The sequence below is a fragment of the Polyergus mexicanus genome, unplaced genomic scaffold (assembly GCF_030449975.1).
Source record: "Polyergus mexicanus isolate NDT 795.1 unplaced genomic scaffold, iyPolMexi1.0 SCAF_6, whole genome shotgun sequence".
In the NCBI taxonomy this organism is placed as follows: Eukaryota; Metazoa; Arthropoda; class Insecta; order Hymenoptera; family Formicidae; genus Polyergus; species Polyergus mexicanus.
In genome coordinates this window covers 10,594,502-10,803,578 of record NW_027223326.1, presented here as the reverse complement: position 1 = coordinate 10,803,578, position 209,077 = coordinate 10,594,502, and the positions used below count along the sequence as shown (strand labels likewise).

General features: G+C 37.5%; 22 protein-coding genes across 46 annotated transcripts; 12 read left to right on the top strand and 10 right to left on the bottom strand.

The window, feature by feature from the left end:
- Positions 1–9,846: 9,846 nt before the first annotated feature.
- Delta (neurogenic locus protein delta) lies at positions 9,847–17,860 on the bottom strand. Its single transcript, XM_070297972.1, has 3 exons — positions 16,421–17,860; positions 11,018–11,320; positions 9,847–9,921 (listed from the first exon to the last, which is right to left on the bottom strand). The coding sequence occupies exons 1-3, from the start codon at positions 16,478–16,480 to the stop codon at positions 9,847–9,849; spliced, it is 438 nt and encodes a 145-aa protein (XP_070154073.1). The 5' UTR covers positions 16,481–17,860.
- Positions 17,861–60,358: 42,498 nt separating this feature from the next.
- On the bottom strand, positions 60,359–75,385 carry Ino80 (chromatin-remodeling ATPase INO80). The gene is made up of 27 exons (XM_070297372.1): positions 75,196–75,385; positions 74,368–74,528; positions 74,177–74,256; positions 73,894–74,105; positions 73,656–73,829; positions 73,279–73,575; positions 73,030–73,188; positions 72,776–72,945; positions 72,400–72,616; positions 72,220–72,307; positions 71,814–72,105; positions 71,542–71,744; positions 71,313–71,453; positions 71,120–71,241; positions 70,647–70,939; positions 70,282–70,561; positions 70,040–70,192; positions 69,719–69,962; positions 69,444–69,571; positions 69,269–69,363; positions 68,406–68,478; positions 68,025–68,183; positions 67,837–67,939; positions 67,143–67,258; positions 66,563–66,751; positions 65,969–66,344; positions 60,359–61,785 (listed from the first exon to the last, which is right to left on the bottom strand). The coding sequence occupies exons 2-27, from the start codon at positions 74,499–74,501 to the stop codon at positions 61,340–61,342; spliced, it is 4,944 nt and encodes a 1,647-aa protein (XP_070153473.1). The 5' UTR covers positions 74,502–74,528; positions 75,196–75,385; the 3' UTR covers positions 60,359–61,339.
- A 1,234-nt stretch (positions 75,386–76,619) lies between these two features.
- Positions 76,620–87,699, top strand: B52 (serine and arginine rich splicing factor B52). 9 transcript variants are annotated; one of them, XM_070297485.1, is made up of 12 exons: positions 76,620–76,728; positions 77,941–78,067; positions 78,981–79,051; positions 81,073–81,168; positions 81,769–81,792; positions 81,945–82,001; positions 82,217–82,286; positions 85,838–85,911; positions 86,133–86,321; positions 86,735–86,860; positions 87,241–87,303; positions 87,430–87,699. In XM_070297485.1, the coding sequence occupies exons 2-12, from the start codon at positions 77,942–77,944 to the stop codon at positions 87,563–87,565; spliced, it is 1,032 nt and encodes a 343-aa protein (XP_070153586.1). In that variant the 5' UTR covers positions 76,620–76,728; position 77,941; the 3' UTR covers positions 87,566–87,699. The 9 variants fall into 9 exon arrangements, with proteins under 9 accessions (XP_070153586.1, XP_070153579.1, XP_070153582.1 ...); XM_070297478.1 differs by having other exon boundaries at positions 87,181–87,303; XM_070297481.1 differs by lacking the exon at positions 81,073–81,168 and adding an exon at positions 80,963–81,043 and having other exon boundaries at positions 87,181–87,303.
- An 808-nt stretch (positions 87,700–88,507) lies between these two features.
- Cib (thymosin beta cib) lies at positions 88,508–103,362 on the top strand. Of its 3 annotated transcripts, XM_070297488.1 has the most exons (7): positions 88,508–89,217; positions 89,528–89,827; positions 99,822–99,974; positions 100,551–100,664; positions 101,726–101,839; positions 102,208–102,321; positions 102,408–103,361. In XM_070297488.1, the coding sequence occupies exons 3-7, from the start codon at positions 99,845–99,847 to the stop codon at positions 102,434–102,436; spliced, it is 501 nt and encodes a 166-aa protein (XP_070153589.1). In that variant the 5' UTR covers positions 88,508–89,217; positions 89,528–89,827; positions 99,822–99,844; the 3' UTR covers positions 102,437–103,361. The 3 variants fall into 3 exon arrangements, with proteins under 3 accessions (XP_070153589.1, XP_070153591.1, XP_070153590.1); XM_070297490.1 differs by lacking the exon at positions 100,551–100,664 and having other exon boundaries at positions 88,549–89,217; positions 102,408–103,358; XM_070297489.1 differs by lacking the exons at positions 88,508–89,217; positions 89,528–89,827 and adding an exon at positions 89,846–89,931 and having other exon boundaries at positions 102,408–103,362.
- A 663-nt stretch (positions 103,363–104,025) lies between these two features.
- LOC138934067 (putative uncharacterized protein DDB_G0291608) lies at positions 104,026–112,464 on the top strand. 5 transcript variants are annotated; one of them, XM_070297477.1, is made up of 14 exons: positions 104,026–104,585; positions 105,941–106,201; positions 106,335–106,548; positions 106,678–106,816; positions 106,946–107,115; positions 107,224–107,607; positions 107,688–107,880; positions 108,039–108,102; positions 108,172–108,400; positions 109,227–109,349; positions 109,486–109,535; positions 109,615–109,714; positions 109,799–110,029; positions 110,743–112,464. In XM_070297477.1, exons 2-14 carry the CDS (start codon positions 105,986–105,988, stop codon positions 111,402–111,404), a joined length of 2,775 nt encoding a protein of 924 aa, XP_070153578.1. In that variant the 5' UTR covers positions 104,026–104,585; positions 105,941–105,985; the 3' UTR covers positions 111,405–112,464. The 5 variants fall into 5 exon arrangements, with proteins under 5 accessions (XP_070153578.1, XP_070153577.1, XP_070153575.1 ...); XM_070297476.1 differs by having other exon boundaries at positions 104,027–104,210; positions 105,968–106,201; positions 106,293–106,548; XM_070297474.1 differs by having other exon boundaries at positions 104,027–104,210; positions 106,293–106,548.
- A 2,725-nt stretch (positions 112,465–115,189) lies between these two features.
- Positions 115,190–118,678, bottom strand: LOC138934401 (nucleolar protein 58). 2 transcript variants are annotated; one of them, XM_070298095.1, is made up of 4 exons: positions 118,498–118,678; positions 117,421–117,552; positions 116,236–116,849; positions 115,190–116,041 (listed from the first exon to the last, which is right to left on the bottom strand). In XM_070298095.1, the coding sequence occupies exons 1-3, from the start codon at positions 118,552–118,554 to the stop codon at positions 116,268–116,270; spliced, it is 771 nt and encodes a 256-aa protein (XP_070154196.1). In that variant the 5' UTR covers positions 118,555–118,678; the 3' UTR covers positions 115,190–116,041; positions 116,236–116,267. The 2 variants fall into 2 exon arrangements, with proteins under 2 accessions (XP_070154196.1, XP_070154197.1); XM_070298096.1 differs by having other exon boundaries at positions 117,445–117,552; positions 118,498–118,677.
- A 686-nt stretch (positions 118,679–119,364) lies between these two features.
- Cstf50 (cleavage stimulation factor subunit 1 Cst50) lies at positions 119,365–121,906 on the bottom strand. Of its 2 annotated transcripts, XR_011447124.1 has the most exons (5): positions 121,378–121,906; positions 120,287–121,190; positions 120,067–120,160; positions 119,612–119,941; positions 119,365–119,488 (listed from the first exon to the last, which is right to left on the bottom strand). XR_011447124.1 is itself a non-coding variant. In XM_070298094.1 (4 exons), the coding sequence occupies exons 1-4, from the start codon at positions 121,527–121,529 to the stop codon at positions 119,697–119,699; spliced, it is 1,395 nt and encodes a 464-aa protein (XP_070154195.1). In that variant the 5' UTR covers positions 121,530–121,906; the 3' UTR covers positions 119,495–119,696. The 2 variants fall into 2 exon arrangements, 1 of the variants encoding a protein (XP_070154195.1); XM_070298094.1 differs by lacking the exon at positions 119,365–119,488 and having other exon boundaries at positions 119,495–119,941.
- Positions 121,010–122,602, top strand: Rpp20 (ribonuclease P protein subunit p20). Its single transcript, XM_070298097.1, has 3 exons — positions 121,010–121,913; positions 122,134–122,302; positions 122,381–122,602. The coding sequence occupies exons 1-3, from the start codon at positions 121,740–121,742 to the stop codon at positions 122,500–122,502; spliced, it is 465 nt and encodes a 154-aa protein (XP_070154198.1). The 5' UTR covers positions 121,010–121,739; the 3' UTR covers positions 122,503–122,602.
- On the top strand, positions 122,518–123,397 carry LOC138934404 (transmembrane protein 203). Its single transcript, XM_070298098.1, has one exon. It carries the CDS (start codon positions 122,609–122,611, stop codon positions 123,020–123,022), a length of 414 nt encoding a protein of 137 aa, XP_070154199.1. The 5' UTR covers positions 122,518–122,608; the 3' UTR covers positions 123,023–123,397.
- A 527-nt stretch (positions 123,398–123,924) lies between these two features.
- LOC138934399 (uncharacterized) lies at positions 123,925–129,784 on the top strand. Its single transcript, XM_070298093.1, has 9 exons — positions 123,925–124,333; positions 124,709–124,922; positions 124,993–125,203; positions 125,289–125,553; positions 125,690–125,848; positions 125,916–126,533; positions 126,645–127,057; positions 127,182–127,389; positions 127,534–129,784. The coding sequence occupies exons 1-9, from the start codon at positions 124,306–124,308 to the stop codon at positions 127,761–127,763; spliced, it is 2,346 nt and encodes a 781-aa protein (XP_070154194.1). The 5' UTR covers positions 123,925–124,305; the 3' UTR covers positions 127,764–129,784.
- A 649-nt stretch (positions 129,785–130,433) lies between these two features.
- Positions 130,434–136,067, bottom strand: Stc (nuclear transcription factor, X-box binding stc). The gene is made up of 9 exons (XM_070296882.1): positions 134,362–136,067; positions 134,097–134,270; positions 133,646–134,035; positions 133,228–133,509; positions 132,827–133,117; positions 132,277–132,740; positions 131,625–132,155; positions 131,457–131,563; positions 130,434–131,363 (listed from the first exon to the last, which is right to left on the bottom strand). Exons 1-9 carry the CDS (start codon positions 135,632–135,634, stop codon positions 131,258–131,260), a joined length of 3,618 nt encoding a protein of 1,205 aa, XP_070152983.1. The 5' UTR covers positions 135,635–136,067; the 3' UTR covers positions 130,434–131,257.
- Positions 136,068–136,478: 411 nt separating this feature from the next.
- On the bottom strand, positions 136,479–138,255 carry Trmt6 (tRNA methyltransferase 6 non-catalytic subunit). Of its 2 annotated transcripts, XM_070296884.1 has the most exons (2): positions 138,042–138,255; positions 136,479–137,962 (listed from the first exon to the last, which is right to left on the bottom strand). In XM_070296884.1, exon 2 carries the CDS (start codon positions 137,940–137,942, stop codon positions 136,659–136,661), a length of 1,284 nt encoding a protein of 427 aa, XP_070152985.1. In that variant the 5' UTR covers positions 137,943–137,962; positions 138,042–138,255; the 3' UTR covers positions 136,479–136,658. The 2 variants fall into 2 exon arrangements, with proteins under 2 accessions (XP_070152985.1, XP_070152984.1); XM_070296883.1 differs by having other exon boundaries at positions 136,480–138,255.
- Eif2bgamma (eukaryotic translation initiation factor 2B subunit gamma) lies at positions 137,312–140,296 on the top strand. 2 transcript variants are annotated; one of them, XM_070296887.1, is made up of 5 exons: positions 137,312–138,123; positions 138,474–139,175; positions 139,244–139,550; positions 139,680–139,912; positions 140,013–140,296. In XM_070296887.1, exons 2-5 carry the CDS (start codon positions 138,499–138,501, stop codon positions 140,167–140,169), a joined length of 1,374 nt encoding a protein of 457 aa, XP_070152988.1. In that variant the 5' UTR covers positions 137,312–138,123; positions 138,474–138,498; the 3' UTR covers positions 140,170–140,296. The 2 variants fall into 2 exon arrangements, with proteins under 2 accessions (XP_070152988.1, XP_070152986.1); XM_070296885.1 differs by having other exon boundaries at positions 137,313–138,392.
- A 1,184-nt stretch (positions 140,297–141,480) lies between these two features.
- On the top strand, positions 141,481–142,736 carry LOC138934049 (ribosomal protein L37a). Its single transcript, XM_070297436.1, has 4 exons — positions 141,481–141,567; positions 141,931–142,066; positions 142,187–142,271; positions 142,609–142,736. Exons 1-4 carry the CDS (start codon positions 141,565–141,567, stop codon positions 142,658–142,660), a joined length of 276 nt encoding a protein of 91 aa, XP_070153537.1. The 5' UTR covers positions 141,481–141,564; the 3' UTR covers positions 142,661–142,736.
- Positions 142,737–143,266: 530 nt separating this feature from the next.
- On the top strand, positions 143,267–144,858 carry LOC138934122 (mpv17-like protein 2). Its single transcript, XM_070297560.1, has 4 exons — positions 143,267–143,801; positions 143,891–144,330; positions 144,552–144,677; positions 144,778–144,858. Exons 1-4 carry the CDS (start codon positions 143,774–143,776, stop codon positions 144,793–144,795), a joined length of 612 nt encoding a protein of 203 aa, XP_070153661.1. The 5' UTR covers positions 143,267–143,773; the 3' UTR covers positions 144,796–144,858.
- A 2,732-nt stretch (positions 144,859–147,590) lies between these two features.
- LOC138934033 (protein RCC2 homolog) lies at positions 147,591–151,369 on the top strand. The gene is made up of 4 exons (XM_070297407.1): positions 147,591–147,995; positions 148,461–148,701; positions 148,957–149,804; positions 149,924–151,369. Exons 1-4 carry the CDS (start codon positions 147,786–147,788, stop codon positions 150,092–150,094), a joined length of 1,470 nt encoding a protein of 489 aa, XP_070153508.1. The 5' UTR covers positions 147,591–147,785; the 3' UTR covers positions 150,095–151,369.
- LOC138934034 (uncharacterized) lies at positions 150,953–154,055 on the bottom strand. Its single transcript, XM_070297408.1, has 6 exons — positions 153,968–154,055; positions 152,910–153,088; positions 152,395–152,837; positions 152,051–152,295; positions 151,783–151,969; positions 150,953–151,687 (listed from the first exon to the last, which is right to left on the bottom strand). Exons 3-6 carry the CDS (start codon positions 152,833–152,835, stop codon positions 151,529–151,531), a joined length of 1,032 nt encoding a protein of 343 aa, XP_070153509.1. The 5' UTR covers positions 152,836–152,837; positions 152,910–153,088; positions 153,968–154,055; the 3' UTR covers positions 150,953–151,528.
- LOC138934035 (ras-related protein Rab-18-B) lies at positions 153,996–156,439 on the bottom strand. Of its 2 annotated transcripts, none has more exons than XM_070297409.1 (5): positions 156,305–156,439; positions 155,002–155,118; positions 154,807–154,924; positions 154,387–154,704; positions 153,996–154,259 (listed from the first exon to the last, which is right to left on the bottom strand). In XM_070297409.1, exons 2-5 carry the CDS (start codon positions 155,070–155,072, stop codon positions 154,086–154,088), a joined length of 681 nt encoding a protein of 226 aa, XP_070153510.1. In that variant the 5' UTR covers positions 155,073–155,118; positions 156,305–156,439; the 3' UTR covers positions 153,996–154,085. The 2 variants fall into 2 exon arrangements, with proteins under 2 accessions (XP_070153510.1, XP_070153511.1); XM_070297410.1 differs by lacking the exon at positions 156,305–156,439 and adding an exon at positions 155,197–155,387.
- On the top strand, positions 155,858–163,975 carry Rhogap93b (MyTH4 and RhoGAP_KIAA1688 domain-containing protein RhoGAP93B). 2 transcript variants are annotated; one of them, XM_070297399.1, is made up of 11 exons: positions 155,858–156,267; positions 157,741–157,845; positions 158,293–158,431; positions 159,115–159,279; positions 159,361–159,907; positions 160,025–160,609; positions 160,691–161,107; positions 161,204–161,392; positions 161,474–162,327; positions 162,406–162,849; positions 163,214–163,975. In XM_070297399.1, the coding sequence occupies exons 1-11, from the start codon at positions 156,254–156,256 to the stop codon at positions 163,406–163,408; spliced, it is 3,654 nt and encodes a 1,217-aa protein (XP_070153500.1). In that variant the 5' UTR covers positions 155,858–156,253; the 3' UTR covers positions 163,409–163,975. The 2 variants fall into 2 exon arrangements, with proteins under 2 accessions (XP_070153500.1, XP_070153499.1); XM_070297398.1 differs by lacking the exon at positions 155,858–156,267 and having other exon boundaries at positions 157,709–157,845.
- Positions 163,976–164,091: 116 nt separating this feature from the next.
- On the bottom strand, positions 164,092–184,375 carry LOC138934031 (pancreatic triacylglycerol lipase). 4 transcript variants are annotated; one of them, XM_070297400.1, is made up of 10 exons: positions 184,124–184,375; positions 170,376–170,542; positions 170,013–170,167; positions 168,932–169,051; positions 168,440–168,586; positions 167,928–168,156; positions 167,107–167,538; positions 166,108–166,234; positions 165,694–165,909; positions 164,092–165,438 (listed from the first exon to the last, which is right to left on the bottom strand). In XM_070297400.1, coding segments are annotated over exons 1-10 (1,698 nt in total). In that variant the 5' UTR covers positions 184,126–184,375; the 3' UTR covers positions 164,092–165,335. The 4 variants fall into 4 exon arrangements, with proteins under 4 accessions (XP_070153501.1, XP_070153504.1, XP_070153502.1 ...); XM_070297403.1 differs by having other exon boundaries at positions 167,107–167,529; XM_070297401.1 differs by lacking the exon at positions 184,124–184,375 and adding an exon at positions 170,618–171,253.
- LOC138934032 (pancreatic lipase-related protein 2) lies at positions 184,375–194,658 on the bottom strand. 2 transcript variants are annotated; one of them, XM_070297405.1, is made up of 7 exons: positions 193,845–194,654; positions 192,597–192,868; positions 192,061–192,331; positions 188,187–188,426; positions 187,857–188,090; positions 187,244–187,571; positions 184,375–186,594 (listed from the first exon to the last, which is right to left on the bottom strand). In XM_070297405.1, the coding sequence occupies exons 1-7, from the start codon at positions 194,002–194,004 to the stop codon at positions 186,489–186,491; spliced, it is 1,611 nt and encodes a 536-aa protein (XP_070153506.1). In that variant the 5' UTR covers positions 194,005–194,654; the 3' UTR covers positions 184,375–186,488. The 2 variants fall into 2 exon arrangements, with proteins under 2 accessions (XP_070153506.1, XP_070153507.1); XM_070297406.1 differs by lacking the exon at positions 187,857–188,090 and having other exon boundaries at positions 193,845–194,658.
- A 13,370-nt stretch (positions 194,659–208,028) lies between these two features.
- Positions 208,029–208,859, top strand: LOC138934346 (uncharacterized). The gene has a single exon (XM_070297971.1). The coding sequence runs from the start codon at positions 208,029–208,031 to the stop codon at positions 208,857–208,859; it is 831 nt and encodes a 276-aa protein (XP_070154072.1).
- Positions 208,860–209,077: the final 218 nt, after the last annotated feature.

The window sequence follows — 209,077 nt, the reverse complement described above, 5'->3', positions numbered from 1 at the left end:
AAGCAGTGGTATCAACGCAGAGTACTCCATTACGTACTTAAGTGATTTTCGATATCATCGTATCGTGATTTTAAATCTTCTTTCAATCTCGCACATCGTCCGTTTTTCTAATTGACAAAATAATATCCTCGAGAAAAAAAATCTCCTCCAAAGCTGTCGAGCAGAGAATTCTTAAACGAGAAAGAAAATGCCGGATCCCCGTAGTGTACGCACATGGCTCTTCCGCGAGACCGTAATCTGCAAGCCGAAGGTTTTACCCAGTAAAGACATCCGAAACGATAGCTCGTAAATCCCGTAACGATAAACGATACTCCCGTCGCGCCGACAAACCGCACATCGTGGCTTCGGGCCACGACATGTCCATTGTTGCGGCACAGTTGTGTAATAGTGGTGTCCTACAACCGTGCATCATCAATATATAGTAGTGATAAAATGCGTCGTTTAATTATTAATGTCACAGAACGAACATGCACGGAAAGAGAGCGACTCTGGGGCGGCTCACGGCGTATTATAACGCGACCTCGTTAGAGTCGTCGTTGTCGCGCGGAGAATAATAAATGTTTATATCCGGCGACGGTGGGCGAGAGTCCGCCCGCCATTTCTCTGTGTTATGTGTTTATATGTATTTGTGTTTTACCCGTAAACGAGTCTCCGGTAATCCCGCACGAATGCCATTTCGCGCATGGAAATTTATGCAGACGCCGCATTACGCTCTCTCCCTTGAGCTTTCATTTCGCGTATAATGCACACAATCTCTCTCGAGTACGAAATAAAGGATCGAGGAGGAAAAAAAAAGCACAAATAAACTAATAAAACATAACAGATAAAAAAATTTAATAATATTTTTATAATTATAATTATGCGAGTTTCGAAAAAAATCAATTAAAGTTTGAATATAATATTCGCGTTTGAAACCGAAAAATAACATCCATTAGAATTTCGAGATGTCTCTTTCTTTGTCTTTAAATGTTGTAAAAAAATTTTCTGAAAATTCCCTGTATTTTTATTGAAAATGTTTAGGGATGCAACTTTTTGGAGAATAAGTTTCTTATATATATAATTTGAATCTTCATAAATGTAAATAAATATATTTATTTATTGAATAAAATAAATAGAGTATAAGCCCTTTATGACTTATTGTATCTTGAATTACTGATGATAAAGTCAATTTGAATAATATACGATAAGAGTAGTAATATCGCATTTAAAAGAGAACAAAAGAATATAACAATCACTCGTGAATGTATGTACGTCGCCGTACAAACGTATATACGATAATCGCTATACTGATTATCGCAACTCGGTTAATTACTTATAATATAAATACAAAAAAATTATTAAACAATTTTCAAAAAATCTCTAATAAAACTCTCTGATTTTTCAAAGTAAAAAAGAAATCTCTGATAATTCCAAGTTTTCCAAATTTTTTTCAAGGGGTAAATATCCTGATTGAATTTACTCGGTCGATTAATTTGTGCAAGAATAGGCGTAATGCGTCTACACTATAGAACACCCTGTATAACACGCGTATTTATATCTAAAATTAGCTCAACGGTATATGCGAACGTATAAGTACAGATGAGGCAGATGCCCTTCGCGGCGAAAGGGTTGAAGGACGCGCGAGCAATTTGTCTCTGTTAAAAGAAGCGCGAACGGAGAAAGGAGAGAGGCGCTGGCGCAGGTTGCGATGGACCTTTTGCGACGCGAGATAGCGAATCGTGTGCGAGATGCGCCCGAGACCGTTCCGAGGGGCCTCGTCGTGCAGGGCGAGAAGGGCGAACAAAAGGGGTAGAACGTATCGTAGTAGGCGTAGACGGAAGCGAGACGAGTTATATACCGCCTTTTTCTCTCGCGGCAAGGACGCGTTCTCTCCGGAGGCACGCGAGATGCCTTCCGTACCTTCCGAAAAGGAGAGAAAAAGACGATCTCTTTCTTTTGCGGAGCAACAAATCAGGAATAAAAGGGAGAAAAAGAGGGAGGGAATAAATCGTCGGCAAGACAAATGCCACCGTGATCGTCCGCTAATTTATTATGGGGGATCGGAATGAAATCGGCGAGGAATCGCGGTCGAAAAAAAGGGGCGGTTCTCCGCGGGAACAATGCGCCTTGGCTCGTGTATGCGCGCGTTTGTGTGCTCGTGCACCGGTAGCGGCGATTACCGACGAGCAGCGTACGATGTTGGAAGGAGGGGTAGAAATCCACAGGACGATAAAGACGATCAGGACGAAGGAGATGAAGGAGGGAAACCGCTCTTGTTCTGGCGAGCCTCATCCTCGCGCGGCAGACACGCGGAGGAGAAGAATCGCGGACGAGAGATCCTCGACGACGGCGACGGGAGGAGAAAGAAGTTGCACGGCCGCCGATGCGATAGAACGAGAGGTGGCAGGCGCGGCCGGCGCGATACAACGAGATGATGAGGAGAGGAGAGAGGAGAGAGGAGCGAGACTCGTTCGCGCGGCAGTCGGTTCCCACGGCTGCGCAGCATACCTCCACCTTCTCTCGCCTCTCTTTTCCCTTCTTCTCCTCTGGCTGGCCCGTTCCTCTCTTCTCGGGTCCGCGTGTTCTCCTCTTTCAACTTCTCCTCCTTCTATCTCTTTCTCTCTTACCCGCACATATACGCGCGACGCACACAAATATGTATTTACTATCGTTGTCTCGCTTCTCTTCTCTCTCATTCACTTCCTCTCTCTCTCTCTCTCTCTCTCTCTTTCTCCGTCGACTCGCGTTTCTTCACGTATCAACAGGACGTATAGCTTCAATCTCGGCGCGCGTGTATATACACGCGCGTATTAATCATTATGGAAAACGATCGCGCGGTGGAAGCGGGTAGCAGCATGTAAAGACGTCGCGGGGTCGAGTGTCGTCGCTCGTTATCCGTAGTTTTATCCTTCTCTCTCTTTCTGAAAGGATCGCAAGAATTTGGATATGGTTCGGGATGTTGACACCTTCATGAGAGGACGCGTAAAAATAGATGAGTCACGGGTGAACACGCACCATTGTGATTGCGATAGTCGCAATGCAGCTGATTTGTAAAACGATCCGAAGATCGAATGAGAGGATGAAGAATATATCGGCGGATGGACCCGAAATCCGAGTACACAGAGTATTATCTCGAAGCGAGAGAGAGAGAGAGAGAGAGAGAGAGAGAGAGAGAGCTCTGTTCGAGGTACAATGGTATTATTCACAAGTTGTGTCGAAATTCTCGGAAATGAGGGAAACACGTATGAAAAATAATATTATCACTCGAAAGTGGAACCGAAGCCTTTGTGAATGGCTGCCGCTCCATTCCTTCCTGATTCGTCGTAATGCGAACAAAAGTCACGCTTTCACGGATCATTCTTAATGCGAAACGATGCGGCCTCCTGTTTTATTAATGCGCGCCTCGATCGGGCCGACCAATTATCATTTTCAACTTTCGACTCTCATTGTAATTATGTTATAAATGTAAAAAGAAAATTCTGCTTTTATTAAAGACAAAAACATTACGCAATCTTATTTCGAAAAAAAAAAAAAAAAAAAAAAAAATGCATTTAATTTAAGGAATAATCGGGAAGAAACGAGGCTTGCAATGGGCGATGAAAGAAGTGATGAATAATGGTTACTCTATCGTTCATGTCGAGGGACAGTATATCGCCCAAGGGAGACGAGCAGTCGAGCAGTCAGTCAGTCAGTCAGTCAATAAGGTTCACCCGCGCGCGCGTGCATCAGCTGATGCGTATACCTGCCCGATGACCACGTGATACGGGGACCCGGAGAAAGAGAGAACGAACGAGAGGGGTGGGGCAGATCTCGCATATGTTACAATTTTGCCTGCGTTAGCGGAAAAGGGAAGGGTTGGGGCAACAGCCGGCGCAGTGACGTCCTATAATATAGATCCCCGATGATTAAATTCTAAGGATCTACCCGCGTCAACGAGATGCGAAGATTTCGGCGCCGCGATTTTTATCACGCGTGAAAATTAATTAGTCTGAAATTATCAAATTCCTTAACGATTAACCGTCATTTCTCTTGCGTAAAAATATTGTTTTATATTTCTGCACATCTCTTTACTACGTTTGAACTTTATATTTTCGACACAGAATCGCAGGTTGCCACGAAGATGATGCTGCGTGTCATATTTCACACACGCAGGGCGGCAGACAAGACAAGTAGTCTTGGGATAAAAACCTATTTTCGCCATTATCGCGCGGGACCCCACCCTACTTAAGGCTTCCTTATTTTCTGGTTTTTTTTTCTTTCCTTTCTTTCTTTACAGCCGAGAAGAGGCGCGTGACAAAAAGCGGCAGGAAACAACATCGGCCCGGGCATGGGAGAGGAAATGGGTTGAGAAACGCGCTTCTTCCGCGTTAAACGGCACCCTCGAGCGACGTCGTAATAACGATCTGCGAGAAAGAGAGAGGAAGAAAGAAGGAGAGACCGGAAGCGTATCGGGGAAACGACGCATCGCCGTTACCCGCACTCATCGCTCTCTCTCTCTCTCCTCTCAAGGGAATAAATTCGAGCCTGAACTCGATTGGTCTGTGGCAAAAGGGCACTTGCCGTATTTTACCGTTACGTTTGCGTGTCGAGATCGCAAAGGGACGTGAGGAATTTGTTCTTCTACAGAAAATACGATTCGTAATATCCTCTCATTATTGTACATAATGTCCAATTGCGTAATTAAAATATCTTGGAAATTAAATTCGATTTTTCCTTTCGTGCCATTTAAATCTTGAAAGGATATTGATGAATATGATGTGATGAAAGTAATTCTTGTTTAGATGAAAACATCTAATAGGCGAAGATGATATTAAGAACCTTTTCATTTTTTAAATATTATTATGATTGTTTACCTCACGCAAATCGATACTCTGTCATTCGAAAGTATAAGATCATTAAAAAATCAAATTTGAAATATATCATAATTCAGTTTAACCATGTGAAAAATATGAAATATATATTTATTAATTTCATGAATAATAAATCAGCCTGTCAAAAAGAAGATCAAACTGTTTCGCACGATACTGACAGCGGCTTTAAATCCAAACACAAAAATTTGTTGACAGATCTCAAGTTCGTATTATATTGCGATATACAAAATAGAAAGAAAGAGAGAGAGAGAGAGAGAGAGAGAGAGAGAGAGAGAGAGAGAGAGAGAGAGAGAGAGATAATAAAGAAGGGAAGAAAAGAAAGGAGAGAGGAAGAGATACCGCGTGCGCAAGAATTGGCCGGTAGGGGAAAAGAGGTCGATCGCGTGCGAGATTCTCTTCTCGCAACGCGAGACTAAAAATACACGCCGGTTTAGTTTCGGGAACGTCGCCGTCGCCGTCCGTTTTCCTCTATCGTATGTAATTTATGTTAAACATCGGGAAGCCGCGTCGCGTCGCGTCGCGATGCGCCCAAAGTTCGTTCGTTCGTTCGACCTTTCGAAGGCGCTCGTGCGGGCTTCTCGTCTGGGACGCGAATCACGCAGCCTTTTCGGCCGTGGGACCCACGGCTCGGGGCCCCACCTTTCCTCCCCCTTGCTGCTTCATGATTCTCATTACTTTCGCGGTCCCCTCGTTCCCCTCCCTCCCCCCCTCTCTCTCTCTCTTTCTTCCTCGAGTCCCGACCTCGCAATCGCGTTCCGCGAAAACGCGTTTAAGAATGCTTGCGACGTTGCTTTTATCTCCACAATTCGATAGTATCATATGTTATTTACGAGAGGAGAGGGGGAAGGAAGAGATGCAAAGATGATTCATGTATGTTTATACGACACACGTGCGTTAATCTTTAACGTATTCTCCATAAATACATCACGATGTCCTTCCTAAAAATCGACGCTTGAAATTATTCGATAGTTCGATTATTCGCATTATCTCCATTAATTTGAACGATCACGGTATTCTCCGATTCTCTTCGTTTTCGATTAACGCGATCACCTGGTTCATAGTATCGTTCCGAAGACCGACGTCTCCTGTATATACATAACGCGTGAGATTATCGCGGAAGGAAGTTACGATGATCGACTAAAAATAGAACGGCGAATTCTCCCAGGCAATGTTACAAAAGAGATGAGAAAGAATGGAAATACGCTCGCGCGCGCTCGTGTGCGCGAGTAGCGCGCGGAAAATCGCGCAACTCGGGAGAGGAGAGCGCGCGCCTCGCAACTCGCGAGCACAGTGGCCGGCACTGTCGCGGGTCGCGCCTCGTGCTGTTTTAATAAGGCGGCTCGTGTACACGAACGTAAAGCCAATTAAGGCGCGCGCATAAGAGACTGTTGCCGACCGGCACGCACGCACGCACGCACGCACGCATAAGAAAATGCTGCGTCCGCAGAGATTACGATTACGTATCGACAGATCAGCCGCATGTATATATTTATACAGAGCATATATATCGAATTTCACTTTAGATTTTAGATGTATCAAAGATCTTAAAGATATTACGGTGTAAAAATTTTTTTCAAAAAATATATATTAATTCAGATTTAAAAATCTGATATAATTTATCGTGAAAAGATTCCGGAGAATTTTGTGAGCTTCCAAAAAAAAAAAAAAAAAAAAAAAAACAAAAAAAAACAATCAATCAATTGCATGCAATTTTTCTAAAATCTACATAATGCAATTTTCTAAAATCTACAAGGTGTGTGCGATCGATGGGAAATTTCTAATCTCGCTTCAAGCGTTTTACGCATCGTCAAGATGATGATACAAAATGTCGATTCGATCATACATTATTGGATTTCGTTGAGTCGAGCCGTTAATTAGGTAAAGGCATTTAATGAACCTGTCCGGGGGTATAGCGAACGAAGAAGGCCGTTCATTCGCGCGTCTCGGTCGCGGCAAGGAAGTGATTTACTACTTGTTATTTATATTGTATTTTATCGGTTCTCACTCGTCTAATGTTCACGCGTATACACATGATCCGAGCGAGCGAGTCATTTTACTAATTGCGAACTCGGCTGTGATCAGCCGCGGTAACAACGAGCTAATTCACTTTTTTGCCGTCGCTCGTTAAACATCGCGTCGTATAATCGCGCAGAAACGAGCGTTATATGTAACGAGCCATTTTTGCAACGATATTTATCGCGATATGCTTCGATAAAAAAAATAAAGAAACAGGTTAATTAATAATAAAAAAAAAATATATATATCTATTTGCCTGTATGTGTATGTTAATGTGTTTGCCGTAATTAAATCGTACTCGATAATAGCTATCGGAATGAAATTTTATATCACCCCACGCGCACGCATTCCTCTCGATGCGAAACCGATTGTACGAGACTTAGAACGTAGTCGACGAAGCCGTTCTCGCGCGCTTTTCTCTCAAGCTACGAAAATAAATCTAGTACTCTAAATAGCGATTGCGGGGCTTACGTCGGTTTCCAACTATTTCGCGCCGACGATATCCGAAACGAGCCCGTCCGCCGGCCAGAAATCGGTCAGGAAACGTCCAAAGAGCTCTCCCCGCGAAAACTACGACCGCGTGTCGGATCGTCTTCCGAGAATCCGAGAGGAGCCGCCAGTCGTCGGCTACCGACTTCAGTTTCACGCCGTCACACATCAAAAGCCGCCGGCGCCATCGACAACCGCTCTCGGGGATAATTTCGATATCGGTGCGCGATAATCCTATCAGAGCCGCGGTGCTGCGGGTTTACAAACCACCAGCGGTAAATGTCGAAGAACGCACGTGCCCGTATATCATCCGGGCGTAGGCGAGAAAGAGAGAGAGAGAGAGAGAGAGAGAGCCGACTTATTTTGCCTTCGCACAGGTCGAAAGTCTCGTCTGTTCAATACACTTTGCGATATCAAGTGCACGAAGAAATGTGAACGTAAAAAATGCATCAATATCAAATATATATATATATATATATATATATATATATATAGGGGAAAAAAAGTTGATGCTGAAAAACAAATTTGAATAAAAAACAAGAAAATAAAGCGCGCAGATGCAGAAAAGAATATATATAAAGAATAAATAGAAAGAGAGGGAAAAAGATAGAGAGACGAGCGCTCGTTAGAGGCGCGAGGGGCGCCATATGGGTTAGTAAATTTAACTTTGCAAGCGAGAGAGAGAGAGAGAGAGAGAGAGCCCTCAAGGAGAACGAACGAGAAAGAGAGAGTACAGGGCAGAAGGAGAGTACGTGGGAAGTGTGTAGAGACGCAAAAGAGGCCATCTGCTCCCGGCGGCGGCGGCTCTGCAAGAGCGGCGGTCTCATAGTCAGAAAACGCGCGAGCACCGACACGAGAGGATTGACGTGCGCCCAAGGATGCTGCACGTTGGCGCGTCGCTTGTTAGTTTTAGCACAATGGCCCGATCTCATTGAGTCATTCATAAAAAAAAAAAGGATCTTTTTTCCGTCCGTCTGACCTCACGGTTTTTCCACGTATTATTCGATCTATATACTTTCTTCTCTTTGTGCATGTCTGTTTAATTAATTTCTGAAGAATGTGTATGTATAAATCTCACTGACAAACAATCCGTTCGATTCGATGCGTGTTTCATGAATAGAGTAAAGCGTGTTTTTATCGTAGCCTTGAAAATGTTTATATGTTACGGTCTCAAGTTCCCTATGATTGTCGTGCCTTATCAATGGCTGCATATATAACATCGACTCTCGATCATGGCCAGAAACTTTAATGCATAAAATGGAATAATGAATAATATTGAAAAGATTTTATCTAGAAAAATGTCACATTATTTATGCAGTTTAAATAAATTATAAATATGTATCTGCTATGTATCGAAAAGTGGATAATTTCTTCATCATTCGATCCAGCTTCTATCGATCGTCGCATTTAAGGCGAGTCATGAATTTCGGCGCCTATGCGAGGCAAAGCATCGCCAAGAAACAGCAAGCAGCATCAGCAACAACACGAGGACGAGACAAGTGTTACTCTTTCTTCTAGTTCTTTTTTTTTTCTAGCCCTCTCTTTCATCATTGCACCGACGGCTGCGTGCGCGCGCACGCGCGTGCAAGCTATGCCGAACGCAACCCTTATATATTCTTTCTCTCTCTTTCTCGTTCCTCTAACACAATCAATCTGTCTGTACGTGTTGGCAGCCGGCAGCGCGCCAAAGTAGAAAGGGGAAAAAGCAGATGCGAGAAGAGTGCGTCGATCCTGCGCACGTTGCGCGCACGCGAGAAGAAGAAAAAGAAAAAAAAAGAAGAAGAAAGGAGCACGGGGCAGAGACGATAGAAAGTAACTAACGCCCGCCCTTTTCGTTACTCGCACGCGTCGAGCGAGACGGGAAATCAAAGTCGTGCGAGCGTGCGTTTCGCCATCGCCGACCTGTTGCAAATGCGACCGGCGACGCGTGCAACGTCTTCCTCGGCACGCATCGCAAGTGCATCGAAAACTAGGGTGATGCCAATGTATTTTGAACCCGCCGATATACTTCGTCATTCGCTGTCCGATGGCGATAAAAATTTCTATCGTTTTTTTACGATATCCACCTATACCTACCCATACGGTACGTGCATATATAGGGTGATTAATCGGGCAAACGGCCGGTCATCTCGATCTGCCGCGAAACGCGATCTTCAGGAGCTATACGAAACGAACGGATCCTCTCGCTCGATCTTCTCGCACGCGAGAGACCTGCCAGCCACTTCCGTGCTAATTAGTCGGCTAGTTATGTGCCGCGGAACCGAGAGCGAGACTATTTTTCGCGTGAGATAAGATCGCCATGTATATATATATATATATATATATATATATATATATATATATACACATATTTATTATATACTATATATATTATATATAATTGAAAAAAATAAAAAATCTTATATATATATATATATATATACATATATATATAATATAAAGGATCCGTGCGACTTCGTTCTCGCGCACGTAATTTCTCCGCGCGTGTCCCTTATCTCCGTTCCGGTGTTTGCTGAAACGAGACCGAGTCAGGTAATACGCTCTCCCGATTAGCATCCGTGACCAGCTGCGGTCAAACGAACGGAAAGCATTGTTCTTTTCCGAGTCCGCATCGCTGTCGTTGTTTTTTTCTTCTCTTTTCTTGTAACATCGTCGTCTTATTTTTGCCGTTAATTGTGATCAGAAACGAGCGCGTTTTACATAATGGATCATTACGAAACTTATTTATTTTTAAATGAAAAATCGCTTCATCGGCAAGACTCGGGGAAATCCTCAATCCTTATCGTCCGTTCTTTCATTATATCGCGAATCTTTACGGGGAAAAATATTAAAGATTGAGTTTTCCTTCGCTTCTTGTAATCACGCAAATTTATGTGGAACATGGTGTGTTATCTATTACCACACGGTCGTCGACATTTCATACTTCCCACATTGAAAACGTTTATGCTAATCTGAGGCTCCGGCAAAAAATCTCCAACGCGCGCACGCCTCTCGTAAACATATCGCAAGAGATTGTTCCCGAACGTTTTGTGAAAGTTTATAAATCATCATGTATAATTCGACAATGATATATCCCTTAGGTTGTCTCGGGTCTATCCTACGGTGTACAGGAGAGTTTACAATGTATCATGTTATTATTTCAAGAGATGTCTTGCCAGTATTACAAATCAACTATAGAAAGTTTGATTAACTTTCTCTTGATAAAAAGTTGAGAAATTAAAATAATCTTTCAAAATTTTCATTCTGGAACACTTACTGTGCTTTCGAGAATCATTACACATAGATTAGTTCATCGCTCCATTTTTAAAGAGATATTTTTAAAATATTTATGCACAATTAATTTTTGTTACATCAAGATTGCGAAATACGAAGAATGACGACAGTTTCAAACTGTTTCGAATTTTTTTCTCACCCCCCGTTAGTGTGTTCCAGTATTAAAAATACCTTAAAAAATATTTGATTTTTAAACTTTTATCGATATATATCATTTTATCGAAAATTGTGATATCATCAAATTAATGCCTCGTTCGTAATATTTCAATTAAATCAACGATGATAAATATGTGTCATTCATCTTTCGACGAGATTAATTTCGAAAAGACACCACGATGAAATTCTCGGCTGGATTAAATGATACGTAAAATATCGGAGAGATGACTTACCGGCCACGTGAACTCGAACGGGAACCTGATGGGGTTGGTGAAGCTCGGCAGGGCGGCGTTCGTACTGAGGTTAACCACGTTCTCGCCGAGAACGGGCGTCACGACGTCGCCGTACGTGCACGGTGACGTCGTGTCGATCTTCACCTGGTACTGCTTCAGGCAGACCCGGAACCTCGTCTTGCATACACCCGAGCATTCGCCCGTCCTGGACGTGCTGCCGGAACAGCACTTGCCCAGGCTGTCCTTGCCGTACTCGTTCACAAAGGACTTTAGCCTCAGCTCGAACATCCCCGAGGCGCTCACCTGTGAAACACATACGCATTTTAATTCGAGCGAGCTCACGCATCGTTTTCCGAGAATTGGCACGAATTAAAAAATATTAAGAGATATTAATATTAAAATGCGAAAAATTAAAAACTCAAGGCACTTGAAACTAAAAGAAATCATCAAATTTCGAGCAACGTGCCAATTCATCCGCTTAATAAAAACTGTAATAATTGTGCATTATTAAAACAATAGAAATTTTCTCTCTCTCGTCCTTGGAAAAAAAAAAAAAAAAAAAAACATTAGATATAAAAATGTTAAAAATCGTGCATTACATAGTTTTCATTAGAAACTTGATTAATTTTTAATCATGAACATTGAAAATTGTAAAAAGTCCTTTTCGAGGGGCGTCAAATATTGCAGGGCATCGCGAGAGTATCTTTAATAGCTTCGCGTGGGATCGTAATGCGATCTTAATAATGTCGGTCTGGTCGACAGTTGGCGGCGAATCATCATGAGACACATGAACAAGACTCGCTATCAAACGCCTCTCTCTCTCTTTTTTCTTCGTTCGTGAGACAGGGGGGTCATCGTCGTCTCGTGCCCCACGACGTGAAACGCCGCAGGAGCACGTGTGCGCGCGCGTTTTTGCGGACATGTCACGCACGTCTCCCAGGAGGAGAGAAGCGAGTCGATCCGACAAAAAGCTCACGCGCGTCCCTTCTCTCTTTACGCAAGAACATACAGCATCCCGAGACGTTACCGCTCGCGCTTCGCCATTATAATCGAATTACGAAAATACGTCACGATTTACCGCAGATTCGACGATTTAGCTTTTTGTCCGCGTCGATTGATGTTACGCTCAGTTTAGTTGACCATTTCTCTATCTGTTTAAAAGCGGAAATGGTGGTCAGCGGCTTAGCAAACGTTCAAAATAACAAATTGCAGAATAATTTTTCTTTAATGCCTTTATACAATATATTTAAATATAAAGGAAATTATGTTATAGATTATAGAGTGAATAAACACTGATAGTAAGAAATGTCTCCCAGAAATGGGACTTTTAAATATTTTAAAAGCTTTATGTGTTAATTCAAATAATATCCCTTATATATCTCGGTAAGGGAAGAAACGCGTATTGATACTTTTTTCTTCTAACCACATTTGATCAACTGCCAAAATGCTATTATTAAAAACGACAGGGATATTCCTTTTCGAAATCCATGTAGATGTAAAACGCCTGCAAAAAGAGACCGACCAAGCTCGTAAATGCATCAACGGTCTAGTTGGTTCGCGAAAGCGCTTAACGAAATTACCGAGTAAAGAACCAGCTGGTAAAATGCAAAGTGAAAAAGGGTGTATCAATCGACACATTTTTCGATGGTATAAAGTCGTGGTCGGCAATTAACCAGCGCAATTATCGTGACTTTCTATCGAAAGCTGACTAACAAAATATACTACTCTCCGTTTTTACAACGTCGATATTATTCGATTAAACATATAAGCTTGCTAAACAAAATATAAAATAAAGAGGCGATTTTCTTATCTGGCAAAAGAAGGGGAAAAAGCACACGAGTTAGTCGAGGTTCAACGATTTCTTCGAGCTGTCGATACATTTGCCCCCAGACATCATTTTTATATTGTGTAAACACATAATGCCGACATCCAATGTGTCTCTCCCATTTTCTGTCATCGTCGTCGTCGTCGCGACGCCGAGAGTGCTCGATCACCATGAACATGATCATCCCTATGTGTACGTCAAGGGGACAAGCGCACGAATACGTTTCTAAAACGGAGCTTCCCACGAGATATTGTATAGCCGAGAGCGAACGCGCGAGGTTCTTTAAGCGATATTCCAACGACGAGCTCGGCATTGGTTTTCCTCTTATCGAACTTCTCGTCTCGCGATCATGTATCTCGCGCATCAATTGCCATTGATAAATTCGCATCTGCTATCCAGAATATTTTCGTGTATATGTGGAGCCACATATTTGAATCAGCTGACATTATTATATAGACAGTGCACAAACTTTTTGTGTTATCAAAAGTTTAAAAAAAAAAAAAAAAAAATTCCTTTACGTCGAATTTTATATATACTTGATCGTAGTCATAAAAAATGTGCCGAGTTTTCATGTCGAGAACACGTTGTAAATTTGAAAAATAAAATACTCTACGCGACCTTGCCCGATATAAATACCAACGTTCGTTTACGAATAAAACCTGCATCGCGGAACAATTCGATTCGACTCGCGGCAATCGGCTATTTTTAAAACAAAAGACTGAATAATAATGGGTCATTTATTCTATTTTCATCGAGTAATCGCGCATATTATTTTTCGTTATATTTACGATATATTATATATTTCTATTTAACTCTAATGCAGTTGTCTGGCTTTTATTTATTTAAACGACACGAATATCTGTCGCGATTAAAAAAAAAAAAAAAAAAAAAAAAAAAAAAAAAAAAAAAAAAAACCGGGTCTCTCAATCACTATGTCTAGCGTTACATTGCGGGATTTACAGTCGATGCAGTTGGTATCGCGACGAATTCCCCGTCCCGTTAGTCCGCATCTCGCGAAAGTAAACGATTAAACGAGCGCACGACGGAGAGTTGTTGCGTACGACACACACGCACCGACGCACGCACCTCGTCCGCTGCTGCTCTCTCACGATGAGGAGTCTCATTTTTGGCGCGCTGGAAGGTTATTCTGGGAACCGAGAATGGCCGCCACGCATATTTATGGATACAACACACACCACGCGGCGGCAACACCGAGACGGAACGGTGCGTTTCGTCACACACAAAACGCACTTTCGCCGCCCGGCTCACCCTTCAGACGCCTTTGAAAAAGGCGTCTCGCCTCCGATTTTGACTACAACCGACCTATTGGTACACCTATCGGCGTCACAAAGGATGTTGCCGACTGTTAACCGAGATGCTGCTAAATCCTGCGACGAAGAATCGAGAATAATATCGAGAATAATCGCCAAAGATGGAGAGCCTAATGCGGTTTGAAACCATCGCTATAGAAGCACCATCGGGGGAGAGAGAAAAGACAGAGAGAGAGAGAGAGAGAGAGAGAGAGAGAGAGAGAGAAGAGATAGAAAAGCGGGGTTAGACACTTCTAAAAGAGTGCATCTCCAGATTTAGAGTTGCGTGCGCCACCGAATCTGTCGTTAGGGACGGTCTTACTGCTCTGGACGGATAAGAGAGGAGAGAATTTTATGTGCCTTCGGAGAGGAACACGGATCTTCCGAAGAGACAATAATATCTTGACAGAAAACAACATGAAAGACTAAATAAAATTAATTAAACCGTATGAAAAATGCGGAATAAAATATAATTAAGAAATAATAAATTGTGCCGATATCGTTGATATATTAAAAGGCGTACATATTATTTTAATATTAATTAAATTCGTTAAATTAAATTTAGGGAAAATTCTAGAAACAAAGTGACTTTTACGTGACTTTTGGCGAATAGCGATCTCAGCATCGCTGAGAGATAAGGCAGAATCGTGCACGACGAACACGAGAAGGATCAGCAGACAGAGAGAAAGAGGAGGAACGTGCGAGGGGAGGAGCAAGAGAGGATCCGAGGAGACATCTCTCCCAGGAAGAATTCGGAATCCGTGCGGAGAGGAAACCGAGAGAGAAGAAACGGGCCGTATAATACGCGAAAAATGCACCACCTCCTCTCGTCGCATTCGGTAGCTTTTATAAGAAACGTGGTTTCGAGAAACTTAAATTGCGAGAGAGAGAGAGAGAGGAAAAAAAAAACACACACACAAACTCGATATCAGGACTGTCGGACGCGGATCAAAATTCGAAACGATTTCATTTTTACGAAAATAACAGCCACCAGAGGATGAAAAATAATTCTCGAGATTCTTGAATGACTGATTCATCTGTCGTCGGATTAGTGTTTAGAATCTAGCAGAATACATTCTTCGCATCGCCGTGTAATAACCAGGATAAGCTGTCATTCACCGTTAACAAACGTCATTATCGAAGAAACCGATGGAATAATATATATATATATATCCGCGTCGAAATTTTTCTCCCACACTTTCCATCTGAATTTTCACCATTTCACAACTATTATCATCTTTCACACCTTAAGCGATCAGATCATATTTCTTTGAAATATACTTAATCAATATAGTTTTGTGGAAAAACTCTTCTTTCAAGTTTCTAACATTAATGGAAAATTGTTCGTTTATTGCTGTCTATTTAAGAAAAATTCCTCTCAATTCCTAAATTCCTATCGAAATAATTTATATACGAGAAAATTAAAGTTGAAAATAAAAACAAAATTTCGACTTATACGTACAAGATTAAATATCGAAGAATGAGAAGATTGATCGCAGGATGCGAGAATACTAGTTGTGAGGGCGGTTACTTTATTAATCGCATACTGGCAAACGTAAAACGCGCTTGGCTGCTTTAACGAGAATAGACCCGAGTTTCTCGAATATATTATGGATAATACAGTCATAAAATAGCGAGTCGATTACGTCGATGCTATTCTAATCTTTCGCATCTGCGGCGCCTTCCTTGTCTTTTCTCACGTACAACAATGGTGATCTATATATAAGAGTTAAATACGGCCGATACATATCATAGATATGGACGTTTATTCCGAGTATCCAACATTATCGAGCCAGATTCATTCATCGAATCGCGATGCCCAAGGTCGCGAGCGCCGGCACAAGTTGACAAACCTCTCGCGCTAATAATTACGATGACAACACGCGGCGAGTACTACGCACGATTTACAAGATGTGCTCTTCATTCGTATGTACAATACTATTGTATAATATTTCGACAACACGCGTGTGCTCGTGTCATTTTCGTGAATCAGAAATCATACGGTCGTCTCGTCTTTTTATACTCTCAGCATCTGATCGATATTAAAACTTTCGAGCGTAATCTCCGAGAAAAAATCGGGAAAATATCGCAGCTTCCGGGCTACGATATCGGTTAATGTTTACGGATCAAATTCCTCGTTTCTATTAGAGTTAGAGAGAGAGAGAGAGAGAGAGAGAGAGAGAGAGAGAGAGAGAGAGAGAGACGACGATAAGTATCAGAAAGAAAAGAAAGAGATATACATATACTTTGAGGAGAGCCGTGACTTACCGCTCGGGGCGTCGGCAAGAGAACGACAGCGGCCGTCCACACGAGCATCGTGGTCCACATGTTGACGCGTCGCTTATCCCACGGTGTTTTACGCGGTTCTGAGCGACAGCAGTCGCTCGTCGTCGTCGTCGTCGTCGTCGTCGGCGTTACCTGCTCGCCGCGGCGTCGACGAACCGCTGCTGCATAGCCGGTATCGCGCCCGGTACTCTCGACGATCGCCGCTTCCCTGTACGCGGGAAGCCGTCGTCGCGAACCAAGTTGTGTATATATCTCGCGGCGGAAGCAAACCTCGGTCTCACCACTTTGCACTCGCGCGCGCGTCGCTATTATTTTATTACTATACGCGATATCTCACTTTTTTCTTCTTCTTCTTTTTTTTTTTTTACACACTTTGCCGTTGACACACTTTATTCCAGTATATCCGTGGGACGACGACAGACTCCGCCGTACATAGATGGTATAAAGTATTCGCGAAGGATTTTTTCTTTCTCTCTCCGACTATCTCTCTTTCTTTCTTTCTCTCTCTCTCTCTCTTTTGTTCCACCGATGTGAACGTCGTGAGATTCCTCTTCTCCCTTTTTTTTCCTTACGAGTCACGAACGCGACGAGTACCCGTCACGGTCATACTTCTCAAAATTAAAAAAAAAAAAAAAACAAAAAAAGAGGGTGAAGATGCCAAGCGAACAAAACGGACGCCGGAAACTACGCTACGCTCTCGTCCTTGTCAATCGGCGCAACAACGACGAGTCACACACTGAATCGGCCGTGGTCGCGCCGCGAGGAATACTCCCTCGGCGATCGGAGCGCCGTGTTCGGAGAAGGGCAACGTCGTGGTGGAAGGGAACCGATGGTGAGAAGGAGGGGGGGAGGATGTAGCGGTGGAGGTGGAGCCAAGGATGTCCGCACACGGATCGCGTGACGAAGTCTCGAGGATGAACGAGAGTCAATGCGCCCGTCTCGCGCGATCCCCTCTCCGCCGAGGAAGGGGATGAACGGGCTCGACAGGGGTGGATTGGGACGCGAGGGGAGCGTCCGCGCGGAGGTTACCGCGACCAAAGTCACCGGCTTCGCGACCGAACTAGTACTGATCGTCGCGTCGACGAGGCGCGTCTGTGCTCTTCGATGAATCGGCGACGTAGCGCGAAACTTTAAAAGAGAGCGCGTTACTTGGCCGCAGGAAGCGCAGTGGTATCGTCCTCTCGTTCTCCTATCCTTCGCGCCTCTTTTCACAATTGTTTCTATCTTCTCCGCGTTGACGGGAAATATCGCACGTATCCCTCCTCTTGATTATTATTCTCCTCTCAGGATCACCGGTCTATCCACACGCCACTAAATCGGTCGCACTAGCGCCATACCGCGGCACCCGCCTCAACTACCGATTATCGCCGAGACACTCTCTATCGGCGCGGATACCAACGACAGATGGCGAACCCCGGTCCCCTTCGCTCTCTTGCGGAAATCAACTGTCTATATATATATATATATATGTATATATATATATATGCGAGAGAGAGCTCCGTTCTTCTCTCACATTCGCAAAATTATCTCTCTCGCTGTCAGCGGCGGATACTGCTACTATTCCCTACTCCGCGTCTCTTGTGCGTGTATGCGTGCGGGGTTGAGCGACGAGTGTTCGCGCGCGCGCGTACCCGTCACAAAGTGCAACCCTCGACTGGAGGTAGCGAGGCCGGGAGCACCCCTACTTATAATTGTGGTCCCGCCGGCTCCCCCGTCGCCGGCCCGGAGCTGACGGAAGAGGGGTTGCGCCCGACCGAATCAGAGGGGTGGTGGTGGATGGCGGCTGCGCCGGTTGCGCGACGCGTGGGCCTGAGGGACGCGCGGGGATCGTACGTACTGGCGGGAGGGAGCGCGCGGCAGGAGAGAGGGACGGGGAAGGAAAGGGGGGGGGTTGCCGCCAAGAGGCAGCTGCAGGCCGGCTGCACGCGCCCACCTCCACCACCGCGTGCGTAGTCCCTGCGTACGACACCCTAGCCACTCGTGCGGACTTCTTGCCTGCCTGCTCGCACGCTCGCGGACGACGCGGACACCTCGGGGCGCCTGCCCCCTGCCTGCACCTCCCTTCCCGCGCGAGAGCGTTGTCCACTGTGGCGCACAGCTCGCATGATTCTTCTCCCCCTTTCAACCCCCCTCCCTTCCTTCCTTCTCGGCCCCCCTTCGCCGGGAGCGTCACGATAATTCGTACCCCATCTACGGATCCGACGGCACGCGCCGTGTGCCACCACCTCGCGTGGCGTGTGACGTCATGCCCTTCTTTTTAAGCGTATTACGTTTCTTACGCTCGCGACGAGAGACGTACGTGCGTATTGCGTAGCGGCGTAGCGCATGGCTAACGTACCGATCTGCGGCGGATCGTTTGTTCGCGATACCGAGGGGGCGATCGCGCAAAATTGTTTTGGATATCAAAATAATTCGTTTTGACAGATGAATGGATGTATGAGGAAAAAAAAAAAAAAAAAAAATAGCGGAAAAGGATCTCGCGATTGTCAATCGTAACATTTTTTCGATAGTATTTTAAATAGCTTATGTATACCAAATTATTTAGACATATAAAACGGAAATGATGAATAAAAAATAATCGAATGAATAAGGTATAAGCGATTATTGAGAAATTTCAACGAGATGAGAATAATTTGAGAGAACCGAGAAATCGAGTTACCGATGTAACTAAGCTGCTACTCCGATGCACCTGCAACCAGCCGTAATATGTGTTTCACAGAAATATTTAAACTTAATTTGTCAGCCTGAAATTCCGCGCACATGTAAAGGCATTTTGCCAGCCGCTAGTGGCCGTACGATCGTCGTATTCGATAAATCAGTTAATGAAACGCCGTTCGTGGAGAAGTCACGCGAGGGACTTTCTGTTCGGAGCTAATTAATCTCGTGAGATTGCGATTATTGATCGATATTTACATTCGACGCGAATTTATCGATGACATCTGTCAATAGTACACGAGTATTTGAAAATTCGACACGATATATTGATATTAAATTTCGCTCGAGTTGAAACGATTGTAAAATCGATGCCATCTCGCGATTGGAAATCGGGTACACGCTATATATCTTTTTTTTTTACGGGCAAGTTTTGATAACTCTGTGGTACGTGCCGCACGAAATAACCGAGCTGCGACGGAGATTCGCGTGGAAGCCCCCTAATCTGGATATTTGCCAACTGCCCTAATTCAGGGGTTCACCTTCCTAATACCGTATAATACCGTTCGAGCACACGCCGAGGCAGCGATTGCGCGTCATCTGCGCTTCCCTCCTTTTCATTCTTCGATTCCTTCGTATCCCGACTCGTCAAAGTTCGTCTTAAAAAAAAAAAAAAGAAGATTAAAGCTAGCTTTCCTGTCTAAAGAATCTGACCCGAATTTTTATCAACATTTTTCATCTCGTCAGCTAAGTCTCAACAATTAAAATTTGATAACAGACTCTATTCTGACACAAGATTAAATAAAAAAATGCATTCTCGTTATCGAATTGTATCTTTAAAAATTAATCGATTCGCACGAAAAGTCTATCATTTTAAATAAATATATTTTTAGTCTCTCCTTAAAAATCTGTTCCAAACTCGATTGCATAAAATGCACTCTTACATCAGCAGATCTATTTAAAAGAATATAATTGTAATCCATTACGCCCTTATAATCTTTACGATATTTATCACGTAAGTATATAAATCCGTGTTACATATGACGAGCACCTATAGGCACGTACACACGTACACTTGCCCTGCAATTTTTCTGACACCTTTTGTCAGAGAGCTCGTGCTACGCAAAAGTCTAACGAATAGGGTACGGCCGAACCCCTCATCTCCCCTTTCTCAATCTCTCTTTCTCTCACTCTTTTTGCCTGTCTCTCTCTCTCTCTCTCGGCGCGTATTATGCGGGGCATACACATCGGAGTACTATACGGGGTGACAGATTATTATGGCGCGCATACTGCTCTCCGGTCCAGGGTATTGTGCCGGGGTACACAATGGTCCCCGGACCTGTCTCGGCCACGCATCCATGTCCCTCATTGTTAGTTGGAGCGCGCGGAATCGTCTCTCTTTCTCCGGCTCACCCCTATCTCACCTTCATTCTGGATTTTGCAGGGCTGCCTCGCCAAGTGCCGCAATAAATCTGCTCCGCCATTAAAGCAGACTCATTTCGATTTATTTGCAGCTCCTCCTTAACAGGCGGGCCACATTCTTATTAAAAGATTGATCATTATCTGTTATTAGACCTTCCGATTTTTTATCGAGGGGATAAATTTCATTCCTGAATGTAATAAAACATAACACATATTTATATCTCTTTCTTTTCTTTACATTAAAAATCTACTATTATATGTCTGAAGATAAAAGAAGGGGAACACAGGAAAATGAAGTAGGAACAAAGCCACCGACGGCTGATATAACTGATAAAATCACGGTCGCGTAATCAGGTAAACAGCGTGGTGATAAGGTGCCGCTACGCAGAACAGGAAGCCTTTGTTGTTTTCTTCGCCGTGTCTAAGAGAAAAAACGGGGACGAGGATAAGGAAGAAGAGGGAAGGTAGAGGCATCGTCACGATGCCCGTAGCTGTACAGTGTACTTCCGGTCACGAGGTGGTTCAACAGGTCAGACCAACGGGGGAGTCAGATGAAACCACTTCCGGCCCCGTCGTCCCCTCCGTGCCCTCCGTGCCCTCCGTCTTTCCTTCCCATCTCGCTCCTCCGCGTCTCTCTCTCTCTCTGTCTCTCTCTCTTTATCGCATCCACCTTTTACTTCTCGACACCCACCAGATGCTCAAATCGAGGCTATCGATATCATTTTTCGGAGAAGAAATAAACAAAATAAACGATTTATTTATTATAGAACACAATATGTTAAATATTTTGGAAGAAAAAATTGAGAATTAATTATATAATTTACAATTGGAAGAATATAAAAAACCTTTCTCTCCCGATAATGATATTGATAAAACAGTGTAAAATAGTGTAAAATATCAGTACGAGAAGTAGCTCCCGCAAATTTTTCCAAACTCTATGAGACATTATCTGTATCAATATTTATCTTAATCCATAACGATACGAAAGGAAACGAAAAGGTAAAATAGTCGCAAATATATACAAGATCTACATATGTTACAGTACAATCGCATTCACACATTCGTGTACAGTTATGGATACGTCTTTTCGTAGTACACATAAACACACATATACACGCGACTCCCTTCTCTTCGTATTTCTTCATATCCGTCGCTCTTTCATTCATATATACGCATAAGCACGCGCGCAAAAGCTTACGTGCGACCGAGGCAGCGTTGCGGTCTCGGACAGCTACATGCGCTCGCTGTTTTTCGTTGGTATGCGTGCACTTTCTCGCGCGAGAAACGATACACACGGAAAACGCTTCAATGAATTACCGTCCGGGGGTAGCGGGTTGCATTTCCGCCGATCGTACCTCACGGGGACGAAAAATTTACAGGGATGCATACGAATGACACAGCCGTGAACTGCCATAATTTTGACATTTCGAACGATATGCATCTCGTTCTCTTATTACGGTAGAAGATAGAATACTACATATGCTAAGCCGACTTAATTGTGTATATATATTATTTTATTTCGCATAAGTATAACTCTTTAGAGATTTTTTTTCATTTTTTTTTTTTTTAAATATGTGTCCTGTTACGAAGCTTAGAATGTAAAGGATTCTATATAAATACATATGTGTATTAAAATAAAATTCTTAAAATTCTTAAATATATATATATAAACTCTTAAATAATTCTTCATATATATTATAATTGACATTTATAACTTTCATGCATTACACATCGTGCGATTCGTGTTTTACATCGTACTCTTTTTTAATCGACGAATGTTTCGCGAAATCTCGCTGCGACCGGGACGATTGAATTTTTTTCCCGCTCGGCATCCGTGTATCGCGAGTTCGACGAGGGAGCCGGCGATAATACCGCTTAATTACCGCCATTCGTTACTCAAAAGCAAAGTATGTTAATTTGAAAATATTATCGAGTTTAATCTGGGGCTTACGGCGACGGTTTGCCTCGCTCCACGAAGATATGCCGCAGCTGAGCCGCGGAGAGATCAGGCCGCTTGATCTTAATCGGTATACGAGCTTCGTGAATTTTATGCGACGATTATGCTAATCGGGGATTCGCCATTCTCGAAAGACAGAGAAAGACATAGCCTTTTTTCTTTAATATTGTAATAATATTATTCAGAAAGAGAGATTTTGTGAAAGGACTTCAATCATTGTGCCCCTCTCCCTTTCCCTGCAAGTTTTTCCTTTATCGCGAAAATACTCGCGATTATATTTATTATATCTAAGAATTAATAATTAAAATATTATTTTCAAGTTTATTTCCGTTAATTAATACGCTGCACTTGTTGTAACAATATTTTTGCAATATCATTTCCGTATTTATCGATACGTATTAATAAAGTGAGAAAATACGATTATCCTTTTATTTGATATCCGGATTTATAATTGACAATCCCTTGCGCGCTGTAATTCGCGTTCTGGCGGAGTGCCGAATAATACCCGCGATAAAACACGTTGGGTAAGCGAGGGAAAGCCGAGAGCTGGGAAAGTAAACACGGAAAAGGATTAAGTCGAGTGCTTGCGAATCAAACAAACGGCGCGCCGCGACTGCTTTTTCGGCTGTGAGAATTCTGCCGCTCGTGCAAACGAAACATATATATCCGTCCGACTGAAAACCTTAGAGAGAGATAAAGGGAGGACTCGCGCGTTTCCACTCTCGTTTCTTCCTTCCGGTTTCTATCTGAGCGTCGTGTAAAACAGCCCCGCACCCGCCGCCGCTACACCGTCATGAAATCGCGCGGATCCACCTGTCGTCGTGTAAAGTTTTCTCGGAAGACCGCTTCGAAACGACGAATATTAAGTCTGGTAGTTAGAATATAAAGCTCAAGAACACACATAATTTTCTTAATACCGATCCAACTCTTTCCATTAAAAAAAAAAAAAAAAGTGAAATTGCAATTATAAATTGAGAGAAGAATAAAATTATATTTTTTTGCTTGACTATGTATTTTCATACATGAATGTGGAAAGAATCATGTTTCATTAAATGAGCAAGATTATATATTGGCGAAAAGGCGCGAGCGCGGGCAAGATTATGTTTTATTGAGCCATTTGCTGAATCAGCGAAATAAAATCTCTCTCCGCCCCCTCCGCTTCTCGAATTATCGCCGCGAGGAGATAAGTTCGTGACGAAAAATGCGTCGATGTATTTATAGCGATTTAATGTGGGCGCGTCGGGTCAGCGTGATTCACGTAATGACTCGTAATCCTCTGTCGAATCCACTTAATACTATTGTGCAGTTTCCGAGCGATTGGTAAAGATTGAACGAGGGTGACGGATTGGGGAGAGAAGGCGGTCGAATAAGTCCCTCGGGGCATAAGTGGACGCACATATCCCGGACTCCACCTGGAGAGACCCAAAGACGCCCGGTTGCTCAATCGCGATTTCGGCGCAGCTGTCAATACAGCGTGTTCCAGATTGCCTCGCGACCGAGTATCGCCTCTACTCTCAATCTCGACGAGTCGACTCAGGAACGCAGTTCGCACGAAGGTCATCCCGGGAAACGTTTATAAATCATCCTGTTCCAATCTTGATATATTTTTGATTCGATAAGATAGAAACAAAATTTCCGGATATCTAAGCTTTAAGGGTTGAAATCACACGATCGTAGATAAAAGGAAGTTTTTGTCCCATCAAAGTGGGATTTCCTTGACGCAAGGAAAAAGAAATTTATTTCGAATTAGTTTTTCGAATTCCTGGTCTTCTCGATCAGCCGGCGGCGGAAATTCTCTCGCCGAGAGGATACAAACACGGGGCCTCTTCGTCTGGATACGAAGCATGTGATGGAGGGAGAGACGGCACGCGTGCCACGCGCCCGAACTCATCCGAAGGGCGGCGAATGAGCACGAGGTGCCCGATACGAACGATAATAATCTCTCCCGGAGTGACTCTACCGGACGGCCCCACCACTGGGCCCGACGCGATACGTGATCGGCTGTTGCAGCTGCTGTTTCTCCCGTCGGGCCGGGACGCCCCGGACCCTCTTTCTTTCCCTTTTCCTTCCGTTCTCTCGGTTTTCTTTCTTTCTTCATTTGCGTTCGCTGTCCCTTCCCTGCTCGTGATAAAACTCGATTTCTTTCCTTCTATCCTAGGGCCCGTCCGAGATAGCTTCCCAAACATATAAATCGCGGGCTCTCGACGGAAGTTATCGACTGCTTCCGCGAGCGATAATCCGAGATGCGATAAAATCGCGATAATTATCATAATTATGATATCGGGAAGATACGAGAGAAATATTTTCCAAGAATATCCAGATTATACTACTCGTTGAAAAATAAACGTTTGTCTTCGAGAGAAATAAATAAATAATATTGGATATTATAAAATAATTGGGGGAACTTGCTGGCTCCGAATAATCGATGAAATCGGACCATAAGCGATAAAAGATCGAGCGGCCGTGCTCTCGATTCAACAAAGACCAGGACACCATCATTGTCTATATTGATGCGAGTTCCCTCCGTGATTGTCGCAGGCGAATCCCGCTGAGAGAAGGGATGAGAATGCCCTCGATAGGTACTCGAGCAGAGCGAACCGGGACGGAAAAGCTTGCGATTTGCATCTGACTGCGACCTTCGCGTTTACCTGCCTGCTGTTGCTGCGATTGGAAAAGAAGAGAGAAACGAGAGAAACAAGGACCGCGTTTCGGCGAGAAAGAAGCATCTGTTCTTTGGGTTTTCTTTGACTAAAAGGCTCCGTGGTACAAACGGGAAAAGAAGACAAGGAGGAGCTCCTGCGTTGCAGGAAGCAGGACGATCGAGAAGCCTGCTGCTTCTTCTTAAAACGAGACGGGTCCTCGGGCGAAGAAAAAGAGGGAAATAGCGGGCGGGGGGGAGGAAGATGAAGCATCAATATGAAAAGCTTTTCCTCATACGCAGCTGCCGTTCTCAAAGTTCATTGAAAATTAATTGGTCCCTCGAATAGGAATTATCGAGAGCGAGGTTCCTTTTTCGAGGAGTGAAGAGAAATAAAAAGTCGCACCTTTCGTACTTTTGTTCTCGGCTCGATCGATACGACGACGTGTTCTGTAATTGGCAGAGTACTCGGACAATAGGTGATTTCTCGGCATAAAGTAAATGCTAATGAACGATCTTTTCAGCGATGAGTCACGGCTTGCATTCGAAAAACCAGCAGCATGCGAACACCGACACGGACTGCAGTTACTTTTTTTTTTTTTTAATATCCTTTCGGTCGATTTGGTCGCACGATTTCCATTTATCTGTATATGTGCATTCGCGGGAAAGTACGATGGATGCATACTAAACGAGAAATGAAAATAGAAAAGTAAAGAGATAGATACGTCCTTTCTTAAATTTTGTTCACATCAAACTTTGACGAATGATGACCGAAACTAATATATTATTTTCATATTCTAGCAAAATTTAATTAAATGCCATTCATTACTTTATAATTTTATTTTAAATCCACATTAAACATTTTGCTAAACAAACTTGAAATTAAGATTTATTTAAAATAACACAGCAACTCGACATTATTTTAGAGAAAGATTATCATCTATTTTCGCGTGCCTCACATTTAATCACTAATGGACACGTTTCAAATGCAGGCTATTAAAAAAAAAAAAAAAAAGTAGACAATTAAATATAATTCCATTTAGATAAAATATTATTTAAAATATCTTCATTCATTTAAATAACTTCATCCAAATGAAATATTTTCCATTTCCAATATTATTTTGCCCATCTCGGTATTTGATCCGTCAACGTTCGTTCTTGTTAACAATTCAAAAATTAATAATATCTTTGTTCTCTTATCGAGAAAAAAGATCATTTCTTCTTTTTCTTGTTTATCAGGAAATATCGATGCATTTATTAGAAAACGCTTCGTATAAAAATATGTTCGATCATCATCGTATCGCCGATCTATGAATCGAGATCTCGCCCGATGCCAAAGGTGCCTCTCTTCTATAATATACGTTAAAAATGCGCGCGTCCTATACACGCCCATTAGCGCGATGAAAAATCCGCGTCACGTACGCGCCGCGTGTGGGAACCGTAAGGTACAATGCGTTCGTACGCGCGCTTCATCTACGTTTGTGACGAATCGTCTATTGTTATGGTAAAAACAGCCGATACGTACGCTTTGTCGCCTTAATCACCGCCTTAAACACTCACGCATACGGGGTGTCCGTGTCCGAAAGAGAAAAACCACCGTACCGTCGATATTATTATCGCACTGACCGATGCGAGCAGAATTCAAAAGAGATTTCCCTCTCTTTTAAACTGAATCAATGAAAATCTCAATTAAAGCAATGATTTTAACAAGATTTCACACTAATTCCATTCCTTGTTCAACTAATATTTTATAAAAAAATCATCACACGTCATCTCGCTGTTATATCAAGCAATTATTTGCATAATTAAATTAGCAAATTTTATATACATATAATCTCTCTCAATTTTCAAGAATTAACGTCTCTCCTTCAACGGCATAAAATTCGTGGATCGATATGGGACACGGCGTATGTGGAACGTTTGTGCGAGTAAAAGTACGAGTATAAACTTGGCATTGCGTACAGGCGCCACCGAAGACGCGCGTCGTCGACTTTCCCAAAGTACGGATCTTTCGAGGTAAACGGTCTGTCTTATCCCTTCCCCTCGCGTTCACTTCGGTAGCCGCGTGTATTTTATGCGTACGCCAAAGAATGTCGCGTCGTTTTGGAACAAAAAGAGTTCCTTTAAGTGCAAACGGCAAGGATTTATCCGGATTCTTGTTTTACACGTGCTGTGGATTCATTATCCTATTAACTTTAATAATTTTATCTATTTATTATATTTTTCGTATCTCTGACATCAAATTCATTAAACTCTGTATTTTTTCTCACACAACTCACGATTATTATCTCCATTTGTTTCCGAAGAAATTCTAGACATCAACAGGATGTTTCTGTTGACGCATGGCGTTTCGTTGCTTGATCGAGACAATTGAAAACATTTATATCCGGAAATTAATTATCCCAGATGGCGAAACCGGAGGAACGTCGAAGGGGAAACTGTCGGAGAGGAAACGTCGTCCATCCCCCAAATCTATTATCCCGGACTCGGAGATGCAATGTGGAAAAGAGACGAACGAGGCGTGGAAGTGACCCGGCGTGTTCTTTCATTAGCGAGCATTCGAGTCCGTTTAGTGAAACTGACCATCTGATAGAAACAGTAACGGACCGTAACCTTGTTATGCACGCGCGGGTCTTTTTCCACCCTCGTTTGTCAAGATACATTGATCCTTTAATTAACTTAACCGAATCGACGATTGGACGAACACAACGACGTTTAATTAATTGATGCGCCGTTTATCGAGTCGACGACTCGGAGGCGGGCGGCGATGAATGGACGACGCTGAAGGGACGAGAAGGAAGTAAACAAAAAGTCATCCCCCGACAATTCGCCAACAATTCACGACAAAGCACGGCTTCCGAACAACAGAAAACTTCGGTCCACTTCGGCTCCTCTCTTCGCGGCGGCTTTTTGTTTTCGCGGCGAGAAGTTCCGGTTAATACAGAAGCGCCGATCGACAAAGGGTAGACCGAGAGAATAGAAGAAAAGCGAAGTACGGAAGGAAGCGAAGTCGCCGGCCTTTATTTCGCGCACCGTCCCGACCGCGAAGTATAAACGAGGAACTTCGTCTCGCTCTCGTTGAATGAATGCGCGAAAAATTCCGGAAGTTTCCGATCGCGTCAAAGGAAACCGAGAGAAGTGATAGGAAGTCGAGGGAGTCCGAAATGAAGAGAACGAGGGAAGAAGAGAGGAAGCGAAGACGTCGAGAGGCTCTTTTTCTGAGTCCTCTTCACCTCTCTTTCTCTCCCCTTAGATACGGAGGAAGCGATGAGCCTCTCTTCGTAAAGTGACGGTCGAGAAGGGGACGATGAACAACAACAGCACGTGTGTCACGTGAGAGTGCGAGTGGGACAAGGTGGTTGTGTATATCCTTAGCGCTCAATATAGCGGAAGCCAAGGTGGTTCCAGCCTCCCTGTACGGGCCACTTCCGCCCGCTACTTCTCGACGTCTCTCTCTTTCTTTTTTGCTCACCGTCCCTTCGTACGTATCTCCGTCATCGATATCTTCCCCTTTATCCTCTTATTCTTTCTCTCTCTCTCTCTCTCTCTCTCTCTCTCTCTCTCTCTCTCTCTCACTCTCTCTCTCTCTCCGCTTTTCTATACAAACGATGGCGCATTTTCGAAATTCTTTCATTCTCTCGACCAAATTTTACACGAGTTATCTCGATAAAAAAATTTTATAACACGTTTATCATTAGAATTTAAATCCACGACATCAAATTGCCAGAAATATTTAGGGAATTTTTAAAAATTCGAATGTTTTCTATTTACTTTGTACAATACCGATCGATTATCAATATTAGACTAACGGACAAAGATTTCCTTATAGACAATCGAAAAATTCAATCTAATCTAAACTCAATCAAAACCTTTATCCAAGTTTAATATCGCTCGCAACTTTCATAGATCGCGTAATCGCCATCCGATCGAGATCCATGAATCTGCGCAGGCACGGATATCTGACTAAAGACTCCTTTCCGCAGATTGTATCATAAGGATATTGCCTGACGCGAAAAGAAGTCAAGGAGAATAGCACGCAGAATAATAAAAGAGATTCTTCGACAGCCGGTAGTTATGCGCACCAGAAGGTACGGTTCTGTTTATAAGATAGAGACCGCCAGATATTTGAATTGAGTTTCGAAAAGCGAGAGGATGAGGCAACAAATACGGATTTTCAACGATACGAGACAACGCGATCGAAAATTAGACGGATCAAAGACATTTGTTTACTGTTGAAATAAAATATAATATTCTTTATAAAAATGGAATTTTTCAAAGAAAATAAAAATAAAGTATCGAGATCTTTCGTAGATTGAAACATTCCTAAATTACCTTATGTTACGAATTAATTTACGAGATATTAATTTTATTATTTAGCCGTGTATCAATCAAATATTAATTAATGAATTAAAAGGATCTGAGGATGAAGAGAAGGATTACTTACATCGAAAGCGAGAGAGAGAAAAAGATTGAGAGCAAACTCAAGGCCAGATGCGAGATGCACAGACGGAACGGAAGGAAGCACTTTTTATTATTTTTGTTGCGTCTCTTTTCGGGCCCTCGAGAGCGAGTGAGAGTACAGAAGGGTACAGGAGGAGAAGAGCGGAACGGTTCCCGGTGGATGCCTATGCCGAGGCTTAAGAACAAGGGAGGCAGAGGCTTCCTGTCCCGCATTCGAATGTAAGATCGCGTCGATGTCACGTAAGCATCCGTGTGAGCGGACACGGACACGTGCAAGGTGGAGGGACGGGGCCGCGCACAATGAGAGATTTTTACGTGCCAGATTAATTCCCCCTCCCCCTCCCCCTCCTCTCTCTCTCTCTCTCTCTCTCTCTTTCTCTGGATTTAATCTCTCTGTTTGAACAGGAACTTGAACAATTAATAATGAGACCTTCACCGAGTGCACGGTCTTTCATCCCACGGGACAGGATATCATCATGATTGTCGCCATCGCGATTCGCCGAGATGCCTCCCATCTGCGATCACCAGAAATAGCGAGATTAATCCTTTGTTTCATAACTTAGAATTGAGATTTCTATTATTTCGCTGATCGTAGATTTCCAAAAAAACTAATCCAACTTCCAGTACAATTTTATAGTTTAAAGCTTTAGACTTTTAAATAAATAATAAAAATATTTAATATTAAAATTAAGTAAATAAATGCAGTGTCGAATTAAATTTAATAACGATCCACGTGATTGACCGACCATGAAATCAAACGCCGGGAAATCGGCAAACCGAGGCGTTTGTTTTGACAATCCAGCTTTTGTCTACAATTTCTCTCGCTTCCTTCCCAATCGCCCAAACTGTGCAGAGAGTGGAAATCACCGGGTGTCTAGGGCGCCGAAGGGAATGAGCTCCCACGGATAAGGAAGGACCGACCGACCGACCGACCGACCGGCAGGCAGAAGCCAGCAGGGCAAGAAGAAGAAGAAGAAGCTGCAGCCGCTCGCTTTTTGGGGCCCCTTTAGCTCGCTCAGCTGCCGGACCTTCCCACGCTACGCGTATGCACCTACCTACCTACCTACCACCTACCTACCTACCTACCTACTACCTACCTAACTCCTTTGTGTGTTTGTGTGCGTGTGTGTGTGTGTATGTATCCTCATATTTTGGCCGTTTCTCTTGGTGCGAGTACGACGCTTACTACAAACGAATCGCGAATGAGACGCATATAGTATATATGCGTCTAAATCCGGACACGTTTTTATAATCAGGTCACCGAGCAGCCATCTCTTCCTTCCCCTTCTCCTGCATCGCGCGGGAGGAAACGTTTCTTCCTCAACGAAGAGAAGACGATTCCGAACGGAATTAGATATTTATTCCGGACGAATATCGCGGATTGCTTTACATACGTTATTTCTTCTTATCGTATTTTGCACCAAATTTTTCATTCACAAAAATAATTTAACAAATATTCGATTATAGCGTGTACGAATCGGCTATAATTTTGCGATTATTAAGTATTATCTGTTTTACAATTTTATTTAAATGAATTTATGTGTTTTATCTATCCGTATAATATCTTTCCGTATAATACGCAATGTTTTATCATTAAAGATTAATAATATCCATTTTTTTACGGTATTATCGTGGTAACAGATACAATTTCATCGTATATCTTTACGAGGTAACGAGTATCGCTGGCTCTGTTATTAAACGGTACTTTCCGAGAGTTCGCTCGCTTTATCACTTCAACATTATTACTTCCTTATTCGCGTATGCGCGTGCGATCGCAGACGGAATCGAAGTGAAAAATGTTCATAAGCGCATGTACGGGCATCGTACATGCGAATTCGCGCGCAGGATCGCCATTCGATCGCTCACCTGCTGCATACATACGAGCTACCTGCGAGCGGACCGGCTCATCTGTTCCCTCCGGAGACCGGTGGCGTTCGCGTAAGAGCACAACCTAGCATCGGATATAGATTTGGTGGAGTGTTAAAGATTTTGCTAAAGATACCTCTGATCGTTACAAAGAAAGATCAAATTGAAAAAAAAAAAAAAAAAAAAAAACCAGTTTTTTTGTAAAACATTAAAAATTTACGACAAAATTCAAGATAGAAATCTATTTATCATTTCATATGCAGCATCACTTATATGCGTATTTTATTTTAAATATTTTCTGTGTACTATGCACGATGCATAAAATTAAATTATAAATAAAATTGTATTCTGATTTTTCTCGTAAATTATAGATCATTTATCCGTATAAATTTCAAGCTTTTTAAATATTAGGTACGCTCAACTGAAACAGTTATCTTAATCCACATTTCGGTTGAACGTATATACCATATATCATTTGACATATTTCTACACTAATACACAAGAGATTCGTGATATAATAAATCGCTCACCAATGAAAAAGAGCAAATAAAGAGAGGAGTAAAAAAATTATAGATATTATTTTTAAGTACTTCACGCGGTTTTACGCGCAAATATGTATAAGAGCACGCAAGAAGGCAATCGCGAGTGCAATGGGTATCGGCGGGGGAAGGATCCTTTCGCACAAAGTTTCCTGCTCTCCCACGCCCAAAACGCTTCACGATAATGTAATTCCTTTTAACCTCGATGAACCTCGAAAACCGTGGGACGCTGCTGTTTTGCCGCGGCTGCATGGACCAGCGAGCGAGTTGCGTCTCTTTTTCTTTTGTCCCCCCGTTATCACCGCCAATTTTCTTATCATGCCCTCGAAAGCGAGTGATAAGAAAAATGCATTAACCCTGATACGCATAATCGTCCACGCATACGATATGTACTAGAAAAGAGTACTTTCCAATACCGTTCTCTTGTAAGAACAATCGATTCAGAAAGATAGAATAAGAAATCAAATATATTGTATATAGATTAGCTGCTTTTCTAAAGGATAATAAATAAATTTAATGAGGAGAGAACAAAGAGAAGGATAAAGAAATTTAATTAAGATGCAGATCAATAGCATGAAATAAACGATAGTAATGTGTTGCAAAAATTTGCAAATGTTTCGCCGAAAGTGAGATATCGTCCTGTTGCACTTTCCGATCTCTCACGATACCCGCCGAAAATAAAAATCTTCGTTGCATCCGGTATTTCCTTTCGTGCGGAACGTCGGTCGAGAGAGACGAAAAAAAGAATCGGGACAATGGTATTCTCATCAATTGCGTGTATAACGTTGGAGGCCGCTAATTACTGCCGAGAAACGAAAGTTTCGGCTCGGTCGAAGTATTGCGCGCTCGTTAAAAATCCCGGGTATAATTCCTGTTTACAGAAGAGGAATCGATTTCTCGCGATCTCCCGTTCATTGTTCGTTCATTTTTCATTATTGCAAGTTCTTTTTAATTTTATCAAATATTATTATAATGCGGATTTTGAAAAATTTATGTTATTCGCTCTTCTGTATTTATGAACTTCTTCTTCCTCCCCTTCCAACTCTATTTAAAATACCTATACAGTGGAACACAATATTAATATATATTGTCAATAAAACAGCGTCTCCCTCCTTCTCTTTTCCATCATTCATCATTCCCTCAGCTTAAGAAAATAAGGAGTTGAAAGGCAGTCAAAAAGAAAAAGATAACACTCGGGTGTTATCTTTCGGCGCTTTTTAAAATATATTCACTTTCAAGTTAGAGGATGATAAAAGTGTCACGGTGCAAGATTTTTAAAATTACATCATGTCGCATAATTTACATATTTTTCCCTCTCTCTTTCCATCCGTCTTTCTGCTTTACTCATCATCTCTGTCATATTATGTGTGCGCTACGAAAATATCTGAGAGACGTATAAGCGGTTGCATCATCCGCGCAAACTACTGTAAATACGCTACTGTTACGAAAGTTTGTCATCGAAGTTTTATTGCCGGTCCTGATGTAATATCCTTTCCCCGGGTCTTGCCGCACTTATCCATCACCAGTGATAATAAAGTTCGCGGGGAAGGGATATCTGCGCGAGCGAGAGTATAAACTTTCCAATGATACAAACGGAGCAGCTGTGAAAGTAGAAACTTGCCGGTAAACATAATAAGGGGGAGCGGCGTACACAATATTCGTTCATCATGGGGAAGGGGAGGAAGAAGAAGTTCATAAATACACAAGAGCGAATAACATAAATTTTTCAAAATCCGCGTTATAATAATATTTTTGACAAAATTAGAAAAAAAATTGCAATTATATTGCGAATAAATTTATGAATAAGTTTACATGTATACAAAGAAATACAAAAATTTTTTTAATTAATGTATTAATTAATTAATTAATTATTATATTATATTTGTATATATCATTTTTATAATATGTTTTATATTTAATTAATCGGAGAAAGAGTCCGTAGTTTTAATTTTATCAATTAAATGTTTCTTCGACAAATTAAAATTAATGTAAAAATCATTCTGCCTGATTTTTCATCCGATTTCAATGACGATTTCGCACGATTGGAAATAATTATGAAACATATCCGCTGGTATTTCGCGGGAGGGGGGGAGGGGGGGAGAGGGCATTTCTGCACATTTCATTTTATTTGACTGCAATCACAATGGATCGCATACCTGTTCCCCAGGTATCGAGAAGAATGCGAGCTAGTTTCCCCCCTTCTCTCCCTGTCACCTTTCCTTCGACCGTACAACAGTACGTTCCATTAACGCATTTTGTCCGCATGTTGCGAAAAGCTCCGTCGTTGTCCCGAATAAAAGAATCAACTGGTATATATTTTATGGGCGTTACTTTGGCACATCGAGCTGTTATATATATATATATATATATATATATATATATATATATATATATATATATATATATATCGCCAAATGCCGACATCTTTCCAATATAAACTCTCGAAAAGCATCGTCTAAACGTTTGTGATGTCGACGCCGTATGGCGGAGAAAAATATATAAAGGATGAGAAGTGTGATGATTGAGAGAAAGTAATATAGTTAAAAAAAAAAAAAATAGAATAATATTAACAATAGCCTCTCATATAAATAAGATCAAAAAAGTATAATTTTTTAATTATTTATTCTAATTATTTTAAATTCGAAAAAGTATCAATTTAAATATCTAATTATTTTTCTGAAAGATCAAAATTCTTCTGCTCGTATAATAGCAGGAAAAAAAAAAAAAAAGTGCGGCTGTAAAAACTTCAGATTACTACGTATGCTAAGAGCAATCTGCGGAAGCGCGTGTCGAGCAGAAGGTAGCCACGACGAGGATGACGACGACGACATCGACGACGACGTTGACACCGATGATGATGATGATGACGACGAAAAGGATATTGCTCGAGAGTGGGAAGGAAGGAACACGCCTTCTACATACGTGCGACGGAGAGGAGGAATTGTGCAAGAATTGCCGAAAGGACGAGGAGGAAGCGAGGGATGGCGTGAAGGTGCAGATGGTGTAAATCTCGGGGAATGAAGTTCAAGTAGAAGAGAGAGAGAGAGAGAGAGAGAGAAAGAGAAACTTGGGCCCTTAAAGAAAGAATGAGAAAGAGGAAGGTTTCCTCTCTTCTTTTTCCCTTTTCGAAGGCACCGATGGGGAGAGAGACACGGAAGGTGAGTAGCACCTGGTGGTTGTCAGGGCCGGTGGTAGTGACAGTGCCTTCTGGTGGTGGTGTCAGTGATGATGGTGGTAGTACTTGATGAACGATGCAACAGATGCTCCCAAGTACCTTTTCGCGTGTACTAGGTGATGTTGGAAATTTATGATGCCAGAGCGCGAAAATTTGGAATCAGATCGATCGATTTTCTAATCAATCGGGAATTAATGGGGAATTTTAATCTAACAAACCTATTTAAGATAAATAACGAATTTCAGAGAAACTCAGCACATTGAGAGACTCGTCGTAAAAACATTGTAATGAATAGAGCAAAAAAAAAAAAATTGTAATAAATATCTTTAATATTTTCTCTCAATATGTAGAGAGAGAAAGAGAGAGAGAGAGAGAGCTAAAGATTATTTTGAAATTTTAATTAATAGAGTTCTATACGAGTTGAATTTACACAAATATAAATAAGCACAAATATAATTATTTATCACGATCGATTTAAAAAAATAAAAGATCATTCTTTTTCTCAAGCTTCCACCCTTCTCGAGCAGACAGATATAGATTTAAAAAAAGAACAAGACGAGCGGGAGAAGGTCGTAAAAATATGCGGCGACGGCGTTTCTTCCCGGACGGAAAGGATTGCCAGGATTCTCTGGCACCCTGTTTTGCTGCGCGCCGTCTGGCATCGAGAATAACTCTCTCTCTCTCTCTCTTTCTCTCCCAGGCCTAATGAAAGAAAGGGGTGCGCAAGATCCTCCTGTTCCTGGCATGACGCAAGATTTGTGAAGCTCCTTCTCGCCCTACCCTTTGCCAGCCCTCGCGTTCGTGCTCTTTGCCCGCCTCCGACGAAGGAGGCGAGGCGGATGAAAGTGGAGGAGACCTTCTGTCGGCCCAGAAGGTCCCGCGGGGTGAAATCCTCGGTAGCAGAAGGAGTCAGTCGTGTAGCGGGAACCGATTGAACAGAGGCAACGATTGAACGGGCCCCGGCCGACCAACCGGCTGGCAAACCCTCGTCCTGTTGCGATCGTTGCCGACAATCTATTCTCTTCCTCCTCTTCCTCCTCCTCCTCGCGTTGCTTCGCGCGATTCCCCTTTCGAAATCAGTGTTCTATTCCGGCCGAATCCTTTCTTCCGGTCCCTAGCACCTGTCTGCGTTAATCTCGTGAGTAAAAAATCGCGCGTGGGTGGAGAGAAGTATCCGAAATATCCCGTTGCAAGATTTCAACGTATATCGGAATATTCGATCATTTATTACGTTTTTGTATTAGAGTTAAAGGAATTATTATTGTTAAATATATTATTTTATATTTATTAAATATATTAAAATATAACTTATTTATTATTTGTATAATTTTTTCTGAAATTATTATACACAATAATATATAATTAAAAGCGACAGTTTTTATACTGCAAAATGTAATGATTAATATCGGATATTTTTTACGCAACGTTTTTTAAATCGCGTTTGTTTTATTGATATAAATCTTTATGTGAATCTGTATATTGATCGGATTATCTCATATGTAAATAAGAGACGCTCGACAAGGCAGGGCGGGAAAGCGCAAGAAACGCAGACGCGCATAGAGAGCAAGGAACAGCTGCACGACATCCTAAAAAGCATGGAGAATCTTTTCAATCACGGCCCAGGTTCCTCCCTCTCGTGTCTTTTTCCGATCTTCTTCACTGGTGCAACGATTAACAGACATTTCAACGTTCAAGGAGATACGGTTACATTACGATAAGGAAAATATTTCCTCGAATTGCAACTGAATTAATCGTATAAAATTGCATAAAATAAAATACACAATTCTAATAAAATAGACACAATAATTATGTAAAAAAAAAAGAGTAAGTAAGATGTGATATCAAAACACGCATACTTGGAGAAAAATTCACACAAATTATAATATGTTACTATAAACATAAGGAAATTACTTAAATATAAGAAGCGAAAAAAAAAAAGAAAAATCAAAAATATGATAAAACTTTCGGAAAGCCAGGACGTTAAAGATAATTTTCCTACGAAATACGGTGACACGGATATATCGCTCATCGATATGTGCGCCCGTCCTCGTATTTCTTTTTGTACCTGCGAAGCATCCCCGAGGGAGCATAGTGACCTTTCCGAAGCCGGATCGAACGCATCCCCCCGAATTCGCTCCCCGTATATATTTACTTGCGATATCGCAACGGTCGTTCCGATGAATGAAAGAGACCGGACCGAGCCGGAAAGATGAGATCCGAAAATCGCGTGTCGAGAAGACGCAGTGGAGAATCAATAACGATCGAGGGACCATTTCTCACATCGGGACGTACGGACACGTCGCGTCGCTTATAGACTCGCGTACGATTTGCATGCCACAGCCGTCGTCGCATTTTTACACCTTATCGCGTGCTATACGTATAAAGATAAAGATAAAGACTGTCCGATGCACAGCGCATTTACCGTGGTAATGTGCGAAAGTTAATTGCGTATTATGTGCGTGTATCTTGTGCAGACGCCGTAAGATATATTGTACGTCTTGTTTCTTACGAGGATATTAGGCACATTTTAGTAATCGGACGAAAGGTAATTACGGGTCATTACCGGGTCTCGATACGCCGCGTAATTCCACTTTTATAATTGAGTCGTGATGTCGCAAACTCGTATCCGACAAAACGACACATGCTTATACAAAATGTTCTTTTAATGATAGATCCCTCATCAATTTAAAATTGATTTTTTCTAAACCTAGCATCTTTTTAATATAACTCTATCAATTTTAAATAATTATAAAAAGTTTATAAATAAATAATTATTTAAACAGCTATATTAAAAACGTTTCGTTTCGTTAAAGAAATTAATTATTTTTCTCTATCCAATTTTTTAAATATTTCTCGCGAATAATAAAATAAAAAGGAAAGATATAACCCAGTTCTTTCGAGGATTGATTTTATTCTCTCAGAGTAAATTCAGGTAGCGAGCAGAAATAACGTATTACTTATCAAGACTCTTTTTGTACATTTTCTCAAAGTGTTATAATATTTTTTAATTTCCATATTAACAATATTTTCTCGCAAGAGTCAGATGGCGGAAAAATAACAAGATTATATTCAATAATTAATCTTTCATGTGTTTTAATTTAATTCCAATTATTTCCGAACGATGTTATCGCCAAGGAAAATTCCACCGCGAATTATCCAGGAAGAGTCTGCCATTTTCCGAATTTTGCGCGCTCGATCCTATATACGTATTCGCCTCGACGCCGCGCCTGCAATTATGCGGAAACGATCGGTGCTAGCGTGCATCGAACCGCAGTTATTAACCGATCGTCCAACAGGTGCAACCTGTAGTGCGCACAGGCTGCAACAACATTGTGTTCGACACGGGCTCATTACGCGGGAAAGTTGGCGTATCGGAGAGCCGCGCTTCCCAGAGCACGGCTCCAGAAAGTCAGACGAGAAGGTGGCTCGTGCATCTAATCGCTCGACAATTTAATAATTTACAAGATGAGACACGTGTCGCTCGCGCGAGTGCCACGAGTCGAAACGTCAAGTCAAAAAGTTCCTCCCGCAGGTGGTTCACGCCGGAGAGCCGCTTGGCTCCATTTAGGATCGCCGCTCGACCACTTTACAACGAGATCCCCTCGCGAAACCGCTCGCCGATCTCGATTCGCGACACTGATCGCCTCATTACCTTTTCCATCTACGGTTATCTTTAATAATTATACGCGCCCGGAGTATCCCTCGTTAACTGTGCACTTCGCGGAGATGAAATGATTATATTATGTATAATTAAATATTATGTGAAATTTATATATATGTATTGTATATGTGTGCGATCTGAAAGATAATACAAAAAATATAATACACACACACACACACACACGCGCGCGCGCGCGCGCGCAAAATGCATATTTAAAAACTTTAAAAATTATTTTTTACAATAAGATTTGAAATAAAAATTTTATATATTTCACTCTCTTTTAAATCTGTTATTTTAATTAATTAATCATTTTAATTATCGCACTTCAAATAAATATTTCCTTTATATTTGTATTTCCATTATTTTTATAGGAAATAAATTTTCGAATAATATTTTATTTAAACGAAAATATTTGAATGATCATTTTTAATTGTTTGCACTTAAAATATATCCATCAAGTAATATATATGCCTAATCCTTTAGCTATAAAATGAGCGCATCCTAATACACGATCTTTTATGTTCGCCATCCTTTCTACATTCAGGATATTCAACGATAATCGGATTACGTTCCTCGCAAAGAAGTCAGTATATCCCGCCCTTTTTAAACTTTATTTTTCCGTTCTACGTTTGAAAAATCGACCGAGCTGATTTCAGCTCCTGCAGTTTTCAGATTAATTAATCGCGTGTCGTACCCATAGAAATTTCACGATCCCCCTTTTTTTTATTTCTTTTCTTTCTAACCGTGCTTCCTCGGACAGCAAAATCGATTATATTTTTTATCGTTACTTTGCCAGACGCCCTTTGCCTCCCTTTGGGGAACAGAGACCCGACTATAATCCAACTACCGAGCCAAAAATGATCAGCTGCCCCTGCCTTCAATAAGGATTTTTTAGAGAAAACAAAAAAAGAATTAAGCGTCGCCACGACGGAAACAGATTGCCGAGATTTAAAAAACAACGATAGAGGCGATTTCAAAATTGTAGCTCATACAATTTCGTCAAATTCTCCATTTTCGTTATTACATGTTATTTTATTACGTTTAGTTGTAATTTTAAACGTGTTTCTCCCTTACTACGATCAAAGATAAAATTCAATATTTACGCCAAAATTTATGTCCACTTCAAATTACTACGGTCTCAATTCACGTAATAAATATCGAAATGAGGTGATTGGTAATTAATATATAAAAGACTCGTTCCCGATCTTTCCTTCGACCAGTATATAAATATTCGAACGAACGTGAAAGAAAGACGTTTACGCACACAATCATGAAACACTTAACGAATCTAAGAAAAAACCGTCGTACCGAGGATGAAATTAGGGAGAGATCAGAGAGAATGGATCTCGATCATCCTTCCTTCGTGAATTCGATTACAGATACCAGTGACTCCCCGGTGGTTCGATCGATGATCCGGAGGAATTAATTTCGTCGAAATGTAGCGAGCACAGCGGCGAGAAAGCAAGAATGACGGGTAGCCGCGGTACTTTTGAGCACGTGGCACCTGCCGGCACCGTTATCCACCTCGTTAATTCGAGAGAGGTTCTAACGAATCGAGACCATTTCCCGAAACTGGTAGAACCGCGTCGGGCTTGAAATAATCTCGCGCCGAGCGAACTGACGCGCCGCGTTACGCTCGCGGCAAATTAATTACTTTAATTAGCACTTTAATCATCACGAGGCCGATAAACGACGCGTTTCGTGACTTTGGAAAAAAAAAAACATGAAATACGATCTCAAATATACTGCGAATCGTTCCTTTGAAAATTGACGACGTATTTCGCGTTACACAAAATCGAAATTGATATTCTAAAATTTACCTGCATAAAATTTTCTACATAAGTAGTTCATATAGCTTTTTACAACGAAAATTTAATTCCGAAAATTATTAATAAAATCTTTAAAGATTCTGAATTATATTAATATTATTGCAATTGGGTATGAAAAAAAGTCTGTCTTAAAAAAAAAAAAAAAGGCAAAATTTTATGTAACTTTAAATTGATAAAATAATAATATACGTAACAATATCTATTTTAATGACAAGACGAAAGAGAGAAAAAGAGAATTAGCCCTTAATTAGACAGAGATACGCGCTCGTTCTAAAATTTCCTTAAATTTCATCTCCTCTCCGTCATCCACCTTATGTTTACAGAGCCCTGTACCGGCAAGTGTCCCAGCCGGTATTCACCGGCGGGTATCGCGATACTCTCACGGTGCATAACCTGAATGCACAGAGCGAATATTATACGATGCAGCCGGCTCCGGGCCCGTCGTCGTCGGTGCAGGCAGGCAGGTATGGAGCATTTACTTACGGAAGGATAGGTACTCGTGACAAAAGCATATTTGGACTGCCGCTGTGCCAGATGCCGGGAGAAGGAAAGATGAAGAGAGCGAGTGAGACATGGATAAAGAAAAGAGAGAGAGAGAGAGAGAGAGAGAGAGAGAGAGAGAGAGAGAGAGAGAGAGATGTAAAGACCAAGGGGAGGAAGGAGAAGAGAAATTCGTTGTTGGCTTTATGCAGCTTTCACCGTCTCCAGATTAGTAATACCCTGCCGGACCCGGTAATATTTCGGGGCATAAGTTCGTCGCCCGTCATTGACACCTGCACGCACATTAATGATCCGAGGCGAGTTCGCTAACATCTCTCTCGTATCGAGTTTAAAAAAAAAACCTGGGATTAAAACTGGTTTAATTTCGGTAAGTCCGAAAATTTCAGTAAGTCGTACGGATTACACGAAAAAGAAGCCTCGGTCGATTATGCGTAAACATAAAAGAGTTAAAATAACATACGTCACACGCGATGTCAGAGTTACATACATATACAGGTTGGCTTTTAAAAAAATGAATACTTTTGTTAACGTCTTTATTATATATTCTTGGCTAAAACAAATTTTAATCGATACAATTTGGACACCCTGTATATTAAACGGAGGACATATGACAGACGATATGTTAAATCTACGGAAACTAATCGAGAGAAAGCACGATCGGAAATGAAGGATTTTTTTTTTTTTTTTTTTTTTTTTTTAGGGTTCCGGGATCGGAAATCCGCAGCCCTTTGCACTTTCTCCGTACATCTGGCACGCTCCTTTTCGTGCTTGTGTATTATAGAGACCGGAAGGGAGACCCTCTTCCTCTTCTTCTTCCTCTTCGGTAGCATTTCCCTTTTGTAAGGATTCACGGCTCACGCATAATTCGCGACATTACTTGTGATTCGCGCTCGAGTCCTGATTGCTCGCAAAATGTTTCTGCATAAATCTCATCGATATTTTGCGAGATATACATAATAGAGATATATATTGTATAATAGAGAGAAATTAAATTTTGTAATTTTATCAAAATAATAAAATTATATTCAAACTTTAATATAAAATACATAATTCATATTTATATATAGAAAATATGATTAAAATTAATTTCATTAAATATGAAAACTGTTTCATCATTGATATTGACGAGATTCATTTAGATATTTTTGCTTCTGGTCAAATTATAAATATTTTTATATATTTTATATATAAAAAATAATATATAATATAATAAATATAATGTTTTATATGTAAAACGCTGTCATAAAGTTTTATCGATTTATTTCTCTTCTAGCAAAAAAAAATATTCCGTATTTTATATATATATCTCGAAAATAAACAATTTCCTCGACAAAGAAACTTGACAAAGAAACTCTATAAAGAAGGAGAATAAGAAAACATGTATATGTACGCGTGGCATCTGCAAAAATGAAAAACTAGAATCGTGAACGAAAGACAAGGGAGGAAAACCCATCGTCACATGTTCACGATTAGAAGGAGGGGAATTAAGAACGCGTCGGTGGTTGCAGGGTGGTCTAAGGAAACAGCTGTATACTAAATTTCCTCTCTCTTGCCAACTTAATAGATTCCCATACACTCTTATTATCATACTTACTAAAATAAGATCAGAATTGAAATCTAAATCTAAAATTCTAGACTTTTAATTCTACAATTATATGAGCTTTATAGATTACAAAATTCTGAGAAATATTTTAGATATATACAATACAATATATATAGGATCTTAATTCTGAAAATCCAAAATTTAGAGTTTGATTTTCTAAGAGAAAGAAATAATTCCCGATCTTTCTGTCTCAGATCGATCGTGGAACGTGGCGTTTCTTCCGCGCTTCCAATTTACGATCTTGTCGCGCGCGCGCGAGTTGTTTCATCGGCGAGACTTGACAAAGGAGGAGGAGACGAAGAAGGGAAGGAGAAGATGAGAGATGATCCTTCCGTTCGGCACGTGCCATCTGCCAAAATTGAAAATCTTGAAGCACACCGCGGGGATAAAGGAAACGGATGTTATAGCCATCGGGAGAGGAGAAAGAGAATCGGGGGAGAGGGGGAGGGAGAGGGGGGGGGGGACGCGGCGCGCTTTCGAAAAAGATACGAAATAAGAAACTGGGCCCGCGACACATCGACTGCGCCCTGTTTGTGTCGGTCGGGGAGGATGGGCCTTTTGCATCGCGCGAGAGGAGAGAAGAGAAGTCGGTGGTTCTTCTCTCTTGTACTCTCTTCCTGGGAAGTCGGCGGCAGATGTTCCGGACTCGGTTGGCGCGTGCCCGCTGCCACTTGGCAGCGAGGAAGACGGTGCCATCTGCCCCTTTCCTCGTCCCTCCCCACCGCCCCTCGCCCCCACCTTTCGGCCCCGGGGTCCCCGCTGCCCCTTCCCGCTTTGACGGAGCGCGTGCACGCGGCATGCTGCCACGGGACAGTGATACGAAATTGCTATCAGCTACCTCGGAATGCATACACAGGCTCTCCTTTTATCCGCGAGAGAGTGGCTGTTGTTGATCTACCGGCGGCTGTGGGACTGTGATAAGGTCGGCGATAAGATCGCGAGAACTCTTATGCGCGGAATCGGGATTCGTCGTAGAATTCTCAATATTCAGATTCACGAAATTCGTTATCCAGATTAATATTTCGAATAGAAAGAATAATAGATATCTTTTTATTTATCGTGTTACATGAGATATGATTAAAATTAAATCTTTTAATCTAGTCGAGAGAGAGAGAAAGAGAGAGAGAGAGAGAGAGATTGAACTATCAAAAGAAAACAAATAAAAATTAGTCAACGAAAATCATATGCCGATGACGATATGCGATTAATATCAACGTGGTATCATATAAATATCCAGAGGAAATTTATTTTCTATTCAAATATTTGTGTAATTTAACACACTGTGATCATATACATATAGTGGTATTACATTAATCGGTTACATCATGCGTGATGCTTATTTTAAATTTATTTTACGATGAAGTATATATATATTTTTTATCGTATAATATAGCTTGTATATTGTCATGTCGTACACTTATGTCAAGTTTAAAGCGCCATTCATGATACTATCGCATTAGCCTCGAGAAAAGTTTTCGATGCAACCGCGTAATATCAGGCACGCGACGGACAAGTATAATTATCGAATTAAGGGATTCTCGATCGAGCGTACGCGTGGAAAAAACATCCTATACCACGCACGCGAGTGAATAAACACGCGCGTGCGGACGCATTCTCGACGACGAGACGTGAGTTCAACCTGACGCCGAGAAGAGGTCGATTTCCGCCTGTCGCGGAAATCGGAGACAATTCTCTCTCTCTCTTTCTGTCTCTTGTTCTCTTTTACGCGTGCAGCAGCAACGAATAACGCGACCGATCGCCGAAAATCGAGAAAGCGCCCGCGGCATATGGCATTCGTTACATCTCGGATGCAGCAGCCGCTGCAGGCTGTCGCACAGTTGTTTAGCTTTTTTCACGTTTTTCTCCTTTGAACGTCATTGTGTGGGCGGATAGAAAGAGAGAAAGAGAAAGAAAGAGAGATTCGTTCGCAAATGTCTATTATGAAGAGGAAGAGAAAAATCTGCTATCATCCCCAATGCTCTGCGCGTATTGTGTACCCACATTAATCTAGCATACACTAACCCTAAGAGAGATCCAATTCGAATGTTGGGCATAATTAAGGGCTAATTTATTGGTAATGTGGGTATATCTCGAGAGCAAATAATCCGAAAAACATTTTAATATCAAACTCGAATAAGAGCGATTTTAATATAAAGTTATTAATTTAATATAATCAATAGTTAAATAATAATAAATTAATATTATTAATTTAATATAAATTAAATTAAATAATTATATATCATGCAAAGAATTATATATCTTAAAGAATTTTCTGAAATACTGTATATATCTATATAAAATCATTATATACGAAAGCGCATTTTAAAATAAGATCTAGAATATTTTACATCGTTATTATACTATAGTGTAAAATATGCCACTATCATGAAAATAAACGAAATATGCGATAGTTTTATATCAAATGACAAAGAATAAATTCATAAAATTGCAATTTACTTACCTTGTAGTTGCTTTACTCTAATGTCATCCTGGGCTTCCTCTTTTTTTCTCTCTTGTTGAGCCTTGATTGCTTCATCGTGGCACTCACTCGCAAAAATATAATTAATTACGCGCGCGCCAATTAACGGAATAAGATTATCTCAAAGATAAATGTTCACGAAGTATGATATTTTAAAATATAATTAGATATGCCGATGGAGATTTCGATCAAACTTCTGTCAAAAAATACATGTTTTGATAAATATAATGTAGAGACGTAGATTTTATGTAACACGTCACTGATAAATATTAAAGTATAAGATTAATAATCACTGTATGTATGCGATATATGTCGTTTGGCTCGATCCATTTTATACCCGTGACGTTCTGTTAATTATGGAAAAATGTGAAAATGATTTTGGCTTCATTCTGATATCGTGTGACACTACGCGATTAAAGTTAACGATTAATTAAGACATGATGGCCTTTCAAAAGCTATATAATTGAAATTTAATAGTGAATGAACATAGATTTACCACGAATAAATCTCGCGAAATGCTACTTGTATCATTAATAAACAATCAATCGTGCTTGAATCAAATAAACGTCGTCGTGATATTTTCACATTTATGCCAGAGTTAATCAATTACGCGAGTTAATGATTGCTAATCATAAAGAATAATCGCATTTCGAAAAGTAATACGAGACGATATACGAAGCGACGTACGTCACTACCTGCTTGTTCGAGTCTCACCGCGCGAATGACTCAAGGCCAAGGCCACCCGCTATTGTAAACAACAGCGCGTAGATATGTCATATACGTCATAGGTATGTCGCGCTACAAAATATTTAACAAAAAGAAGCTCGGAATATGGTATGTGTGTTTCAATATTACAGTAATGTGATATGGTTCTTATTTAATCATTCTATTTTACTTCAATCACTCGATTATGTATTACTTACGCGTTCCCTTAATCTCGAAAATAACTAGCAAATTATATCTAAAACGACGAAAAATTTAAAGCGCGAAGGCAGTATACTTCGGAAAATAATTTTAACATTTATACAAATATATATCGCGATGTAACCAATAATTTACAATTCTTGTTTCTATCATATACATACATTTTGTATCAGTTTTTTCTTAATAAAAAAAAAAAAAAAAAAAAAAGAGAGAGAGAGAGAGAAAAAATTCTTAAGAAAATCTAAAGTTTCCTATAAGGCCAAGATTCTTGAATATACGATATCGCGATCTTTATGCAGATGTGCGGAGTTTCTGTTACATCCGGACTGCCGGCAATCGCGGTATCCACCGGTTCGAAAACGAGAAGCAACAGATGGCATCGACCTTGCTAGCCGCGGTACGGCGCGGATGCTGCGGCGACGCGGCTGCATCTGGCTACGGCGCCTTTGTCAACGGCACGTGCCGTACGCCCTATATATCGCGATCTCTACCGAATGTCCCGTCACCGCCAACTATATTGAGCGGCCTGTGCCTCTCCCGGTTAAGCCGGATAGGAGGAGGTATCGGCTTTCCTCTATATATCGGCGCGCGTGAAAAGATTTTTCCTACCGGGAAAGAGGAAGCGGCCATCTGCGTCCCGTCAAAAAATCTCGATTTCAGGTAGCACTACGAAAATCATACCGTATCTCATCTCAATGGTTGGAAAAAGCGATCTTTCGACGTTTCTGTAGCCACCGGTGCCGGCTCTCGAGCGTCTAGTGTGTATCATAATTGATATATGAATGCCATTGTGGTATCGTGGGCACAATTTTATTTGAATAACAGACGCGAAAGGAAGCGTTTATTTTTTTTGATTGGCGGAAATATGTCGATGTCGATTTAAAAAAAAAAAAAAAAATTCAAATCCAAGAATTCTATAGCAAATAATATATCGGCAAATAATTATTTATAATAAATTTTACCAAGGATAAGCATCACATATAATCGCACGTATAAGTAATTGAATAATATTCGAAACACTTATAAAAAAAAAAAAAAAAAAAAAAAAAAAGTGAAATTAAATTATTTTATCGAACAGCAGATTTTTTTATTACGCAGAAGATGAGATTGCCATCGAAGCTTATCAGACGCGATACACGTATATTATTGACATTAAATATGAAGCCTTGTGTCTCGAGTCCGAGGTATTTTGTACCAACGGATGTTTCATATTTAGGTAAGTCCATACGACGTGATTGTAAATCGATATCTCGTCAAGTATAATGCGAAATCGATTTACCAGCCGATTCAATGATCGAGTACCTCTCGCGTTTCAATGATAATGGCACGTGCCTCGTTATCAATCGGCATTAATAACGCAATACAATCGGTTCTTGATGAAATGAAATCGCCAATCATATAAATGCGAGAAATTTTCTTTACAAATATTGAAGGATTACGGTAATTGAAATCGTTAATCGAGTATATATATTTATATATACATCGCAATTAAAACTGGTTTATATTCAGCTAACCCCCCCCCCCCAAAAAAAAAGATAATTATATAATTCGAGAAGAGAACGCCTGCAGTTTCTCGGCATACGCCTGTGTCATACGGCTCTTATCCTCTGCGCGATTCGTTCGACGACAGATGCGAAAAATTCGAGGGGACACTGCGATAATTAACGGGCCGATAATTCTCGGCATGCGACCGCTTTTGCGTCGCGCGAATCACAGTCGAGAAATCTGTGCTCTCTATAATACTTTCGCTCAGATCCGCGAAATCCTGGTCAAGGATCCTTCGGCGCGTATCGCCGCATCTCGTCGCTCGCGCGATCTTAAAAACAGGTGCAGAGGAAACTCTTTGGGAAGGGGAGGGAAAGGATACGTGGGGATGTCGCATGGACAACCGAGAATTTCGGATAAACCGGCGTGATTGGTGCGTCGTATGGGCAGCTGCTCGTAGCCCCCAATTAAAGTAAGTGTTGTGCCGTAACAGGTGTCGCGTGATTATCATGTACGGGAACGAGGGGGGGGGAGGGGGGGGGTGCCGGACCAAGTCAATAAATATTGCCAGCAACATTCTCTCTCTAGCCGATATACATATACACACATATACAAATGCTCAAACAAAAACATGCGAGCGTTGTACATCTTACTATCGATTGCGTCAAGCGCGAATCGTTTCTGATCCACGCCGAGAGATGCACCTGCGTATTTCTGTTAAATTAATAATCCGGCAGAGAATTAGGCGCGGGTAGCGTCTCGATAAAATGCATTATCGAGAATTTGCGATTTGACAGTTCGTTTGACGATTCTGTTGGGAGATATTTAACGTTGAAAGAGTGACTCGCCTCTCGAGAGCATCGAGAGAGCGACTTTAACTTTATCGACGTACGATCCGGACAAGAAAATTCCAAGGGTGCGGGAGCAAATGTTAACGAGTTAATAGCGGCGTAATAATACGAGCGATGAAAAGGGGGATAAGCTGGATAAGTTATCGCGAAAGTTATTCGTTTCTCGAGTAACGAGCGAAGGAGAATCACGGTCTTCCCGCCCTTGCACGCGGGAGAAAACTATAAAATCTTATTGCGACTCGAGTAATACAGGGGTATCGTGTGTACGCGAAGACTGGGGGAGAAAATAGCAGTAAAACAGCAATAGTAGCAGCAACAATAACAATAACTTGCTTGACTCGCGGCAGAAACATGAGGGAGACACGCATGCGTGCGCGAGAGTGGTAACCTCACGTGGTGGACAATATCTCGTCGTGTGTACACGTGCTCGCGTGCATACGATCATTTTTCCCACCTACCAACCTACAAACCTACCCACCGGTGCCCTCTCTATCCGCCCGGGGCCCTCTATCCTAGCGCACGGTGGTAGCACGTGCTCAAATCCTGAGGAGCAGCTGCCCGCTCGCGAGGACACAGACGGGAAAGAGAGATATTCGCCTTCGACCCCTCCTCTTCCCATCCCTCCCCATTTCGCCACACTTCACTTCCTTCCTATCTCATTCTCCTCTAAAAGAAGATCCGGAATACATTTTTTTTTTCCCGCCTTACAGCGCGGTGAAAAGAAGACCGCTGGCACGTGTATTAGATGAAGAGATAAAACATTTTGACGGAATAATTGGAGAAGAAATAATCGTGGATCGGTTCATGAAGATTGTCGGATAATTCGAATAAGAGTAAGAGAAACAGAATTATGAAAAAATAAGAAAATTATAACAATTGTTCTCGTTAAGTCGATTGGAAATCGAGATCTTCAATTTCTCAATATGTTATACTTGCTTTCGTACGTACGCGAAGAAGTGCGTTAAAAAATATTCTCAACGTTGCAAAGTTAATTGAGCACGCCCCATTTGCATTCTATGTATAATTATAAGAGATATTAATTATACGCGAGAGTTTTGTTCAAGACCTTCCCTCCCACCCCCTGCCGCGCTAAATATGCAAATTCGATTACCGTGTTTCGAATAAAATGCAATCAATGCTTCACGGTCGCGGGTTAATTAGGGTATTCCAGAATTCAGTTACTTTCTAGGACCACAGACTCGTCCTGGTGGAACAGAGCTGCATCTCCCTTTCTCGTTCTATCTAAAAATTACGGTGAATTCAAAAGAAAAAACTCGAATTATTTTATAACCTTTTATAACCTTATTTTATATATATATAATAATAATATTATATATATATATATATATATATATATATATATAATTGATTAATATATTTTTTCGTGAAATATATTATAGACAACTATATATATATACACACAGATATACGTATGCATAATTATAAAACGACAATAATGGATGAAGAATTGCCCATTTTTCGTATCTTTTTTTATAAGACTGCGCGATCGCGAATCACAAAGAAAGAGAAGAATTTTCTGATTCTCGCCCTCGGGTCATTCGTAGCGAGAAGACGCTTATTACGGGCCTATAAACGCGGCGCTTACTCGCGAGATGAGAAGAGACCCGGTAGCCAACCCATTACGCCAAAGAGCCCGTCCACTTTCGTGAAACAAATAATACTCTCGTATCATAAAAGAGCCAGGCGCGTAAAACGCTAAAAGCATGTGTCGTAAAATATAGCAATATTAAATCCTCGCTTCAATGCGCGCATATTCACATATCAAATTTATATATTAACTTTGAATTATCGAAGTTTCTCGTATAATTAAATATCTCATAATTATTTTATCTCAATGGCGAGAGAACCTTCGAAAAAATATACTAAGGAAATAAATAATGTGTAAATTAATAAAAATTGTCATAAGTATTATCCATCTTGTCTCTAATATTTTGCCATGATAATATTATATAAAATCTTTTGTGCGCGCGTATGCCCTCCTCCCTCCCTCCCTTCTAAGTATAATAGGTTGTAATTATCATGTCATTATTTCTCCTCAAAGTATCTTAAAAGATTTGACAAAGTTGGTAGCTTCTCGTAAAGAATCGCGGCGACGCTCTCACGCGAAGTACAATTACGTCTACCGTAATTAATTGATGAAACGTAACTCGGCCGCTTCGCGTTACGGTCACGAACCCCTGTTTCTATCCACTCGCTCCGACGGCGCGACGGATTTGTCCCGGACTATAAAGCAATTTAAACTACAAACGGAATAATTTAAGTAAGCTAACGAGCGTAAAAGCGTGACAAGCGCTAAACTTCGAATGTTATTAAAGGCTCCGATTATTAGTGAACATATAAAGCGTTCGACAATTTACTGATAATTCGCGAAACTCACGAGGCGGAAAGAAAGGGGATTTAATCTAAATATAAGGAGCCGTAGTTCTTTTCTGGAAACGTTGGAAAATTTTTCTATACAATTTTTCCGTACGGAGTGTGAATTTCGCGGAGAATTTTAAATACTATGAGTCGAGACAGAAAAAGGCGTTTTTATACCACCAGTGAACAACGACGCGAGCGATTCTATACTCTATATATAGCGTGGCGTGTGTACCTGCTCGGCGTTCTCGAAAAGCTGCGAGGAAAAGCAAAGAGCGGGCAAGGAGCGGAGGTGCGCGGCAGCTGGCCTCACCGCAACATCTGGCGGTATCCGATACGTATATATTCGGCACCGCCACGCGCCACTTCCAATTCTCCGATGTCCTCTCTTGTATTTTCTCGCGACGCCTATCTAGCTCTTCTTCTCTTTCGTCGTTTTCAAATTTCTATCTTTTCATCCCCGAGCATCAACTTTTCCGCCGACTCGATTAAATCTTTCCCTCATATCTCGCGTTTAACGTTAAATGTCACTGAACGCAAAGATATTTTGTCAAAATCATTTGCGCGATCGAATAATGAGACACATGGACAGTTTTTAATTTTCAGACAATTCACATTTCATTTTCAATTTAATTTATATCTCTTTTGAATAGAAAGAGAGAGAGAGAGAATAACAAGAGGTCTATTCAAGCTAATAAAAATGCATTGGCATTTCAAATAGAATATCAAAATCTTACGAAAGCTATTACGACTACTAGATTATAAAAGATTAATATATATGTATATATACGCTCTCTTTGAAAAATCTGTTCCCCTTGAATAAATGCGATGCAATGTATCGTGACGAAATACGCAAATTCACTTCCGGTCCGTGCCGTCGTAACACCTTTATACGACGAGAAATTCACGATACGACTCTCGTGACGTTAATGTTAATATACGTGCCAGTAAAATTTTCCAAAGACCACTAACGAAATAGCCTTTTGGGACCGGAAATGAATCCGCGGAGAACAGGTTGGGAGACGCTACTTCGCTGCACGAATGCGTGCTCGATCGACGAGACGGTATGATCCTCTTTGCTTTTAAAAGAGAACGCAACGCCGTCTCCAAGGCTGACGACAAAAGTGCAACAAAGTCGGGTGACGTATCCAATTTTAGCTTCACGTCCGACGCTCATTCTTCATAAATTATTCATAAAGTTGTGATCGTTGCGATCAGAAAATAGCGTAGAAATTAAATTGTCAGCGATTTAAAAGAAACTATATTACGATGAAGATAAAATAGAATTCAGATTGAGTTTATCTAAGGAAAGCAAAGGAAAAGGAGCTTGTCAAACCGATTCGATATACGCATGCCTATATTTGCGAATTGCGTTCAATGTAGAAATATAAGAGTAACATCGAAATTCTTCGAAGTTCTCTCGATAATTCTATTTTCAAACGAGAAAGTAAAAGATTAAAGTAATCTTGGTATTCTTAAATAAGATCTCCGAATCAATAAGCTTTAGATAAATATTTACAATCTGTGTAAATAAAAAAAAAAAATAAAAAAAAAGATAATAAAATTCTAAAGAAATTTATCTTCAAAAATTTTCACGTCACTTAGTCACTAAAAATAGAAATATTAACGAGATACGTGCACTTTGTTGTACTGAGAGAAATTACGGGTAAATGCTTACGTAAGAGATAGATCTCCGTACAAGCATGAGCATTATTCGACAGGCTGTTTAGGGATATTCGCATACGCTACGTCCTGTCACGTGTACCCTCGTACGTGTCTCATATCTGATGCTGCCAGGAACAGAGAAAGGGGATAGTTTTATCGGACGTATATGAGGATACGTATTCAAGATTATGTCCGTTCGTTAAGATTGCGCTTTTTATACTCACGAGCGTGGCGCAAGGGCGAGACTTTAATTTATAAAGGCGACGCAGGGCGCGTTCGGCGTTGAATCGCTAATTTCCGTAACGAAACGTACTCGCGGAACGATCGAACGATGGGCTCGCACGCTCAGAAAGCAGGAAGGAGAAACGGCGATAAAATCATCCAAGAGAGTCGTTGCCCGAAAACGGACAGTGGGGAAACTTCGTAAGGGACTTTGGCGCATCGCGCGCAGGAAAGGCAGTCATTAAACGAAGGCCATTAACTCGATTGCCTTATGTCGTCGCGTGCGAATTAATTTAATCGCTCGAATTGAAATCTTCGCAGGAAAGCCCCCCGATTCGATCGATACGCTGATATATATTTACAGCGTGGATGGAAGGATTGTCAGCGCGAAGATACTCGATACGATAAGAGACCAGCGATAACGTAATTGATTTATTAACGTATCGACGAACATAGACTTCGATACTACAAAAGGAAATCGATATTTGCTTTTTTCAACGTTCTCAAAGGCTCTATCTATCTCTATATTCTCAAAGGTTAAAATTAATGTCGGGACTTTCGAAACAGTCTGTACATTAGGACACCGTTATTGATTGACGATAAAAATCGATAGATTCGAAAAGCTCCTTGATAACGAGATGGGTTATCGGGCTGGCGTGGCAGAGGAATAAATTTCCACTGTAGAAAAAGAGAAAAGGAGAGAAAGAAAGGGATTGTTACGTATTCTGAAATCGCGGTACGTTTCTAAGATCACAATACGGGGTGTGCATATTCCCATGACAGGAAGGTTGAAATTAGGTTCCCCGTCGAGTGCACGGACCGAAAGATAATTCTCTTCCGAGCCACGAGGAGCTTGACAGCGGAGAAATTATTCTTTCGTACGATTCTCCGCGTACAACGCTTTCGTCCTTCTCCTTCGTGAACGAAATTGAGTAAAAACTAGAGAAAGTTCGTCCCTCTGAAATCCAAACGGACACGTAAATTTTTAATTCTTATCCGACGCGACCACGAAAAGTTTTCGAAGATGAACGATTTATTAGAGCAGCGTACAAGTTCGTGTGATATCCGGGATATTTTAAATTAATTTTCGAATTAAATCTGTCAAATAGAAATTATAATGCAAAATTGTAGCGAAATTATTTTAAATCTTTACTGAAAGATGTCTTGTATATTCCGTTGTATTTTTGTTATAATTTTATTATGCGACATCTAAATATTTAGAGTTTCCAACAATTAGACATTCAAATGCCTATAAGCTTGAAGAAAATTTTAATTGTCAAATAGATTATTCGGAATTAAGTATTAAGATATTGTAGAAAGAATGGTGAACGAATTTTTGTCAAGGCAAAATCAATTTCGCGAATCGATCGAAAAACCTTTCCACTATCGTAGAAATTTCTCTCGGCGCAACATTGAGGAAGTTAAATTTCTCATTTATATCATCCGGATGTACGGTTGAGGCCACCTTCGTGGCATTCCCCTTCGTTCTATATTCATGCGGTAAGGTAACGAGTTAACATTAAGGAGAAATCATTAAGACCGTAGAATAAGCACACGTTGATCGGTCGAAATATCAACGTGAAACGTGTCGGTTTACGATGTGCACGCTTTTTTCCTGCATATGATGTTTTTGTAATGAGTAATGAGTCGTAAACAGTCAATTAAACTGATCGAGGAAACTGAATAACGGATCATATTTTCTAAAATGTATCGTGAAAAGTCGAATTGCTAGCTATTGTTTCGATTGCGACTGTGGGTTTTCTCTCTTATTATTTATAAGGAATAAAACTTATCACATATTACAAGCGAGATTGGCAATGACTAATTTCAAATAAAAAGCGACAGACAATTAATTGCATACTTTTCACGTATACACACATCTTCCATTTATAATAAATCCTTTTAATTCAATTATTCTATTATTTTCATTGCATCTCGTTTGAATTCATCAAAATTAAATTTTTATAAAAAATCTTAATAATTTTATAATTGAATATATTAAAACCTTAAAAACACAAACTTTAATTTAAATAAAAAAGAAATTTATTTAATTAATCTTGATTTTTCATAATCAAAATCGCGCGCACGTATGATTTTGTGTTGGAAATAGAAGATCTTCCTCGAATATATCGATAATCAAAACTCGAATTAAAGTCGAGAAACAAGGTATAATTATACAAAACATTCAATGTTCTAATATATAACCGATTTGTTTTTCATGTAAAATATATTGTGTATCAACACCTGATTCAATACTTTTAATATTTTTGCGCATGTTTATAAAGTATAAAAAAAAAACACGCCGATCTTGATTAATAGAAAAAAGAATTAAAAGAAAACAAGATTCTGTTACTTAATTAATCCCCTTCAAATTTATATGATCATGAATGAAATGCGTTACTATATCCCGACTAATCTAGCGGTGTCCTTGAAACCTTGACGGTCCCTTCAGACGGGCGGTAGCCGGCGAGCTGGCAGCAAAACTGGGAGCGAGACGGTGTAGATACGCGTAAGGAAGCGTAACGCCTACGTAGAGCCGAGCCTCTGACTCGCGACTTCCGGTCAAGCAGCAGGAAGCACGCTCGGTGCCTCGCCGCCACCGACGCTCAACTCGCCTTGCCCGACGACATCCTTAGATCAGGCTATACCCGAGCGAGGAACTACAGAACGCGTTCCAAGTCCGCTCGAGAAATGTTCCTACACCGAACTATGGGCACGTCGAAAATTTAAAAAAAAACTTAACAGTATGAAAAATATAAATTTAAAATTTTCTCAAACTCCATTCTCGATACGACTTTGCTTTAACGTGCGTATTTATTGGTCTAATCCGATGATTTAGTAGCTAGATAATATTTTCACGTGTTAGGTATATACTCGAATATTGCAACATATAATAAATGAAACATAAACACATGAATTTTTATATATAGGGAGAAGAAATTATTTTTAATAATCAACTTTCATATATGTGTGTGTTTCAAAATTCAAAAATTATATAATTTTCCTTTCATTGTTCTCTTTTTCTCTCTCATTACAGTAGAAATATAAATTAAATGCCTCGGTAATTAAAGTTTAAAGAATTAAAATAGCGAAAAATAAAGATCGAGTTTAAAGGAATAAGATTCTGTAAAATTTCCACAAAGGAAAAATTGACTTTAAATTAATCAAAAAAAATTTCTCATTAAAATAAAAATCTTAAAGATACACGCTTACGCGCATATAAAATCTTCTCCTAATTCTCCCAATTATTTATTTTCTCCGAATTTTGTCAAAAAATACATTAGAATAATATTGTTTTAGAGCGGCAAACTCTATAATTTTATCTCTTCCAAAAATAAGTATCAAATGTTGCGACATATGTTTTGAGAAGGGGTGACATTAGCGCGCGCGCATAAATCTATTCGCGCACAACAAAAAAAGAGAGAGGACGAGGGAAAAAGATAAAAACTGTCAGCGAGCAGTTTTTTAATTTTCTTTTCGCGAAATCTCTTTATGTGTGTCTCATAACGATTACGAGCGGAGTCTCGACGTTTTAACGATGCCGTTAATTGACTCGCACGTAGCATCTTTTTACGCACAGAAACCACGCACAAATAGATTTATTCCACAATCGCGAAGAAGTAATTGTCGTTAATTGTCTCGCGGTCTCGAGTAAGCAAACGTTTTTTTTTTTTTTTCGCAAGTTCTCAACCTGTTTCGCGTGTGAGAACGCGTAACTGTCTGAATTCGTAATATCCTCATTTGTCAGAAAAATATGTAACAACCGTTTCGGATTTTTTCCCCTTCACAGTTTTACGAATTCTTCGAACTGACCTAGAACCGATTTTTTAAGTTAAAATTTTTACAACTTAATCTTTGGATTGCGAATATAGATAAAATAGCATTATATTATTATCATTATTATGTACAGATTATATATATTTTTCTCTTCAAATTAAAAGAAAATGAAAACTAAGATCAGAAAATTAAAAAAAAAAACTCTTAATCAGAGATATTTTTAATACGGAACTTGCTTAAAGAGAGCGAAGTAGCTTGTAGTATACCCGGGTGCACATCGTGGGCTATATTCGCGCGGCCAAAAGTGCGAAGAGGAGCATACGTGGGCCTGTGTTTCGCGTTTCGCTTCGCTAATTTCTCTCGTGCGTTCGCACGCCGAAATAAAAGCTTTAATTTCGTAGCAACCATCCGCCGCGCCTAATTGGCATAGACGACGATGTTCGCTCGCTCGCACGAACGACCGTTTGCCGATGCGATCGAAGAAAGAAAGCAGGGATACGCGCACCATATTAATTCCTAATTGTGTAATTATCCCTCTAATTATAGACTGATGCGTATGGCAAATTATCCCACCGTCGAACGTCTCGAGTTCAAAGCGAGACTCAAGGCCGTCCGTAATTTTCGTGAGTCAAATTTACGCGAAACGACGATTGATTGTACAATAGATCCCGTATATTTTTCCCGCGGATGAATTTTCAATGAACGATGAAGTACGAATCAAACAAGCTTCATGATATTGAAAGATTAGGAAAAATAAGAAAAATTTAGTTATATATCAATTATATATATATATATATATATATATATATATATATATATATAAAATAGTTTATATATTAATTATATACATATATAAAAATTGCACAAAGATTGTATTTAAATGTCTCTTCGAAAGGAAAAATACTAACCGGAAGTACAACGTGGTTGACAATGACCTTGAAGAAATTTGTTTCGCGACTCGCACCTGCGATTGCCAAGTTCAAACCACGATTTGTCCACCGATTGCGTATCGATCTCGTTGCTGCTCGAGAATTAATTAAGCACACGAATGTACTGGATAATTTAAAATAACACGAGACGCTGCGATATGATCATCGTTATGGCCATCATATCCGAAATGATTAATATATGTACATGACCAAGTACGCTTGGCAAAAGCGACATTAATAATGTTTCATAAGATAAATTCTGTTAAAATATTTGTGGATTCCCTTATATAAAAAAAAAAAAAATCTTGATCGTAACCGCATGTACGGAATTATAATAAAACGATCAATGTATAATAAACGGATAGAGATGAGCAAAATATAATAGTTTTGAAATAAAAATAAAGATTTTTATGTTAACTAGCTCTTTCTCTCTCTCTCTCTCTCTCTCTCTTTCTTTCTTCTATTAGATTATAAATGATTAATATAAGATAATTTGTATATTTGTACGTTAATTAAAAACATTTGAAATATTTAGTATTTAATTAATTTGACTTATCTAAAATACAGTCAATGTAAATTTAAAACTTAAATATTATTTCGAATAATAAGAATTTTTATCCTTTCAAAATTTCGATTATTTCAATCAACAATTTCAATATTACATTTCAAATAAATATTTTCTATAGACTTGTACCAATCGTTCTCATCAATCCATTTTTGAAAGAAATATCCGCCGCTATAGACGAGTTTATTAGATTGAAATTATCGAGAGCGCGAACGATTAATCGCGGAATTCTAAAGAGAGCAATTTCGCACGAGCCTTCTCATTCGTCCGATTTGACGCACAAAAGAACAAGAGGAACAGAGATGCACTGTGATCGCTCTCGGATAAAAGGCTCGCTCGCGTACACCTGAGAGTAGCAGGTGCAGCGCAAGGTCTCGGTCTTCGGACGAAGTCCTGGCTCTTTTCTCGCGTGACAGCGACACGACCGGTCGATGAACAGCCCCAATATATATGTGATCAAAAAATTAAATAAATGAAAGATCGGACACTCTGAGAGAAATTTTGTTACTCGTAATTATTGAAAATGCTACTCCTTACAAGAAAGGCGAAAAATATTCTATATAATTGTATAAAGGCATTCTATCTTTGAAACGCAAATCATTTCCAGAAAGAAAGACGTACATATTCTTTACCTGCAAAATAACAAGAATTCGCGAACACTGATATCCTAGTTTTGATGATTTTTTTTTTTAGATAAAAGGTACAAAACGTTCTCGCGTATGAGAATAACTAGATTTTATCTATGCTTCTATTTCATATACAATTTATTTGTATATAATATTGAAAATATGTTCTAACATGACGATGTACGATAATTAATATATTTATACCACGGAGAAAAGAAATGTGCTGAAAATAATTTAATCTTGCCCCTATATCCGTCCCCTGATTGCACTCGTCGTGTTCTGTTATCTCTTTTTCTCGCTATATTTTTAGATGTTATTAATCGATGATATTCCATCCTTATCCATAATAGCGACCTTGATGGGAACCTGCGACCTACGATGCGAGGTATGCGGGCACTGCAATTACGTCGAGGCGCGAGTGTCCACCTTTCATTGAGTTTGCATGTTCTCTTTGTTTCCCCTTCTTGTTATTGTTGACGACGGAGGACTGACCACGCGTGCGTAAGTCGAATTACATTCATTCATTTTTATATCGCAGAGCAGTGTCGTTAAAAAATAAAAATTTTTCCTTGTATATCGTAATAATACACAGAATCTATCATATATTCACATTATTAAAATCAAGTCAAATTATCGTGAGATATATAAAGATAGGATCGATCCTAAACATGTGCGATCGCATATGGCTCCGCGCTTTCTATTTTGACAATTAAACGCAATTTGACCGATTAATAAAAAATAATTTACGATTGTCAATATCCCTATAAAAATTGATTGTATTATATTTTTTATTATTTGATCGAGATAATATAACGTAATTAATCGATGTAAATTCTATTATTCCTATTATTTGTTACAATTAATTTTAATAAATTAAATGTACATAAGTGATTATACAATACATATCGCTCGTACTTTTTAACCATAGCTTTCGAAGATTTCTCATAGAAATTGTTAGAAAGCAACGAATCACTAACCGACTTACGAACTAAAAGGGATATTCGTTAATTAATTCGAAAAAGGGATTCTCAGATTCGCGCGATCAGATAGAGAGAGTCACGAGGCACGAAAAATTCCACGTGCTTGATCGGATTGATCCCAATCACGCAGATAATGACGCGGCTCCACCGACAGCTGCATACTCGCGTCATTAGCCAGCACTTTCAGCTTTCGGATCTCGTTACATTGATCAGTCATTATCGTATAGAATCCTCCTACCTTTTCCTACCGCACTCGTTCAATCGGCAACCATTTGCATATTCCTCGATAATAGCAGAAGTACGGGAGTACAGGAATTAAATGATAAATACTCCAGGTTCATTAAAGCGAGTTACGATTATCTTATCTATAGTATTATTAAAGCAGTCTAAAAGATTTTTCGAAAATTTAAATATGTTAAATATTTTCTTTAAAATATAAAAAATATAAATATTAATAGAAAAGAAATTTTTCATATTTAAAAAATGCAAGAATAAAATCAATTTCTAAGTTAAGTGAAAATTGTAAAAACTTTACGAATTCGTTATTTCAATTCAAAGTTCTGTTGTTCAAATATAAAAAAAAAAAAATGTTACAATTATCGCGTTTAAAGAAACAATCGATTGGAAAGAACCAATTGGAGCACTCGTCAATTAAAAAAAAGCTCAGGAAGTAGAAGAGGGTTCTGTGTGAAATTCATAATAAGATTAGCGAGACATTCGTAAAGATTGAATTTTTGTCTGTGTTTATTGCTAATATAAATACTATTCTTTTACAAATTGAATTGGCCTAATGACGTCTCGTAACATACATAAAAAATATCGGCTAGCCGAGTCTAGTGACGGAATAATGCTATCCTTAATGACAATGTACAATGCGATGCCGAAAGAGATTCGGCTTCGCCGAGATCGACTCGGAGAAGAAGAGATAGATTATACTAAACCCTTCCTTCTTTTCGTCGACGAAATCGCCGGAAATCTAATCTGTCGATAATCGTCGTCGAAATTCGGCCTCGCCATGCGCGCGACGACGCGTCGTGTCGATTACCTAATTGTAGTATACTTAAGAGTAAAATCAAAATTTCTACACATGTACCACGCAAGTGGAATCGAATCGATATAATGGAGCTCCGTCCTCTTCACTCTCGCGGCAAATGATTAAGCGTTCGACAAGAATCGAAACCCGAGACAACAAAGCTCGAAAAGGAAATTTCCAAAGAGGCGATTAAGTACCCAGTTATGTCGATATTGTCTTTTCTAACATTCGACGAGATGTACCCGTGAATTCTGCGCCATAAATAAACAAAATAAATATAATTGCAATGCGATAATAATTGTAACAAATCCTAGATATTGTTAAGGCTGCTTCATACTTCGCATTTTCATTACGATTTATAATGAATGGAGCAAGAGAGGGAGAAAGATGAGTGGGAGTCTAACGTTTAACGGTATTGCACGCTTGAGTCACGCATACGGAAACCTTACTGAATTGTCACGATATACAATAAATACGCGATATTTTAATCGATTCTGAAAGTGCTTCAAAAGTGCTGAGACACATCGATATAGCGCGTATAAATTCGAGCGAAACGCGAGAAAGAAACGCGTTGACCTATTAATTCACGTTCGATTAATTCGAAAGGAATAATTAATTCAACGACGCGAAATCGCGAGGGTGTCGCATTCAAGAACAACGTAAAACCGAATCCTTTGCAAAACTACGACGATCCTGCACGCGGTTGCTGCTGCGTGTAGAAACCAAACGGTCGCGATTCCGCTAAGGACGACGACGACGATAGCAGCGACGTCGAATTCGCGGCCGCTACGGCGACCGAGGACGACGACGACGATGACGACGACGGACCGGACGTCGAGACACGAGAACGCTGTTGCGACGAGGACGCTTTCTGTTGCCCGATCGTTTGATGAGATCTGATGGGTACTGGTAGCGGTCGCTGGATCTTCTTACCGTGATGTTGACCGGTAGCGCGGTAGCCCTGATGCCCAGGCCCGGTCGGCCGCAATCGGGGTCTGCCGGGACCCCGACGTATCCCCGCGGCGCCACCGCGTCCGGACAGCGGTATCAGAGTCCCTACCGGACCCAATGGACCCACCGTGCTGGGACCGTCTCCCTCGGCAGGGTCGGAGGTCGCGTGGACAGTCCCTAGGACATAAAAAAATACACCCCTTCGTTCTAAAAGATTCTATTGGAAATTTCGCCGCCGTAGATGCGGTGACGATCGCCTCGTCTTGCGAATCCAAATCCAATCGATGATTAATGTTTAATGTTTCGTAAAGTATAAACACAGACAAGATAAAAAAGTGCAATTCTTCCAGAGGAGATTTTTCAAGAGCAGTCAGAATTCAATTCGTCGATTTACAAATTGTACATCGTATTTATACGCGATTTATCGCGGAGCGACGAGAATAAGTATTATTATCATATTATCATAAATTCTTCGATATACACGAAATAGCGAAAATGCTGTATAATAAACGCCCTAAGGATTCCATTCTTCTTCTTTTCGTAAGACGAATCGATCAAGGATCTCGAAAAGGAGCGTTTCAAGGAGATTTTTCTATGCGAGGATACGTAGATGTGCGTGAAAATCAGTGTTCCTCCTCTCCAAACGTTGATATCTCGTCTTCGCCTTTATCCTGTCGCCTGGTCGGCATTCCGCGGCACGTACCCGATCACTCGAGGAGCGCTCCTCTTCAGATACTACGGTCTAAGTGGACACTTGAGGAAATGGGCGACAGAATAGAAAACGCGAAAACGCACGTCTGTCGTTCACAAAGCCCCGCCGCCGACTCTCGCACTCTTAAATGATAATTCGATTTGGAAATTCCACGCGCGTGAATCGTATCGCGGAGCAGGGATCGAAGTACTCCACACGAATCTGTGATGACAATTTCCGTCGCGTATAAAATATTAAGACGAAATAAATATCTCGATTATTCAATATAAAAATATTTTTAACGAATCGTATTTCATAAAATTATTTAAAAAAAAATAAATTATTGTATTACTTGAAGCAGTAGTCTCTTATAATTATCGAGCTATGAATAAGTCGCCTTTCTTCGGCAGAAATCTGACTAACAAATATCAAAGTTGCGTAAATAAATGCAATAAAGACGAGAATCCAACTGATATTGATGTAGATGAATAAAATTAACTGTTACGATATTTGTTTTTGTATGCGATGAAATCTATTATATACTTAGTTCAATCGTCCAAGTAATTAGATAAAAATTTCCGGGAATTAATTTACGATTCGTATTATGACCAAATCAAAATTCGTAAATTATACGTGTTTTAATGGACAAATAACGACGTGATAAGAGACTCACGAGGAAAAAAATCGAGCCTGTTTGTGAGAGCAAAGATAAAATTTTCGAGATTGTTGGAACGAGGAGGGATCCGCGGAATGTCGACGGTCCAGCTTGCTATATCCTTGCCTCGCCCTATCCTGCCGTATTATCCTACCGTATTTTACCCGTGTGTTGTGAGCCGAACTATCTATGCTGCCATATATATTTTGTCTCCCCTATCCAGTTCTGTTCGGCCTAGTCTGGAACACTTAGATTCTGAGAAAACTTGAGATCTAAAATCAAATCACGTTACCTAACAGGATCACGCAGGATCCTACACGAAACCATTTTCCGCCCATTAAATCTAATTAGATAAACCTATTAATTATGTGACTGTGTATTTCGACTTACAATATCTAGGATCTAATACGCCTCATTGCTTTGCTTTAAAAAACGGAATATCGAAAAATTTGATTTTATAAAAGAACAATATTCAAAATGTAACGATTTTTCAAGTTATACATTCCCATATATCTATATATCAATATAAATAATATCGATTGCAAGTTAATAATTATAAATGCGATAAAGAAAATATGGCATATCTATTACATTATTCGGGAACGATTTCTTTGTGACAAAAATATAAGAATATGATATTCGAGAGGATGCGTAGAGTCGACGGGACGAGATGACACAGTAAGGTACGGTAAGGTACGGCACGAATCGACAACAGCCAACCCCTTATATAGGGTCCGCGTAATTCCCCTCTATCCTCTACAAACCCTATCCTCTTCTTTCTTTTATTAGACCTCGCGAAATGACGAGGGAAATTAGATGTCGGGCTTATGCAACTGAAACATATTACGATCGCGTCTAGGACTCTTAAGTAGATATTACTGAATCAAACGATGAAATTAAAGAAAATGGCAACTATTTTAACAAATATTATTCAACAGTTCGTGCTTCAATGTAAATATGTATTAATACAAATGCAAAAGTTCGATATTAATAGAGAATATTTGGAAGAATATTAAATTATTAGTCCACACAAACTGCGTTTAGTGAAAACGTATGAATTTTAAATAGAACGCGATATTAATAAAGTTTAGAGTCCCTCATATATACGATTTCTCTCAAAGCGAGCGATCAAATCCCAATTTATATTAAATTGGCTGCGTTTTATTCTCCTTGCGATTTGCATTCTTATTAATCCATCATCCATTTATCGGTTAAAATAACCGGGATACAACTAATCAACGAGAATAACGTTGAATATGTACGCCGGTGAGAGTTGGGAACATTGACAGCTGGATGAAACGCGCGTCGCATCCCGATAAAGAGATAACTAATGGAGAAGAGAGACGAAGCCAAAGTGGAGAAGATGTGCAAAAAAGATGGTGACGAAGAAGAGGACAAGGGAAGGAGAGAGAGAAAAAATAAGAAAAAAAGAAGAGAAAAAAGGAGAAAAAAAGAAAGAGAGAAAGAGGTAAACGCGAGTTTCAAAAACTTAAGAAGAGCATCGATCGCAGCTGTCGCCTTCGCTCCGCACCTGCTATTTATTGTCCGCCTCGTCTTCCAGTCGACGACAAGTGAGAGAGCGAGACCGATCCCTTTTTCCTCCACGTGCGTACACGCAGCACGAGGATGGAATGTGTTAAGCGTACTCGCGCGCGCGTTGTCCGCTCCGTGTTCACGGTTCACGTGGCGTTGCGTGAGGTCGCCTTATCGGATACACACCGTACCTCTTTCTTTCTCTCTAATTAATACGACGAACTCATCGACGTTTGCTATATAGAATCAGGAATCTCGGTATTTTTGCAGTCTCGTGATGTTCTCGATGTTATAATTATTTTACTCAACAATTATTTCATCTATTAAAGTTAATTGGAATATTTTTTTATATCGTATGAAAAATACTTTTTTCCCGTTCGGAATCATTCGACTTATCGATGACTCTCTTTGATAGCATACTCCCCCTAGAACACAACACACTTATGTTACAGCGACAAATGTTTCTAGCCTGGCCCTATACCAATCCGTCGTTCGCAAAACGAGTTGTATAGAAATGAGTCACGAGAAATTTCACGGGGGTGGAATGTCTCTAAGGGTACCCCGTAGAGAAGCGCCAACTGTTACCCCCTCGTGGACGCACATGTGCTCGCGAGGGAATTTTCGGCACAAGCCGACGATGGGGTCGCGAATGGACCCACGGGCGTTCTTCTCGCGAACCGCAAAGTCCCCTGAGAACCCGAGCAAGTGCCCGGACGAAAGACGGCACCGAGGGTGCAAGAGGATGCGGGGAGGGACCCCCGAAAGTGTCAGCGGGGATTAACGGTATATCGATTGGCGGGGCCACGACCGCGAAAGAAGTCGTTCTTCTCATGGCAAAAGCTTCGAAAATTCGCGGCAAATTTCGCGACGCCTTTTATTATCTATGCTTTTATTCAATGTCATCAAAAATGGAATTATCGCGAACATTGCGGTAATATTAATTATGAATATTTTCTCTTTTGCGAACTTTTCCGCCTGGCCTGTAAGACCGGCTTTAAGTATAAAGCTAGATTATGAGAGCAAAGTGATAACTACACAAACGTGCACATTATAACAGATTCGAGAGCGAATTGTAGTTGTTAAATATTTATATAAATTATATCATCGTGTATGTAACTAAATGCAAATGCGAAAAGTATTATCAGTGCAATGCAATATTTGCTTGTAGGATATATAAAATAATTTATAAAATTAATATAACATTGAAAATGTGCGCACAGAACATTCCGTAAATCTCTTATCACAATTATTAATTGAATAAAATATGTAAAATTACTCTGTTTGTCTATTAATTATGCAAAGAGTGTCATCTCATCTTCAATTATTTAAGCAATCTGAATCTCGAATGAGATAGTGATAGATCGATCATTCGATTATTAAAAAACAGATATTTACACGTTGAAATTGATCTTTCATGCTATATTTGAAATGCCATTTTTTATTATACAAACAAAACGCGATTACTCAAGATGAGTACTCACCGTGCTGCAACGTCTGCTCGTTTGAAGTTCCATCCCCATCGATCGGCGATATGGTCGACAGCGATTCGCTGGTCGCTGCATTAGAGATCTTCGACGACGGATGCATCAGAAGCATTCCTCTTCCCTTACCGCCGATCGGTCCGCCCCTACGTGAACCTCGTGGTCGGCCGCGTTTGCTCGCGCCGCGTACGGATTGTCGCATACGCGCGCTCGCGCCCATGCCGAAGGCGAAGTGATGTCCAAGTCGAGCAACTTTGGTCGAAGATTCCCCGAACTGGTGAAAACTACCTCGGGAATGTCCATGTGGGTGGTCGCCGCCGGAAACTGCTACCGGACCGTCCACATCGACCACGAGTCCTTCGTTGCTCGTTTCATCCTACAAAAAGAAATTGTATCAAGATATCAGTTATCAAGGATCACATTACTATATCGCTATTATTATTATTATTATTATTAGATAATGACATAAAGCAAAAGAAAACGCTAGCAAAATTTATCTACTCTCAGAATTAATTCTTTTAATAATTTCATTTTCAAAAGAAATTTTCATTTAAACTAATAAAAATAAGGGTAATAATTTTGCATCGATTGTACCTCTGATTTGGCTGGACTTGTCGGCGTGCTATAATTATCTACATTTTCTAACTGCTGTTGATGGTGATTGTTCTGGTGCTGCAACTGAATCGAATTCGCGCCCGGCTTAGGCTCATTAAGATTAACTTGAACGGTATCGTTGTTTTTGTCGCCATTAGCGTCTGTATGACACGGTTTCTTCGCATCGTTCTGAAAAAGAAAGAAGTTGCAGATGTGAAAAATACATTTGTGAAAAATGAAAGAGTTCTGGGTTACTATTTGAATGAAATTAAGTGCGCAGTCTAATTAACAAATCTGATACGCATTGTAAATATTTCCAGACAATTCATCGAACAAGTACGAGCTCGAATTAAATGTTAATATGTGTTAGTCAAAAGTATATCTTCCAAAGACAACTAACCATTTCAGCAATATAAACCGATAGTCTCGAGTATCGAGGAACCGAGAAATAGGAGCGATAAAAATAGGCGGCAGGAAAAAGACGATGCGGTTAGAGAGACAAGAGACGAAAGAAAAAAAGGGGAAAAAAAAGAATCTTTGCGACGCGATTGATAGCGGTGTGTAAGGGCACCGGGCTCACCTTGACCGGAAGCGCGGTTAACTTCCTCTTCCGGTCCCTCTCCTTATGCTGTAAGTTCGACTCGAAGCGAGCCTCCTCTACTCGCTGCTGCTTTCTCTCCTCGCTTCGTTGGCTGTCTGAAATATATACGGACATGTACTATACAAGCCGAGAATGCAGCGGTACAAGTTCGTTACTCCTTTTCTTATTATTATTCCTTATTAAGCCATTAACGTAACCTAATGAGCATAATGTAATCGCGGCCACTTCGGCCACTCCCCCCCCCCCCCCCGGTCACTCCTTCCTCAACTCGTTTTCCACGAGTTTCTGCATACATGCGCGTCCTGCCGTGCGATAGAATGGTCGATAGAAGCAGCGGTTCAAACAAAAACTCGACTATCTAACGATTTATCAACATATTATATCTTTTAATTACGCATCGTGGCAAATTTGAATTTTAATTAGATATTTAATAAGATATTTCTTATTAATTTAGAGAAAAAAACAACGTTCTCCAACATTCAATGCCGATTGTTTATCGACAATTTAATAAAAAATCTAGTCACAGAGTATTTTCGAGAGATAAAAGATTATATATAGCTCATTTTTTGATAAAAATTCTGAAGATAAATAACGACGTGCAATTTTCAATTTCAAATGTAATAATGCATAATTACCAAATAAAAAAGAAAACGAGAATTATTAATATACTTACATCTCGCTTCGATTTCCTCATCATCCAATAGCAGTGACACGACTTCTTTAGGTTTCAGAGTATCAGGTTTGAAATTTCCGCCGCTTATGACCATACGTTGTATCTGTAACACAAATAGACTCTCATTCGCGCGCATTGTTTATTTAATTCCAGCGCTTAGATATAGCGATAACAATATGAAAACGAACCTCACTCTTCTCGCGCGCTCTCTGCAGAATTCGTTCCTCGATAGTTCCTTTACATATTAATCGGTAGACCGTGACTTGCTTGGTTTGCCCCAGTCTATGGGCGCGATCCATAGCCTGTTGGTCTACAGTGGGATTCCAATCACTATCATAAAATATCACCTGCAAATAGATATTATTAATGGATAAATATAATTTACAAGTGTGGTTTGAATAATTTTTTGTTTATAAAAAATTATTTTGTATATATGTGTTCAGATTTATTTCCATACATAACATGTATTCTATATATATTCCACATATATTGTAAATAGAAATCGAAAGTCAGGATGACGTATAAATGAATGCTTATAAGGTATAAAATAAAAATATAAGATTTCTGACCGTATCTGCCGCGGTGAGGTTGATTCCCAGGCCGCCAGCTCTAGTGCTGAGCAGAAAGACGAATATGTCCGCTCTGAAAGACAAAATAGTCCCACGGATTCTTAACTACCGTTTCATAATAAACAATGATATGATCATTTTGTATGTAAATTAATTCAAGGTGTCGGAGCATATTTATGAAAGATTTCCAGAACGAAATCCTCTGCAATAACGATACACTCATCTCATCATATTTGAAATTTCAAATGGTTTAAAAAGGCATTCTTTTTTTTGCCCTTTTAATCTTGTAGAAAACTAAACTACGACGCGTAATTATGGGTAATTATCTGAATATAAATTACACGAAAATAAAGAGATATTCCGCTCGCGATATTCGAATAGCAATATAAGAATATAATTATTTACATTAATGACTACAACTTGAATACAGAAATTCGGTAGATTGTGTAATGGCCTGCCTAGTAATAGCCCACCTTTAGAACTGCAGGTTCGTGACTGTCGTGCATTCAAAAATCAGCAGCTGTCTGCAGGATGGGGACGATTCGGCAATTAATTCGCGTGTTAGTTATGCGCGGCTGAGCCAAGCAGGACATGCGATCTCGGGATCGCGCTTTAAGTATGCAACTGGAGACTGTTCGCGGTTGATAGATATTCTAATCAGCACGGTACAGCCCGGATTAATTATGAATAACGTATTTTCTTATTAATGAGCAACTGACGCCGAGATCTCAAACAATTAAAAATTCTCGCAATCTGCATTTACACAATCGGACTATTCACGATCTTTATCAAATTGTTGAGCAATATTGTAACATTGCTAAGGGAATGCATAAATTGCAACCATATATAAAAAAAAAAATTACCTCTTTTGAAAATCTGCTACCATATCCCGTCGATCCGAGATTTTCGAGGAACCATCTAACCTCATAAACGTATGCTTTCTGTGATACATGTATTCCTACAAGAAATGAATTTGCCAAAATAAATTTTCCAATTTTGTAAAATGATTATTTGAGTGCAGCAAATAGATAGACATACTTCAAGCAAGTCAATCATCTTCGTCATTTGAGAGTATATCAACACTCTATGACCTTGTTCCTTCAAACGTCGTAAAAGACTATCCAACACAGAAAGCTTGCCAGCATCTGTCACTAGTGTTTGCTTATCTAAAATAATTTAATTTATTTATAATTATCCATTTTTATTTCAGTAGAGTCACAATTAATAATTAAAATAGAATATGCTTTTCTGATTAATTTCTATATTTTTTCATATCATGTGTAATTAATTGATATGTATCTTGTTGATCATACCTGGCACAATGATATGTGACCATCCATTAAGAGGAGCGCATGCGGATAATCCACCTTGCGGCTGATAGCAAAACGTTGACATGGTTTGGCCGGCACGAATACATGACTTTTCTTCAAAAAGTGCTCGTTCGCAGCCAAGCCAAAGTAATCTTTGACCAAATGGACCACCGCATTCTTCATGCCTCTTCCAGGCGCATGCTGCAGAACTATTGCTTACATATAATTTTCGTGGACTAGCTTGAACCTGCAATTAAAAGAATTAGAGTACAGTTTCTCGTTTTCCTTTATCTCTTCTATGTGTGTAAGAATAATTGTATTAACCTTGGGATTATTATCGCAAACAAAAGCAGGAATCGTTGTCTGTTGGCAATACCGCATTATAGGCTGCCGTGGGTGATGAGGATGTTCAGGTAACAGAGATAATTTCGAGTCTTCCATTTGTTCCATTTTGCCAGTGGGAAGAATCCTTTGTAACTGAAATATTACAACAGTTGCATCATATATTTTGTAAACTTTTTTGGAGACTACCAACAAATATATTATGTAATGTAAAATATAATTACCTTTGGCAGTTGATTGACTTTCTTACTACTACGTAGTATTCTGTGAGCAACCGTTTCTGGCATTGAATGTATCGTATGGGTGGTATGTGTGTAGAAAGCTTCGCCCTCAATTATCTTTCGTGTAAAAAATATATCTTGCAATGTCACCGATAAGGAGTCAATTTTTCTAGGCAAATAAAACATTTGATTTGTGGCTGTTCTTGATCTATGACTGATGCACCAATCTTCCCAGTATTGTACCATTTTTAATCTTCGCTCCATGAATGTTACAAGACATAATCTGCACGAGAACATTTGTAAAAAAATATTGTAGTTATTCTACAATATAAGAGTTCTTTTTTTCTTAACAATTGTTATTTACATACCTAAATAAAGTACCAGCAATAAACATTTTGTTTATTTCCATTGGAGATAAATTGATAAATCTGCTAAATGAAAATGTATTTTCGTACAAATTTTCATTGCAATGTAGAGCACAGTGAATATATTCTGTGGCAAATATAAACAATTTGTTATACAACAAATGATCTTTGGATGGCAATGCTAGATGCAAAAGTCCTTCGTTATACAGCAAGGCAGGCATATTATAAAATTCTGTGTTCATGAAAAGCGGCGATCTAGCATCTCTACGTTCAAAGAGTTCCGGATGATTACAAACCTATAATTAATATAATTAAATTTACTTTTAAAAACTGTAGATATTTAGACTGTTTTTAAGATGAAAGTTCTCTATTATAATTATAAATTGAGTATTATAAAACAATATATAAATCAGATATAATAGTAGGTAAATTGATAATGACATGTGAGAATACATATTGAGAAAAAAATATAGTACCTTTCGGAACTGCATGACTAGATTCATCAGATTGGAAGTGAAGTTTTTATCATTAGAAGCAGTATCTCCTCCACCTACTGTGTAATGCAGTAAGTCCTCTATCCGAATCTTTTTTTTCAACGCTACATAAACAAGATACAAATGTACCAAATACTCTAAATATATAACATTCGAAAATATGAAATCGAAATACCTGAATAAAGTAATTTTTGACGAGTTGTAAGTGGACAATATACCATTACTTCAATCTTATCTGATAACTCGTTCTCTACATCCTTTTTTATTCTCCGTAACATGAATGGTTTCAAAATCATATGAAGCCTTGATAAGTGTTCTAGCATAAAATTTATAATGTACATATTTTGTAATGAATACATACATAATTTTAAAATTAACATTGTATTTTATGCAAAATTACTTACTTTCATCTATTCCTGTTTTATTTTCTGCATGACTTTCAATATCTTTGGAGAACCACTCGTTAAATTCATCGTGTGAATCAAACAATGTAGGCATGATAAAGTGTAATAATGCCCATAATTCTGCCATGCTATTTTGTATAGGAGTACCACTGAGTAATAATCTATTACGACAACTGAATCCTAACAACAACTTCCACCTCATGCTATTAAAAAAATTATGATTAGTTATTAAATGTGATTAATGTACAATAATGAAAAAACGTAGAATATACCTGCTTGTACTTTTTATAGCTTGTGCTTCATCCAAAATCATGTACTGCCATTTTATTCTATTAAAATATTTATAATCTGTAATCACTAACTGATAACTTGTTATTACTACATGGAAAGAAGCTTCTTTCGTATGCAAATCTTTAGTGTCCCAAAACTGTCTCAATATTTTGCGTTCCTGAGGATTACCCCAATATGGAACTACCTTGAATACTGGTACAAATCTTGCCATTTCCTGCTGCCAGTTATGTAATGTTGATGCTGGTGATATAATTAAAAATGGTCCCCAGACGGCTAAAATTAATCAATTAAATATATATTATTAATTTATTTTTCATAAATATTTTAACAAATGTAATGTATTTGAAATATTAAACTGTAATAGTCAAAATACTTGTAGATACTTACAATATCTTTCAGCAACATGACACAAAAACGCTATGGACTGTACAGTTTTTCCCAAACCCATCTCATCAGCTAATATACCACTGATACCCTAAAAATATTCACAAAACAATTTTAGAACCTCATTCTTATGTAACAAAAATATTATAATTTTAATAACTTTATATATACATAGTTACAAACCTGGTCGTATAAATTTGCCAACCAATTCATTCCTTTTAATTGATAACCCTTGAGATTTCCCTTGAAAATTGAAGGTTGAGGGTGCTCCAGATTCTCAGGTGTATCGCTAAGACGTAATTCTTGAGACGCAGCAGCTGTATCAAACTGTCTCGTCCTTGCTTTTTCGTTATTAAATGCCTCAGTAGCATTTCTCTTGGCCTTTTGTTTCATAATTTCACTGTACATTTAATAAACATATGTTTAATACTTGAATATTTGAAGTATAATAATACAGAAAATATAGAAATAATTAAAATCGATTTCCTTTAATTATACTTACAATAGTCATTAAACTAATAACATTTTCGGATATAAATAAAATTATACATTTAAGTACCTGTCATAATCGTCAATGCCAATAAGTCTGGGATTTCTTTCTTCGTCTAATTGATTCAAGATTCTCAATTGTTCCTCTGCCGATATTTTATTTATTTTTCGCGACATGAAATGAGCATACAGTTCTGTTTGAGTAATAAGAAAATTTAATTTTCTTTGTTGGCGCTTTGCCTGCAATAAAAACGATAATATATAAGAAAAACATACAAATAAAAAAACAGAAAAGGATCTCTATATAATCTAATATCTCCTTACTTCAATAAGTTCTACATCCATTTTACGTTGCTCTTCAGCTTCTTTTTCTAATCTTCTCCTCGTTTCTCGTTCGACTCGATCATAACGTTTCCAATAAGATTGCATTTCTCTCGTCAATCGTTTTGCTCTCCAGATAGTTTCTTTCATATTTTTCTGAGACTGAATCACATAGAAATAAAGATAAGTAATGTTTACAATGCGTAATTCAAATTAAGTGTATGAGAAATCTAGATGTCAACTTATATTTACCTGCATAGCTTTCTGCCTCCAATATTTCATACAATGCTGTGCTACCTTTTTACAACTTATTAGCATTTCCTTATGATTATTAGTTTTGGCCCTTTGTACTTTTCCTAATTCTTTCTTAGACATCATGACCCATATCTTTCTTCTTCTCATTGTCATTACTTCCACACTCTTAGTGTTGTGTTTCTTTCTTCCTCTACCACGAGGTTGATGACGCATTATAGCTTCTAATTCAGATTCATCTAATTCTTCTTCCTTGGGAATTGATTTACCCCATTCTCCCTCTGGAAAATTTCCTTTCTAAAAGCATAGAATTTTTATGAAGAAAGACATTAAGTAAATATAAACAAAAAAATAGCAATATAAAACTGGATACATACATGATATTCTTCAGATGCACAATGACGATTAATCTTTTCTTTCTTAATTCTCATGATTTTTTTGTCCGGCTTTTTCTCTTTCTTCTTTTTATTTCCTACAATCAACTTTTGATGTTCTAAAAATCTATCATAATTGGATAATAAGCCTGCACTGTAGTATTGATATTGTATATTCTGAAAAGACAATATTTCATGACATTCTGAATTACCATAATAATGTCTAATTAATTATTCTTACTTCTGGTTTCTGATAAAAACGGCCTTGATATTTTTTCCGTAATATATGGAATTTTAACATCTCTTGAAAATCATCTTCTGTGATTTGGCTATCTGTGTCAGAGCCTGATGCAGAACTGTCAGAGGAATCACTTAACAAAATATCTTGTAACCAACGCCGTTCTTCTCCCACACTAGACATGTTGTACAATCTCAGTTTATTGATCCTTACTTCTATAAAAAAAATATGACAAATTTGATATTAAGTTAGTTTTGATAGAACTAAAATTAATGATATATATTACCTTCTTTTTGAGTGAGTACATTATCTAGATAAGCATCCGAACCATCAGAAGATTCTGATGAGACAGACTTGTCATCTTCGCTGAAAAAACAAATACACAATATATGTATTATTTCGTATAGCATTAATTTATGATACATTAACTTATTATATAAAAGTTAGAATAACATTAATATTTGTAAGTATTATTACCTAACTTGTTCTTGAAAAAGATCGTTAATTTGTCTTAAGAAGGGCTGCACACTGAGACTGCGTTCTAATCTTTGCAGATGCAAAGGAGCAGCCATTTCAGCTTCCAGCTTCATTGTGTATGCTCTATCAGACATTACACGTCTGTGCAAAACTAATGTTTTCTGTAACAGTTGCATAATGAATAAAATATAAGATTCTTAAATTAAACAAAAAAATCTATTTCATATATTTAATATGCATATTTCATATATTTAAATTTAAAAAAAAAATCTGTTTTATATATTTAATATGCGTGACCATCGATACAAATCGATATATATCTGCAATATACAAAGATAAATTTGTTGGCAATGTTTAATGTAAAATCTAAATAATGATGTATATATGTAAGGTATTAAATATATATGTATGTATATATATATATATATATATATATATATATAAAGTGACAATAAGTTAGCAAAGCTATATCATATAAAGGAAAAATCATTGAACAATTCAATATTATAGGCTATAATGCAAAGAAATTACAAGAATGCATATTACATGAGGAGCATAATCGCGCAATCTGCTAGGAAAAATAAAATGTGCATTTTTTGCCGTTTTTCAATAGCAAACCGCAGAGGAACTCTTTCCACTGGGGGCTGCTATTGTACTTGGAAATTTTTCATATTCTAGGAAACGGCGGATGCACATTACGGGCGTGGAGCTCGTCATGCGAGATCGTGCACGGCTAATTTTATTATATAAGAAGAATGACACGTTGTATCGTGCTTCGGTACGGTTATAATTCAGCTAAATTATTTTCGCTAACAGTATTGCCTTCACCTTGTCTTTTGGTTATATACGCGCGGCCCCACGCTTATTTCGCACGCGAAACAGAGTCTGCTACTGGAAGGCGATTTCCTCTGTTCACAGCGAAATTAGATATATCAGTCGAAGGGGAATACATGGTAGAAGGAAGCCTAGAGAACGCAGACATTTGGCGTGCTTAAAGCAGGGCAGGGATAGGGCATTATGTTCGCTACCATTTTTGTTTTCAGTAGGTGGCGCTGTGAACGCGTCTAAACGCTGAGCAGTTGAGCCTCTGACGAGAGAGAAAAAGAGAGAGAAAGAGAGATATCTCCGTTTCTGGATACTTAAATAAATATTAATAAAATTTCGTATCACATAATTCATACATAAATATATCCCCAAACTTTTCTCCTTTTCTCTCTTACTCTCTCAATCTATTTTTTAGTATATATATGTCTCAGGGAATCAAATTCCTCTCCAATATAATATCTCAAAAGCAAATATAATTTTTAATATTTCCGTGCTTGAAATAATATGTTAGAAATACACAATTATATAAATTCATACTTTAAAATGTGGAAAGAATGTTGAAGGAGGAATTGCGGTATAATATCTGGAGATGATCTTCTCGTAGTATATATTTTACTCGATGTTTATTCGATTGACAACAAAAGACATTTAGCTCACATATTAATATTAATAATAAAGAATATTAAACATATAATGATTTATAACACTCACTCTTGGTGAAGATTCATAATTCTCCCCAGGATACGAAATAATTTAATTAAAATATCAATTTTTACGGAATTGATTTTTTCACTTCGATCAAGTCGCTACGATTCCGGACGAGTCCAAAATTCAAATGGTACTACTACGGGATCACACTTCCGCGCGTGCGCATTGCGCGCGTCTAGCCTGAAATCAGCACCGGAAATATCAGCGTTAACCCACCGACGCAATCTATTTTATTAATAAACTCAATTAAATCGTTCCATTGATATTACGAAAAATATTCTTCAAAACTCGTTAATTTTATTGAACCGAATTATCGCAAAATAATTTAATCACGCGTTACCTACGAGTTCTCTGAGGAGTAGGATAAGGGAGAGAGGCAAGGGGAAAGGATATCGTTCGACGCGCTACTCGATCGAGAGAGGAGGAGTCGCATCGATATTATTTTATATAAGATTTATATATTTTTCTCTTTCTCATTATATATCGCATTTTCTCAATTTCATAAAAAAGTATTTTTCCGTATATCCAAAGTACTTATACGTAAGAGATAAATCTCTTTTTCCTTCCTCCTTCCTCTTCCGCGCTTTCCTCATCGTTCCTCTTGCGCGCCATCTCGTCGAGTGGTAGGGAGAGAAGAGAAGAGATGGGGAGGCGTCTGGCGTCGAGACATTCCTGCGCGCCATCGTGTAGACCCCGTTTTGTTTCGTCATCGCTACGTCGAGCGTCCCTTCCCGCTCAGTACTTCCTCCAATTTCACTGGTTTCGTTTCGTGCGGAGAAGTCGCACGTCAATAAACGCTCTCGAGGTTATTGCAAGCTAAACGTTCAGGTGAGCACGGCTAAAAGCCTCCTTCGTCCTACATTTAATTGTCGTATCGATAATATTGCGAGATTTAATGTGAAAATGGTCGTTACTGATATAACGGGCCGATCGCGTAGTCACGTTCCCTACTAGGTTTCGTTTCCATTTGGCAAGAACACGAGGCGCGGACTCTCATGTTAGTAGCTTGATACAATAGTTTTTTTATTATTATTATTATTATTATTATTAGATTAGAAAAAGAGGAAAGAGGCGATTTCAATGAAATGAGGAACGCGCGCGAACGCGTATTCTACAAGTTTGTTTACGCTTATCGGGCGACGCGTCGAAAACGCAAATCATTCTCCGCGGCCATTATTCGGGATTTGTTCGCGACGCAATTAATCGACGTCCCTCGTATCGATCGCCGATCCGGCGTCCATAGCAGCGTGAAATCGGCTGAAGAATTCTAGAAATTTCGGAGCGATCTCGTCATAGCATATTGCGCGATGAAAAAAATTCTTCCTTTTTTTTTTCTCTCCTTTGTTAAATCGTCGCGCGTCTGGGGAGGAAATTTCGTGCATCTCGTCGATCGTTTCGAGGGCGGCATGGAACGACGAGGAAAGACCACTCGATTTGATATCGCTCGTTTCAAAACAGGTGCGCCACGTGTGCGACGCGTATTTCTCAACGGTGAAACCTCTAAACCCCTTGATTTCGTGAAACTTGTAAGCTCTTAATCGCGAAGTACTCGAAAAAAAATTTAACGATGCTTTCTATATATTTTTTACGCGTGGATAAGAGGATACGATATTTTTATTGAAGTAATGTATTCAGTATACTCAGTTTTTATTTTTTTTTTTATTTTTTATTTTTTTATGTATATTATGTACTCAATAAAAGGTCAAGTATATAAACGCCGTTATATTACGTTACATTGTTGCAAACGATCCAAGTTTATTTTAATTATTTGATTAAAGTTTCAAGACAAAAAGAAAAAAAATAACGATTCTTTTATGTTGATTAAACAGCAGGTTCTCCAAGTAACCTGTTATGTAAGGTGTTTTTATATTTTCCTTTAAGAATGAGCACTCGAGTATTCGTTGGCGGATTAACGTACCGGGTGAGAGAGCGCGACCTTGAGAAGTTCTTCCGGAAATATGGTAGAATCAAGGAGGTCGCTATGAAGAACGGATTTGCCTTTGTGGTAAGTCTAATGTGGTTTAATTGTTTTTTTTACAGTATGGTAGGGACAAGGGTCTATGTCGGTGGGCTTCCATACGGCACCAGGGAAAGAGACCTTGAGAGATTTTTCAGAGGCTACGGTCGATTCCGTGATGTTCTCATCAAGAATGGTTATGGCTTTGTTGTAAGTACTTGTATACAGCTGTAAATACCAAGAATAACACTTTGCATTACTCAATTTGGTCCCATGATAATGTTCATTCAATTTCTCATTTAACACTGTTTGCAACTTCAGATTCCGCAATACATTTTTATGACTGTTGTGTCTCTAGTTCAGCTGAAACAAGTTATAATACTTTTCGTTTTTGTGGTCTTGTGCTCATATATAATTTTAAATGTTATAAATCTTTCGAGAAATATTTCTTTTTTTACATTTACGATGAGAACTATTTACATTTGATATTCCAATCTTTTTTGCATCGAGATGGCTATGCACAATTGTGCAAAGTTAAAAAATATTGTTCTTGAAAGATAGTTTACTCTTTGCTATCATGATTCGGACCAAAATGGGTAAGCTGCAATTTGTTAAATTACAAACATAAACTCGATAACCTGAGTTGACCTGACCTGAGCCCTGAGCACATTGGTGACTGCTTAGAAGAGCTGTGTGCTGCTTATCATCGATTATTCTGCGATATTTTGTAAGTTATATACAATTCGGAAAAGAAAGACGGAACCATTTACAATGGGCAATATGTATTACATAAATAATTATCCACATCAACAATTTAAAATTTTATATCAGCACTTGTATTAAACAATTTTAAAATATAGATATGTTAAAGCTTCTATTATTACCATATTGATATCATGTATATATTTACACTTTGTGAAATAATGCAGTGATATTTTTAATTCGACACTCAAAACTTTTTTAATTAACAAATTTTGTACATTTTTTTTAATATGAAAATGTATCAATTACATATATATTTTGAGAGCAAGATTTTTATGTGCATGTAAAAAAATATAAAAAATTATAGCAAAGTTACATCTTATTTTTCTAGATAATAACAGAAAAAATTCTCTTTTCTCAGGAATTCGATGACTATAGAGATGCCGATGACGCCGTCTACGAACTAAACGGAAAGGAACTTTTAGGAGAAAGGTAATGCAAATCCGTTTTATTCAGTGTATGAAACATATATGTACACTAGGCGATTATATTAGGCGGAATGGTATAGGTAGCATGTTTGCATGATTGACTAGTTTTATTTTTCTATTGCAATCCATTTAATATGTGGATTGTTACTTTGATTACGTTAATGTTTGATATTTTATCATAATCATAATATTATTGGTACTGGGGGCTCTCTGTTTATAATCTATGCAAGTTTTATAGATAGCATTTAATTCATTATGTTAACACTGAGGATGAATTGAGAAATTTGGCGCTCATTTCGAATTGACTAATATCACATGTATAATAATTATAAATACAACTCCTTCCTGTCGATCTTTGTGATATATCATTTAGATACATTAACTGTAACTCTATTAATTATTCCAATCTTATATTTTGCCATTTCTATTTTTAGGGATAAATTAAAAAAAAAATTAATTTAGGTTATATGCACAATCATTTACTATGTATTAATTAATGAAAATTATTGAAGAATAATAATCTTCTTCTAGTATATAATATCTTAATATTTCATTAATTTGTCATAGTTTATTTTCAGTGCGTTTTGATACGATTTGTAAAGTTGAGTTGTGAATAACTAACATTTTTGAACAACAAAAATATTTTTTATAAAATATTCTAAACGACTCATTCCCGTTAACGATTAATTTTTTTAAAATTAGGGATTTGCGTTTTTTAAGAAGTACTTAGTGAAACTGAGTCATTTAAAATATTAAATTAAATAAGTATTCTATATATACATGATGTCTTGTTATCTTAAGTAAAGTTTGCTATCATATACTCTATCATACGTTCTTGCTGGGTTATTGGAGATTAGATTGGTACGTGAGAAGCAATAGCATTCGATTAACAACAAAATTAAATCTTTATATATAAATTTCTAAAACTAATTTTTATTTAGAAAATTATAAAAATTTCCATTTTTTCATGGTGTATGCTTATCTCTTTCTATCTTTTCCTATTGGGAATTTATGTAAGTGTGTCAGTAATGTTAGTGGCTTCTCTATATAAAAATAAATAATAGTAGCTTTTTTTAACATATAATATTGAAAATCTGACAAAGTGCGGGAGTATTCTTAACACTAATCGCATTATGTTTCAACCTGTACCAGTAATATTATTCGCTGTTGCTTTTATTTGATTAAAGACAAATGTACAATGCACAATTATCTGTTCGCATTAAACGGGTATTTCATTAATGCCTTTTGATTTTGCGTCTTTAGTAAAAGCGGCGTCTGTCCTCCAAATTAATGATTGGATCTTTACCGAGATAAAGAAAAAGTGCGTCTTAAAAGACCGTTGTGACTTACCGCCATTTTGAACTACTTCCATCAATTCCCCGAGTAGCAAATGATTATCAAAGTAATTATAATAATGCATCTACGTCTGGAGAAATGTTATATTGCTTCTTTTTTTACGAAAGGGCATTCGGCACATGTGCTTTTTCATAATTTTGTCACGTGATCCTGTATAAAATGCAGTGCTTCGTGCTCTAGCTAGAGAGAAAAAGAAGAAGGAATTCCAAAATTATACGGATCACGGATTTGATTACGAAAAAGCTGATGGATGTGGTGAAAGAGAATTAACTCGGTGATAAGTAGTATTGTTGTAAGGAAAGCAGTTTAGATTAGGGACGAGGACGAGTCGTGAAAGAGAGAGAGAGAGAAAAAGAGAGATAGGGGGAAAAAAGGGAGAGGGATAGCGCTTCAAACGAAACTGGACGATATAGAAATACTGAGAGACGGATGATATTTGAACGGATTTCGGGAGAAAGGAGGCTGAGGAATGGAAGGAAAAGGAAGGAAGGAAGAAAGCAGCTTTAGAGAGTAAGAATTAGTCGTGGACTTAGGCGGGGTTTTGTTGGGTGTGTTTCAGAGTGGCGGTGGAGATAGCACGGGGTGTTTCAGGGAGGCGAGGCGACCGTGGCTACGGACGCTCACGCTCCTGGAGAGACAAGTAAGCATATCCAATGTGTCTTGTTACAGAATTACTGTAGAGAGGGCTCGGGGGACACCTAGGGGTAGTGACCAGTGGCGCTATGGTGACTCCCGTGGTGGTTATGGGGACTCGAGGCGATCTGCGTAAGACACGCTATCCTTTTTTTTATTTTATCAGAGCGATCATTATCCCCTCCCCTGCAGGCAAGTCGGTTCAAGATGTGCGAAATCTAAACGATTGATCGATTTACCGATTCCATTTCAATGATTTTCTTTTATATTGATTTTTTTTCCTTTTTTTTCTTATATATTGCTGTGTCCATCGGTAAGCTTTTTTTTTTCCTGCGTGATTGATTTCGCACATCGTCCGCACAGGGAAGAACATTACCTTGGATATTGATAAGCTCTAGCGTAGAAAGAGCATTGAAACGAGTGATAAATAATCGCGTTTGCAAGCTTCTCTTGCATTTGCGCATTACGGAAAGTATAAAAGTCCGATTAGAAATCGAAATTAGAAATCTTTTCTTCTGAATTGGTTGTCTTGGATTTGACTGCTCTCCCGAGTACGTCGAATTGTCGAAAGTTTCGTCGCGATAAAGATAAAAACGATAGCCAAAAAAAAAAAAAAAAAAAACGCCTAGCGATTAACCCTCCCAGAAACATTATGTTATTGCTGGTAGTTGAACGAGATGGATCGACTGAAAATTGATGACTAATAGATGTGTGGTATTGTGTTTGTTACAGCCGAGACGATATGCGGCACGACAGGTACGATCTATTGCTGCATTTTGAATAGATTTGATTCGATTGGAACAGGTGATTGATTGTGTGCCTGAGCAATGAGTGCAGATCTGTAGTTATTTGCTGAAGGTTTAACCGACGATCCGTTATTTCTGTTCACATGACATCCCTTTTTGCAGAGATAGTGTGAACAGAAACACGAGGACTGCATCTAGCTACAAGCAATCATTGCCCAGGTACATACATCCAATGTTACGCTCTAACGATTACAATTTAACTTATACAAACTTTAACTATTGCAAATGTCTTGTAAAGTATATAATTTCTTTTTTTGCGTTTTATATACCATACTTTCATTCGCTAATGCATTAACGTAAAGTCAGGTCCAAGACAAACCTGCTTGCTCTCGAGATATACATGTAGATAATAACCGATCTTTTTCCTATTGTAGATATGGACCACCCACACGCACCGAGTACCGCCTCACCGTAGAGAATTTATCAAGTCGTGTCAGTTGGCAGGTAAGCGGCATACACGTATCTCGCTTTTTTCTGGTGCATTTTTTTTAACCTCATTTATATGTTCGTTACTTTACTACTCGCGATTCTAATGAAGACGTTGCACCGCTTTATATGCGTTTTTCGTATCTATATATTGCTGAGAATCTCTTAAGTTTTACCGAGTTTTTCTGCCGGTTGTGCCAAATTCTACGCGTATATTTACAGCATTTCTTTATTCAATTCTCTTTCGTCTCATATTTTACGTTCATTTACTCATTTGAAAAAGAGAGCCCTATTTTGGAATCGAAAGATGTAAGATTTTGATCAAGTAAGTCTGGCAAAAGTCGAAATTTCCATGAAATACATGTGCAAAGATCGCGATTTACGAGAGCGAAAAGATAAAAATGAAACATAAGAGAAGAAAAAAAGAGAATAAACATTCGCTATAAAAATAATAAAGATATTCATATGCGTATGAGATGCGAGAAATGCATGGAACATTACCATACCCGATACAAAGGACACAGGCATCCGTGGAGGAACTCGGAGAGTAGCAACAGTCCGTGATGATGAAACCATTGCAACCGGACAGTCTTGGATGTTCAGCGAACGCCATGGATGAAGAGTTGTAAAGCGAAAGAAATAAAAGCGATGAATGTACGGAGCATATAGATGGAGACGCAGGACAAGTAAATGCAAACGATATGTGGGAAATACCAGGACGCAAATAGATGCCTCGAAAAGAGTCATATTGATGAATCGATGATAGACATTACTTTTTATATACACATGGACCCAAGTCTTACTTGATCAATTTACATTGCGTACATTTGTATATACGTATATATATTATAATATACGATCTATAATATATTTATCTCGTTGCACTTTTCTGATGATTGGTTGTTATATTTGATGCAAAGATATTCTCTCACTCAGTCGAGTCTTGATTGTTCGACGTTACTTTTTCAATTTATTATTTCATTTACGTTATGGCCAGCAGTTTTTGAGGAAAAACAAAATAAAATTGATGTTCTTTCCGAAGAGCCATATCCTCTTCGCCGAGGACGGGCGACCGGTAGGGCCAATAGACTGATGATGTACGATGATGATAAAGATGACGATGCACACGATGGGCTCGCCTTAAGGTCAAGTGGCACCTGTGGTTGGTTTCTGAGGTGTCCCGGGTGACAGAGAGAGCCGCGTGGCATGGGGGTGTACACCTATATCTACCACCTATCTACCATCATGCTCTACTACTTGCGCGCCGTGATACGTGGTGAATCCCGGTGAAATCCCAGTGACGATAGGGTTATTGTGCGTACTCCGATCCTCCATCGTGATCACTGGGGGAAAGAAGGGAGAGAGAGACCCAACCGCTGCGATCTACCTTACTCTGTCTGGGAGATACAAACATTTATTTACGTAAAAAAACTCCACCAAATATATACATCACCACTCTTCCTCTTACTAGACCGCGATACACGGTCGTATAATTCAGTACCTTCACCATCGACATCACCATTACATCCACCAACCATCACATCTACCATTCCACCGTGACTGTCACTGCCACTGGTGTACGCCACGCAACCTAGCCGTCTAGTAAGTCAGGCAGCGGCCACAGCCATGAGGGCGAATGCGGGTCGAAACCCGAACCATCCGCGACTGCGCCACACAGATCCGTTCGACCCGACCGAGCGCCGTGTGTCTGGCCATTCTCTCTGTCCGTAAGCAAGGTGGTGCCTGGGCCCAAGGTAAATGCGTCACCTTAACCGAGTGTACTCTCTTAGATATACACATATATATCTATTATATCTTATATACACTTAAACGTGTCTTGTTCCACATATGTATATCATATATTATTATATATAATATCTATACCTATATATATATATATATATATATATCTCATTTGATACTGTGCACCATAGCTCAGACATTGCGTGCATCCAACATTGAGACATTTCATGAAGCTCGGAGCTGTGCACTTAATCCAGTATCGAAGATAGGGAAACTGTAGCAATATATTTCTGTGCTCGAAATTAGGCATCCGCTTGTTATCTGATATAGATTTCGTATTTTCGCGTACTTTTTACATCGGTTTCCTCTCTTTCTTTAATTCTAGCTTTTTATCGTGTTATATATTTTTATCAAAATTTTCCGTTTGAGAGACTTTTCTTTATGCAAGGCAATTGTATCATTACAATGTCTTTTGAATATAGCAAACGAGAAACAATATTTCAGAGGATGTTCGTTCATACGCTCTATTTTCCCCCTTTTCACGGAAAAACTCGCGCTCGGACCTTGAAAGATACCGGCATGAACCTCAGAAAAACCGTAGATGATGGTATTCCATAAATATGGAGATGTCTGCATTTGTACTGTAAAACAACTGGCGCATCACCTACCTATCGCGTACCTTCACAACACTAAAGCCGTACCTGGTTCCCACAGAAAAAGAGAGAGAAAGAAATATTATATAAGCACATCTCCCAACAATGTATGAAGTCAAATGGACCCTAGACAATATCCACTTTTATTCGTTGACTTACAAAGGAATGACTGTAAAGTATTAGATTCTAGCATGCAAAAGAGACAACGATAATGGAATAGAAAGAGAACAGTTAATATGGAAGAAACCATTTTGGAACATGAAGAAAGAAGATTCGTGAGAGAAACGAGACAAGGATTATTGATGGATTCTCTTCAGGATTTAATTTCTAGCAAAATATTTACAGAACTTTCATCTTGTTGCATTAGTTCTATTTTTATGTTTTCGAAAGCTTGGTTTTCCTATTTTATTGCGATATAAAATGTATTCTGATAGCCTTAGGAATTTAGAAAATTCTGTTAAACAATTATAGTATATCTGAATTTTTTGCATCTGCTTGATAATGATTTTTTTGCAATTGTGCATAGAAATCTATTTTCCTAAGAAATCATTCATCAAAATAATATATTGAATATTTGGATATTAATTGCATATATATCACTATTTTTTTTATCAGAGATATACTGAAAAAATATCACATTTATTACTTTTGTAATTATATATTGTGAGCCATTTTGCGGAACGAGAAAGAAATAAGAATATATTAATTTAAAAATATTGATTGATTTTTATATTTTATATATTTTTAATTGATTTCATCAAAAGTATGTCATTCCGCAGAATGGAGCTGTGTATATGAAAATGAAATATTATAATCATATTTATTTCAAGGATTGAATTGCAAAAAGAAAGGTTGCATCGATAGCAGATACTAAATTCGAGCACAATATATAACTTTACTTTCAACATTAAAGACGCGAGCAGATGTAGAACATTATACTATGCTTGTCTCTCTTCTTTAATCGAGCAGATCCAGGTTATCTCTGCCACAGGAAAATTATCAAAATAGAATATAACATATGAGTGCACAGGATATATTTTTACCTGCCTGCGTGATACATCAGACTAGGAACACAGTATAGTAAACTCCATACGCAACTACTAATTTTAAATCTATCCGCATATCTGTAAATTTCCATTCAAATATTAATTCCGGTTCTTGTGTGATGTTCAGGATTTGAAGGATTACATGAGACAAGCTGGAGAAGTGACATATGCTGATGCTCATAAGCAACGTAGAAATGAGGGGTGAGTGAATTATTGATTATAATCGTAATTAATAAAATTAATTTTCTATATAAAACAAAAATGAAATAACAAGAAGAATTGCTAATAAAAGTATTGCAAAATTATTTATAATGCAAGATAGATACATTATAATCATGTATTATAATATATCTGTAAAGTATCTGTCTTGTTCATTTAACAAATGTGTTGATTTAACAAATGAAATTTTTAATGTTTTGCAGAGTTGTAGAATTCGCGACGTATTCCGACTTGAAAAATGCTATCGATAAACTGGATGATACAGAATTAAATGGTCGCAGAATTAGGCTCATCGAAGATAAGAGACGCGGCCGTCGTTCAAGATCATCTAGTTCAAGATCACGCTCGCGATCTCGTTCACGATCCCGTCGTCGATCGCGCTCCCGCTCAAGGTAAAATCGTCGTTCTCGATCCCGATCAAGGTACTGTCGGGGCGACGCTACGTCACCAATTATTTTCTCCTAATATGATTTTTATCTTTTTGTAGATATTTTAATTTTAAGCTTGTAATTTCTTATAATTTATATATAAAACAATTAATGTATTATTTTTTAATTTTTTGTTTCGAATTACGATGATTGTAACCACTTTTAGTTTTCGTGTTAAAAAATAATTAATATTGCACAATTTAACTTTTCTTAAATTATAAATTTATATTTTTAATTGCTTTATTTGATTATACAACAAAATATATTTTGTTTTATGTTATTGTTCTCGCATAATGAGATAATTTTGCGCGCGACAATATCAGAAAATTGTTTAAAACACTTAATATTTCTCATCACTATTTTTTCTACTAACGCAGGAGTCGTCGCAGCTCTCGCAGTCACAGTCGCCGTAGCAGCCGTTCCAAATCTAGAGCACATTCGAAATCCAAATCCAAGTCTAAATCCAAATCCCCCGAGCGCAGTCGCTCACGCTCAAAGTCCAAGTGAGTATTTCGTCTTGGGGAAAAAAAAATCCATTCAGCCGTTTGCTCCTCTGTATACTCAAAACTATTATATTTATTTTACTTGTTTTATTTATTTTCTTGCGCAGTTAATATAATCGATGTACACATTCTCATTCCCATCTCTTATTGGCATTGTTTTTGGGCTGGCTATGTGCCTTGAGCTCTCACGCTTAATCACGCTTTATACGCGTTCACTTACTCACCGTGTACGCTGGGAAACAGCAGAAAGCAACGAGTTTATATTTTGTCACTTTCTGTACTTTTTCGTCCCTCTTTCATTTGGAACTATAATTTTGCAGATCAAGAGACCGCTCAAAGTCGAAATCTAAGTCAAAGTCCAAATCCAGATCTCGTTCTAGGTCCAAGGCTGAGAGGTCAAAGTCCAGGTCGCAGTCCAAATCCAAAGCCAAGTCTCCCTCAAAGTGAGTCCTCTCGCTGACTTTAATCGATGTTTCTTTAATCGATATATTGTACTTGGCGCAAGAAAAGCGAACCTTCCCGAGCGACGGCGCGAATAAATCCCCATGTTTCTCCTTTTGTCATTTTAGGGATAGATCAAGCCGCGAACGTTCCAGAGGCGACAGATCCAGATCTCGATCGGGAAGCAAACACAGTAAGAGCCGTAGCCGCTCTCGCTCGCCCATGAACGGTGACAAATCACCGGAAAGCAAGAAAGCTGATTAAACTATATATTTTTAATTAAACTATTTTTTCTTTTTTTTTGTACATTGAATCACATTTGAAAACCGCCAATATCTTATATCTTACAATTTTCGATTATTAATTGTAACAATAAAGTTTCACGTTATAAACTTGTACACATTGTATCAAGACTCTATCACACTTTGATATTCGGGATATCAAATCAAACACAATCGACTTAACAATTCACATTATTGTTGATTCAAGGTAAATTATTATTTAGGTTTTTTTTAGCTAGCTATGATATATATATATATACTAGCCGTATCTTGTGCTTTTCTTTATTATTATAATTTTTCTTTTATTATTTTTAGTGGTTAATTTAGATTTAGCAAAATACGCATCCAACTTGAACAATTCATGCATTTAGACAGATAAGGATTCTTTATTCATACCTTTGATTCTACATGTTTTTATCATGTTCTACATATATCACCATATATCAGTACGAGTTTTCTTATAATAACTGCTTTTTGTATATATTACCAAAAGTTACATTACAATATAAGAAGGTATGTGATGTGTATTAAATTTAGCGGTAAGAGGCATCTTGATTGTCAATAAAAATTCTTGTCAGTGCAAATTAATTTATGTTCGAACTCTCTCATTCTCTCTCTCTCTCTTTTTTTATTCTATACCCGTTCATTTATTTTGTACATCTTAAAAGATATTTGGAAAATATTTTCAACTTTTGAAATAAGTTATATTTCTAATATTGTGTGTGACTTATATACAAAGAGTAATTTCTTTATATAATTATTAGGAAATTTTTGGTTACTTGTATTAAGCAATTTTGTATATTATATAATTGTATTTCATATATAGAGAAGAAATTAAGATTTTAGTTCCGATTAACGCTATTTGCTGCGAGCGCAATCAATATTTAATTTGTTTCTTTCTGCATCACAGACCGATCTGTGATGCAAATGGAAAGAATAAGAGAAATTAAAGAACATAGTCAACGTTGTGCGAGCGTATATTAAAAAAATTATAATTTCAACAAATTGTAAATTTGCTAATTGTTCTGATTAATTTTTTATAAAATTAATATAAAGATTATCGTATCTAATCTGTATGAAGAATAATATCGAATTTGTGAAGAAAACTGCGAAACTGGTTCTATTATCGGTTAAAATTCGACTTCGTTGAATTTGCGGAACTTAATGCAGCCGGACGAACATATGATGCGCAGCTGGACCCGCATAGGACCCGGATGACTCAACGGCATGCGTCAACCCCTGATATTTTTGTACACCGCTCTTCCCCCTCTCGCCATCGCGTTGGGAATAGATTGCCTCCGCGAGGCGGACTGTCCCCAGCTGGGGAAGGAGAGGGAGAGACGATAGAACGACGCAAAAAGATCGTCGCCGAGAAAAAGTTACGCCGTCATTCAATATCAAATTCGCCGACGCGACGCCGGCTATGCGTGAATTCCCAGTCGTCGCCAAGGGTGAGTCAGACACCCCTCCGAATGACGGTCAGAAAGACGATCGGATGCGAAGAAAGAGGGAATGCGATTAATCGGCGAGATTGAGGAAGTAGAAGCCAGACGTTGATTGGTTCTCATTCGAGAGCGGTGGGGGCTTCCTCCAGGAACATCGCGCGCACTCGCGAGACCCTGCAAGACGTCATATGTACGTGTTTTGCTATGCGTAATTGATATTACGATAAATATTAAATTTGTCAAATATCTAGTTAAATATTCTATTTGCTAGTATGGCACATCGCGCTCTTTCATCGTATATAGTCGATTAAGAGATCAATTTTATTACATTCTTTTTTTAACTCATTTTATTATATTATTTCTTTAACTCATTTAATTTTTATGTTTATAATAAAATTAAAAATATACGAATAAATCCAAAAAGATTTTCTCTTATATAGCATTGCTACATTATTACAATTAATTGCATTATTAAATTACTAATAATCTAATTGTTTCAGCGTATTCCTGGCATGAAAAACGAGACACAAATGCATTCCGAGAAGCCCCTCGTTTCGCCGATCCTGGCGAAGAGGGCCTGTCGTCCTGAGAGGGGATGCGCTGTGGATGGAGAGGGTTGAACGACAGGCAGGCACTGCTCGACGCTGTTACCTGGTGTTACGTGCCACAGAAGCACTAACTGACCAGTCAGTATACCGTCTCGTTCTTGCCCTTGAACAACTTCCTCGCCTGCTACTCGATAGTGTTCCGCGCCTGCCTGCCTGCCTGCGCCCCAGAAACTTGCTCGCCTCAACTGACAGGTCAGTGCACCCCTCTCGGCGGCTATCGCCGCGTTACATCGCCGTTTCCCCACAGCAACAATACGTCCAATGGCGGATTAACGTCGAGCCGGTCAAAGATTCACGTAAATATTTAAACGTAAAACATTTTAAAGAAAAACGTCCTTTAAAGACATCTCCCGGATTCCCTGGTGTTCCTCGGCAAACGTTAGTCACTCAGCTTTCTTAAAAGATACAACGGAGTGTCTCCTTTGCCTTCCATTCTGTCTTTTGCCTTTAATTCGCGAGATTAAGAAAAGAAGTTAAAATCAGCATCGGTTGCCGTTGAGCGTTGATGGGACATGACATGTTGCATATACGGCTCTTTCCTTCGCAAAATTCCTCGGTTGTGAATAGCGAATGACTTCTCCGGGAACCGGTGATGGTTGGAATTTCAAATTTGCGAATCGGAATGAAGCTATCACGAATTCGTCACACTCGCGTGTAATTTACATGTAATGTATATCCATAATGGAAGGTTATCCCGGAGATCGTTGTAATTATCGCCGATTTCGCGTCTCGTCATTATAAACACCGAACCGGAATCGAATCATATGTTTATTCGCGATCTCAAGTTTCATTCTTTGGCGTGTTTGCGGCATGGGAAAATCGTACTCGATCGTTAGACAGATCTTTGTTTTTGAGGTGATAATGGAAAGGCGACAAATGGATTTTAATCGCGCCGATAATTGCGTACTCCATAAAAATTACACGGCCGGGCCGGCGTCCCGAGATATCGATTGGTCTTTCGACGCGATCGAAAATGAATTCAGGGGTGTGGTCGAAAGGCGTCTCTCTCTCTCTCTCTCTCTCTCTCTCTCTCTCTCTCTCTCTCTCTCTCTCTCTCTCTCCGTCTCTCACACAGGACGGAAACGACGTGCACTTGATTTCTCATCTCGATAATCGCGCGATCATGTCACGAGCTAATGATGTTCTACGCGGAATATGACGGAGACTCGGACGAAACGGGAATGAATTATTCAACAGTTTATTGATGCGGTTATCTTATTATCATGTATGATATTTTCGTTACTATGTGCTTCCAAAATTACAGTGAAATGTAGAACAACAGAATTCTTACATACCAGACAAATTGAAATTCTTATCGCATTCACCGATAAGGACTTTAATGTATGCGTTTATTATTGATATTTTGTGTATGTTGTATCGAATCTCATTGTACTTAGGCATATGCATGAGGCTCGAAAAGATTAATAAATGTGAATTGATCCAATTAATGAGCGAATTCTGTTCACGCAAACTTGTAGCATTTTCAATCGGAGCGATTTTGGATCGATCGAGATAAGACACACATTTATTTAAATGTCAAATGTAAAATAAATTTATATTTACTTAATTTAAAAAAAAAAAATATCCATCGACATTGTATAAATTCGCTTAATTAAAACGCATCTCATTATTCTTTTCTTTTTTTATTACTTTTTTTTTTTTTTGCTTCATATTCCTACATTTTGCAAAAGATTCTTTTCAAGATACAATAGCTTTATTTCTAGCACGCTTGATTAGTCATATAAATTGATAATAATAATTAAATCTAATCGATCACTTGATACTCACACGGTTCGATCATGAAAAAGCTATCAGGGAACTCTTCGTCGTTCTTCTTTCGTATGCAGTGCGAGACGACAGGATGATGGGGAGAAGGGCGTGGTTTTGACAGATGTATACAGCGCGCGAGGAACACGCATATACAATATAACATCTTTCCCTTTGTCGTCGTCGATCTAGCGCTCATTTCCCGCATATCGCTCATATATTGCCATATTCGAAAGAATGAAGTAAAAATTAATTATGACAATTTGATTTCGGTCTTGCAATTTTACTGATAATGATGGATGTATTTAATATCGTTGTTTTAATATCGAAGATCACGGTTTTTATATCTTAAGATTATCGATACTCGCTATTAAACGCTCTGACATTTAAAATGCCGATACTAATTGCATGAAAAGGCAAGGATGCCGTCATGATTAAAGAGCAGCCGTCAAAAACAATCGTGGAAGAAATTCTCCTAGCAGTAGAACACTAGTAGAACTTTGCAACCTATACTCAAATTTTGTCTTCAGCAAAGACTTCACATCACTCGATTTTTTTTTTAAATAAATAAATAAAAAAAAAGCAGTCAATATATATTTTTACATGTCACATTTATCTTATTTACTGCTATTGTAACTATGGTTACGTTTAATATCTCATATTCCCTTCAATTCCAAGGGAAAAAAATTACGAGTGGAAATTGCGCGGCTCTCATGTTGGCTTTAATCATAACGTGATTTTCCGCGCGACTTTTCGCGTTTTCCCAAGGGAGAATTGCCGTCTAGCGATTGCATTTGCATTTTATCATGTCCCGAACGTGAGCGTTCGTTTCAAGGCGAACGAGGGGCTTCTGTATAAGCGCAACTCGGTCGTCGCGAATAGCACGCCGCTCTTTCATGCCCGCAAATTATGTTTTACTCGCGTTTTATTCAGCTCGCTCGCTCGCTCACGATTAGCGTCTCCCAGATCTCGAGACCATTGCTGATTCCCGCGACAGTGATGTTAGTTGATGAATGTATACCCTGTTCATTCGCCTCTGAAGGCTCTTATTCTTTTTCCCTGTAATCATATTGAATTATTATAAGAAGCAAGTTATACGCCAAGATAAGCTAATTTGGATCAAGAAATATCTTGATCATTTTTTTATCTATTTTCATGAAAAAAATTGCAAGTATTATAAATGCAAAAAAAAAAAAACAATCTCAAAAACCCATCCAGTGAAGAGGCTCTAGGCAGAGAGAAACGCAAGTAAATTATAATATCGATGTATCACGCAATATGTCATTTTCATCTGATCACGAATCGCACGGACACGGATATTTCGTTGCAGGGAAACCGCCCTCTTACCCATGACCGTGAAAAAGCAGGACGGGTTCGACGCGATGCGCGGCGCATACAGATAGAGAGAACCTTCGCGGAGGTTTCGCACAACCCTCCCCCCTCCCCCCCGTTTTCCTCCGGGCGCGATGCCAGCAATGCCAATCGATGAAACCGTCTGCCGCGGCAGCCGCCGCCTCCACCGAGACCAGCCGTTCGCTCCCTTGGCGTAACCCCGGGATTGCCCGGTATCGATGTATTCTCGTGCGCGTGTATTTGTGCATTTACACGCGCCCTACTCATTCATGCATCGCGAATAAAAGACCGCACGTGTGGGACGGTATTTAGATGGGCGCCGTTATGTTAGCAGAAAGCGGAAGAGAACTCGCCTTCCGGCGAACGAGATCAAATTAATCGACGGTCTCGGAGTCGATTGCATAAACACCGGTGTAGACTAAAACGTGTTCATTGCGATATAATATGATATATATATACACAACTCTTCGTTCCGTGAAATTTAGATCTTTGTGAAAGATAGCTTTTTAAGTATATTAACTAATTATTTTATGTATAGGATTTTAATTGACTTGGAATTTGCGCCGGATGAACGTATTGAGGAAGCTACAGTGCGGATTAAGGAGCTTAACGCAGCATTGCCTCTTGCCGAATCAGTTCTAATACATATGAGATAGACGGAAGATCCGTTGATTTAACCGGAAGCTAGCGCTAAGCAACACACACTTGATATACTCGACGCCAGGAATGTCTTAATATATAAAGTTTTTGAGTATTATGACCGTTAATTAAGATAAGTCCAACAAAAGTAATACTTTTAATTGATTAATTAATTTTTATTTCGTATTTTTATCAATTTATTTTTTATTTATATTAATTTAATTTGTTGATAACTAACATTATATTGAAACTATTATTTATTCTTTAACTTTATGCTTAATATTTCACATATGTCAAATGTTTACGAATAGCTAATAACTGTCGCAGATTTGCAAATAATTCTTCAAATCAGAATTCAAATCTAGATATGATATCTCGAGAACATCTCGATTGCGTACTCTCATTAACATCGATGAAACGTTTAGTTTTAACTTGATCGTTAAAAATCTTAAAACGTCGAATCGGAATTTTCCAGCATCTAAAATAGACTCTATGAAAATTATTCATTGTAACAAGATTGATTTCAACGATTGTTTCAGTTCGATTTTTGAAAATTTTTAATTTTTTTCAACCGTCCGCATAATCCGTTGATCATCGTTCTTGTCACACCGGACACTCGAATATCGAGATTCCAATTCGAACGGTACCTACGTACGTCTCTGACTATACACGCCACCGCTCGATACGATACGTGCGCGTCCAGGGTTCGTTAGCCGTCACGGTCGCACGGAAGAGAGCTAAAGAGAGAGAGGGAGAGAAAGAGACTGACAAAGAAAAGGGGAAAAGAGAGAGAAAGTCGCAGTTGTTCGCGTGCGAATGCGACGGTCACCACAGCGGCACAAAAAGCATTTCTCTAGCTGCAAATACGAATGCAGTCGACGGTTTCACGTGGGCATTGTATACGCGTAGGTGTTCACCGTTGCTGGACCCTACCACCGGTCGATACAGACTATGCACGCTTACGCACGTGTGGACACGTGGCAAGAAAGAGACAGAGAGATGGTAACAGGCCCACCATTAGACGCGATTGCCTAAGTTAATTGGCAGCCGCGCGAACTCGTTAGCCAGTGACCGTAGGATTTTGTTCCGCGGACCAAACTCACGATAACAATGCGCTCTTCGTAGAAGAAATCCTCCTGAAATCAACTCGACGGGGCCTGAATCGCGTAGCGATGAACTTAGCCCTTTTGCTGCAACAGCGTGTCTATCAGCTTAGCTATTTGTTGTCATTTCCCGTACAGTCATCTATCAATGCGGAAATATTACTGACAATGATGCAGCTGATTTCTAAATTCGTATTATACACTAACATAAGTGCAATATAAATCTTCTTTGATGATAATTTGAAAATATTTAAATGCAAAGTATAAATTTTGTAAATGTTTTAAAACGGTGCGATGCAATTTCAACCACATGTATTTAATTTATTTGATCCTAGTTTAAGTCTCTGCTCTAAGAAATTTCTCAATAATTTTAAATAGAATTTTTCCTAACGAAGATCTTGGAGTATCAATAATTCGTTAACAAGATGTATCGATTAAACATCTCGAGATATTCGCGAAATAAGCTAAACAGAGAGATATATCGGATATATATATAATATTATCGGATGCCGCAATTTCTAATACGCAGATAATATTTATGAGCCGAGTGTTAATGATGCTACCGTTTGACCTAGAGCCATACTTGCATAGTTTTCTCGTTTAAATAAAATATTAGAAATTGCACCTTATAGACACGCACACTCGTATGAAATATCAGCCTTAATCCATCCTGGGATCAGCCTTAATCTATCTCGATGACTCGTCTCTGTCAACGCATCTCGGCAACCGAGTTTTTCTATTAACTTCTCGTAGGCCCTGCTTTTCACTTCGAGAGACGCGAATCCACTCGGGAAGATCGCGCAGGATTTATCCGAGTTTCACCCAACGTATGGCTCTCGCGCTTCATTAAGTTCATTTGCAATAAGAGGCTCATCCTTCAATCGGCCACGACTAAGATCCACGGATGTTCAATTAAATGGAACTAATGGTCGTTGTTACGGCGCTTTTTGCTGATTAAAAGCGCTCGTAATTCTCCTTGCTTCATTTCAAAACGCGTCGAACATCCGCAATAATATTCGAATGAATATTATCTTAATTAACGAAAGATGCTGAAAGAGGCAGAGAGATGTTTTGTTAGAAAAGATGTTAATTTATATCGTCGAAAGTCTATAAGTTTTATTAATTGAAAATTACTTATTACAATGTCTTAGCGCATGATAAAAATTTCATCTGAAACTTGGCAGATTGATTGATATGCAAAATGATTGATTACAAAAATATATAATTATACTTATTACACTGAATAAAAGATATAGATCTTTACATCTAAATTGATTTTAAATGAAAATCGTAAGTGCCTCGTCGCATGCCCCTGAAAATTCTCAAAGCGATTTTTTCATCTCAGCTAACGGTGTAAATCATTGTTTTGACGTCTTCTGCCAAGGTTGCTCTCTTATTGTTTTGCGCATCGCTCGACAATAGATTTGCGACACGAGCGTTTTCTATCAGGAACTAGCCGTGAAAGTCGAGAATTATCAAGTTTTTATCCGGGCATGTTTCATCGCGATCGAGAGATCATTCCTTACCGTTATATACAGCCGAGTACGCGAGTCTTACACATACATATATGCTCAATACACCCACACACAGGCGTGTGAAATGAAAAGAAAAAAAAATCAGCAAAGCGGAGATACGTAAAGGACGCGCAACGAACTCTCCCGCTGCTTGCGCCGTATACATTCGGCCTCCTTCGTGCTGCTCTCCCTATATACAGACATATACAACCGGCTACCATATAAGGACCTACACACAGCCTTGTCGATGCTGACCCACCGTTTCAACGTATCTCTCGAAAACCTCTCTCGCGATACCCCAGGATCGTATATCGTGGGCTCGAAGCTCGGAGTCTGTTCAAAATTACGCTTATTCATCTTTTTAATTTTCCTTGTATGTTTTTAATATTCTATTATAATTAAAATTTCGAAAGCGTTAATAAAAATTTCAACTGATGAATTTACTGTTTGCGAAATATCGTTTATTCTTTCGATCTTTGTTTCCCGTTTCTATGGTCATCGTTTTGTAAAAGCAAAAAAAACTACAGCCACGTAAAAACGATGGCCTTGCACCGTGTATCATAATTAATGCTGCGTACTGATAATGCCGGTTAGAAATATCCGAGTGTAGTCCTCCTACGTGACTTCACCCACGTGGAATGCAGACCTTTTCTTACTCCGCATATCTTTTATTCTTACTTGAGAATTTGCTCGCGCATGAGCAAATTTGATGCCATATCGTTATTTGCTTTCTGATTTCTTGTGATCCACGAATAATATATTATATAACATGAAAGAGAGGAACATTTTATACTTTGTATGTGGATTAACATACTTTGTATAACATTGGATAAATAATTTTTTTTTTACGCGTGATTAAATTATATAATTAGTACAATTTATGTAACATAACATCATGAAATAATGTAATTGATGTTGCAATGGATATGAATAATGGAACGTTAATCTGTCTTATTATCGGAAAATGCATTCGCTACGCGTGCAACGCGCACGCATGGAGATCCATTTCATCACAAAACGCAAAACGTCGTTATTAGAAAAAAAAAAAAAAAAAAAACACGTGGGAGTGAAACGTCGATCGATACCGATCGCCCACATACGTGTAATTAGTATTGCGTTCTTTTCTTTTTTTTACATTTTTTCACGTTGAGTCAAATGAAATTTTAAATCTGCCTGAATGCGCGCGATCGCGAACGCTGACGAGGAGCGCGTTAGGAGAAAGGGGGTACTCGACGAGAATGAGTCATTGACAGTTTAATGCATAAACGCGTCGCCAATACTGGGGATTCGATACACAAGACGTGTACATGCGGATGTATAAGTGTACATAATCCACAGACGCGACGACGCGACGTCGATTTCGTGCCGCAACTATCAATTATTTGCATCGGAGCAATGTTTGATCCGATGTTGCCGGGGGATCGAATTCTCTCTTTGCGCGGAAAGAGAAAAACTTGTTATTCGAAATGATATGCGAATCGTATAAAAAATTGTTTTATTTATAACATTTCTGAGAAATCTATCTTTTTTTCATTTGAAAAAAGAATTTTTTTAATTACTAAATTATTGAATGTATTTTTTACGTATTAGACAAAATATATTCTTATCTGTAGGTGTAATTTAATTTTAATATACGATGTAATATTGTGAAATCAATCGTGTTTTACGGCGAAAAGAAGCAAGGATATCGTCGTAGAGCATATTTATCAGAGTCCCTCTCTCGATGCGTCGTAAATAACGAATGATAGGCGGGAACGAAATCAGCTGTAGCGTAATATCTTACGCATGTAACACGAAGTAAAAGATTAGAGATATTCGATTCTCCTACTGACATAAATACGAAAATGTATAAAGATTATTATCGGAGACTTTATTATTCACTGAATTAAACGTTGCACTTTAAACACGCGTTGCCATATAATGATCGCGTTACTGTCTCGATCATAAGTAGACCATAGTTAATTACTTAATTTTCACATTTGAGAAATTATCTGACAGGTATTTCTTTTGTTTTAACGATGACGACTTTAGCAACTTAGAAGTTGCTGTATTTGCGACGGAAATGTGACAAGAAACGAAATGTATTAGAAGGAAACCGGAAGCAATGAACCGCCACTGTTTCCGTTGCGTGACACAAACGTCAGTCGTCGGTCGAATATTACGCTTTTAATTTTAGCAGATGAATCGGACTCTTCACAATTTTCTAAATCATTATCAATGCATTCCTTTCTTGCCTTTTTTCTTTCTGCTCTTCGCACGCATACACAATTTATAATTTAATAATATTTGAGAGAATCCGTTATTAATTTTATTTATATGTATTTTACTTTTAATGTAATTATATAATATTTTTTAAATCTACATAGAATTCAATGTTATCTTTTTTATTTTATTAAAGAGAGAAAAATGTGTGTCTGAGACTTGAGAACGATATTCATTTGATATACTCGGAATAAAATTGAAAAGTTCTCAAGTATGAATTCTAAAAAGTGTACAGATCTTTAAGATAAAAAAATTTGCGTATATTATTTATCTACATATTTTATATTTTTCTTTATTTATCAATTAAAGTCTTGCATCAACAAAATCTCATTGTCAGTCGAGAAAATATTTGCAAATAAAGTTTCACTGCATTTGCGCTATCGCGTTAATGCGATGTGCAATTCCGACGTCGCTGTCGATAGCTTCATTTGTAACACCTTCGTTGGTATTCAATAGCAACCGCTGTTGTCAGCGCAGATTGCTGGGTGGTGCGGTTCAACAAAAGAAACTGCCACATGTTCGCTGACGATTGGAAATGGCGCGTCTCATTCTCTCTTGCCTATATATTCACCTTATGTGGGAATGATTTTCGTATGTTTAATAAGTTGTGCGATATTATGCACGTTCCGTTATTCACTGTTCTCCAGGACGCTAAATTGATACAAGCAGGTGCTCGTGCAGAAGGCGTGCCTTCACTTCCGGGTTCGGCATTTTCGGACATCGTGTCTAGACTGTCGGTTCCGAGACGAATCAAAATTTTTAAAAAGAATAGTTTGACAGCTATTCGAGCTATTAACATGATTTTTAATATAAAATTAGCATAATTTTTTTCATCTCCTATTCGAGAATAACGTTACCAATTCTTTCAGAATCAACAGTCATGATGCCTGAATATCTGGGCATGATATGTCCGACCCGAAAATGAAGGCATTCTTAATGCTTGCTGTCACCGTTCTTTCACATTATTATCGTGTATAGAGACAAGAATGTGAGATAAATCAAACATTAATACTCTAAATTTTTTTTTAAGATTACAAAATTGCATATCAGTGATGATTAAATACTTGCTTTTTTTATTATGATAATTATAATTTATTCGGATTTGAATCATGATAATAGCATAAGAAATTAAAAAAAAATGTGTTACTTTAGAAAGATGATTAAATCTTTATTATTTTTTTTGTCACGCGTTGTAGAAAATATTTTAAGAAGAAAGATGAGAGAGAGAGAGAGAGAGAGAGAGATCGCGCATATCCAGTATTTGCATCGCATACTGATCGATATTAATCGACAACATACTTCGGATTATAACGATTGATTATTTGCGCATTAACATTTTTTAACACAGTTTGAATTTTAAATTTGTCAAGAAATTTGAAGTAATAAAATGATCGTTACATGCTTATAGAACATACAAAATGTGAATTAATAAAATATCTACGTGAATATTAAGTAACTGCCATTGCCTAGATCTACAAGTTCGATTTATTCGAAATGTGTCCGTTCGACGAAGAGGTGGATTGACCTTACAATATTTCTATCTTACAGATCAAGAAGTACAAGGTTGAAAAATGTCGAGTCCATCGTTGAAAGACCTGCCCAAAGTAGCCCTAGACCTGAAAAGCGAGCTGGAAGGTTTCAATCACGGCTGTATGAAAAAAGCCGCTACTGCCGAGAAGAACGTTTTACCTTCCGCTGAAGGTGCGTAAAAACACATTTCGATCAACTCTGCTTGAAATTAATTTCCATTAGTGTCATCTTATTTTTACATTTTGCTCGTATACAAAGTTTGATGATTGTGTTTGACTTTTGCATTTGCACTCTCTATTAATTTCACAATTAATATATTTGATTAATTGATATATAACTTGATGTGTTAATATGTGTTAATTTGTGTTTGGTTTTCATATTTCATCAAATTATTTTTCTATGTATATTGCGTACAAATTCTTTATGTTTTATATTATTTTTATAATAACAAAAATTTTTCATGAGAAATTATGTTCATATTATTATCTTTCAAAATCTATGCACGAGTCTTCATTTAGATCCATATCTGCTCTTAAATACATTTAGCGCTAAATGTGTACGCGCGGCGACTTCTAATTGAAATAGAAACTTTCAATCTTTATCTCTTTATTTAAGTAAAATTCATAATCGGATCAAGACTCGTACGTTTAGCGCTAAATGTAGGGCGCGAGGAAATATCGAAGCGCGAGCGGAGTTTCGATAAAAACGACTGCAGCTGCTATAAAAATGTATGAATTGCTGACGTAGACGTACGACAGGAGCGGCAGCACTCTGAGTTGATACATGGCCTGGAGACATTTAAGGCAGATCAGTTGAAGCATGCCGATACAAAAGAGAAGATGGTATTGCCTAATGCCAAAGGTATTGCTCCTTAATACCGATGGAGCTTCTGGGACTCCGCTTCTCGATTTCCAGTCTTATTCCCTTAGTCATTTCATGATAGCGTTGTGAAAAGGGACAACTATCGCTTTTGATTTTTGGAACATGATTAGTCGCATAAAGCTTTACTTTAAAATAAAACAATGGCAATAAAGGGAACTGTGATGGCTTTGGTGATGGCATTTTACGGGTCATTTTGCTTGTTTCTTTTTTCTTTATCTTAATTAACTTTTTGCTACACAATTTTGTAAGAGAACAGATATCTAAAAAGTAACTTATGTGCAAGAGAGAGTAACTCTATATGTACCATACATCTTTCACAATAGATTCCTTCTTTTATTTTATACGAATTTCACTTGATACGATTTGAAATTAATATTTTCTCAACTAAGATATCGCAAAACTGCAAAATTTCGAATTATAAAGCCACTATAAATTTTCTATGAAAGATTTTCTACGAATTACATATCTCTAATGTAAATTAAAATAAAAATACAAAGAAAAAAATTAAATTCAAATTCAAATTAATCATTAGAATGAAATGAAAATTAAATTCAGGTGTTCTATATTCAGATATTTCATATATCACAATGTAGCAATAAGTTAAACAATATTAAAGAGAATAAATTCAAAAATATAAATTGATAATTTGCTTATTAATTATATATATTTAAAAAATTTACTAAAAAATTTTAATTTCCATGGAGATTTTAATTTGAATTCAAATATAAAACGTAATTTTGTCTCATGTGTGTGCAAGTGCATAGATTTTATCTGCGTGAAACATTAATAGACAAGCGCCTTATAAAGAAAGGACAACGAACGGTACTAGTCATTGATTGATCGCGTTGCGCTCGTCGATTGCGCGGCGTATAAATCGCGACAATAATTTTTTGAATTTATTCCTCGCTAATCCTCGTATTCGAAACTAGGCCACTAACTGGATATAGTAAATCTATATCAAGACAAGGTGACATGCTTCTCGATTCTACTTACGTGTAATTATCCATTACCGTTTCTGAGATCGATCGTCCCACTTCCAGACGTTGCCGCGGAAAAGACCCAGCAAACGCTGATCGCCGGCATCGAGAAGTTCGACACCGCGAGTCTCAAGCATACCGAGACCCAGGAGAAAAATTCGCTACCCGATAAAGATGGTACAGTATAAGTCAGGCTTTTATAAATTAGCTTATATACAGAATAAATGAACTCTGTCAGATGATATTACGAATTTATAGGAGGTAAAATAAATCAAGAAACCCTAATTTTCGATAGAATTTTCTGTTTAATATATTTTTTTAATGTTTATTTTACAATATATGTATTATATATATACACATATATTTTGCTTTATTATTATTTCTTGGTGGAATAACTATGCTGAAGTTTGGCATGTTATTTGTTTAAAAATGTTAACTTGGAATTTATTATATAATAATAAAATAAAAGATGTAGAAATTTTTGTTTAAGATATCCTATAAAAATTATTGTAAACTAATAAGAAATTTTATTTCACTCGTTGCAGCTATCCAGCAAGAAAAGGGGAAACAACAACTGATCTCCGGTATCGAAAACTTCGATCCGGCGAAATTGAAGCACGCGGAAACCCTCGAGAAGAATCCCCTCCCTACCAAAGAAGGTACGTTACTCGTTCTCGATTATCAAGTCCGTCCGTAATTAGACGTACGTTGTTTATCGAGATAATATTATTCGCGATGTTTTCAGCGATCGACGCCGAAAAGATAGCCGCTTAGAGAAGCTGCCGCTTATAAAAAGGAACGAAGGAAAAGAACGGGGACGGCGCTACTCGTCGTTTCTTCCATTTTCTATATCCGTGACATTTTATAACAATTATTCATACATTGCCAAGGAAAAAAAAGCGCGAATGCGAAACACTGTATTAGTATCGTAATGCTATGATTATACTTATCCTAGCGCCGTTATCGGCGTATTTTCCTTCTGGCGAGAGATCAAAAAACTCTCCATCCAAAACGTCCAACGTCGAGTCGGGTAGCCGATAATGATACCGCTTTACTGCCTCTATCCTGTCTCGATACTAAACTGCCCCGAGAGATAATTCGATAACAATCGGACGAGAGAGCGGATCTAAGTAACTGTAAGTCCTTGTCTCGCTCGAAGCTTTTTCTAACTTGCCCCTTTTCTCCCTTATTGCATCTATTCTTCTTGTTGCTAAATATACGGTGAATATTACATCTACAAAGCGTCGTCTAAATCCGGCTGCTCAGCTAGAGAGAAACTCGTAGGAAAAAAAAATTTTAGTAAATATGACGAGTTAGAAATTTTTGCGCGAGACGGGGAGGCCTAATTCAAAAGACCGCATGGAATTGTCGTCTCCTCGCCGAAGGATATGGTTTTTTTATACCGAGAGACAGTTGCACGCGCGGGCATATTCGTTATTTTCGATATAACAGGCAAGATTGGCATCGGTGGTGTTGCATGATGCGTTACAGCAGACATTGCCGAAGCACACACATACGCAATGGTCTTACCGATCTTATATATTTATGTAAAAATCATATTTTATACAAACGGGCTATTGTACTTTTCTAATATTTCTTACACATCGCATTGTCATTCCGATGAAATTATTACGAGAAATAAAAAAAAGTAATTTGTACAAAAAGTCTAACGATATCTATTCTTTTTTCTCGACCCTATATTAAATTTTATTAGTTAATTTTATCTGTTTGTTTAAATATATTTGTTTAAATGTATTTTAACTTTAATCATACATAAACTTTATTTGTCGTGTATAACAATATTTTTGATCACATTAGCGTTAAATGAGATGTGAAGGATATTAGTATTATATATTATTATTATATTAATAATTTTCTATATAAAATTTCTCTTTAGGCAATATAATTTATAATATACAAAATCGAGCTTTTAAAGAAGCACAGGTAAATTAACATAATAGATTTACAAAATAATCAATGTCAATTAAGCGTACATTAATTCTTTATAAGATAAAATATATCGAGGATTGAAAGAAACGAATCCTATCTTTCCATTTTTTCAATATAGCTTTATATTTATATAAAATTTATATATAATGTATATAAAAAATAAGCATTTATAAGATTAATATACATACGAAAAAATATAATACATTAATTAAATAAAGTGCTAATAAAATATTTATAGGATACCTTTTCTCTGAAGAGCTATCTTTTTTTCTTCCAGACGAAATAAAAGATAGAATAGAATTGAAATTTGGCGCCCGTCTACTTGTTTAGCCGGGGCGAGGGAGAGGAAGTCAGATTACTGAAAATGCACGATTGGCTCGCATTGTCGGCCAATCAAGCGCGCCTGTCAGCTTCTTGTATACACGAGGATTTCACTCGTCGCACTTTTTTTTTTGTATCCGCCGATTTGACCTATGTGTTTATTTCGAGGGGCTTCGTTCTCCGCAGGGACACGAGATACGTGACGACATCCGAATCCTATCGATGAATCTTCATTATCGCTGTTCCGTGCTTTGAAAATACGATTATCGCATAAGAAGTAAGACCGTGAATAACTAAACTTGTATTCTATCTATCTTATCGCGCACTCTCTACGAAGATTTTTCTTAATTCGCTTTGAATGCTCGTTGTGTCGGTGTGAACGTAATCAAATATTTAAGTAAGTGGATTTATACAAGGTACAGATGCAAGTCAATATGATCAATGATTATAATTGATACGATCGATATCACGATCGTTCAACAGATGAGAGCGAATAATAGCGAATTAGAGAATTTCGTGTAAAACGACGATGGGAGGGAGAAGGGGAAAGAGGTGAAGGTTCAAGGGTAAAGTGTGGCATGTATTGTGTTTCAAAAGTCAAATGGCCGTTGTTTGACGAGATAATCTGACTATCGTTTGGCCGAGATTGCAGGTGAGGGAGTAACGTGAATTTGTTGCGCGAGATCAATCTTTCTCTCTCGATCTTACATTTCGCGAAGATTGATCTCTCTTGGAAGATCAATTCTTACGATTTTCGCGAGGATCGATGAAACTCGCCGATTTCGAGAGGACGAAACCTCCATCTTTTCTGTTAACAGATTTTTACCGATCTTGGGTATCGAAAGGCGAAAGAATTAGTTGATTCGTCGTTGATTCCCGTTTATTGTGGCCCTTCAAAAAAAGTTTGGATGTATATATATTCGATAATCCATTGATACCCCTCAAAGTACAATCGTACTTTGTCTTTTTTGTCGTAGCGATATAACGTTGCCTCTTGTGCGACGAAATTTTTCCAACAGATTGAAATTAATTTTTATTATCTTGTTTGAAAACTGGACTCTTACGAAAAAATTGTCGGTCTTGTCCTGTTTTTTATAATCATATCCATATATTGTGATTCATTACGCAAAATAATGGTTTGATTATGTAGGAGATCTCTCTTAAGATTTTTTTTCCAATGAAATTTGATCTAGTTTATGTATTTTATATTATATATGTATTTTTTACGCGTGCGAAATAAGATTTATTTTGTTTTGTACAAATTACTTTATATATGTAGTGTTTTCTATTTAACAGAAACATATTTTATTTAAAAGAGGCTATATTTCTAATTTTAACATATCACATAAAGTTCTAGCTGTAGTAAGACAGACTGTTAATGTTAATTTATAGTATTACTACGAAAGTATTAACTTTAAAAATTAATTAAAATTAATAATTCTTGTGCCATAATAAAGCAATAAATCTGTGTGATTCATTAATTACGACACATTAAAATAAGTTATTTATTATTATTTTATTTTTGTGAAGCAGATACATATTTTGCTTGTTTATATTTTCTAATCTTTTATGTCCCAATTTTAATATATGGTAAACACAAAGTGGAAAAAACAATTAGAAAAAATTTTCATGATTAATATCTGCCAATGTTTATTCTCAGATATTGCTAATCTCAATATAATATAATATATAATAATCATTGAAATATCAACTATTATAAATATAAAATCTATCACCAAGAATGTAAATAGAATTTGATTAGAACCATTAAATTTGAGAATTATTGTATTTATTATATGAGTTATCTTTTTAATGATTTATCTCATCTTATTTCTTTTCTAAAAAAAATTTTTTTATAAAAAGAAGTGGTTATTTAAATTGTGCCATTCTGCATAAGTACAATAAAATATAATCAAAAAAAAAGATTGATAATATCTAACATTGTATAAAAATAGAAAATAATAAGATAAAGAGGTGAATCTGAGAAAAATTTAAATGTTTTGTTAGCTGGACACGTCTCAAAATCTTTAGCAGTTTATTGAATTAAGGCACATGGTGGTATCAACTAGAAGAATGTCGAAACGAACGCTGGAGCCAGTAGATCAATGGCTAGCTAAGGAAGGTTATTTCAGAAAGCTTACTCCCAGAGATCCGACCTGCTTATTCAGAGCGATCAGCGAACAGGTGTATCATACTCAACATTATCATTTGCGAGTGAGAAAAGAATGTACAGATTTTATGATGAAAAAAAGGCAATTGTTCATGGATGTAAGTATCTATTTCATATAGTCATATAGCATTGTTCTATTGAGAATATTGGGACATGTCTTCTTCTTTTTTTTTTTCTTTCTTTTTTTAGTCTATGACAACATCATTTGATTATTATGTGAAAGAAATGCAGTGCTTCACAGAGTGGGGAGGCCCAAACGAGATTCGTGCCTTATCTCTGCTTTATAAAAGAGACATAATCATATTTGTTGGAGAGAAGCAGATATGTGAGAATGTTACTAATAATGGTTTCAAAAAAGGCGTTATATTGCTATGTCACACAGAACCGAAGCAATACGAACCTGTTTATCCAATGGCTTTTGTCCAATCGGCTGCTTATTGCCAATGTATGTAGACATTTTCTATTGATATGCATTATTCTGTGCCTATATGGCAAGAGTTTCTTTTTTTTCTTTGAATTGTTTTTTCAAAATGGTAATGATAATCTTTTCTTTTTTTCCTATTTTTCTTGATAGCTATTGTTTATGAAGTTGTATATAGATATTTGTATCAAATGCCTAACATAAAGACTGTTGCGGATAAAATGCTACATAATCGAAATTCTGCATTTAGACATGACAAATTTTTTCAGAAGGGAAATCTTGATATTAGAGAGTAAGTTACTTAATTAAATCTCAATGTATGCCATGATTGCAATTATAACAATTATTGCAATCTACAAATGAATATTAAAAAAAGATTCAAATTATTTTTCTTTTTATAATGAGATATATCTTTATTCAGACAATTGATTGAAGATTTATACAAAAAAGTAAAGAATGAACATAATGACACGGATGAAGTGCAATCCGATTGGAAGGGAGCACCACCTATTCCTTATAAAGTTGCGAAAGCGCTAGCTCCCGATTATTATCGCAACATAGAGTTAGATATATGGCACGAATTGAAACGAGGTATTTTATATATACAACAAATCATAGATAAAAAAATAACAAACTTATATATTTCTTTATATCTTGAACAAAAACGGAATATTTTAAAATGAAATTATTTGTCTGCAGAGGTAAAGTCCGCAGGCTGGAATAGGTACAACAGTAATGAGCTTCAAGTTGGTGGCAAATGTTTGATAGAAATCAGTATAAACGATTTAGAACAATGTGACAGAAATAATAACAAAAGTTTGTGCGCTAATTCGTCAGATCGTAGTGTTAGTGAGAGTAACAGTAAGACTGAACAGCAAAAATTGAAGCAGGGGCCCCTTTGGCTCCATGGTTATATACAAGAAATGCATACAAATAGAGAACCAGTCTTAGTCTTTATTAAAGACCTCGGGGAGAAAAAATTTGTCCCATACGATGCTCTAAAACCATTACCTGTAGTGAGGAAAAATAGGCAGAAAAATTGGGTAGCAGTCAATAGAAATCATTCGGTTAATTCAGATTCAAGTTAGTATATTGAATCATTTATTCTAATATTATCATTTTTCTGTGTACAGCTAATTGATCTTTATTTTGCATCTTGTTAGGTCGACGATGGAATAAATCATATAACTCATTCCCGCGAAAGAAAAAAAGCACCATAAATATGATACATGTAACAAGTAACGCAAATAAAAATACATTAATGAATAATGATGACAATAATAATAATAATGTTGATAGTGACGATATGAACGATATTGATAAAATTAGAACTGATGAGCAAAACTATGAACTTGCGTACGTATTTTGATCGTATAATATGCAAAATTATAACATGTAAAAAATAAAAATGATTATACAATATAATAAATAAAGTATAAAATAAAAAATTGTACGGTTTAACAAACATATTCCAAATTCAATTAAAAATTTTTTTGTTTTACATTCACTTACAGTGCAATAGATCAATGCCAAACAGAGAATCAGTCTGTAGAAGATTGTTGTGATCATATGACACATGTAAGCAAGATTTTAATGTTGTATTCAGAAATATCGAAATGCTTTTCCATGTTTGCTTTTTATTTGTAGGAAGAAGCTAACAGCTTGCCTGTGATGGTCACACTCGACAATTCACAGCCCACAATGTCAAACAGTGTAGCTCAAAAAGTAGGAGAAGAGCATAAAAAAGCAGTATTTAGAAAAGTGGACAATACTGCAAGAAACAAAACTGAAAGATCTAATAATTCTCGTAATAATTTTCAGAATTCATGCGCAAAACTAAAAGTGTTAGATGAGAATTATTGTTCACCTTGCGATGGTAAGTATTCTTAAGGCTCTTGATGTTTTACTAATGTGGTATTGAAATTTGAATAAGTTTTTCTTTTGTGCATTATATCATTGCACTATATCGAACAAAATTAATTTTTTTGCATATCATTGCGCATATTCAACAGTGTAGACTAATAAAATATATCAAAGATTCTTTTTTTAGTTCAAATAGCTACAAATCTTCTGATGTGAAAATCTAATCACTTGTAAGATTCATTTATATTTGGAAATTTTTGCAGAATGAATTATACCTGTATTTACTAATGCAGAATAAAAATAGGAATTATTGATACATTTCATCAATCTACATTATTGAGTGCAAATGATAGAAGGTATAAAAGAAAATGCAAGAAAAAAAATTACATGACTTCTGCTATCATAATTTAATATTATTGCTGTGCAAAGACAAAAGTTTTTAAATAAATAACATTATCTCGCATATATTATAATTTAAAATATTAAAAAATAAATCTCGGAAGCTTTCCAAAACATTTGCATTTAGATTCTTATTCCTTTTTTAAATAAATGAAGAAAAAGTATACTAAAATTTTCGTATTTATAGATATAATAATTTTATATATTTTTTAAAAATCATTTTATAAAACATAACACATTCAATAATTGGCGATCGACGATATATTTACATGTCACATCGATATATTATTTATCTACTATTGACAGCAGATAACGAACAAATTTGTTAAAAATTACATAAATATATCGATAGTTGAATGTAGAGACTTTTAATTAATTTTTCGCAAAATTTATCTCAAAATCGTTCTGCTTGACAATAACTGAAATTACATTAATTGCAGGTAACCAACAAGTCGACATGGGCGACAATCCGAACGTATCTTATGTTGTCGCAGATAATGGCAATACATACTCCGTTTATCCATACATGCCAGGGAATTTTGGAGAGCACAATCAAATGGATCGTATGTATTATAGCATAAACAAAATGTAATTGTGATTACATGTAATATATATTAGTTATATGTTTTCATTACCAACCATGTTTTCTCATGAATAATACTTGTTTTCTTTTGTATTTTTTTTTCTTCTTTTTTTCAGATACATTCGCATCTAATTTCTTTTATAATCTACACCTGCTACATTTGGAGGTATTGTAATAACATACAGTGAAAAAGAGTACTGTAATTTATCATATTAAATATTAAACTAATACAATTTTTTTTACAGGATACTTTTCGTACTTTAAACCCAACTTATTATGGACCTATGATGTATGGGCCGGGTCATCACGGCGTACAACCTCTAGGAGCACCATCGGGAAATGCTCGTACGAATAGTAATTTATATATCGATAAACATCCATATAAAAAATCAATATTGCAATATTATCATTAATAAATTTCTTTGACAGATGTTCCATGTACGCAAGAAGAAATGGAGCATCTTGTTAAAGGGATGCAGAATTGTTCGCTAACGTATAGTGAAGGAGCAAGTGCTAATGATGATATTTCTAACACTTCGTATCAGAGCATGAATAGTGCACAGAATGCAAGGCAGCCGAAGCAAGGACTGAAAAGTTTAAGCGGAAAAGATCCCTCATATCAAGTTGCACAGAAAGGAAAACAGACTGGAACTGCTAAAGGTAGTAGCAAAATTAATTATATATAAATTTAAATTTTAGGTTCTTTCTTTGAGATAATAATTGAGTTCACTTTCCAAAAAAAAGTGCTTTGGATCAAATAAATTTAATCTTTCCTAATGTTTTAAGAAAATATTACAAAATATATACAGTGTCATAAATGATAAAAAATTCTTTTAATTATAAATATGGAATCGCTTTTGTTTTTTAATGGAAGTATTGGTCAAATTCAGAAATTGGCCATTGTGAATCTATCATAAAAAATAGTTTTTAGACTTTTTGTATATCATAAAAATTTAGATAGATAATATGCAATATTTTTGTAATGATTATTAAATCATTATATATATACACTAAATCTGAATCGGTTTTAATCAGTCCTGTTGTAGTTATTTGAAAAATAAACTGCATTACAGTCATTCTTACTCATTCTTGATATAATTTCCATTTTTCACTTTTTTATTCTAAATTTATTTCATGCATGATATCTTCATTCTTCTACACATATGCATTAAACCATTACGAATACGGAATAAAGCAGTTTAAAATCGAGAAGCTTACGAGAACATAAAAGTTTAAAGAGTATAGTATTAATACTTACCTCAATATTATACATATGATTTTTCTTGTAATAATTTATTTGAGATTATTCACCTCAGTTTTTTAGTTGTGCAAAAGTTTGCAATGATTATACGTAGAAATACTTATTTCTTCAGGCACAGGCAATAGGATGCGAAATCGCCAGCAGAATCGCGGATCGATATATTCGATGCAGCAGCATCCGAATCAGCAATACGGCGCGGCATACGACACGTGTAGAAACGATACGCATGTGATACAGCATGGCCGATCTTGGGATCCAATGTTGCATCAAGTAGTGTCTAATGCGCCGAACGCTTATGCTTCACCGCAATACGTGCCGCCACCGCCAGGTGTATTCTCTTCTCCAGTACCATATCAGGAAATGCCATCACATTATACTGCAAATGACGGTATATTGGGGAACCCATCACCGTATTACCCACCGGGAAACGGTAGCTATGTACCAATGCCGTCATATTTACCACCTCAGCACATCGATACGGCCGAGAACGCGACTATGCCGTCGTATCCGCAACATCTTTATTCGCCAACAGAAAGTCCTTACTCACCGAGTCATCCGCCAACAGCGAGCCAGCCGATTCTGTATTCGCATCCTGTGATGTATCCACAGCCAATGCAATATCACGCTATGTTGCCGCCGCACGTGCAAGAACAATGGAATACAGTATTGGGACCACAGCCTTATATGCAATGCGCAGCTTCGGCTCCGCCGCAAGCGCAGATGGTGGAGCCGTCTTCTAATGGGCAATGTACCACTCCGAAAGGTTCGCTTTAAATCATTCGTGATATATTTACCTGAAGACTGAGAATAATTGTAAGATTTACTGCAGTAACAAAAGTAAGAATAACATTTAGCGTGATTAATCAGAGTTTATTCACTGAAAAAGAGATTTTGAAGACCTGAGGTTATAAATATAAAACATAAGATCTACTGCAGTAAAATTAAAAATAGTTGAAATAGATTAAAATTAACTATTGTGTAGTAATAATTTTTTGGAATATTTATAGAGATTCAGGTTAATTATTGAAAAGTAAGAACAAAGTAAAGCAAATTAATTGCTTATGATTCGTCATTCTAATATCATCATTAGAAGCCAAAGAGATCGTTTACTGTGATTTTCTGTAATTACCTGCCTTGTGTACAAAACTCGGTATGATATACAAATCATATGTTTAAGATACGAAGATTGTTTTCTTTATGGATTATGTACATGGGCGGATTTAACACCGCTAATAGATTAACCTGTAAAAAAAGCCAGTTTATGATTATATATAGTAACTTAACGTATTGCTAGAGATTGGTAACTGAGAAATTTAAAAATCATATGAGACACGACATTTAAATTTATAACTTGAGAAAAAAAAACAGAATACTGAAAATTTTATGCAAGCTCAACATATCCTTAACACACATAGATAATATATTTAACGAGAATTTATTCACATAGAAGAAAAAATCCGCAATAATAAAATTCTGTTTTGCTTCCTCCTTTATATAAGCGTTCCATTAATGCTGTTCGTCGAAACTTAGCATCACTTGGGGAAAAGGATATTATTGTGATTATTCTGTATATGATGGATGTTTTTCAAATAGTAAATAAGATGCAACAAATATCGTAAATACCTCCTATTAAGACAAAATAGTTATCTATCCCTATTGGGATTATCAATAGGCTATATTAATTATAATCAAGCCTGTCTTTAATTATTACTCGAAAATTTAATAATTTCAAACAGAATATCCGCAGGCCTAAAATGTTAATCTTTAAAATATTTAAGAATCTATGTAAGTTAAGATCTTGTATAATCCGTTAGTAATATTAAGTTTACTAAAGTTCCTCACAAAATTTATACAATTTTTACTTAAGATTAACCTTTATACAACTTTTGCTAAACCTTTTGCGAATAAATGATGCAAATAAATTAATCATCTCTGGTATGCTTTCGTTACATTCTTCTATTCATTCATAAAAAATGGACGAGTCAAGATGATAATAGATTTCTGTCAAGATATTTTTTACATTTTAATACACAGTTTTAATAATTTTTTATGTCATTTTCCATGTTATCTTACTCTATTATCTCAGCATGAATCACTTTCTCGTTTAACATAAAAAGAAAACATTATCTTTGATTATATGTACCATATCAATAAGATAAAAATTTGTATGAACCTAAAAGAGAAGCTAACATATCGATAGTGATAGCTAAGCGAGAACCATTCAATCCAAACTATCAACGCAATAAAATCTCGTTACGATAAATCGTGATGAGCAAACTATTGAGAGAATATATACCAAAGCTGTATTCCAATATTCACTGCCAGTATTGAAAATCTATAATGTACGTGATGTAAATTATATAGTAACTATATAGATTTTCAATATTGGCAATGAATATCAGAATGCAGTCTATGTTATATTGCGATCGACGAATAAACTGTATGACCTCGTTAACGCACACAACGTCAGCATCGGCAATATTACCTGGAATTTCTGTAAGTATACTCGTATTTCAATGAGATTACGCAACGTATCGAAATAATCGTTCCGCCGCTCAGTTTTACCGGAGAAGGAAATGTAACAATGTACTTTTTCCAGGTTTTATTAATCGAAGCAATTTACTTACAAAAGCCAATATAGGGCAAAGAATTGGAATACGCGGAATGACTGGCGTCATGATGCTTACACATTTATCATATAATAAAAACATATAATATTATATAATATAACAAAGAGATCGATATCATTTATGACACAGATTACGAGAAACGTGAAAAAAAAAAGAATCATCTAATGTTAAAAAGAATCTTATGATATGGTTAAAAAATTACACGAAACAAAAAAGATAAATTATACAAGATTTTACGACGAAATTTTCATTATTTTATCTGTACCACTAATAAGGTGATATTCCAATTCTACAGTATACATTAATTTATCCAAAGACTTGTCTTTATAATATAATATATATTAGATTTGAACTAATCTATTAATTACAATAACAATAAATATAAACAGTCACATATCCTTACTTTTACGTTAAAACTTGAAAGATCATACATATTAAAGTATTTATAGTATAAATTGTATTAAAAAAATTAATTTGTTCATTATTTAATTTCTTTTACAGTATCGTGATTTAGTTTTAGAACAAAAAAGAAATTCGAAGAGTTAAAGAGATATTTAATATTATCGATACAAATTAATATTACACAGTATTCGACAAAAGTATGATATATATTATTAGAAATTTATTGAAGCTTAAATAAAAGAAAGATATTCATATAGATATATATAAGCATTTGAATTTTAGATATATTAAAAGTCTCTGACGAATAAAGCTACGCTATAAGAACGTTAATAAAACAAAAAAATTTTTCAATTAATACAATAAAATTTAACAAGTTCAGTGAATTGTTAATGGAACCGAATATTTTCTTATATATGCATACTTTTAGGAAATTCTAATATCGAACCCTACAATACGCTTCCCCATATATATATATATATATGTGTGTGAAAAAAAAAAAAAAATTACTCCTTAAGATAAACACCTTAAAAGTGATACAGCTACATAAAATCGCCATTACAAAGCTAGAGTTTGATTTTTAAATCGCCGGTATTCTCTACACTCGTATATCCGTACAATGTGCTAAAGCTAGAGGCACCCTAAGAGCTGAGATTTCACAAAAAGTAATCAAGAAAAGGTCTAGTGTGATACACGAAGCTTCATGTTAAACTATTTACACGTATATTACACTTGATCTTCGCTATATACAATCGTAAATCTCGGGAAGATATTATTGATAATGAAGAAAAAAAAACAGAGATGGAATGATAGAATCCTATGTTTCTTCGTAATGTACAATCTCCATAAACATAGGTGCGCGACTTGTAAGGAAATACTTATAGCGATTATACTCTTGTGCACTACTTGGTGTCGACAAATCTATTTGGCATTAGAGAGAGGCCGCGATATCTCTACAGTTTCGTGTATATTTTCACGGTGTACTATTAATTTTCCTTGCAAAATTTCCGCGTTCAAGAGCTAAATGCCCTATGAATTTCCGCGAGAAAAAAATTCTTATTCCTCATTACACACAATTTTACATAATAAAACTTGCTGTATTAGACTCTGGCATAGTTACCGTTGGTGTCTCGTCAAGTGGAGCAAACTCTATAAGACATAATGCATCGATCAATCGTATAATCTATCTGTACATTCGCAACACAGTTCAAATACACAATAATCTTAACATATATTTAATATTGGACTGATAAAAACGAAGGGAAGGTGGAAGGAACAGGAAAAATGGAGCGCGTTGAATGATTAGAAAAATCACAATATCCAGAATGAAAAATAATAACGAAAAATTTCCACTCGATAATAAACAATTGCCTTCGATTGCTTTCGAAGCAATATGGAAAGAGCGTATAATTTATTAATATAGTGTTAGTTTGTGTACTAGTAGACTAACCAACACGCGACGAGAGTTTAATGATCGGTTAAAAAATTATCATTCGTGGACACTTATGCGAAGGAGGAAAACAAAACAGATAACGCTGCGACGCGTTTCTCAGAAATTTTATTTTCGCATAATCCATGAAAAAGAGAAATCATTTCACCATAATTCTCATATATTCCATTTCATTCAGTCACTATTTATATACGATAAAAGTATTACAGTAATTTGCTATGTACGAATTAATCTTTATAGCCACTTTCATATCAGATCTGAATCGTAGGCTCGTTATGCTATAGGACCCCAGGATGTCAGCTCTGATTTGAAAACAACTTTCTCTTCTCTCTATATAAGTCCATATTAAATATATTTTACAATAATATTATCATTGTACATGAGAACAACGTATGCTCTACACCTCGCGTTGCTTATCGCTAATTAACCAGCGCAAAAAAAGAATTTTCACTGTTTGATTAGAATAAAATTGAAAATGTATAGATATAATGCACATACATACACGTATCAAAAACATTTTCATTAATGGGGAAAAAAAAGGCTACATTAGCTTCAGAGCTCAACATAAAAAAAGATGATGATAATAATAATAATAATAATAATAATAATAATAATAATAATAATAATAATAATAACGCGGAAGAAAATAGCAATGACTCAAACAGTAAAAATTATAGATAGAGATAAATTGAATTTGAAGCTCTAATTCATACCAGTACAATAGACTCTATAACTTTTTTTTTAAACGTCTTTTATCATATTTTCCGGAAGTTGTGTTATTTAGAAATAATAGTCTGAAAATAAAATAAAAGCACACAAAACTCTAAATGCGCTGGTTGAAGCAACGATCGACAAGAAGGTGTTAATTAGTTAAAATAGACGAGGGGGACTGGATTTGTGTGACCCCAATATGTGCGCCGCCTTGGTACCTCCTATAGTAAAACAAATTTTGTGTTAATATCTTTTTTACAGATTTTCTGCAAATTATTACACGCTAATTTAAAATGACAAGAATCTACATTTCATTATAGATATTATATGTATCATTATATTATTTCGAAAAGAAGAATTCGCGCGATTAGAATATTGTCGACTGAAATAGTAGTGGGAAACATAAATTACTTACATAAAAGTAGTTGTAAAACAGGCGAAGAGAGGTTATTCCTTATTTTCGTCGGTAGTAACAGCGTTGGAGGGATTTTGGGAATCCGATGAGGATAAAGGTGGCGCTTCCGCTGCTGTGTCCGTTGCATCTTGACTCGAGTCCGAGCTGTCTTTTATCTCCTCTTGCTTCTTTTCTTCGCTAGGAGAGGTGCTTTTAGCTTCGTCTACCACGTTCTCCGACTCTTCCGTTACCTTCTCGTCCTTGGAATTGGCCTCGGACGTTTTCTCAGCGTCTTTACTGTCCGCAGTCTCTGCGTTTTTGTCTTCATTCTGTATCGCCTTGCTGTCTTTCTCCTCTTTCCCTTCCTCCTTTTCCTCGTCTACCTCCATCTTTGTAGACTCCTCTTCCGTGTGTTTTTCGCTTTTGTTATTGGACGTTTCCTCATCGGTGTTGTTTTCATTATTCTTTTCTTGCCTCTTGGGGCGTCCACGTCCACGACCACCGCCGCCCTTTGTCGATGTTTCCCTTTTCTCCTTTTTGGGGGGCGATGGCACTGGCGTTGTCGAAGTTAGGCCTCTGGCTGAACTGCGAGTGCGTCTTCTGCCTTCCACTTCGCCGACGGATTTGTTCATACCCTGTAATAACACGCCGAATTAGTTAAAACGAAGAGAAATACGATTTAAGATGATATGAAATGGTTTTCATTAGAAAGCATAACGATAGAAACCGTGCGCGAATTGCAAAATATATTAATTTAATAATACTCCGTATTTATACATTTAAATTACATTTAATCTTAACTAACATTTCTAGAATCAGCTTTCCACTGTGGTAGATACATGCTCTTTCGAAACTCTTATTAGTATTACAGTATTACAGTATTACAGCATGTGAGAATATACATAACAAATTGTAATTGGCGCCTACGCAACGATTGGTTCCTCGTGCCCCACCGTGCGAGGACGCTTATTTCCCTCCTCGTCGCCCCCTCTCCAGCCGATCAACGTTCCCACTCCGATGCTCTATGCATTCACGTAGGCAGCAGACAGAGTCGACGACGGAGAGGCTAAAACGGAGGGAAATAAACGGGCGAGGGGAAGGAGACGAGGACCTTGACCGCTGGAACCTCGACGGAGATTTTGGATAAATGCGATAAGCCGGTCTCTCTCCGATATGATGCGAAAAGTTTTTCCTGCTTCAGATTACCGCGTGATTCCTCGCGAGACGCACCTTTAGGATTGCCTCACCCTCCTGAGCGGTCCTCTCGAGAGTGGAGAGCCTCTTGGTGCCGCTTCGTTTGTTTTTCGTCGGAGTCGGTTTCTCCTCCGTTGACTGTTCCTGCAAAATCACCGAGTTTCCTATATTCACTCGCTCTCATACGTACGCACGTACTCACGCACGCACATATACATACATACATACATACATATGCATTATTCGTATGTATGTGTACGCATACATCTATACATTGAGAAAATGCCTGTTATGCAGTCGCGCGCCTCTCGAGATTATTCTAGAGTTAAGAGTCACGGTGAAAGAGGAAAGCGGACGACACGGCATGATAATTAGGACGCTTGCGTGATAAGATTATCGGGGACCGTTGAACCGAGACCATAGTCTCGTTCAAGTTTCCCGCCATTTTGCGGTCGGCATCGTCTCCGAAGTTCTACGCCTCGCGCGCGACTCTCGTGCTCGACCGTCGACGACGACGACGTCCCTGCCGGGTATGAACAGCCGTGCCAGCGATCGCCATCGCGCGACCGCGGCCACGTTCCTGGCGCGACGCCGCCGCGATTTCCCGCCTTTTTGCGCGGCGCCGATCATACGGCGTACGGGCCAAAAGCAAAAGAGAGAAAGATAGATGAGAGTAGCAACGAAGCAATCTATTCGCGAGAGCTCGCGCGAGTAAAGAAACATCCACCATCTTTGCCGACGACGACGCGAGACGGGGATATGCATGCGTACGTACGTACGGCGCAGCTACGAGAAATCGCCGGACGGGCGGGCGACCGGTCACAACGCGCGGCGCCGTCGCTCGACGCGCGATACCGCATGGCGCGCGTCGCGACGCCGCGGCGTAGTAGACGTACAACGATGGCGTACGCCGTCGCTGTCGTCGTCGTCGTCGTCGTCGGCGTCGTCCGGAATCAGCGCGAACGTAACGAGCGTCACCGTGGCCGCGGGGAGGGAAGGGGGATGCCTCCGTCGCACACACGCCGCTCACGGCATGAAAACTCGGCTTGACGAAGATGTTCCTGACGTGACTGCCGGCACCTCGCTTACCTTGGACGCATCCTCGATGTTGTTGTCGCTCTTGGTCTCCGTCTTGGCGTCGGACATCTCTTCGCGTGCGAATCACTCAAAAACACTGGGAAATCCACGGTTCCACGGCGAGAATTCGCGCTACGCCCGGTCGCACTGTTTATACGATAAAGAAAGATGGCGGTTAGCGTGGGTCACGTGACACCTCGTCAAACCTCAGAGCGGGAGTTCGACGCGCCGCCCGGCGCCGCCGCGACGAACTATGCGCGTAGCGACGCACATGCGAAAATGAAATTCTTTTATCGTTTTTCGCGCCTCGAGATTTTTATTATTGAAAAAGACGAAACTTTTAATCGGAACGTCATTGATAAGATAATGCGATACTATATGCATGTATCTAGGAAACTCGTGTGACAAGTAAAAACGACACGAGAGTTTTATGCAATTATCTGGCACGCATTTTAAATCGTACGGGATTACATCAACTGTTCTATTGTATAAGAGTGACGTTTCTACAGTAATTAAAAATATAAGTGTAAGTAACCATGTAATATCACCATAGAATAATTAAAATCGGTATAATTTTATAAGTCAAACTTTGATGAAGGTACTGATTAATCGTGCTTTAAAGTTTTTATATCTGTTTTAGATGCAGTAATTTCGAAAATTATTTTCATTTCTGTTCTATATATTAAATCGACTTATAGCCAACATTACGGACCCGCTTACTTACCTGATTTAAAAATTGTTTTTATATATAGTATATTTATGTATTGTCCACGGTGAAACATGTCGATAATTTATAAAATTTTTGTAAAATTATCCTGAAGATTTTTAATTATATACGCTGCTTTGAAACAGAGAAAAGATTCTCTTTTATCTTGATTTTCTCTTGCTTGTTCATATGAAAGTTCATTATGAGAGAAAAGTATTATCAAAAATTGTATATTATTTATATTGTAGCACAAATAAAATAATAAAATGTGCAAAGTATGTTTCTTGTTCTTAGAGTCTAAATAAAACAAAAAATAAAATAAATATATAACATTTTTCTCATAATTATATCTGATGTCATAATGTTCCTAATCTTATAATACATGCATAATATATACCTTTGATTTCAATATAATTTTACCTTTTCATAAAATTGGAAATTATCAGAAAGAATATTCTGTTGTCTCTTAGAGTGTCCTTTAATTGCCGCTTTTAATAGCAAGCCGCTAGTGAGTCGGCATTCTTCGAAACCAGAATCTTGCCCTAAAATCATCACTACATGTCAAGAAAGCGGGAGCAGTTGGTGAGTGCACGATTAGTCTCACAGGACCGTTGTGACCCAAAGACAGTAACTGCTTTCGTGACGCATTACGAGAATTCCAGGCGCACAATGAAGTTGTGGCTTCGTCGGGAAACATTACATAATCTTCGGTATGATTAAAGATAGCTTGTGCCTTGTGTTCCTGTTTACCTGTTGAAAAAATGTCCTACAGTGAGTTACTTGATATTCATTACAGTAATATTGTAATATTAACGCGAGGCATACTGCACCAAATATATTCCACATATATGCCTAAACCCTTCATAGATTTTTACCTGTGGTTCCAGCACCTGTATATGCTATTAAACATCTGCTAGTAGACAATTCCCACAACTTTATCAAGGAATCTTTTCCTGAGGATAGTAAATACTGGAAAATTCAAAATTACACAATTACTCGATACAACTGGAGAATATATAAATGTACAAATGTTTCCTCTGCAATTTACAATGTATCTTAAATCTTGTGCAACATTACTTGCACCAGAATTACTACCTTGCCGTTCCTTGTGAAGGTCACCGAGCATACTTCGTAACCATCGTGTGCTTTCACGAAGGTATTTATACATCGATTCGACACACCATCCCAAAGTTTGATGCTGCCGTCCTTTCCAGCCGATGCGTAAGTCTTTGCGTCAGGTGAATACTTGATACTTGTTATTCCAGCTGTATGTTGGTGACTCGGTATGCTACACACGAAGCACTGTGCAGTATTCACATCATACAATCTAACTACCGGATGGTTAGTCCCGACTATAAGAAAATCTCCAGTAGGATGAAAGGACAAGCACCGGATTTGATCAGCATCCGTGATGGTTCTGAACGCCTTTTTGACACTAGCTTTACTAAAATCGAATAGTTTTACAGAAAAGTCGCGACTACCAGACACAAGTATAGGTTCCCTAGGATGAAACTCTAAACATGTCACTTCTTCCAAGTGATCGTACAATGTTCTTATGACTGGATGGCCACCGGTTTGATCTCCGGGCGCCATCTCGTCCGGTGCGGACTTGGCGAGCATCCTATCCACATCCAAGATCTTGATCGAAGCATCCACAGAGCCTGTAGCTATTAATTGTCCGTCTGCTGAGAAGGCTCCTGCCCTGCAATTTCCTTTATGGGATGTGACATACGCAGTTTCGTACTGCGCTGGTTCCGGGGCCTGAGTCTGAGTCTCCGTCTCAAATTCCAAGTCTAGTCCAGGTCCTAAAGTGTTGTCGAAGCTCGACGCGAATGTGGACAGGTTGTTGCTGTTATCCTTCTTGGAACGATCCGGCTCGTGCGCGGCACCGATTAACATTAAATGAAGCAATCGATCCGAGGGTGGACACGGCGGTTCCGCTTGTATCATGTTGGACAGTTGCACGGCTAACGTTTGATGGCCATCATAGAATAATTGACTGAAATATTCAACGTGACTTACTCAACCCCCATTGCTTCTACACTATTGCCATCATCGTCGAAGTTATAATTGCAAATTAACATTGCGATTCGAGGTAATCGAGTATTTACGTTTGAAAAAGATTGCAAGAACAAAGAAGCTGGAAATTTAACGGGATGCGTGCGAAAGAGACGATTATACACAACCTGATCATCAGCCTGTAGAGCAGTTCTCTGCTCTTTATCATGTTCTTCGGATCCACTTCTGGTTCCTTCATCGCGCCCTGATTCGTCGTGTTTCCCGATGGTGACTGAATATTGCCTGCTTTTATGAAGATCGTCAAAGCAACGCATACCATTCCTCGTCAATCGATGAATCCCGGCCCCTTTACAGGTTATGTCGCGTTGTTGTCAGTGATCCATTTGATCATGTACTCGTCACCTACTTCTACTGCTTCTACATCGCGATTCGATTGGCGCACTTCCGGCAGTTCCGGCGGCTGCGGCCAATCAATGCGCACCGTTAGTAGCGAGAACTCCATGTGATACCGTCTACGAAAAATGTCAGAATGGCCGAGGCGAACGACAATCCGAGGGGGTTGAGCGAAACCACCCCCGAACGAAAAGATACACGCCGTAAAACCAGTTTCTCAAATTCCAAACACGTTCTGCGAAAGAAGCAGCCCTTCGAATTGAAGAAAAACGACAGGGATATCTACGTAAACAATAAAACTCCCTTCAAGGTATCTCACTCTTTACGGAAATTATAACCTTTGAAGTGTTGCAAAACAACTTCTGAAGTCGACAAACATCGAAATATATGCTACGTAATTTTCTCGAATTCAAAGTATTATCTTCAAAAGATGAAAAGCAAAGTCATCTCTTATACCTTTAATTCGAGACAGACATGTGTTTGCTTTGAAACTTTATTTCCTAAAATATCGATATATATTTATTTTGAAGGGACAATTATACAAGTGTGAAAAACTATTTGACAAAGGCGCATCAGAGCTAATTATCCATGGTCTTGGAGCTGCTGTGTTTAAAGCGGTCAACTTAGCCTTGCAATTAAAGGAGATTCATCATGGAACTTTAGACCTTGATATAAAAACTTCTACTGTATCTCTAGTAGGTATGTGTATTTTTTTTATATACAAATTTGTATATATAAATATTTATACAAAGCTTTAATTATGCCTGTTATTTGCAGATGAATTAGAGATATTGAACGACGATGCAGACTATGAAGTAAACAACAGACTGAACTCTGGTATACACATACGTGTCTTTAGAAGAGTACCATTTACTACGCTGAGATCTAAGGCAAACTGATTCTACAAAACAATGCATTTGAGCAATAAGATTATGCTCATATTACTATATCCTAATTCACTATAATATCGCAATATAGCTGGCTCAAAGCTGTATTATTTTTACAATGATCTTTTCTTTGAATGAGCTTGTTCATTGGTTGGGCTTGACAATCTTTGAGATATGGATCAATTTGGTTGCATTAACATTCTTCACTGTGCTGCTAGCTTTAAAATTAGACGATAATTATTTTTTGGGAGCGTCAGGATGGTGGGAAGTATTTTCGCCGCTTTTTATAGCAGATGGTCTAAATACATACTTTTGCGCAATTATATTTATAAGAATGTACATGGAGGGAATGATCAAAGTGGGCATTTTACGAGCATTGTGGAGTCTGATATCGTTACTTCTGGTATTTGTATTTAAATATCTTTTGTGTAAAAAGCTCTCTGGACAAAGCACATTGGAATATTCGGAAGTTTTGAGTCCTGTATTCATTCTCCTACAATTGATTGCAGTCAGAGCTTGTCAATTACATTAAGCGAAGTGAAAAATTTTCTTCGTAATGCATCTGCCATATATGATAACATATATTATCTGTACCATATGATACCTGTATATATATCACATTTCATCACAGATTCATCATCTAGATAAAGTTAAAAAATATTTCATCTGTAAATGTCACTTCATATTTCTATTCTGCCTATTTAATACTATGTAAGATGACTTGCTGTTGATTTGTTGCAAGTATTATGTAGTGTACAAATTTAATAAACATTTTTTTCTCGAATTTTTTTAAAAAGACAATAGGTAAATGGAATGTTAATTAAGATGTAGTAATATGTGTTGGCAAACAATATATTCCATAAATATTTTGAACATATATTATATATTAATGTTTGATTAATGTATTTGTAGCTCTCTCTTTGTTAATTTATAAAAGTTTACATCTATTAATATAAACTTGATTTTTGTAATGTATTATATTCAATCTCATGATGTAGATAAAACAAATACACACATATTTTTTCTAAATAGAAAATAATTTCTCTAATTGTATTATCTTAATTATTCTATATTATTGCTACTCTCTTTTTTATATCACCCAGAGATATCAACTTTGCTCATAATTTTCTAATTAAAAGATTACATGACATTTAGGATATTTAGAAAAAAATAAATATTAATTTTTGTATCGCGTTTCCCCCTTTTCTCTTCTCTCCAAATCGTTTAGACATCGATTTTTTAAAAGCTGATGCCCTGTGGTTACAGGGTAAGATTTACCCCGTATAATAAAAAAGTTCAATATGTAATATATTATCAAACTATTTTTACCCCCTTTGTATGTGTTCCCCAGAGTATTCTTTTATACCGCAATCGTAATTTATAATTCTTAGGAAACATCGATGAAACTAAGACAGAAGTTTCCTTTTACAAAAATAACAAGGCCGGTGTGAATCATAACATAACGTAGACCGATAAATTTAACGCTGCTCCATTTAAACTCTAAAGATAAACACAACTGATCAGCAGGCCAGGTGCTTTATATGGGCATGTGTGTGCCTCCCCTCCAACCCTCTCTTCAACTAAAATCAATAATCCTAACTGAAGGGAGACAGTAGCTGTATTCAGTGAGAAGGGGTGTGTGAATCAAGCCATTCTATAGGTAAAGCCTGTTGCTGCTACCCACATTTCACCAACGTCATCCCACGGAACGTCGTGTGCTACCTTAAAGACGGCAACATATTAAATTGTTTATCGTAAGACAGATTAACTGACACTACAAAATTCAGTGATGTGCTGTGGACATATCAAGAGATTATGGATAGACTGGCTAATTGGACTCGTGGTCAGTTTTTTTATCCCCATTATATCTTAGTTTTTAATACACATAGTTTATTACATATACATGTATAGAACAGTAACAAGTGCCATTTTTGTATTTATGAAACGCGCGATCGGACTTTTGATCCCGAAATCATCGTATAGCGCGCAAAATTTTTCGCGTAGCATGTCATATGTCTCATCTTGAAACTGAAGCTTAGAGAGCTGTATATTGCAATATTTAAACTATCAATTACACATATAGAAAAGTGTCACAACTAACAAGATAAATTGTATTTTGTTACGTTTTATAATATGTAAACATATGAGTATTTTAGTATGATCTATATATATATATATATACACGCGTCGTTTCTCATTCGAGTGTTCTGTCAATTAGATGTAAACGTAACGACCCCAGCGCCTGTCACCGGACAAAACTGTGTGTCAAACTCGTCGAACTCTGCAATCCTAGACAAATCACTGGTCACTGCTCCATCGTGGGGTTCGGTACAACAAGACTTAAGATGGATGTTCCTATTGCATTCGTACGGTTTTGCATGCCTCTTCTTCGTACTTGGGTTTTATACACTCTTCTCTATTCTAAATTTAAGGTACGTCGTGCGTATGGACGACGGTTAACGAAAGATTACAGTTACTTTAAGATCGTCTCTTTTTATATAGATCTCTCATATCAAGCCGCCCGTTTATGTCCACGATTAATATATTCCTATGTTTACTCGGAGCATCGCGAGCCGCTTGCCTGTTCATAGATCCATACAATCTTAAGGAGACGATGCCAAAGGTCATCGGATCGATCATATGGGACATTGGATATCCGTGCATCACGTCTGCCTTCTGCCTGATACAATTGGCATTCCTGCAATTGACGAAGGTGTTTATATTAAAATGTAACAAGTTTAATTGATGTAGAATGCACATTGCTATTACAAGATTCTCACGTGGATAACTTACAACAGCTGAAATTCGGCCCGGAAAAGATACAGAAAGAATCCTGTCTCAGTCTTATTATAACGGCGCACTTCTTCTTCATCATCGCCAGCGATATCACTCTGTCCTCCCATAATTGCTACATGGCGAAATACGTGGTTCAAGCGGCGTTTCTCGTATGGAGCGTCTTCCTATATCTCGCGTTCCTGCACGCAGCTTACAAGGTCGATCATCTGCTTCGTAACATGCCAAGCAGTATGTTGACACGGGACAATTCGAACGCACATCAAAAAGGTTCGAGTTTTTTCATGTGTATATCTCGATTTTAATATATTTTCTTCTTTTAAAATATCTAATGCTTTCTTTGAAAATGTGTATTCGTTTTCATGTCACTTGTTTCCAAGCTGAATCACTCTTATTCGTTATTTAGGTATCATGCAGCTCGCAATATTGGCGCCGTATAGCAATTTGGCGACTTCAGTCGCTGCCGCGCTGGTACCCACCTTACTTGGCCCCAAGATGAAGGGCCCGGAGGAATGTGAATTCGCGAATGCAGGTAAAAGCGCGGAAGAGGCGATCGCGGAAGAAGGTAATATACCTTATCGTGAATTTCTCTTTCCGATATCAATAGATCTGACTGAGGTTTTTGATTTCAGAATCGCGGATCACGGCTAAGGTGTATAAGGTGGAGGAACCGACGCGGAAGGAAACGAATCGTGTTACGATTGTACCCACGTGCACCGTACAATCTCCGTCACAGGAACAGAAATCGGCAGTACCAGAGGTCTACGTGAGACCGCCCACTCCCACCCCGTCGACCGTTAATCTGCCGATTATAACCGTGTCTAGTCCGAGTCGCAGGAGCTCAATGGCCAGTCGGCGAGGCAGCGACACATCCAACAAATCGTCGCGCAGAAATTCGGAGTGTAGCGTCAGATTCGTAAACGAGGACGATACGTCTTCGATCACGGAATGCAGACGCATGACGGAAGGTAGTCCCAGACACTTGCCGAGGATGCGAGGAGACGAGCCGCTCGAGAGAAGCCGCTCGCCCGAAAATGTATCGCGACGATATTCGGAGAATATCACGCCGTCGGGCAGCACCAGGGAACTGAGACGTTGCTCCGATTTCACCCATGAAAAGAACCGCGGCTCGCAGTTCGCGACTAAACTCAGGAGGAACAGCGATTTCGGTAACCGGACACCTAGAAGAATGTTACCGCTCGAAAATGAACATGTTAGATTGCCTAAAGTTCTGGATGTCAGCCCTGTGGGTAAATATCACGTAAAATACAAAATTTATCATCTAATTTCGATATGTTTCAGATTTTAAGCAGTTATATAGATACTTTCTTTTATCTACATATTGTTTGACGATATTTCAGGTTCAAGACGCAGTTCCGATATTGGTAGCTTCGCATCGTCTCGACCTGACTCGCGTAGAAATTCTGAGAGTTGCTATCGACGTAACTCTGAGTTCGTTCATATTAAGCCGTTAATTATAAATCGTCGAAGTAGCGATATTAGCATCAGAACCCTGGACAGGAGTCCCACGCACTTTCAGAGTATAGTACCTGTAAAGATGGAGACGCAGGAGAAGTCCGAATCAGATTCGGATCAACCTGATTGCAGCGAAAAAGCGGCGCTGATGAAGGATATGAATTCGAAGAGTAAGGACGAAGAGACGAAAGCGCGCAAAAAGAATCTGTCATGGAATGACAAAAACATTGAAGATCCGGAGAATATTACGGCGGAGACTAACTTGCTTCCTGAAACGCCTAATGAACCAAGAGTTATGGTACGACTTATTATCGCACTGAATCTATAGAAAGTAAAACATGCGTTCTTTCACATTTTTTTAGATGTTTTTCTAGAGTCGATTGAAACTCCACAACAAAGCAATGTACGCGCATTATTTGCAGGGCACGGATTTTACTCTTCATTCGATACTGAACCATATCGCATATGTGAATCGAGCAAAATCCGACACGCCGTTGCATATACCGGAAGCGGACACCGCCGCTGCTAGAAAGTCTCAGGTGCGAAGAGTATTAAATGTCACGCGTGCCACTGCAATTCTAGGGATTCTTCTGTGTATCATGGACGCCTTTCGTATTTTTGGACCATATGGTATATATTTAATATAGTTAAATATTAAATATAATTAGAATAACACAATAACAAAAGTAAAAACGAAACGTTTTACTGATATCTCTTTTATTTAAAGGTAATATACGAGTAAAATAATTCTAATATAATTAATTTGTTCTTAAGGACTCTTCGCTGAAACTGTACGATATGGTGTAGAACCGGCACTGACACAATTTCCCAAGCCGTGGCCATGGCTGTTGTATCAAACGATATCAAGAGCATTTGAACTTGTGATGGGCTGCGCCATGGCGAGTATAACTAAACAGCCGTCAGTAAGTCCGCGACATCAATATCTGAGTAGTTATCCTAATTATTCTCCACGCGTAAAACGGGGAAATAATCCTTACATATGAAGCAATAGTCCATTTAGTCGTAATTCAAAGAATGAAGATGCCAAACGACAATTCTTTTCATTTATTTTACCAGATTTTAATATCATTCCTTCAAACGAAGATTAATATATTTTGTGATGTGATATTCCTTGATTATTTTAAATAATCAAATTTTACGCTTACGTTTATACATATGTTTTATATGTATATACACATATATACGTATGTTTTATATATATACATATATATGTATATTACATCGCGAGCATGCACATACATCATATACATGTATCATATATCTCGAAATCTTGACTACAGTACATTTACATTTGTTATTCTCTTTAATGCTAATTCTAAGAAATATTTTTAATTGAAAAGAATTGTGTTATATAAAATTTAATAATACTCTTATTTTCACACAAATAGTCATAATCATGAATTGGTAGCAATTTTTATCAAAGATCGTATATAAAGGCATTGATATCGATACATGAAATGAGATACAGTCTCGTAAAATGTACTAAAAACATAGCAATAGATTAATATAATATTTTATAAACACGAGATATGTGTTTAGACAACATCTGATAGCTGGTGCAATAGTAATATTTCTAAAATCCACTTCTCGTGCAAAATGTTCATTTGAGGCATGTATATTGCGAAAGCAGATATCTATTTTTTACATTAGATTAGTTTTCCGATGAATTAATTTAATAACTTTCACTGTATTCTTCAGAAAAATACGCATACATATATATATATATTTTTTTTGTTGTTGTTAAAATATATATATCATTTTTTAAACTCGTATATAATCCATGGGGAATATTTTCGAAGCAAAACAAAAAAAAAGAGAAAAAAAGAAACAGACTGCGTGTATATATATATATATATATATAAACAAAAATGTTAAAAAATAATCGATGACTTTTACTGATAACACATAAAAAAACGCGTTTTTACTATGTGTTTACAACCGCACCAATGCTTAGAGGTAAAAAGTACGAATCCAAATTCTCAAAGTGCCCTATTACTGAATGTTCAACAAAATTACTACATTGACTAAATAACATAGATGACTTATATCTGCAAGTGGAATTTGTAACATTTGTTGTGATCCTACATGTGATACAATATTTATGTGTTTAGAATAGGAGGCCATTTTACGCTTATGTAAGCTTATAAATAACACTGTATTCCGTGAGATAAAAGACTGTAAAAGTGAATTTACGATAAAAACAGAGCTATATCATAGACCTTTATTGTAATTGTGTTCATTTTATTTTGTTTTCCACTAAAATAGACTAGATATTATTTTATTCCCGAAAACCGCGCGCGCGTGCATTCAAGCCATTTATTTATATAATTTATAATTAATTTATAATTTTGAATAATATATATATTTTGTGTAAAAATCTGCGATTAAAATTATTTTCTTTTGCTTACGTGGTATTGTATATACCACTATATTGTACAAATATTTAGACATTTATATATATATATATATATATTAATTTTTTTTCGTTGGAAATATAAATATATATATTTAAAATGTCAATTTTAAATATATATGTTCAATACATCAATTTTCTATTTATACAAGTATATATATATATATATATCATTCCGTTATAATCTTACCGTAAAAAAACCAAATATAAAACAAGTAAGAAATCTAGTAATAATACTTACAGGAGCATAAAAAAGGTCTCTCAGTAACTATCTGTTTGAAATTTATATAATATAATAAAAGTAGAGTAATATATCTAAAATATATCATTGATGTTTCATGTGCCAAATAATCGTGTTAACTATTTTAAATGTTTACAAGAGATACAAAATCTTATTATTCTAACAAGAACTCTTCTACAAAAAAAGCTATAGGCATAGATAAATATTTATATACAATTGGATGTACAGTAACAAACAACAGTTATAGTTTTAATCAAATTGATAAGGACTTTAAAATTATAATATACATATACAATTACTATTTTTACTGATGAAAGATTGTAATGTATATCGCAGCTTTAATATATATATTATTAAATTTTTCACACCTGTTAATTTTTCTAATCAGATGTACACAATAGAGCAATACTCTATTGTGTACATCTGATTAGAAAAATTAACAATTTCTTAACACATGACTATTTGGTATATAATTAAATATAGTTACTTATATATAATAAAGCTGTGAATTACGATAAATATTATATACTACAGTCTCAATCAAGATCAATTTTGCCATAACTATTATCAATGAATTATAAAGAAATGCCTCTTGTGTGAAAAACATTTTCGAAATATCACGCCCAAAAATATAAAAGATATCAATGTATATCATGTAGCACATATAGAGCACTGACTTTATTCTTAGCAATATAACTTTGACCAAATAAAAAGATGTCGGTTGATTTTTAGATACTTTGTACATGTATGTTCTATGCGTAATAGAAGTTTGGCTTGTAGTAACTCAGTAGTCAAACATAGAAAATAAAAATCGCTCATTTATATTGCTTTATTATATTCTAGTCAAGATTATCATATTGTTATATTTAAGAAATATTAATATATAATCAACAACTATGTAAAAGATTTATTGAAAAAAAGAGAATATTATATTGTAGAAATAAAGAGAAGGGAAAACTCTCAAATACTTTGTTTAATGTATAAATGAAAATTTCTCTACATATAACTATACCTAACATATTATATCAATACGCGAAATTGATTTAAGATAACGAGAGCTTTTGATAATACTAAAGATTAAGCTTAAGGAGTATATACGAGGGCTAGTCCAAAAGTAAGTCTTCTGTTATTTTTTTACAAAATCGCCATTTTTTTCTATATTCTTCGTACCGTATGCAAAGTTTTTGCATACTTTGTGTGTACTACGGCATGTCCTTTTTTCGCGAGCCATTTGTTAACTGCCGTCTTGACTTCCTTGTTTTGTGTTTATTGAATCGCTGGCCGCCTAAGTGAGCCTTCAGCTGAGGAAAGAGATGGAAGTCGATTGGAGCAAGGAAACTTACTTTTGGGCTAATCCTCGTATTCTCGGAATAATAAGAAAAAATCAGAGATTATTCTCTTGTTTAGCTAAGATATATATTGCTGATTGTTCTTTTCACATTATTACACTTTTTTCATGCCATTTTCGTATCTATTTTAATAAGGATGTATCGTTCAGATGTTCTGAATTATACAGTAAAATACCTTTCCTGCCAATAATGCATCCATTAAAATCTTTTGTAGACATAAAAAATTATTATTGTTAAATTTTTATAGAATAAACTTAATGAATTTGCTTTAATTAAAACTCACATTCAATATAAAAAAAAAAGAAAAACCGAAAATAATTGATAACAATATAATGTGTCTTATATTTCTACTTACAAAATCATGGTATTCATTGTATTGTATAATTACAATTATATCCATAAGCTTCGTTTATGATACACATTATACAGTTCATTATATAATTGTGTTTTCTACATTAATTATTATTTACCGATTCATCCTTGATAGTCAAAATAATCTATCTCCTTATCAATTGTTTTTGTAGTTGATGACGATGGTAGTGATTTCTGATTATGTTTTATGGGTAACGAAAGAACAGTCCTACAATATATAATCAATTATATAATTGTATTTTAATTGTATTTTTGTTAATTCAATCACCACATATAACTGTTGTAAATGCAAATATCTTACTTTATAGAAGTATTTCCCTTAGAAGCGTTAAGTACCGGTCCTGGAACTTTTCTTTGTCCCTTCTCCCGCTGCACCATTTCTAATAAACTGTAGCTTGGTAGCCAACACTACAACACGATTTATTTGTTACAAAAATGACGCGTAGAGCTTAAATAAACGAGTTCTCACCTTATCTTTTACAGCAGTGGCGACGACATTTCTTTTCGGTTCCTCGTCATATGCTTGACTCTCGCAGCCGAAGTGTTGACACGACTCACGCACGAAATGGCGCTTTTCCCTATTCATAACGTCAAACGAGTAACTTCGAGACTTCTGCTTAGATGTTTTCGCCAGTTGGACCAATTCTGTCAGTTTCTCATGAACCATCTGGCAAAAGTGCGGATCTTTTTTGGCCCATTGTTTCATGTAATCAGTATATCTGGGCATTAACTTGCCGCTCAAGTCGGGATTGACGATCTGCAGTCCCAACGCGAGTCTCCTGTTTCTCTCTATTGTTTTACATTCATCGTTGCACTCCAGGGTTTTTAGCTGATTCTGTTTCTTCGCGCCTTGCCCGAATACTTCTTCTAAATCGACAGAATGACCGAGCTGCATGTCGGCCATCTTACTGGCTAGTATGTTGCTCGCTATCCGTTGATACTCTCGCGCATTATCAGCGCAAACACGACTCATAGTCCTATGTCCGCACTGACATGTAACCTGCAATATAACCAGAGATATAACGGTATGATGCACAAATTATTGAGTGGTTTCGTCGTGCTTGCAATTATCTTCGCATGCTTCTCTAATTACTTCATATATAAGAATGGGTTGCTCTTACCTTAACCATTTCTTTGCAAGGCGTATCCGGACACTTGCCTTCGTGGCACGGAGCGGCACAAATATGTCCGCATAACTCTCTCGTCGTGCTGCAAGGTTGTATGCATTGTTGTCCAGGTCTTTCACATGGCCCGGCGTGACACATCATGATGCATTTATGTCGTCCGCACGTCAGTGGCTTGTTGCACGGTAAACCGCACGAGATCTCTTTCACGTGGCATGGCACGGCTTTTCTGAGCTCGTGTTTACCGTGGCACCATCTCTGGGTCAAAACACTGCAAGGCGGACATGCAGGCTCGCTGTGACAGTTGTGCAGCACCTCGTGATCGCAAGGATGCTCGCGAGAACATGGCCGATTACAAAGGGGTCTTCTCGTACCGCACGGTACCGGTGGATAGATCACTTCAGCACCACACTCGCAATACAGCTCTTCGAAGCTACTCTGCCAACAAGGCGAACATCTCCCTGTTGATGAAAGGAGAAATTCGTTTTCCGCTCTGTGATCTGATATCGTGCATAAATATACGACTGCAAGTAAAACGCGCACTCACCAATGTGACATCTCTCCTGGCACTTGTGCCGACCACAACTCAATGTCTTTGAACACGGCAACGGGCAGATGTGCTCGATGTCGATGCAACACAACTGATTGCAATTATGCTTGCCGCAAGATCGTTTCTTTTTGCAACGCTTCTCGCAGCGCGCGTCGTCGGCTTTACTTTTCAGATCCTTGCAAGCAATCTCGCGGTTCATGTTATCGCATCGACATTTGACATCGGTATTCAAGTCGCAGTCCGGACATTCGTCGGTGTGGCACGGTGCCTTGCAGATGTGTGGATTACCTGCGTAAATGGAAAAAAAAAAAAAAAATACACACACACACACACACACACACCAAGTGCATATATACGTTAATAAGACACAAAGTATGCAATATTATTGAGACGCTTACTAGGCTGACCGCATTTCAGACGCTTAGAACAGATTTTATCACAGATGGGCACAGGATCCAAGCAACTCTCTCTCTTCTCTGTTAATGGCGTTTGACCGCAACAGCACGTCGTGACTCTTTCGGGCGTCAAGGAGCAAGGATCGCATGCCTCTGAATGACAAACTTTTTGACAATAATGTTTCTTGCAGTCCAATGGTTTGTTACAGATGTTATTACAAGAATATGTATCTGTGATATTTGCTCGGCAAGGTACATCTCGAGTTTTTTTACCACAAAAACAGGCTAAATAAAATAAAAAACAAAATCATTACAATTATATATTGATTAATAATGCTATCTATCCATTACAACCCTAATATAACGTTAATAATTATCTTAGCTGAAAAATTAAATATATTCTAGAGCGTGAGAATATTACTTTGTTGCACAGTCTTATTGCAAAGTCCACATTCTCCCTGATGGCATTTTTTCTGACAAGTGTGCTTGCTGCATGATAGATTTTTTTCGCAAATCGAATCGCACTGCAATAGTTCATGAGCACTGCATAGCAGCATCTTCGACATTCTTCCGCAACCACAATACTTGGTAACCATCGCCACGCATTGCGGACAAGAACCGGGATGGCAGAGCAAGGTACATTTGTGCGTGCAATTGTTTTTAGACAGATTTCGACCGCAGATCTCGCCACACGAGTGCGCCACATCTCTGCGATTCCACTCTGGCATTTTTCTTTTCCCACAGAAACAGAAATAATCCTCCGGTACAAGAAAACTAATGTCTCGGCAGGCTGGGCACTTCCATCCATTCTCTGAATGAATAATTATGTTTCATGATTTGTCACAATAACAAGGTATTTATTTTTTACTTACCGCTCTGAGACGATTTTGCCCATTTTTTAATGCATTTTAGATGCAACACATGGTAACAATTAGTGCAAGACCAAACGTATTCGCTTTGCTTGATATGCTCGTAACAAACTAAACATTCTAATATTCCCCTGTTCAATTGTTCCGTCAATCTTTCCCTTTGACTCGCGTCATCATCTGACAAGAATAAAATAAAATAATTATCTCTTTTATTCTATTATATTATTTTATATAATAATTTTTTTTGATAGAAATAATATAACCATACCGATTTTATATCTTTTTTTCATATTTTTTTCCTGTATACGTGCTGCCTCGTTATCTTCCGTCTTATCTCTCCAATTTTCAAAGTTCTTCTCTTTATGATTTGCTGTCATTTCATTGTTTCTTTTATGTATATACTTTGTAGCAACTCCAGTTTTATATCTATCACCAGATTCGGACTGTACATTGTCTAAATTGTATTTATAATAGTGTTTGTATTTATAATTGTATTTATAATAGTTAGACGTGTTAGCATGGTCAGGGAATCGCTTGGATTTATTATTTCGTTGTGTCTCGAGAGCTTTCAAGGAGGCATTTTTCTCCAAAATATTATTCTCGCATGTTTCCTCTCTGCTTCTACCAACATCCGAGGACGAGTCATCCTCTTGAGGTTCTTTAGCAGAAGTTTTATTTTCCTGGCTATCAAACGTGAATGAATCACTGAACTCAATTGTAGGTGTACGAGCTTTTCCAGTACCATATTGTTCTACAAATGATGCATCCGATTGATGACTTCTATTATAATATTTGCAATTCTGAAATTTATTATAGTTTCTCCCACTACTCTGAGTATCCCTATACTTAGATCTCGATGGAACCTGTGTGTCTTGCGAATTTTTTTGCCTATAATTTACATCCTTTCTATTGTTATAGCGTTTCTCACCCTTGTACCTATTATCCGACGAAGATGTAAATTTGTTAATTGATCTCGGCCTAAACTCCTGCGCATCAAAGCTACCTCTCGCCGCGTTATTGTAATCGTCCTTTTTGTTAAATCTGTCCTTCTTATTCAATCTAACACTGTTTGGCACAAATTCGTTGGCTGTAGCTTGTAAATTTGAGTTTTGCACTATGCTGGATTGAACGATATCGCTTTCCGACGAAGTAGGCTTACCGATCGTTCTATTGCCTTTGAATCTTGGCTTGTGATTGTCACGGAAGAAGGGCATGTTACGCGAAGCTGAGACGATACCGTTGACGGAACGTGAATTATTCGACATTTGCGAGCCGCTTGCAACGGACGAGCTTGGCAGTATGTGTTCCTGATAAGTATTTTCTAAAGGCACCATATTCGACGGATGCTGATAGAAAGCGTCGGCGGGTCTATTCTGTTCGTAGGCTGGTTGACCACCGGCTCTCGGATAGTAATTCCTCGCGGGGACGTCTCGCAGATACGCCGAGTTCTCGTCGAAGTATGTCCAATTGTCTTCCGCGTTTCGAGCGGAATACGTGCAATAATTCGGATCCTCCGGGAACGAGCCGTCCCAGGTGGCCATCGCGATATATTGCACAGCTATGCGAAACTTGACGCAATTCTTATCTCTTGGCGGAAAGAAAAAAAAAAGAGAAGAAGATAATGCGGTGTCGGAGATCAGCAAGCGTCCGAATTTAAACTGCAATTCGAGATCGTCGTGCGCGCGATCAGCTGAGGTGTCTCGGAATAATCTTGTTCTAACCTAAGGAAAGGGATTTTGTCCGCGGAATAACTTGCGTACAAGTAACGCGATTACTGTTCGTCGACATTTTCGCAATTTTCCTCGATCGCGACGAGAAGACTGTGGAAGCCTTCGAGGAAAGTATACGACTCAAATTCCGCGTGAGAGAGAACAGATCTAAAAGGAACCCTCCGAATGGAAGCTTTCCGACAATTCACAATTCTAACATTCGCCAAGTTTGCCAAACCGGAGAGAAAGCCAACCGATGAAACGAACAAGTCTGTAAATTGTGGCGCGCGATGGCGCCAAATATGATTCTATTTGTCTAACACGATTCTTTTGAAGTAATGAAAAAATAAAGAAAAGAGAAAGAATGTTTCATTAATTGTTTCATTAGTTGTTTTCATTTATGTTTAACAAGTTCTTTGTTTAAAAACATTGTAGCGAAAAGTAATAGAATTTAATATTAAATATAAATTGTGAAAAAAAAAGAGGATGAAAATTGGAGCAATACAAATATATTGTAGTATTTGCAAAGAGATCAACATAAAAATGTGCGTAACATATATTATAAGCAATATATTATACAATAGTATATAATTTGATAGAAGAATGTAATATTATATAATAGGCAAGCGATAATTTTTTATCTGAATAGGGGATGCAATAATTATAAAATACGTAAGAAGATGCAATAATAAATGCTGTAAATATATATAGCGTAAAATATAATTAGTTACATTTGCATAAAAAATTATAATTTTTTGTCATCGATGTTATAAATTTTATCTCTTGGCATTTACATCGAGTATGTAGCGTGCTGTTCAATTTTTTATATGAAAATTTATTTAAACACATTTATCTATTATTGAACTAAGTATCCTGTTAAGATATAGCCACCGGTATCACTTGTGAGTATATCAGGATGAGTCCTGTCAGGTAATACTTGATAGGAACGTAAGAAATTCGTAAAGAGTTTCACATTTATCACATTGCGTTTCTGTTTAAGTTCCATGTAAGTCTCTTGCAGGGGCTCTCGATACGTGTGGTAGATGACGAATGGTCGTGAAGCCCCTAGAAAAGGTAACAGGGCGTTTACGATATTTAAAGGATGTTCTTTCGCTACGATGGTTAAGCCACGAGCCTTCGAGCTATTCAATAAATTCAAGGCGCGTTGTGTTTCCAAAAACCATTTTGGCTTCTTTACAGGGATTATTTCTTCAGATTCTTCAGGTTCGTGTTTCCGTTTCAAAGTATCAGCATCTTTTCGAGTGTTGCAAAGAAAAAGCGTACCATTCTCTCCTGTATTAGTTTCAATCTCTGTAATTTCAGTGTCTATTTGAGATACTTCATCACTCTTGATTTCTCCATTGAATTTTTCTGCCGGTTCCTCAATATCTTCTGTTCTTTTAATGATATGATCAGTAATCTTCTTGGAAGATGTGGAAATATTGTCTAACACACTCGATTCGCCTTGATAATATAATCTCAGGAAACTATAAATATTCGCTGCAACGTGTCTGTCTTTTAACTCCTGCGGAAAATTCATAGCCTGAACAATCGCAATTTGAGGCATATTGCCGGGATGCAGGTTGATTAAGTAGCCGCTGGTATTCTCTCCTATTCTATTCAACATAGCTGCAGCGGGTAATCCCTGACATCCGCTGTCGTATAGCACGTGTAAACCATCGGCCTGCACATCGCTGTAGGACAATATCTGTGCCAGGGCATCCATTCTCAGGCCGCCGATCTTCTCGTGATTCTGTCTAAAATACACCTCGTGTAGTGACACTATAGTGGGCTTGCATATCCTCAAAAATCTAAAATATTTGCGTTCCTTTTTTTTGATGTACTTCTCCTGCGAGTACTCAGTCTTAGCCGCAAAGGAGACACTGTTCTCGATGAGACTGCTGATTATCTCCTTGCCGCTCTTACCGTCCTCCTGCAACCGCAGGATCTCCTCTTTTGATAGTTTCTGCGACATACCGTCATCCGTAATAAAGCGATTGTCCTGTCCGCTCAGCTCGCCTTTCAGATCATTCCACGATTCCGTTCGTTCCACCAGCTTCAACGAATATGTATTTTTATTGCCAGGCTTCGCCACCATCTCAAATGTGCTCCAGAACGGTTTGCCGACGATCTCGTGCATCTCCACCCTCTGATTTTTCCCTAACATCAGAGTACCATTTTCAGACACCTTGTATACTTTACTGAAGTTCTGTTTCTTGACTATCACGTGGATGCCCACCGTGATCACGCTCTCCATGGATTCCCTATTCATTGTACTAGGAATGCTACTTGTGCAAATGCAAAGACTCGTCAGTTTTTAGGTTAGAAGAATTTTGTTTTTGCTTTTTTTAGGTTAGAACATGGTATGAACACATGGCCGCATAAGATCGATAATAATTTGATTCGCGTCCTTCGTCAGTCCTTTCCTTGGAAGACTTCTCGCATAGGTTTCAGTATTATAATTATTGTTTTTCTATATGAAAACCGACGTGTTCGAACGGCTTGAAATAAATAATTTGACTATAGTATCGCACGTGAGAGAGATGCATTAACGTAAGATAATACGTATTAGTTGCATCTATTGATATAGGTATTATATTTCTTTCCTTATGTCATATTCGCAAATTAAAAGCATTTTGTAATAATATACTTTTTATTTTGATTATTCTAGGCTTCTCTACACGTAGACCAAAATAATGGTTTATTACAATGAATTCCAAGCCATTGTGCTTGCCGGAGGGAAAGGTTCTCGTATGACAGAACTTACGGCAGGTCAACCGAAATGTTTGCTCCCAATCGCGAACGTTCCCATGATCTGGTATCCTCTGCAAATTCTCGAGCGTTCAGGTTTCAAGGAAGCGATCGTAGTGCTTTCCGAATTAACAAAATCCGAAGTATCGACGGCGTTAGATAAATTGGGTTTAAAAATCAAGTTGGAAATTGTAGGGATTCCAGGCGCTGAAGATCTTGGCACAGCCGATTCTATCAGACTTATCCATGAAAAGATATATACAGATTTCTTGGTGATATCTTGCGATTTAATTGCAAATATTGATATATCAAAAATTTTGAATTTATACAGAAAACATAATGCAAGTATAACAGCTCTCATGCTGCCTGTCCCAAAAGTGCCGGATGACTTTGTAACACCAGGCCCAAAGAATAAACAGAAACCAGAAACAGATTTAATTGGTATCGATAATAATACAGGACGAATAGTTCTCTTGGCTTCTGCATCTGATTTCGAAGAAACGTTTAATATTTCGCAGAGGCTTCTCAGGAAGCATATCAGCTTCACTGTTCACTCCAAATTGATGGATGCACATTTATATATCATTAATAAATGGGTATTAGACTTTTTGGTATTTAATAAGTGAGTAAAATCTTACCAATAAGAAATATTTGAAAAAATTTAAATTTTTAATCAAAAACATTTTGCAGAAACTTTACCACGTTGAAGGGTGAACTTTTGCCATACATAGTTAGCAAACAGTTATCTAGGCCCAAGTCTGTAGACGACAGAAATACTTCTATGGTACAAGTAGACTTGAAAGAAGATGTCTTTCGATTTGCGATGGAGAAACCTTTAGACAAACTGATAAGAAAGATGTCAGCGTTCAATGACCATAGTACTGATTTGGAAGAAGCATATTATGGAGACATAATACGATGTTATGGTCACATATCAAATGGAAAGTTTGGTCTTAGAGCAAACACTGTACAGATGTATCATTTTGCAAATGCTAAAGTAAGATACAAATCTGTATAATGAAAAAGACTGTTTAATATATTTCAAATTATTATTATATTTTAATATATTTATTACAAGTACATAAAGAATAAAGAAGTGTTAACTTAAGAAAAATATTCTTTATAGATATTAGAATGGTGGAGCACTGATGGCAATAATATTGGACAGCCGCTGCCAAGTATCTCTAGCACGGCAACTATACGCAGTACACAGATGCAGGAATGTTATGTAGATGATAATTCGACTATTGAAGAGAAAACTTCCCTTAAGCACAGTTATATTGGGCCTAACAGTGTTGTGGAATCTAAGACAAGAGTATCCCAGAGTGTGATAATGGGACATGTAACTATCAAGCAAAGGTGAGTTCGAAACAGTACTGATTGTGAGTGTCCTGATCGAGATTTTTCTCATATTCATCAAATATAAGTACTGGCAATATTTCCATCATCTTTTTTACAGATGTGTTATCCACAATTGTATATTGTGTAATGGTTGCACCATCGAAGAAGGTACCGAATTGAAAGATTGCTTAGTCGGAGCTCAACACATTGTGACATCTGGCAGTCAACATTCTCGCGAAGTGCTCACTGATGCGGACAGGCTTATAGAAATTTAATTATATACTGTTAATAATAAATGTTTACTTAATAAAAAATAAGAAATATTTGTTTTTCCATCCTAATTACTGAAATGATGCAATAATTTTCTATGTATATATATTAATATAATATAAATTAACTTCTTTTCATGCATTTTCAATTAATTGTGTTATACAAATATTATATTGCTTTGTTACTGATTATTATAAATTAAATGGCAATATAACTTGGATGTGACATATTATATAACAAGCGTTATCTATATAAGTATTATTTTAATGTTATGTAATATGTTGTTTGTTTATTTGTAATATGTACTATTTTGAAATTATATTGCATGATTATCTATATTTTATTTTTAAAATATAAATTTTAAAAAAATTAAAATGAGATAAATATATAGATCAGACTCTGCTTCCAAAAAGCCGAACTAGCAATGGCAGAATTTTAATAACAAAAACAATGAAGAAATTATTACACGTAAATATTTTTCTTCTGGACTGATTTCTTGAATCATCCACAGTGCGTAAATAATATAACAGAAAATAAAAAAGAATATTTAGAACTAAAACCCAAATACGAAAACGTAGTATAAAATTTTTTAACTACGAAAGGAAAATGAGAGAAGTTGTTGCAAAAGCATATAGATTAGAAAATAAAAAATTAAAGAAATAGAAAAATTTATAGCTTCTAATTATGAATTCGATGCAGTAGCACTACCAAACAAAATTTTCTCATTCAAAGCCAATAAATTCTCATTCAACTCTGACAAATCTTTATTATTAGAAAAATTACGCAATTGGAAAAAAATTCTCAATCATCTTAATTGTTTCTGTTAAACATGCACGTATTAGAATAGCTGAATAGATTAGCTTATTCATTTGCCCTCCCTGATAAATGGAGTTGTAATCAAAAAATAGACGAGAGCTGGCTTTATCAATTCGAAACGAGATATAAAGAAGAATTTTCTAATATCTCCTGCCAAAAAGTTACATGCAAAAAGCATATCGTATATCGCAACCTTCATCATCATTCGATGAAAATATTTTGAAACTAATAATAAGTCCTTCCGATTCAATCTATTTGGAAACAGAGTTTGATTCTATGCAAATTTTTGACATAAAAGTATAAGTAATTTTATATATGTTAATATTATTTCATATATTGTTATGAGAAGATTGGTAATTTCTTTACGGCTTTTATTGTAAATCAGGCTTTAATCAATCAAAACCAAGAAATTTCTGTTTCTTTTGTCCTGATTGATCAATAGTTACTCTACCTTATGGCTAAAATTTTCGAACATACCCTGGGCTATCGGAACGAAGTGAATTGAAATGGCAGTGAATTTTAGAACATAGCCTGAATGAAGGAATGCTCGGACTCGAACTCTTCTTGTAGATCTTTCGCTCAAAATGGTAAGGATAAATTTATGTTGTTCAAATCGATTTATTTTACAGTCATCTTGATAATCGGTCGATTCATCGGCATGGAAAAGATGTCCTAAATTTTTATAGAATTGATATAACTGTATAGTATTGGACGAGAAAAATCTTGATTTTTCTGACAATACTGATACTAGTGTACAGGTTATGAAAATGTTTATATGCAGACACGTTTAAATCGTTATTGAATGCATTTTTCGTTTGTTTACTATTAAAAAAGTAACTTTCTTTTATTCATCTCGTTTGTTGTCAAATTTTTTTTTGTAATTTAAATTTCAGCATCGTGTCCAATACTGCAGGTTATATTCACCGTGCGTTTCTCTTTAATGTTCACAGACGAAGGGTACATCCAGTTTTGGTAAGCGGCGTAATAAAACGCACACATTGTGCAGAAGATGTGGACGTAGTTCTTACCACATTCAAAAGTCACAGTGTGCTCAATGTGGCTACCCAGCCAAGAAGATGCGTTCATGTATGTTGTATGATAAATATACATAGAGGACTGTCTGTCATATGTCTATTTAAATATCGAACATATTTAATGTTCTTAATTCAGTGATATTAATTGGATTCTTATTAAACGATTGTACAGACAACTGGTCGGTCAAGGCAAAGAGGAGGAAGACCACTGGTACCGGCCGTATGCGTTATCTTAAGATTGTCCGCCGCAAATTCAAGTAAGTTACACTCTTGTTAGATTTTGAAAATCTAAACATTAATTACTGAATATTAGAATGATTAATCAAGAAAATATAATTTTTTGTAGTAATTTTGCTATTTTCTTGTTAATTTCTAGTTTGAATGAGTTAAAAATTACCTAGATTTATGAAACCTAAACAATAATTACTGAATATTAAAATCAATCAAGAAAAGATTTTTTGTAGTAATTGTTTTGCTACTTTTTTGTTAATTTCTAATTGTAGTTGAATGAGAGATATGTTCTATATTATTTAATTTATGTTATTATATTAATTGGTGTATACATATTTGTAATTATTTCGTATATATCTATAGGAATGGATTCAGGGAAGGCTTGCCAAAACCCAAAGCTGTTGCGGCTAAATAATAAAAGAATGTTTTGTCTTATTGTCTAATTAAGTTGTACAATTTCGACTGCAAATAAAAAAAAATTTTAAATACAATCAATTGTTATTAACTTTATGAAAATTCCTTGTATTTATACCAATATAAAGTCAATCATTGTATTAATCAGTGGTAAAAACGTTATTTCTATAAAATATTTATAATTACAATGTCATCGTAAGTCTTGTCTTAGTATTAAATCTCAAGTTTTATGAGTATTTTTATTTGCTTTTATTACGTCGTTTAAATTTTCGAATCTATAGATTTTATAAAAATGGAATTCGAGAAATTTTTATGCTAACAATGTTATGTTTAAATGAGATATAGTTAAAAGGATATATACATATTAAAAGAGAGGCTTTTATTATCATAGTTTCATTTTTCTATTACTATATTAAATAGCATTTATGAACATGTGAGATGAGCTTCTGATAAATCTGTATCTTTGTGTATTATATCATATCTGACAAGAGAGAAAATTTGAAGAAATATGCGATCGGGAAGAGATAAGGCGCATCGTTTGTACTGCGCAACCAACGGATTTTTTAATTGCTGCGGCGTCCCGTGTATTTAACAGACTCGCGACTTCGCTAAACAGTACAGTTGGATGCACAATGATAACTCGGGTGATTGGTGCAGCTCCATCATACATCTAGGGGCGTCCGTCGATACTGTACCTGAAGAAAATTAATCTTCAGTCAGCCAGTTCGAGAGTTATGCCACGCAGTAGTATCCAGCGAACATTCCGTCTTCACAAACATCGAAGAATTAAGAAGAATCGCTTAATTAAATAGCGATAAAAGTTTAAAAAAAAAAAGAGAACAGATTTTAAAGACGAAAGTAACCAAGGCTCGAGCGTTATCCTATCGATGCGTTATTTTTATAACGTGTATAGCGACTCGAAAAAAGTAATTTGTTTCAAAGAGAACAGATGTTTTAATTTCTTTTTATATACATATAATTTCCAAGAAATATTTGCGGTTACAGAAGCTCTCCGTTTTGAATAATCTGTTTTATCTATTATAATAACGAACTTTCAAACAATCCAAGTTTTCAATAAATTACAGAGATTTTTATAACATACAATTCTTTACAAATGGGAATTTTGCGTCAACTATTGTTTGGTAAGTTTACATTTTTTGCTTCTAAACAATATAATGTTCTATTCTTATTAGTATAATAGATTTATAATTTTGTATCTTGCACTATATAGGTAAATATCTGTTAATTACCAATACCGTGAGCTGCGGTTTAATGATGGCAGCAGGAGATGTAATTCAGCAGCGCAGTGAATATTGGAAGAAGTATTCTCACAAATACTTTCCGTCTAGCGTTATGGCAGCATCGCCGGAGGACGAAGAGACGGCGGCAAATTCCAGCACGTCTGCGTACGGACACGATTATGCGAGGACCAGAAACATGACAGTTGTCGGGCTGATTCAAGGTCCGTTTCACCATTGGTTCTACATAATCTTAGACAGAGTTTTGCCGGGCAAAAGCGCAAAGTCGATAGTTAAGAAAACGCTTCTCGACCAATCGATTGCGAGTCCTACATGTCTGGCAATATTTTTCGTCGGCCTCGGAATTCTGGAGCATCGCAAAATTGAGGAAATCTGCAAGGAGCTGAAATTGAAATTTTACGATGTATGGAAAGTATGTACGACACAGAGGAGCGCCTGTGTGTTAATTAATATTTCAATAATCTTATAAAAAAGCAAATATCTATGATTACTAAATATTAATTAGAATGCGGAAATTAGTACTAAAAATTTTCTCTTTTATATATATATATATATATATATATATATATATATATATATATATATAATACATAATAACGTATATAAGTAATTGATTGAAATGTTTTATGTTAGGTTGATTGTTGTTTTTGGCCTCCTACACAATGCATCAACTTTCTCTTTGTGCCTTTACATTATCGAGTACTTTACATAAATGCTATGACTATGGTCTATGATATTTTTTTATCTTATATGAAACATGTAAGTTTTTTTCCTTTGTATATGTTTTCATTTACCGTAATATCAATGTTGAAATTACAAAAAATTACGATAAAATGATATATTCTTATTTTATGTATAGGATGCTCATTTTGAGTGATGAGATGAAATCTCGTGGCTAGTCTGAATAAAGGAAGTAATTGCGCAAATAATAGTTGCGAAGCATGTATTATATATATATATATATATATATATATATATATATATATATATATATATATATATATATATCTATCTATTATGTATGTTTATTATTATTAATTACACATAACAATATATGCAATGAAACGCAATTCCAAGTAAGATTATTCTATCTTCCCATTTCAGTCCCTTATCGCGATCCGCATCTATATTTGTTGTCTGTTGATGCTTACCAAATAATAAATAAATCGTCTATTAGTTCCTGTTTGTGTTTGTTTGATGCGATATGTGCAAGAAACTGTCGATAACAATGAGAGCGCAGATAAAATCATCGAAAGAAAATATCAAGGCAATAATTAATTATAATTGTATTATAACATTACAGCGATATTTTTTTCATGTCGTTTCTGTTCTTAAGAAATAGTAATTAAACTTTCTGTTATCAATCGCAAATTTTATTTTGCTAATTCCGATTTTAACTGTATTAACATTGGAGCCTAAAGATTTGATAAAATTCAAATTAAATATAACATATATATTGAGATGCTCACATGCTTTATGTTCCAGTCGACAAGTCTATTTTGTGAAATTTTTAGTTTACATCACTTGAATGAATCCGAAAGTTTCTTTTTCTTGCCAATCGTGTGTCAGTATAAATCATAAATTATTTATGTGGAAAAATACGATGGAGATTGCGAAATATATAGCGGCAATTAACGAGAACGAATTGGTTCATTGGACACGCAAAGATGTCCATATGTCCTCGTCCACAGGTATCCCAAAACAATCTACGACGATATTGCTACCTTATCGCACGCAATAATCGCTCATTGAGTTTATTTATTTACTCGACAGCTTTTGTTTGGCATTTGGCGACGGCGGGATTACGCAGTCTTCTAACCAGCCAGACGTGAGCACAAATACGATTAATGGACATAAATACAAACACACAAATAAATTCAACATCGCGCAAACAATCTACGGAAATACAGGATTCATCGATAACAAATAGCTCGTGTTGCCATCGTTCATTACGTTTTTTACATTAATGAGAACGCGATAAGAATAATAGCCCGGTGAGCAAAAAAAAATCATTGATACGATTACAAAGCGTTATTCAGTAACATATAATATTTTTAATATAACTCTCAATATTATGTGTGTATTAACATTATTGTAGGCCGACTATAGAATAACATGTAAAAGATATTTCGAATATATATGTAAAAGATTTCTAAAATATTTTTACAATATTTGAAAATATCTTTATGCTCTATTAGATATATGATATTTCAACAATTTTATAAAATGTTACGTTAAACCTTTGGAAAATGTACATAAAATCAGAAGTATCTAAATATTTCTTATTGGAAATAGACTTTTATAATACTTTACTAAATATTAAAAGTATATGTGAAGAAACAAGCAATTGCAAATATATCCTTATACATCTCTTTGATAAATCTGATTACGTCGCACTATTAATATTTTTTTCAAATAGAGAAGATTACCGTAAGATTATGTATGTATAGTTATCCTATATATCTCGTACCTTCGCTTATCTTACTTCATCTTTCACGATTCACATGCAGTTTAATCATAGTTTCTTTTATACTTTGATAAATTATCAATATGATATATGATCAACAATGCAATGGAAATTTTTCAATTTTCATCCTTGAGATAATAATCTGCTTCTTCGTATATCAATGGGGATTAATGAATATAATCTCTTTTCTTTGTATTATGTCAGTAACCTTTGGCCGCGAAATTCGGTTGCAACATAAATGATGAAATGCTAATATCGGAATCTTGATAAGGGATTTTCACCGATCTTATCGATGATTTTGCATGCTACTTATTTTTTTTGTATTTATTAAATTTTTCTTATTAATCGTATATCATGCAAATTTGTCTGATCCAAGTGAATAAACGTTATGTAAATGTTATTATAAATGTATCGAGAATGCATAACGAATCGAGAATTTATAAAACTGCATCTATAACAAATTAATGCAAATTGTCATTTGCATTATTTCATTACGCATTCTCATATGATTTACTATATAATAATAATAATATTATAATTATAATGTAATAATCATAATATAATAATAATAATATCTATCATAATAAAAAAATAATATATTAACAATAATATTCACAAAATATTAATAATAATATATATGTAAAGAAAAAATAAACAAGATTAAATAATATATATTCATTTTCGAATAAAAATACAGCATACGTGTGAAAGCATAATTCTCGCACAACTCGATGCATTTCAAATCTATTATTTTGGTATTCGCAGTCTAACAATAAGCGTGCTGCGCCAAAGTATAGTCATTTAGCGCGTTCGCGCATAATAATGCAGCGTAACCTGTTGCACATGTCAAACCTAAGCGCATCGCACGTGCTCTAGTATCAAGTATCTGTCATCGGGTTCGAGTTTTTTGCTGTTACTCGTTTCTTATCTCGTATCACATGTCTATTGACGACGGCAATTGTGCGTGTACGACGAGGAACTCTTGATTTAAGCTCGGGTATCGCAATCGAGAAAACGGGTCGCGGTTCAAATTTTCCCGCCATTTTCTTAGACGATGCGATTCCGCGATGTTCCGCTCGAACGGGACGCATGGAACGCGAAACGTCGGCCCCCGGCAATTCACAATCATAAACTGTGCGGGTCGCTTTGTGTGTATGTATGTATGTAGTTATTCGCGGAAGCGTGGTTTTATTATGATTTTTGAGCGCCAGGTGGCCGCGTTTTTGTTGTCGATTTGCCGCTGTCGGCGGCGCGGCACGGCTCCCTCAGCCTCAGCGCCATTACATCGATAAATGTCACCGCGGCGGCCGCGAGCGTGAACGCCGTCGAATTTCCCTTCCGTTGACCTTTCCTTTTCACCATCGCTCATCTTCCGCGGAGAATTGAGACTGTCGTTGGCGATGTCGACCAAGCGGAAAAGCACGTCTGGCGGCACGTCGAAGAACCGTCCCAAGTCGCGCAAAGTCGAGTACGATGAGGAGGACATTTCGAGCGAGCATGAATCTGAGGTCGAGGACGCCGAGGCCGGCTCTAACGTAGACGGCGAGGATGCCGTTGTCGAGGATACGCTCGCCGATGTCTCCGATATACCCGAACTGCCGGCCCCAGAGGTGAGACCCTCGCTTCTTTTTTTTTTCTCCCCTAGATTCTATAGGCATGCCTCTCACCCGGTTCCGCGACGCGACGCGGAAAACAGTTCCTTGTGTTACATTGTATCTTTAAACGGCGATTATAATTGTGTCATAAATTTAAAATTATTATTGACACGTTTGAAAATATCGAATATTTAAATATGTAAAATTAATATACACTTATGTATCACAGTTAATTGTTGATATTTTAGAATTGCATAATTGTTAAAATTAGTAATTTTCTAATTCTTTATAATTATCATAAATTAATCTTTGCAAATTCAAAATTAAAATAGATATACTTTTTTTAAGTTTGTTTATATCTAGTATAATATACAAAAACTTATTTTTTTTATTAAACTTATAAAAAAATGCATTTGATAAAATGTCTGCTAAGAATACAGTAAAAATAACTATATGAAATCTTAATCGTTTTTTTATTAGGGTGGCTGGGGCAAGCCTGGAACATTGCTCATGTGTGGCCTTACTAATTGGGAAATGGCTGGTCGCAAAGCACCGCCTAAAGGAGTAAAAGCAAATGTAGGGCGCAGCCTGTGGACGCCGCATACCTTCAAAAACTTGAATAATGCAAGAGTACGATTGATTGCGTCTGGTCCCGCTGCTTCCCACAGCATTATTGTTACTGAGGATGATAAATGCTTGGCATTTGGTAGAAATGATAAAGGTAAATTATACATTGCTATAAAGGTAATTAATTATATGTAAAAGTACATATTCTTTTCTTTTAAAAATTAATAAATCTGTATACACATTTTACTCTGGTACAGGATAAATGTTGCATTAACATTTTATATTTAATGTGTTAAAAGTAATTCAAATTTGATGTATATTAATATCCATTTGTACTTTGCATATATAAGCGACTACTTCTTTTTTATCAATGCAACATCATTGCATTAAACTCTGTTATTTATAATAGGTCAATTGGGCGTCGGGGATACAAAACGTCGCGACGAGCCGACTGAAGTCGAAGCCTTAAAAGGACACACTGTTATAGGGGCGTCGTGTGGTCGCAATCATACTTTATTTTTAACGAGTCGCGGTATAGTTTTTGCCGCTGGCGACAATAAACTGGGTCAATGTGGGGTGGGCAAGAATGATCCCTGTATTGTAACCGCCAGCAAGGTGAAGTACTCTGGACCGCCGATAGTGAAAGTGGGATGTGGCGCGGAGTTCTCAATGATCCTGGACATCAAGGGCGGCTTGCATTCATTTGGATGTCCGGAGTATGGCGCCTTGGGCCACAATACAGACGGCAAATACTTTGTCACGAATACAAAGATGGCATTTCATTATGAGAAAGTGCCTAAGCGTATTGTTTTGTACGTCGAGAGAGGTAAGGACGGCCATGCGATACCGTTGGATCGCGTCGAGATCACGGATTTTAGCTGCGGTCATTATCACACCGTCGCTATCGACAGCAAAAATCATGCGTTCTCCTGGGGATTTGGTGGGATCGGTCGTCTGGGCCATAACGAGCAGCGCGATGAACTGGTACCGCGCCTCATCAAGTTTCTGGAGCCGCCCAATCGCGGTGTCCGTGCAGTATATTGCGGTAGCACATACAGCATCGCGATCAATGTACACGGTTCCGCCTTAATGTTCGGCCAGACCAAGCGCACTGGCGAAGCCAACATGTATCCTAAGCCAATTCAGGATTTATCCGGCTGGGAGATCCGATGTGTCGGTTGCTCGCAGACAAGCGTGGTAGTCGCGGCCGATGATTCCGTTATCGCATGGGGTGCCAGTCCTACATTCGGAGAATTGGTAAGCTACGGATACTTAAATACAATATATAGGATATCTTGAATTATATATTCAAAAATTGTATAACTGGAGATATTCTAATTGTTTTCTGATATAATATATAATTTGTTTTTTCCTAGGGTTTTGGTGAAATGCGAAAGTCATCGACGACTCCGATGGAAGTGAAAGCCTTGGAAGGTTTATACATTACCGCTGTTACATGCGGTTTATCTCATACGCTTATGATCTGCCGAGACGATAGCGAGGAGGAAAGGGCCAAGATTAATAAGCTGCAAGTGTACTCTGTTTAAGGTATGAAAAGTGTATTTCTCGTTTGCGCAAATGAATTTCTATTCGCAACACTATACAGATAATCGAATCGGAAGGAAGACTCGCTTTTAGCGAGTCACAGCTACCGGTTTGACTAGTTTTAACGGAGTATCCGGGAATGATAACAGTAGATTGCCACGAAACGTCCAGGAGAAATATAGAATTAGCTATTACTCTACTTTGTACTTCCACTTTTTACTTAACGCGCGCGAATGAAAGTCGATCTGTGTAACATTTGAGACCCATTCTGTTAGCAGCTCAGGATATAGACCAAACAAGATAGATGCAAAAAGATATATTTTGATACGTTGCTATTTTATTGAAGTTTGTCGTAATTTTCACCAGAAAGGAAATAGTTATTTGTATGAAGAAACTGGGGAGAGAATACTGGAAAGAGAACATTATAGAATTTAGCAGTAACTGCTTTTATTTTTATCAATTTGTCTTTCTTAATTGATTTACATATTCAAATAGTTTATATCATTGATTCATCACAGTAGTACCTGAATCACTGCAGGAATCGTTTTTATAAATCATGTACAAGAATAATCCTTGTACATAATTAACGCGAGTGAGCTATTATTCAAGTAGGTAATATTTTAACAATTGTATGTGAATTTTTTCATTTTCTGATATGTATTTTGTTAAAACTTCATAGGAAAATTATTTAATGATTTTTTTTTTCTCTACGTAAAATGTCACTTATAGATAGAGGGGAGATACGTATATCATTTAATTTTATTTTTATTACAATAATAAATTTTATATATATGATCTATTATAATAGATTTTTTATATTATATAGAATTACATAGAATATATTATTAATTAATATTAATTTTAATGAATTCTGTATTATAAAATGATAAAGGAGAGCTGTGGAAGAGTCATGAGCTTTTTTTTTGCTGTATTAGTAACGAATTTTTAGGCGGTTGATATATACGTATCTCGCATTTTAGAGTATTTTTCTTTCAAGATAAATCGTGTACACATTTTTCATATACCATTGTCGTAGATGCGTTAAAAATGTTTGGTCGAGTACACACTAAGATTAAGATTAAATGAATCAGAAAGTGCGTTTAGTACCTTCTTGTACCAATGAACTTACAATACCGATCACTGCCAGGATGTATTATGAATTTATTGTGATGCCAGACATTCATTCCATTCCGTTCCACATAATACTCTCGTGCGATTTTCGCATTGAAATATTGTTCTGATAAACTTGCGATAAATGTACAAGTCCAAATACGAAATAAACGAATTTTTTAAAAAATTTACATTGTCTTCTTTAGTAACTTTTAGAAGAAATGTTATATAATTATTTATTAACAACCTTTTCAACAATTTTTAAAACAGCTTTCAAAAGCTTTATTTTTTTCCCGCTATTCATGATACCGCTTTTTTTTGCAAATTTATTTTGCTCGCGCTGATATTGGTACTCTTGTACACTTCCAACAACGCTCTTTAATGCGATACAATTTTTGTCGCTCTAAACATACATCGCAAATAATATCTTTCATAGTAGCTTCATTTAAGCGTCTAATAGCATCTTCTTCACGCTTACGTTTTTCCTAATTAATATTACAATTGTAATGAACTAAAATCGATCTTATATAGACAAAATTACATCAGTACATTCATTATTAATGTCAAATATTTTTTTTACCATAAGTATTCGATCCATTATTATTGTAACAGAAGCGATAAACTGGTGAGTATTATGTGCTTCCTCTTGTGGAACATTACCATAATTCCAACGTAACAATTGTTGGGCTATGTAATGAATAGGATCTGAAGGCTCATATCTTAAAGCTCTACTTATTGCCCATGATAATGGCACCATTACATTTTGTCTATACATATGGATTATATAATTCATTACACATTATTGTATTTTAAATTTTTATCATTTATTTTAAAAAGCTATTAAATACCTTAAGTAATCGTTTCTCTTCAGGCTTTCACTATCCTTTTCTTTTGGCAATAAATTCAAATAACAGGTGCAAGCGGCAAAATGGTACTGTGTAGAGGTAGAAACATTCGATAAAGGAGCTGCTTTATTTAAAATACAAGAAGAAAATGACTTTAATGAAGAACTACCAGTGTCAGATGCTGTTTGTGCTTCCAGAAGAGTAGAATGCGATTCCAATATAGTCAGATTGCATTCACATAATACTTCCTATAGATTATTTTAATTTTTGATATAGATTATTCATTTCTATATGTATGTGTAATACGTTTTATATTCTTTGAAATTACTTAGGAAAAAATATCTTACTTCTAAAACTTCCTTTTCTTTGTATTCATTATATCCGAGATCAATTAGCATATCTTCAACTTCATCATCAATACCATTCTCTTTTACATAAGAAAGAGTATCTTCGTCGAGTCCAAGTTTTTTTAAGAAACGAATCATTGTTGGTGTAATTGGTTTTGATTTCCCCGGCCAGCTCAAAATTCCTGGGACATCGATGCCGTTCGATAAAAGTCGATATAATATATTTTTATCCTGAGACACCAACCCACACAGAATAATATTCCAACATTGATTTTCAGTTAATCCAGCAACAATCAGATTCCAAATCAATTTCTCGTCAAGTTTTTTCTTTGTCCATGTATCTTTCATTTCTGTTTTAAAATCTTGAAAATATTTCTGTTCTTCGGAGGTGAGACTAAGAAGACCATATTTGAGTGCCTTCATGATGCTGTGTTGCGACATACCTAAAATTTATCGTTCAATGTGTAAACGATGAAACAAGGACAAAATCTAAAAGAAAAAAGTGCCACAATTACCTTTTCTTTCCAATTCTAGTAAGACACATTTGTTGTATATTCCACTGTGGATAATAAACTGTAATGATTTATTAAACGGTACATCGTATTGCCCATCAGTATACACAGGTAAAGATTTAATTTTGTCACATTGTACAAGTTTATCCTTGAGTAAGTTGAGTAATTTCTCGTTGCTCCAGCTGCCATTAATGAACATCCCTTTATTTGTCAATTTTATACATAATTTTGTTTCATGAAATGTATGTGCGCTTTCGTCTATTATATTTTGTGACATTTTCAGAAAGATGCGAGTCAAACGAAATTATAAATTTGAATTATTTTATAAAGATATAGTTTCAAATGTCAAAATACGAGCTAATTATTTAGGCAATTGTTATAAACTGGTTATGTGTGACAGAAATTTGTTTTATATTAAAACAATAATGATGTATACAACACATATTCAGAAAATTTTTTATTTACATATAGATAATAAGTTATAGAATTAATGTATCAATTTATATATAATATCACCATCATGTGTAATTATATAGTGAAATCTCTGTGAAATATATACTCCCCACTTTTTCGGCACAGCATATATTTCTGAGATTATAGAATCTAAAAATTAGCACAATATAAACATAGCAACAAAGCAGGATTCCTAGGTACATTTTTACAATATAATACATATTTTTCAGATGTAATAACAATAATATGCATCAAGCGTACATATTGTGCACACTATAAAATGATACATATAACTGAAGATTATAAAAATTGTCAAATTTTACTTGTAAAAAAATGTGATTAACAGAATATTTATGATTTATAGAAATTTATCATTCAATATCTATAATTATTTCCTCAATATACATTAATTATGTGTTTATACCAACACAAAATTTCATTAAATTTTTTGCGCCATAAATATTTATACCAGATTCAAGATTTAGTTTCTAATTATAGTTAATGTGTGTATGCGATATAAGTGGATACATGCATCTTACAAAATTATTTCCTAATAAGTTTTGTAAGATCCGAGTGCATAACACATTTGAAGTGATAATATATCGTACATGATCTCTCCCGCGTTGCTTCTCGGAATTTATTTATTTTTTTTTTGGTGTAGAGTCTCAACCTTAACATATTGTGCATACATTTGTTGTAAACATGCACTTTCTCATAACACCACGATTACAACAAACTGCAATAACAATTTGATGATGGTTGCTCAGTGGGTGATCGAGATTGATAGTCGTTGGCTAACTGCATTCCTCTTTTTCCAACTCGATACCTTGAAGCACCCATGGTGCCATTATCGTATAATCGTGTAGAGTGAGTATCCCAAAGACCAGGTGTCTGTATTATCTGTTGTGCCAATATTATATCTTATATAGTGTTATTAATAATATAGAAAACTATGTAAATATTTTTTTCTTTTTTTAGTGAAGGGAATATTCATAAAATATAGAGCTGTAGTAGTATAAGTTCTGACCTTTTGTACAAGTTCTTCAAAGCAGCACTTTACTCCATCAGCTGTTTTTGCACTACTCTCGATATATAGAGTCTGATGTCTTCTGGCAAACTGCAAACCTTCCTCAGTGCTCACTTCCCTATTTGGCAAATCTATTTTATTACCTACTACCATCTTGACAATATCCGTTCTATTGCAGTATGTATTCAATTCATTGAGCCATGTCTCCAATTTTACAAAAGTATTGCGATCCGTAACATCGTACATTAAAATAGCACCCTGGCCATCTCTGTAGTAACTTGGTGTTAAAGTGCGAAATCGTTCTTGACCTGCAGTATCCTATAAAAAAATAACGTATAATATGTTTTGGTAAATCTGAGATATGTAATACATAACATAGATTATGTTATCTTCTCTCTGCAAGAAACAACAATTACAAACCCAAATCGCGAGTTTTACTGTATTGCCATCGAGAGTTATCTGTTTGGTTTTGTAATCCATTCCGACTGTGCTTTGCATGTTCTCGCAGAATTCATCCTCGGTGAACCTAAGGAGTATGCTGAAAACGACATTGCATCATGATTAATCTCAAGTGAGAGCGTAAAAAGCGAAACGATGAGACACATTTACAAATACCTCGATTTTCCAACGTTGGATTCACCTATTATGAGAATCTTCAGTATCGTTAAAACATCCTCTTGATCCATAATGATTACCGCGACAATTATACTCTTGGTGATATTAACGTTAAGACTGAAAAAAAAAATACTTGGGCATAAAAACACAAATTTCTTCTTCCTTTAACGTCGTCAATCACGTTAAGTTTCATACATGAACACTGCCGTGCCTAGCAATGCCTAGTATGCGTTCATTCGCAATCAACAAAAAGTACGTCATGAAGCATGATAGGCGCATGAATCTGCACGAATGCAGCAACTGAAATATCGTGGGAGAGATTGCGTTTTTCCTCAGAGCTTCACAGATGTCGCTGTTTATTTTTCTAACTTCGGGAAACATCGATGTCGGGATTTTCCATTTATTTTCAATTTTTATTAATTAACAAGGATTACATTATTAAACTAAAGGTATGAGAAATCTCCAATAATATTAAATTGAATAAATTAAAAAGATAATAATGATTATATGCAACTAGAATTTTCGCTTTCTTCAGAAAATGAATCATTATTGGACAATCGCGATAACCGTCATTTTTAATTAGGTATATATCTTGCTGAGATGCGAGTCAATGAGAGTAACAATTATACGAAATCGCTTTCTATAGTTTCAACGATCGGCAACGTGCGGATTTTAAAGGCCGCAATTCGATTAATTACTCATTCGATCGCGCGTAGTTGATCGCGACGGCAAAAGAGAGACAGAAGAGGGATTGGTGTAACCAACAGAGGATGAGAGAGAGGGGGGGGGGAGGGGCATATGCGACATGCGCCATGCGCGTGCGAATTTTTGTCACTATCCGCGAGGAGTGCTGGCGGCGGTACGGCGAGAAATAAAACCACGAACTAAGCGACGAAGAAAAAAGATGGCTGTCGCGAGGCTGCCATGAAGGGGCCGCGTCGCTGCTCGCGCTCGCGGAAATGGGACGTTGCGACATCCGAGTGTCATCGTCGTCTCAGTGAGGAAGTGTCAAGCGAGGTGGTGATCGTGTCGGGGCGAGGGTGACGTGCCAAGGGTGAGGGAGAGAAGGTGGTGAAGTGCAGTGAAGAAGCCAAGTGCGCGTCGCAGTGCAATCGTCGTGACAACGACGGCAACGGTAACAACGGCGACGACGACGACGAGGACGACGACGACGACGACGACGACGGCGGCGGCGGCGACGACGAGGAAAACGACAAACCAGCCGACGGCAAACCTGCCGGATATACGCGAGATGGCATCCGACAGGTAAGGCTGCGGCGAAGAGAGATAGAAACTTGCCTACCTGTCCCTGTCAAAACTGCACTTGTCTCGCAACTCGATTGCACCCGAGGTGCAGCGCACCTCGTTATTCTAGGGAAAACGCGGCCGTCGAGGCACACGGGACCGACACGGGTCTTCGCAGATCGATAGTGAATTTTTTTATAGTCACCCGTCCCAGTTTTCTCCCTCTCCCTCTCCGTCCTCGTCCGTGTACTCTAGTCTCTCTCTCTCTCTCTCTCCCTCCCTCTCTCTCTGTATTCTATTCGTTCTTTTTCCTTCGTATGCACGTACATACATACAAAGAGAAAGAAGATATCGCGGTCGTCTTTCTTGATGATAACCGAACGATTTTCTCCTCCTTCACGGCGCTTTCGCGCTGAAGTTAGCGTTAGCCGTCGCGATTGGGCGGGTCTCTCTCATTCGTTCGTTCGCGCGCACATTTTCGCAGTCCGCGCTTAGGCTCGTCCGCGTCAAAAGCGTGCATTTCCATCGTTCGTCGTTTTTCCTCTCGCTATCGCGCTTCCGTCTTTCCCATTTCTTCCTTCCTCCGTTTCCTCCACATTCCGCCTTCTCTCTTTTCCTTTCTTCTTCGCGCGCGAACGTGTGCGCTCTCGATTTACGCGCGAATGGATTACCGCGGCCTATTTCAGTCAATTAAACGACCAGTATGACATCAGAACGTACGGTCTCTCTCGTACCGCGACCCAGCATTCCTATCAATTTGCGGGGTCCGTCAGGGCGAGGTGGAGTGAGGTGGGTGGACGGGCGAAACACCCTCCTTCGTGTGCCCCGATTATCATCGCCCTCCGTTCGCCTCCTGTCGAGAATATATCGTCGCTCGTTGCGAATCTCGAACGATTCCTCTGTTTCCCTCCCAACGTTTTCCAGCCTCCCTTCCGTCTCCGTCCATCTGCCTGGTGAGGGTGATTTTTTTTCCCCCCCGAGATCTCGAGTCGTTTGCCGTTCCAATTAGTTCACCGCTTGTTTTAACATGTATACGCGTACTTAGTATCGCGGCTATATCTTCCTCTTTTATCCTGAATTCGGAGTTTCCTGGAGAAATTGTGACGGTGTTTCAACGTCGCGAAATATAGAGGAAGAATAAATTTAAAAAATGGAAGCTAGACGGGTGTGCTATCGCGATCTCTTATTGCATCGCGACGATATTTCTGTCCGCGCGCTGCACTTTTGACATATCGATCCCGCCTTATTCCGATATTATCGTTTAATTTAAAGTGTATAAATATTATACGCCATTTTTTTTCAAGTGATAAGGACCGCCTCGAAGACGCGAATAGTAAGAAGTGAAAGTTTAAGGGAAAAGAGCAATTTAGAGCCGTTGCGTAAAGTTTGATACAGTTTGTCCCTGGTTACCTTAGAATGTGATAGAGATTCGCGAATATAAAAGATATTAGATTTTTCCCGGGACACGTAGATATTAATGGATGACAATTACAGTAGGATGGAATGGGTGGAGATCATAGAACCACGCACTAAGGAACATATGTACGCTAACCTGACCACCGGAGAATGCGTATGGGATCCTCCACCGGGTGTACCTGTGTAAGCTATTTCTTTATATTTATCTATATCTTCTTAGCTAGTTCAAAGTATCTTCTCTCGGAACTTCTCTCGAAGTACTTCTATCACTATTAGATAATTTAAAAAAATATATAAATTAGTCTTTTATAGACATAGACATATTTTGTATAATAGATTTATATTATTTTCCAAAATCCTATTACACAGACAATATATGTCTAATATTTTAAAAGCAAGTTGAATTGTCTATCTAATGTTTCATTGTAATAAGATAATATAATCTCGATTATACCCTCGGCATACTTAGTTTAATTATACATATATATTAATGAATTATCTCAAAGTATATCGTATATTAGTTTCATTGTATAATTATTTTAGAGAAAGTTATGTTAGAGAGAAAGTACCAAGTCACCTCTTCTACATCACGAAACATAGTACACGCATGTCCCATTTAATGATTTGTAGAAAAAAGACGGACAACAATCAGTGGTGGGAGTTATTTGATCAGAATACCTCGCGATTTTATTATTATAACGCGACATCTCAGAAAACTGTGTGGCATCGCCCGACTGACTGTGACATCATACCATTGGCGAAACTTCAGGTAAAAAAAAACATTTATGCGATATGTATATCGCCGATATGATTTACTTCTATATAATATGAGAGAGTTGCGTGTGAGCGCGTATATGTGTGTATATGTGAATTGTATGGCATAAGTTAAGTTATCGAGCGTTAGAATACAGATAAGATCGTACTCTTATTTGTATTTGTCAGAATCTGTTACTCACTCTTATGGATCGGGTAAAATCTACAAGTATTCGGCGTACGCTCTTGCGTGCGCCACGATGTGTGCGTAATGATTTGTGAGTTTCTCCGGGTAACGCACATTACAGAACTTGTGTATCTTAAAGTGGCGTAGATATATAAGAGTGTGTGCAAGCGTGTCTGCTCTCTTCTCAGCTATAAATAGACGTTTGTAGCAGGGAGAAAAAACTCCGGTTTATATTATACCATGCTACTACCATGAAACTTCTTTCGCGATAATGTTATTTCTTCAATTAAAATTTGACGAGAATACGAGTGCCAGATGTCTCGTGAATATATGTGTATGTTACGGAGTACCCACCTGTATGTTGAAATAACGGGTTACAAATTTTTTGGATGAGATTATATTTAATTGCTATTACATTAGTTAATTATCTATAAAAAGATATTTTATTATTAGTATATAGTTATATCTTCCATTCATTAATTTATCCAGATATCTTTATATTTCTATTGTAGACATTAAAACAAAATACGGAACCAGCAAGTGGTAGCACGTCCGATACTCATAAAACAACCGAACAGAGGAAAAAGGAATCGGTTTCGACGCAAACGCAAACTCCTTCAGTTAGCCGGTCAACGCGATTTAACCATCAGGAGAATACGAATTTGGCTCCGCCTTTGGTAAATTTAATTTTTCTACAATTATCTTGACGCGATACATTAATTTTTCGAGATTCTGCATAGCTACGTTTTCTCTCGTAGCAAGCTCTTTCTCTCGGTAATGCGAACAAAACGCGGACTTCTACGGTCGGCATAGATCTTCAGACTTCTCCTCCTTCTCCATCTCCGTCAACGAGGCGACACCATCATCATCATCATCATCACAATAATAGGCATCACAGGCACCATGATGTACCTGCGGCACGTACCAGGCAGCACAATCACTCGCAAGACTCTGGTAGATCCAGTGACAGTTCCGTCTCGCACAGTAGGACCTCTTTGGAGTCGACTGGTTATCGTTTGTTGGACTCACCGCATAGACATCATCATCGTTCGGCTGCCCAGACGCCGGCGAGCACTGCACAATCCTCCCCCAGGCAGCACAGTAGCAGTGGCACCTTGGAGGCCAGATGTCACAAGAGCGGAACTTTGGAAAGCGTGAAGAATCAGAAGTCTGTCTCGCTGGGAGAACCACCGCCGTTGGGCTTATCGCTTTCAACTAGTACACCTCTCTTCAAAAAGAAGACGTTTAGCGATCCGCAACGCGACGGTAGAGCGGGGAACTTTGACCTCGACAAAAGTAAAAATGGTAAGAGTGTTTAATATCTCTACGTTTTTATACTGTATTGTAATTATTTCTTATGGTATATATAAGTTTTAGACAAAACATCCTTGTTTGTATAAATCGATATTTTCCGATTTTCAGGTAGAGAAAGTAGTAGAGGCTCGTACGGTCCCGAGCCAAGTACCTCACCATATCGCGATTCTCTTATGGAGTCTCGAGTTTTTAGGCAGGAAATGCCGCCGTATCGTCCGCCGGAGATTCAATTTAGCCATAGTTACAAATCACAAGGCGAAAAGTATGGTTCCTTAATGGACAGTAGCAATCGTTATCATAGAGATAGAGAGCGGGAGATACAGCAACAGCAGCATCATCATCGAGAACGGGTCAACAGTCTCGATAAAACGAACCCACCAGCCTTTTATCAGAGTTCCATACATTCGAGAAATATGAATAAGCAGCCACAGGATGGCACAGGTAGTATAGGTAGGAGGCATCACGGATGCTCGGCGTCGCTCTCGGAAGCAAATGTCAGGGATGTGTACGGTGCAATGTTGTCCGAGAGGAACGATCCCGCCAAGAGCCTCGGCAGGGCTGCCGGCATACACAGTAGTAGTAATTCAACGAAGCAAAGAGGCGGTCTCGAGGCAGTGGAGCGCGAGAGAGAGTGGGATCGCGACAGGGAGAAGGAATATAGACGAAACACAGCGTGCAATAACTCACTGGACTGTAAGCGAGATAATCTTTCAGTTTCTTTCGCCATCTTCCGGTATGTCTTTTGTAATATATGGTTTATTATTATTTTGCAAGGTGTACCGCAGCCGCTAGGTCGCAGTTACAGTTTTGTGCAACAGCAAAAGCAGCAGCAAAAACTAATGCAGCAACAACTACATCAGCAACAACAACAACAACAGCAGCAGCAGGCTAGAAGAAGAGAACGGGATGACGATGCCATGCACGAACGTTATTTGATGATAAGTCAAACCCACGAGCAATCCAGACAGAGACTCAGCAGTAATACCAGCAGTAGTAACAGTAGTAACAGCAGCAGCAATAGTGCCGCGGGCGAGGAGACTGAGGGTCACGCCGAGGGAGACGACAGCAAGAAGAAGAGAAGTAACGGAAATCCCAGTCCGCCTCCGTCACCGTATTATGGCAATCTTCTGTCTGATGCCGATCATTTATTACCATTGCAACATTATATCCTTCAACAGGCGAAATTATCAGGTAATGAAAGCCGAGAATTTTAATATTGGTAGCTTTATAATTTATAAAAAAGAGCTTGTTTCTTACTATTCATTTTCTTTTTCTTACAATGTGTAGGTTGTTACAAGTTTGGAGATCCTTTGTTAGTAGAGGAAGGGGAAGATTCTCTGGACGAGGAAGGCGGTAGGGGCGAAGGTATAGGCGGAAGAGGTGATGACGATTCCGATGATCAATTCGCTGATGATGAAGCCGCCAGCAATCAAGGCGATTCCTCCAGTCAAGAATATCTCGAGGATCATTATGCGGGTAAGAAATCATTTCTAAGAGTGCAACATATAATGTGTTTATCGAACATACAATCTAAACAGTATTTCATCATTCGATTAGATTTAGGGAATTACGACACCGCCGGATTAGCGACTTATTATACCACGGCTGACACGTTGACGAGGCCACAAGTACGACCGCCCTCGCCACCGAATATTGTGTCTCAGACGGAAGCCAGAGACAGCGTGATAACCACGAGACAGATCTCGATGCCCACTGTAAGTTCAACTCCGAGTATCTGTACGACGAATGTTGATAATACTGACTTGGACGAAGCGCGAAGAGATGACAGTACGGGTGGCGGCGACATAGAGAAGTACGCGCAGGATAATCTCAATCTGAACTGCGGCAGGCCAAAGGGACTTAGGTTGTTGTTTCGAAAGAAATTTAGTGTACGAGACATTCTCAGCTGGTCGAAAGACCCGATACCTCAACCTATGCTTGCGATGGTGGATGGTGAGAAGCCGCTCAAGAGAGAGGCTTGCAATCTGTTCCGATTGGTCCAAGTGTACATGGGCGATCGCAAGGCCAATGTTGGCATGACATTGGATGGTGTTGCCATGGATATTGTGAACACCGCATTCACGAAGCCGCCCTTGCGGGACGAGTTGTACGTACAGATCTGCAGGCAAACGACGGAGAATCCACGGAAAGAGAGTCTGCGACGTGGATGGGAACTGATGGCTGTGTGTCTGGCTTTTGTGCCGCCTAGCGCCACGTTCGAGCCTTACCTGGAGGGTTACATGAACAGGCATCGCGATCCTAACTTCCAATTCCCCGAGGTTGCCAAGTGGCCGATACATGTACAAGTCAGCCATTATGCGACTGTAGCTTGTAGGCGACTGCAACGGATTGGCGTGCACGGCAAACGACAACCTCGCAAGGCTACAGTGGAGGATATCGATCAAGCGAGAGTAATTAATTGCTTCGATAATTGACAATTTTTTAATGATTGTTAGAGTTTGATGTATGCTTCCGTGCTCTTTTTGCAGATACAAATCTTTCGCGCGTCCATGTTCGGTGCAACGCTCTCGGAAGTTATGGCTTTACAAAGGGACCGCTTTCCACTTAGAGAGTTACCATGGATACAGACTACGCTGACACATCAGGTGTTGGTGCGCGGTGGCACGCTGACCGAAGGTATCTTCCGGGTATCTGCAGATGCCGACGAAGTCAGCGCGTTGAAATCCTGCTTGGACAGGTTCGAAGACGGAGCGATTCTGGCAGTTTCTCAGGATGCTCATGCACCTGCTTCTCTACTGAAATTATGGGTGCGCGAGCTGTACGAGCCGCTAATACCCGATTCCTTCTATGTGGAATGCGTGTCTATGCGGCATGACGATCCGAAAGCCTCTGCGGCGACCGTGATCGCACTTGTCGACCGTTTGCCGGATCTTAACCGTCGCGTGCTGTGTCATCTAATACATTTCCTGCAGGTAAGAAGTCATTTTATTCAATAAAAAAACGTTCAATGGTCGTGCTGTGTAAAACTGTACGATCCGAAATTTTTCTTTGCATCAAATAAAAAAATCATACTCTTTGAAAAAAATCTAAAACAATATAGAGCAATATATATTTAGCGCCAAATGCACGGTGAAAGCTATCTGCTTCTATGAAAGTTTAAGAGCTAGTATGTATCCACTGTTCAAGTCTAGAATTATATGTAGCAGGATTTACTGGTATTAACGTACAAGAATACACAAGAGTTCAAGAGCAGCATGCATTCAAAGTACTGTTGAATTAAATCGAATCAACATCTTTCGATGAATCGTTTGCCACGATATTGTAACAATTTTCCAGATATTCGCTAGATCCGAGGTGGTCGCTCGCACTAAAATGGACGCCAATAATCTTGCGATGGTGATGGCGCCGAATGTATTGCGGTGCACGTCCCAAGATCCTCGGGTGATCTTAGAAAACGCACGGAAGGAAATGGCCTTCGTCCGTACTCTCATCGAGTCACTAGATACCTCTTGGGTCGATGATCTTCACTGACCGTATCCTATCGCGCTAGAAAAAAAGTCCGCTCTAGACTATTATGCCAAATGAATCAGCTGTATAGTCACGTCTATTGTTAGTTACATCTTTCTCTCTCTCTCTCTGTCTCTATCTCTCACTATTCTCAATTTATCTTCACTTTTCTTGTTTGTCCATCACCGATTTCTCCCATAGTCCTCTATATAAATGTTCTTTGTAACGGTAATTTAGTGCTAAAGTCTTACCAACCAAGCTAATCAACCAATCCGCTCCCTTATTTTCTATTTATTATTTATATGCAGATTCTATGTTAAACGACAGATTAGAGATTATTAGATTATATTATGTATATCGCTATATATATATATATATCATATATATTTTACCAATCCCTTGTTACCGCGTCGAACAAACGTGGACGGCTTTTTTACTCGATCATTGTTGAATCTCGTGTAAGATAAAAAAAAGAAATCATGTGTTACCGTGTATAGCTGCGCTCCGCGATGATCTTTTTGTATAAGCGACGGATTAACGTGTAAAACGTTTTATCGAGGAGTAAACACTGCGAAAGATTAGCAAGCTGTAGTCATAAGAGTGTTTTTTTCGATTTTCCCCGAGACCCTTAAAAAGAAGCATACATTTCGCTCAAAAAAAGTTCCATATAAAAATCATACATATTTTATAAAAAAAAAATATCCCTGTTTTATTTTTATGCAACAGTATATCCACACTTATAACTAATATAACTTTTACTTTTTACATTGCAACCGATAGATATAAAAACAGAGTTTACAAAAAAGTATTCTTGTTACTATAACAAAGATTGCCTTCCATTATATGTTTTTTGTACAATTCATTTATAAAGACTATGGGCAACTCTTTACTCAATACAGTTTGTCATCCTTGAGAAACCACATTACGTACGTTTCCTAAAATTATAAGAGAATATCACAAGCTATTATCATATACATGAAAGACAATATGATAATAATAACAACCGTAGAAACTATATATTAATGTACATAATACATAAATTGACGGTTTAGTAAGAGCCTTACAGTAGCAAAACTCTAATCACATATGAAAGAGAGATTAGTTTTACGTATAACGTTATATATACAACATGTAAACTCGATAATATAAATTATTATAAATTATTGAAAAATGAATTGTGATCACAGACTTCTATATATACAAAAGTCTGAAATAAAAAACAATTCACGATAAAGTTTTGACTAACTCTGACTCGACACTTCTTCGGCAATCATTTTCCAAATTGCTTCATCAGATTTCCGAGAACTTGATCATGAGCTGCTTTTTCATTTAGTACAATTCATATTTCGACAATTTAAAATAATAAAACATTCATTATTGTCGGATTACGATATAATTGATCAATATTAATACTGAAAAAACCGTTTGTGTTATCAGAAAGACTACGAAAAGCCAAAGACTTTTCCGTCAAGAGTACACGTGCTCACGTGCAAAATTTCGTGTTTAGTAAGCTAAATATTTCTTCTATGCGAATATACGTTCTCGCGATTGTATCACGTACAATTCTCTGCGCCGACTGGATAAATCTCTAGGAACTCGATTAAGCGGTGAATCTATTGCGACAGTCATCATCCGACGAGATTCTCGAGTTTGAAATGTTTATTAGTATCGCGTCGGGGACCGTGTTTGAAGAAAGCAACGGATCGATCGCGATAAATAGAAAGAAAGCAAGCCAAACACATGAAACGTTCCTCCCCCCATCGTATATCATCGGCGAAAGAAATATTATGTGATTATGATAGAACTCTTGCGTTTTTTTTTTTTTTTCACTTCGCTTCATCATCGGCCATGACTTTCGAGAGTCATCTGCCTCCGGGTGGACGCAGCTGTCGGCGTTTTATAATTACTGCGCGGTCGAATAACGTTCCTCGCGCCTCGGGGAACACGATCGTCAACAATTGTCGACGAATGTGGCGGTGGATCCACTGGCAATCTCCGCGTATTCCTGTCTGCTGGCCGAGCAGAGCTTGCTGGTGAAATCCGTCTCCCGTTTTCTAAACACAAGCGAGAAACAAGATTAGATTATATACCAGAAAGATAGATCACCTTTGAGAAAATCGGCGCCGATCTTTCTCACGGAATGTCAGAACAATGATGGTACCAAACTTGGATGTGCGGATATGCTTTAATTTATAAACATGCGTTCTTGTAGCGAGAGATTATCGCACTTTCTTTCTTCATACGCGGTACCGCATTTTGAAGAATCTTGTGGACTATCATTCTTCTGACACCTTTGTATGTGCCCTCACCCTCTGCCCGGAAGGTCCATGGCGTCCACGTTGACGCTGTTGACATAAAGCCGGTCGTTGCACCAAAAGAAGCACAAGGATCTAGGTTGCAGCACATCCATATCGTACACCCAGGAGAGCTCGACCCGCCTGATTTTACCGATGTTGCCGATAGAACCGGTCGGATGGGCCACGACTATCCGCGCGGTCGTTCCGTGCTCCAGCTTCATGTAACCGCTGAAAGAGATGAACAACGGCACTATTAAGGCGTCTCGGAAGAAGGAGAGTCGTCGGATGCGAATTACATTTAGAAGTAGTAGTTTACAGAATATAATCTGCCGCGATTTCGACGTATCATCGAGCGGGGAAAATCCGTAAGAATGTGGTTTCTCGAAATACTGACAATATGCTTCGCTGACAATTGTTATTACTTACCTAGGCGTGAGATCCATGTTGCGTATCACGCCTTTGTCGGCGTGGAGAGTGACTTTCATGAAGCCTTGCACCCAGCTCTCCGCGGTCGGCGGTCGCGCGAGGTTGACGGTGATTCTGTAATGTCTCCCTGAAAGAACGGATTACAGATAAATATCGAAGAGTATTTCGAGATCGGAGAGACGCGTCGTCGCTTTTATCGTGCGCGGAGAAAGTCGCGATAGTGAAAAGCTGCATTGCTTGTCGCGTGTGACTGGTATATGTAGTAAAATAATATAGTGATGCGTCGTAACGGTATTTTCTTCTTTTTTTTCTCGCATCAAAGGATTAACGAATGTGCCTGTGTACGATAGATGGAATAAACATCGATTTACATTAACGTTTGCATATTATAATATGGAAAGCATTTTTAAAGCTTAGCGATATTCCTCGTTTGATACACGTTTTACGATGTCGTAATGCCGAGTTATAAGAGAACGGTGTAATGGAAAGCTAATACTCGATGATATTTCTAAATATAATGCTTACTATGTGTATATATATTGAAAAAAACAGCAGCTGTCATACATTTTAATTCCAAGACATAGTCGAGCATAAAATGATTGCACATCGCATAATTTTACATATCATATATCGGAAGGATTATGTAAGGTGTCATACTGGATGATAGGTTCTCTGGTTAATTTGGAATTTGGACTTTTTGATAACGAAAATATCGAGATATCAATAATATTCTAGTTTCAAATACGATTGAGAGAAAGAAATGTTTTTCGTCAACTGAATTTTGGAAAGAGCCGAACTTTAATTAATTTCAAGTGGAGTTTAATAAAATTTTTAATTCAAATTAAAACTTATAGTTACAAAAGAAAAATATGAATAAAAATTAAAAATAATGAAAAACCAAAATTGAGCAAAAAAAATCTATTGAATGAATATTTAATGGCTTAAAAGATTTTATATGGCTAGTTTGAATTATACATAACACGCGGACTTCGTACTTACTGCAATACGGATCCTCTTTGCCGGTCATGAAGAAGAACTTGGACCCGAGCAAGGACGAGACATCCTGTCCCATGGCCTGGCGTTTGACAAGCGCTGGACTGGTGTCGGCGTGATAGCCCATCACGCCGCAGCTTAGGCTGTTGTTGCTCTTGCAAGAGAAGCACTCGCCGCGCAGGAAGCTCGCGTAGCTCGAGCATTCGTGCGCCACGTACTGACACTTGGAATTGATGCTTTCGATGAAGAGCTTGAGCGCGCGCACGTGATTGCAGGCGACCAGGACGCGCGAAGCCTCCTCAAGACCCTCTCGTATTAAAGTCAGCGGCAACGACGGCGTAGTCTCGCTCAAATCCGTGCAGCCCGGCTGCTCCTTGCCGTTGTTCGGGTAGAAGTCCAAGTGCCCGCACGGTTGGCTCATACCGTACCCTGGAAGGCCTTGTTGTGTACTATACGTTAGTCTGGACAATTGTCATTCACGGTGGAAAGAGGAGCGAAACTTCAATTATTCGAGAGCATTTATTAAACCAATAATCATTTATTTTTAATCGATGAATATAATAAGACTAAACGGAAAAACCATCTTTGCTCGAAAGAATATTTCTCTTATTATTACATTTTGAAAGATCTATATATTCGGGCACATCTAGCTTTAATTTATGTATACTTAAATTTATTAATTTTTTTTTATAAAATTAACTTTTATTTGAATATATTTTTATTTCACGAGTATGAAAAATATTATTTATTCTATTCGTTTCTATATAGTTTTATGTATACGGTTGAGTTTAATGAGAATTACGTTTGAGAAACAATATAATGTTTACCTAAGAAAAAGATGCTCTTTCCGTCGGTGTGAATTACGTCTACTAATCGAGCGTCTGTGGGATCTAGGCGAAGGTGGTTTGGCATTCCTTGAAAGTACGGTTCCGCGGGATCCAAACCGGTGATGCGTCCGATATTACCGCCCAATTTTTCACCCGCGTAACCAGCCGTGTGAGCACCGAGGCTGTGCCCAATCAAGTGCACATCGTTCGGATTCATACCGTAGTTTGTCTAATATTTCATAAAAATAAGAAAAGAGAAAATTGATTTTTTTTTCTTCATTTTAGACAGTATCACGAATTTTTGCAAATATCGTTAATTTATTAATATCGTAGTCATATGGAGAAATTGTGAAAGAGAAAGAAAGAGAGAGAGAGGGGAAACATAATATTTTATATTTTTTTTAAATATTACGTTCTTGGTATTCAATTTCACAGTTGTGTTGAAAATATACCAAGTTGCCTAAAAAGAAATATATAAATCTCATTTAGCTGGAAAGGCGTGCGTTTCTTACTTGCAAGTGCTTAATGAGATGAGCTAACTCGAGCCCAACTAATCTTGTATTCGCTGTCGCTTGGGTGTACAAAGGTAAGCTCCCGCCTGCCCAATCGACCACGATAACATTGTAATTGCCATGCACTAACAACTCGCTCCTCATTTCCTGCGGGTGATATTTCGAGAATAAATACGGGTATAATTTTCGCCAATTGCTTAAGAGTTATCTAGGATATTGGATGTAACTATGTCATCAAGTCGCATAAATTTATTTGCAACGGTAACGCAATGTGTGTGGTAGAAAAATGCGTTTCCTTAGCAATTTAATCCAGCAGCTCGCGATGGATGATGTGATAATAAACCGAAGATGTATATGTGATTAATATTGTACGAAATATTTTTGATTGCGGCATGTAATGCAAGATTTCGATCAAAAATCCGGGATAAGTGATTATATATAAATAAAATAACGAACGAGATATACATATATATATAAATTAAGTAAACTTACCTTCACCCAATTGCTGAGTGGCGTGTCTATAAAACCGTGTATAATGAATTTGGTTTTTCGCTTAGGATTGAAATTGGAGTTTTCGATGGATTTATCCTTGGCCACTTTTAATATTTGACCCTGAAAAAATTATTAACGTTATTATTGAATCCTTTGTAATTCGATAGTCTATCAAAAAGTAGAATCGATCATCCAAGGTATTCAAGAGGCTTGTTCAGAAAAATAAGATTGTCTTTCGAAATATTTGATTTCGAAATAACGTATATAAATTTCGTTTTTATCAGTCTACTACGTTTAATAAAAAACACAAATTATTGCCATTTTTTTAGATGCATATATCATCAAGCAAAAAATGTAAATAAAAGAATTTCTTTATCAAATTTATTTTATCAAAAAGTATTGTGTATATAATATATGTATATAAAATTTACAAAAGTATTTCTTTCAATTTCATGATTTAGCGATTTTATGCGGGTATAGATATGTTATGCGGCAAAGGCGTGCGTGTTTTCATTGCTGTTGATATCATATTCGATACTTATCTCACAGTTTCCTTCTAGAATATTCATTAAATTACAAATCAAAGATTTTATCTTTTACGGATATGTATACAAAAAACGAACTGCCCTCGCACTCGCGCTCCGCGGAGTGCGTCACGTGTTCGCCAGCTGCATAATTTTGTTTAATTAATTGAGTTAATTAACATATTTCCACGGGGATTAAGCACCAGACAGTCTCGCTGGCCGCTCGCGATCGAACCGGGTACGATAAGATACTTGTTTCTCTCTCTTTCTCAGAAGGGAAAGAGTTTCTTAATTTCATTTCTATACGCGCCTCTCTGTCCAATTATTCCCGCGAGATGAAATCCGACAGGCTGCTAATGCAATTCATCGACGTATATAAGCGGTTACGCGTGCGGAAATATTATATGCCGTATCGGATATTTTTTCGAGAAATCCGTAATCGTAGAAGAATTTTTAATCTATCTCCTCTAGGTTTCGCTTCTGTTGCAAAATATTATTGACTGGCTTTCGACATTTATGTCGCGTGCACTTTTATTTAAAATATTTCCTCCACTTACGTCCAAGGGATTCTGATTCGTGTAAAGGATGAATCTGGTATTGATGACGTCCCGCGGCAGTGGGAAAACGTTGAGGGGTCGGTGAATAAGGTGGTACCAGCTCCTGGTAATGTTCAGGCAGCCAAGCTCATCATAGCAGCGCGTCTCGTTCTCGACTACAAAAGTATCATCCCTTCAATAACGCCTTACTCTTGTTAAGTTTTACTCGAATCGTGTAGTCTATTTTACGAGGTGAGGCTTCACGCGATTATTCTTTTTTAGACAAGTCTTGAAGAAATAAATGAACGCGTTTATCATTATCTGGTTAGTACTGTTTACACTGCGATTGAATTATCTACGATCAGTTGATATAATCATAATTACAAGGTAGCCAAGGTATATTGACTTCGATCCGATCGCTGCGCGCCCACTGCCAAGGGTCCAGAATTCCGGCGGAACAGATAACAGGAGTGAATGCGACGAGGAGTAGAACCAGTGCTCCTTCACCGTTGCCGCCGACTCCACGTCCGTTCATACCGCTCCTCCTCGTCCTGCGGAGAAACACAGGATGGGTCGATTTTATCATTGATATTCACGACTTGAAAACGACGATGATGTAAACTCACATACTGGCACTTCGGTCACGTGTAGTTGATTCTTTTAAATTCTCTTTTTTTTTTCTATCACGTCGGATGTAATATTCCTTTTTAAAATCAAAAGATTCTTATGGCGATAAATATAAATTAAAAATAAATTGAATATTCTTGCGTGAAAATGTTGCAGGCGCACCGAATCGGATATGATGAAACCGTTGAACGGATATTGACGATTTGCCAAGCCTATGTTGGACAAATGTCGTATCGCACACGGGGGTTGAACAGTCACTAAATATCTGAAAGAGGACAATCGTCGAATCTGAAAGAGTCGAGTGCGATATTGGTGGGGATTTTCGAGCTCTCGCGAGAGATGAAGATCCCAATTACATCGTTTATGAGAAAAAAAAGATGAATATCCAAGAAGGTCGTCCGCAATTCACACTATAATCACCTTGAAACATCGGCGTTTGCGAAAAAAAGAAACAAATCTCTTCTCGCGATTCGTCTCTCGAATGACACAGTTTCGCGCGAGTAGTTTTATCGAACTCTTACACAGAATCGGAAAAATATCGATTATATTTTTTAAGATTATATAATTGATGCAAGCAAATTTAATTGAAATTTTTTGGATTGACGATTAATTCGAGAAAAATTAATTGGAGATCGTTCAATGTGACCATTGATATAAGCGAGATTAATCGAAGCGCTTGTATGTGATTAACAATTTATAAACAAATTTAATTGAAATTTATTCGATTGATGATTAAAATAAGCGAATTCAATCAAAGGTCATTCTATGAACGATTAGTATGAACAAATTCAATTAAAAGTCATTTGATAGACTTATTAAACCGAGCATTTTAATCGAAGACTGTTTAATTGACAATTTATTTCAAAAATTCAATCAATAATGATAATAATAATAATAGATAATAATAATAGAATAATTAAATAGATAAATAGTGATAATTAAATGGACATATTATTTAAAATAATAAAAGTGATTTCGAGACAAAACACTATTGAGGATAGATTAACTTTAATGATATAAAATAATTTAAAGATAATACGAATTTTTCTCTCTTTGTTTTCCCTTTCTTTATATAACGTATTGTATTTCTAACAATGCCCGTTGTGAGATAAATCGCCATCGATAATAATTCTTGCCAGACGAGAGAATCTTCATCTGCCCGAATCGTCGTTAACATAATTGCATGATATGTATGGACATACCACGATTCGTACCGCGTGTGGCCAGCATGTAATGATACGTTGGTGGTCGCGACAATAGAATGAGGAACGGGAAGACAAAGCTTCGTTGAACATCTCGATTACATAATTGGTGTTTGTAAGAGTCTCGACGCCGTCTCTTTTCTATTTATCACGGTAGCGAATAATGCTATTAATTGCATTATACGCGATTAATGACAACGCGCGAACCCGCTTTAAGCAGTTTTTCGTCATAAAATTGTCGATTCTGAATATCGATAAAACGTTTTCTCGCTGTTCTAGTTCCTCAGCCTTCGTTGTCTTACGCAACGACGAGGAGCGAGACGTTATGTCACCGTGCATGAGTATCGCGCCTCATCGAACCTAGATTATGTCACACGCGCGTCGCACTTACGTAGAGAGGATTCACAAGTGCAGGGACATCTGCAAATATTCTGCAAGTATTTTTGAATGTGGCGTTATCTCACTAAAAAGTTGTCATTGATAATCGCGCTTTCACCAGGTCGCTTGTTCGTTCGTGACGGGAAACATCGCGGTTCGGACATGCGATGCCTCGTGACAATCGATCGGTTTAAGTGCATTCTTTGGTGAATAGATAGGTTGTTCCGAGTAGTTTTGAGATTCTCCAATCGGCGATAAACGCGGGAAAGTGCAACGTTATTTCCAGGTTTACTCTATAAAAATAACGCGTTACCGTTACTCGTTACTGATTTTAAAAAGTAACGCGTTACCGTTACCGTTACTTGGTAAGTAACGATTCGTTACTTTTTCGTTATATTTCTGTTCTTTTTTGTAATGCTAAAATAAGATATTAGATTATAAAATTATTTAACGATCAATATTAAATGTAATAATCTATGTTACAATTAAAAATTCTAAATTAGTCTCTATATAGCAAGCGTTTTTTATATGAAACATATTTAATGATTCTAATTTTTTATGTTAATATCTTTACTTTTTAATACACAATTATCTTTATAGGAATTTAAATTGTAATTTACAAATTTCAATTTTGTCGAAAATTTTTATCAAACATTGTTTTTATATATTGATAAGAGAAATATTGATATTATTAAGAGTGCATTCCAATATTCATTGCCATTATTGTAAAATCTATAATTTATATATTACTATAGATTTTCAATACTAGCAGTAACTATCAGAATGCAGCCTATGATAGAAGGCTACAAAATATTTTTCAAAAATCTACTATCATCTATTGAATAGATATAAGATAATAAAGAACCAAAAAATAACGATAAAATGTAACGGTAACGCGTTACTTTCCAACCCTGGTTATTTCTTATTCCGCAATACGGGAAATTACTATCGCAGTGATGATCGGTGGAAAATATCTTTGTCACACGAAACAGATTGATATATTTTCGTAAAATACGCTGAAACTCAAGCGAATTCTCAGCTTGACAATTTGGATTGCTTATGATTATATTAAGATTTTACAAAAATATATTATCGCAGAGCTAAGGCATTTGTGATAAAAAAATTTGAGAACCGATTATAAATACGAGTTGCCCATTTTTTCGTTTGTGATAAATGATTCGAGTTTAATCATTATTGGACGAGATCGGACGAAATGTGTCTTGGAAACGCTCGGAAGGATAAGTCGAGACTTGTCGCGGGACGAATATAGGCAACGGCTGCCGTGGAATATCGCGCGGGATATTTTCTGCATTCCAGCAGCGAGCAACTGCATACCAGCTGTATATCCAAGCTTTTCTCGCGAATGTGTTGAAAAGCATTTTGCCGGAACGGTTTATTATCCGTTTTCGTGATTATGGCAATTTCCCCGAATCGTCGTGTACCATTTTGTACCGAAGACAAGAGCCGCCTGATCAAACGTTCTCGGGCTTTCTGTTTTTGTGCTCTACCACTTTCCCCTAATGAATTTCTGTAATGAATATCCTAGAGGCAGAATCTCTCTCTCAAATGTTCGTTGTGCGTGCAATTATTTTCAGTCTTTCGTATCAAGCGGTTTGATTGACGCTGATTGTTGAAATTTGTTAGAAAATCGTTCGTTTTTATATCCGGTTATTTTTCAAAATGCTTCCCTATCATTTTCTCGACATTTTATTTATCATTCGTTCATATTCTACAATTTGGATAAGTCTAGATGATATTGGGCACATTTCAAATAGACTATCTAAAATAATTATTTACATATATGTATCAATAGTTTTGTTGAAACAAAATATTTTTGGGAAATTTATTGCATTTTACGTTTCATTTATATATGTCATTTAATAGAAAAATATTTCTTATTTCGCAAACATTATTTTTGGTCTATTTCTGTAACATAGGACAAATCAAGATAACGGATAAGGTATCGATAACCGCGATATCGATATCTTTCGATCAAACGAGCTTGCTCTTGGTTAAAAAATACAAGCCAGAACTGCTTTTGCGTTTCTTATTGCTCTCAATTCTCGAAAGGCGTCACGAGATAGACCGAAAGAGAACCGGTACTTTTCTCTTTCCGCCGGTTGGGTCCCCCGGATTTCGCCGTTGTGTGTGTTATGTGCTTCGGGTATTAAATAATCATTATTTCGCGAAAGCGAGAGTAATCGCGCGGTGTAACCGCGCGGCGCCAAGTCCCCAAGTCGAGGAAAGAGAAGCGCAACACGTCGGCCTCCGTGTAATTGTGGCCCAGATTCGGCGTCCTTCCCTGCGGCAATGCTGTACCACTTCCTGTATATTCCCCTCGCTCTCTCTCTCTCTCTCTCTCTCTTTCTCTCACCGCCTCTTTTTCTCTGCCACCGTTTGTCCGCAAGGCGAAACGTTCAGGAACGCAGCTCGTTCTTTTACCTGTTTTACCTGTTTTATATCTCCAGGCTCGATCTTGGGTCGATTCGTGTAAACAAGTTATGTCTTACGTTAAATTGCGCCTTTCTTGAAGAGATCTTTAAAATGCCTTGACGCTAATTCACGAAAAAATTAACACGATTTAATAAAACAAACGAGAGTCGAGCGTGCAATTTTTTTTTATATGCAAAACCTTGCAAAAATTATCTTATCTCTCTTTCATCTTTTTTTTTTTTTTTTAGACTAGTGCAACTGTGCAGTTTTCCTCTCTTACGCGAGCGAGTAACGCGTCGTTGCACTCCGCTTTGCCGTGACTAATTCTATAGGAAGAATGTACCGTACGTTCTGTTATCCTGCGGAAACACAGCATTTTCAGCGTTCTCTTCATCATCAAGCATTTTTTTTGCGACATATACCAACGTTAATTCAAATGTTAGTGCAAATTTGTTGATTTTAATTCAGATTGTATGAGAAAACACGACGTGTGAAATCTTCTCTCTGAAAGGTCGCATTGAAACGCTTCATTGGGATTCCAATTAAAAGAAATGCATCATCGTATATTATACATTTGAATGCAATTTTTCTAAAAGCGTAGAGAGACTGTATTTCTCATACAATGATGGAAACACTTCAAATGTGCAGACTATTAAAAACAATTATTTAAACAGTTTTGTTGTGATAAAAATATTAATTTTTTAAATTTATTTTCCATAAGAATAATATAGAGAGATATGACTACACGGGAACAATATTTATTTCAAATGCTGAAAGAAGTTGAATATCATAAAAGAAAAATAATATACACAGTGAGACACGCTTCTATTTGGTAAACCGTTACTTTTAGCTCTATCAACATTGATTACTCATCGATTACATATTCTAATTTAGAAAGATAATTTATCCGCAACATTCCTTTGTGTCTTCAAGATTCCTAATGAATAATTCACAGGAAGACAACTCTTTTAAATTCCGGTCAACTAGATATCACAATGATGACGACGATTCGCCGAAGGTCATTTCTGATATCCGGACGAAAGTATCGGCAGAGGAAATCGCGAGAGTGGCGATATAATACAAGCGTCATCGTCATGATCTAATCCAATCCCAGAGACGCGAGACAGGAGAAATTCTTCTTCCGATCTTTTGCTTACGCGCGACGTAATCGCACCTTTCTCTCTTACACACCTTCGGTCACTCTTGTTTTCATGCGTTACGCAACACACGCCACAAATTCACGCCGAGGCCCGGCATAAATTTCACCGGGTCTTTCTCGACTGGGGTCTGAGCGCCAGCGGCATCGTTGTGACGGCAATTCAAAAGAACAATTTCCATCCGTGTCGCGCCGTCACGTCTGACGTAATCCGAGATATCGCGTAATTCGACGAACGAAATACTCGTCGTTCGTTAGCGATTAATGTACGATGTACGAGGATCTTCCTTCTTTGTGAGAGAAGCTCGCAATTACACGCGGTATATAATAAAAATTTGTAACTTTAAAAAGACGGCTCCCCTCCTCGAATGAAATCGCGAGTCAGTTTAGGCAACGCTGACACACGTGAAACGTTACGTATTTTGACAGTTGCAATTGTTAATCGCGAAAAATATAATGATACATAAAAATATAAATACATAAGGATATAAAATATAAAAAAATTTTAACGTAACAATATAATAATTATCTCTAACTGTTCTGAAAAGAGAATAGTGAATTATTCTCGTAGTTATGTGAACTTCCTTGCTATACGGCGTAATTATGAAAGAATCACATATAATTGCATCCTTGTGTGTGTATGTGTGTGTGTGTGTGTGTATATTTGTTTCGTGTATACGCGGTCGAAAACCGCAACTTTGCGTGCACATGTGACCGCTGCTGCAAAAGAGAAGACACTTGTCCGTGTCCGGTGAAAATTGAGTTTTACGCGCGCATGAATTTCACCACGGACGTATATCTTTCGGCGATGATGCCGCAATCATCATCCGCATCTCGTTCGTCCCTAGCGATAAATCATAAAGATTTCGCGGCGTATCAAAGAGATATTTTTACGGTTTAAAACATGTCGTCGGACGGAAGCACACGGAAGTATAAGATAAGCTAAAAATATCTCGTCGCGGACACGCTAAAATAAAAATAATATGATTGTCAATTAACTTATTAGTATTTTAATGCTTTGCACAAAAACTGAGAATAGATTCTTTAATCCTTTATACAGAATGATCTATTAACTCTGTTTGTTCGAAACATTTGTTATTTTAAACAATAGACAAAAATTAAAATTTGAAGGTGTATTTCCGCTATACGATTTCGAGATATGGTGGCAATAGTTTCATTATGGATGGAAGCATGAAAGAAATTCGAAAATGAAAAATGTCAATTTCTTATATCTTCTTAAATCTCCAGACGTGAAACCATAAAGCCTAACATACCTTCAATTTCTTTCTATTATTTAAAATAGCGGAAATGTTTTAGATAGATGTAGCTAATGGATCATTTTGTACATATCAAAGAATGAAAAAATCAAATAAGATATTTGACAAAATAAAACTTGATAATCATAAAAATAAACCGCTTTTTTTTTATTATTATTATACATCAAATCTGAACATTTATTTTGCATAATGTTGAAATAATATAATTTTTTTTTTTTTGAAAGTACAATATATCTTTCAAAATTAAATGAAAATACTATTTATAAATTAATGCTTTTTAAATTTTGAAGTTCAGTACTCCTGTATATGTACATAAAAATGCACAATTTTCATAAAATCATTTTTGACAGTCTCTACAAAATATCGCATTTAATTTTGTCATATTTTCATGGTAAAAACGTCTGACTGTAGTTGTCAGCATTTATGACATACCAGCTTTCACAATGTTACTAAAAAAAGTGTTGAAATCTCCTAGATGTTGAGAAATATATGCCCCTAAATTACTTCTATACAATTCGCGATTTACTATTATTTTGGCGAATTTAATTGTGTCGCTTCTTTGCAGCGACTTGCCCTTAATTGCTTCAGCTTAATTAGATTCTTTTTCTCACATTGAGAAATCTGATCTCGTAACATCACGGTATTTATTCGTTTTTTGTACTTTTATCTGAAAGCCACAAAGCTATCGTTATCGTATCTACAATATGTGATATAAAAATCAGATTACGCGCGAAATTCTCTGACATTCACCATCCAATTTCTTTAACCCGGAATACAAAGATTCTTTTCTCGCATCGTGCACAATGAAACGCGTGGACATTTACGTGTGTATAATTACACGGTAGCCAGCTATTAATTATCTCCTTTTACTTGCGATATCTAAAGAAGGTGGAAACTGCTGCTTGAAGGTTCTAATTAAATATACTAGAAGATAAATCTCGATAATATATTTTTTTTTATAATCTTTTATCGGCAAAAATATATCACAATTTTTATTTAATCGGGAATACAATTTTTAACAATATAACATACTAACAATATACTACATGTATGTATATAATATTTAAATAATTAATAGATTCACACTTATATTTTTATACAATATTTAATTACAACATTTTTTATTAATATTTAAATAATTAATGTTTATCTATATTTTTTATATATGTATACATAATATATACCTACAATTTTTTTTTTATTCCTGAAAAATGCTTCCAAAAGTGATGTTTTCGCCTTTCCCTCTCTTTCCCTTTCCTCGTTATTTCTTTTCGTCTTTCGCGCGTGTGCGTGCACGCTCACCGCCACGATTGATACCGCTTTCCACACAGCGATCGGCCTTTACAATGACCTACATACTTGGCATAACAGTACTCGGCGGAATTACACTTGCGTCCATGTGTACCTTCATCGAAATCGGCTGCAATCGCGTGTATTGTATTCACGCGTGCGTCGTGCCGGCCTCTACCCAACGAGTATTTACGCGATCTCGCTTAGCGTTACTTCGCGAAGATGATTTGCAACGGATAGCACTTTGCGGTGAAGTTCTGTTGCACAAACATTGAAATAAAATAACGTTCGAGACACCGATAATATAGCGGTAGCGGTATGCAGTGAGAAAATCTCTCACGGAGAAATTCCGCCCGACGCAACGCCGTATTAAACACACATCGGGACACACGCCGTACCTTGCAACGTTATGCCATGCGTGTTAAACGAAGATTTTGCGACTAAGTCTCCCATTTCTAAATTATTAAATAATAGTTAATATATAATAATGAAAGAGCCACACCATTCTACTTCTTATCATTTGAATAATACTTATCATTTGAATAATATTATGTAATAAACTAGTCTCTCTTGGAATCCTTCGAATATAAGTATATGCAATGAAGATATTTACATTTCGTGTTTACATGTTGTTTTTAATGACGTATCAGATAAATTGACGTTTTCTGGAAAAAAGTTTCAAATCATTTAATCAAGTCGCAAGAAATCAAAGTCGTTCGGACTCTGTCAAGTTTCCACGTTTAAATCGAATCGTACAAGTTTCACGCCAGGAATTCATTCCAGTTATATTGCTCTAATTAGATAATCGTCGTGTTTTCTAGTTACAAACACGAGAGAAGGCACTTTGCTTCGCGCAATTTATTTGGATGAAAATTTACGGAAAACAAATTCTTTCCTTCTAATTGTTCAATTACGCGAAAAAAGCATTTTTCGCGTAATCGAAAAATTTTTGCGAAAGATAGTTAACGCAAATTCACTTATTTTTGAAATTTGCAAGACGGATCTGCGATATGAAATTTTAATTTTACAAAAATCTATCCTTTTATATAAATTCGGCAACAATCTATTGTATCTATATCTAAAAAGATAAATTAAATCGCAAAGATAAAATAAATGCTGATTTAATGGATTTTGTACTTCGAGACACATTCTTGCACATGTGAATTAAAACAAGTAATAAATAAATCTTTTGCTTTCGACATGAAATTTTCTCCGGTGTAATTGCAATTAAACATGCTGCAGTCTATTCATTGTAAATCAGTTTTCCCGTCATATTAATTACTTTCTAATATGAGGGGCCATCGCGATTTCCTGTTCACGTCTTTTGATTTCATCGATAAATCAACGCGCTACGATCGTTCCATCACGATTTCACCTACGATCCGTAAGATATACTGCGGAAATTCAATGTCGTGACATTCGCGTACGGTACTTGGACGATAGAAGTGCCGGAATTGAGCAATCGCTTCATTTTCCTAGTTTGCGGTTTCAGCGGAAGGACATGACTTCTGCACGAAACGCCCAATATAATAGCTAATCCCTGTACGTTTAAGGTAATTTCCTTAACAATTAACCATATGAGGCGCGGCAAAGCCGCCATTTTATTAACTGCGTAACATTATATCGTATATCATTACTAGCGATGGGTATATTTGAAGTGCGTACTATTGAAAATAATTATTTAAATAATTTGTGTTTTGCATTTAAATCAAATATTAAAAAAAAATATATATATATTTCTCAAATATTTATTCTTGATTCGTAAATCCTCTTAATTAAATATTTCAAATAGAATTTCAATTAATACAGAAGTGAATTATTTATTTAACACAACCTATTTCGAATTTAATAAGAAGAAGAGATAATAATGTAAAAAATGAATATTAAAAAAAAAACATTTTTATTTTTATTTGAAATACTAATTTGCTCACCTCTGACTACTACTACCGCGTGAATATGTATGCTTCAAAGATGATAACAGGATAATCTATCCGGAAGAGATTGTCCTATTGCTTCGTTAATTCGCAATTAGCACGAAATCGTAATCGTTTATCATATTAACGATAAAGACGACGAGATCACTTATCCGGTTCTTGAATGAACGTATATGATGTATCGTCTCACCGACGCGATATGCGCCTCTAATTGCGGCAGGCGCACGCCGTAATTTCGCTCTAACGGGAGATCCGGACGCGGAAACGAGAGATGATGCGCCTCTCTGCAACGAGAATGCAGATGCACCGATGCACGAGGCGATGCGATCGCGAAAGTTGCAGCGCCGACCCGCCGTCGAGTTTCTACGTAATGACTCGCGCGAGCCATGCGCTCGTTTTGCGCGCGTGATTTTTTCTCGATCAACGTTTCTCCGCTTCACACATACACGGCGACGATCGACGCGTTGCATCGCGTCACCTACCCCTCATATAGTGATTATCTTGATTTTACACTTCAATGTCGCGAGATCGTACGGGAAAAGGCGAGACGAAATAACACATGTGCAACTAGACCTGTAAATCTTCGCGAGAAGTAAATAGCCGGTTGTTAAGATGATTAGGCGAGGAACCGGTGCGATGATAGTATAAGGAAGGTACACATATATCCCACAATTTATATTATTATTTTTTAAATTTAGAAGAATATGTATGCTTTTAGCAGAATCTACTCTATGATTTTCGTCTGAAAAATTTTTGCGCGCGATTTCTCTTATCCCGAAAGCTTTAGAAATTTCGATCCGAAAGATTTCTTTGCGCGAAGAAAACATCCGATCAGATTCGCGTGCCAGCTCTTTTTCCGGTTGCATTTTTCCATCGAATCCGCTACGTTCAAGTGATAATTTATAATACACACACGTTTCCCGAGTGCGGCGAGCCAAGTCGTTAACATGCCGTATACCGGTATCACCGTTTTTACGGTTTTCGCGCAACATTCGCTTCGTTCAATGCGATTCGACACTTTTGCGCAATTTCATGGGGAGATCACGTTTTCTTGCGGAAATACGGTCGCGGAAAGACTATGTGCATATGTACGCGTTCTCTTTCGTTGCGTAAGTATGTATGTTTCGCTTCGCAAACGCCCTTCGTGATGACGCGACGACAGATAATGTATTGACTTACGAAAAGATCCATCTCTTGCAACATTCGCGGCTGCACTATGTTACGCAATGGCGGCACGAAGCGACGCATTCATTTTTTCTTTTACAGCATCACTCGCACAGCCTCTCTTGCGATAATATTCACATTTTGCGCGATAAAAAAATGAGCGGGTTTTAAAATTTTATATTCGTCTCTCGCGTATAAGAAACGAAATTATTTATTAAGGCAAAGGTGAATTAATCCCTTGTTCTGAGCTTGTAGCAAATACGTTCAATTTCGAATAATATAATGGAATTAAATATCTCTCTCTACGCGCGCGCCTTTTACAGTCATAATAAATTGCATTTAGAAGCAGGAAATCGAGATAAAGAGAAATTGCAATAATAATAATAATGATAATTAGGTAATAATTTTACCAAGTGATATTTTTTTCTTAAACCCGCTGGTTTCATAATTCGCGACAAAATCCGAGAAATCTATTTATAATTTTATATACCGTATATTCTAATATATGCGCGTACTTCGATATATATTCCGATAAAATACGTGCATTTTAATTTTTTCCACATTATACGACACATAAAATTATTATAAATAAATTTGTGTCGCGAATTCTAGATTGTCTAAAGTGGACTTTAATTCTCAGCACTTGATATCCAATGAAAAAAATATAATTTCCAATTGTTCTCAAACAACAGACTTTATCTATTGGAGTACTTTTTGGAGAACCACTGAATATTGAATTTGCAAATAGCAATAATCAAATAGCTGCGAAATTGTCGACTCCTCGCAATGAAACAGCAAGGTCGACTCCGTACAGGATATCTCTCTACCCGACGAGGAAGCGACGCTCGCAGAATGAGAGGCTGCGATAGTTTTCCCAGATAACGGCGAAGATAATCTCCTTAAATGATCGGGGTCTCGCGCAGCATTCTCCTTAGCGAGATGCACGCTTCGATGCATCTCGCGCCTGCATTCTTCGCCATCGACTTCCTCCTTCGTGCCGTTGCATCCTTGGTATTTTTTTTTCGAGAAACTACCTTCTCTTTTCTGAAAATACTCCCACGTCGCGGATCGAAAGTGCACGCAACGCCGAAATTATTAGCATATGAATTATTACATTGCGATGAAATACAATACCACTTTTCTCTTTCAGGAATTCTCGAACGTCGTCGTAGATATTTTCATTTAAACAACATTTTTCATCATGTCGTTAAAATATTTCAGATACACGAGGAGATTTTTTTCAGATTCTCTCTAGAACTTTCATCGCGGAGCTGGCGAGGATGAAAGCGACGAGAGTGTATCAATCTTTGCTATCGTGCTGTAGCAAACGCGAAGGTACGGCGGAACGTTTAACGTTAATTAAATGATATATCGCGCAGGACACGATCATTTTGCATTTGCAGAAAAAAAGAAGGCGATTTAGCGCGATACGTTTTTGCAAGCCGTATGATTAAAGACAGCTAATTGAGCGACAGTACGCGCAGATTCGGCGATCGGGATTTTCGCATGACCTCGGACTTTCCTGTCAGAAATCGTGGAATAAATTGGTCGTCGCTATTGTCAATTTACGCTCGAATTCGATTAGATTGATTCGGTAAAACGGTGGCAGGTCCACGTAGCTCACGCCCACGTATGCTACGCCGGCTTGTCTCCGGAGAAAGTTGACGCGTCTATAACTTGTCTGTCTATATAACCACCTGTTTTCTTTTTCCCCGCCGCGCGTGTATTTCCGAAATCCTCGACCGAATGCCTCGACAAAACTGCTCGATCCTCGCAATTCGGGATATTTATTCCATAAAGTTGCTACCTCGAAATATTGTATTTTTCAAGACGCATAAAGTTTTTGTGTCGAAATTAAAAAATGTTGTCAATCCTTGTTGTCAAAGGTTGTCAAATCCTTGTCTAAAAAAAGAATATTCTAGTATTCTATATATAAAAAAAATTTTAATGATAAGCGTCGAAAGAAGCGTCGAGAGAAGTGTCGAAAGGAGAGAAATTTTGGGCATCGAGGGCACGGAATCGGCGACGATTGCAGCGTTGCTTGAAAAGCGAATCGGTTGAACGTGTCGTGATTCCCAGCACGTGGCTTGAATCAAGAATCGTATTGCGAGCGACTCGCATCGCATAAACGGATTTTATAACGAGACACGAGCGATAAATGTCAAGAAAGAGTAAGAGTGACAAATGTTGCATCGCGCTACGAGGAATTACAACTTTTCAAATTTTTTTAGCTCGTCTCGAGCATCTCGCGTTGAATCGTTCGTTTGATTCCGCGGCTATTATTTTATCAAGGTCGTGAGAGCAGTGACATAGTCTGCTTTCGCGTCGGCTGAATGCACATAGCTAGAGGAAAAAACATTCTTGTAGATTTCTAGATTACGTCAAGCGAAGAATATAATATGTATAATTCCAAAGAAATTCAATTCTTTTTTTAATTCTCAATTGTCTCATATGAATAAACGTAAAGAGATCGTGACGCTAAAACTTACATTTTCTTTTTTTTGTCAAATATCACAGTTATTAAAAAATAATTTGTATCATCTACTTTGTGTTTGCACTATTGTCGTTTAATCTTACGTGAAGGTCAAGTTCTTTTTTCATCGTACGTTGAGTGCATTCAATTCTATGCTCACGCGATGCATTGGATGACGCATTCGCACGATCAACTCACATTTTCGAAGCCGCTCTTTCATGTCACGTGGCCGTCCCGCCGTCTACCGATCCATCGCAGAATTTCCCACGCAGTCGTTGATCGCGTATATCCACGTGATTCCCTCGACGTGCGCAAGATTCACGTACACCCTCCAGCGGATCACTCTCTGCGGCTTCGTATCTGCGGAGGATTCGTCCTGCGCAGGGCAGAAAACGTGCGAATTATCGTGGCTATTTTCAAGAACTGCACTCTCTCTCGAGGAAGAGAGAGAGAGAGAGACAAGGGGAGAGCTGCACCGAGAAAGGGAACGAAATGCTTCGCGGTGAGAGGCTGGCGCACGACTGCTTCGAATGCACGCAGCGGATTCCACTTGCTCCGGAATACCTGCCCACCACTGTCGTTTCGAGTTCTCGACTAGGAGTTACCTGGTGTCGGTGGATCGATTCGAGGATATTCTTGTAGGGATCCGTTGATTCTTGATCTAAGCCAACAATTGGCTCTGTGCGGGCATCGCAAGATCCCCGTTAGTTTCGGATCTCGTCAGAGAACTCTGAGAGATTATCAAGAGGTTTCAATCAGAAATAAAATGAGCTAGACGTAGATGACGGAGCAACGGAAAATGGTGAGATGAATGCGGAACTAACTAAGCGTCGTAATAATGATTTTGAATATTCTGATATTTTCCGCATATATAACTTATACTTTCTCGGTCGTTAATTTCATTTCTTATTTTTTTTTTTCTGACACACACACGCTAGCTCTCTTATTTCAAGTTTTCATCTTCCGTTCTGATAGTTTATTTGTAGAATATCGACACGCGTTTATTTTGCTTAACTTGATACTCAGGCCACGTGGCGAATGAAATAATTTATTCATAAATGTTATATTAAAGAACTGTATTTTATGTATGTACATTCGCGATTAAGAATAACTCTCTTAATTGAATCGCTTACGAGTTTATCATATATGGTATATGCCGAGTAATGGATTATTTGTATATAAATATGCGCTAGTTAGAAATTAAATAATTCTTATATCGAATTAAACTCTCCGCAACTTAGCTCATTGAGCTTAACTTAGAAATCTTCAGATCTTACTTCTTACATCACGGAGAAAACGCTAAATCTATCGATTATGAAATCTCTCTCTCTCTCTCTCTCTCTCTCTCTCTCTCTCTGTCTCTTTCTCTTTCTCTGAGAATAGAAGCCAGATCCAAATCTAAAGGAATCGAAGGAGTCAAATTAGCTGATTCGTAGAATTCCTCGTAAACTCTTTGTGACTTATTTAGGATACAGAAAAATCGCGTTGCTCCCACCTCGCGTTTCGCAATTCACTGCGCGGCAAGAGAAATTGCGAAATTACCGGAATGTTATAACGGCTCATTGTAACGGAACAAACAAACACTCATTATATAATATTATCGCGTCCTTCGTCGAATTCGCGAATATGATGCATTATTTCTTGCACTCGAAAGTTTAATTCCTTTCTCTCTCTTCTCTTCGCGTCGGGACATCAAAATGTTCATCGCGTTATCAAGTGTCATTAATTACGCCATTATCGTCATTAGATTAGTCCCTCACGGCCGAACAAAGTGGAATTGATGCGCTTATGAACATAAATTATGGGGTCAGCGGCAATTTATCGGCGCGACGACGACGACAGCGTCGCATGAAAGCGAATGTCGGAGCAAAGGAGGGGAAGAGAGAGAGAAAGAAAGAGAGACCTCAGGCACATAATGACAGTGAAAGGATCGTGACTTTGCCATTGGTTGCGAGGGAAACCGGCGTGATTCGCGCGCGTTCGGCCTCGCTCAACGATCGGCTGTTCACCTATGACAGTCGCAAAATGAACAACTTGGATCGAATCGGAAACGCCAGAGTTTCCGGACATTAACTGTCATTCTGTGTGAAAGTAAAAAGTCTTGTGAAAATTGTAGACGTCGGCAAAATGACGCTGATTATATCTACAATTCTACGTTATACAACGATCTTTCAGTCGATATTGAAACATCGTGTCGAATGAAAGGATATTTTTTTTTACTGTCTCTAATTTTTACAAAAGCGTATATAATTGACTTTAGAACTTTCAAAATTTCTTCGCGCGAATGACAGTCAACGAGTATTATTTCGTAATAACGTGGTAGGATCGTCAACCTTTGTCATCGATTTCGTCGAGAGCATCCATTTGAAACGATAGTATAATTTCGATGATTTGAACTTTCTTATTATGCGGATAATATAAAATTCATTTTACGCTAATTTCCGTGGATAAGTATAGAGATCGCTTTCATCTGTAGTGTCGAAACCTGTCAAAAAATTTTACCAGTTTCAAGCAACGAGATCTAATCTTTGATTACGAGAAAGCACGTGTGGAGATTGATTCTTTACGTGGAGATCGTGTTGTGTTCCGCGTTGCGGCACTTTTCCACAGTCAGGATCTTTGGCTGGTTCGCGATCAGCGTTTTCGTATTATCCGGACACAGGGTGATTCTGAAAAACGGAAAAACCGAAGGATGAGTTTACGCAATGCGCGTAAGAGTCGATTACTTAACTATTGTATAATGATTTGTGATGCGTCTCTTTATGTTTACGTCTCTTTAAATGTCAATGGTTCGTTTGACTATTCATTCTGATTAATAAGTACTACTTCCTTTTCATTTCAAATGTCGCTGTCGAAACACTCGAATGTAATAAAGATATATAATGCGCGGATTGCATAGAAAACCAACTATGAAGCAATAAAATCATAAGAAATTATAAAAAGACAAAAAATAATGTTTGAAGTAAAATATAAACATATTTGGGCTATATATTTTTTGATAATGTTAATTTGCATAATGCACAAATATTTCCTATGCATTTGTAAGGAAAAAATAAATTTCCAAATAATATTTCCTTTTTAAACAAAATACTATTTAAATGATATATTTGCAATAATAAATGCGTGAAATATACTTATCACTAGCAATGAAAAATTATATGCAATTAAAATATTTATGACTTTCTAAAACTTGTCGCAAGGACATCGCGTGTATATGGATCTCGCGTGTTCAAGGATCTCGGGTAATCAGGCGCTTTCCGCTAGAGATATTACATCAGCGAAATGAAAATCGAGGTAAGAGATACGTAAAATTCCTACTCATGATCAGTTTCCAGACTTTTGATGGTCAACGAATCGATGTAGGCTCGCGGTGTGTGAAGCAGCCTCCACGTGAGCGGGTTGAAGACCGAAGTCTGATATTCCCAGGTGATCTCGACCGAGTTTGGTTTGCCCACGACGTCTCCGGGTAATACGATCGTGTGCGTACTACCGGGCTCGTAGTATTTCGAGGCCGAGCTCAACTGCATCTTCTCGGTTTTCTTGCCATTCGAGCCAATCGCGCGCACGATAAACATCCCGACCTCTCCGCCATATAACAAACTCTCATCTGTCTTGGAGATATTTATCGTCACCTTATAATGGCCCTCTGCAATCATTAGGAAATTAAATATATTATATATCTGTATTCCTTCTGCGATAATATAGCTACAAAATATCTTTATACTTTCTCTTTTTTACATTATGTATTAAATAATTTTTATGAAATTTCGAAAATGGGTAATCAATTTCGTGATATTAATTACAGCTGTTACAATCTTTGACAGTCTTAATTCATTTAGCTCGATACGATCAAAAATATAAGCGATTCGCGCACGTATATGTATAGTGATTTAATTAAATTCTATAATAATATAAATTAGCCATTACTAACTGCAGAACGGTCTGTCACGTCCGGTCATGAGATATACGGCCGCGTGATAGTTTCCGGGCTGAGCGTCCAGCCCGAATCTGGGACAATATTGGTTTACGCAATCGAAACAGCTGCCCTTCTGAAACTTATCCCAAGAATTACACGGCACAGCTAAGAACGGGCATGGACTGTTTATGCTCTCGATAAAGTATTCATAACTGCGGATATGGTTGCATCCGAGAAATCTCTTGATTCCTTAAAAGAAACATTTTAATCTCCCATTCATTTCTCTTCTCTTTCGTATATATGTATGCTGAAATATTATAGATATGAATTAAATAAGAAACCCACCTCGAAAAAAACTGCCGCGTTCCAAGGTGATGGAATTGAGTACACCCTCGTTACAGCCGGGCTGGTTGCGGCCACCGTTCGGATAGAAATCGATGTGCGCTACCGGTTGCGTAATCCCGAGGCCGCCGCTTATAAAAGGATTGCAATCCGTGTGAATGGCTGTCACGAATGTTGCATCCGTTGGATCCAGTCGGACCATCGGCGAGGTATTGCTGAAGTGTGGTTCCGCCGGATCAAGACCTTGTGAGTAAAATTGCGACGAGAAACATTAGCGAACATTATTTTTCGACGATCGTGCGATGCACGAATGTGGATGAGAATTTAAAATAAATGTGTAAAAAAAGGGAAAGTAAATTCTGTGTTGAAATCAGATATCGAAAGGAACGAACATCTAGGACTTCTTTAACAGACTTTAACAGAATTTTATTTTGTTTTACACATTCTTTTTCTTTTAAACAAATTTCACGATAAGATCGCGAGAAGATTGGTAAAAGATTCTCGACTTGTATTTTCGTGTCTTGCATCTTTTGTGTCTAATTAATTATCAATATATCCTCGATGAACGAAAAGCGACATTGATGCAATAAGTCAGCAATAACAATCGTTACGTGACTGTAACGACAAGAATTCTGAATCAATGTCTCGAGTAAAAATGTCAAGTCGAAGGCTATCATAGAATGACGTCTCAGAAATGACATATAACTTTTTACAAATCTTAACACATCTATACACACTGTCTCGTCCGACATACAAAACATACGCACGGTTTGTCTCATGTAAGGGTTACCGAACGTTTCGCCGTATAATATCGTATTATCGTATTGCATAAAGGCGGAAGTTATTTTGCGGTTTACTGAGAAACAATAAATTAATAATACGCGAAAGAACATCGTTCATTACATTCACACTTTCGCGTCAGTGCGTTTTTCGGATGAATATTCTCCTTAAAATTTTCGGGCGTACTTTATTAATGATACTCAGTCAGCGTATAAAAGAAATTCGTTTATACGCGACGATGACTCGATGGCGAACGATTCGATAATTTTCCCATACTTATTTATCAGCTTACGGCTGATAATATCCCATTATTTTCCTCGTTCTTGTTCGAAGACACGAGGCCTATTCTCCTGCTATCCTCCTCTGCCACTTCTTGGGACAACGTGCTCTCTTATTCCGGTTGTTTACCGCAATCTCGTCTCCGGACGAAGTGTCCAGGGGAGCACGTCTTCCTCGTCTCCATTCTTGATGAACGTCCTGCTTCTGTATACCGAGATAGGTATCCCTCATTTCTTCCCCTTGTTAGGGGATGTTTCTCTTCGCCAAGGGGTAAGCGCCGAGGCGGAGAGAAGGCGTCGATTCGCCAGCCCTCGGCGAATTCTGCGATCTCGCTTCGCAACCATGACGATTATAAACCCCACCGTCGTCCTAGTTAACACACTTCGCGTTTCCTTCTGTTATCCTGGTAGTTCCCGATGGGATCGATAGCTTACGTAACGACCAAACCCGTCCACCTCCAATCGGGCGCGTTCGATTCCATCGATTGCGACGGGAGAAATGGTGGAATTTCGCGAAGCTCCTTCCTTGAACGCGCTTTTGCATTTTGTTGTCAATTATGCAATAAGCAGGGTTGGGAAATAACGCGTTACTTGTAACGTCGTTACAGTTGCAGTTACTTTTTTTCGATAACGATTGTTATTTTTCTCTGTTTGTAATGGTAACATTGTTACATTTTTATAGTAACGGTAACAAATTAGCCGTCGCTTTCATCGTTATTTTTTGGTTCTCTATTATCTTATATCTATTCAATAGATAGATGTGTTTTTTGAAAAATATTTTGTAACCTTCTATCATAGGCCGCATTCTGATAGTCACTGCCAGTACTGAGAATCTATAGTAACGTAAATTAGATTTTACAATACTGGCAGTGAATATTGAAATACACTCTTAATAATATCAATATTTCTCTTATCAATATTTAAAAACAATGTTTGATAAAAATTTCCGACAAAATTGAAATTTGTAAATTACAATTTAAATTCCTATAAAGATAAGTGTATTAAAAAGTAAAGATATTAACATAAAAAATTTAAATCATTAAATAAGTTTAATATAAAAAACGCTTGCTATATATAGAGACTAATTTAGAATTTTTAATTGTAACATAGATTATTACATTTAATATTGATTATTAAATAATTTTATAATCTAATAGTTTATTTTAGCATTACAAAAAAAAACAGAAACATAACAAAAAAGTAACGCGAATCGATACTTTCCAAATAACGCGTTACTTTTATAAAATTTTGTTAGTTTAGGAAAATCTCTCGTTTTCAATTAATTATATACATATTCAATTAATATCACCATAATTATAAATAAAATACATAATTACTTATATATACATATTTATAACTTTTGTCTTTATATTTATTATTATTTTTATTTTTTGCGTTTTTATCGTAGTATCGTCTGCAGCTAGCAACAAAACCATAGTGAAATATAGCACCGAATCTATTACCAAAAACTAGCATGCTAGCACGCATAGCAACACGCAGCACATAATATTTCAAATTGCATAGCCATTATAATTGCTAACAAAATGTCTCGCATGCGATCTAGTACGCAAAATCGTACCGTGTGCCGCAGGCTTAAGTCACGCGTAAGAGAGAATGGAAATAATCGTTCCAGGTGACTATTTATACTCCGAACTTACGATTCCCTTAATTTTCGCATGTTATGGCGAATCGTTAAACGTGTCCCGACGAGCCTTTGTGCGATATCGCACGTTACATACATAAATTTATCGATGGCACGAGTCACGCAGGAAAGTACAACGAAAGTATTTTACGATCGTTGCTTTTACGATCGCTCGTCCTCTACTTGCCTGCTGCAGCGAATCGTATTGTAATTCTTCGCTCTTCGAGTCTTTGCTTGTTACGTTTGCAAAAATTTCACCGATCCTTTAAATGATAAATTCGTATAATGAAGACTCCGATAGAAAGTTGAAACGAACGTACGTTATACATGTACGCAATGTAACCGAATAGATAAACATTTTTTTAAATTCTTTCTCTTCATGTTTTGGCTAATCGTGGCTATTGTTATTTTTTTTCTTATCTATTATATGCTATAAAAATAAAATGACGAAAAGAAAAATCTTTCTTTTCGACTTTAGGTTTAAAAAAAATTAAAAGATAAAGTTATAGAGAGAGAGAGAGAGAGAGAGAAAGGAATATCAAATTTTTCATCATTATTATCAGAATTAATTATTTTTTTTATCAAGATTAATCAAACATCGGGACCAACTCGTCCAACTTTTTCGAGCGAGATACTCCTGCGACAACTGCTGTCCTGATCATCTGCGATTCAATCGGCTATCTTCGTAATGCTCCGAGCTGTTGCGACTGCAGGAGGGGACAAACGACCGCCTCCGACATTGATCGTCAGAAAAATGAGAGAAAGGAGAAAAAGAAAGGCATGTATGTGTTTGTGCGCGTACGCGGTTACGTCGCATTTCTTTTGCAAATTTACATACTTCTGTCACTCATTTCACTGAATTAATTTTCTTCCTCATCTCACGCTTTCCTGCGTTACGCACGCATCTTCTTAAGCCTCGCATAAAGAGACTCTCGACATCTCCTTCTGTCGCAATTGCTCGCGTAAAAATATATTACTTATTGCGCATATAATTTTTGAAGAGATTATTTAATCGATCATTTCTTTAGTTTCGCCTACGGATAATGTTTTGCTTGCGAATTGCCCACGATGTATGAATTCTCGGAGAGTCCGAAAAGAATTGACAGATGTATCAGATTTTCTCGCTCTTCTCAAGATTCGTGTCAAAAATTATGAACTGATGATTATTTGATTGTACCTGTAATCCGACCAAGCTTGTAGCCATATCGATTGCTCAAGGTGTAGCCAACATAGCCGCAAGTGTGAGCGCCTAGGCTATGTCCGATGCAGTGCATCCTCGAGGACGGTACCTCGCCGATTTCGATCAGCTGAGCCGCCAGACGAGCTGTCATTGCGCCCACGAGCCGCGTGTTGGCCACGGCCTGCGTGTAGGGTGGTCCTGCGCCGGCGAGCCAATTTACGATCATAACGTTGCAGTCCTCTCGTAGCAGCAGTTCCTTCATCGTCCTCTAGTCGAATAAGATGTTTAGGTTAATAAATATACAATCATATTAAGAAGGCGATAAATTTCTTTTCAGAGGTAACACGATTTTACAGATGAAAAGAGAATATATGATATATTTTGTTTTTGAGAATAATAAAAAGCTAATAAATAGATACAAATTTTTATCTATTAATATCTCCTTAATTCTCTTTCTAATATTTTTCATATAATGTGTTTTTTACATTTTTATAAAATTTGAATTTTCTTTCAAAATTTTGCGATTTGCTCACCAGAACCCAAGTCTTGTCGCCGTTATCAAGGAACCCATGGATGATGAAGTAAAAGTTGTTCTTCTTGTTCAAAGGCGTCTCTCGGATCGTCTCAAAGTCATCAATCTTCAACTCGTAGGTTTGATCGGCTTGTTTGCGCGTGTAGAGGGTATAACGGGGATTGATGCTGTCCGGGCGTGCCGGAAACGTGGATACTGGTCGGTTTTCTCCGGACCAGGGTGCTCCGATATAGAAGCAACCGTATGGCTCGAAGCATCGCCACATGTACCATTCTGATTAAACAAACACCTTTTCACTCTTTATTTATGGCTATATTGAAAGATTCAATGAAATCTAAATTTAATATATTTAATCCGAAGATGAATGTTTTTAAATTCTCTAAATGAAATATAAAATTATCATACTTTTAAAATTAATTCAATATTATATAAAAAATACGATTATAAATAACAAAATGTTTTTTGATGGCGTTTTTAGATTAAATAATATGCATATATTTAGCCACCATGCTCCAAGTACTCTGTATTTATCTTTTATCATTTTTGTAAATTTTAATAGGTATGCATAACTTACAAAGAAGATCCTGTAAAGTACATTTAAAATTCTATTCAACGTATTTCAAAGTTTTGCGATTCATTTGCATTTCAATCAAATGCGTTGAAGAAACCGTCAAAAACAAGAAAAGAGAAATCCACAATGTTCTACATAAATTTCGAAGAAACCGATCGAAGAATCGGCCAAAGCTTCTCGTTAAGAATTTCGCGTTACCCTATATAAAATTTCGGCACAGATAATACGTCACGAATAAACATACGTATCCAACTGATTTGTTCGCCGTCCTTTACTATATAGACCAAAGAGTTTCGAGCGACGAGAAAACGCTACTACGAATTACTCTCTCAGGGGTTATCAGGCACGTTCACGATATATCTCCGCGCGCAACTCTATCAGTTCCTCGAAAACTCTGTTTTGTCTTCGTATCCGGATCAGCAATTAATACGATCGCACGTGACAGTAAGGATAGTAAGCCTCATTTTCTTTATTAGGGTGATTACCTTCCGACAAGGAGGACTGTGATTATTATCTTAATTCTCTGCTCACAAGCTTGATATAATTTTTTAAATATAATACATTATTTTATTATCGCGAAAAAAAAACAACAAACATTATTCTCTTTTTATCTTTTATTGTCCATTAACGGATAATAAAAGATCAAACAAATTTTTTAGAACCGAAGCTGACACTTACGATCGTCCAGATCGAATTTGTTCTCTTTCTCTTCTGGCGACAAGGTTGTGGTGGTGATATTCTCGGCTACACTGACGTTTTTCACATCTGTTTTCTCGGGCAAGGTGGCCATTATGTTGGCAGTATACGCCAGCACGAACAGGGTCTCGTTGAGGAACATGTTGAAATATTCTTCGTGTTGACAAGCGTTAACACTATATTGGTCGGTTTATAACTTGAGCGATTCCAACGGTGTAACTTGCTTTCTTGTGTATGATGATAGATATTAGATGCCGAATGTTTGATATAACAATCGGCATGAAAGTGAACGAAGAATGTTTTGCCGATGAAAAATATATATTAGATTATCACAGTCTCTCTCTTAACGTCTCGACGCGTCTTCCGTGCGAGATGAAGTTAATTACAGGTGATTTAGAGCATTTTCTTTTTTATTGTTTAACTGTATTTCTTCGAGGGATCACGCGGCACACATAAACATCCGAAGATCTTGGATTCTTGGTCTTTATATCGGTTGATTGAAGACGAAAGAAACACTTTTTCCAGATGTTGTTGCGACGTCCTTGGATCTTGACTGTGTTCAAAGATCTCGTGAGCTCTCTAAATATCTGTGTCTCGTCGGCGGGACGATTCGTCACTGTCAGTTATTGTAAGTAAGTCGAGCGCGATATCAGTAATAATAATGAAAAATCGATTGACGTAAAGGCTACTCGTGATAATACTTGTGTCGGCGACGGTCCCGATGTTAAGCGTCCATCTCGGAATAAACGAAAATTTATATCACGCACACGTCAATTGACAGCGTTATCACGAGTCGTTAATATCTCTTCAATTCTTCTAAAAATATCTTCGAGTGTCCGTGTAATTAATACATTTATCTGAACAACATTGTAACCGTTATAAATGTAAACAATTTAATTTAAATAATTTTCTAAAAGTTGAATAGTCGATCTCACACGAATGCGTTCTGCCAATCGAACCGACTCGATTACGAGAGAAATATCGAAACGTTTTCGTCAAAGCGATGACACGGTCACGGTCAAGCGTCCTCGATGATCCCGGGTTTACTGATCGGCTCTAATCACTCAAATTTCTGCTGACCCATGTGAATCTCACGCGTTTTCGCCCCACTCCGGGAGGAGCTCAGCTGTTCTCTTTCTCGGAGCGCTTTTATCCGAGTTTTAAGATGGAAACAAGAGGTGGTCATTTCAGTCTAATAAGTCTTTCCAGAATTTTCTATGTGTCATGTATTTACGAATCATCGCGAAAAAATTTATTGCAAGAAATAAACTTATCTTATGTCTCCCTATCTTTTCACACAATTAATATCTTTAAAAAATATTTGTACATTAACCGTGTGTATGCTTTATTATTTTGTGTACACAGTTGCGGGAATACTGGGAATTGCGTGATTAACGCGATATAATATTCATAATAAATACTTACAGAGAGACAATTAATATTTTAAAGCAATTTATACAATAACTCAAGATTATTTCCCAAGTTTAAATAATTCCATCAAATTTCCTCAATTTTCTATCGTGCTCCGAAACATTGCCGAACATTTAGAAAGCTCTTGTCGACTCTAGTTGGTTGGTCCTTGACTAACACAGCGCTCTGAAACGAGTCATTAAACGAAATACTGTTTTCACAGAATCCCACGGGATATCGTCGAGAGAGCCTTCAAAAGAACCGCTCTTTTTGTGGCAGCCGCCTATTCGTGGAAGAGCATTTCTTCCCGGACAATGCGAGACGATAAATCCAGCGGTGGTCCAACGACTCGCGGCTAATTAAACCGGATCAAAGCCACTTAAAGTGCTCGTTAGAAGCCGTCCTCGTTTTCTCCCCATCTCAAGTAGCGTGATGAGCATTCTCCGCATTGTTAAGGTACGGCTCTCGCAATCGCACGTAAAAGAAGCCTTTATCGTAGAATTTTTGCAAAAGCAGCGTATAGGAGAGAGCCTTGTTGCATCCGGTTCGATCTTTATTTATCAAAGATACACGAAAATGATTTATGCACCAGATGCAACGATCTAGATCTTTGTGATTCTGTGGAAATTTATAGTATATTCTTAAACGTATATGAAGTTGGAAAAAGATGTATTAGCAATTAAAATTATATATTAGGTGTGCAATATTGTAAATTAAATAATTATTAAATATTTATAATTTAATATTAATATTCACTGTTTCTTTATCTCTTTCTCTTACACATACATATGCACATTTATTGCGCTTTATTAAATGAGCGTTGATTATTTATAAGCTATATATATATATATAAATAGTATGAAAAATCCCCCAAAAATACTGCGTTATCTAACAGATTCTCGCAAATATTTATCTCGGTGATTAAACAAAAACAAGCCTCGTTGTACAAAATCCGTCGAGTAACAGGATACGGAGCGAACCGACATCAAGGACAGGACATACATAAGAGCCCTTTTCCGGCGTGAAAAGGTATCGAACCGATCGATATACGGGTTGGGTCGAGAGCCGGTAACGCACGCCATAGAATTGGCGCGCCGCCCTATGGGGTGCCATCGACCCCGACGGAGCTGCTGCCTGCGTAAACGAAACCCCGCGTATCCCCCAAACATCCCCCTTCGCGAGTCACCCCCGTGCGGCGTTGAAAATCGGCCTCCTAGCCGATCGTGAATCCCTAATACCGCGCACCCCCGAGAAGTCTCGCGTGTTACCCAGGAAACGTCTCGCGTTGCCCAGGAAACGTCTCGCGTTGCCCAGGAAACGTCTAGCGAAATCGCGCCGCCGGGAACGGGACTCCTGGCCGTTTCTGCGGACTTGGTAGCCGAATCGTACGACTGTTGCATCGTGATTACCGCGAAAAGTATGAATGACAGCCGCGCGCGGACCGCGTTCGGGGAAGGGTTGCAACCCCCGAGGCGCGCGCGATACAGGATCCGCGCTCTGATTCTGTCGCGATTGTTGCGCGACTGCATCTGACCATAAGGCTAGCCTTATCTTAGCGCAATGAATTTTGAAAGACTTACGACGCAAAGTATATTTATTTCACACATATATGTATTTCATGCAAAATTAAAATTATATTAAATCCACGATCATGTATAATTTTAACATCAAATTTATTATTAAGGCATTGTATACGCGCGAATCTGACGGACTCGTCGAATTGCAGTGAAAAATATTTCATCGATTAACTACATAAATAATATATCGTTCTAAAGAAAATGGCGAGATGATGAATAGCAAAAAAGAGAAGCGGGAGATCGAACGTAAAGGCGTTATTCATGTGCGTGGGCAGCAACGGATGGTATAACGCGAGTCTTTAATGATACGAATGACAGATCGCCGCCCCCCTTTGACCTTGAAGGAGCCCTTGAAACGCTTCTGTCAACCCTTGCTACCCTGTTACATTGCCCTATCCAATCCCCATCCATTTATTCCCATCTATCATTCATGCGCCCTGCGATTCCCATCTGTCATTCATGCAAGATGTCCTTTAGGCTCGGTCGAACCGTAAAGTGATTAACGTCACCGGCAACGTAAAGTGACCCACATACAAAGCGCCGTTCAGTTAAATTGCTAATTATTTATCGGAGCTCAGCCGCGATTAACCATTTTACGTAACATTTATGAAGCAACGATGCTATAACCCGCATATTGTTATATAATTATGTAGCGTAATTTATCTTTCGTTTACGTATATTATGAAATATGTATAATTATTTCTCTATTTGTGTAATCTTTTAAAGAGATTTTCTATTTTTTCAATTACTCGTATCTTTATTTTTTTTTAATTTAAATAATTGCTTGTTATTTTGCGTGTTTTCTCGACTTTATTTATTAACGCTATCACTTCATTTATTAAAAATCGCGTCTGGTTAAAGGATAGATTACTTAAGCATATTTAATTCCGATGCTATTGAATAAATAATTAGCAATATGACGTAAATTTAATATAGACATTAATTATTTTCTCCTCCTTCTTCTCCTTTTTCTGCATCAAAAATTTTTATGTAATGAAACGCGCGTCAAATGCGTCATTTCGATGAAGACTGTACTTTGCACTGTTTATTTGCCATCGTTCGCAGTAACGCGTATTCTGAGCAACGTATATCAGATAACGTATTGCGTTGCCGGGACATAGATCGATTGAGCAAAAATTTGTTTTCAAAATTGTTTTAGATAAAATCGTAGTTTGCGTAAAAAAAAAAAATCAATATATAATCAATATGTATATATAAACATTCTAATTGCTTCAATCGATATGTTATCCGAGTGAATAATATTTCCTTCTTTGGAAAAATAACTTATCGTACACACAGTAAATAATGCTAAAACTTTGATTCTCGTTACCGTTGACATTTTGTCCAAACAATAAGCGAAATTTTTCAAATATCAAAATATATATATATTGGAATACGACACGAGCGGCACGCGATAAAAGTATTTCTCCAAATTTCGTAAGAAGGAGGAGAAGAGTTTATAATACTAAAGATACGATTCATGTATAAATGTCATTATAAGAAACAGAAAAAAAAAAGAAATTATCGACTTCATAGATGAGATTACAAATTCAGAAATTTACAGATCGCATTCTGATAGATTTTCCTCGGTTTATCTCCGGATTTTCTCTCGCTCTAGTCGCCCCCTCGTATTCCCCTTCCCTTTGCTTCTCGAACACGCCTTTATAGGGCCGCGTACTTCGATCCGAACATCTCGTCCGTCTTCATGAAACCCTGTTCCACTCGCCGACACGTGTCCGTCTAGGGTTGCGTAACCCTTTGAACGTGCGATGGATCCAATGTGTAAAAACCGACGCGACAAATTATTAATCGCCTGCCGCTCAATTCGTCGTAGCGCGCGGACAATTAAGCATCAATATCGCAGGACCGGAGGAAAAAAAGGATCATACAAAACGAACTTCATTTTTTCACCAGGCAAACATGAAAACGGCGTAGCGAGACGACACGATGCGACGCATGCTGGTTGTGCGTATGGTGCGTTCCGCATCGTTGAACAAAGGCGAAACCCACTTCCGGTCTACGCGTTCTACGGGCACTCGCGAGCTGTAGTTAAAAGCGCGTGGATTGTGAAAAAAATTATGATTCGGAATGATTCGGATTTTTTCTCAATAACAAACTTGAACTTGTAACGCTTTAATTCTAGATTAAAGTCCCGGAATCCCCAGATATAAAATAATAACAATAAACTTTTATGCTGCAGTCGGTTTTAAAAACCGGTTGTAATGGTAACATTTTAATCTAATGTCAAACACAAACGTCAAACAAGATAAAGAAATGTTGAAATTTTGCGATTATCGCATGCGATCAACTTTTCCGCGAATGCATTTTAATTTCAATCGCGGTTGATAAGGAATTAATATGCGAAAGCAAATATTCGAATAGAAATGCATTGTCCGAGGAATAATCTTGATGGTATAAATGTATGTGGAAGAGAGATGGAAAATTCCGATGAAAAATTGGTGATTAATGTAATTAATATCGACTACTTCTATCAACATCACGCGAATCGTGAAATATAAATTAGATAAAACTTTTCCACCAACAATTTCAGCAATATATTTTTACAAACGTCTTTTTACAAATGCCGGTTTGCATAATCGATTTAGAGATAAAATTACTTTCTTGTAAAATAACATTATAAAATATAATCTTTATATCGCTTTAATAAATTATATATATATATATAATATTTAATAATGTACATATGGTATATATTAATGCAATAACACGTGAATTTTTAGCGAGAGCTTCGTCTAAATGAATGTTACACTTAGAAAAGAGTCGCTTGTTTCCATTCCGTTTCTACTAGAAAGACGATAATGCCAGACGACACGATTATTCAAGAATGCCATTAGATTCTCGACGCCATGTCTCTCTCCGTGCCATCGCCCTTCCGTTAGGGATTATGGTATAACAGGGCCGAGAAGAGTCCCCAAAATACTTACATACGTGTTCTAAGACCCTGTGAACACGGCCCTTCGCGTGACGGCCCTAAAGGGGTCAACGCGCGACTCGATTGTGATTCCACGACGAAGGCGCGTCCGGAATCCGGGACCCGCCTTCGTCAACAACGACGTGTCGCCGTCGAAGGGAAGTCGGCTGATGACATCGATTAGGGGAGCATATCCCCGAGAATGCTCTCTAGACAGGCTGCACTATGGAAATTCAATTTAGAGAGAGATATATAATTTCTCTTTTTTTCATACATACATGTATGTAAGTAAGATATCGATTGTGAGAGAAGCAAAGCTAAATACAGAACGCTGCTTTCCTCTCTTTTTTTTCTTTTGTTTTTTTTTCCCCTTTAATTATCGAAGATTATTAATAAGGTTATATGTGTGTATTGAATGTATTATTATACGAAGAATTATATACACGCGAGATGTCAATTTTCGATTCTAGATTAAGATCGAAATTTTGGAATAAGACGTAGAACAAAAGGATCCCTCGCAATCTACGAGATGTTATTTCCGTATCCGAAGAAAGAGTAGAATGTTTGATGGATCAAAAAAATTAATTTTACTAAAGTGGAGCTCTTGTTGATTTTACGCTACCACTATTTTATAACGGGTTCTCTAAAACTTTAGTATCGCGCAAGTTTATAAATAATCGTGTATTGTGAAAAATAGCGGTTCTTATGATTTACCATTCTCGATTTTTCCCTCTCCTTCTTATATTAATAATTTACTGCAATAAAATACAGTTGAAGATATTATGACAAGTTATCTTTCATGGGCGAGTCGTGTGTGATACGCTCGCGCGAAACCGCTATCGGGAGATCGATCTCAAAAATTTATCGACCGGTTCATGGTATCCTGTTAAACTTTAACGCTGATTTGACTTTCACTTTTCGAAGCCCTTGGCGAAACCCGCGTGAATAGCTATTCTTCGTCGCTGAGAGTCGAGCGCGATTTTATATGTATATCGAATGTATCTCTCCTTTATCTATAATACAACCGCATATCGCTACGTTGCCGATTACCATCTTTTTCCAAAACAAATTCCATATATCAATAGTCATCGCGGTGCTTATTACTGCTCGATATACAGGGTGTCCCATTTTAATCTCCTCAGGCAAATATCTCAAAAACCAAGCCCGGAAGAGAAAAATGTTTCGGACAAAAGTTGTTTGGTTTCGAGGGGGCCATAAGATGGTACCATTGGTTTGATCTTGGAAAATCATTTGAAGGTCATGTGAAGGTCAACTTTAAAATCTTAAATGGAAACCCCCATTTTTTATTTAGTATTCTTATAGCTGACATCGGGAGCTTTCCATAACATTATAATAAAGTATTTTTTCATTAAGTACTTTTTGAGTTATTTTATATTTTAATCTGACATATTTTGATATAAAAAATAAAATATTTCGTAAAATATTCAGTTTTCGATAATCTTACCGTAATACTTTTATGTACAGAATAATGAGACAAATTAATTAGTGCCAAAAAAAAAACAAATAATTGTTTAAAAAAATACATCGTAAATAATTTTCTCAAAAACAATTTTTTTTTATACTAATTGATTTGTCTCATTATTCTGTACTTAAAAGTATTACGGTAAGATTATCGAAAACTGAATATTTTACGAAATATTTTATTTTTTATATCAAAATATGTCAGATTAAAATATAAAATAACTCAAAAAGTACTTAATGAAAAAATACTTTATTATAGTGTTTTGGAAAGCTCTCGATGTCAGCTACAAGAATACTAAATAAAAAATGGGGGTTTCCATTTAAGATTTTAAAGTTGACCTTCACATGACCTTCAAATGATTTTCCAAGGTCAAATAATTGTCACCATCTTATGACCCCCTTGAAACCAAACAACTTTTGTTGGAAACATTTTTCTCTTCCGGGCTTGGTTTTTGAGATATTTGTCTGAGGAGATTAAAATGGGACACCCTGTATACGCGATCTTTATAAGCATTGAAATTTTCTCGAGGCCTTGCGGCGCGTCGTAAATTATTATATTAATGAGATACGTATATATTATTCACATAAGTATATATTATTTTTGTATCAAAATGAACATTTCAAGTTGCCGCTGACGGATCATCGTAAGCCGAGACTTTTGCACTCGCGCACTCGCTCGGTGCGTGCATATGTCGCGCTGCATCGGCGCTTTTCTCTCCCAATGGTATATTACATTAACGTTGTTCCAGAAAGTTTGTAAATACGCCATATTACGGGAGGACTGTTACTGGAGGGCGGATCCCTTTCTCAGAACTGCCGAAGGGCTTCCGTACGTGTTTCGACCAGTCCTTTCTTCATGGTTCCCTAGTAAAAGTGCGTAGGCGTATGCCCTTTAGGGATTAAGAGTCGTGAATTCTCCCATAAAAGGGCTCGAACTCGGCACTGCAAGAGGGTGTCCCGCGGAATTTCACGGCCACGTGGGGCTGCCCCTCGCGACTCATGGATTCCTGTTGCGTTAGTTTATCTTTAAATCAGCGTTAAGCGGTTCGCCCGTAACCCCTTGTTCTCTTGTTTACCGTCTCGTCGCCGAAGGGTTCATTGTCTGCGTCGTCATTTGTGAGAATGAAAGCAGCTTACCTCGTACCGGGGGTATGCACGACTGCGCATGAATACTAATTGGCACCGAGGAAGATGGAAATAGGCGATCATCTTGGCGTGGAGGATACCGCGAGCTGGAGGAGCGATTAGGGCGATTACGGGCCCTAAAGCGAAGCCGTAGGGCGAGAACCTTAAGCATTTCCTTAGGAATTGTAAAAACAAATCGCCGGAAAGAGATGAAAGTAGAACTTGCGACTCAAATCGATTTGATTCGTCTTTCGACATTAATCGAGACGAAAAATGATATACGGCTCGATCGATCTTGATTACGATTGATTCTCTACGATACGAATGAGTTCGTGCAATTTTAAACTGTCATCGAAATCTTTGTGTTTTATATCAACTTCCGGATGACTCGATCAGGAAATCATGGCATGATCGCGTTTCGCAGCTAGCGTGTAAAGTGGAATAGAATGCGATTCATCATGGTGTACGCTTGTTTCGTATCAATTTTGCGGAAAATTTCAATTTCGCGCTCGATACCTTTTGCCTCGCGAGTGTTTCTGTTTGCAAATCTAATTATCTCTTTGTTAAATGGGAAGTAAATTTACTGCGGTTCTCGATAAATTTCCTTCAATCGCTTTACAAAGCTATGTGTATTAACACGCACGTGATTAGCATAAAATTGTTTTTATTACTTGCAGGTTGAGATAAATTTGTCTATAAGAAGAGTAGAAATTCTTGTTAAACGATTATTTCTATGTCGATTTCTAATGTGTAAATGAGTACGAACGAATCCGGCGGCTGCTGAAAACTTGTCGGCAGTTCGTCGAAAAGTGCGTTTTTTTTTTCTCGAGCACGAAAGAACGCGAAATCAGGAAACCATGGAAGCTCCAAGAACCATCGTGAGAAATTCCCATGCCGAGCTCATCGAATCGTCGCGTCGCGACACGATGCGATTGGTCATGGGCCTGTTATAAGTAAAATTGCGTTTGTCTCGTGGCGAGGATGTCAACGGTATCAGGAAATCATGATCCGATCGCTCCATATTTCCGACCAAAACCGGTCGGCCTGTGTCGGAGTTTGATCGGAAAAGTCTTCGTTTCTCTCACCTCCTTGATCCTCTCTTTGACAATGAATTTATTAGTGCTCGGACTTTACATCAGGAAGCCGATAAACATCAGTACTCACATCCAGCGAAATATATATAAATATTAATGAAAAAACGGGATTTATATACTACGATCAATTTTATTCGCGAACCTGTTTTTTCTCTTTTGATCATTCCATTTGATTTAATTAAACCTGAATTGCGCTACTACGCCGTCCTTTTTCTGTTATGCGATTTCACCGTAAATTCGCATAGTTGAGATTTCCCGTAGATAAAAATGCTATTGCGTGATCTCGATTACGTATGTGTCTCGCTCATCGGATCCTCCATCATGCGCGGGGCGTACAACCGGGCAGCGTTGGTCGGTCGATGGCCTCGTAAATTATCCAGGTTTGTCGCCGCGGACAGAAACGAATAGACATCGGGGATATTAGGATATTATGACGGCGAGACACAACAGTGACCTGTAGCCGCGGTTGGCTTTCTGATCTCCTGGGGACCGGGGACGTCTCTCGGCGCTGATACCACACGACGAAGCGCGTATCGGCGTGCCGTGCGTCAGACAACACGCATAACGCGCTGTCACTGACAAGAACACATGCGTTTGAAAAGATGCAGACTACAATCTTTTTTCCCCTCTTCTTTTTCATCTTTTCTCTTTCCTTCTCGTCTTTTCCTTCTCTCTTCACTCGAAAGGAATTAGTTTTAAGTATAATAACGCTCGTTTTATTTAAGTGAAATATTATTTAAATATTTATTTTCTGCTGGAATAATAGATGCAAGAATATAAAAAAAAAAATTATCTGAACGCAATAATTAAAATTATTAATTAACATAATAATTTTAAAAGAATTATCACGTTTTCCTTTTATCTCTGAGATAATAACTAAAGTTTTTAAACAATGACCATTTTAAATCATTTCTTTTTTAAAAGCACCGTGTATATATTGTATTATTTTACGCTTTCGACGTTTTTATTTTTATAACAATAATACACACATAATCAGCATACCAATGTTAATGTGGTGGTGTTGATCACCAATGGCGCGCGTCTGCCGTTGGGAATTCCTCCGGAGGCTTGCATCCGCCGCTTTAGCGCAACGAATTTCATTTGTCCCGAATAAAGAAAGATAAATCGCGCAGATGTCAACGGTATTAGGGCGACATGATCGTGCGAAGGAAGCTTCGGCGACCAGAACTTGGTCTTCGCGGCAGAAACGCAAACCGACAATTGAAGATTTCCCATTCGATAACGAGACCCCTATTAAATTCAGGAGTCGGAAATTGCTATCGCAGAATAACTCGAACGAAAGGGTAAAAGTCACTTGCAAAATTTCAAAGCAACCAAACTTGTATAATTTCTAAAATAATTCTGATTAATCATATGCTGTATGCGTTTTGAAAAGCGCGCTACCCTACTTGTATTATATATTATTATTATATATAAAATGTACCCTTTATACCGTAAAAAAAAAGCTACGCATTCCTCTTTATTATTTAACACAGATAATTTTCATGAAAAGCAATTTCGCTTACAATAGAGTTCAGAGAGCGTATCATTTTATTTGATACAAGTAAACACATTGAAAAATAAAAATATTTAAATTAAAAATTAAAAAAATATTTAAAATAAAAATCTAAGTATTGTATAAAGAAGCAGTAAAAAATTCTTTAACTATAGAAATCGAAAGAACGCCCATTGTAGATAAGCATGGATTATTATACAAGAAATTAATAAAAGAGGCAAACATAACTTTTAAAAAGGACATATACAAATATGATTCATTAACATTACCATATGAAATTTGCACATTTGCTGAGAAACTTTCGTTGCAGAAGAAATTATGCGATTGGAAAGAAATCATTTTGTTCTTGTCAAATTTGTGCATGAGAATATTTAATTAGTCTGACTTATTCATTCTCCCGAGCAAAGGGAAAACTTCCTGATAAATGGAGGCTCGATCAGGAAACGAACAAAAGCTAGCTGTATGAGTTCAAAATGAGATATAGAAATAAATCTGCTGATAAGCCCACTTGCAAAAAGGATACATCCCGAGCATCGACGAGCGTAACTTTCGTCGTCATTCGATAAAAAAGAAATTTCGAAGTACTTTGGGCATTCATCCGCAAAAGAAGCTTGATCCATCGTAAATTTTTAAGGTACGTATCGTTTTGCGTTAGTTACATTATTTCATAATTATTTATAAGATTTTTTGCGAAAAGAATACGCGTCACAATCGTCGTTATCGTTAGATAAAGAAGAAATTTCGAAACCAAGTCCTTGGGATTTAACTGATCCGCAAGCAAAGTATGATTCAACGTAATTTATGTTAATTATATTATTTTATAATTATTATTTAAAAGACTCTTTCGAATAAAAAGAAATTCAAATACATTGTGAGATTCTATGTAACGTTAAGATTATTCCACATATTATTTTGAAAAACATTGTTTCAAGAAAATTTATATCTTTGAACGATGAATACAATCGGACAAAACGTTTAAAATATTCTGGTGAAATCTTATTATTTTTATCTTACAATGTATCCCTTTTATCCATCATATCACATGGCCAAACTTTAATTATTTTTGGTTTATTTCGTTAAATTCATAAAAAGTCCAGAGAAAATATTAAAAATTTTCTACATTCGAGTGAACAAGTCGAATTAGCAATGGCAGAATTTTTAAATAATAAAGAAACGAAGAAATTATTGTACAAAAATATAATTTTTCTTTTGGACAAATTTCTTGGATCATCCAGTGCATAAATGACATAATAGAAAATAAAAAAGAATATTTAGAATTAAAACGAAAATGCAATAACAATTTTTTTCACTACAAAAGAGAAGAGAGAAGTTGTTGCAAAAGCATATAGATTGAAAAATAAAAAATTAATTGAAGAAATAGAAAAATTTATAACTTTTAATTATGAATTCGATGCAGTAGCACTACCAAACAAAATTTCCTCATTCTCTGACGAATCTTTGTTATTAGAAAAATTATGCAATAATTAAAAAAAAGTCTCAATCAACGTGTTTCCGTCAAATCTACATATTGAATGCATGTAAATAACTTATCCAAGAAGTAAATCCATATTTGAATGCGTCAATTTGACGGAAACACGATGATTAAGATTTTTTTTCAATTGCGTAATTTTTCTCATATGGTGTTTCAAATCAATCAATTTGAAACAAGATATAAAGAAGAATTTTCTAATATCTTCTGCAAACAATCTATTTGAAAGCATAGTCTGATCTAGTCTGACTTAGGCTTACCCATTGGGATTTAACTGATCTACAAGCAAAGTATTGTAAATCTGATCGAGCAGAGGAAAATAACGAGGCTCCACTGGGATTTGATCCCAGGACCTCCCTCTCAGTTGACAAGTTCGTCTGCCATTGAGCCACACAGCGGCTCATTTATCATCATATTTGTTCGATTATATATATATATATATCTACGATTGATTTAATAATTATATTTGCATATTATATTGACCTCATTTTACTTAATTTTTTAAAATTAATATTTTGAAAATAAAATATAGATAATCATGCAATATAATAATTTCAAAACGGTTATATATATATATATATATATATATATATATATATATATATATATTACAAATAAATGTTGCATAACATTAAAATAATACTTATATACATTTGCTATATAACATGTTACATTCAAGTTATATTGCCATTTAGTTTAACCAGTAAGTAACAAAGTAATATGACAATTCTATAATATAATTATATTATATGTATAAAGAAATATTATATAATATATAAATAAAGTGTAACATCTGTTATATTACATTTGTATCATTTGTATTATATTTTAATCTCATTTGAAAGATAATTTAATTCTCTACAACTTTTGTTTCGGTACTTTTTATTAAAGAAACGTATACTTTTCCCGATATTTGTAAAAATGCATAAAATAATCGTGATTTCAAAGGTTTTTGCACGCTAACTTTTTAAGGAAGCATTTTTCGATCCATGTTTATAGGAAACTTTTTGTTCAGAATTAAATTTCCTATAAACTCTCAAAGTCTGATTGGAACGTTTGGGTCCCCCCTATATATATATCCCCCCTATATATATTATATATAAAGTATTTAAGTTTGGCCGTACGATAACATTGCTTTTCAGTGAGCTTATATTTACAATGGAATCAAAACAACATGCGTTTCGCGTAGTTGTTTGTTATTCTTACCCAGATACACTTGTGTTTTCGTATCTATTTGGTAAATATCTTCTTGCGCTAATTATATAATTTTTGGAAAAGAGTTTTCTTCAGATTTAAATATGCTGCAAAATATATAGTTTTAATATTTGGTATATTTGCAAAACATTTTATTTTAAGAAAGAATATATCTTTGAGTGTCGATAGAGATACAGTCATGAAAAAAATAATTGGAATGTCATAAAGTGTAAATCGCAAGTACAAACTTAACGATTTTTATCATATACAATGAATTTTTTAATTTATTATATCATATATAGCGTGTTTCAACTTTTAGTTTTTTGCTTTTTTCGTAGGTTATTATAATGTCTCATATCCAAAGAATTAAAAATCAATTAGAATTAAGAAATAAACGCGAGGCAGCAGTAAAAGCTGTTTTAAGTGGAAAGAAGGATGTGAAAGCCGCTGCAATAAGCTATGGAGTTAATCAAAAAATCTTGGATCGTAAACTAAACATTTTAAAAGGGCTAGACAAACATTATGAATTGAAATCTAAATTCGAATCAGCAGTAAAGGAATATTTAGCTGGAGGAGCCACTATAAAAGCCGCTGCAAATCACTATGGAATTAGTCAAATCATTCTGACGAAAGAGATTGAACATTTTATGAAGGAGAACGACATACGGAGGACATCGTACAAATACAGCAGATCTATTGAACGTACAGCAATTTTTACAATTAGAGAGGAAGTTCTGTTAATAAAGGATTTATTTTTCTGGAAAAAGATTTTTCAACCATATTGCTTTTGTCAACTGTGCGCGATGGAACAACTGTTGATTCTAGCAAGTCAGTACGCTCGAAACAGAGGGAGAGTATATCTAGAAGAAAGGAATAAAACTAAACTGGTAGAATGGCTTACCAAATTGGAAATGAGATTAAGCAATTTCGTCTCAAGAAACTTTATATCTAATTGTATAAAAGTACCAACTAAAACTCAAACGTTGGAGAACAAATCAAAATCTTCACTGTTGCTTGTTTCCAAATCGGTATACGATAACGATTTACAGAAAAAAAATTTTGACCAATTGCAAATTCGCAATGTTAAAGATAAGTCTACACAAACGGATCGGGAGATTACATCCATTGTTGCTGAAAATGATCAGCCTATGGATCTAAGGATCAAGCAAAAACGTTAAGAGAGAGGAATCGAAATGTTATCTCCAAAAGTTACAAGTTTTTGTTTAAAATTCTACGATGCTTTTACGTAAACAATTTTAATGGTAAAAGAAGAAGGTTTAAAAAAATTTTAAAGTCGAAACAAGTGTACCAAACGAAGAACAAATACAGATTTAGAATAATTCTGTTAATATTCTTGATTAAAAAAAAAAAAAAAAATTTGCTCAGTGTGTGGATT

Excerpts from the sequence above, each read along its gene's own strand:
- Delta (XM_070297972.1), bottom strand. The coding sequence starts at position 16,480 with ATGTGGACCACGATGCTCGTGTGGACGGCCGCTGTCGTTCTCTTGCCG. Across the intron at positions 11,321-16,420 it reads TCTTGCCGACGCCCCGAGCG|GTGAGCGCCTCGGGGATGTT; the intron begins GTAAGTCACGGC and ends TGTGTTTCACAG. Across the intron at positions 9,922-11,017 it reads CGTTCGAGTTCACGTGGCCG|CTGGTCACGGATGCTAATCG; the intron begins GTAAGTCATCTC and ends GTTTGACCGCAG.
- Ino80 (XM_070297372.1), bottom strand. The coding sequence starts at position 74,501 with ATGTCTGATAGAGCATACACAATGAAGCTGGAAGCTGAAATGGCTGCT. Across the intron at positions 72,308-72,399 it reads TGGCAAATTTATACGACCAG|GGTATCAGTGGTATATTAGC; the intron begins GTTTGTAACTAT and ends GAATATTTTTAG. Across the intron at positions 69,364-69,443 it reads AGATGATTGACTTGCTTGAA|GAATACATGTATCACAGAAA; the intron begins GTATGTCTATCT and ends CATTTCTTGTAG.
- B52 (XM_070297478.1), top strand. The coding sequence starts at position 77,942 with ATGGTAGGGACAAGGGTCTATGTCGGTGGGCTTCCATACGGCACCAGG. Across the intron at positions 81,793-81,944 it reads GACGATATGCGGCACGACAG|AGATAGTGTGAACAGAAACA; the intron begins GTACGATCTATT and ends CCCTTTTTGCAG. Across the intron at positions 82,287-85,837 it reads CAAGTCGTGTCAGTTGGCAG|GATTTGAAGGATTACATGAG; the intron begins GTAAGCGGCATA and ends TGTGATGTTCAG.
- Cib (XM_070297489.1), top strand. The coding sequence starts at position 99,845 with ATGTCGAGTCCATCGTTGAAAGACCTGCCCAAAGTAGCCCTAGACCTG. Across the intron at positions 101,840-102,207 it reads TTCGCTACCCGATAAAGATG|CTATCCAGCAAGAAAAGGGG; the intron begins GTACAGTATAAG and ends CACTCGTTGCAG. Across the intron at positions 102,322-102,407 it reads TCCCCTCCCTACCAAAGAAG|CGATCGACGCCGAAAAGATA; the intron begins GTACGTTACTCG and ends CGATGTTTTCAG.
- LOC138934067 (XM_070297476.1), top strand. The coding sequence starts at position 105,986 with ATGGTGGTATCAACTAGAAGAATGTCGAAACGAACGCTGGAGCCAGTA. Across the intron at positions 106,817-106,945 it reads GGAAATCTTGATATTAGAGA|ACAATTGATTGAAGATTTAT; the intron begins GTAAGTTACTTA and ends ATCTTTATTCAG. Across the intron at positions 108,401-109,226 it reads TTATTGTTCACCTTGCGATG|GTAACCAACAAGTCGACATG; the intron begins GTAAGTATTCTT and ends CATTAATTGCAG.
- LOC138934401 (XM_070298095.1), bottom strand. The coding sequence starts at position 118,554 with ATGTCCGACGCCAAGACGGAGACCAAGAGCGACAACAACATCGAGGAT. Across the intron at positions 117,553-118,497 it reads ACATCGAGGATGCGTCCAAG|GAACAGTCAACGGAGGAGAA; the intron begins GTAAGCGAGGTG and ends GTGATTTTGCAG. Across the intron at positions 116,850-117,420 it reads GTCTCGCGAGGAATCACGCG|GGTATGAACAAATCCGTCGG; the intron begins GTAATCTGAAGC and ends GTGTTATTACAG.
- Cstf50 (XM_070298094.1), bottom strand. The coding sequence starts at position 121,529 with ATGGTATGCGTTGCTTTGACGATCTTCATAAAAGCAGGCAATATTCAG. Across the intron at positions 120,161-120,286 it reads CCTTCACAAGGAACGGCAAG|TATTTACTATCCTCAGGAAA; the intron begins GTAGTAATTCTG and ends TGAATTTTCCAG. Across the intron at positions 119,942-120,066 it reads TACAGGTGCTGGAACCACAG|GTAAACAGGAACACAAGGCA; the intron begins GTAAAAATCTAT and ends TTTTTTCAACAG.
- Rpp20 (XM_070298097.1), top strand. The coding sequence starts at position 121,740 with ATGGCCGAGGCGAACGACAATCCGAGGGGGTTGAGCGAAACCACCCCC. Across the intron at positions 121,914-122,133 it reads ACAATAAAACTCCCTTCAAG|GGACAATTATACAAGTGTGA; the intron begins GTATCTCACTCT and ends TTTATTTTGAAG. Across the intron at positions 122,303-122,380 it reads TTCTACTGTATCTCTAGTAG|ATGAATTAGAGATATTGAAC; the intron begins GTATGTGTATTT and ends TGTTATTTGCAG.
- LOC138934404 (XM_070298098.1), top strand. The coding sequence starts at position 122,609 with ATGATCTTTTCTTTGAATGAGCTTGTTCATTGGTTGGGCTTGACAATC.
- LOC138934399 (XM_070298093.1), top strand. The coding sequence starts at position 124,306 with ATGGATAGACTGGCTAATTGGACTCGTG. Across the intron at positions 124,923-124,992 it reads TTCTCTATTCTAAATTTAAG|ATCTCTCATATCAAGCCGCC; the intron begins GTACGTCGTGCG and ends CTTTTTATATAG. Across the intron at positions 127,390-127,533 it reads TCGTATTTTTGGACCATATG|GACTCTTCGCTGAAACTGTA; the intron begins GTATATATTTAA and ends TTTGTTCTTAAG.
- Stc (XM_070296882.1), bottom strand. The coding sequence starts at position 135,634 with ATGGCCACCTGGGACGGCTCGTTCCCGGAGGATCCGAATTATTGCACG. Across the intron at positions 133,510-133,645 it reads CAATAAGACTGTGCAACAAA|CCTGTTTTTGTGGTAAAAAA; the intron begins GTAATATTCTCA and ends TATTTTATTTAG. Across the intron at positions 131,564-131,624 it reads CCACTGCTGTAAAAGATAAG|TGTTGGCTACCAAGCTACAG; the intron begins GTGAGAACTCGT and ends ATCGTGTTGTAG.
- Trmt6 (XM_070296883.1), bottom strand. The coding sequence starts at position 138,074 with ATGAATAGGGAATCCATGGAGAGCGTGATCACGGTGGGCATCCACGTG.
- Eif2bgamma (XM_070296887.1), top strand. The coding sequence starts at position 138,499 with ATGGTTTATTACAATGAATTCCAAGCCATTGTGCTTGCCGGAGGGAAA. Across the intron at positions 139,176-139,243 it reads GACTTTTTGGTATTTAATAA|AAACTTTACCACGTTGAAGG; the intron begins GTGAGTAAAATC and ends AACATTTTGCAG. Across the intron at positions 139,913-140,012 it reads CATGTAACTATCAAGCAAAG|ATGTGTTATCCACAATTGTA; the intron begins GTGAGTTCGAAA and ends TCTTTTTTACAG.
- LOC138934049 (XM_070297436.1), top strand. Across the intron at positions 142,067-142,186 it reads AGCCAAGAAGATGCGTTCAT|ACAACTGGTCGGTCAAGGCA; the intron begins GTATGTTGTATG and ends ACGATTGTACAG. Across the intron at positions 142,272-142,608 it reads ATTGTCCGCCGCAAATTCAA|GAATGGATTCAGGGAAGGCT; the intron begins GTAAGTTACACT and ends ATATATCTATAG.
- LOC138934122 (XM_070297560.1), top strand. The coding sequence starts at position 143,774 with ATGGGAATTTTGCGTCAACTATTGTTTG. Across the intron at positions 143,802-143,890 it reads TTTGCGTCAACTATTGTTTG|GTAAATATCTGTTAATTACC; the intron begins GTAAGTTTACAT and ends TGCACTATATAG. Across the intron at positions 144,331-144,551 it reads AATTTTACGATGTATGGAAA|GTTGATTGTTGTTTTTGGCC; the intron begins GTATGTACGACA and ends GTTTTATGTTAG.
- LOC138934033 (XM_070297407.1), top strand. The coding sequence starts at position 147,786 with ATGTCGACCAAGCGGAAAAGCACGTCTGGCGGCACGTCGAAGAACCGT. Across the intron at positions 148,702-148,956 it reads ATTTGGTAGAAATGATAAAG|GTCAATTGGGCGTCGGGGAT; the intron begins GTAAATTATACA and ends TATTTATAATAG. Across the intron at positions 149,805-149,923 it reads GTCCTACATTCGGAGAATTG|GGTTTTGGTGAAATGCGAAA; the intron begins GTAAGCTACGGA and ends GTTTTTTCCTAG.
- LOC138934034 (XM_070297408.1), bottom strand. The coding sequence starts at position 152,835 with ATGTCGCAACACAGCATCATGAAGGCACTCAAATATGGTCTTCTTAGT. Across the intron at positions 152,296-152,394 it reads AAGAAAAGGAAGTTTTAGAA|GAAGTATTATGTGAATGCAA; the intron begins GTAAGATATTTT and ends AATAATCTATAG. Across the intron at positions 151,688-151,782 it reads TAATGGATCGAATACTTATG|GAAAAACGTAAGCGTGAAGA; the intron begins GTAAAAAAAATA and ends AATATTAATTAG.
- LOC138934035 (XM_070297409.1), bottom strand. The coding sequence starts at position 155,072 with ATGGATCAAGAGGATGTTTTAACGATACTGAAGATTCTCATAATAGGT. Across the intron at positions 154,925-155,001 it reads TCCAACGTTGGAAAATCGAG|CATACTCCTTAGGTTCACCG; the intron begins GTATTTGTAAAT and ends TGTCGTTTTCAG. Across the intron at positions 154,705-154,806 it reads CAGTAAAACTCGCGATTTGG|GATACTGCAGGTCAAGAACG; the intron begins GTTTGTAATTGT and ends ATTTTTTTATAG.
- Rhogap93b (XM_070297398.1), top strand. The coding sequence starts at position 157,724 with ATGGATGACAATTACAGTAGGATGGAATGGGTGGAGATCATAGAACCA. Across the intron at positions 159,280-159,360 it reads CGAATTTGGCTCCGCCTTTG|CAAGCTCTTTCTCTCGGTAA; the intron begins GTAAATTTAATT and ends TTTCTCTCGTAG. Across the intron at positions 161,393-161,473 it reads TCTCGAGGATCATTATGCGG|ATTTAGGGAATTACGACACC; the intron begins GTAAGAAATCAT and ends TCATTCGATTAG.
- LOC138934031 (XM_070297400.1), bottom strand. Across the intron at positions 167,539-167,927 it reads AAAGAGCATCTTTTTCTTAG|GCCTTCCAGGGTACGGTATG; the intron begins GTAAACATTATA and ends GTACACAACAAG. Across the intron at positions 166,235-167,106 it reads CAAAGAGGATCCGTATTGCA|GGAGACATTACAGAATCACC; the intron begins GTAAGTACGAAG and ends CCGTTCTTTCAG.
- LOC138934032 (XM_070297405.1), bottom strand. The coding sequence starts at position 194,004 with ATGTTCCTCAACGAGACCCTGTTCGTGCTGGCGTATACTGCCAACATA. Across the intron at positions 188,427-192,060 it reads CAAGCTTGGTCGGATTACAG|GTCTTGATCCGGCGGAACCA; the intron begins GTACAATCAAAT and ends TTTACTCACAAG. Across the intron at positions 188,091-188,186 it reads ACGCGGCAGTTTTTTTCGAG|GAATCAAGAGATTTCTCGGA; the intron begins GTGGGTTTCTTA and ends GTTTCTTTTAAG.
- LOC138934346 (XM_070297971.1), top strand. The coding sequence starts at position 208,029 with ATGTCTCATATCCAAAGAATTAAAAATCAATTAGAATTAAGAAATAAA.